Source organism: Dama dama, chromosome 2 (genome assembly GCF_033118175.1).
Source record: "Dama dama isolate Ldn47 chromosome 2, ASM3311817v1, whole genome shotgun sequence".
NCBI classification, from domain to species: Eukaryota; Metazoa; Chordata; class Mammalia; order Artiodactyla; family Cervidae; genus Dama; species Dama dama.
Window position 1 is genome coordinate 18,430,784 of NC_083682.1, and position 288,358 is coordinate 18,719,141.

Below are 288,358 nucleotides of genomic sequence, written 5' to 3' on the forward strand. Positions count from 1 at the left end.
CCTCTTGTGGGTTCACCAGAATCCAGTCTCCCAATCTTTTAAAGGAAATCTAGGTAAGAAGAAAGTTATGGGGGAGTTCCCTGGTGGTCCAGTGGCTAACACTCTGCACTCCCAGTGCAGGGGGCCCCAGTTCGAGCCCTGGTCAGGGAGCTAGATCCCACATGCCACAACTAATACCTCACACAACCAAATAAATAATTTTTTTTTTTTAAAAGAGAAAGGTTACAGGCCTAAAGGTGGGACCCTGAAAGATGAGAAACATCGTGAACAAGAAGGATTTCTGCCCCCAAGCTTGATCCAGGAATGCAAAAGTTTAACCAAAATTAGAGAAATGCTGGTTCATGCATGATGAAGAGCTTGGGAAAACTGGCAGTGATTTTTATCAATGTGCTTTGTTTGGTGGTTAATTATGAGAGCCAGTCCCTTTGTTTAAAAAGAACTATCTTTGGAATAGCTGGGAAAGCAAGTCTTTACTCTCTTCCTATTTTGCTTAGAACCAATGAGATGGGGTTTTTTTTACATGGGAGCAATGACTGTGCCTGACGTTTCTGCCTGGAGGGCTTGGTAGAATACAGTCCCAGGTGTAATCTGGAGGCTCTGTAGCCCAGACCCGGGATGCAAAAGGAAGTGGGGTCTGCAAGGCCTAGGCTCATGAGGAAGCTCCATCCTTCCAGTTATGAGAATGGTTACTCTTGGCTATTTCCACATGACGGGAAACACTACGTGTTTGGGGATAAAAATATGTAGATGATCAGGACTATCAGAGACCATCAGGTGAGACCTCTTCCATGTTTTTCTCCTCCAATTTATTTCCGCCCTTGCTGCCTATATGCTTGTTCCTGGCCTTTGCTACTGTGTTGTTGTGGTTGTTTAGTCACTCAGTTGTGTGACTCTTTGCCACTCCATGGACTGTAGCCTGCAAGGCTCCTCTGTCCATGGGATTCCTCAGGCAAGAATATTGGTGTTGCCATTTCCTCCTCCAGGAGATCTTTCCAACCCAGGGATTGAACCCGAGTCTCCTGCTTGGCAGGCAGTTTCTTTACCACTGAGCCACCTGGGAAGTCCTTGCTGTTGTGTGGGGTAGTATTTTTGTATGTCAAGTGTGGGAATTACTGTGCTACCACTATCCAGGGAGCATGTTAAAATGCAGACTCCTAGGCCCTACCCCAGAACTATTGAATCAGAATATATGGGAGGGAGGAGGAAGGTGCATCTTTCATGATCTCAAGTTTGAGAAGAACTGGACCTCTGAGGACTCAGAGACATGACTCTAAACCACAGTGCTACGGAGTATTACATGGTCTTAGGCAAATTATTTAACCTGTCTCAGTTCTCTGGGCTGCAAAACAGGACTCACTATACCTACTTGATATTGTTATTGTAAATATTAATGACTATATTTTAAGTCAGTGTACATAGGATAGCATGGGGGCAGAGTTAGTGTTCATTCTGCATCAGAGATTGTATTTGCTCTCATCTGGATAAACCTTGAAGGTCAGAGCCTCCTGAGTGGCTGCAGGTCAACTGGTTTTAAACCTGCCATGTCTGTCCCCCTTCACCCTTTATTACCCAGTCCCCCCACACACTCTGCCTTCATGAGCCAAGAAGAGCCAGCAGATAGAAGCCCTGGTCCCAAGGTCAGGACAGAATTCTTCTTTGCTCTTGAAACTGCTCCCCCTGCCTTGGTCTTCTTGTTTCTCTGTGGCGGCTCTGGTCTCTGGCTTCCACATCTGCTGCATTGCTCAATGTGGTGGCCTCCTCAGGCTGCCTTGGATGGCTCAGGATTCTCGTCTTTCTGTATCTGCACACTGTCTCTGTTTGGCATTACTCACAATTCTCTGAGGAAGACTCCCTCATCCATTCTCTTTCCTGTGGATCTCCCAGTGGTGTGACTATGTTCTCTATCAGAGGAAGAGAATCTGGACAAACCACACCTTAAGTTCCAATTCTCTGTGAATAGACACAGACCAAACAATAGAAAACAACTGGAGTATTTGTTTTAAAATACTGGCCTCCTGGAGTTACAGCCTTTGGTCCTTCCTCCATTTTATGAAAGCCTTTGTATGTTCTTTTAAACTACATCCCACCCTTTTGGACTTTCCTGGTGGCTCAGTTGGTAAAGAAACTGCCTGCAATGCAGGGGACCTGGAGTTTGATCCCTGGGTCGGGAAGATCCCCCAGAAGAGAACATGGCAACCCACTCCAGTATTCTTGCCTGAAGAATCCCATGGATAGAGGAGGCTGGTGAGCTGCAGTCCATGGGATTGTAAGAGTCGGACATGACTGAGTGGCTAAACCATCACCACTTTCAAAGCTTTCAAAGCTGAAACGTAGGTTTGTGCTCTGCCTTTTCAGGAAGGAAGGTGTGCTCAATAGGGTGTGTGAGAACAATTAAAACAGCACTGTGAGCAAGACAGCTTCCAACCGAAGGAGACGGCTTTTAACTGCTCAAAGCTTGAAATGCCAACTACTTGTGAGTGGGTGGTTATGATTTCTTTCTCTTTTTTCTTATAATTGTAAAGCTTCGGTGACTGGGTACTCTTCCCAAGAGAGCAGTCTAGAAAAGAAACATCTCCTGCAAAGTTGTTCTTCCTTAATGGCTGAGTGAAAATGCAAGCTATATAAAAGGAACCTGAAGTAAGAATGTCTTCATTGAATCTCAAAACACCAAGTGTAAACGGATTCATTCTTATGTCTCTGTAACGGAAGGAGTTGTAAAATATTAGTGTCCTTGGTGTCCAGGTGTGAGATGGAACGAATGGACGCATTTAGTCATTTCCCCAAGGTTGCTCTGTGTGAACCTCTGGTGGAGGCAGAACTTATGTAACAGCAGCAATTAGCACTTAAGTACCAGTCAGCCCTTGACATCACTGACCTTCAGTCTCTGGAGAAAGACGCCACTTCTCACGAGAAATAAGTTTTTCTCTGTGTCTCTCTCACACACACACACACACATACACACCCACACAATTGCACAGAAACAAGAAACTTCACTTCTCCTTAGGTTCTGCCTTTTACAGACTAACCGGTATATGCTGATCACATACCTCAGAGACGCATTGATTGGGACATGAGAATAAGCAGAACTATACCATCTCTTAGGCTTCCCTGATAGCTCGGTGGTCAAGATCCTGCCTGAAGTTCAGGAGACCCAGGAGACAAGGTTCAATCCCTGGGTGGAGGAAATGGCAACCCACTCCAGTATTCTTGCCTGGGAAATCCCATGGACAGAGGAGCCTGGCAGGCTGCAGTCCATGGGGGTCCCAAAAAGCCAGATAGGACTGAGCACGCATGCACACACATACCATCTGCGTGGGGATCAGAGTGCACCAGACCAGAATTCTGGAGACCACCAACCACTGTTATACTGCTTAGAAGTGAAATTAAAAGTGAGGTCTCAGGTTAACTCAGTCACGATGCAGTAACGAAGACAGACTGTAAGGTAAATAGATTTATATTTACAGAAAACAACAACAACAAAAAATGTACAATATAAGAAACATGAGAATAAAATTAATGAGTATCTGGATCAAGTATTGAGGGAATAAGCCATGACTATGTTTCCTACAACAAACTAAATTTAGGTAATAATTAGTACCAGATAGCACTAAATGTGTTTCCAACTGCTCAAGGATTTTAGTCAATTAAAAAGTGTTTCAGTTCTACAACCTGAGTGGACTCTGGAACTTTTCTGGTTTGATCAGCCAAAACTTGGGGCTAAGGCCTGAGCCTGGAACCCGACTTCGAGGCCCTTCTCAGGACTTCCTGGGCTTCCCGGGTGGCGCTAGTAGTAAAGAATCTGCCTGCCAGTGCAGGAGATGCAAGTGATGCAGGTTGAATCCCTGGGTTGGGAGGATCCCCTGGAGGAGAAAATGGCAACCCCTCCAGGGTTCTTGCTTGAAAAGTTCCATGGGGAGAGGAACCTGGTGGACTACAGTCCATGGGGCCACATAGAATTGTACACAACTGAGTAGCTGAGAATAAGCACAATCTCAGGGTTTCCCAAACAAAGGTTTAAGTTGGACAGCATTTTTCTCACTTTTTAACCACACGAAATTCTTAAGCCACCAGCAGGGGCGCTGAGCATGGAATTCTAGGCATCAGCTAGCAGGTGAGGGAAAAACTCACAGGTCCAATAGTAAGAGAACATTAGAGGAAGGATGATTGGGACAGATGATCATACAAAAACGTGGTAGATAAATATTTATCTACATGGAAAGTGAAAAAAATTTGTTAAAGAGAAAAGCAGATTGCATACATTATTTTCAATATGATCTGTTAAAATTTTTATAGAGAGACATGTTTATAAAGATATATAGGAGAAATATACCAAAATCTTAGTAGGGAATATCTCTGAAGTGTAGAATTACAGATTTTCCTATGTGTCTGCCATTTCTAATTTTTAAACAATGAGCTTGTATTGTTTCATCTTTTAAAAAATCTTTTATTTATTTTCAAATATAAGACACTATTCAAAACGTTCCTGAATAAAAAGGCCATTTTTATTTAAAATAAGCACTAAGGCCCATACTTCCTTTCATCTCCTCAGGTAAGGAGAGATTCAGGGGCAGCTTCATAATTCATCAATCATTCAGGTCTTCATTCACGATCCCGGTGTCGGGTATAGGAATTCAGGCTAAATAAAGCTGTTCTACATCCCAGGTTCATGCATAGGGAAGGCAGGAAATTTCCATGGTGCCGGGCTAGCAGGCAGAATCTCCGATGGCTGTCAGCTACTGTAGTTCCTTTCATTTCACCCCAGACACATCCAGAAGATATTTTTTGAGGTGGGACATTTCAGGTCACCTCCTTGGTTTCCTCCTTGGCCCCTACTAGGGTGGCCTCTGACCCTTTCAGTTGATTCCCTGACACAGATTCCTAGAAGCATGGTCTGCTCTGTAACAGTATAAATTTTTGAGAAACAAAGTCACTTTAGCCTGAAGACCAGGTTTAGAGGCTGTGCATCAGTCGACAGCGGTTACGTAACGGTTTGTCTTTGTTCCTCTGGCCATCTGTGACCTCTCCTCTCCTTCCTGCTGACACCATCCCCAACAGAAAAATACAATCTGTTTAGCCTAATGTACCGCCTTCTCTCCTGAGCCTTCGCGGAGAATAATAACAGCAGCTGCATGACTTTTGCTTAATGTAAATACTTTATTTACTTTTGTATTTAATTTATGCATCTGTCCAGTGTTTGCACAGCTGTTTGATGTCTGTGTGCCCACAGATTAGCCTTTGCTGATTTGATCCAGCTTAAACTCTAAGTGCTGAGAAACAGAGGGGGCTCTCAGTGCACTTTACCCAGCCTCCAGCATGATACCATACAGATGAAAACTTAATTAAGAATTCTGGAGGTTGAGACATCTCCTTGAAGTCATCTTTCTCCCTTGATAAGAAGAAAGACCAATTTTACCTGATCTGCTCAGACAAAACATGACTGTTGTATCAAGGTGACTCTTGTGGAGGTTTTTTTTCTCTCCCCAAAACTGTACCAAATTATTTGGGGAAGTGTAGGATATGAGATTTAGCCTGGATGCAGGGCTAGTAATTATGGGATGGGTTGGGATAGAAAATTGCTCTTCCTGAGGTTTACTTGTCCATCAAAAAACCAAGAAAGGACTGGGTAGTGTAATGGCAATGGTTTGGTTAACCCATACACTTGGAACTTAGTTTGCATGCCCATACCTGAATGTGGACTAGTTTTTGATGTTGTCTTGTGGAAAGAGTTGAGGTCAGCTGCACCAGGTATGGTTACTGGAGGCAGGGGTGGGAATGCAAGGGCAAGGACCACCCACCCCTCCCCCTCCCCAGCCCAGTCTTTTCCCCTCCAGTAGGAGAGTGGGAAGAAAAAACAGTGGACAGGGATTTCTGTTTGGGTGGGCTCTCTCCTATAATGTACAGGTATCATTATCCTTCAGTAACATTTTTGTCCAGTTTTATGTGACCTGACCATCAACACCCTTTTTTTTTTTTTAAAAGATAAGGGACTTCCCTGGTGGTCCAGTGACTAAGACTCAGCGCTTCCAATGCCAGGGACCCTGGTCAGGGAAATAGATCCCGCATGCAACTAAGGCCCAGTGCAGCCAAATAAATAAAATAAAAAATAAATATTAAAAAAAATAAAAAGAGAGACAATAAAGATCAAGTACAGGTTGAATTTTAGGCAGAATTTGAATCTCTCTGTGCCTCAGTCTCTCTTAATGTAAATAGTGCCTCACACCTGTTGATAAAGCCTTAGACTGTCTATTGAAATATGAACCACAAAGAACAGAAAACTGAATTACCTAAAGTATAACTTTCTCAGTGGCTTGACTCTATCACTGTTGTAGAATTTTGCAACAAAGTATTTTGTTGCCATGAGTAAGACGGTTGCCACTGCTGTTTTGTTAAAAATTCATCAAGAAATAAAGAGAAATACTTTTAAAATTAGATCATGACCCAGGAAAGAAGGAGTGAACTGGTAAGTTTGAGTCTGTTATCAACTTTGTTTGAGACTGGCCTTTTATATCACTCTGAGGAGTAATACTGTTTGTTTTCAGCATGAAACCCATAAGAGAAAAAATTGAGTGGGGAACAGGGGGATAATATTTTGATAGGGTTGTTTTATTGTTTTGTCTGATGCATTATGACCTCTAACCTCCAACATATTTAGGGATCATTCATACTTAAACACAAAATAACTTCCAAAGCCAAGTGCAAATGGATTTTTTTTTTTAAACAATAAAATGGCATATTGGATTATGCTTCTCAAGTTGCCCAGGAAACTTAGTGTTGACTGCGGTAAATTTCAGAAACATAGGTGCATTCTCAGCCAACATGTATTTTGAATATAGCAGAGAAACAGATGGTTTAGACCTTCTGAAATGCATTGAATTCTGGAAACTGGAAGCCAGAAAGGACAAAATCGTGGGAGGGGAATGGCAGGGAGAAGCACCCTGGGAAAGCAGCAGCCCTGGAGTTGAATGACCTTCCTTTGAACCCAAGCTTTCCCAAGTCACTTTCCCATGCGCTTCCTCAACACTGGTTTCAGTTCTTTAGATCTCCTGAAAGGCTTGGGGCTGGGGAGCATCACCACACAGCTGACTGGAGTGCTGATTCAGGCAGGGCTGGGAGGGAGGGCTGGAGACACAGTGTTTACAGTGAAATACTGTGTGAGTGTGAGTGAGCATGCATGTGTGTGTGTGTGTGTGTGACTGTGTGTGTGTGCATATGTGTGTGTTTTCTCATAAGGAGTAGTGACATCTCACCACTGCCACCGCTGCCAATGGGAGATTTAGCTTTCTCCAAGTCACCTCAATTAAACATACATTTTAAATAAAGCAGCATGCTTGAGAGATACAGCTTCAAAAGCTCCTTGAGACCTGATTCCTCGTCTAAACATTTCACTGTCCCTTAAGGATCTCATATAGAGAAATGTTAGAGTTGTCTCTATTCATTCTTTCATGAGCCACTACGAAATTTTGCTTGCAAAGAAGTGGAATTAATGCTTCTACAAAAGCTTACATTTCAGTGTGGTTCCTTTCACTTCCTGGTCTAAGTTCACATCTTAGAAATGGACACTGTAGAGCTCAGACAGTGGGTGATACACTCATATGACTATCTTGCTTTGCTATCTTAGGACATCTTTTCTGATCATTTTAGAAATGCTGAGTGATTTTCATGGGTCTTATGGGTTCCATCCCTGGTCAGGGAACTAAGATCTCACATGCCACTCATTTCATCTTCATTTCAAAACATTAGACAAAAGGAGTTTGGAAAACATAATAATCCTAGTTAATTTCCAAATTTCCTTTCTTCCAAAGCTTTTTCATAATAATTTAATTTTCCTACTTTTATGACACCACACTAACAAAGAAATCAAGCAGGGCCATTTTGCAGATGGAAAAAACAGATGTTAATTGACTTATTTAAGGTTGCATGGTGAGACAAGATGAAAAAGGAAAGGGACAACTAGTTCCTTAAGTTTACTACATTTCTTTCCAACATGTTATTTCAGTTGGAAATGGAAAGGCACTTCATATAATTTGCCTTTGATTTTCTGTGTCTTTAATGTTTATGTATTAAAAATCTAATTGCAAGGTTAGACTATGATTTTCCTTTAAAGTCATTAAATTATTCATTAATACATATCCTTCTCTGCTGATTCTTGATATAAACAGATTTTTGGCATAATTTGTTTTGATTTGATTTGCAGTGAATTGCAAATAATATAATTTTTTAATTTGCAATTTTCCCACTTGTAATAAAGACATATCTATAGCAATAAAGAACAACAGAAAATAAGTCAGGATATAGATTCTTTACTCTGACAATATCATTTATGCATTTATTTGGCAACATGGATACAAAGGTGAATAAACAAATTCCTGCCCTAATGGAATGTTCATTTTGGTGAAAGAGATAAAAAATAATCAATTACAAAACACAATCATGGAGTGAAGGGGACAGAGAAGATAGAACTATTTATTTTATTTATTAATTTTTTAAAAATTTATTCATTTGGCTGTGCCAGATTTAGTTGCAGCATTCAGGATCTTTAGTTGTGGCATATGAACCCTTAGTTGCAGCATGTGGGATCTAGTTCCCTGACCAGGGATCGAACCCAGACCCCTACATTGGGCGCATGGAGTCTTAGCCACTGGACTGCCAGGGAAGTCCCCAGAACTATTTTAGACAGCAATTGAAAAGGTTAATTTAAAAGTCAGGAGAGGGTGGCCCTCCCTGGTTTAGGGACTAGCTGGAGGCTGATCACATAGCTGGAGCAGAGTGAGTGGAGAGGTGAGTAGTGGCTAAAGTGTGTGCTGTGATTAGAAGCACAGACCACAGAAGAGTTTGAGCAAAAATAATCACATCTCATTCATGTTTTAAAAGGAATTATCTGGTTGCCGGGCTGAGACTGTACCATGTTGGAGTAAGGATAGAAGGAGCCAACGCAGGAGACTCAACACATGTGGCTTCAAATCCCTGGATGGGGAAGAACCCCGGAGGAGGAAATGACAACCTACTCCAGTATGCTTGCCTGGAGAAGCCCACGGACAGAGGAGTCTTAGGGGCTTCAGTCCATGGGGTCGCAGAGTCGGCCATGACTGAGCACACATGCTCTCACTCATGGCTACCTAAAATAAGGAGACCAGTTAGTCAGCCAGGAGAGAGATTGGAGGAGGCAGAGGTGGGTGTTGGCAGTTAGGAAGGAGAGAAGAGATTGGATTCAGTGTATGTTTTGAAGGTAGAAGTGGAAGGTCCTGCTAAAATCAATGTGGTGTTTGAGAGAAAGAGTTGTTTTTGTCCTGAGACAGGGAAAACTTGAAGGAAGCAATTTTGGGCTTCGGTTTTAATGCTGAAAGTTAATGAGTTCTGCTTTGGACACATGAAGTTTGAGATATTCAAACACGGATGTCACTGAGGCAGCTGGACATAGGAGCCTGGAGTGCTGGTGAGAGGTCAGGGTTAAAGATATACAACAGTGAATGGAGGTTATTTAAAGGAGAAGGCTGTAGGAGACTGCCCTGGGAGGGGCAGAAAGAAGAGGAAAGGCACAAGGTCAGAGCCCTGGGGCAAGTCGACATTTAGAATTCTACAAAGGGAGAAGGAACCTTTTGAAAAGACAGAAAAAGAGCTACTATCTGGCTAAACGTTCAAAAGTAGATATGTAGATAGGTACAGCTGGTGTTAAAGTTCAGAGTCTGAAAAAATCTTTGTGGGAGTGCAGCCTTAAGTTCTAAATTATTGTAACAGAGGCTAATGAAACAAAATATGACCAGGAGAGGACAGAAGATGGCAAGTGTATCATTTTAAGGATTGCCCTGAAGATTTAGCACTACTGACCACTTCCTAAAATGTTGCCTAATAGTAGTTTACTCTTGTAAAGGGTTCAGTGTTGAGAGAGTTTACTTCATGGGCATCCAGATTAGCTGGGAGGATGCTACACGCAGACAACATACCTTTTTTCAAATATCTATTTTGTTGTCCTGGAGAAGGAAATGGCAACCCACTCCAGTATTCTTGCCTGGAGAATCCCACGAACAGAGGAGCCTGGTGGGCTGCCATCTATGGGGTTGCACAGTCAAACATGACTGAAGCGACTTAGCAGCAGCAGCAGCATTTTGTTGTCCTGTTTAATGGGGACACAATATGGAGCTGGTCCCTTTGGCCAGGAAGAAAATACATTAAAAAAGCAATGTTAATGGAAGTGCCAAAAAACAAAACAAAAAATAAATAAAAAGGCAATGTCAAGGGTCACTTTGGGAAAATTCTCTCCTAAGCCTGGTTGGCTTATTTTTCTCAACTTATTTTTTCTCAAGCCAGCTGCTGAGCCTTCAATTTGGGGATGAGAATAAGCTCCCTCTCTCCCCCTTGTTCAAATTCCCAGGCTCTTTCTAAAACTCAAGGTTAGGCAAGTAATGCAGTTGTCTCTGTGGCCGCCCTCTGCGCTGGCTCAACTTGTCTGCACCATGACACTGCTTCAGTGCCTGGAGGGGACCGCAGTGCAACAGATCCTAGATGCCAGGAGTGAGCCCAGATGCTACTGTCCGGAAGACGACAGTGCCAAGGCCGAGAAAGGAGGCCAGGCGGAGACCTCCCACAGCTCCAAAGACAGAAAGAATTTGCCATTTCCCCCTGCAACCCCCGCCTATCACCTTGAGAATACTGAATCAAACCAAAATAGATACAGTTATTGAGCATTTTACATTCAGATAGGCTTATTCTTCTTTAGGGAATGTTGCAATTATTGGGGAATATATGTCTTGAATCACTAAAGGTATTCTTAGGACAAAGACAATCGGTTACAAACTCTGAAACATGAAGTTCAGATGGCTGCAGAGTTGCCCAGAAATCACAGCCTTCAGTTTCTCTGCAGGCATAGCAAGAGCAACTACTTATTCATAGGCTCTCTGGATGCTTCTTTCCAAGGAGGGGGAGTGCTGGCTTAGAACCAGAGTAAGGAGCATCAACACCCTTGAGCTTGCTCAAACACCCCTGACATCTGGAATACACAGGAGGAATCCATTTGTTCTTTCTCTGAAGTTGATAAAATACCAATGTGGGGAAAGCTACCAAGATGTTTTGAGACTCTAAAATGGAATATCTGTGTCATCCAACATATGCATAGATCCCAGTTCCTGTAGGTATTACTCACCCTCTCTACCAGCTGAACATATACCATTCAATATTTGGCCAGTAGAGCTGAATCCCGGGGTATTATGGCCAAACTCTGGGATGTGAGGGCTTTCCAAAAGAATTTAGAATGTCATGATCTTAGTTGAGAGTAGTCAGGGATATCCTTCAGACCATAAGGAGATCAAATAATTCAATCCTAAAGGAAATCAACCCTGAATACTCATTGGAAGCAATGATGCTGAAGCTGAAGCTCCAACACTTTGGCCACCTGATGTGAAGAGTTCACTCACTGGAAAGACTGAGAGCAGGAGAAGGGGGTGACAGAGGATGAAATGGTTGGATGGTATCACCAACTCAGTGGACATGAGTTTGAGCAAACTCTGGGAGACAGCGAAGGACAGGGAAGCCTGGCATGCTGCAGTCCATGAGGTCAAAGAGTCAGACATGACTAAGCGACTGAACAACAACAACAAAGGGATGAGAGCCTTGTGCAAAACTCGTCTCTCATGGTGGCTTGGTTTAATGTTCCATCCTGACCTCTTGACATCAAAGGAGATTTCTCTTTCATGCTCACCAATCACCTAGGAACAACACACACCATTAAACCCTCTCTGCACACTCATCCCTCTCTAGCAGAGATAGGTCTCTGTGGTCAAAAGGTGAACCCATGAACTCCTGCAGTTTGGAGAAAGTAATTTTTAAACTACGAGCTTGGGTGAAGCTGCAGGTCTCTAGTTTTCTTCACTCACCTGGCTGTTTCTCCAGCACTTAGGAAGTACCCCTTAAGACCTTTACAGATCCTAAGTCTACCTGTTTCAAGTAGATGGCTACCAAACCAGGATGTTGAGTTGTTGTTTAGTTGCTAAGATATGTCTGACTCCACGGACTACACCCTGCTAGGCTCTTCTGTCCATGGGATTTCCCAGGCAAGAATACTGGAGAGTGTTGCCAAGCCCTCCTCCAGGGGATCTTCCCCACCCAGGGATAGAAACCCAGTCTTCTGCATTGGCAGGAAGATTCTTTAACGCTGTGCCTACCAGGATACATTTTTAAAATGTACGTGTCTTTAAATTTTCCCATCCAAGTCTGTGCCTCTATGTGAATCTCATTCCATCCCTTCCCTCCTTCTCTGCTAGAAAACATTCTGAATCTTGGTCCTTAAAGAAACCTTGGTTATACTGAAGCTGGCAGGAGTGAGATTATTGTACATGTTCATTCCCTAATTTCTCTCCAGGATGTGCTGAAATCCTGCTTCACATCTGTGCCCTTGAAATCGTGCTAACTGTGGTCAAGGCCACGTTTTATATTCAGTGACTCCCACTGACATGAGTATATGCTGAGTGGACCCGAATCACTGCAGTGACATTAGACGATGCAGTATTTGGCATGGGTGGATTTGAGTACTGAGATACATTATGTAGGCTAACCCCCTCCCCAACATTCAGATCCCAAAGGAGTCAGAAGGAGTGAATGTTACATATATAAAAGAAAAAGATCAAAACAGAAAAGGTTTTGTCAAGATCTGTTCTGTTACACACACCGCTTGTTGCAGGTCGAAGTAATGCGCAGCCTTTAGAGGTTGAACAAAAGGAGTAGGACGGAGAACCAAGGGCAGTGCCATACACACGCAGGGGTTCACGTGTCTCCTGGCCACGGACCTTCGGGGCTGCTGCTCTTTTACCCTTTCTTGTCCTTCCTCTCCCTTGCCAGGTCACTTCCAATCTTCCAGTCCATAACTCTGAATGAAGAAGGCAACCAATGGAACTTTTAGGCCCAGATTCCAAATAATAACCGATGCGAGGTGATTTTAGACCAAAACGCGCAAGGGATGGAGAGACAGGGAGCTTCCCGACTTGCGGCAACGCCCCCTCTGCTCCGCGGCGCGGTGACAGCACCCCGGGGTCAGCTGTGAGTGGAGAGGAGCCACTGCCGTAGTCTCGGAGGATGGCTCTTCCCGGCGTCGCTGCTGCTGCGGCAGGGTTTGTGTTTTTGCACCGCAGCACGGTGCAGAAGCCAAGGCGGCAGACCTCGCCCGAACCCCCTAGGGTGCATCCCGGCACCCTTCCCTCGCCCTGCCGACCCCCGGAACCCCCGGGGGAGCGCGAGCAGCCCACCCCTCACCGCCCCCCCGGCGCGCACGTGCGCTCCCGGGACAACAGCAGGCGAGGCCCGGGCGCGCCCCCGCCGCCCTCGGCCACGCGCGCGCTCCGCCCGCCCTCCTCGCGCGTGCTCGTGCCCGGGGGCCGCGGCCGCGCGCCTCTTCTCCCCGCTGCGGGCGTCGCGGGCGCAGGAGGAGGCGGAGCGCGGGAGGCGGAGGCCGGGCCCGGCGGCGGGCTCCAACGGGCGCGCGCCGCGAGCGGGGCGGGGGCGCTGCGGGGGCGGCCCGGAGGCGGCGGGCTAGGGGCTGGAAGCCCAGGACCGCATCCCCAGGGCCGGCTCGGCCGGGGGAGGGCGATCGCGGTGCGGGTCGAAGGGGAGGACGACTCCGAGGCCGCGGCCGGGAGCCCGGCGTCCCCGCCCCCGAGCCTGACGGGGCGGCGCGGCGGGATGAGGCGCTGGCGCTGGGGGCGCCCGGCCGATCCCCCGCGGCTGCCCCGGGCGGCCAGGCGCTAGGCTCGGCGCGCGGGCGGCGCTCGGCGGCGGCGAGGATCGGGACCAGGACGAGGACGAGGAGGAGGAGGAAGGGGAGGGCGTCGGGCCCGGCGCCCCGCAGGGCAGACACGGAGCGGCGAGCGGGGCGCAGCGACGCCGCGGCGGCGCGGCGGGGCCGCGGGGCTCGGTAAGGCGGGGGCCGCGGGAGGGCCGGGGGCGCCGGTGACGTGGGCAGGCGCCGCAGGGAAGGGCTGCGGGGCCCTGGCTTTCCTTTTCGGGAGAAATTCTTTTTAAAGTAAAGGTTCGGGATCGAATGTTCTTGGAAGGCCATCTCGGGTTTCCCCCTTCCTCCCCCCTCCACCCCCCCAACCCGGCTCCCTCCTCGGCCTCCCGGGGCGGACCGCGATCGGGCCGCAGCCGCCCGCGCCCACCACTTCCCCGCGGCCTCGGCGGACCGGGCCGGGCGGTTCCCGGCCTGCTGCGGCGCTCCGGGCCCGAGGCGCCGGGGCTCCGGGGCGCCCTGGCCGTGCCCGCTCCCCGCCGTGCTCGCTGTCGCGCCCGTGGAGTTTTCCCTCTCATCTTTCTAATTGGCTGAAGTTGCCTCTGCACATTGGACGGTGCTGGTGACTCTAGTGCCTTTTTCCTCCCTTGGTCTCCCCCGCCACCCCATCCCCGTCTTGCCTCTCTCATTTTGGTGACTTGATTAAATATTCATGTTAAAAAATTTCGCAGATGAACAGAAACGGTAGAGCGAGAAAGTCAAACCAGATTGCTTAGCTATAGTCTACTTCTCGACCCTTTATAACTCCACCTTCTGTGGCTGAAGCTTAAAGAAGGTGGACGGGAGGAGGAGACCCCAGGAGGATGCTTGGGTTGCAGTTTGATAGTTATCTTTTAGGAAATAAAATTTGGATAATTATAATTTTGATCTGCATGCAGAATTGCAATCTGCTTTTAAACTGCTTGGGGCACTGCATGATGTTACATGGATAGCTGGCAGCTGGGCCACATTGCATTGTTGTCAGCATCTCTTTTATTTTCCATTCTTTCAGAGTTTTACTTGGCACAGATTTAGACCTTTTAAGTCAATCTGAATGGGAGTAACTTCTGATGCATTGGTTGCTTTTGTAAACGTTGTCTATATTTGTATTTCTGTTGGAAGAAGAAAAAGCATATGGTGCTAGAGTATTGTGGGTCTTAGCATCCAGAAAATACGATAGTTTGAATCAGTAATTGAATTTGTTGTAATATTTTTGGGTAGTGATGATTGTGATTCATTAATATATTTTTCTTTATTGGGTAAATTGGACTCAACTCGGAATATTGACTTTTGATCTTTGTACTTGAGAAATAGAAGCTTTAATTGCTGCTACAACATGACCTCAAAGTTTTTCAAGCACTCATTGATGTGAATTCCTTCTTAATGCTGCTGTTTGTGAAGATGGGATATTATGAAGATGTGATGTCCGTTTTCAGGATTGTCTGGAGTTGGCTTCATTCCTAAAATTTAGTGTGTGGTGATTCTTCATAGAATAAGTCTCTAGAATGGCGTGAGGTTGGAACTGTGCTCTAGCCAGTTGTGTTCATACCATCGTCCCTATAGCAGTCCGTAGAATAAAGCAGCACTTTGGACAGAGACCTGTCCAGACCTAGCTGGGGTAGAAGCCCAGTTTACTGTATGGTGATGCACGCTGAGATGGGCGATAGGGTGTAAGTGGGCCACAGAGGAAGTGTTAGTTGAAAGAATCTTCTTTGGTTATGTAACTTTTTGTTTTCTGGGGAGAGACCAAGAAGCAGCCAGGCAGGCTCAACTGTCATTAGAGTCTTTGATGTTGGCTTGAGTTCCAGTAGTTATGTTCCTTTTATTTTCTTTTCCTAACCCCCACATCGTTTTTCAATCACCAGAAGCTATGCTACAGCTGGGCTCACACTTTAATGGGAATTCATTCATCTCTCTTTCTCTTTCTCTTAGTCTCTCTTTATTTTATTTTTTAAAAGATATTTTTGTGAATGTGGACCATTTTTATTTTTATTTTATTTTTTTCCATTTTTAAAGTCTTTATTCAATCTGTGACAGCACTGCTTCTGTTCTGTGTTTTGGTTTTTTGGCCACAAGGCATGTCAGATCTTGGCTCTCTGACCAGGAGTTGAACCAACACCCCCTGCATTGAAAGGCAAAGTCTTAACCACTGGACCACCAGGGAAGTCTTGTCTTAGTCTGTCTTTAGAGTGACTTGTTCAGCAGTGTTTTCCCTTTCTGTGCTGGCCTTAGTGTGTTGTCTGCACAGCATACATAGATTCACTATTGACTGTAAATGCATCTGATGAATGTCAGGATTAGCAGCTGTTTTCTTCAGAAGACTTTGATAGCATAAGGAAAATTGAATGAAATGAACTAAACATTTTCATTGCTTTTAAAGATTATGACTAATAATTCTTGAAAATCTTTAGGGTTTAACCCATTAATGTGAAATTTGATGTCTATGGAAGTAGTTGAGAGGCAGCAGGGACTTGAAATCAGGTTGTGGTTGCAGTTCTGCCACTTAGTAGCTGTGTGGCTTGGTCCCTGCTTTGGGCAAGTTATGTACATTTCTGAGCCTGTTTTTCTTTAGGTGTAAAATTGAGATGGGATTTTCCAGGTGGCTCATTGGTAAAGGATCTGCCTGTAATGCAGGAGACATAGGTTTGATCCCTGGATCGGGAAGATCCCCTGGAGAAGGAAATGGCAACCCACTCCAGTATTCTTGCCTAGAAATCCCATGGACAGAGGAGCCTGGCGGGGTACAGTCCATGGGGTCGCAAAAGAGTTGGACACAACTTAGCGACTAAGGAACAACAACAACAAAATGGGACATTGCAAGGAGGCTTGCATTGTCTTCCTTACAGAGAGGTTAGATGAAAGAAAGGATATGAAAATACTTTGTATTGCTTCTTATATTCATAACCCATTACTGTCATTACCTATAAACTTAGTGTTTAGCTATTTTAAATGTCTTAATACCAGTTTTTAAAAATGCACATAAGGAATGAGAATGTGTTAGATCTTTTTGAGTTCCAGAATTTTGTGATTCTGTCTCATTCTTAGGAAATCCATATGCTGCTGCTGCTGCTAAGTCACTTCAGTTGTGTCCGACTCTGTGCGACCCCATAGACGGCAGCCCACCAGGCTCCTCTGTCCCTTGGATCCTCCAGACAAGAATACTGGAGTGGGTTGCCATTTCCTTCTCCAGTGCATGAAAGTGAAAAGTGAAAGTGAAGTTGCTCAGTCTTGTCTGACTCCTAGCGACCCCATGGACTGCAGCCTACCAGGCTCCTCCGTCCATGGGATTTTCCAGGCAAGAGTACTGGAGTGGGGGTTGCCATTGCCTTCTCTGAATCCATATGTAGTGTCTACAGTTTTGGACTCAGAGTTTTTGATTATTTGGGGACAGATGTTTAGTTTATTGAGACTTTGAGCTTCTGAAAAGTATCAGTTCAGAATATTAAAGGAGATTACAAGTTAGGAGTATGAAAAGAGCTGTTTACTAAAATATATTTGTCTGCATTATTTAGGATAGACATTGACAAAATTCAGTATGTAGGCCAAATCTGGCCTGCAGCTTATATTTTGTATGGCTTATGAACTAAGAATGATTCATTTTCAAATGGTAGAAAAAATAAAAAGTATTTCATAATGTGCAGGTTACATGAAATTCAGATGCTAGTGCTCATAAATAAAATTGTATTGGGATTACAGTTACACTTGTTTGTGTAGTGTCTATGGCTGTATTGGCTGTACAACAGCGGAGTTGGTTCCTTGCAATGGTGATAGTATGGCGTGCAGGGCTTAAGCAGTTTTATTACCTGACCCTTTATAGAAAAGGTTTGTCAGTCTTTGTTGTTGTTGTTCAGTCGCTAAGTTATGTCCTACTTGTTGGTGACCCATGGACTGTAGCCCCCCAGACTCCTCTGTCCATGGGATTTCCCAGGCAAGAATACTGATATGGGTTGTCATTTCCTTCATCAGGGTATCTTCCCGACCCAGGGATCAAACCTGTGTCTCGTGCATTGGCAAGTGGATTCTTTACCACGGAGCCACTAGAAAGCCCCGTCTTTGCTTTAGGATGTCAAATTTTTTTCTCTGCTTAGCACAAGTGTGGTTTCTTGTCATAGCATTATAGGGATTAGGACCCCTGGAAAGGTACTGATTTTTGCTTTGGAGTCAGACAGACTTGTGTTTGAATGTCAGCTGTGATGTTAGCTTTGATCCTGGACAAACAAATTAACATCTTGGTGTTTCAGGTACCTCCTTTGTAATCAGAGAATATAGAATCTGTCTTAGAAGATTGTAGTGACGATTAAATGAAATGTTACATGTGACGGCTTAATACGATATTGTTGTTCAGTCGCTCAGTCGTGTCCGACTCTTTGCAACCTCACGGACAGCAGCATGCCAGGCTTCCCTGTCCTTCACCATCTCCCGGAGCTTGCTCAAACTCATGTCCATTGAATCGTGATGCCATATATGATATAGGCATATAAATAGTAAAGTTATAGATGATGGTGATCATGAATTCTAGTGTAAACAATACACCCAGAATGTTGTACATCACCTTGCCCCAATATTATAGAGTTGTTCTCCTTAGTGGTATGTTACTTGTTACTGAATTTTTTCCTTTACTGAAACCATTAGTTTAGTTAACAGCTGATAAATGGAATAACTTGAGAAATCTCTCATATATTGTCTTTTTATTAATCCCTTGCTTATTTCGATGATTAAGAATGGGCGGAAAGATAATTCTGCTCTGTTTTTCAAAGATCCTGGTTCTTGATAACTTCTTGGTACTAATGTATGTTTGCAAGCTGAATTTAAATACTGGTTCTATTTTGGTTTTGATATTTCCTGTTTTTTGTTTTTTGAAAAAGATATTTAGGAAAAGAACATTAAATTAGGCCAGGGTTAGGTGACTTTTTTAAATGTGTGTGACACCCTCTAAGTCTAACTTAGGATTTGTGTTAGCATCTCTATAATAGCCTCTTCAGAGGCGGAATAATAAAACTTAATATTTTTTCCATAAAGATAGGCCTAATGTACTTTCTAGAAGCTTCATTGTTAAGCTGCTTTCTGAAATATTTGGTTTAAGTTATCTTACCGTGGATAAATTGGATGTACTTCCCTGCTTCAAATGCTGGTTTATTTAACATTAATCCCAAAGTCAGAGTGAGCAAATAAACAAAGGCCATTGTTCTGACTGAGTCGAACAGAACAGGGCTGGGGCCAGTGTGGCTCTTGCCATCCTACAAATAGTGCAATTTCATGCCTTGGGTGTTCTTTACAGGCTGAGGGATAATCCCAGGGACACCTTTGGAGGGTGCTGACGTCCCCATGCTGTCTTTGGGGTGTGTGCAGAGGGCCTTTCATCAAACTGCAGAGCCGCAGCCCCTGGAAAACAGTGTTTGCGGCCCCATGGAAACAGTAGAGGCCTAAACAAGACCCTCCATCTCAAGGAGACAGGATTTTCTTTTGAGGTTAAAGCATGTAAACAACAAAACCAACCAGAGAATTCCTGTTTGAAGAGGTGAAGACTGAGTGGGACTATTCCCCATGGTAGCAAAATGTAAAGATTTGGTAAAATAGATGTTTACAGGTTCATAGTATACCTGAACAAGGGGGCTTCCCTGGTATTTACAGGAGGTGTTTTAGGTAGGTAAAATGAAGTGAGAAATGAGGTGTTTGGTTTAATTTCTCATATGCAGTTTATGAGCCAGAATGTTCAGAATGGAAGTAGAATTCTGATTTTCAGGGAGAGTGCATCCGTTTACTACTTTATTTTATGCCCTGGATCATAGTAGACATTAGTATCGGAGGCTATGGAGATGGAAAGCACTGAGAAAAGGCACGCATGGCCCATGCACCCTGGACACGGTGTAATAGGTATACATTGTCTCTGTTACCAAAGATAGGCACTGCACTATGGGGAGGAATTCTGAAATAGACATTCCGTTCCTTTGCCCTTGAAAAAGTATTAATAAAATTTTTATTTTGTGGGGTTCAGCCTTGTCCTGAGCAGGCCATGTGATTGCCCTGTTTTTATCCCATTGTGTGTAGGATGGGAGTAGTAATTCCTGTTCTCTTTTTATTGGAGAGTTATATGAGAGAAGGACTCTCAAGATGAGTAGGATTTTCAGTGACTTTGAAGAACATATTATGTGAACTTTAGTAATTACCCGGTTTATTAAGGGCAGGCAAAAAAGGTAAGGAAACTTTAACAGAGAAAGGAGATTTGAACTTGAAGTCAGAGGACCTGGGTTCTCATCTTGGCTCTCCTGTAAATAAATCTGTGTCTTTGGACTAGTAAGTCATCTTGCTAAAAAACTCATTTTCTTTATATCTATTGATGAAATGAGGGGTCAAACTAGAGGTCTTTAAGATTCTTTCTTGCTCCAAAATTCCATGATCCTGTGATTTTTTTTTTTTTTTTTTAAAGTGGAGACTATCCTCTTGTACTTCCCCAGTTTCCGTTGACCTTCTACCTGAGGAGAACCTGACAAACAGTGGTCTTCAGGACTTAGTGACAGTCCTGCTCTGGTAGGGTGCAGGAAACCAAATGTCTTTCTCAGTGAACTAAAAAGTATCCATTGAGTGCAAGTGAGGTTTTTTGGTACCAAGCTAGATGTAGTGGAGCCTAGATATGAAAGAAGTTGGCATTGAGTCTCTTCCCTTAGGAAGTGTTCCATTCCATTGGGAGGATAAACTATATAATGAAGAGGAATATTATGAAAGAGTGGAGAAGGGACAGTGGGATAATCATCCCTGATCCAGCAGCGGCCATTGAAGGACTTGGGTGTACTGTTGGAGTGGATGCTTTGTGGCCTTGAACATTTGTTAAATGAGCTTTCTAGACTCCCTTCAGCTCTAGAAATTTGGTCACATTCTCCTTGAAAGAGCAGCAGTATCTTTGAATCAGCCTGTTAGGAGACAGAGTCAGCCTGTTAGGTAGGCGACAAATCAAGTGAGAACTGTTCAATCCAGGCCAGATTTTTATACTCATTCTACGTGATTGCTTGATTTACTAGATAGAAGGAAGGGACTACTTTAATTTTCTGGAAATGCATTCAAGGGGCAACAATTCTGAAAAGTCAAGCATGTGAGAAGTGATAGGAGACTCAATGTGTCTCTGCTTCTGGGCAATAACTCTGAGCCCTGGATCTCATTCATTTTCCCCTTCTTAAGGATTTCACTCCTGCCATTATTTTTTCCCTTAAATTATCCTTCTCTGCTTACTGGATCATCTCTTTTAGTATGCAGACATGCCCTATATTACTTGGAGCAGTGATGATTAATTGTTCACCAGATGCCACTCTCTTCAGCTTCATTTCAGTAATAGGGCCCTCAGGTTTTATCTGGCACATGGATGCCCAGCTGGACTGCATTTCCTAGCCTCCCTCTTACACGTGGATGTGACCGCATGATGAATTTTAGGTAAATGGATATGACCAGAAGTACTGTGAGTGATTTCTGTGTCAGGGCCTTAGAAAGGAAAAGTGAATTGCTTTCTGCTTGCTCTTGCTTTCTGCTTTCCTCTTGCTCCCTTTCTGCCAGGAGAATATAGTGCTGGTACGTATTAATTCAACCTTGCAGTTGAGAGCAACACTTTAGGGGGAGGTAGATCAGTAAGATGGGTCCTTGGATGATCTTATAGAGCAGAACCACCTACTATTGTTCATTTTTGGATGTTCACTGTTACTGTTCACTTAACTGGATGGTTAAGTGAGAAAGGAATACAGTGTTGTCTTGTTGGAACCACTAATACCTTAACAGGTATTAGAATAAATCACCTCTGTTAAACCTCCTCTCTCCTCCCCCTTATGATTCCCTTCAGCTGTTGCCCAGTTTCTTTGTTCCCTTTTGCAGCAGGAGATATTTGTGTTTGCTGTGTCTACTTCCTTACCACTGATTCTCTCTTTAGCCTGATCTATTTGAGCTCTTGTTGCTCCACTCGCTGACATTGCTTTTAATCAAGGCTGCAGTGATCTGTATCTTTCAAAGCCAGAGGTCATGCAACGTCTGTATCTTACTGACCTTTCATCAGCATTTCCCATTGGCCAACTACCTTCTCTGATCTCATAGCTACTCATTCTCTTTGTCTTTTTTTGCCGCTTATCTCTGCCCACCTCCCCCTCTAAAATTTGGAGTGTTCCTGGGCGCTGCTGATTTCATCCATTTTCATGGTTTCAGGTACCGTTTATATGCTGAGGGGGCTCAGATTCCTGTCTCTGGTACTGATTTCTGGAGCTCTAGACTCATCATCTAATGCCATTCCTCTACCTGGATATCTCATGAAGAAAGCAGAACTGTGAATTACTTTCTTTCATTTACTCCTCCCTCCACTTCTCCCATGTCTTTACTGTTTCAGGTGAAGCAGCCCCACTGTCTACCCAGTTGTGCAGGCTCTGAGGTCATCCTCCATTTTTTCCTTCTCACCTCGTGTTAATAAGTCCCATCAACTCCACCTTCGGAATATAAACTGGACTTGACGATGGCTCAGTTTTTTCATGGTTAACTCCTAGGCTAGCTGCCTTTGTCCTCTGGAAAATTATCTACAGACTTCCCTGCCTCTATCCTTGCCTTTATCCCCTGTGCTCCGCCTGTGTGTCCCCCACCTTCCTCCCACTCCTATCCCTTGGCTACTCAGGATCTTTTCAATGATTCTGTAGTTTTACCATTTCCACAGTGTCTTATAGTTGAAATCTTACAGTAATACTTTTTTGATTAGCTTCTTTCACTTTGTAATAAATATTTAAATGTCTTCCATGTCTTTTCATGGGTTGATAGCTTATTTCTTTTTCAGTTCAGTTCAGTTGCTCAGTTGTATCCGACTCTTTGCATCCCTGTGGACTGTAGCACGCCAGGCCTCCCTGTCCATCACCAACTCCCAGAGTTTACTCAGACTCATGCCCATTGGGTTGGTGATGCCATCCAACCATCTCATCCTCTGTTGTTCCCTTCTCCTCCTGCCTTCAGTCTTTCCCAGCATCAGGGTCTTTTCCAGTGAGTCAGCTCTTTGCATCAGGTGGCCAAAGTATTGGAGTTTCAGCTTCAGCATCAGTCCTTCCAATGAATATTCAGGACTGATTTCATTTAGGATGGACTGGTTGGATCTCCTTGCAGTCCAAGGGACTCTCAAGAGTCTTCTCCAACACCACAGTTCAAAAACATCAGTTCTATGCTCCAGTGGCGCAATTGGTTAGCGCGCGGTACTTATACAAAAACATCAGTTCTTCAGTGCTCAGCTTTCTTTATAGTCCAACTCTCACATCCATACATGACTACTGGAAAAACCATAGCTTCGACAAGATGGACCTTTGTTGGCAAAGGAATGTCTCTGCTTTTTAACATGCTGTCTAGGTTGGTCATAACTTTTCTTCTAAGTTATGCTTCTTCTAAGCAAGCGTCTTTTAATTTCATGGCTGCAGTCACCATCCACAGTGATTTTGGAGTCCCGCAAAATAAAGTCAGCCACTGTTTCCCCATCTATTTGCCATGAAGTGATGGGACCGGATGCCATGATCTTAGTTTTCTGAATGTTGAGTTTTAAGCCAACTTTTTCATTCTCCTCTTTCATTTTCATCAACAGGCTCTTTCACTTTCATCAAGAGGCTCTTGAGTTCTTTTTTACTTTCTGCCATAAGGGTGGTGTCATCTTCATATCTGAGGTTATTGGTATTTCTCCTGGCATTCTTGATTCCAGCTTGTGCTTCATCCAGCCCAGCATTTCTCATGATGTACTCTGCATATAAGTTAAATAAGCAGGGTGACAATATACAGCCTTGACGTACTCCTTTCCTTATTTAGAACCAGTCTCTTGTTCCATGTCCAGTTCTAACCATTGCTTCCTGACCTGCATATAGGTTTCTAAAGAGGCAGGTCAGGTGGTCTGGTATTCCCATCTCTTTAAGAATTTTCCAGAGTGCTGTTTCTTTTTAGCACTGAGTATATTCCATTGTCTGGGTGTACTACAGTTTATCCACTCATCTGCTGAAGGACATCTTGGTTGCTTCCAGGTGTTGGCAGTAATGAATGAAACTGCTATAAACATCCATGTTTTTTGTAAACAGGCGTTTTCAGCTCTTTTGGGTAAGTACCAAAGAGGGTGATTCTAGGATAGTATGATAAACATGATTTTGAATGAGAGTTCCTATGGCCCCACATCCTTGTCGGCACTTGGTGGTATGAGCATTGTGGATTTTGGCCATACTAACAGGTGTATAGTGAGTGGATGATGCTCCTTTTCATCCCTTGACCGAGCTAAGCATGTACCTCTTCAGGGATTTACAATCACTGTTCCTTTTGCTTGGAATGTACTGCCTTCACATCTTCTCATCTTCTGCTGCCCCAGAGAGGCCTTTGTGCTTACCTGTATACAGGCAGTCTCATGGGCTCTGTCTTCTTTATTACCTACCTCACTTTATTTTCTTCATTTCAGTTTGCATTTATTTGCTTTTATCTTACATTTGTAACCCCATTTTCTGAAGGCTGTTTGAGAGGCCTGGGCTCTTTTTAGATATGTCCTGTAACCCCAGAATTTCTGTAGAATACGTAATTCTACAGAGAGGTGTCATCCATTGTGGGGACTGATGACAAAGTGTTCAGTGATAATGATAAATTGCGGGACCCTAGGAGCAGCAGGGAAGATTCTGACTTCTTGGAGGATAGAAAAGTCTCTGGAGACAATGCTGCTCTAGTCTTTAAGTAATTAATATGGTAGAATGGAGGAATTTACTTCAGTTTTTGTGAGGAGGCAAATGACAAGAGTGAGCTGACAGCAGGGACTTTTTAATAGAGAAAGGCTGCTTCAGAGTTTAGCTTCCATTTGCCTTGTGTCTCAAAATATTTGTCTCTGCATATAGAGCTACACGTTCACGTTGAAGTTACATAGGCCTCCTGGTCATATGTGGTCTTTACCTTTTCCCAGTATCAGAGTTCCTTCCACATTATCCTTGGAAGGGCAGCACATACCCTCTGCTTCTGTATTTTCAGTGTCTGACTTGTTACTCAGCTGACAGCCCAGTTCTTTTTTAAAAAAAATTTATGTATTTTTACTGATGTATAATTGATTTACAGTGTTGCGTACAGCAGAGTGACTCAGTTATACATATATGTGTGCATTCTTTTTCCTATTCTTTTCCATTATGGTTTATCACAGGATACTGAACATAGTTCCCTGTACTATACAGTATGACCTTGTTGTTGCCCAATTCTTTTAATTTTTTTTTTAATTAAAAATTTTTTTTTTTTTTTTTTTGGCTGTGCCGGGTGTTAGTTGCAGCATGTGGGATCTAATTCCCTGATCAGGGATCAAACCCTGGGCCGTCTGCATTGGGAATACAGAGTCTTAGCCACTTGACTACTCGGGAAGTCCCCCGATCCTTTTTAAAAGGAATTCTTACTGTTTAACATTCCTCACTGTATTAGAGTGGAATGTACCTGCCTTCATTTCCAGCACCACACAGATCTGTTCTGTTTTTCACATGACGGCCTTCATCTGTCACGTGAAAAGTGGCTGGTTCTTTGATCTTCCCACTAACTTTTTTCCTTCCCAGGCTAAATGTATTTATTTTCTTCAACTGCTCCTCATGTGACTGAGCTCCTTTTGCAGGCCCATCCCCAACATTTCTGGAACTCAGGCAAGAATACAAATGGAAGTCCATATGCTGTATGTTTAAACATTTGCACATTATTAATCAGGTGAACTGATACAGATGTTCCATCATGTACCTTAATAAAGACAACTTCGTAATGACCTAAATCTGGGTCACAGAGGGAATTCTCTGACTCCTGGGGGTTCTATTCAACACCATGGTAAAGAGCAGGTACCCTTCTCCCTCCAGGCTCCTTGCATGAGGGACTTTTTGCATGTGCTTAGGTATGGGCTCTTGAAACCATGCATGCCCATACCACTTTCAGATAGCAGCTCTTTGATCATCCCTGGGTCCAGGGGATATAAATACTGATGGTGTGGTTGTCTGCTGTTGGGAGGGTCCACTCAGGGAAGAAACCGGAGCAAACCCTAGAAGTAGTCAGGAAATTCTAGGGTCCTGGTAAGAAGCGGGCTGGGGTGTGTGGACTGCAGTTGAACATACCTTTTAGGTCCTGTGAACAGTTGGCCCTGTGGTCAAGCGGGGTGGTCACCAGGTACCCCTGGTGCAATGTAGTACTGTTCTGTCCTTATCAGATTCTGGTCTTGATTCTGTTTCCCAGAGCCGGTTATTGTGGAAAACGTTAAATCCCCTCTTACAGTGTTCCAAACTAGACATTGCATTTTAATTAGAGCTTCCTAACTGGTGTGCCAGATAAGACTCTGAATGTGTTACAGATAGGGCAGAAACATTTCCTCATTCCTTGGAGCAGATTGTCAGTGACAGAGAGGCAAACGCTTCTCCGGACCTCTAGTGACTGCCTGCAGCCTGGTTTACTTGCCACGGTGTGCCCTTATCAGTACTGTCGTTCTCTTGTGTGTCCTGAGTGCAGAAGACAGAGAAACCCTGCTCTGGACTGCTGTCGCGTGACTCTGCAGGGCTCGCGGCATAAAGCCTTTACACGCGGCTTCGAGAGCATTTCTATCATCATCAGCATCTGGTCCGCCTGACAGTGTTGGGAGTGTCAAAGTAGGTTTGTGCCCTTCTTATTAATGAGGATATAGATCCAGGTTAAGTGGCTTAGTGTAGCTACACATTCTCACTCAAGTAGGACAGTTGAAACTAGAACTCTATTCTTCTGACTCTTATTCTGGTATATTCTCTCTACTAACCCAAATTCCTTTTCTTGTACTATTTTTTTTTTGGACAGCCTATCACTTCTGATTCATGTAGGGCATGCAGGCAGTTGCATTTTTTAGAGTTTTTCTGTCCCGACTTCTGTTATGTTGTTTCTCTTTATTGTTACTTCTTAACCTAAAGATTCCACTTGACAATCCCTATTAAGTGGTACCATTTTTATCAGATTCAAACAGTTCATCCAGTGTCTTGCAACTTAATTGTGTATTATCCATTTTGATGGCTCTCTGCTCTGGAATTGTATCATATTTAGTTGTTACAGTGATGCTTGTCTGAAATGGTCACCCCGAGGTGTTTATAAAAGATTAGATTACATTAAAGCAGGAAAATGTGCAGTACATTTTAGAAATAAATTTCTTTTCTAAACTAGTTATGATAAAAAAAAAAGTTCTGGGATGTAAGTGTAAATTCACTTCTCTTTTCATTTAGTGCCCATTTTTCATTGATCTTTACAAATGTTATTTTATTTAAACCTCAGAAATTTGTGGTCACTTACTCAAATGCTGGATTGATTTAGAATTCAAATCTAGGTCTGTTTAACCTCAAAGTACCTGTGTGTTTTCTTAGCACTAGTCTATGAATAATGAGAAATAATTTCTAAATATTTAACTTTGAGCCTGAGAAAGGGATGTTTCCCAGATTCATATTCTTACATTTGGAATAAGTAATTCTCTGGTCAGTTCAGTTCAGTCGCTCAGTTGTGTCTGACTCTTTAAGACCCCATGGACCACAGCACGCCAAGGCCTCCCTGTCCATCACCAACTGCCGGAATTTACTCAAACTCATGTCCACTGAGTCGGTGATGCCATCCAACCATCTCATCCTCTATCGTCCCCTTCTCCTCCTGCCCTCAATCTTTCCCAGCATCAGGGTCTTTTCAAATGAGTCAGCTCTTCGCATCAGATGGCCAAAGTATTGGAGTTTCAGCTTCAACATCAGTCCTTCCAATGAACACTCAGGATTGATCTCCTCTAGGATGGACTGGTTGGATCTCCTTGCAGTCCAAGGGACTCTGCTCATGCACAGAACAGGCTTCCTCACCAGCCCCCCTCCTCACACCTTATCTGGTATAAATGTCAATAGTTGAGAAACCCTGCCCTAAAGGTTTTAAGTAGTCAGGGTTTTACTTTGAATATGTGTGCTTGTATGTTTAGCCAACCCCATCATGGTGATAGGTCCTCAAATGTATGAGAGAAAACTTGTCATACTCCCCACTTGGGAACAGGTTGTCAATGACATTAGAGCATGATGTTTATTCAATTGTGCTGCTTCTAGAGAATCTGGGATTTAATGCCAAAGGCTTCCTGAGTGATGAAAGGTTAGGCTTTTTATATTTAATGCTTATTTTTATTAGAACTGTTGATGGGTGTAAGAAAATGAAAGTTGCTCAGTTGTGTCCGACTCTTTGCGACTCCATGGACTATACAGTCCATGGAATTCTCCAGGCCAGAATGCTGGAGTGGGTAGCCGTTCCCTTCTCCAGGGGATCTTCCCAACCCAGGCAATTGAACCTAGGGTCTCCCTCATTGCAGACGGATTCTTTACCAGCTGAGCCACCAAACGTGAAATATATGATACCAACTTGGCAGTTAGGTATTGACCTGCTAACCAACATAACTTCTATGAGGAGTTGTGTTTATTGATTAAAATACAGATTTGAAGGGATGGTTGCTTAGCATTCTAAAACCAGGTTTCTTTTCCCTTATTTTTGCGTTCCAAGGCATGACTGGAACATCATTGCAGCACCTTTCTCAGTTTCTTTACATTAATTTTACCAGACTTGATTTTGTGTTCCTTTATTCTAGATTGCCAAAACTATGTCCTTAAACTGATGTTTCATTGTGTTTACTCTAACTGATCAAGAGCCATCAGAGGTTCTGTATTCCTACTAATTAAATGCTCTTGTTCCTATATTTACTGAACTCTCTTGCTTCATTTTCAAGGAAAGTCTTTTTTTCTTTTTAAATAATCCTCAATTCACAATTCATTGTCACTGAATGATACATGTCTGTCCTATTAATATTATCAGTAGCTACTGTTACTACTAACATTTATTTATTATTGATATGCCAGGCTGTTATAAGCTCCTTATATGTATTATCTGGTTTATCATCACAGTTGCCTCATGAAGTAGTTACTCATACTTTTTTTTTTTAAAATTATGGTAAAATTTACATAAACATTTACCATCTTAACTGTTTTTAACTGTCCAGTATATTCACTGGATATACAATTTACTTATACTCACGTTGTGAAATATCTTCAGAACATTTTCATCCTGCAAAACTAACAGTCCCTGCCTATTAAAGAACACCCCATTTCTGCCTCCTGCAGCCCCTGGTCCCTGCTATTCTAAGCATCCTTTCTGTTATTATGAATTTGACTACTTTAGATCCCTCATATCAGTGGAATCATGCACTATTTGTCTTTTAGTGACTGACCTCTTTCACTTAGCATAATGTCCTCAAGGTTCAGCCGTGCTGTAGCATGTGACAAGATCTCCTTTCTTTTTAAGACTGAATAATATTCCATTATATGTATATGTCACATTTTGTTGATTCCTTCATCCTTTGAGGGGCACTTGGGTTGCTTCTGTCTCTTGGCTGTTGTAAATGCTGCTGTGAACATGGATATGCAAGTACTTCTTTGAGATCTTGTTTTCACTTGTTTTGTTTATATACCCAGGAGTAAGATTTCTGGATCATGTTGTTATTTAGTCGTTAAGTCATGTCTGACTCTTTATGACCTCATGGACTGTAGCCCACCAGGCTCCTCTGTTCATGGAATTTTCCAGGCAAGAATACTGGAGTGAGTTGCCATTTCCTTCTCCAGGAGATCTTCTGTATGTGAAGTGGTATCTTATTGTGGTTTTGATTTGCATTTGCTTAGTGATGTAGTGATGCTGAGCATTATTTTCAGAAACCTGTTGTCAGTTTTTGTATCATCTTGGAGAAATATATTCAAGTCCTTTGTCCATTTTTTATTTTTAGTTTTTTGGCCATGTTACATGGCATGTGGGATCTTAGTTCCTCAACCAGGGATCGAACCCATGCTCCCTGCAGTGGAAGTGCAGTGTCTTAACCATGGGACTGCCAGGGAAGTTACTGCCCATTTTTAAAAATAAAGTTTTTTGTAGTTGACTTGGCATTATATATTTCAGAAATTTTCTGAAATATCTGGTAGTTTCAGATATTTTCTTCCATTTTGTGGGTGGCCTTTTCCGTCTGTCCATAGTATCCTTTGATGCACAACAGTGTTTAATTTTGATGAAGAGATGGAAACAAAAAAATGCTTGGTTTTTACTGGCTTTCTATCTTTTAGCATTACTGTCTAACCAAAATAGAGGCCTAAGCTTCAGCATATGGAGAACTGAGTTCATGTAACTGTAGCTGATCTGTTTATAGGCTAACCTCTTGGAAGTTAGGAAGGAGAGGCCTGAAACAGGAGAAAGGGTTTAGAAAATCCTTTAACTTAGTCTTAGCTAGGTTAGTGATATGAAAAATATTATGGTATTAGTGTTTAGGATTAGGGACTTTAGCAGAAGTGGAAAAGAAGAAACTTTGGTTAAATGAGCTGATAAAGGCCCTAGTGGTTTAGAAATATTTCTGTTACTGAAGTTCATGCAACAGGATCTGGAATAACTTTCCTGTTACTTTAGACCCTCTTCCTTTGTGTAGGCCTGTTCAGAGCCACCCCGTCCTCCATTTCAACAGTATATCTGTATTCCTGTGATCTCTGTTTTATGCATTTGTTCTTTTTGCTTCTTTCAGCTGTATTCCTTTCCACTGTATGCTCATTAAACTTTTCAAAAAAAAGTGAGATAGGACCCATTTGCTTTGAGGACTGTGGTGTTTAGCATACTCTTGGGGGCTCAGTAAAATTTCAGAAGTATGTTCAGCCTTCTAGATTATTTGCCTTCAGTAGAAACAGTTACAGAAAGTTTTTTTGGTGGAGGAAACTGTCTCTTATCTTGGTACTGGCAAAGTCCTTCCTGCATCATGCTTCAGTTGATGTGTTCATTTAGTTCTCAGCTCTGCTGCTGAAAAACTTTTCTTAAAAAGAAATTTTTTTTTTCTTTAAAGTTGTTCATGTAATTCCCGTTTTAATTACTTACTGGTTAATTTTTTTGGTAATTATTTTTTTGATTATTCAGCTATAATAGTATAAGAATAGATTTTGGAGGTTGCTGTTAGCACATAAAAGTAGTAGGAATTTATTTAAACATTGTTTTAAAAGGAGAGTTTTAACAATTAAATGTCTAATGCTTAAAAAGTTGTCCAGGTATATGCATAAAGGTAAAATTACCTGTAGTCTAAATTGTAATACTATATTTATATTATTTTTCCTAACATGTATTGTTTAGACTCTTCTGTTGTAAAATAATATTTTTTAACTTTGAGATTTCTTATTTAGATATATTTGTTATCACATTTTAAGAAAAAACTTGTAGACTTGTAACTCTGTATAGAAGCCCATAATAAATTTCTGTACTTTTTACCATGCGGGTATGGTTTAAAGTAGAGAAAGGCAACAGGGATGAGCAAAATCCTGAAAAACGAAGGTCTTTAACAAAAGCTTTACTAAATCCTGTCACAGGAAGTATGATAATTATGACAAGAAATCATAAGACCATTAGTGTCAGTGATGTTCTTTGTGTTTGGCTAGAATCAACATTCATTTGCCCCCAGGTAAATAAATTATTTTATTTCACAAAAGAGATTTAATAATATACGGCTGAAGTGTAAATGAAATACTATGGCCCTTCAGTTGAGTAATGCATATGCAGGCCGCAGATGTAAAAGTTCAGTCAGTTTCGTTGTTGCAGCCTGTGTCATTGAAGGAACGGGGACAAAAGTTTGTTTGTAACGACCATGGAACTGAGTACAAAGACGCCAGTGACCTCTGACCCTCTGAGACTGTGCATCTGAACAAGGAATTGTTTGAGGATGGGAAAAGCTGCCCGTAGACTTGGGGTGTGCTTTTCCCTTGCTTTCTGTGGGATTGTTGAATGACCCGACTCCAGAAAAACAAAAAAGCAAAACCCCCAAAACAAAAAGCTTAATTGGAAGAACTTCTTATTAGTCTCAGAGGAATCTCATGTCCACACAGCCGAATCTAATTAGATATTCCTTTCCCAAAGTGATAGGCTCTATAAGGATGTTGTCCCCACTTAGAAAAGCTGCCGTGTGAATTGCTGCTGTTGTGTGTGCTGACCGGGCTGGTTTCCTCCTCTCCAGTTCTTGTTATCTTCTTTGTAAAAGCGATCCTCTAGCTCTCCTGGTTGAGAAGTCCTTCTGGATCTGGACCACACTAATACCTTAGCTTTCTTTTCACATTGTTTAAATGCTAGTCATTATTCAGACACCGAAACTCATAAATATTTGTCAAATGAATGAGTGGGTTAATACATCCACAGGAAAAATTTTGTTTTTTTGTGTGAGAAGGTAGGAATCATGGCATTTGCAGTAGTGTTTTTTTTTTTTTTTTTTTCCTTTCTCCCATGGTGGTCAATAAAAATTTTGTAATATCTCTGAATATGAGAATACGATAAATGCAGCGTCTCTTTTGCAGATATAGAGTAGCTCAGCCTTTGAGTTACCTGTCTTGGTTGCACTAGCCAGTGTTCAGACTGGGCTCTGATTATAAGGTTTTTCTTCAGATCTGTTGTCCTTGGAAAGACTGAGGGACCAAGACTAGTATTACCATTTTGGTGAAAAGCTGGCTCTGGCTTATGCTGTTGCATAGTTCTTGTGGTTGTTCATTCGTTAATTTGTATCCAACTCTTTGTGACCCCATGGACTGCAGCAAGCCGGATTCCCCTGTCCTTCACCTCTTGGAGTTTGCTCAGATTCATGTCCATTGTCAGTGATGCTGTCTAACCATCTCATCCTCTTTTGCCCCTTTCTCCTTTTGCCTTCAATCTTTCCCAGCATCAGGATTTTTTCCACTGATTCGGCTGTTCACATCAGATGGCCAACATATTGGAGCTTCAGCTTCAGCATCAGTCCTTCCAGTGAATATTCAGGGTTGATTTCCTTTTGGATTAACTGGTTTGATCTCCTTGCAGTCCAAGACACTTATTGTATTGTGAGGAAAAGTTTGTATTCTGATAACTATATTTCAGCAGAAAAGTGCCATGTTACTTGACTTTCTGAGATGGCAGATGCTAAGTTAATTTGGAAGAATGATAAATAATGCTTTAGGTCAGGCTGAGAATTCATTGTTCATTCTGAAAAAATTTGTCGGGAAATATTCTCTTTAGAATTTAAGTTCTTTTTTTTTTTTTTTTTTTTTTTTTGAGGGGGCATTCATTATTAACTTAGTACATCTAAGAACTGAGTATTTTAGAAAACTTTATTCAGCTTTTTGGTAACTTCCTGTTTAAAAGATTAAAGTTAAAAAAAAAAAAGATTAAAGTTGAAGTATGAAAGGAAAGCAGTCTAGGCATTGATCTTTAGCTGCTAGCTGAAGAAATTGTGGCTGTGCCTGACCTTTTAATGTTATAGAGCTGGAGCTTGTACATTTCTTCCTGAGAGGAGTGGTATGAAAAATACTTTGGAAAAATAGCTGCCAGAGTTCTACCACAGAAAATTGTCTCTAGTGCCATGAGCCACAAACTTGTAAATTGCTAGATTAAAAAAATATATTCAGCATTAGTAAGAGCATCAAGTACTCATCATAGCTATGGCAGAAGTTCCTAATTTGTCGGATACCCATTTGCCTGTATCTTCTTTCTAACAGAACTTAAAGTTTTCCTAGAAGCAGAAGTGTGCCTAGCTAAAAAACCCCATACATTTCTTAGCCTCCTTTCCAGCCAGAGCAGCCATGTAACATAGTCCTGGTCAGTGAGGTGCAGGCAGAAATTTCTGGATGAAGATCTTTTGAAAGGCCTTTTACCTGTTTTTTTTTTGCCTCCTGTGTAGAAATTAGATATGATGCCTAGGGCTAGACCAGTATTCTGGAGGCCTTCAGAGGAAAGCCAGGAGATTTACAGATATTGTCCCCTATATATCCCTGAGTTGCCAAACCAGCGTCAGCACATGCCTCTCTGAACTTCCATTTGATGAGAAGAGTAAACCCCTGTCTTCCTTAAACCACTGTAATTTGGGCTTCCTGTTACATGCATCAGAACATTATTCCTGGCTGATAACAATTATTTATATGCCTGTTATGATCTACTTTCTGGAGGTGTGGAATCTTCTGATTATAATTCAACAAGAGATTTTATCTGACTTGAAATCCAGAAGACCCTGAGAGTTTTGGAATTCTTTCTGTCTTTAGACTTGATTGGATGAGCTGGATATCCAGCTGGATAGATATTGGTTACCAAGGAGGTTTGAGGAAATGCATGGAAATATTCAAAAGTAGTCTAGCATCTCCCACTGTCACTTCATCCTCTCTTGCATTTAAGTCCTGGCTTCATCTGACCACATAATCTGTGTTGAAACTACTGGTGCTCCCTCTGAATGGAGAGGGTTTCAGATAGTTATAGCACGGTTACGAATCTGACTGATGACCTCATCTCCCTCCTTGCCAGGGTTAACTATGGAGGCTATTTTCCATTTTTTAAAAAAACTTACTCAGGTGTAATGTACTTACGGAAGAAGTGCTCAGATCATACCTGTACAACTTTTTGACTTTTCACATACAGCTTTATGTATTTTTCACAAACTGAACCTGTCTGTGTAACCGGCATCTTGATCAAGAAAGAAAGAAGTCCTGCTATGGCCCTTATGGATTATCAGTATCCTTCTAACAGCATCGAGTAGTTTTTGCCTGTATTTGTGTTATTTACACATGGACGCATATAGGATATACTGTTTCGTGTTTGGCTTCTTTTTACTCAGCATTTCTGTGAGATTAGTCTATATTGTTGTATATAATTATAGGTCATTCTCATTGCAGTGTGGCATTCCATTGTGTGACTGTATCCCAACTTATTTATCTCATCAACTGTTGGTGGGCCTTTGGAGTGTGTCCAGTGTTGACTCCATTTATGAATACTGCTGCTAAGAATATTCTTTTGTTAAACTTAATGGAAGTATTCTGTTGGGTATGTACTTTGAATAAAATTGCTGGATTGTAGAGTGTCAGTGCTTGAGAGCATTAGCTCCTCTGCAGTCTACCAATACTTGATTTGTCTTTGTTTTTAGCCTGGTCATTCTGGTGGGTGTGTGTATTTTGTGAAGTGCCCGGTTGTCTTTTGCCCATTTTTTTTTTTTTTTTTTCTTTTGCCCATTTTTCTACTGAGTTGTATGTCTTTTCTTATTGTTTGTGGGATACCCTTTTATATTCTGGATACTAGTCCTTTGCCAGATATTTATATTGTGAATATCTTTTTCTATTCTGTGATTTGCTTTTTCACTCTTTACTTGTTTTTTGAGAAATGGGTCTTTATATAATCCAATTGATCAGATTTTCCTTTGTGTTTAGTGCTTTTTGGGTAATGTTAAAAAATATCTGCCTGCTCCAACATCACAAAGATGATGATCTGTATTTTGTTCTTTAAAAGCTTTAGTGTGTTACCTCTCATATATAGATCTTCCCTCCACCTATGAATAGGATTGCTTTTTGTCTAGATGTGAGGAAGGGGGTAACAAAACATTTTTTCCGAATAGTTATGTAGTGGAGTCAGCACCATTTATTTAAAATGTTATCCATTCCCCACTATACTGCAGTGTTAGGTTTCTCATAAATCAGTTAACCAAATATCTGTGGCTTGTTTCTGGACACGATTCTATTCTGTTCCATTAGTCAGTTTTTCTCCTCTTGTACAAACAGCATGCTGTTTTAATTATTACAGCTTTATAATAGGTTTTGTTAACTGTTAGTGTTAAGTTCTTTACCATCTTTGTTCTTCCTTGAGATGGCCTTAGCTAACTGGGGGTTGTCAACTGAGTATGTGGAGTTAATATTCATTCTGTATGCCTTCTGACCTCTACTGTACAGATCCTCAACCTGCTGAGTGAAGTACTGGCTTAATCCACTTAGCTGTCAAGTGAATCCAGTTAGGACCTCTAACCTCTTCGTGGATTTTCAGATCTATTGAGTAAACAGAAAATAATTTCTTGGTACACATATAAATTTAAACTCAGTGCTCACTTTTAGCAGAAATCACTGCTGTGTGCAGTAATCAAATATTTAGTTCAAATGTGTATATTTAATTGCACTGATGCTTAATTTTCTCATTTGTAAGTAATCAGCTGTTTTGTTTATTATGACCAGCACTGTAAATGCTGTGTTTGGGATTTTTTGAAGCAAAAAGATGAAACAGGCATAGTAAAATAAAAATAAGACAATTCCGTCTGGAAGACTCAATCATCTGTGTGTGACATTTAAAGGCAGTGATCTTTGTAAGTCACAGTGTGATATTGTCAGTTGGAAAAAATTTCTCAGAATCTTGCCTTCTTCCCCCTTCCATTTCATGCTGTATCAGTTGGGGGAAATCCCAAATTTTTAAAGTAAAGTAATAGTTATTTTTCTTCAAAATCAATCATTCCTAACTTATTTTCTTTGGGGGCTGGGGAATAGGAAGGAGTCAGGGAAGTAGGAGGCCTTCTGGTGACAGTGACTGCATTCCAGATTCCAATAGCACATGTCATCATATGTGATATGTTACAGTTGACCCTTGAACAGTGCAGGTATAAGTTGTGGATTCACTTACATGTGGATATTTTTTAGTAGTAAATACTGCAGTACTGCATGGTCTGTATATTGGTTGAATGTATGGATGTAGGGGGTACGTATAAATTATATGCTGATTAACCCTTGCATTGTTCAAGCATCAGCTATATTTAAAATTGAGACTATCTTGGGAAATTGAAAATATATGAATTATTATAATACCTTGGGGGAATTTTTTTCTCGTTTTTAAAATGGGACCAAGTGATCAGAGATCTGTATACATGTGTGCTGCATGAACTTTTAATTTTTATCTCAGTTAATAGTGAGTTGCAAGGGTTCATGTTTGATTCAGAAATTGGAACTGACTGTGAATTAGGTACATAAGGGTCCAACCCCTCCTGTTGGCTTTTAATTACAAATAAGGAACATACCATTTCATTGATAATATAATTAAGCTTAAGAGTAAAATGTCACATAATTATATGCCCTGTGAGTTAGAATAACCAACCCAGATTTGCTCTGATCCCTGGCAGCAGCCCATGCGTACAGCCATGTAGTAGGCAGTTCTCCTGTGTTAGCGGGTCTGGTACAGATTTCTGCCTAGAGATTTCAGTGGCAGCATTTTTTGAGCAGGTATTTACTGGGTGCATATTGATTTTCAAATACTTTGTAAGTTCTGGCAGTACAAAGTTGAGCAGAATGAGTGCCTTTCCTGCCATCACAGAACTTTCCAACTAGAGTTGTATGCCTCAGGGTTGTAACTTGGTATCTTTGCCTACTGGTAACAAGAAATTACTTTTCTCCAACTTTATTGAGATATAATTGACAAATAGTATTGTATAAGTTTTATGTGATGATTTGATGCACATATATATTGCAAGATATCTTTACCACATAAGGTTAGTTAACACATCCTTCACCTCTCAAAATTACATTTTTTTTTGTTATGGTGACAGTATCTAAGATCTACTGTCTTAACAATGTTCAGCTGTTTTGTTGTTGTTGTTGTTGTTCAGTTGCTAAGTTGTGTCCGACTCTTTGTGACCCCATCAACTGCAGCACGCTAGGCTTCCCTGTCCATCACCAACTCCTGGAGCTTGCTCAAACTCTTGTCCGTTGAGGCGGTGATGCCGTCCAAGCATCTCATCCTCTGTCGCCCACTTTTCCTCCTGCCCTCACTCTTTCCCAGTGTCAGGTCTTTTCCACTGAGTTGGTTTGTTGCATCAGATGGCCAAAGTATTGGAGCTTCAGCTTTAGCATCAATCCTTCCAATGACCTGGACTGATTTCCTTTAGGATTGACTGGTTTGATCTTGCTGTCCAAGGGACTCTCAAGAGTCTTCTCCAGTACCACCATTCTAAAGCATCAATTCTTCAGTGCTCAACTCTCACATCCATACATGACTACTGGCAAAATCATAGTTTTGACTATATGCAGCTTTGCTGGCAAAGTGATGTCTCTGCTTTTTCATACGCAGTCTAGGTTTGTCATAGCTTTTCTTCTAAGGAGCAAACTATACAGTACAGTACTGTTGGCTGGAGTCGCCATGCTGGATAGGCCAGAACTCACCTTGAAACTGAAGTTTGACAGCATCCTAAAAATGCACAGGTACCATCTACTAAATAGCTGACCACTGTTGCCTCTTAACCAGTTTGGTGACAGATAATAGGCTGGTGGAGTTTGTTCTTTTCCTCCATTGATAATCAGAGATTAACTTCCCAGATGGCTCTGTGTTAAGAATCCGCCTGCTAATGCAAGAGACACAGGTTCAATCCCAGGTTTGGCAAGATACCCTGGAGGAGGAAAAGGCAACCCACTCCAGTATTATTGCCTGGAAAATCCCATGGACAGAGGAGCCTGGCAGTCTTCAGTCTGTGGGGTCGCAACGAGTTGGACACGACTTAGCAGCTGAACAGGAGCATGAGCGTGAGACATGACTACAGTTGCAAGTAACACTGTTAAACCGGAAGTAGACCAATTAGTGTCAGTGACGGTGAAGGAGTCAGAGGAGATAAAAGTAGACTGTAGTTGTAAAGTTAATGTTGGTTCGGAGTTGGTTCTAAACTATAAATTATCTCCCTTTTCTGTGGTGGTGATAATACAGGGGTAAAGCATGTAAATACACCGGTATGTTTGAGATAAATGTCCTTTGTTCTTGTCTTTAACCTTCTGTAATTTTTGCTCTATTTCTTCGATCATATTTTAGTTCACATGGAATTCATATATTGTTGATATATTTCATTTAGTAAGTTTCTGTCAAATATAATTTTAAAGTATAGTTGTATTTAACCATTGAGCTTAAGCAAATTAGATGTTAGATGTTTCCTGTGTTTTCATGAATGAATTTACAGGTATTCATAGATCTACTTATTTTTAAAAGTTTATTCTTTTCTGCCACATTTTTTTTTTTTAACTTCCAGAGGCCCATATTATTCTTAGTGAAACTGTTTGAATATTTTGTGATGTAGGCTGGTGGAAAAATGATTCATTCAGCAGCATTGTATTCTACAGTCAGGGTTATTGGAGCATATCATATTTTATTACAGGAGAGATGCCTGAGAAGAGAGTCTATAAACTAGATAAAAGGAACAGTGTCTGTTAACTTCATTATCTTATCACCATCACCTGTTTTAGTGGTGCCTCATCAAGATAGGATCCATTTACCTTCTTATCTACTGTTTTAGAATCCTCTTAACCAATATCTAAGAATCACAACTTGCTGGTTTAAATTATAAGGTATTTTCTGCATCTAAGCCAAATTCGAAGATGAATTTTAGCATTCAGTATAATTTTTAAACATCCATTCCTTGAATAAACAATTCTTTAAAAGGCAAAAGTAATGGAATAGAATTCATATACTGCTATGGGTGTGTTAAATAGTATGATTTTTCTGTGGGGCAATTTTTTTTTTTCCTCCTGTGGGGTAATTTAGGAATATGTATTAAGAGCCTTGAAATGTTACCCTTGACCTGGTAATTCCACTTTGAGGATCCTAAAGATTTAACCAAAGATACTCATTGGAGTATTATATCTAATGGTGAAAATTTGGTAAATCATTATGTTCAACAAAAAATAGTTATGATATATTTGTATAGAAGAATCTTACTTAGCCATTATAAAGATTATTACTTAAGACTAACAGAAAGTCATGATATAAAAATGAAAAAGGTATGAAGAACTCTATAAGAAATTGAGCTCAATCTGACAAAAGCTAGCAGTTAAAAGCATGAGTCAGACCTGTATATTACAGACCTGGAAAGATCATCAACTCACATAAAATGCAGAAAAGCAAGGTGTAGAATAATATACATATACAGAAAAGTGAGCTTCTTATGAAAATACAGCAAATGGATCATGTTTATATTTGTATATAAGCGTATACAAACATAGAAAAAAGTCTCTTTGGTAAAACTATTAATAATGACTGGAACTAGAGGTAAGAAAAGGCTTTTATTTTGACTCCTACTTGAATTTTAATAATAAGAGTGTATCCATATGTTAATTTGTAATTAATGTTAAAAAAGAAACCCAAATTTTCTGTTTTATGAAGAAAAAAGTTCTCTGAAATCTGAGCAGTGGTTGTCTCTGGAACGTAGGAGCTCAGATAGTTCTTAATTTTCTTTGTATTTTTCTGTTTCCCAGACTTTTGGCAATGAACAGGAATTATTTTTATAATCTGAAAAAGCAGTAAAGTGTTTTAAAAAGCTGAGATTACAGGTAGTAGCGTGGTCTGGACTAAGGATTGCTGTGATTCAGATCGCAGCTGTACCATTCTAGAGCCTCGTGACCTTGGGGCTGGGGCTTGGGGGAGCCGCTTTACTTTTCTCACAGGAGTTTTTTTGAAGATTAAATTAGGTGTGACATATGTAGGTTAGTTTTTATGTGTCTGCCACGCATTTGCTGCTCGATAAATGTTAACTTCCTTCTTGTTTTTCTCATTCATGACATAATAAACTCTTCAAAACAGATGGAAACTACTGTAAAAGTATTAACCAAAACACACATGTATTCAATAATTAGACAGTTGAAGAGCTTATGGTGTGATAGTTTCAGAAATAACCCTGCTACAGAATAGAAAGTGAGAATATTCATTAGAAGAAAACAAAGAGCTGTGGTATTTCACTTCTGATGACAGGGAGAGGCAGGTATGAGTCCTCATTTTTCTGTATGAATCAGCTGTTAGTCAGCACTAATTTGTTTTCTGAGTATGGTTTAAAAAATTCTGCACAGGTTCAACTTGAGTGTTTAATAGCTGTGTGATAGATACATTGCTGTTTTTATTCAGCATAGCTATCAATATTAAGAAATAAAATGAGGGCTTCAGGACAATCAGTCTTGTATTAGTAAATCAATATGTAAAATGAGATACCTTAATTTCAGGGACATAAGACAATTAGGGGAAATAGATATCAACATGAAATTCTCAAAGCAGTTAACAACTCTATTCTTTCTGCACGTTTGTTAGACAAACAATAGAAAATACAGGCATTTGCTTTTCCCTGTTTTGCAGAGGAGGTATCACAAGCTCAGGGCTTCCCCAGTAGCTCAGCAGTGAAGAATCTGTCTGCACTTCAGGAGACACAGGTTCAGTCCCTGGGTGGGGAAGATTCCCTGGAGGAGGGCATAGTGGCCCACTCTGGTATTCTTGCCTGGAGAATCCCATCGACAGAGGAAGGAGCCTGGCGGGCTACAGTCCATAGGGTTGACTGAAGTGACTGAGCACGCACATCACAAGTTTATAAAGAGGAAGATTGATGTTAGCAAGTGAGGGCAAAGTAGGATGTCATACTAGACGCATAGAACTTAAGAAACACCAGCATTGCTGTCTCTGGTATTGCTTTGTCTGATGTTTTCATACAAGGAAACAATTTAAAAAAGCACTAATTCAAAAAGATATGCACCCTAATGTTTTTAACAGCATTATGTATAATAGCCAAGATATGGAAACAACCCAAGTGTCCATCAGCAGATGAATGGATAAAAAAGCCTGGTATGTATATACTCAGCCATAAAGAAGAATGAAACTATTGCCATTTGCAACAACTGGGATGGACCTAGAGAGTATTATACTTAGTGAAATATTTATAAATCAGGCGAGAAAGACAAATACTATATGCTGTCACTCATGCTTGGAATCGAAAACATGAAACAGTCAAATGTATCTAATAAAACAGACTCCCAGCTATAGGAATCAAACTATAGTGGTTACCAGTGGGGAGAGGGAAAAGAGGAGAGGCAAGATAGGGATATGGGATTAAGAGGTCCAGACTACTGTGTATAAAATAGATGAGTCACAAGGCTGTGTTGTACAGAGCAGGGTTATATAGCCATTATTTTATAATAATTTTAGATGGAGTATAATATATAAAAATATTGAATCAAGATGCTGTATGCCTGAAACTAATATAATATTTTAAATCAACTATACTTCAAAGTGGGCTTCAGCCTGCTGATGCAGGGGACGCGTTGGCAAAGGAAGATCCCCTGGAGAAGGAAATGGCAACCCACTCCAGTATTCTTGCCTGGAAAATCCCATGGACAGAGGAGCCTGGCAGGCTACAGTCCATGGGGTTGCAAAGAGTCAGACATGACTGAGAGACTGAACACACACACACACACACACACACACACACACACACTTCAATACAAAAAGAAACCTTTTTTTTTAGGTCTAAGAGGTTTGGATAGATATCAGGTGTTTCTTTTATTTCATTCGTTTCCTTATTTAATCGTTTTTCTCTAAAGGATGAAATTTGATATCATGTATAGCTGGCTGTGTTTCTGCTTACAGTCTTTCTCTTGCATTGCAACCCTTCAGGAATGCCGCATATTGAAAAACAGTTTGGGATAGATTTTCCTGTGGTAGAGAGTGAGTATACTTTGGGAAACCACTCTGCTCTGTGACTCTGAGTCAGCACAGGGCCTCGGCTGAGGGCCCGCACTCATGGCTTGGCGTGAGCACCTCTGTTCTTGAATGTCTACTAGTAATAAAAATGTCAGTATCAACGCCAATTCAATGTGTGAAATCCTTTAGAATTGAGTCCTCTGAGTTCGTTTCCACTCTGATACACATATTTTCCTTTATTCTGTACAAATTTTTTTTAAAAAGCTAAAAAAAATTCTTGAAATTTACTGTCCTTTCGTACCTATGTCCACTTTACTTTGTAGATTTCATCAGTGGTCAGTGTTCTTTTGTGTCTCAATAGTGTGTTTATGTTTTTAACCTTGTAGTTGTTTTAACTCATAGGTTTCCTAGGACACTTTGTGCTGTTTTAAATGAATTTTAGAATGGGTTCTCTTTTGACTCTGTCCCTTAGTTTAATGGAATCCTGTTACTTTCCTTACCTAATTTAGTGTGTTGTCCTGGCCCTACAGCATTTGCTGGAAGAGCTAATCTGAGAGGCACTGTGTTACCCTCTTGTCTAGGTTTGCTGAATGACTGTGAGAGGCAGTGCCCCCAGGCTCCGGGGGGCAGAGGCCTCTCTCCCCACTGTGTACTGTGTCTTGCACAACAGCGGGGACATTAGGCACACAAGACATCATGAGGCTGTATCTAAGCTCAGGTAGAGCAGAAGAAACCTTGGGGTCAAAGGTAACTACAGGCTGAGTCATCAGCATATCATTGAGGGTGTGGAGTGCAAGAAAAGGTGGAAAGGGAAGAATCCGCCAGGTTTTTATAAGTATAAGGTTTTTATAAGTGTAGAAATGAGTGTTAGCGATAACAGTATTTCTGAAGATTTACATTCCAAGCACTCTGCTGTCATTTATATAAGTAGTATCTTATTTAATCTGTAGAGAGTACTGTGGACAAGAAAAGTTGCCATCTTTTGATAATGGTCTTCTAAAGATGGATGAAAAATTGCTGAATCATGCTGTTTATATATTGTGAAACAAAGTCTTTTTCTTTCTTTAGTGTAGAATTAGAAGATGAAATTAACTGATTTTTTAAGATACACTTCTTTGAAGGCATAATAATAAAATTTGGTACACTTTTCTTATGGAGTAAATTTTGTCAAAATAGTTGTATTTTTCTCCTCTTTTGACATATACTGTTTCTGAGGACTCTTTAAAATCCTGGAAAAAAGTCTTATAGGTTACTTTGAAGTCATCAAATAGGAAGGGTGAATGCATGAGAAGATAAACCTATGAATGAATTTAATTAATCAGTTTAAAATGACTGCTGGCAACTTGACTCATATCCAGCTTTGAATGATGAATAGAAGAACTAGGTCTGCACATCATTTACACTGTCAGTTTACAAACACCCTTGGTCTTTAACCATGGGTTGTTTACGTGGGAGTGTGATAATTTTCTATTCTGAGAATTGTGGAAAAAGCACTTTATTGCTATTTTTAATCTATAATGTACATTAACCATTTGTTGTATTCAGAGTGCTGCTGGGCCTGTAGGGAATGACTGATAAGATTTTAACCCAGGCTTCTCTGGTGGTCCAGTGGTTAAGAATCCGCTTGCCAATGCTGGAAACATGGGTTTGATCTCTGTACTGGGAAGATACTGCATGCTGCAGGGCAACTAAGCCCGTGCGCCACAGTTATTGAAACTGTGCTCTGGAGTTTGGGAGCTGCAACTTCTGAGCCCACGTGCCACAACTCCTGAAGCCCGAGCACCCTAGAGCGCATGCTCTACAGGAGAAGTCACCCCAATGAGAAGCTCATGCACCACAACTAGAGAAAGTCCCTGCAGCAACGAAGACCCAGCACAGCCAAAAACAAATTTAAAAAGGAAAAAAAAATGGGTGAGGACTTAACACACACACACAAAGAATTAACCCTCAATTATTTGCAGTAGAGTATTTGCAGTAGAGTGTGATAGACCTGAGTGAAGGGAGAAAGGGGGCCACAAGAGGGGAGGATGTTCCCTTTGAGCTGAAAACAAAGTCAGCCACCACAAGTTTCAAATGGAACACTGATGTTGTGACATATATCTTCTCTTAAAAGACCTGTTTTAATAGCACGGTAGATAGTAGAGATGAGTTTGGGAGGAGAGCAAGCTGAAGATCCGTTAAGTCTCATCCCAGTGTTGTGACTGATCACCCTGGGAATTAGTTTGAAATGCCTTCAGAGCCAGGGGTTTGAATTAGAAATTGCTAGAATGGATCAGGCCAAGGGTTTAATATCAGTATTTGATTGCCACTAGTGACCTCCAGTTAAAAACAGTTCTGCTGCTGAGGGACAGCATGATTTCCATCTCTGATAGGACCCAAAGGGTTATGTATTGCCCATTTCTTTGTGCAGTGACTTATAGCTTTGTCTCAGTTTTCCCCAGAACCTTTTGGGTTTATTTTATATCTCTGTTAATTGCACTTTGAGGCATTGGTTTTCGTAACTTTCTTTCATACTATAGGAAATAAAACTTCTGCCTTTTTCTTATTTATCCTAGTCATCATCAAAGAATCCTACCAGTTTAATGGTTTTGGATTTGATGATCTCATGTTTGTACTAGTCATGCCTTCATAGATTGTTTCATTGTAACCATTCCCTTTTCTAACTGAAGAATTATTTTTGGATTTCCTTTATTTGATTATACCTTAGTTGAGCTTATTTGACCTTTCATTAGTTCTGTCATGTTTGAGTGTTTCTCTGTGTGAAATTTAAACACTTCAAGTTGGAAACAGTACTCAAACTGACTTGAGAGCGACCCCTCTTTAAATCAGTTTCTGATTCCTGAACCAACTCATCCAAGCTCGAGTTGACTTTGACGTTTAAAGAACTGTGATCCTTTCAAAGGCAGAGATTGTATTTTATTGATTTATGACCAGAGACTACTGTCATACCTGGTCTGGGCTGTCAATAAAGGTGTGTTGAATAAGTGAATGGAGTATTGTCAAAGGTTTAATGACTAAGTGGGCTAAATCATTTATGACAACAGCAATAATGGAAATAGTTAGAACCGGACATGGAACAACAGTTAGACCCAGACTTGAAACAACAGACTGGTTCAAAATTGGGAAGGGAGTACATCAAGGCTGTATATTGTCACCCTGCTTATTTAACTTAATATGCAGAATGCATCATGTGAAATGCTGAACTGGATGAAGCACAAGCTGGAATCAAGATTCCCAGGAGAAATATTAACAACCTTAGGTATGCAGATGACACCACCCTTATGGCAAAAAGCAGAGGAACTAAAGAGTTCTTGATGAAGGTGAAAGAGGAGAGTGAAAAAGCTGGCTTAAAACTCCACATTCAAAAAATGAAGATCATGGCATCTGGTCCAATCACTTCATGGCAAATAGATGGGGAAACAGTGGAAACAGCGACAGACTTTATCTTCTTAGGCTCCAAAACCACTGCAGATGGTGACTACAGCCATGAAATTAAAGATACCTGCTCCTTGGAAGAAAAGCTATGACCAACTTAGACAGCATATTAAAAAGCAGAGACATTACTTTGCCAACAAAGGTCCGTCTAATCAAAGCTATGGTTTTTCCAGTAGTCATGTATTGATGTGAGAGTTGGACCATAAAGAAGTCTGAGTGCCAAAGAATTGATGCTTTTGAACTGTGGTGTTGGAGAAGACTCTTGAGAGTCCCTTGGACTGCAAGGAGATCAAACCAGTCAATCCTAAAGGATATCAACCCTGAATATTCATTGGAAGGACTGATGGTGAAGCTCCAATACTATGGCCATCTGATGTGAAGAACCAACTCATTAGGAAAGACTCTCATGCTGGGAAGGATTGAAGGCAGGAGGAGAAGGGGATGATAGAGGACGAGATGGTTGGATGGCATCAGTGACTCAATGGGCATGAATTTGAGCATGCTGTGGGAGATGGTGAAAGACAGGGAAACCTGGCATGCTACAGTCCATGAGGTTGCAAAGAGTAGGACGTGACTGAGCGACTGAACCACAATAATAGCAATAACTACCCCAAAACACAGGTCCTAACCCTAAAGAGAACTGAAAGACAGGAGAAGAAATTTGTATGAATAGTGTAGAATTATAGTTGCCTGAAAAACTACAAAATGCTGTGGGGTCTCCAAGAAGGAAAAAAATTGATTTTAAAGAAAATTGTATGTGTATGTCTTGCAAGTTTTGGGGGAAAAATTTCCTGAAGAGGGAGTGGCATTTGAGTTGGATTTTAGAGTGATGGTTTGGTTTGAACAGATTGAGGCTGGTTTGATGGATTAATGTGAGAACAGACATAGGTGGAATAGTAGAGAACATATTTGGAAAATGGCCAGTAGTCAGTGTTGGCAGTAATGTGGAGAATGAAGAGGATTAACTGGAGATGATGTTAAGGCTAATATGCTAAGGAGTTTGAACTCTTATCTTGTAGGTCTTGGAAAACGTTTGAAGGTATTTAATTTGAGCAGGAACTGATATCCAGTTTGTGTTTTAGGAAGGTCTCCTAGGTGGACTAAGTGATAGTTACTGGTAGTTTTGAGAGTGAACTCTGGCGCCCTTAGTATGGGACACCTCCTAGCTCTGTCACTTGTGGTAATCTGATCAATCCCAAGTTTACTCATCTGCAAAGTGGTGGTAATGATAGTACTTAGAGAACTGTAGGAATGAATAAATGACATTATACAGTGGAGTACTTGTTACAGGTCTTAACACAGAGTAAATGCTCCCCCGCAAATGTTTGCTGCAGAAGAAAATGACAATTTTGGAAAAGGACAGAAACTAGAGGTAGAAAGAACACACCGGAAATAGGAAAACCAGTCTGTACTAACAAGGTATGCTGTATGCTGGGGCTTTTTAAAATTGTGGAGATAACATTTTGTTGCACTACTGAAAAGCCTTAATTGTGCTTCGTTAGGTGTGTGTGTACTCAGTTGCTTAGTCATGTCCTCCTCTTTTGAGACCCCATGGACTGCAGCCCGCCAGCCTCCTCTGTCCACAGAAGTTTAGAGGCAAGAATATTAGAGTGGGTTGCTGTTTGCTACTCCAGCAGATCTTCTCCAACCCAGGTGGCACAGTGGTAAAGATACGTGTGTGCATGTGTTTACCATAAGTTCTCTGAAAGGGCAGTTGGTTATATTAAATCTTTTCTGTCTTTTGTATCACAGTGACCTTAAGCCTGCATGTACACACCTGTTAGTGACTTGTAGATATGTGGCAGTGGTGGAACAGGAGAAGCAAGCCTGGCTGCCTGGCAAGTCATTGATTGAAGAATGACCATCTCTGGATTTTTCACTTAGTGCTTCTTCACTGTGCAGCATTTTTTCCCTACTGGGTCATGAGAAAGAAGAGGGTAGAAAAGAAAGGACACGAAAGAACAAAGGCACCATTTACTTGGATTAATTGTTAGGAGTTATTCCTGAGAGAGTACGAAAGTTAGAAGGAAGACTCCTTTAACATAGGTGCACTGTGTCCTCTAAGGGACTATGAATAATTCCATGATTATTTGGCTTTAAGATGGAGATTCAGGGCAAATTGACTTTACCCAAGCTGATGGGAAAAGTTAGGAGTAGTCAGAACTTTCAATCACCATTGAAAAAATTGAAAATTACCCCACATCATTAAAACCCTTGGGATCAGATGTGACTCTGCTTTTTCTCCATCTCATGCCTGCTATGTCAGCAAACTCAACAGAGTTGAGTTGTCCCTACCCACAGCATAGATCTATCTTGACTTGGGGCATTTCTCACTCCCTCTGTTGCTCCGACTCTAGCACAAAACCACCCTTACCTCCTTAACAAGACCAAGGCAACAGCTATAAACTGTTCTCCTTGTTTGATTTCTGTCCTGCTTGGGACTAGTCTTTGTATAGCAACTGGATTAGTCCTCTTCAGGATAAGCAAGGCCATATTCCTCTTTCACAAAATCTCCTAGTAGGTTTCTATTTCAAGGGTTCTCAGTATCACTACATCGTGGGAGCCCTGCAAGGTCTAGCCCTATTTCTGGAGGCTTTTCTCCTGTCATTCCACTCACATAGCCACCAAGCTGCTCTTGCCCCAGGGTCTTTGCACTTGTGGGTCCCCCTGCCCAGATGGTCTTTCCACAGGTACCCGCATAATTCACTCCATTTTTTTTCAGGTGTCTGTTCACAGGCCACCTCCTCACAGAGGCTTTTCTGGTTTCCGCCTGTAAAGCAGGCATTCTCTGTTCCCTTTAACAGGCTTAAGTCTTCCCCACTAGGACGTAGACTCTAAGAGAGCAGGGATTTTGTTTTCTGGAGTATTCCTGCCAGCTAAGACTTAATAAATGGCCAGTAAATATTTGTTTAATGGATGAATGATTTATAAGCAAAGGGGATTTATATTTCTTTAAATCTGAAATTTACTGTTTTCATCAGTATTTATTGACAGCTATGTACTGGAGCAGGCAAAATGAAAATATGAAATATTTAAGAAGAGGAACAACTAGGGAACCACAGGATTATATTATGATAGCCAAGAAGCTTTTGCTTAAGGTCACACTTGGTGGTATAAAGGATATATTCTTTAGAAGTTTCTTTCCCTCTAGCTGTAAATTATCTTTCTTATAACATCGTCTATGCTAAACTTGAGGGCTGACAAAAATTATTTGATTCTTAGAAGTTATTTAGGAGTTTACTGATTTTGTAACTCTGGTTAATAGCATGCTGTCCAATCTTGTATGGTTCTTTTTAAAAATGTAATTTTTTAGGGCTTATAGTATCTAGAAGTTTTCAATCTTAAAGTGAATTTGAGCTCTAGACCAAGTTTTGACAAAGGTTCAAACTCTTAGTACCAAATGTCAGAGAATGATACTGAGTATAAATGGCTAAGTGAAAAACAAATGTTGCAAACACCAGAATGCTCTTTGGAATCATTGGGAAAACCAGCATGCTGTAGTGCATAAAACTATTGTAAGTCATACTTAAATCTGATTTCTTTCTTAACCAGTATTGTGATTTTGCACCTTTTTTTTTTTAACCTTTCTTGAGTCTGTTTATCTAATGAGTAAAATGAGTATAAAATTACCTAGCTACTGTACAGGGTTGATGTATGAATTAAGTAAGAAGATACTTGTATCATATAGTTTGTATATAACAAATGGTAGATAATATTGTATATCAAATTAATAGTATACACATGGATGGCTGTGAGTGTGTATATTTTTGTATCATGATAGTTGTAATATATTATTTTTAATTTTCCAAAGGTATCTGAGAGTATTAACCAGCATATTTTAAATCCATCCAGTTATCTTGAAATCCAGTCAATTTGTTTTACCTTTTTTGTTATAAAAGGAAGATGTATTTTGAATTAATGGGTTATTTAAAATAGTATTAGAAGTTATTAATATGAGAAAGTGACATAATTTCTGCTTTTAGAGGTTAAAACAGTTTTAGGATCTATATTTTTGAAGCTCTGTTACTGCATTTTAAAATTATACTGTGGATGTGCTTGATCATCTTGTTGACGTTAGTGTAGGACCAGCTCACGGTGTGGCTCAGTAAAATAAAATTGCATGTGGAGGTAGCAGATTAAAAATTACATATTTCAAGTAAGCAGATTCTAACTTCATTAATCTTTTTATGCTTCTGTAGGCTTTTTATGGTATAGTTTTATTCCTTAGTTGTTTCCAGCGCTGAGGTGAGGTAACTGGCTTCATTCTATGAAATACAGATTTTAATGAACCAATAGGCAACAATAAGAAAAACATTATTTCTCCCGAGTCCTCTGAATATGAATTAAGAAGGCAATAAGATGCACATAATAGGCTCATAAAAACAGTGCTGCAATAATGGCTGATTAAAAAATCCAGTTGTATACAATTTATTTGTGGTATTTCTTATGGCACTCTTCTGGTCATTGCCTATAGAATACACTTTACTTAGAAACGTCCTCCTACTCTTCATACCCTACTCCTGTCTCCTTTCTAGCTGTGTGGAGAGGTGTAAAAACACATGGTTAAGCAGAGTCAGTGGGTGAGAAAATGCAGTAGACACTCAGGAAGTAGGGCAGTTACCTTGAAAGTTGCCTTAGGATAAGCTGAATGTGCTGTGCAGAAATTTTGCAAATTGTCATTAAGATTTGTACAGATGTAGATGCAAATACTGGGTCCCTCTGATAGTTGGCTCTTTCAGATACTGTACACCGGGGTACACTGCAGGAAGTACTATTTGAAAGTACTATTTGAAATGTAGTCTTGTGCAGAAATACAGAGAACTGGAGAGCAGGGCAGGGCGGAAAGTCCAGCAGGGAGTAGCCAGTGTTTACTTAGAGGAAGTCATTTGACGAAATGGGGCTAAAAGAAACCCCGATTTCAAGCTACTTGCTTTCTCTCTGTGAAATGATTTATCATTCCTGTATTTGATGTCTACATAGACAAATATAAAGGAGGTCAGTCACCAGTGGTCACCTATGCTACGAAGCAACTTACACGTTGTATGTGAATGTCAGCGGTTATTCACCAGACAGTGGCATGAAAAGGTCAGACCCAAATGTGTCATCTTTAAAGGAACCTCAGGTAGTAAACACGGAACCTTGTCCAGTATAGCAAGTCAGCAAAAGGTTACTTTATTTTTCAGTGTTTGCCTTAATACCTGCTGAATATTACAGGCACGTGTGGTAGTTACTCAGCCGTGTCTGACTCTTTGTGACCCCGTGGCTGTAGTCCGCCGGGTTCCTCTGTCAGTGGAGTTCTCCAAGCAAGAATACTGGAGTGGGTTGCCATTCCCTTCTTCAGGGGATCTTCCTGACCCAGGGATCGAACCCGGGTCTTCTGCATTGCAGCCATATTCTTTACCATCTGATTCAACAGGCAAAACTGTCAAGTAAATAAATATGTCATCATCATTTAGTGGTAATTCCAACTTAGTGAGAACTGATGTCCAAAATCAGGAGTATTCTGGAATACACTAGACATTTTAGTTCATCTGTTATCTTAACTGCTTTCAAATTAAATGCGAATTTCTCGGGGAAAAATAGGGATCTTGTAAATAGCACCCTATTTTATTATTTGTTTACAGTTTTACTAAACTGGAAAAAAAACAGCTGATGGTAGGTTAGTAAACTACACTCTGTCAAGGTACAGCTGATGTCACATATGAGTTAAGTAGCTCTAAATGTCTTTGAAATTTCACATTTCTCTTAAAAATTCACATGACTTTTATAATGCCCACATCATAATATATTTACATTTACATAAATATAATAATATTTGAAATTAACCTCCTCCAGAAAGACGTGCCATTTTAACTTTTTGTATTCCTTGACATTTTGTTATAGTACTTCCATTTTGAAAAGTAATGTGAAGATGATAGGTTTTTGATATAATTATCTGGTTTGAAATTTACTAGTTTGAAACATCCCACACAAGGAAGTACAGTCAACATTTCACTTCTGGCGTCTGTGGTGGGGTGTACAAAGCCAGTTACAGGTCATTTTAGCTAAAAATACTGTCTAACACTAAAACCCCACAATTCTTCTTCCCCCCGCCACAATTCTTATCTAAAAGTAAATAGGGCCATTTTTTAAAGTTTCTAGTTAAAAAGGTAAACTGTCTTACTAGTAATTCAAAAGATGGACATGGATTGATGGTGGTGGTTGGTACAATTTTGGTAGTATCAATAATATGAATCTTTTTCAAGCAGAAGAAAACATAAATAAAAGGAAAAATAAGCCAATCTTATTTTTATGTAGGTAACATTTAGCATTCAAAACATGAAAAGTGTTGTTAAAAAAGCTTCAAATAAGATCTGTCAGAACCAGTGAACAGTGCACTCTTTGTGAGCGCTATCCCTGTCTTCCAGACTGTGAGTGTGCACAATTATGATGAGAAGAATAGCTCCCTGGAGTACTTTCTCTTAGAAAAAGTTTCAGTGCTCTTTGGAATGTATTTGTTTTTTTATTGTAGTCTTCTTTTATTATTTTAAATTTTGGAATTTACTTTTTGAATAATAAATACATTCAGATGTTCAGTGTTCAAAATAGAAGAGTTTATAATATTCACGCCTTGTGTCTCCTAGAGATATATTAAGCATTTCCAAGTATGAGTATGTATGTATTTTTCTTCTCCTTCATTTAAGCTGAGATTGTAGCCCACTATATATTTTGTTCTGTACCATTTTGTAAAACAATTCTGTATCGTCATGTTGTGTCTCCCTCATGGTTCTTTTTTCAGGACTGTCTGGTAATTTCTTGAATGACTGTATCCCATTTTTGTAACCAGTGCCTTTTGTTTTTCTTTCAGATTGTTGCTTTACTGTCTTGATTCCAGAAATATTTTAGTGTTGAAAATTATTTGTTTCACACTTTCAGGCAGAAACATTTTAGAGTTATGAAAAGAATAAAGAATGTTGGGAACTGGGTGAGGAAGGATAGTCTTTAGCCAGTTTTTGATTGTTAGAGGTGAAGAGTTCGTGTAAGGACTTTTGTTTTTTCTATTTAAAATCAATTTCTTAATCTGCTTTCATACATGTCTGCACGTAAGTGACAGCATTTTATGGAAAGGGCTTAAAAAAAAAAAAAAAAAACTTGAACAGTCCTGGGCAATATTTAGGCATGCACTGGGAGAACCATGTGTCATAGAGCCAGAAATTTGGTTTGTTTTTTAAATAGTTATTTACCTGGCTGTACCAGGTCTTAGTTGCTGCAGGGGAGATCTTCCATCTTCCTTGTGGCATGTTGCAGCATGTGGGATCTAGTTCCTCGACCAGGGATTGAACCCAGGCCTTCTGCATTGGGAGTGTGGAGTCTTAGTCACTGGACCACCAGGGAGGTCCTGAGATCTGGGTTTTTATTCCCATTGAATTGGGAATGTGGGCAAGCCCGGAATTCTGAACTGACTATACCTTTTAAACTTTACTTCCTTTATATTGTTTTGTAATAATAATAGTAATAATAATAATAATAATAACCCCCTAGTTGTCAACAACACAAGAGATGACTGTACACTTGGACATCACCAAATAATACCCAAATCAGGTTGATTATATTCATTGCTGCCAAAGATGGAGAAGCTCTATACAGTCAGCAAAAGCAAGACCTGGAGCTGACTGTGGCTCAGATCACCAGCTCCTTATTGCAAAGTTCAGACTTAAATTGAAGAAAGTATGGAAAACCACTAGGCCATTCAGGTGTGACCTAAATCAAATCCCTTATGGTTATACATTGGAGGTGATGAATAGATTCAAGGCATTAGATCTAGTAGACAGAGTGCCTGAAGAACTATGGACAGAAGTTCATAACACTGTATGGAAGCAGTGACTAAAACCATCCCAAAGGAAAAGAAGGCAAACTAGTTGTCTGAGGAGATTTTACAGACAGCTGAGGAAAGCAAAAAGCAAAGGAGAAATGGAAAGGCATACTCAACTGAATGCAGAGTTCCAGGGAATAGCAAGGAGAGACATGGAGGCCTTCTTAAATGAGCAATGCAAAGAAGTAGAGGAAAACAATAGAATGGGAAAAACTAGAGATCGCTTCAAGAAAATTGGAGATATCAAGGGAACATTTCATGCAAGGATGGGTATGATAAAGGACACAAATGGTAAGGACCTAACAGAAGCAGAAGAGATTAAGAAGAGGTGGCAAGAATACACAGAAGAACTATGCAAAAAAAGTCTTAATGACCTGGATAAATATGATGGTGTGGTCACTCACCTGGAGCCAGACATCCTGGAGTGTGAAGTTAAGTGGGCCTTAGGAAGCATTACTGTGAATAAAGCTAGTGGAGGTGATGGAATTCCAGCTGAGCTATTTCAAATCCTAAAAGATGATGCTGTGAAAGTGCTGCACTCAATGTGCCTGCAAATTTGGAAAACTCAGCAGTGGCCACAGGACTGGAAAAGGTCAGTTTTCATTCCTGTCCCAAAGAAGGGGAGTGCCAAAGAATGTTCAAATTACCATACAGTTGCACTTATTTCACATGCTAGTAAGGTTATGCTCAAAATCCTTCAAGCTAGGCTCCAATAGTATGTGAACTGAGAAATTCCAGAAGTACAAGCTGGATTTAGAAAAGGCACAGGAACCAGAAATCGAATTGCCAACATTTGTTGGATCATGGAGAAGGCAAGGAAATTCCAGGAAAACATCTCCTTTTGCTTCATAGACTGTGCTAAAGCCTTTGACTGTGTGGTGGTTGGTGGTTTAGTCACTAAGTCATGTCTGACTCTTGCAACCCGTAGGACTGTAGCCCGCCAGGCTCCCCTTTCTCTCGCCTGGGATTCTCCAGGCAAGAATACTGGAGTGGGTTGCCATTTCCTTCTCCAGGGGATCTTCTTGACCTAGGAACTGAACCCGGGTCTCCTGCATTGCAGGCAGATTCTTTGCCAACTGAGCTACAAGGGAAGCTCCTTTGTGTGGATCACAACAAACTGTGGAAAGTTCTTAAAGAGATAGGAATACCAGACCACCTTACCTGTCTCTTGAGAAACCTGTATGCAGGTCAAGAAGCAACAGTTAGAACCTTACATGGAACAACAGACTGGTTCCAAATTGCGAAAGGAGTACAACAAGGCTGTATTTTGCCACCCTGTTTATTTAACTTATAGGCAGAGTACATCATGCAAAATGCCAGGCTGGATGAATTACAAGCTGGAATCAAGATTACTGGGTGAAATATCAAAACTCTCAGATTTGCAGATGATAGTGCTCTAATGGCAGAAAGTGAAGAGGAACTAAAGAGCTTCTTGATGAAGGAGAAAGAGGAGAGTGAAAAAGCTGACTTGAAACTCAGCATTCAAAAAACTGAAATCATGGCATCAAATTCCATCGCTTCATGGCAAATAGAAGGGGAAAAGTTGGAAGCAGTGATAGATTTTATTTTCTTGGGCTCCAAAATTGCTGGCAATGGTTAATGCAAGCCATGAAATTAAAAGATGCTTGCCCCTTGGAAGAAAAGCTGTGACAAAGTTAGACAGTGTATTAAAAAATAGAGACATCACTTTGCAACCACGGCCCTTATAGTCAAAGCTATGATTTTTCTAGTAGTTATTTACGGATGTGAGACGTGGACCATAAAGAAGGCTGAGCGCCAAAGAATTGATGCTTTTGAATTGTAGTTCTGGAGAAGGCTCTTGAGAGTCTCTTGGACTGTAAGGAGATCAAACCAATCAGTCCAAAAGGAAATCATCCGTGAATATTCATTGGAAGGACTAATGCTGAAGCTGAAGTTCCAGTATTCTGACCACCTGATGTGAAGAGCTGACTCGTTGGAAGAGACCCTGATGCAGGGAAAGATTGAAGGCTGGAGGAGAAAGTGGAACAGAGGATGAGATGGTTAGATAGAATCATCAACTCAATGAATGAATGAATGAATTTGAGGAAGCTCCGGGAGATACTGAAGGACAGGGAAGCGATGGCGTTCTGCAGTCCTTGGGGTCGAAAAGTGTCAGACGTGACTAAGGGACTGAACAACAACAACAAAGTCTTGAAACTCAGCATTCAAAAAACTGAAATCATGGCATCAAGTTCCATCGCTTCAAAGTCGTCAACAGTCTAGGCAGTGCTTCCTATGTTCATTTTCTTGTTTCTTTTTAATATAGTCTTACTGCATCTACATATTCCTAAAAATATTTTTTTAAAAGCTAGTTTTAAATTTTGTAAAAAATTATGCTTTGTCTAATTTCTATAATTTCTTCCACTTAATATTGCCTTGCTAAAATTCATCTATATTATTATTTTCACTAAGATTTATTTACTTTATAATATGTATATATTTCATTTTATGATTATGACTACAATTTATTGATACAGTTTTCTGTTTGTGGACATTGGGTTGTCTCCCAGATTTTGTTATTATAAACAGAGCTTCTAAGAGTATTTTTGTACTTGTTTTTATTTGTATTTGTACAGGAGTTTCTCTTAGGTATAGAAAGTAGGTAGGTATGTACCTAGGAAATTAGGAAATTCTTAGGTGTATATCTAGGAAATTAGTTGCTAGGCATATGTGAATATTCTTCTTCAGGAAATAATGCCAGACTGTTTACCAAAGTGCTTGTACTTCTTTCAACAACTAAATTCTTTCTTCTCTGTTGTGCATACCAGTCGGGTTCTAGTTAAGAAAACACAAGATAATTTCAGAATTAGTGCAGTGTTATGCGAAGGATAGTGTTGGGAGCTGGGTGCTGGATGGTCTTTAGCCAGTTTCTAATTGTTAGGAGCAAAGAGTGATGGCTGGTGATGAGGAGGGTTTGTTTTAGTTATGGAAGGCCTGGGGAGGCGGTCCTTTGAGGTGAGACTTGGATGAAGGGACAGCTCAGCCAAAAATCAGGGACTTCATGAGTAGAGAGGGCAGAGATGTTTGGGAAGAAATGAACAGGGTCTGTAGCAGGTGCAAAAAAGCCGTTCTCTTTGGATGGCAGTGGACCAGGAGGGAAGTGAGAGGACTACCTGAGCATGACAGGGCAGTGATGAGCCATTAGAAATTTAAATAGGTGAGTGATTTGAGCTTCTTTAGATTTTGAAAATAGTACTCTCACTACCAGCTTGGCCATGAATACCAGACCATGGTGCTTCCCCAGCGGCTCAGTGGTCAAGAAGCTGCCTGCAGTTCAGGAGCCGCAGGGGATGTGGGTGTGATTCCTGGGTTGGGAAGATGCCCTGAAGGAGGGCATGGCAACCTACTCACTCCAGTCCTCTTGGCTGGAGAATTCCATGGACAGAAGAGCCTGGTGGCCACAGTCCATAGGGTCGCAAAGAGTTGTACATGACTGAAGCGACTTAGCATTTACGCACCAGACCATGATGTGTAGAAATGGAAAACAGGAGATGGATTAGAAGCAATGGCTAGTCCAGTTGAAAGATGATGATGGCTTAGACTAAGGTAGCAGTGCAGAGGAGAGAGATAGTGAAATTCAGGATATGTCTGGTAGGTAAAAAGTGAAAGTTGCTCAATCGTGTCTGACTCTTTGAAACCCCATGTACTATGCAGTCCATGGAATTCTCCAGGCCAGAATACTGGAGTCGGTAGCCTTTCCCTTTTCCAGGGGATCTTCCCAACCCAGGAATCGAACTCAGGTCTCCCGCATTGCAGTGGATTCTTTACCAAGGTAAAGAGCTACAAGGGAAGTATTTGCTGATAAGTTCGTTTTGGATTTTTAGGGAGATACAAGCTTTTAATTTCTAAAGCATGCTGTTTAATGGTGGAAAAAAAGAAGAAAAAAAAAAAGAAAAGAAAACAACCCAGTGTGGTGTTAACGTGGGTCTTTCCTGGTGGCTCAGCAGTAAGGAATCTGTCTTCAAGGCAGGAGAAGTGGATTCAATCCCTACATTGGGAAGATCCCCTGGAGAAGGAAATGGCAACCCACTCCAGTATTCTTGCTTGGGAAATCCCACAGACAGAGGAGCCTGGGGGGTTGCAGTCCATGGGGTCACAGAGAGTCAGACATGACTTAATGACTAAACAACAAATGTTATTAATGTGACCAGAATTCCAGCAGAAAGCCGCAGTCTTATTTGCTGGAGGTGTAACATGACAGAGCGTGGGGTCACCAAAGGGATAGTACCTGTCAGAATTTCTGCAGAATCCAGTTACTTTTGCTTCTGTGAAATCAGAATAAGATGCAGCAGATTGATAAAACTGATGTTCGGTTTAAACACATTTTTTAATGTAGCCTTCACATTTTAACTAGGTTAGTTTTTGTAAATCACATCGTGTTTTACTTACGTTCAGAAGGTCTATAGTTGCTTGTGACTGGAGACTCTGTACTCCAATAATATCACTTATTCCTGGTTCTCTTCTTTATATTGCCACCGCCCAGGGGTGGTTTTTCTCCTATCTGAAGACCATGTTCAGTGGTACTTTTTACTCACACATGTGCATTTGTGTATGTGGTGTCCTACGAGTCCTTTAGTTCTAGCAGATAACAGCAAAAATGATTCAGACCTAGTTTCGCCACAGATGATGGAAGTTTCATTATACATATGAAGTTTCACATCTACACATATAGCATCTGAGGATAGGGGCTCAAGCAGGAACTTGGGAAGGAGCACAGGAAATGTGGCCTGAGATTCCAGAGAAAGTAAAGCTCTGGCAGGAGCTATATTAGATAGCTGGTTGAATTGGTGGGGAGATGTTTGGAAAAGTGAGTTGTAATGGTGTCTGGAGGCTGCTGTCACAAATGACCACAAACCCAGTGTCTTAAAGCCGCAGAAATCTATTCTCTCAGGGTTCTAGAGGGCAGTAGTCTGAAATTGAGGTGGCCGCAGGGCCCCACTCCCTCCAAACGTTGTTGGATCCTTGAGCTCTTCTGCTGTCTTTCTTTGGGTATTGATTTGGTTCTAGAAGGCAGTAGAAATTACTGGGTGATCGCATTGAACATTTGGTGTCTTGGTTCTCTGCTGTGCCAGGGTGGGTTGGTTTTGCCTTAGTCCAAGAGCACCCTTTCAATCCTGGGGCATATAGCCTTTATTCTTAAGGAAAGTGCCTCAGTGTGAAGCCTGAGGTTTTTGCCTGGCAGCTTTTAGGCTTAGTTCAAATTCTGTTTCCCCTGGCATGGCAGCAGCTGAGATGCCTTCTCAGCCTCTTTCAGCCTGCCAGCTATTGAGTCTTTCTTGCATATGTGAGTTAACGAGTCAGCCATGAATTTGTGACCTTGTTTTTAGACTTTAGGTCTCCTGTAGCCCTCTCTTTTCTGGAATTTCCACCTTCAAAGGTACTATCCCTTTGGTGACCCCACGCTCTGTCATTTGACACATCCAGCAAATAAGACTGCGGCTTTCTGCTGGAATTCTGGTCACTCCCACACCATGAGAACTGGGATGTACTCCCCAGAGGAAAAGCTTAGCGATGTGGAGCTCACCCACCAGTGTGGTTGTTTTAAGTGGTTTAGTCTCTGATAGTTTTGCTGGTGTTCGGTTGCGGTTGCAGGTTGGGTTAACATGGGAAGCAAGCAGGGAGTGGTGTGAAGGAAGTTGATTAGTGTATGACTGGTATTGACATTTGAGGAAGAAGGGAAGGAAGAGATAGGTGGGTGGAGAGAGAAGGTGAACTATGATGCATTTCTAGAAGGGCCACAGCTGACTCTGAAGGGGGTTCTGAAATGGGTTGGTCCTTCACGGCTTTTATCTGTTAATTAGATGTTCTTATGTCTTTTCAAGTACTTGTCTTATATTTTGTTCACAGATAGTTTTTAACTGTTGGAGATAGACAACTTGGTGGAAAAATGTAAGCAAAACCAGGATTTCCCTAGGTTTTAAAATGGAAAGTTACGTATCTTTGATTTTCTGGTAGTGAATTGTGCTTATGTTTGGCGGTGAAGACACTCCAGATGATTTGCATTTAATCTGAAAGACTTGGTTGTTAGTGTATTTAATTTAACAACAAAAAGAATGCTTCTCGACTGAGCTTTCATCTGTAGTCAGAAAATACAGTTGTTTGCTACATGTGTAATAGCTCTCTAAAATAAGGCAGGATTTCTTAACACAAAACAAGGACATCAACACAACAGTAAATATTTGTACAGGGGCCATAAAATATGTGCTATATAACCATGAAAAATTATTTTATATATTGAATACTATATGAAGTTTTAGGCTCTTGTTTGATAGATTTTCATATATATATATGTTTTTTAGATTTTTATATTTTAAATGTTAGCCAATCATTGAATTGAGTTGATACATAGTTTATGATACCGTTTCTGTTGAAATCAATTAGTCCAAAGATGTTTCTTATTTTAAAAAAAGTTTTACTGTCAGTTCTGTAACTTGAGAAATATTACTAATGAGAAATTTCATTTTAAAAGCATATTATACTTTAATTTTGATTTAGCCTGGGGAAAACAAAAATGCCTAAACAATTTTTTGCTTTTCTGTCATTTCCCAACAAAAATCCTTTACCTTAAGATGTTTTGTACCAAATTAAAAAAAGAAATGAAGCAAATTGAACAGACTAGTAAATATATTGTGGAATATATACATTTGCATCATTCATCATTGGTTTTACTTGTGTCCTTACCATAAACTTAAATGATAGAGATTAGGGAGAGCAAAGATGAAAGCTCCTTGACTGTTGTCCAGGCTCTAAAAGAATTACTTTTTTCAGTAGCATCTGCAGCATTTCCTCAAAGATATTGTATATTTGGGGGAAAAAAAATCAAGTAGTTTCTTTTTAAGTATGTTTTGAAAAATAACCTAGATTGGTCAGGCAGTGTAACATTCATTAAACTCAAGGTTCATGTTCTCAGCCTGTGTTACCATAATCATTTCTTTTACAAGAGTGCCACCTGACGTTCCAGTTCTTCATTAGCAGCTAACTGTCTGTTCATTTAGCAGCTTAGACATCAGTTTACTGCTTACTGTCTATCTGGCCACATTAGTGGCCATGTATATGCACATGAGTGCATATACGTGCATCTCATTATGCATTTAAGGTGATAATTTTTGGTACTATTTAAGGTGATAAGTAAAATCCTTAAGTAACTCACTTTTAAAAATTGACTGATTTTAAGCGATTCAGTTATTTTATACGATTCTTTTCCTGTGTCCCCATACCTTGCCAAACCTCTCTGTAGCTTACCTTTTGTGCTCTAGCAGTCTCTACAGACTTCTAGTCCTCAGTTTGGTCTGTGAGTCAGATCAAATAAAGACAGCTGTGCAAGAGGGGTTGTTCCATGGGGTCACCAGATAGGTCCCTATATTGAGAATTCCTTGGGAATGAAGCTTTGAAACATCTCCAAACTTCTGGTGTCTGCCTGGCTGCTGGTTTTCATGGGTTGTAGGTTGCTGGTTTTCAAGGCTACCATGGAAACTGCGGGGCAGGGGTGGAATAAGGTCAGGTTAAAACACCACAAAACTCACTCTTCCTACTGGGATTCAGTCTTTATTGAAAAAAGAAATAATGTGCTCTGGATTGCTGCAAGCCTTTGGTTAATATTCAGAATTTTTTAAAAATTGAGAAGAGGATTTTCAGAGGTTCTTTCTTCACCATTTTTCACTGATACAACTCTCTTGGCTGGTACTCAAATCTCAATAAATGTGACTTCCTTTCTTTGACTCACATTGGTTTGAATTACTGAGGTTTTAATACGTAATCATTCTTTGTAGAGCTTTTGTAATCTGAATGCAGGGACTAGAGCTTTTTACAATTTTAATCTCTTGGCACATCTTCTAGTATAATTCTGAGAATCCTACAGTGATGATAGGGTAAGGATGGTGTGGTCCCTGGTACACTGGCATTGACATTGTTGTCTTTACATCTTTTTTTTTTTTTTTCCAGACGTAAAATTTCAGTTAGTATATAATAGTGCAGTCAGTTCATCTGTTTTCTTGGTTTGCATTTTATTGCTTCACTGTCAGTGTGCCTTTGAGCTCTTCATATTCAAAATGAAGGCCAGTGAATGGAGTTGGGGCTTCCCTGGTGGTATAGTGGTAAAGAATCTGCCTGCCAGTGCAGGATATTGGGGTTCGATCCTTGGGTTGGGAAGATGCCCTGGAGAAGGAAATGGCAACCCACTCCAGTATTCTTGCCTGGTGAATCCCACAGACAGAGGAGCCAGATGGGCTATAGTCTGTGGGGTCGCAAAAGAGTCAGACACGACTTTGTGACTAAAGAACAACAAGTGAAGTTGGCGTCTTTTTATTTCTACACAGAAATTTCTGGTATTGGCCCTTTTTAATACGTTGAGACAGTGCCAGAATGCGATTTGGTTTAAGTGGCATATGTGGGCACATTTCCAACTGATTCTTTCTTTGCCTGAAACTTTGTTTCTGGTGAACATGGTAGACATTACTAGACTTAGTTGTTTAACTTTCTTTGTGGAATCCTGGCATATGGAAACCTGCTTTTAGAGAGTTGAATTTACCATTCATTTTGTCAGCTTTTGCTTCCTTAGCTGTTTTTTAAATAAAGTTTTGATATTTAAGTTTATATTTAAATGAAATCTTTACTTCAGATTTTTAAAAAGTCAATAAAAAGCCTGAATTTATAAAAGTAAGCAGGTATCTTTTTCATTTTTGTTTCCTAAACTTTGCCAAGGTTACATTTAAAAATACCATCACTTCTGATTTTCGTGTTACCTGTTACTGGTGTTACTCAGCCTTCCACCTTTTCTCTCCCTGTAATGTGAATATCTACTAATTATCATGTCCTTCCTATGTGTGGCATTCAGTCATGGGTCGTCTGTCAGCTTGGGCCGAAGAAAGATGTGAAAAAAACCTGAAAATAAACACTCTTCTATTCTACTGATACCACAGACTCATAGCTAAACTTAAAGAGTTGGCTAATGAGAAATTTTCTAGCATTTTAAACATTTCTAAGTGAGTTAGAGGTGAAAAGTGAAAGTCGCTCAGTCATGTCTGATTCTTCGAGACCCCATGGACTATACAGTCCATTGAATTCTCCAGGCGAGAATAACTGGAGTGGGTAGCCTTTCCCTTCTCTAAAGAATCTTCCCAACCCAGGATTGAACCCAAGTCTCCCGAATTGTAGGTGGATTCTTTACCGGCTGAGCCACAAGGGTGGAGTGGGTAGCCTATCCCTTTCTCCAGCGGATCTTCCGGTCCCAGGGATTGAACTGGGGTCTCCTGCATTGCAGGTGGAATCTTTACCAACTGAGCTATCAGGGAAGCCCTGATAGAGGTAGAGTAGCTAAAATTCAATAATACGTTAGGTCTGTCCTGTTCAAAAAGTAGCTGCTAGCCATTTGTGATTATTGGGCCCTTGGGCTATGATTGTTCTGAATTGATACATGTGCTTAAGTGAAAGATTTACATGGGATTTCAAGGACTTAGTATGAAAAAGAAATGTAAAATAGATAACTGATTTTAAAATATTGAATACATGTTGAACTGATAATGACTTGGATGTATTAGAGTAAATAAAATATATTATGAAAAATTGAGTTCCCCTGTTTTAAAAAGTTTTATCATCAGGCTATTAAGAGATTTTATATATATATATATTATATATATAATATATATATATGTCGCTTGCATTGTTTTTATAGGGGAAGTCATCATTGCACTAGACTCTTGCCAATGGATGTGTCTGAAACATCAGTGTAGTCAGTTTCTAGAAGTTACTTTTTCATTTTTATTTTCTGTATTACACTTTCCACCTGAATAGAATGTTCAGCATCATCTGTGTCAGTGAATTTTAAACATGACCTTACTTGGGAATCACCTAGGAGACTTTTAATAAGTACTGATGCCTCACCTTATCCTTAGAGAGTTTGATTTAGTTGATGGGTCTTAGGCTTTGGTATGTATGAAAAAGCTCCTCAGATAATGCTAACATATTGTTAGGTTTGAGAACTACTGTACCATTTGGTTCAATTTTATTTGTTAAATAGTTGTAGAAATGAATAGATATAACTTGGAGCAAATATAGATTTAGATATTAGACAGGGTTGAAATCAGATCACATTATTTTTTCCTCTTTTGTGCATCTAAAGTTTGAACAAACTCCAGGAGATAGTGAGGGACAGGGAAGCCCGGTGTGCTGCACCCCACGGGGTTGCGAAGAGTTGGTCACAACTGAGCGACTGAACAACATCAGATTACCATAAATTGGTGAAGGGACTTTGAGATCTGATTCAATTAAGAAGACATTATCTTGGCTACCTAGATGGGCCCACAGTAATCACAGGGGTCCTTAAAAGAGAGAAGTAGAGAATCATTGTGAGTAACAGAAGTGAAGACAGGAGCAAAAGGTTGGAGTGATGTGTGGAAGGGGCTGTGTGCATACAAGTGGCCTCTAGAAGCTTTAAAAGGCGAGAAATAGAGTGTCTTCTCCTCCCAGGGGACCAGTCCTGCTGACACTTTGACTTTAGCCCAGCGAGACTGATTTTCTCCTGAAATTTAAGATAATACATTTGTGTTGTGTTATGCTGCTTAGTTTGGGGTGATTTATTTCAACAGCATTTGGAAATGAATTCAAAGATCAAAGCAAAAAGGAATACATACAGAAAGCATTGCGTGCTAGGGTGTGTTCTAAGCAGTTTGCATATACGAGCTCATTTAGTTTACACCACAACCTTTTGAAACAGGAACCACTGTTGTTAAACTAAGGCACTGAAAAGTTATGTAACATTTTCAGGACATGATAGATCTAATTAGAGAGATTAAAGAAATGTTTTGTTTTAGAAAACAATGGAATAACCCATCTGTTATGGTTCATTTGGAAATGAACATAGGTACAGAAATATTTAAAGAAACATTGAGTTTGCTCATCTCTGATGAAACAAATATGAGAAATTTAATGAATTGATTTTTTTAGGAAAGTTGTAACAACCAAGCTTTACTTAGAAGAGAGAGAAGATGGAAGCAGAGTAATTACCATAGAAGAAATAGAAAAACTTGTTAAAGAGAAACCCTCCCTTCTCATATTCTAATCTAACAGAGTTAGATGATACTGGAGGGGAAATCTGCCATACTTTTATGAAATGGATAATACCAGTGCGGTGTAAACTGGTAGAATAGAAAACAGGGTTGCAAAAGTTTTACATAATGCTGGCAAAACTTGGCAGAGATTGTACATTGGAAGCTTGATCAGTCTCACAAATGAATATCAGTATAAAATTGCCATAAATAAAAAAAAATCACCATAAATAAATATTAGCAGAATCAAAGCTCATTAAAGAATAATACGCCATGGTCAGATGTGATTATTTACTGACCTCATGAATGCAAAGACAGTTCCTTTTGTAAATCACCACATAAATAAATGAAAAGTCTGATTTCATCACTTCTGTAGATTTTGAAAAGCTATCTCACGAAAAGTGGAATGCGACTTAGCAACTGAACAACAACAAGAGGCATTGATGGCTATTTGCTTTAAAACGATATCATCTGTGTGTGTGTCTGTGTGTCTGTGTGTGTGTAATGTGTTTCTGTTTCCAAAGCTGCATCATGATTACTGGGCCAACACTGGAAACGTTATCATTAACCAGAATAAAACAGTGATAATCAGTGACAAGAGGACTTCGAGAGGACAAGTTGCTCAAGTCGAATCTTGAAGGATGAGTCATTGTTTACACAGCAGATGAGTGAAAGTCTGTTCAAAGGAGAGGGGCTAAATAGTACATAGTCACGGCAATGTGAAAAAAAATGGTGAGTTCAGGGGAGGAATTTTCAGAAAAAAAGAAGAAATGACTTGAGTGGAGCTCGTGAAGGGAGGTAGTCATCCCTCTGTGTCCTCAGGCCCAGCACCTAAGGATACAACCAAATACAGATGGAAAATATTCAAGAAAAAAAATTCCGGGCGTTGCAAAAAGTCAAAGTTGGATTTGCTGCAGCTATTTACATAGCATTTACATTGTATTTACAACTATTTACGTAGCATTTTGTTGTATTAGGTATTGCAAGTAATCTAGAGATGATTTAAAGTAAATGGGTTATACTTGTTACATGCAGACTCTACTCCATTTTATCAAGGGACTTGAGCATCCTCAGAATTTGGTATCCAGGGGAGGTCCTGGAACCAGTCCCTCAGGGATACAGAGGGATTACCAAATTTTTAAAAATCCTTTCATTGTGGCTTTTAAAATCAGTATATAGTGTTGTTGTGCTCAGTTGCTCAGTCATGTCTGACTCTTTGCCACCCCATGAACTGTAGCCTGCCAGGCTCCTCTGTCCATGGGATTCTCCAGGCAAGAACACTGGAGTGGGTTGCCATTTCCTTCTCCATATAGTGTTGATAAGAGGAACTAATTGGACTTAATGCAAGTTTCCATTGTTCTTAGGAGCTTTAAGAATAGATTGTTTGGAAACTTTGCTTGCTTGCTTCATTATCTGTGAGCTTCATTTAATCCATGGGTTAGTTCTGAAGTCAGTGAATAAGGTGAAATGAAGGCCTAGGTGAAAGTATGCTTGAAAACCCTTTAAATTTACTATGAAGAATGAAATGAAAGCAAATTGTTTCCACTAAATCCATTATAGTTTTTTCCCAGCAATGAAGCAGGTTTGCTTTTTTTAAAAATACATAGTGAACAATATTGAAGTCAGATTTTTTAGAAGCTCTGTTACAATAAAAATGCATGTCTTTACTTGGAATCAAACCCAGTTGAATAGATATTGTTGAGTTAGCATAAATTAATCACGTGAAACTGTGCCACTCTCTAGCAGTTGTACTTGGAGGTTGTAGTAGATGCTTGTTTTCTTTTCTGTCTCCCTCTTCCTCCTCCTCCTCCTCTACCTCCTCTTCCTCTCCCTCATTCTCTTTTTGCAGTAGCCCTTGATTTTGTTTTGGGAATCCTTTCTTCCCCTAATCTTGGTTCCTTCGGGACCAGGCAGGATTCCACCTTTCTGTTGCAACAATGAACCTGAAGTCCATGACTCAGACCCAGGCCAGTCAACCGAGTGTACCCTCTTTTGGACAAAGTGATTTGTTTAGAAGTGGGTAGGGAATCTAAGATGATCCAATTAAATGCACTCTGTGGTGGCTACCAGAGGAGCAGGTGATGGGGGACTGTGGCCCCCTGTGGGTTAGGCCTGTAGCTTGTGCGTTACGTGACATGGTGGGAAGAGGCTGGTCAGAAGTCAGATGGAAGTGGTAACAGCACTTGTGTCCTAGGGAGTGGTGTGCGGGCCCTGTATTCCCAGGGGCGTGGTTCAGCTGGGTGCAGTCTTCTGTATTCACGAAGTGCCTGGCTGACAGTCTAAGGCCTTGCTTGTTTCAGTGAAGTTGTGTTGGAAAACGGCCATGCCCATTCATTTACTCTTGTCTGTGGCCCCTTTCCTTTGATAGAGGCAGAGTTGTATAGTTGTGACAGAGACCATATGGTTTACAAAGCTGAAATATTTATTATCTGGCCCTTTACAGATAGAATTTGGTGACTCTTAACCTAGTGCTTCTGACATGAAATTTTGCATAAGCAGATGCAAAATTCATGCTAGTTGTAAATTGTTCCTTAATATATCAATCACTGTGGAACACATTTGCCTTTTCGAAGCAAGTGTTAATAGTCGAAATGTTTGTACGTGAAACCTAAGACTGTAGCCAACATCTGGGGAGACATCTTCCTGAATCAGTTAGAACCCTTGAATGCCTTCATACCTTAAGTGAGAGCACTCTTTGGGTATTTTCAGTCATTATGATCCATATGATCTTTTATGTTTAATCTGATTTGAGTTGCATTTTCTATTCCTTTTAATAGAATTTTTTAGAAAAAAAAATTTTTAGACTAGTTCTAGATTTACCAAAATGTTACAGATAGTATAGAGTTCCTATTTATCTCATATCCAATTTCCCGTTTTGTTAACATCTTACATTAAAATGGCACTTTTGTCACATGTAGTGAGCCAAAATTTACACACAGTTATTATCTAAGGTTCATATTTTATTTGAATTTTGGTTTCTACTTAATGTTTTTTTTTTTTCTATTCCAGGATACCAAAAACCTTTAGTCATCATTTCTCCTTGGGCTCTTCTTGCTTGGGACAGTTCTTAAACTTTGCGTATTTTCAGTGCCTGTAGGTTATTTTGTAGAATGTCCTCAGTTTGAGTTTGTCTGACTTTTTCCTCATGCTTATACCAGCGTTATGGGTTCTTTGGGGGGAGTACTACTACAGTTCTTGTTTAAAACCGGCTTTTCAGGCAACAGTCATGGACATGAGAAGATAAATATGAATTATTGTTCTTCCCTGCAAGATTTTTACACTTTTTATTTTTAAAAAATTATTTAAAACTTACCTACCTTCTACCTGCAAAACTAGAGTGTAGTCTCTTTCCTTGTCTTGTCCTGCCCTCATTTAATGCCTCGTTTATCTTTCCTATAGCATCTTCATGTAAGGTTTGTCATGTTGGGCTATTAAAATATTTGAAACAAATCTCTTTTTAAATGGCTTATATAGGCTTATAAAAATGTTGCACTATTAAATTGTTATCTGAAACATGGAAGTTTAATTCAAGATAAAGAAACCTGTCCCATTTTCAGGAGTTTTGCTGTAATATCTGTATTTCCATAATGCAGAATTCTTCATGCAACTGAGCTAGGCATACTGTTTTTGGCATGTCCTACAGTACGTTACTTAATGTGGATTACTGGGTGCTGTGATGTCTCAGACTCTCACATCCATCACTTTTCTCCATTACTGTTCCCTGCTGCCAATTGCAGGAAATTTCAGTACATTATTACATTCTGTCGTTTGCCTTTGGCAAGTAGTTCTGACAAATGGAAGATTAAAATTTAGCTGCTATAGGTTTAAACCACATCCTTTGTGTTAGATAAAAATACCTCCTGGCATATTTTCTTGGTTTAACTGAAGCAGTTATTTTGTCCATTTTCAATGAAATGGGAGTTTCATTGAGCTTCACTGCGTGGTGTGCCTTGGGGACATCTCTTGATTACCCCTTATCTCAATTTACATCATTTAAATTTCAGATAGCAGCACTTCCAAAGTGAGTCAGAACATTCAAGCCTTAGACCAATGAAAACTCATTGATTCCTTATACTATATTTTATTTGAAATGTACTGTTATGAAATATGAGCCTTTGATGTGGTTTGGAGAATAGATAAGATACACATACACACACGTATTTTGGGGACAACTCAGTAAAGGCCAGATTAAAGTATAATTTGAGATTCAAATCAATCATGTTTGGTAGCCCAGATAAGGTTTCTTTCTGTGTAAAGTGAGCAGTATTTTAGCCCCCACACTAAAACTTTGTTGCTTTCCTGTGAGTATCCTTGGTCACAAATGTTTTTGTTCAGTTGCTAAGTCATGACCAACTCTTTGGTGACCCCATGGACTGTAGCCCGCCAGTCTCCTCTGTCCATGGGATTTCCCAAGCAAGAATACTGGAGTGGGTTGCCATTTCCTTTTCCAGATCTTCCCTGTCCAGGGATCGAACCTTCATCTCCTGCACTGGCGGGTGGATCCTTTACCGCTGAGCCGCATGGGAAGCCCTGGGTCATGAATATTCAAGTACAGTTGCTTAAGTATATAACCTGCCGTGAAGTTTCCTAGAACATTGGGTGTAAGATACTTTGCTTTAATTGCCATCTGGAATGTTTCCGGTTGTGCTGCCTTATGCCCAGTAGTAGCTGTTAGGTGCCACCCACTGTGGTAGATTCATAAAGCATTTAAATAAGAAATATTATTTAACGCACCAGAAATGGTGTGAATTCTGTTGAGGCTTATTAAGCAGCATGGTTAGTAATGATTAGTATTGGTATAGCCTTAATGAGAATCATCTGAGTTCAGTTCAGTTGTTCAGTCTGATTCTTTGCGACCCCATGGACTGCAGCACGCCAGGCTTCCCTGTCCATCACCAAATCCCGGAGCTTGCTCAGACTCACATCCATCGAGTCGATGAGGCCATCCAACCATCTCATCCTCTGTCATCCCCTTCTCCTCCTGCTTTCAGTCTTTCCCAGCATCAGGGTCTTTTCCAATGAGTGAACTCTTTGCATCAGGTGACCAAAGTATTGGAGCTTCAGCATCAGTCCTTCCAATGAATATTCTGGACTGATTTCTTTTAGGATTGACTAGTTTGATCTCCTTGCAGTCCAAGGGACTCTCAAGACTCTTGTCTAACACCACAGTTCAAAGCATCATTTCTTTGGCACTCAGCTTTCTTCACAGTCCAACTCTCACATCCATACATGACTACTGGAAAAACCATAGCTTTGACTAGATGCACCTTTATTGGCGAAGTAATGTCTCCGCTTTTTAATATGCTGTCAAGGTTGGTCATAGCTTTTCTTCCAAGGAGCAGGTGTCTTTTAATTTCATGACTGCAGTCACCATCTGCAGTGATTTTGGAGCCCCCCCAGAATAAAGTCTGTCAGTGTTTCCATTGTTTCCCCACCTATTTGCCATGAAGTGATTGTCTCAAATAAATCAAAGAACTCCAAAATTAATAAGGCCAAAGAAGATGATGTGCTTTCTTCTTTCAGGTTGTCAGAATTCTGAGCCAAGAAGTGACAACTTCCTCCTTGTCATATATTACAGACACCACGCTTTTCCTTCCATTTCCCCACATTGAGAGATGGTAACTAGTTAGAGGGTATAGTTGATAGTTATGTTAGTATCTCATTCATTCAAGCCTCTTATTAACTACTTACATCTTGTGAACAGCCCTTCCATATTTAAATTGATAAATTCTGAGTTATAGGATTAAAAAGTGATTTTTATACTCTTCATTTAAGAATGCTGATTCGTTCATTTGGATTATTGATCGTTTCAGACAGTAAAAGCAAATCATTTTGGGGGCTTAATTTTTGTTCTTCTTGCTTTCCTATGTGACCACCTGATTATTATACAGCTGGGCAGTCAGATAAATAGAATCAGCTGAAGAACTTGAAGTGCAGATTCTAGAATCAGGGCTCTAGAAATCCAGTAGGTCATATGGGGGGTGGGGAGACCTGTCTTTTTTAAGCTACTCATCTTGTTCTGATGCCCAGTGGTGTATGTTCATGTAGTTCTCTTACATACTCTCTGAGGAGTACTGCTTTTGGCTTCTGTAGAGGGCCCTGAGATGTGTAGGGAATGAAGAACTGTTCTGTTGTGTTGGATGTCCAGTAGTTCTGATGGTATCATCTTTATTTCATAGTAAAACTCAGAATGGCTGAAATGGAGTATGTAGTAAACATTGATACTGGTTTTAAAACATTATTTTTTATTCACTTGTTTTTGCAGTAATGTGATATATGCATTTTTGAAAAAAATCTTGTGATGTTACAAACCTTGTACTGAAAATAAAAGGTCTGGTAAAAAATAGGGTTGCACCAATCACTCAAAATCTATACCGCTTTCTACCCAAAGCACTAATAAAAGCAATAACGATTCTAATAACAGGTCAGTTTAAAAGATAGGTCAAATCGTGAGTCAGTGAAGAAGTAATGCAGTAAATGTAGGATTTTACCTTTAAAGAAGGCTGATGGATGCTTGATAGCATGAGTGGCAGAATGAAGGGCTGAGAGTGCTGAATCATAGACACAGAGGAAATGTGCATCAGACAGAGGAAGCACTGTGTAAAAGGCCCAGGACTCAGGATGGGGCCACACTGAGCCCGCAGCACAGTGGCCAGAGTGGGCATCACGTACAGTTCGCCAACCCCTGAATTTTGCCACCACACTCCCCCGGGTAGTGAACTTGGTGTTAAACTGGACATACCTGGCTGAAGACATAATACGTGGGAAAAAGTTGTTACACACAGTCTGAGTCATAGTGACACATTGCCCTACTTACCAACCTCATGTGAGCTAATTCACGTTACAGAAACCTGTTGGAGCAGGAAGATCATACTTGATGCCCGTTTTGGGGCAGACCTCGCGGTTAAGTGTGTGAGTTCAGGCTCCTTCTGCCCTTGTGTTCCTTAGGTAGATCACTCTCCCTCTTTATGCTTGTTTCTTTTGTATTTTTAAAAGTATTTTGAAAGTGTTTCTGTAAGTGGTATGGGAAAGCAGAAAGAAGAATGCTTGGACTGGGAAATAATTTGAAAATTTCCTTCACAATGAACCTAAGAGGTTAGTACCACTTACAAATTGTGTGACTTTTGGGAAAGCCTCAGTTTCCTCATGTGTAATTCAGGGACAATGTTTTGATCACAGCATGTGACTAGAGTTAGTACGAGATGCTATGTGAAAATTTACCATCCAGTTTTAAGGTAGAAGAAGGAAACATGCATTTCTGAAGTTAAGTTTCCTAGGTAACTTCAGAGTAGACGACATTCAGATTACTTCTAACTTCAAAAGTACTGGGATTTCTGAAGTTTGTATAAGTTGCTAGTATTTATTTTCAGTTCCTGTCACAAATGTTTCTCTGACCCTTCACTCTTTTCAGCTGTAAGTAGCCACTGGCCAAATTTTTCTTTACTATCATGTTATAGACATTTGCAGCAGATACTCATTCAGGTGAATGTTCTTAATTTCGAGAAAATAGCCTAAGAAAAAACACCAACAACAGCATGAGAATTCCCCCGGTATCAGTTTACAACCTGTGTCTACGCAGTTGAGCCTTCTGTCACTTTGGCGTCATTTGCTGAATGTTTCGAGGAAGGGTCTTAGTACCCTGACTGATACCCCCAGTTTTTCTAGTTGAATATTTTCATCTATTTCAGGTTAATCTTTAAGAAGTTAAGACATTTACTTTTTGCTCTCCTCCTTTTTGCCCTCATATTGCCCTAGCTGATCAGAGACTTCATTTCATCCAGCTCTTCCTCCCCATCCCTCCTGTAAAATTTTTTTTTTTTTTTGCACTGCTGATTTCAATTAAATTAAGTTCTAATTAAAATAATTTTCACCTTAAGGTTTGAATGCTCAACAAGCTTGACACTCTCAATGATAATTTGCTTTTCAGATGGTTGTTCATCAAAATAAATCTCTAAGTAGGTTATGAGTCATTGTTCCTAATGAGTGTGTGCAGATCCTTGAACTGTTTTGGGGCAGAGAAAAGGACTGAGGATCTGTTTTAAAGCCGCACTTGCAAAAATAGCCTCAGTTTTTTCCTTGGAAAACAATGCTGTAAATGACCATAGTGTCTTGTTTGTTTATTCCCAGTGTTGCACCTGTGTTTATTATTAAGCTATTTTATGTTAGACTATGCAGTTATTGAGATTATAATGAATTCAATTCTCAGTGCTTTTTCTTAGAAGTTTATAGTTTTCTAAAATCTGTTATTTCAAATGTAAAATTCCTACCCTTCACTTAGTTTAGTTTCTTTTACTGAAGTGTTATTCACTTTGATATATGTCAGAGTGCTTTGAAAATAGTAAATCACTTTAGTGATATAAGATGATATTTTTGTTTTGTTGATATGGTATCGTCTTTGTATTTTATGTTTGAACATGACAGAATGGGTGATAATCACCGGTGTGTTATTGGATGCTGGCAGAAAAATCAGTGCATCCTGAATTGTCTTTTCCATTTGTTCACTTAAGGGTGCCTTGTTAGTTTGTGGATATGCTTGCTATTTGTAGAATCTTTCACTGTTTTGATAGTTCTTTGACTTGGAGATTCTGAAACACTGGCCAAATCGTTAAGTGTTTTCTTGTGCGGAAAGGGGTTAGAGAGGAGATCGTCTAGTTCTCCTTGGCAAATCTATGTTACTTGATGCTAACATGTTGGCTTTCCAAGCTCATGAAGGTTTATTAATGTCTATTCCTCTGTATTATCATGAGTCCATATTTTTTCAGATATGCAGCCTTATAGATATTTCTTTGATCTCTTGATTCCTGCTAATCAATTAATATCAATTGTTTAAGAGCTGGTGAACTAGGCTTGATATACTAGAATGTGATAGTCCTGCATTTCACCTATTTTAATGTAATTGGTAATTTATTCCAGAATATCAGTTGTTCCTTTTTCATGCTGTTTCTATCCTTTGAAGAATATTTTATAGTTCACACAGCTTTTATGCCGCCTTCTAAAATAGTAGGAACTAATTAGTGGCAGACATCTTGGTATTAGTCATAAACTGTTCAGATGTGTGCAGGTTTTGCCATTGTCCTTAGCAGGTTGTGTAGGAGGGACATGGAATGTCATGGTTGATGGCAGAGATTGCGGGAGCCCTTCTAGGTTAGAAGTTAAACAACACTTGAAGCTTTTTAATGTGCTGTACCTTGGAGAGCTACCCTACTATGCCTGGTGAAGTCATGCAAGAATATATTATCTATGGCACTTTGCTTACTTTTTGTCTTAGCATTTTCTATCATTTTACCACTTTGATGTTTATTTGATTACTGTTTATTTTAGAAGGCTGGTAGATAAGGCAGAAAACATGAGACTAAAGCTATCAATATAGCCTTTAGGAATTAATGTCTGTAAAGGAAATAAGAACTCAAGGAACTGGTAGAACAACTCTACTGGGAGAGAATCGGCAAGGCCTGGAATGCTAGAGATCATACAGGACCTGATTTCTTCAACAGACATGTAACAACAAAGGAGGAGAGGAAACCCTTAAATCTCAATATTATTAACTAAAGTATTAGCTAAAATATCATGTGTGGACTTCCTGATTCAAACAAACCGTGTTAAAAAAACAGGTTTGTGCACTGACTGGGTATTTGTGATATTTCTTCAAGTGAGATAATGATATTTTAGTAATTTTAAAGGAGCCCTTATGAAAATTTTGTTTCCTCTTCTAAGGAGTTTAGCATTTTTTACTAGATCCTAAACCTCGATTCATGAAACATTTTTAATTATACCTTCCATTTTTAAAGCATCTTTTATTTACAAATGTTGTGTTCCATGGATACTTTATGTATACTGTTTCATCTAATCACTTTGATTGCAGTATGATTGGGCACGTTTATTCTGTTCATATGAGGAAATTGAGCTTCAGAGATCTTAAGTAAATTGCCCATATTCATACAGGTAATAAGTGGCACCGAAGGAATTTGAGTTATCTGGTCTTCATTAAATTAAAAAAAAAAAACCCAACATTATTTCTAAAATGGAAACCATAGACTCAAAATCAGTACTGTTGTTTTCAGTTGCTTTGTGTGTTTCACTTTAGTGCTACTTGTAATAGTGAAATGGTTGCTTAACGAATTGTGTATCATTTCACCAAGTAAACATCAAGTTAGTTCGGTTTCTGCTTATCACAGCAAAGGCATAGTGATATAACTTGAAGGTTGTGAATTGACACTTAAAGAAAATGTAGTTTTTATCATTATATCTTTTCATTATATTCATTGATATCTATGATATGTTGAGATGGAAACTTAGCCTTCAACTATTCAAGAGAAGAAACTAGAGTAGATCTTTTAATTCATGAAGTTAATTTACTTAAAACTAAAAACTGAAATAGCTAATACATTTTTATATTAAAAATTAAACATTGTGGATAAATTTAAAGATGAAAGTAAGAATTGCCCACAGTCTTTTGTTGTGTAGATTACCAAGCTCTTTTTCTATATGTGTTTGTATTGAAAATATGATTTTTCTTACAATGGAATCACATTAAAAATTTTTTTTATAGTTACTGATTCCAAACAAATACAGTGGTTAAAAATTGCATTGGAGGAGTCTAGTTAGATAGCCTGTCATGTTGAAGTATTTTTCTTCAACCAGTATTATTTATATGAGATGATTCTAGAATATGTAATAATCGATGGTAGGTAGTGATTCAGATTTTATTTTTTTGGGCTCCAAAATCACTGCACATGGTGATTGTAGCCATGAAATTAAAAGACACTTATTCCTTGGATGGAAAGTTATGACCAACCTAGATAGCATATTAAAAAGCAGAGACATTACTTTGCCAACAGAGGTCCATCTAGTCTCAAGGCTATGGTTTTTCCAGTAGTCATGTATGGATGTGAGAGTTGGACTGTGAAGAAAGCTGAGCACTGAAAAATTGATGCTTTTGAATTGTGGTGTTGGAGAAGACTCTTGAGAGTCCCTGGGACTGCAAGGAGATCCAACCAGTCTATCCTAAAGGAGATCAGTCCTGGGTGTTCATTGGAAGGACTGATGCTGAAGCTGAAACTCCCAATACTTTGGCCACCTCAGGGGAAGAGTTGGCTCCTTGGAAAAGACCCTGATGCTGGGAGGGATTGGGGGCAGGAGGAGAAGGGGGTGACAGAGGATGAGATGGCTGGATGGCATCATTGACTCGATGGACATGGGTTTGGGTGGACTCCAGGAGTTGGTGATGGACAGGGAGGCCTGGCGTGCTGCGATTCATGGGGTCGCAAAGAGTCAGACACGACTGAGCAACTGAACTGAACTAAACTGAGTGATTCAGTGAAAGCATAGCATGAGATTATATTTATTGAAAGTAATTTTCTACACATATAATGAACATTTTATATATGTATATATTTAAAACTTGAATACCAGAAAGTATGCCTTTAATCTTTGCTTATTTGGATAAAGATGTAGAACTTAATTTAAAATGATAGACCATTTCACTTGAGTTTTGAGAGAGCTTTTCATATACTTGTGAAATTTCCACCTAATATCACTTATTAAGAAGATTGAAAGTATCATGCTGAATTGACTGAAGATCTAATTTTATATGCACTTACTTTGTAATGCATGGGGGGATAATATGAGCTTTTAGTTCTGATTTTTGATTTTGCATTCTTCACATTCAGAAAAGGGATTCAGGTAATTAGAAAACCACCTCTTAATTTAGTTGAGTTTGGTTTCCTTTTACTTACTAAATTACTACTCTCTTTTAAATAATGGTAAAAATTACAGAGTTAAGCCAAATGTTTGAAGATTGAGATATCTTACTCTTCAGTGTTTGTATAGTCACAGTGATTAAAACATTTTTATGGCTTCAGTGATTATGATGAAAATGATGGCTGTCATTTCTGGGGGGAGTCTTATCTATACTGTGCAATATGATAATTTTATTACATACATTATTTTTAATCCATACATTAACCTTACAGGGTTGTCATTACTCTTTTAGAGATCACCAAACTGAGACTCAATTTAAGTTATTCTCCCCAAACCACAGGATTTGTGAACAACATGGTTGAGATTTGAGTCTATGTCTGACTTCAAAATATTGATACTTCCAGTTCTATTGAAAACTGTTTTTTCCTTCTAGGTTTTATAGTTAACTTTTTGAAATAAAACTCTTTTTTTTTTCCCATGAATATATTTTTGTGATGACATATTCAGGTAGCCATTTTTTTTGGGAAATCTCATTTAGTTCTTTTGAACAGTTCAGAGTTAGCGCTCTCTCTAAATATGTGTTTCTAATAAGCAAAATCTTCTCTAACATGAAATGTTCCATTTTCTAGCCAAGTAGACAAAGCTTGTCTACAGAATGCTTCACAGATATGACTCTACAATAGATATACCACATGGCTCTTCAGAAAATTATGTATTCTAAATGTGCAGTGTCTGACTGTAGTATATACATATGTATCAAATAATTGTATTAGAAAAATTGAACAAGGATCCTTCTAAGATATTTTCAGTGACTTAAGATTTTCCTGTAATGTAAAAAGTGCCATATATAATGTTCAAATGTCATCCATTATCAACCATTCTTCTACTATGTATTCATTCTACATTTTAATGGATTTATATCTTTAAATTGTTTTTCTCTTGAAAAAAAATGTATTCTACTTTGGGATTCTTAAACTGTTGTTAGAATGCTTTTCCCCTTCCTGTAGGAATGGGAACTTCTCTTTCCCTCAACTTCTTTGCCTGTTGGTCAGTAGAAGATGAAGAATCAGCTGGTTCTAAACTACTGATGGTGACTTTTGGGATTTAGGTCAGGGACTTGTGCTCTGAAAAGCTTGCAGTGGGAGTGGAGTCTGGTCAGATTTTAAACCAATCAGGAAAAAGGGTTAAATCCCCGCTATGGTCTGTAAGAACGGCCCTCTCAACCTGTGGTGGCCACGGGTCCCACTCTGCTTGCTTTCTTTCCTGCCTCTATCTTTGATTTTTGCTAGATATTCCTAAGCTACCAAAGAAGACAACAGAGAAGAACGACCACATGTTGATCTGAATTTAAGCCCTTTTTTTTTTTAAAGCTTTTGACAGCATAGTCAGAACTGTGAGAACGAGTCTTGAATGACTGCTTGGTGCGAAAGTCAGGTTGGGAGGAGAGGAGGCTCTCCCTGCAGCTGGGATGCGGGGTGGAGAGGTGGGCGTCTGATGTGACAGCAGGGCTGGAAGACCAGGCTTCCTGATGCCAGACTGCCCATGGTGTTCGGTGCAAACGCCGCTTACAGGGTCCTTTTTCATGTTTGAAAGTGCTTGAGGAAGGGAGGTAAATGAACCATGAAAGTGAAAGAGTAAAATAAATGATTAGAAGGAAAGATAAATAGGATCTGTGAAAGCACATGATTTTTTGCCAAATTGCCCTGCACAGGGGTTATACCAGTGTATATTCCCACCAACAGTGTATATTCATTTTCCCACATCTTCTTCCTAACAGCTTGTTAAAACTTTAAAACATCTTTGCCTGATAGACTAAAAAGGGATCTTATTGTGTTTTTCTTTTTCATTTTTATTGAGTGAAGTAAATAAGTTTTATTATGTTTTTATGATTCTTTCATGTCTTTCTGTTATTATTCTGCTTATGCTTTTTGCCTGTTTATCTTTTGGGTTGTTGGATTTTAAAGATTTATAGGCACCTTTTATATATATATTAAAGAAATTAACCCATTGTGATAGGTTCCAAATATTTTTACTTAATTAATTACATTTGACTTTATTCATAATTAAAGACTTTTTTTGGTTAGGAAAGATTTTTAAATTTGTATGCAGTAAAATGTATCAGTCTTTTGTGGTTTTAAGGCTTCTTAAAGTTATATTTTGAAAGGACTTCCTCACAGTGAAGTGATCAAAAGATTTCCCAGATTTTCTCTTTTGGTTTTATCTTTACATTTAAATCTTTGATCCATTGGAAATTAATTTCAGTGGATGAAATGAGGAAGGGGTTAAATTTAATTCCATCTCCTCACTATTTCTTTGGAATGACTAACGTGGTCAGTAGATTAAAACTATATAGTTTTTGGAGCAACAAAATTAAAATAGTAACATGTAGTATAAGTTATAGTTTCGTGGAAAGGAAAGGTACCTTATAAACAAAGTCAGCTGCATGGTTCATTTCCTTTATTTTCCAATATGAAAATTCAAGGGTATCCCAGTAGATGCCTTTTAAACTTTTATCTGGTCAGATTTAGTGCAAAACCAGGCTTGTTAGTAAAAGGCAGATACCCGTACCAGGTTGGTACCAGCATAGCTGTTTTTTAAGTAACAGTTGTGCTCGTTTTGGAGATGCTATACTTTTCACTCATTTCCCAGCGAGTCATTTTACTGCTCCTCTAAGCGTCTTTATTTTAAGTTATGTGTAAAAATGTTGCATGCTTCTGTTTCTGTAATTGTCAGCACCTTTCTATTTATGACACTTACTTTTTTTTTTTCCTTTAAAAAGCCATGGACAGGCCCGGCTGTTGTGTCCCACTTTGGATACCTGAGCAAAGGTGTATATGGAAGTTATTATTGAAGGGGAGGAAAGATGGGTGTTATATTAGAATGCATGAAGATGGGCAAGTCCCTAGACCTTGCTTATCTTCTCTGTATATTGTGGTCCTCCTTAACTCTGAGATACATAACTGTGCCTCTCATTGTGCTGGGTCCAGAGCCCTTTCTAATTTTATGTTTACCTTTCTTAAGTCAGAGATAGAACTTCTAAGTTTAATTAGGTCACATTTGTTTTTTTTGTTTGTTTGTTTTGTTTCCATTACTCTAGAAGGTGAATTTAAAAAGATATCAGAAAGTGTTCCATGTTTTCCTCTAAAGGTTTTATAGTGTCCAGTCTTACATTTAGGTCCTTAATCCATTTTGAGCTTATTTTTGTATACTGTGTTAGAGAATGTTTTACCAGCAACACTTATTGAAGAGACTGTCTTTTCTCCATTGTATGTACTTATCTCCTTTATGGAGGAAACCTATATGTCTCTGATATTCTTGTTTCCTCCTCTTATGGAGGAAATCATAAACAAATGAAAAGACAACTTACAGAATGGGAGAAAATATTTGCAAATGATGCAACTGACAAGGGATTAATTTATAAAATACACAAGTAGCTCATACAGCTCAATATTAAAAAAAACACAACCCAATCAAAAAATGGGCAGAAGACCTAACTAGATATTTCTGCAAAGAAGACATGTAGATGGCCAACAGCCACGTGAAAAAATGCTTGACATCACTAATTAATTATTAGAGAAATGCAAATCAAAACTATAATGAGGTAGGTATCACTTTACTTTGATCAGAATGGCCATCATCAAAAAGTCTACAAATAATAAATGCTGGAGAGGGTGTGGAGAAAAAGGAATTCTCTTGCCTGGTTGGTGGGATTGTAACTTGGTGCAGCTACTATGGAGAACAGTATGGAAGTTCCTTAAAAGACTGCAAGTAGAGTTTCCATATGATCCTGTAGTGCCACTCCTGGGCATATATCTGGAGAAAACTATAATTAAAAAAGATACATGCACCGCATTGTTCATAGCACTGTTTACAATAGCCAAGACATGGAAGCAATTGGAATGTCCATTGACTGATGAATGGATAAAGAAGATGTGGTACATATATATAATGGAATATTACTCAGCTTAAGTTAAAAGAAGTAATGCCATTTGCAGCAACATGGATGAACCTAGAGATGATCATACTGAGTGAAGGAAGTCAAACAGAGACAAATGTCATATGGTATTGCTAATATCTAAAAAAAGAAATACAAGTGGACTTATTTACAAAATTGAAGTAGACCCACAGACTTAGAAAAAAAATTTATAGTTACCAAAGGAGAAAAACAGGGGGGGAGGGATAAATTAGGGGGTTGAGATTACCATGTACACCCTACTATATAAAATAGATAACCAACACCTACTGTATAGCACAGGGAACTATTCTCAATAATTTTGTAATAGCCTATAAGGAAAAAGAGTTTGCAAAAGAATACGCAGACACACACACTCACACACATATGTATAACTAAATCACTGTGCTATACACCTGAAACTAACAGGACATTGTAAATCAGCTGTATTTCAATTTAAGGGGAACGTGAATAGACTTTGTATCCTACTGTTGTGTGAAAATTGTATAAATTTTAATTATGTTGAATTGGTTCACAGTGCTTTTCAGGTCTACTATATCTAATAAAAATTAAATAATAAAGTCAGGTAGAAAAAGGATATAGATAAGAAAAGTCTGAATCTTGAAAATTGCTAATTTTAACTTAATAGCTAGAAAACTTGCGAAGAGAGAAATAATTATTAAATGACAAGGAATTGGTGAAAACTCCCCTGCATTTGGGTCGTGTGTTTGGCTATGTAGGTCATGCAGCCTACAGCAGTGGGAGGGTCCGGTGTCCCAGGTGTAGCAGTCTGACACATTGAGGGTGCTTCGTGGGACTTCCTGTCTTTGCCTCAGCTGTAATTAACCTTGCACGTAATAGCCTGTGGCCCGGCATGATCACGTTATTACTGGCGCCCCGGCCGCATACCTGTGTGTACATCAGTAGAGCTGAACAGCCTGGACACTGCTCTGCTTTTGCCCATGCCTTGAGGTTTAAACTTCTAAGACACACGATGGAGACCGAAAGTGAGGGTAGCACATCGGGAGATGACAGTGTTTTTTGGTTGGATTCGGAAGTTATAACCCAGGAGACTGGCAGTGAAGAGGGAGAAGGGGAAGAGCATTTCAGGTAAATACGGAATTCACAGTCCGTTCTTTCTCTCTGTCTCACCTTCGTCCCTCTCTCCACCTCCCTCACCTGTGCTCCCCAACCCTCCCACCCTTTTTGCTTTAACCTCCTTTCAGTAAGGTTTCTTTTCTCTGGGGGACGATTTGGAGCTGAAGAGGACGGGTTTCTAGTTGGATATATAGCATTCTTCATTCCACAACTTGCCCTGAGCTTGTAAAAGGCATTTTAAATGACTTGTTAGAACACCAGGAGGAGAAGGTGTTAGACAGGTTTTTGTAGTAGCATTTCAGGAATTTCAGGTAGAGACTCATAATGAACTATTACCCCTTCCTGTATCTGATTTGCACCTAACAGAAGTGACTTGGATCTGAATCTAAGAGATTTTTCTGCCTCTTTTTCCTTGGAATATGTTCCCGTGTGTGTGTGGGGGGCGGGCTGTGACTGTGGCTGCTTTTGTTCCCTATTCTTATGTACGAAACATTTTTATTATGTCCAGATTAATTATTTCATGGATCAAAGCCTCTGACCTTATATTTCACTTAACCTTATAGCTCTCCTTCTCCCACCTGCCCCAGAAAATCTCTCTTGTATCTTCATAAATGAAGTGTTTGGGAAGGCCACCTGATTAAGCAACTCTCCAAGTTCAGTGCATTAGTGAAGAAAGAGGTCTCACCCTCCTTGTACACACAGTACCATTTGCGTATTAATTTTGTTGTGCTGTTATAAATTTTAGGAGGCCTTATTCTGGCTTTTCTTTTTCAACAGGTGTAACAAATTAATTCTTTTGGAGATACTAAAAAAAAAAAAAAAAACCTCGAAGAAGTTTGTACTACATATTATCACTGCCACCCACATGGGCAATTAACACACCTTTTACAGTTTTATCTATGGGTAGTTGGGTAGGAGACCGGATCATTATTTTCATCAGATCTTGTCTTTAGTGTTCGAAAAAGAGTCTTTCCTTCCTCAGTGGATTTCTTTATTCACAGATTTTACTTTTAAAGTCTAGGTTAAATGACAGACGAGATTGACTGTTGGGGCTTCCCTGGTGGCTGATTCTGTAAAGAATTTGCCTGTGATGCGGGAGACCTGGGTTCTGACCCTGGGTAGATCCTCTGGAGAAGGGAGTGGCTACCCACTTCAGTATTCTAGCCTGGAGAATTCCATGGACAGAGGAGCCTGGGGGGCTACAGTCCATGAGGTTGCCAAGAGTCGGACATGACTGAACAATGCCTAACACTTCACATACATCACACTGAATGTTAGGAACTCTTGATAACCACTGATTAACAAATTGAGTGTGGGTTAAAATGAATAGGAAGTATGTTTTAAATTTTAAAGAATACTTCACAGTGTTCGAAGTATGAAAGTATGAAAATGAACATTTCATTAGCATGTGAAATTCTTTTTTGTGTCAACTTTCTCATTCTCTCTGTGGTTTTTATTTTAGCCTTTCTCACTGGCCTCAGCTGCTTCTCTCCCAAGGTGTGCTCACGTTTCACATCGCATATTCTGTAGTTTTAAATGTGATCTGTGTGTCATGAACAGTCAGTGGGAATAAGGTATTTATTGTGTGAGAACTGTTTGGCCTAGTGTTAAAGTCGTGGAAGTTATTTCGGCCTGTTTGTCAAAGGAGGAGACAGCCTGGTCCTTGTTGTGATGGACTGGGTTCCAGGATCCTCCATTTACTTGCGAGGCAACAGGAGGCAGTCTGGGGTTTTCTTTTGACAGGTCATCTGTGTAGGCCTGAGTTTTTCTTCTCCTGAGGACCATGGGACCACATTTTCATTCCCAAGAAACTGAGTTAGGTGGTGCATTGTTTCAGGAAACCCTGACACCATATAGGGCATTTGTCCTGTTGACAATATTATTTCATATCTGATTGTCATCATGACTCTCCCAAACCAAGTATGTCTTTGAGATTTGATCTTATTTTATTTATAAGGGTGACAGAGATCAAGGCAAGGCCATGTTTCATGTAGTGTTTCTCACCTATTCAGCAGTCAGACATGAGGAAATGCGCAGCAGAGTGCTTGCATAGTGTTCACCCTGATGTTCCAGCTGAGATGCCTTGCAGAAAAAATGTGTGTGGGTGTTGAAGGTGAGGGTTGGATACTGGGAGTTGTAGCTGTAACCTTGAGAAAAGCAATGGTAAACTCAGTGTTGTGTGTGACAGTTGTTTTTGTAAAATCAGTTTAATAGTTAAAAAATACAGAAATGTTTTACCTGTTTCTTTAAAATCTGTGCTGATATACATTAACTAAAATGTTGTTAATGATTACAGTCTAATTTCCATGCATGCACACACTCAGAAAAAGGGCAGAAGATTGTGTACTTTTCTTTTTTCTGAATAACTTATGAATTAGATTTAAAATTCATTCTTTTTTTTTTTTTTACATTTTTAAAAAACTTTTAAAATTTTGTTTTGGGGTATAGCCAATTAACAAGTAGGTATTGTTATTTCCCATTTTCCAGATGAGGAAACTGTTGCTCAGACAGCCACATAAACCATATTGTCAGTATGTGTAGATAAGTGTAACTAATGTTGAAAGTAAAAGACTTCAGTTTGATAAAAAAAATTTTTAATATCTGCTGCTAAATGTTATTTTCTAGTAAATAACAACCTTTAAGAAGCTACAGCTTATTTCTCAGTTCTGAAATTCCTTCTTTGAGGAATTTTTGAGCACTGGTGATACATCAGTTATGTAGCCAACATAAAAGTGAAATAGTGCATGCAACAATGTGACCTTTTAAAGATATGACCTGGAGGACACCTGGGAATTATTACTGACTCACGATCATGAGAGGGTCTAGTTTTTTGGCATTTGAGGGCAGAAAGGTTTATCATATGACCTTGATTAGTGTTCTCTAGTATCACATTATTGTAGATACATAGCTTAGTATGTATGACAAACAGTGACATAGAGTTTGAAACATTTACTGAGATGATATGTGTGTATAATTAAACCACATTTTTAGAACTTGTATACCTTTAAAAATCAGAGTCTACAGATGCCCAGATCTCAGGCAGATCTTCACTTTTATCTCCATTATAAGACAGTTGTTTTTAAGAAGAGAAGCTTCTGACTCTAGTTAAGCTAGATAATTTGGCATACATATTTTAATTTTTTGAAATGTGTTTGTTGGTTTATAGCATCATAAAGCTAATAATAAATGGTTCATGCATTTGATTGGTTGGTTAGTTGGTTGCTTTATTCATTCTCTGCCTTATTTGAAATGAGGTAAAAGTTAGAAGATTTTGAATTAAAAGATTTTGCAGCAGTCCAAATAGGTAACAAGGAATATGTTAGTTCTTTTAGATCTTTCAGATCTAGATCTTCTTTCAGATCTAGGATGGCTATTTTATTTTATTTTTTAGGGTGGCTATTTTAATGGCTAAATTCCTCTGGAAACTCACAATTCTTTGCTTTTAATATGCTTACTGTTATTTTGTCTTCTGTAGAAATTTCTCATTTTAGGAATCCCAGGATAGAGAGGTAGCAATAACAGCTTATCATTGACATATATATCAGTATCACACCCAGACCTATTTTAAACTCTGTGACTTTTCACAGTCATCACACCCTTAATAATCTGTTATATACAATACCCACCCCCCAAAATGTGCATTTTGCAAAAAAACCAAAAAAGATATTTCTATTACTCTGTAACTTTGGATATGTGATCTGGAGTATAATTTACTCCCTGAAATATTCTTTCAATATGAACTATAACTTTCACCCAAAGTCATCTCATCAGTGTCACATAAAGAGTAAATTTAATGGTAATCAGACTGATATGAACATCGCTTAATCTCAGAAAATTTTGTTCAGTGTTGGAGTCTAGTCATTAGGCTGTCCTTTTTAATGGGTGAAATGAGTCTGTCTTAACCATGAAGCATGCTAGTACAAGACTTTCTTGGTATTTCACTAATTAAACTCTTTGGGATGGAATCCAGGGTGAGCCTTTCTTACATCAGTCTGTACGAGTTTGTTTTTTTTTTTTTAATATACAAGAAGGGCCTGAAAGCACAGAAAATTATAAAACTATAACAGAGTTCCTGATTATTAAGTTGTGTATTTAAAGTTAAAAATTTTAAATCTTATTTCTCCTTAAGATTTGGATTCAGCTTAAGCATTAAGCCCCCGCAAACAGTCAATTGCACGTTCAAACTTAGTAATTAAAATTCCTTGAAACACTTAAAGCTCTGTTTATAAATGTAGTACAGTCAATATCCTTTAAAAATATATATAAAGTGACAGACCTGGGAAGACTGCAATCAGAACAAGGAAAGCCTTTCTAGATAGTTAATTTTAGAAGTTGCCTGTTACACTTTTACTTTCCATTAGTGATTAGCTTCCTTTCCACGCGCTCATATTTTCAAATCAGTTTCTTTCACTCCCATGTGCTGTTTCCCCTCATCTTAGCTCTGTCTTTTCTTCCGTTTCCCTTCCTTTTAAGATAAGGTCTTTAGAGTACTTCTCTTAGTCCCCTAATCCCCCATGAGTCTTTTATTGCCATTTTGCCCCTGTTTACCTGGTGGCTTAGGTAATCCTTCCTCCTGCAATGCAGGAGATGCAGGTTCAATCCCTGGGCCGGGAAGATCCGCTGAAGAAGGATATGGCAACCCACTCCAGTATTCTTGCCTGGAAAATCCCATGGACAGAGCAGCCTGTTGGGCCATAGTCCACAGGGTCACGAAGAGTCAGACATGACTTAGCGACGATACAACAAATTCTGTCCCCACTCCCAAGCCCAGTGTTTTACTGAAATGATTTTTACTCTGTTTTGCCATTCAGTCAGATTTAGTTATATGTGTCATTGTTTCCTCTCCTTTTTAATCATATTCCATCTTAATGTGTCTGTTCTGGTCCATTTGTTACTTAGTTGATATTTTCTTGAATCTTTTGTTCAGATAAGTTCTATGAGTGATGTACTCTGATTTCTTGCATATACTCACTGCTATTTTTTTTTTATTTTTTTTCTTTTCCTTGGTAGGTAACATTCTTTCTGAATGCTTGTAAAATTTTCTTTTTATTCTTAGTTATGTGTATTTTGTCATTAAATCTTCAATTGGGCCTCAGTGACTTTCAGTCTGTAGACTTAAGTCTTCTATTAGGAAAGATTTTTAGAGTTTTATTATTAATTTAATTATTACCTCTTTTATCAGTAATAATTTTCTCCTCATGGAATCTGTTTATTGCGTATTTGATCTCCTTAGTGTTTCTTTCATGATGTATCTGTCATTGTTGTTTTTCAGTCCCTAAGTCATGTCTGTTTGTGACCCCATGGACTGAAGCAGGCCAGGCTTCCCTGTCCTTCACTGTCTCCCTGAGCTTGCTCAAACTCATGTCCACTGAGTTGATGATGCCATCCAACCATCTCATCCTCTGTTGCCCCCTTCTCCTCCTGCCTTCCATCTTTTCCAGCATCAGGGTCTTTTCCAATGAGTCAGCTCTTTGCATCAGGTGACCAATTTATCTTCACATTTTGATTTTATGATTTGAGGTATTTCTTATACTTCTTCTTTAGGCCATTAATTTCATCTTTTTCTTTAATCTTTCAGATTCAGTTTGAGTGGAGAAGTAATTTTTAAGTGTTCTTGTTCTTATGTATCACTGACTTAATATTTATATAATAATGAATTTAGGTTATTGTCTTTCTGCTTTAACTTTGCAGCCTGTGCGCTAAGTATGCATGTTCTGTTTGTTCTGACTAAAAGAATTGTAGCTTTTTACTGCTCAGGTCAATATCGCCCCTCTCTGTCTCCCCACCCCCACTTCGGATTTTCTCCAGTGGTCCCATGATGCTGTATAGCTTCTGCCTTTCTTTTCTTAGGTGAACACACCCTTGTTAATAGCCCTAGTCCCTCTAATTGATTGTTAAATTTATTTACAGAGTAATTTTCCAGTTTTTATTAATTCCTTGGGGGCAAGTACCTCATTTGTTGTGGGGAGAAGTGGGAGTATAGCCTCCTTGAACCTCTGTTATTCTCCACTGGTTTACCAGTCAGTGTGATCCCATTTGCTTCTTTGTCTTCCAGAAGTTGAAGATTTCTGGCCTGCTGATCCCACCCAGTGTTAATCTTTTAAGGATTTATTTTCCTTTTATTTGGCTTACTGCCTTTTCAGAGACTTAGAGAAGGAAAGCTCTATTTCTCAACGTATATGCAGTCTTGAATGGGAAGTTCACTGGTAGCTTTTTTCACGGTTTTTGAGGGAGAGCTTCTGAGGGGAGCATTCAGTGAGGCAGGATCTTGGTGTCTGCCACCCAGTCCAGTGGGTCTCCAGAGGTGAGAATTGCTTGTTTCAGGGTCCTCTTCAGGCTGGGAGGTGGGATCTTCTAGTAGAAAGTGGTCCATCACATCTGGAATGCCTGAGATGTGTTAATACATTTCAGTTTTCCCATTTGCAAAACAGGGCTACTAACAGTATATCCAAGAGTAACCAGTTAGAAGACATTGGAAGAAAAGGGGCCATTTTTAAGAGCAACAGCAAAGATGAAATGCTCAGAAATAAACTTACTAAGGAACCCTAAGATCTATGTGAAGAAAATTTAAAATATTGCTGAAGGACATAGAAGTTTGGAACAAAAGAAAAGATATATACCTTGTTCATAACAAAATAGTCAATATCATAAAGATGTTAGTTTATAAAGTTAATGTGATAAAAACAATGCTTTTTTTTTTTTTTTAAACAATGCTTTTTTAAAAACCTAGGTGAATTGGTTTTGAAATAAATTGACCTTGACTAAATAATTGAGTCAAGAAACTTTGGGGAGAAGAACAAAGCAAGGCTAGGAAGAGGATTAGTGCAACCAGATATTATGTTATGAAGTCTCAGTGATTAAAACCTTGTGGTACTGGTATGAATAGAGGGCATAAGGGGGTGAAATGGGAAGCCTAGAAATTTACCCTAATATATAGGAAGATATGGTAAAGATGGCTTCTCCAAAGCCAACGGGAACATTATGTACTATTCATTGAATTCTTTGGGGGGAAAACTGAATATGCATCTGTGAAAAATAAGGAAAATTGGAGACCTGCCTCATACCAAGGATAATTTCCAAATGATTGAAGAAGGTACAATGTATTAAATGAAACCACGAAAAATTCAAAAGAAAACATGGGAAAGCTTAAAAAAAATAGGTTTTGGATCAGGGATGGCATTTTAAAATGACTTAAAATGTAAAACTCAGGGTTGTGGAATTCAGCTACATAAAATATAAAACATCTGCATTATAGAAAACAAAATAAGCAAGGACAAATGACAGCCTGTTAAAAATACTTGGAATTCATATTACAAATGAAGAACTAATGTCTTTAAAGAACTTAAAAAGAGATAAGAAAAAGACCAAAAATCCAACAGAAAAATGGGCTACTTTATAAAAGGAATTTTTTTTCATTATTGAGTGTTTGCCTTTCATATATACTTGAACATATCTTGAAATAACATCTTATAAACTTGTAGTATAGTTTGTAATAGTGAAAGATTGGAAATAATTGAAGAATTCACTAGTAATGGATGAGTTAAATTATGGAATATCTATGATGTTCCACAGTGGAATATTGCACAGTTGTAAAAGTAGCAAAGCTCTTTATATACTGATATGGGAAGTCCTTCAGAAAATATTAGAAAACTACACAACAGTGTGAAACATGATAGTTTTTATGTAAAAAGTATTGGCAGTTCATGGGGTTGTGAAGAGTTGAGCACAACTTGGCTACTGAACAACATGGGCTTCCCTGGTGACTCAGTAAATAATCTCCCTGCAATGTGGGAGACCATGGTTTGATCCCTGGGTCGGGAAGATTCCCTGGAGAAGGGAATGGCTACCTATTCCAGTGTTCTGGGGTCTTCCCTGGGGGCTCACATGGTGAAGAATCTGCCTGCAATGCGCGAGACCCAGGTGTAATGAGTAGGGTGGAGGTGAAGGAATAAAGTCATTCTCCTATTTTTTACACAAAGAGTAGCATATTTATACATTGCTTTTATACTTTGCTTTTTGTGGATATAGTCTTTAAGAAAAATATATATTCTTTATGAAAAATTACATATATGAATATATATATATTCATAAAGTCTGAAAGAACATATAAAGTGGGGAATTTAATGGGCAGACTGGAGACAAGGAAGAGAGGAAGATTTTTTGCTATATACCTATTGATACTTTTTTAGATTTTTGCATGATAAAATTGTATGTACTAAGAATTTTATCAGGCATTTGCATTTGGAAATCACCAAAACTCTGCCTTCAGTAAACCTCTGTTCCATTTTCACCACCAACATAGCTAACCCTGTTAGTGTTAGAAGTTCAGTTTCTTTATTTTCTGGGAATTCTGGGAATATTAGATTTATGTAAGCACTTAATAGACCATATAAACCAGATGGAACAGAGCTTTAATATTTTAAGGGGCTTTACAATCTAATATATTAATATGCTCTGAAGGTAGGAAAGTATAACTCCCTATGATGACAGATACTAACTTTTATCACTTACAGACACATAGCCACCTTGTAGCTTCAGTTTTACAACTTAAACAGAACACCAAACTGACCACTTCAGGTGCACCTCAGAGATGTTCTTCTCTTGAGTAGAATTTAAATACGTTCTTTCACAAGCAGACATAAATAGACTAAAACCAGAAATAAACAGAAACGAAGGCTGTGGGGAATGAAAGAGAAAAGCAGAGTTGTATTGCTGCTTGGAATTTACTCCAGAGATCAAGAAAAGATATGCTTGTGAGTAACCAGCCCCTAAGGTCACTTCTCAAGCAATGTGTTTCTTAGACTTCTCTTGGAACTTTTACACTATCAAGTATAGTTTTTTATGTTATGAACAAGAATCTCAAAAAATATAAAATGAGTGTGTGTCAGAGTCAAATAATTTTTTAATGAGGGAAAAAGCAAGTTTGTAAAGCTTACTCCCACAATTTAAAGAAAGTAGTGTTCTCTCTTTTTCCTTTGGATTGGAAATATCCAGGTCTGGACATATCCTTTGGATTGTAGTCATTGGAAGGCTTTCTTAGAAATGGGAGTTCTTTTTTTTTTTTTTTTTTAAGAAATGGGAGTTCTTATCACAGTCTTTCATGTTTTGGTCTCTAGGAAGATGAAGTCCTCAGTACATTCTGAAGAGGATGATTTTGTTCCAGAACTCCACAGAAACGTTCACCCTCGAGAGCGGCCTGACTGGGAGGAAACACTTAGTGCAATGGTAAATCAGTTCTATGCATGTGTGTATGTATATTTTACTTACATAAAGAAAAGGAACAGAGGAAGCATTACTCACAAAAATAAAATTTTTTGCTGTTGCTTTACTCATTTATTCAGGAAATACCTGTTGAGCAAATAATCTATTCAAGGCACTATTCTAGACTCTTGGGCAGAGCTGTGAATAAAACACACACATTTCCTGCCTTTATGGAGCTTGTATTTCATTGAGGTAGGAGAAGTAGCAAATAATTAAATGTATAGTATGTCATGTGGTGGTACATGCCATTGTAGAAATAACGCAGAGTGGTGGGGTCGCAGAGTGGTGGAACGCAGTTTGAAGAAGGGTTGCTCGCTATATAGGATGGCAAGATGGCCTCTAGGGGAAATTAAGATTGGAGCAGACACCTGAGGGGTGTGAGGGAGTGTGTTTACCTGGGAATAGATCATTTTAGGCAGTGGAAGAACAAGTTAAAGGCTGTGGCATAGAATTAAAAAGCAAGTTGGAAGAAACATGAGTAGGATGTGGCCGAAACTGAACTGGGAAAAGATGAGATCAGAGAAGTGGTTTCTTGTAGTCCATTATATGAGGACTTTGGTTTTTTATGCTGAATAAGCTGGGAGAACGTTGAATGATTTTTAGCCAAGAAGTGACATGATCTGGCTTAAAATTTTATAGGAAATCTCTCATTGCTGTGAGTAAGCTAAAGAAGGAGGCACAAGAGGAGGAGATAGGAGATAGTTGGAAGATTGTTATAATAGATGGACAATGATGGTAGCTTAAACCAGAATGGTAGATGTAAAAAATGGCTAAACTCTGGATGTACCAATAGTTTCACAGATAAAGCCAACTTTTTTTTTTTTTTTTAAGCTAAGGAATGAATATAGAGAATGAGATAGAGATGTCAAGGATGACTTCAAGTTTTTTGACTGATCAACCTGAAGAATGGAGTTTACATTCACTGAGATACTGGAAAAGCAGTTTTTGTTTGTTAATAGTTAGGTGGAAAAATCCTTTGCAGTGTAGTTTTTCCCCATAAGTTTGAGTTATCCATTTAATCTTTTATAACTTTTTGTAATTCATATCCATCAATAAGAACAATGAAATTTGTTTTGTGGAGAATAACATTTTACTTAATTAAAGTTAAAAGTTAGTGATTCTTATCCAAATTGAAGACAAATGTTCATTTGTCATTGTAGGTTTGTGATAAGATTTTACATATTTTAATTTTGAAAATGCCTTTTCACTCAGTGACTTCAGTTTATTAGCATATGATTTTACTTGAGCATATTCATTGTTTATAAGGCATTTATAGAATTCTGTTAGTTTCTTCTCTTGATATTTTCCTTTTAGCATAATGTTCCATTGCAAATTTCTACTCTAAGAGATGTGAAATAGTCTAGTCAAGACAAATAGGCCCCACACACCTCCCTATTGAATCAAGTAATCCCTGGAGGTCCCAGCATGCCATTGAAAGGCTATTCAATAAATTCTTTTGTCCATGTAAAAATCTTTCACAGTTTTCTTCTGTATTTTGATAAACTACATTGAGTTTATTGGATGGGAAGAAAGGTGATATTTGTTGTGTGGTAGTTCATTTACTCTGTATTAAAATGTCATATGCTGTATACATGGGAAGTGACTGAATTCTGTTTCCTGGAGTTCCCATTGGTTTGTCTATGGAAATTACCGTTTGTATCATATGTTTTTAGCATCTTTTATTTTACATTGGTACTCTAATTTTTTTATGTGTAAACTTCTTGAAGGCAAGTGCTATAATTCTATGTTTTCTTTAAAAATGATTATACTCAATAAATAGTACATGGCAGGGTTGCAAAAAGTATACAGTGAATGATGAAAGGATATAAATGAGATTTGAACTGCTATTTTACTACACTTTCTCTAGAAAGTTATACTAATTTTAATGAGGAAGTAAGAGTAAAGAAAGTTGGGAACCTTTTTCTCTTTCAATAATAGTCTGTATTAAATATTATGTTGAGAATAAAGTTTATTATTAAGAGAAACCCTTATAAATGTTTCTCCAAAACAATTTCATGTATTTAATGTTTTAGTAGCTTTAGAAATAAACGTGTGTAAGTGTAGAACTTTTATTGATTTGTGTTGTGTGGCCAGAATATTAGTTTTTTAATGTATATCTAAAAGAAAATCAGAGATTTCTGAATCAAGAATTTTAAAAATGTTGTAAACAATCATTTTTAAATTGAGATATAATTGTTATAAATTAGTTTCAGGTATACAATATAATGTTTCTATATATGTGTATATTGTGAAATGTTCACCATAAGTCTAGTTAACATCCATTACCAATACATAGCTGCAGATTTTTTTTCTTGTGATGAGAACTTTTAAGATTTACTCGTTTAGCAACTTTCAAATACACGATACTGTAAATTTTGTATATTTACTATAATAACCACACTGTACTTTATATACCAGGACTTACTTATTTAAATGGCTGAAATTTGGACTCTTTGACTACCTGAATCCATTTTGCTTACCTACCTTTATAGCCACCAATCTGTTCTCTGTATCTTTGGTTCAATTAAATTAATCATATTTTTAAAGCTTCCACATACAAGTGAAATCATATGGTATTAGTCTTTCTCTTTTTCACTTATTTCACTTAGCATAATGCCCTCAAGGTCCATTTATGTTGTTGTAAATGGTAAGATTTCTTTCTTTTTTATGGCTGAATAATATTCCTTTGTTGTATATATACCACATTTTCTTTATCCATTCATCAATCAGTGAATACTTAGGTTGCTTCCATTTTTTGGCTAATGTGAATAATTCTGCAATGAGCAAAGGGGTACAGATACTTTTTTAAATTAGGATGTTCGTTTTCTTAAGATAAATACCCAGAAATGGAATTGCCGAATTATATGGTAGTTCCAGTTTTCATTTTTTGTTGAACCTCCATAATGTTTTCTGAAGTGGCTGCACCAGTTTGCATTTATTCTACAAGTGCACAAAGGTACTGTTTTCTCTTTTCTCCACATTCTTGCTGATGACTGTTTTTTATCTTTTTGATAGTAACTGTTCTAACGGGTATGAAGTGATAACCTGTTGTGGTTTTGATTTGCATTTCCCTGATGGTTATTGATGTTGAGTGCCCTTCCATGTACGTGTTAGCTGTTTGTAAGTCTTCTCTGGAAAAATGTCTATTCAGAGCCTGTGCCCATTTTTTTAATTGGATTTTTTTTTTTTTTTTTGCTATTAAGTGAGTTCTTTCATATTTTGAATATTAATCTCTCAACAGATACATGATTTGTAAAAATTTTCTCCCATTTTATAGGTTACCTTTTCATTTGGTTGATGGTTTCCTTTACTGTGCAGAAGCTTTTTGGTTTGATGTAGTCTCACTTGTTTATTTTTGTTTCTCTTGCTTTTGCTTTTGTCAAAAGCAAAAAATCGTCTCCAGGACTGATGTCAAGGAGCACGCTACTATGTCTTCTCCTAGGAGTTTAATGGCTTCACATATTATGTTCAAGTCTTTAATCCTTTTGGGTTAGTTTTTATGTGTGTTATAAGATAGTGGTTCAGTTTTGTTCTTTTGCATGTGACTGTTCAGTTTTCCTGACACCATTTGTGAAGACACTGTCCTTTTCCCTTTGTATACTCTTGATTTCTTTGTTGTATTTTATTGGCAGTATGCAAGTGGATTGATTTCTGGGCTTTTTATATTTTTCCATTCATCTATGTGTCTGTTTTTATGTCAATGTCATACTGTTTTGACTACTGTAGCTTTATAATATAGTTTGAAATCAGGAAGCATGATGCTTCCAGCTTTGTCCTTCTTTCTCAAGGTTACTTTGACTCTTCCATGTCTTTTGTGGTTCCATACAAATTTTAAAACTTATTTTTGTGAAAAATGCCTTTGGAATGTTGGTAAGGATTGCAGTGGATCTAAAGATTGTTTTGAATAGAGTAAGCATTTTAGCAGTATTAATTCTCCTGATCCATGAGCATCTTTCTTTTGTTTGTATCTTTTTTACTTTTTTTTCACCCATGTCTTACAATTTTCATTGTTCACGTCTTTTACCTCCTTGGTTAAGTAAATTCCTGGGTATTCTTTTTATTCAATTTATTGAAGCTCAGTTATAAATGAAATTGTTTTAATTTCTCTGTTAGTTCACCATTAGTTTATAGAAATGGAACTGATTTTTGTATAGTGATTTTTGCATCATGAAGCTTTACCAAATTTATTAGTTCTAACAGTTGTGTGTGTGTGTGTGTGTGTGTGTGTGTGTGTGTAGTCTTTAGGATTTTCTTTATATAACAATATCATGTCATCTCTAAATAGTGATTATAAAACTATCACTTTACAGTTTGGTTGCCTTTTGTTTCTTTTCCTTGCCTAATTGCTCTGGCTAGTACTTCCAGTACTGTATTGAATAGATGTGGCAAGATGAGCATTGTTGTCATTTTCCTGATCTTAGAGGAAAAGTTTTTAGCTTTTCATTGTTGAGTATGATGTTATCTGTGGCTGTGTCAGACACAGCCTTTATTATGTTGAGATATATTTCCTCTGTACTTGGCTTTGTTGAGTTTTTTTTTAAATATCATAAATGGATGTTGAATTTTGTCACATGTTTTTTGTCCATCTATTGAGATATCATATGATTTTTTTATCCTTCATTTTGTTAATATCATGTATCGTGCTGATTGATTTGTAGATGTTGAACCAGGCTTATATCCCTGAATTGAATCCCACTTGATCAAGGGTGTGTGATCCTTCTGATGTATTGTTAAATTTGCTTTGCTAATTTTGTTTGCTAAATTTGCTTTAGCAATTTTAAAATTGCTAAATTTGTTGAGGCTTTTTGTATCAATGTTCACCGGAGATATTGGCCTGTAATTTTCTTTTCTTGTTGCATCCTTGTTTCACTTTGGTATGAGTGTAACTCTGTACTTTTAAAATGAGTTTGGAAGAGTTTCCTCCTCTTTTATTTTCTGGTAGAATTCACTGGTTAAACCACCTGGTCCTGGACTTTTGTTGATTGGGAGCCTTTAGTTACTGATTTCATCACCTTAGTGGTATTGATCTGTAGAACATAAGTCATTTTAAGTCAAAAGAGGAGTAGTAATAAACCCTAAAAGAGGCCTCTGTCCTTTTGTGATTTACAGCTTATGATTTATTTATTACTCTTCATAAATTTGTAGCTAAAACTTAAAGTTTTTAAAGAAATCTCTTAAAAAACTATAGAATTTTTCTAAATTACTGATTGAAATACTTATTTGCAGTTATTTAACAGTGAAATCATTTAGTAAATAAATATTAGGATATTAAAAAAATAAGATAAAAAACTTGAAAAGAGACTTTCACCAGTTTTGAATATTTTAACTTAAATTGTCATTTAAGTTAAATTCATTTAATTTAAATTCTTAGTGTTTTTCCATTCACTTTATTTTTAGTATTGATCATTGCAAAATTCTCAAAACGGAGCCTGTTAATTCTTGAAATTTTTTGTTAGGAACAATTTCTCACTTCAGTTTCCTTTTCTACTTTAAAGTTAATGTGTTCAAGGCTTGGTGCTAAAAGCAGGTCATGTTGTAGCAAATGAACTTATTATTGATAAAATAAAATCAGTGGTCTTAGTTGAAAATGCTCACACACATGCTAACAGCCAGAGTCAAGAAAATTAAAACCAGTTATAAATTCTGAACTTCCAAAATACAAAAAAATTAAAAACGAAGACAAAAGGATGCTCAGTGTTGTCAGCTTTGCTTGTGCTCAGCCACATTCTGTCCCCTTCCTCTGCCTTTTCTCCCTCTCTCAGCCCTCTCCCGGATTCTTCTCCCCCTCAACCATTTCTCTCTCTCTCTCTAACACACACACATACACACACGCAGAAATTCACACTTGCATACTGCAATCACACTCACTCACTCCTGAAGGGTTGACTCTTTTCCGGTCTCTCCTTCCTACCTGCTGACTGTTGGCGTTCACAGTGCCTGTGCTTGATCTCTGTGTTAATTTCTTGCCGGATCTTGACTGTTCCTGCAGGTTCACTCTCATCTTTGTACAGATGACTGCCACATCCCTAACTCTAACCTGGTAAGAATTCATTTCCCACTAGCAGGTCCTGTAGGAACCACAAACTACAGATCTTCACGAAATTCCATCTTTGCTCTCCCTGAAGTGAGTTACTTCTTTTTAACTTTAACAGGTTACATTAGTAACGCTGACTATTCCAGTCCCCCCAAGTTCAGAATCTTGCATTTGTTATACATGGTTTCATTTCATTTTTCTTAAAAGCAGGACCTTGATCATTTTGCTCCAGTCACACTGGCCTCCTTGCTTTTTCTCAAATACCCCGAGCATGCCCCTGCTTCTGGGCCTTTCGTTTGTATTTGTTGCAACTGGGAGGTGCTCTTCCTCAGGGTCTGCGCAGCTTGCCCATGCTCTGCCTTCAGATCCCCTTCACGTGCTTACTTGCCCCTCCAGTGAAGTCCCAGCCCTGTCCTCCTCTCTCTCTCTTACACTGTTTGAATTTTCTCTGTGGTACTTGCAAATACTGAGTATTTATGATTATTACCTTTCTTTTTCATTAGGGTGTAAGCCCGTTGAGTATGAGGACTTTATCACTGTTGTTTACTGTTTTAGCATCTGTGACCAGCATAGTAAATTATAAGTAAATAATTTTTGAATGAATGAAATTGTCATTCTCTGGACAGATTGAGCTATCTGTTTCTCCTTGAAAAATATCCTGAATTTTCCTACTTCTTTATATCCTTTCTCAGATACTAAAATGAATTCTTGTCACTTTTCTTTTCTCCTTTTTCTTTTTTTCCCGTTTCTCTCTTTTTTTTAAACAAAAGTGAGACCATTGGTACATTTTTCTTAGATTTTTCAACTTTTGGCTTTTCCCCTTTCTACTACCTCCTTTGTCTTAATTGCTGTATAATTGACTTACAGTATTCTGTTGGTTTCAGGTGTTCAACACAGTGATTTGATATCTTTATACATTATAAAATGAACCCCCAGGATAAATCTCGTTAACACCTGTCACCATGCAGAGTCACTAACTGTAGTCAGCCATGCTGTCTATTACATCCTCATGACTAACTTAATTTTGTAGCTGGAAGTTTGTACCCCTTCATCCACTTCACTTGTCTCATGCATGCGACCACCCTCCTCTTCTCTGGTGACTGCCAGCATGTGCTCTCTATGAATCTACCTCTGCTTTGTTGTGTTCATTTGTTTTGTTTTTTTGATTCCACATACAAGAGAGCAGTTGTCTTTGACTTATTTTACTTAGCACTTTGAGCGCAAAGTTCCTTCATGTTGTTGAAATGGCAGGATTTCATTCTTAAATTTATGGATGAGTAATACTCCTCTTTGTATGTGTGTGATTGTATGTGGGTGGGTGTTTGTTCGTGTGTGTTCTGGGTTAGGGAACATAGACAGGATAAAACATTGCCAATTCTTATTTTTTCAAGTTTTCGGTATCAAATTATGTTTTCCTGAAATGGATGCACTTTAATCTGTGTGGTTTAACTGGTTCAGACTGTGGAGAAACAAATACTTTCCTTATTACAGATGACATTATTTTTGTTTTTTTCCCCATATTGTATTTTCTTTTCAACCAGTGAGGATTTCTTTTATGGCTTATATTTAGCTTGTGGTATACTCTCCAACCTCATGTGTGAAGTCGCTCAGTTGTATCCGACTCTTTGCGACCCCATGGACTGTAGGCTACCAGGCTCCTCTGTCCATGGGATTCTCCAGGCAAGAATACTGGAGTGGGTTACCATTTCCTTCTCCAGGGGATCTTCCTGATCCAGTGATCAAATCCAGGTCTCCTGCATTGGAGGCAGGGGCTTAAACCTTTGAGCCACCAGGGAAGTCCTCTCCAACCTTATAGGAAGTCAGTTTATTGCTGGAGATAGATGCATAGGGAATTTAATTGTAAATGGTGGGTGCTTTTCTGAACATGGTATGTTCATTAAGTGGTATGTTCCATAGCCTCTGTTGTCTCTTTAATTTTCTGTTAATGAATGGCACTATTTGTGTGACATTTATATAAATTCTGTTTTGGAAGCATAAATAAGTGATGATTATAACATGGATAAACTGGGAAAATTGTATTTTCCAAGAATGAATGTTACTTAATGAGTATTTCCTAAAGGAGAAATTTCTTAACTTTTGATTGAGAGTGACAGAATAAAATGGTTCAAGCTAGGTACTTTCAATAGAAATAGAAGAAAACCTTTGATATCAAAACATAATATGTAGGTGAAAATGTTAGTTTATCAGACAATTGAGAAACAGTGCTATATTTTCCTTGTAATTTTGTTTACTGATTCTTAAAAGAATTAATGATACCACTTTTTATGCCTGGTACATTTCTGGACTATGGGAAAATATTGCTGGACAAAACATACATGGTTATAGGTATGTTTGAACTGTTGATTCAGTGATTGATTGAATCAGCATGTTGAACTGTTGGCTCAAAAATATTTTCTTAAATCCGCTCATGCTTCTTGAACCATTGGTTCTTCTGCCTAATTATTACCGTTTTGTCCTTTTAGGCAGAGTCTTCCTGTCAGGCCCATTTAGATAGCCTGTGACTTTACCTCTATGTCATGTTTCTGCCTGTGTCTAGCAGTTGTGGTTGCAGAGGTGTGTGGTCCCTCATATGTCTCCCTCTGTGGATCATAGACCTGGCAGGCTTCCTTATTTTCTCCTTGGATGTGTGTTAGGGACAATGGCTTATCTAGCACAGAAAGCCTGTTTGCAAAAGACAGTTAATGTTTTAGTTTTCATTCTGCCAAATAAAGTCATCACCATTTACCAACCTGGGCCAGTGCATTCTTTTTTTTGAAAACTCCTTTATATTTAAATTTTGAGTCAATTTATGAATAATTTACAGAACAAATGTTGTAAGTCCATTATGTTAGAAATTTTAATGTGAATTTAAGCATAGCAGTGACATAACTCTTTATGTCAAGTGAATTTTGATGCACAGATATCATAGAAGTTGAAAGAATGTCCAGGTTGTTGGAAAATTTGATATAATGAAGTCCTTTCAGTTGAATGACTGACTAAAGTCCCATATTTTCTTTTTGTCCTTAAAAATTTATTAGTTACTCATATTTTTTTTAACAGATGGATATAATCACCAGTCTGAGATGTCATATTAATATATATGGTCAATTTCACCTGCATTACTAGAATCTCACGTGCTGCATGCTGTTTATTTACATCCAACATTTGATGTGTCTAATCATAGTAAAAAATCTTTGTCAGTTTTCTCTTTTCTGTTATGGATGAAAAGTGGAAAATATGGAATTCTTACATATATTCAATGAAAAAAAAAAGCCAAAATCAGCAAGCTTTTAAAGTATTTTTTTTTTTCTACTGAGGTATAATTGATTTATAATGTTATATGAATTTCAGGTATACCACATAAAATACCTTCTTTAAAGATGATGCAACAATTTGGGCAACATAACATAAAAACTAGATAATGATTTATTTCACTACTGTGTCAACATCGTAGGTCAGTGGTTGACAAATTCGACTTACTGGCTGCCTGTTTTTGCAAGTAAATTTTTTTTAGCATGAATCTATATTAAGTCATTTATACATGGCTGCTTCTGTGTTGTAAAATAGTTGAGCTATGGGAGAGACAGTGTGGTCCATAAACTTAAAATATTTACCATCTGACCCTTTAAGAGAAAGTTTGCCAACTCCTTTTCTCAGTCGGTGTTTCCTTTATTTTCATTTTTTTTTTAAAGCTGTATTTTTAAAATTTTAGACTTTTCTAGTGTGGTAGGATTAAGAATGATGAGAGGCACTGATGAAGTAATACCTAGGAGTTTGAAGGAACTCTGACTCAAGATAGAGGAAAAATAATACTGAGATCCTATATTAGATTTATGAAAAGGTTCAATAAATCCATAATGTAATTGCAAGACGGAATGAGTTCTATTTCATTACTAAAGAGTATAATAACATTTTTTCCCTTTGGAAGACCTGTAGGACAGAATAAGAAGACTCTGTGAACAATTGATGATGAACATCAACCCTTATAAATAAACTAAGGAAGTTTAAACTGTTGTTAACTATAGCAAGTTTAACCATACTAAGGACAAAAGCCTCAGACAAAATGGGTCCAGTTGTTCCTGATGGTGTTTATATATCCAGTGTTAATTCTTGTAAGTTCATACATTGTTACTTCATATTTTTCAAAAGTCGTGGATTTTAACATTTAATCTGTCTTGGCTAGTTTTTTTTTTTTTTAATAAGAAACATTTAAAAAAGTTGAGATGATGTTATGAATCTCCTCCCTTTTTTATTTTATTGAGATATAAAATTGAAGTATAACACTATATTAGTTTCAGGTACACAATAGTATGATTTGATATTTGTATACACTGAAAGATCACAACAATAAGTCTGATTCACATCTGTAACCATACATAGTTAACAAATCTTTTTTTCTTTTTTTTTTCCTTGTGATGAGTACTTTTAAGATCTACTTTCTTAGCAATTTTCAGATGTCCAAGACAGTGTTATTAATTATAGTTACTGTGCTGTACATTAAGTTCCCATGACTTATTTGTTTTATTGCTGGAAGTTTGTATCTTTTGACTTCTTCACCTTTTTCACCTACTCTCTTCCCATTCCCACCTCTGGCAGCCACCAGTCTATTCTCTGTATCTATGAGCTTGGTTTTGTTTTGTATTGATTTGATTTTAGATTCCACATGTAGATGAGACCATACAGTATTTGTCTTTTTCTGACTTAACTTGACTTAACATAATGCCCTCAAGGTCCATCTATGTTATTGCAAATGGCAAGATTTTGTTCTTTTTAAAGGTTAAGTAGTAGTCTGTTGTGTGTATTTATCTTCTTTGGGAATCTCCTCTTAACTCATTTTAAATGCTCAATCCACATTATTCTCCCCTACTGCATTATTTGACACTGGCTATAGCAGTTTTTTTGTTGTTGTTGTTACAAGTCATAGTTTGTATAGCATAACTTTGTTTTTTTTAAGATAGATATTTGGATTTGCTGTTTGCTTTCTCTGGAGTGTGAAGAGTCTTTTGATTTTCCAGTTTCTGTTGTTAAAATGATGCAGCTAAATGTATCACTAAAATTAAAAAATCACTAAGAAAACTGGCAGACTAAGGGTAGTTTGGAGGTATTACATAGATGTGTCAGGCGAGTGTATGCTCCTCGGTTCTTTGTCTCGTCACAACAAAGATTTGGAGTGATGGACGTTAAAGCCCCTTGGCGGGTCACAGCTCTTAGAGGACAGACCATGTTATAGCTCTTAAATAAATCACTGTTACAGCTCAGTGTTACAGCTCCATTTATTTAGATGATAGTAGGAAAATCCATCTTCGAGGTGTGAGGGCGCTTTGATCCAAAGACGGGAAGAGAAGAGCGCCCCATCGTGTGGGGGAGAGAGAGGGAAGAGGGCTTTGGCTCCTCTTTTTATATGTTTTTTTTTGGTTCCCCCTGGGCCTGTCCTATGCAAATTGGGCTTAGGCAGGAACGTTGTTTGTTTTACCTGAGGTTCTCACTCCGGTCCTCAGACCTTCCTTTGTTCTATTTTCCCGGGTTTTCCCGTCCAGGTGTTTTAGCCACTGCCATTTTGGACTCCTTTTCCCTATTCTAACTACCTAACAAATGGAACTTCCAAATATTAGTGTGAAAAATGTATGTTGTGATCTCCTAATTTTGTTCACATTATCACTTAAATTTTTGTTAATCATCATAACCAGGGTTATTTTGTTCCAGCAGCTTTGGGGGGAGAATTTAGTTTGTGATGAGCACATAATACAATCATTGATTTCAAAATGGGATTATAAGAGAATGAAAATTCTTAGTTTGACAGAAAATTTTTCCTTTTACAGTAAGGTTAAATATTTTTAGGTAACTTATTTTTCCTTGTTCTTAGCAATTAAAAGTCAAGTAAGTTATAATTTTAAGAGATTATTAAATAAGTATGTATTTCTTTTGGTATGGAGTTAGCAGGACCATTAAAATGAGCTATAATCTGCTTTTTAAAATATATTCATAATAAAGGGACGGTCATAAATCTTTTGTCTTTGTTTTTTTAAGGCCAGAGGAGCAGATGTTCCAGAAATTCCTGGAGACCTTAGTCTTAAGACATGTAGCAGTACAGCCAGTATGAAGGTTAAACATGTGAAAAAGTAAGTATAATATTACAGTGAGTTTTAAGTGAGTTCCAATAAATGAAAATCAGTTCTTTGGTTCTCCTAAAACTTTTATCCAGATTTCTTACTAAATGAGCTCTTACTGTCCATACGTTGAATAATACTGTTATGACTCAGCTGTTAGCAGAACAAGTCTGAAGATTACATGTCTAAAAATATACTTTAATTTTGTTCTTGGAATAACTTTCATGTTATTTTCTGTTAGGTTGCATTTGTTCAATAGTAACAATCCAAGTATATCTTTTTTGGTACCTTTAATACATGCTCTCAGTCATTTCGAAAAGTCAGTTTTGGTATTTTGAGTTAGGATATCGCTGTTTCTCAGCTCTGCATTTGAGAAAGCCTGACGTGGATGCCAGTGTTTGACTCTGAAGTGAAGTATCTGAGGGTATTCATTTCAGTTTTAGATAGAAAAAGCATCTTTTCACCTGGTAAAGGGTTAGATAGCTATGTTTTTATCCTAAGTGGAGGAAAGACAAGGATAAAATTTTCATTCTGCATCCAGACCCACCAATCCAGGACTGATGGGCTGTGACAACATTCACAGGTAAACACTGGTTTTGTGTTTTGTGGTGGGAATGCTGCTTCTGCTTAGAGCAGGCTGTTCACAGTCTCCATGACATTTATTGAAAGCATAGTTTTTCTAGGGCCATTGACATGGGTCAAGATCAGGAGAGTACTGTAGTGATGCTTTTTATTTTATTTTTTTGTTTTGGTTTTGACCTGTGCACTGAATGTGTAATTTCCATTTGATTCTCTGTGTTTCTGAAAAGGTTTGAGTGGATATATGTGCTCATGCGCATGTGCTTATTAAATCGTTTTGCTTGTTGCATGAGCTCTTAAACCTGTTTTATTTCCTCCTCAGACTTAGTAATTTTGACTGTTTCAGGATCTTGTATCTCACGTATTTCTTGTACTTCAGGTTACCCTTCACTAAAGGTCACTTTCCGAAGATGGCTGAATGTGCACATTTCCATTATGAGAACGTTGAGTTTGGCAGCATACAGGTATATTTGAGATATTTCCTACATACTAAAGCGAGGCGTGTTTTTGTCTTATCTGTATATCTCGTAGGTGACACCTGGAAGTAGTTTTTCCTATTGATGTCTTGTTGGTTGATGTGAAAATTTCTATTATTTTCTATTGACCAATATTTGACTAATATTTCAAGAAACAGTATAATCCAATCAGTATAAATTTCAGAATTTCTATCAGATTCCTAGACTGTTCTGCAGCATGAACTGTTTTAGTTGTTACCTGACTCCTCTGTTGAGTCATAGTGGTGATGGATTAATCAGAGTCAGGATGAAGGTAGAGTAGGATTAGGGAGAGAAGTGCTAATGAAATTTGTTTTCAATGTTTTTCTTATTGTGAAGTATATTATGTGTAGCCATGTATATAAAACACTTATATTTATACGTATATAATATATACATATTTATGTACATTTTAAAGTCCAGGTTAAGAGAGAAATTTCTTGCGTCCCTCTTGTTATTGCATTTGCCTTCCCTACCCCAGAGGTTACTTATACCATTACTTTTGTAGTATTTATTATCTTATATCTTTTAAATAGTTTTACTGTCTATATGCATTCCTAATCAATATGGTATTTAGCTTTACCTGTTCTTGAACTTTTATATAATTGGAATTATTCTAATTTGTTCAGCAAATATTTACTGAGCAAGTGCTATGTATGAGGCACTGTTTTAGGTGCTTTGGCTGTGCTAGTGAACAACAGCAACCAAAATCAAAGGCCCATTCTTAAGCAGCATAGAAGATGTCCAGGAACATAAGAGCTATTGTAAAAAGAGTAGAGCAGGGTAAGAAGGGTCAGGGGTCACTGGGGTTGGGTGGGTAGCCCACCCATCAAACCAGGGTGGGCTTCCTTATTGAATGTGTTCTTTCTTGCTTCTTTCATTTAACATTGTGAAATTTATTCCTGTGGATGTATATAGATATAGTTCAGTTTGTTCAGAGCTGTGTATTAGTTCATAGTGTGCATATGTCACAGGTATTTACCAATTCTTTCATTTGTCTGAAATTTGGGTCATTGTCATTTTTCGGCTTTAAGTTTAAACAGCATCTCAGTGAACTTTGTTTTACATGAAACCTGATGTACAAATGCCAAACTACTTTTTAAAGTGGTTTACAAATGTATACTTCCATAAACAGTAAACAGTAGTTGTCCCACATGCTTCCCACATTCTTGGTTGTTTGATACTTGTTAATTTTTACCAGTCTGATGGGGACGTAGTTCTCTCTTGCTGCATTTTAATTAGCAGTCTCCTAATTTCTGATCCAGTTGCTCATCTTTTCAAATGTTTATTGGACATTTGAGAGTCCGAGTTTTTTAAACTCTAGATCAGCCTTTTGCTTGTTCTGTTTTATAGATTTGCTTATATTTTTCTTATTCAGTCACGGAAATGCTTTACATATTTTGGATGTTAGTCTTTTCATGTTGCATCTAGTCCTTTGTTGTTTTTGTATGTGAACTGAAAATACTTTCTCTCACACTGTGGCCTGTTTTTTTTTTTTTTTTTTTTAACTTTATTCTGCTTTTAGTATGCAGATTATTTTATTCTTTATTTTATGTAATTGTATATTTGTATAAATCTTCCAATTTGTGGTTTCCCTGTCATATTTCAGATATCTTCCCTACTCTGAAGTTATGAAGATATTGTCCAAATTTTTTTTCCTAAAGGCTTCATAGTTTTGACTTTAACATTCAAGTTATTTGTAATGGTTATATATGAACTTTGTTTATATATGAACAAGTTACTTGTAATGGTTATATATGAACTTTGTTACATATGAACAAGTTACTTGTAATGGTTATATATGAACTTTGTTATATATGAACAAGTTACTTGTTATATATGTATAGTGTAAAAGAGGCAATGTTAATAGTTTAGAACCCCTAGTGTGACAACCAGTCAGTGGACATAAACTATAGCACTGGAACTGAGCCCTGATGCCCTTCTCCTGTGCAGAGAATTGTCCCTATAGTCGTATGGGTCATTGGTGAAACAGGATTTCAATATTTTAAAACTGTGGTACCCACCAGCCTTGTAAAAAAGAGTACTACCTTATTTTAAAGTGTGACCAGCTATATTAGTCAGAGTTCTGTAGTGAAACAGAACAAAATTGTGTGTGTGTGTGTGAATATGTGTCAGGATTGTGTGTGTGTGAATATGTGTCAGGATTGTGTGTGTGTGGGAATATGTGTGAGGATTATGTGTGTATGAATATGTGTGAGGATTGTGTATGTGTATGAATATGTGTCAGGATTGTGTGTGTGTGAATATGTGTAAGGATTTGTGTGTGTGAATATGTGTCAGGATTGTGTGTGTGTGGATATGTGTAAGGATTGTGTGTGTGTGTGTGAATATGTGTCAGAATTGTGTGTGTGTGAATATGTGTCAGGATTATGTGTGTGTGGGTGAATATGTGTTAGAATTGTGTGTGTGTGAATATGTGTCAGGATTGTGTGTGGGTGAATATGTGTAAGGATTGTGTGTGTGTGTGAATATGTGTAAGGATTGTGTGTGTGTGTGTGTGTGAATATGTGTAAGGATTGTGTGTGTATAAATATGTGTAAGGATTGTTTGTGTGTGTGAATATGTGTACAGAGAGAGAGAGGCTTTAAGGAATTGGCTCATGTGCTTGTAGAGATTTCATGGGTCCAGACTCCCCAGAGCAGCCTAAAGACCAAAGGAAGAGCTGCTTTTGCAGTTTGAGTCCTAGGGTACTCTGCTGTGAGTTCCCCCTACTTCATAGGAGACCAGTCTTCATTTCTCTTCAGACCTACAACTGACTGGAGGGTAACCTTTTCTCCCTCCCCTTCTCCCCTTCCATTATGAAAGGTAATCTACTTTACTCAAAGTCTACTGATTTAAATGTAATGTCATCTCAAAAATAGCAGTAACATTTGGAATAATGTTTGATGAAAAGTTGATACACAAAATTAACTATCACAGTCTACCCCTTTTCAGCTTGGCACTCCTTAAACCACACTTACCACCAAAAAAAACAATAATAAGGTCATATTTCTGTCTAGCATGATTAGCTATTTTTTATACAACTGAAACCACTAACCTTTTTCCTAGAGAAGGATGCAAAGTCCGTGGGTAATGTTTGCTCTTCTTGATAACCCATAACAAAATACTATGATGTAAAGTTAAAAATACTTAAATACCATGATATACATCTTACATCATATAAGGCAATAAGAGGGGGAAGAAAACAAAAGTATTTGCTTTTTGTGCATACATGCCTGCATGCGCGCACACACATACACAAAAACATATTCATAATAAAATAAGGGGTAAGTACTTGTGGCAAGTATAGTTCTTGGTTCTGTAAATGGTCAGGTTGTAGGTGGTGTTATAGTTGCCTTTATGTTCTGTATTTTCTGTATTTATATTCTGCCTACTCATTCTGTATTTTCCTCAGCAAGAACTTCGGCTGATTGTGTTCTTTACCTGGTAAGGTGACCCAAATCTTCATTCTGGGTCTGGCCATTAATAGTCCTGCATGAACTGGGTTCTTGTTATTTTCCATCGAGTTTATGATCGGGCATGGACACCTGGGGGGTCCCATGTATTCAGACTACTCTGCATTACTTCCATCACAGTACAGTTGACCAGTTCCCCCCATAGTGAGTATCAGTCTTACCAGCCAACAGCATAATTCCCTTCTCTGCTTCTTGATTTAAAGGTGTAAGGAACCCAGAGGAGCTCAACAACAGCCTTAACTTCCAGTTCTGTGTCTTCTAGCGGAAACATTCCTCCCTTTGGAACTAAGACCTCTAGGCCAGCAGAGCATATAGTTGTGATGACAGGAAGCACCAATTTTGCTAGTGAGTCACTAAGAGTAACACTTTAGTGGTACCACTCCCATTTTCCACCCCCTTGATTCCTGGTTCTTCAGTCTGGCTAAAGACATGAATGACTCTGTATCCAATAACAAAGAGAGCACGGGCCATCCCTGGCTTGAGGGGTCTATAGAGACACCCATTATAGTGCCCTTGGGTACTTGGAATCAAACACTGGTGAGAGACAAGGTTTCTGGACTAACGCACATATAATATCTTTGAATATTTTTGTCAAACCAATGAATATAGTAAAATTTTCATTCCCCTAATGATTAGTAATGTTCATCATCATTTCATATACTTACTGTCATTTGATAATTTGAAATCATCTTTGGAGAAATGTTTAGAAATCCTTTCTGCATTTTTGAATTGAGTTGTTTAGTTTTTTTGGTTGTTGAGTTTTAGAAATTCTTTATATAATAGCCTGTTGTGCTTTTAATTTAAAGTGAGTCTTCTTATAGGCAGCATTATAGTTGGATCATGTATTTTTTTAATCATTGTGTCCATCTTTGTCATTTGATAGTCAAGTTTAATCTATTTCATCCATAGTAATTACTGATTAGAAAGAATTATTTGTCATTTTGCTATTTGTTTTCTATATATATTATAGATTTCTTGACCTTTATTTCTGTATTAGTCCTGTCTTGCTTTTAGTTAATATTTTGGTAGTGAAATATTTAAATTCCTTTCTCATTTCCTTTTGTATCTATCTATAGATATTTTCTTTGTGGTTATCATGGGGATTACATTTAACATCCAAAAGCTATGACACTAATTTTACCAGCTTAACTTAAATGACATACACAAGTTCTGCTCCTTTACAGCTTGATCCTCACACCTTTCAGTTGTTGGTATATAATTACATCTTTTTACATTGTGTGCTCTAAAACATAAACTAATAATTCTTTTGAATACATTAGTCTCTTAAGTTATGTAGAAAACAGAATGTAGGGTTACAGACTAAATTTCCAGTACTCACTTTTAGACATAATTTTGAAAAAGTATTAGTTTCTTAAGTCATGTAGAAAACAAAAACTGATTATAGAGTGTTACACAGTCCCAGCTTTTATGGTTGCCCATGTGTTTACATTTATGAGGTCTGTCTTTGTATGTTTTGTAATTCTTATTGTGTCCTTTCGTTGCAACCTGCAGGACTCCCTTGAGAATTTCTTGCAAAATATGCCTGATGTTAGTGAACTTCTTCAGCTTTTGTTTATTTGGGAATGTCTTATTTTATGTCTCACTTTTGATGGGTGGTTTGCCAGATATAGTATTCTTGGTTGACAATTATATTCTTTTAGAAATTTGAATTTGTTGGCCCACTGCCTTTTGACCTCTAAAGTTTCTGATAAGAAATCTAATAATCTCATTGAAGATTCCTCGTATGTGACTAGTTGCTTCTCACTTGCGACTTTTAAGGTTCTCTCACTGTATTTGGCTTTTGGAAGTTTGGTTATAATATGTCTTGTGTGGGTTTCTCAAAGTTCATCTTACTTGGAGTTTGTTGGGATTCTTGGCTATTTATATTTATATCATCAATCAAGTTTTGTAAGTTTTCAGCGAGTATTCAGATATTCTCTCTACTCTTTGTCTGTCTCATTCTGAGACTCCCACAAGTCCCTTAGACTCTATTAACTTTTCTTCACCCTTTTTTCCCCCTATGCCTCAAAATCAGTAATTTCCATTGAGTAAACCTTATCTTCAGATTTACTGATTCATTTTCTAATTACTCACATTTGCACTTAAGTCTCTCTTGTGAAATAGTCACTGTAGTTAGTGTGCTTTCAGGTGCAGAATTTCTTTTTTGAAACTTCTCTTTGTTGGTATTTCCATTTTGTTCATATGTCATTTTCTTTACTTTTTCCACATTGTCCTTTGGTTTTGGAGAGCATTTTTAAGGCAGTTGGCATAAAGTGTTTTCCTAGTAGATCCACTATCTTTTTTTTTGCAGATTGTTTCTGTTGATTTATTTTTTTGCTTTGAACTAGCCATAGTTTCTGTTTCTTTGTGTACCTTGTGGTTTTTTTGTTGATTTGGACATTTGAATCTTAAAAGTAGCAAGAAAGAAGCAGCTAGTCACATACCAACCAGTCCATCCTAAAGGAAGTCAGTCCTGAATATTCATTGGAAGGACTAATGCTGAAGCTGAAACTCCAGTACTTTGGCCACATGATGTGAAAAACTGACTCATTTGAAAAGATCCTGATGCTGGGAAAGATTGAAGGCAGGAGAAGGGGATGACAGAAGATAAGATGGTTGGATGGCATCACCGACTCAATGGACATGAGTTTGAGTAAACTCCGGGAGTTGGTGATAGACAGGGAGGCCTGGCGTGCTGCAGTCTATGGGGTCGCAAAGTGACTAAGTGACTGAACTGAACTGAGTCACATGCAAGTAGTAACGTGGCAACTCTGGAAATCTGACTTTCCTTTTTCCCTAAGGTTCTCTGTTTTTGTTTATTATTTTTTAAAACTAGTTGGCTCACTGTGTGCCAAGGACTAGCCTGATGTTTAAACTTAAGGTCTCCTCAGGTATTTCCTGAGTCTTCACTTCCCTATGGACCTGTGTGTGGTCACTTCCTAATTTCCCCTATATATGCAATTGCTTTAGAATGTCCTAGTCTATATCTGGCTTCCCAAAATGGAAAAAGAAAAATTAAGAAGAGGAAGGGGCACTGGCCTTTAAAATTCTGTGGAAGTGGCTTCAACCATTTGGGGGGGTGTTTACAACAATATGGGGGTGTAACAACAATGACTGTCTGCCTGTTGGCACCTCTGCTGTCTGGAGCAGCAGTCTTCAGAGCGTGGATCCTTCTCATTTGTGGGATGGGGCCCTTCTGCCCACCGTGGTTCTCACAAGCTGCCTGCAGGCTGCTCCTTTAGTGTATGTGGCATGTGCTGTGGAGTTGTGCTGGGCAGCTGCTGCTCTGCTAAGAGCTAGATGGACCATGATTCACCGCAGTTTATCCTCCAAGCCTTCCCCTGGAAGTCCCAAGCCTTCAGTGGACTCGAGTTACAGAATAATTGTATCAGATTGGCCAGAATCTGGGAAATTTCTGGTGCTTCCTACTCCACCATCTTCCCAGAATCCTCCTTCTCAGAGTCCTTACTTTTAACATGGGATTGACAGTATGTTCTGAGGAGAAAGTAAGTGGGTAAACTTAGTAAAACATTTTACTAAGTTTTACCTTCACCTCTGGAAGAGGTGATGAACCTTGGACTTGGCACCTCTGGTTTATCCTAACAGGTATTCATCCTGTCAGATGACTGACTCAGTTGTTGTCTATTAATATGTCCCAGTGATGGGACATTCTACAGTTGCATACCTTCTTCTTCTTTTTTTTTTTTAATTCTGATCTGTTGAATTTCTCTTAGACTTACAGATTTCTTGTTTTCATATTAATAGCTCTTTCTCTTACTCAGATAGTGAGAATTTGTAGTTGCAATAGGCCCTTATATCCTAGAAAATGTCACTGTCCCCTAAATATTTAAAATCTGATAGTATTATATTTAAGACTTTGATTTATAAAATGAGAATAATTATTCTTAGTCCCATATGTTATAAATTCTGATTCTCAATTTTATTTAGATGTAAAGACACAATTGCTTATAAAATAATTTAGATGTAAAGATTAATTTGGACCAGTAGTATCATTGGATCATAAATAAGGCTGAGCACTGAAGAACTGATGCCTTCGAACTATGGTTTGGAGAAGACTCTTGAGTCCCTTGGACAGCAGGGAGATCAAACCAGTCAGTCCTAAAGGAAATCAGCCCTGGATATTCATTGGAAGGACTGATGCTAAAGCTGAAGCTCCAATACTTTGGCCACCAGATGCGAGGAGCCGACTCGTTGGAAAAGACCCTGATGCTGGGGAAGATTGAGGGCAGGAGGAGAAAGGGACGACAGAGGATGAGATGCTTGGATGGCGTCATCGATTCAACAGACATGAGCTGGAACAAACTCCGGGAGATGGTGAAGGACAGGGAAGTCTGGCGTGCTGCAGTCCATGGGGTTGCAGAGTCGGACACGACTGAGTGACCGAACAGCATCAACAATTGCTTTAGATGGCACGGCTATGCTCAAATCCTGCTTCAGCTCAATTATAGCAGGCCTTAGGGCTTCCCTGATAGCTCAGTTGGTAAAGAATCCACCCATAATGCAGGAGACCCCAATTTGATTCCTGGGTCGGAAGATCCCCAGGAGAAGGGATAGGCTACCCACTCCAGTATTCTTGGGCTTCCCTTGTGGCTCAGCTGGTAAAGAATCCGCCTGCAATATGGGAGACTTGGGTTCGATCCTTGGGCTGGGAAGATCCCCTGGAGAAGGGAAAGGACTACCCACTACAGTATTCTGGCCTGGAGAATTCCATGGACTGTATAGTCCTTGGCATCGCAAGGAATCTGACACGACTGAGCAACTTTCACTTTAGCCTATCTCTGACTTTGCAGTTCAAGAATCAGTTCACTGTCTTCAGTTGTAATGTGTGGTAGAAGATGGCATCGTCCTACTGAGGAGTACAAGGATACTGGTGTGGGGTGCAATGGGTGTGGCACTCACTGTGGCATACAGTCTTGACCTCAGTGGAGACTATTATGCTTGGTCTTGTTTCCCTTAATTCTGGAAAGGAAGTATGGTTCCTGGATACTCTAGAATAACTAGATGACAGCTAATGTTCCTTCTAGCTAAGATGAACTGTGAGCTCTGACTTAACCGAGCTGGGATGTGAGCAAGTGAAGAAGTAAAAGGATGTAGTGACATCGGCAGAAGAGGCTGTACCACGTCATGCTCTTAGTTTAGTTCACTTTCATATGGAGCAGGAAGAGGCTGTGTTTAAAAATTAGAATCATTACTCTAGTCATAGAAATAGGTTGCTGAAACATCTGTATTCCTGGAACACACCCTTCTTCCAGGCTATATGTTTTAAAAATAAGTTCCCTTTTTTACTCAGTCAGGTTTTTATGATTTTTATATCTGTGTTCATTAATGATGTTGGTCTGTATATTGTACTTGTTCACGAACCTGAGTTAGAGAACTTCACTGCCCCATGACCTTTTAAAAATAAATGTCTTGAGATAATTTGTAGAAATGGAAATTACCTGTTCTTTGAAAATTTAGAATTTTCCTGTTTGGTTCCCAGGAGGCAATCTGTACCATGTCAGTTTGTTGATATAATTTGATTATTGGTCTAGTCTAATTCATTGGTCTGATTTTGCTTATTGGTTTCTTTTTAGGTCTAGTCATTGTCTCCTTAGGTCAGTTTTTATCTTCTATATTTTCTTAGAAAAGTGTCCATTTAATGTAGATCTTCATATTTGCAGGTGTAAGTTGTTGTGTACAGATATTCTTGATGCTTGGTCTTACCAGGAAACCAACTTGGAATTTTACTCATCAACTTGAGACTTTTTGTCTTGTCCCTCCCTTCATTTCTCTCTCCCTATGATTGATTAACTTAAATCCTAAGCAAACTTTTTTCCTTAGATAAATAAAATTTTACAGATAACTCTTGATACTTCATTTGTTTTTTGCCATTGTTTTTTAATAAGTGCATTTGAGTTTGGACATTTTTCTCCCTAAGTAAACTACAGAATTTGACATTTAAGTTTCAAATTTTGTTTAGAGAAATTGAAACCTGAGAAAACAAGATAAACAATACTTACTAGAAAGAGCTGATTATTTATTAACTAAAACTGCATGTCATTTTAAATTCTGTAAATTTATTATCTTTATTGCATTTCTCTTTGTGGATCAAGTCCTTTGTCCAAAAAAGAAAGATTTATTCACATTCACAAGCTGTTTTTCAGTAAGCAGGAAAAGCATCTCTTACCACGTGTAGCTAGTTTATTCAGCTTTATGCTGTTGAGGCCTTAGTCTCTGCTGGGCTTGGTGTGACAGCGCCATCTAGTGTGTGGTTTACGTTCTCTTCTCGTTCACGTATCTGAAAGTGCTAGTCACTCTGTCCTGTCTTGATTCTTTGTGACCCCACAGACTGCAACCTGCCAGGCACCTCTACCCATGAAATTCTGAACCTGTGAATTAATGTTTCTTTTCATTCAATTTCATATAAAGCATTACGTTAAGTTAACCCAAATGCAAGAGCTCAGATTTTGACTCAAATACAGCACAGGAAAAGTATGAATTTAATACTTGTCTCCGGAGGGTTCTCTGCTAAAGCTGCTATGCATGGAACTCAGAAATGCTATTGTGGTGTCATTCTTAAAATTTAGCTCCATTTTCAGATAGAATTAAATCTATAGCTTAGAATATTGAAATTGTAATGTATTTCTAAGGTTTATGGTTTAAAAATAAAGGAAACCAGAAAAAACACATCGTTGTATTTTACACTATAAAATAGTAACATTGAGGATCATATATATGGATTCTACATTTTCAGTTTCAGTATGTCAGTATCAGCTCAGTCGCTCAGTTGTGTATGACTCTTTGTGACCCCATGGAGTGTAGCACGCCAAGCTTCACTGTCCATCACCATCTCCCAGAACTTGCTCAAACTCATGTCCATTTGAGTTGGTGATGCCATCCAACCATCTCATCTTCTGTTGGCCCTTTCCCCTCCTGCCTTCAGTCTTTCCCAGCATCAGGGTCTTTTCTAAAGAGTCAGTTCTTCGCATTAGGTGGCCAAAAGATTGGAGCTTCAGATTCAGCATCAGTCCTTCCAATGAATATTCAAGGCTGATTTCCTTTAGGATGGACTGGTTTGATCTTCTTGCAGTCCTAAGGGACTCTGAAGAGTCTTCTCCAGCACCACAGTTCAAAAGCATCAGTTCTTCAGTGCTCAGCTACACTGATCTAATATTTAACAGTTTCAGTACAGTTTCAGTAGACTATTTTGGAAACAGATTGAGTTTTCTTCCTGATAAGAATTCCTCTCAATTTGGCCATTGAAGTTTATAGAAACGTGTACCAGCAACAAGTTTCAGTACCTATCTGTGAGACTTTCAGACGTGGATAAAAATGAAGTAAATCAATGAAATGCTTATTTCCCCATCTTCTTAATACTACTTTCAATTTCAAGGTTACCTTGTAGATGTTTCCAGTTAAAAATTATCGTATTTAGAAGTTTATATTATTTATATGTAACCATTTGAAACAAAGGACGTGATAATTTTACTATTCCTATCCCTACCAGAAAGTCTTTTCCCTCAAACCAAAACATATAAATTTCAACCCTACTTTTCTGCATATTCTGTAGTAATACCTCCTTTTATGCCTGGAAATCTTTGTCACTTGAGGGGAAGATTTGAAATGAAGAGTTGACATAGTGAGTTATCAGTGCTGCCATCAACCAAGTCCTGGATTTCAACTGTGTCTCATTTGAGATTGTCCAGTTTAGAAGTTAGGTGTGTAAAACTGGTTGATATATAGAAGTCACATTACACATGCAGTTCACTTTCAGGAGTTGGACTGAATATGCTTACAAAAGTAATATTGTTAGGTCTGAAACTGTGAAGGGTCTGAGATGTTTCTCTACTTAGAGGCTAACAAGCCAGCTTGTCAGGGTTAATCTCTCTCTCTCTGTAACAGAAAAGTGAGGTCTCTGCATCAGAAATCAGACCTTTTATAACCTCATAGTGTAACTCGTGTTGGTTCTTTTTGCCTCAGTTCTCCATGAGGTGATGCAACGGGAGCCAGATGTATACCACATGTGGACAGTGGGTTTTTGTATCACAAGAGACAGACTCTGAAATTTTGAAACTTGGAGTTTCCATCTGATAGCTGGTACTTCTGTCCATTTGCCTTTCTGGAGGTGGAGGGAGGGACTCCGCTCTGGAAAATAAGTGTGTCCTCTCTGGGAGAAGAAGCAAAGATGTCTGTTTTACGAACAGCTGGCCTTGAGAAGAGAGAAGACTTTCTCCAGAGGCTCTGGCATTTGGGATTCCCATTCAGTCTTTCTTTAACCTCAGTGCTGAAGTCTGTTTGTTCAACGTGTTCTGACCATATAGAAATGTGAAAATACTCATGAAGCTTTGTTTCCCAACAAGTGTATATTCTGGAGTGGGCACCTACAAGATGAGACTGTGATTCTGCTGTTCTGTCATTTAATCTTATTTCCATTTATTCTTCTTGGTGGAGACCTCCTGTTGAGCTGAGGATGGTTCTGGTGTTTAAGGATTAGCAAACCAGTTCCTTCTTCTGATACTCCCCTGAGGAAACAATGTTTTTTTCCCCGTTCTGGAAGGAAAAATTGACTATTAAGTTTATTAAGATGCATGTAGTTCTCTAGCTTTCTCCTAAGAAATTTTAATTACAATTTTGTCTCATTGATTTTAGCCTTATGTTCTGAAATTAGAACTTGCTTCACTTATTACCTACCTAAGAAGTAATATAGAGTTACATGTCAAATATAGAGTTATTCTTCCACTTGGTATTCTCAACTCAGTAGTTTTGAAGATGTATTTTCAGTGTTGACTATTAGGATGTTGATCGTAGGTGTGAGCAGACCACATGCAACAGAAATTCTTTTTCATGTTTACATGTCTACTACAGTCTACGGAGGTGAGGAAAACTGTTTACAAACTCCACAGGTATGTCATAGTGAAACTGCAGCCATAATAGCATTATAAAAGATGAATAAAAAGAAAAGAACTCTTTCTTTGCTCGATTTGCAATCTGTTGATTAAACTTTGATGAATGGTTTTTATGTGGGTAGGGTGATGTATTTTTATACAGCTTTACGCTGATTTCCGTTCTCCATGCAGAGAAAGGACTTTTTGAACAGTTGAAGGCTTGCTGAATAGAGTTGTATTTTTAAAGATCCTAACAACACTAATTCCAGCTTGGTTTCCATGGTGATAGAAAAGTGAATATAGGAAAAATAACTCCAAAAATAGATTTGTAAGAAATCCAGAAGATGGGACTTGAAAATTCTGTTTTCTTTTTCTTATAGGCAAAGAATTGAGATTAAGTCAAAGGAAGTAAAAATAAATGATTATGTTCCTGTCATAAGTTTCTATAGGTAGCCTCATCTTTCATGGTGTGTATACTCTAGGTATATGTGCTTCACGTACTGTATAAAACATCCTGGTGTTCAGACTTGTGTAGAGGAAGTCTTAATAACTACAGACAGTTCATTCAGAATGGTTTTACTGAATGCCTTGTCTGTGGCAGGTACTCTGTGAGTGCCACTGACGAAGTAGATAAGAGAGTCATTCCTCAGGGGAAGTAAGCAATATACCAATAAAAGTAGTAAGATTGTTGGAGTTTTTATAGGGATTCAGAGGCAGGAGAGGTTATTTCCTGTGGCATTCAAGGAAGGCTTTGTTGAAGACTGAACAGGTTTTGGATATGCACAGATAGACGTGAAGACCAGGAAGACATTTAGACCAGGAAAAATACCACAGACCAAGGTCCCTGGAAGGAAAAGGGATGGACAGGTTAGAATGATGGTGGAAAAACAGGGCTTAGAAAATAATCTGGAGAAATGCCATCCTTCAAGGCTCATCTAAGGTGTTTGGACTTTGGCTTTAAATTAGTTTCTTGGTAGGGACTGACAAAGTATTGAGGAATTTTGAGAAGAAGGTGCCGTGAGCCGTGTGTAGTAGGAAGTGGAAAGAAATCAGTTAGAAAACGGCTCTACTTATTCATCTAGTCTGTTAGTCTGGATCAGATGCAGGGAGGCCCAGAGCTGGGGAAGCAGCAGTGGGGAGTGGGGAAGAAGGAGCAGGGTTGTGAGACAAGTGTTGGGGGATAGGAGAGAATAATGAATTAAAAGTGTAGGTTAGATCTTGACCCTGGGAATATGAAAAGAAAGGATGTGTGCAGAGGAGGAGGTGATAGAGGAATCTAGGGTAATTACATTGGTCAGCTGGGGGAGTAGTTATGTTACTTTGGGAATTCAAGAGGAAGAAGAGACTATACAGGCAAAGAGAATGTATTCAGTCTTGAAAATAAGTGTTGTATTCCAGTGAGACTGTCTGCTTATTCAACCATTCATCAGATAATTACTGATCCCCACTTAAATTCCAGGTACTTTTCAAGATACTAGGGTAGGTAAACACTCATCTCATTTTTTTCATTATATATTCTATTTTAAAAAATCTGTCCATGTATATTGTAAATATTTTACTCCCATTTTGACTCATCTTTCACTTGGTTTGTTGTATCGCATTGTGATAACTATAAAAACTTGGATAGATAGTTGCTAATACCTGTTTTTGTGAAGGGGTCTAAAGTCGGTGTTCTCCTGTTCGTTCGTCTTCCTAATATCACTCCTCAGATAATCTCCTTATGTCTTTTTCCTTCTGAAATTCTGATAATGTATTGTTTTGGTCCTCTTTATGATGTCCTACAAGTCCCTTAGGTACTTTTCATTTTCCTTAACTCTTTTTTTCTTTCTCTTCTTTGGACTGTATATCTGTGTGTAGGGGGGGAGTGGGGCACCACGCTGAGTGACTTGCAGAATCTTCATTCCCTAACCAGGGATTGCAGCTGGGCCCTTGACAATGTGAGTGTGGAGTCCTAACCACTGGAGCCACAAGGGAATTCCCTGGACTGGATATTTTTATTTACCCTTTCTTTAAGTAACCTGATTCTTCTTCCTGCCCAAATCTGCTGTTGGTCTCTTTTGGTGAAGTTTTCATTTTAGGTGGTGATTTTGTCATCCCCCAAATCTGTGTTTGGTTCCCTTTTTTTTTTCTTTCTTTTTGTTGATATGCTCATTTTTTCCATACATTGTTTTCCTGCTTTCCTTTAGTTCTTTGTAGTTTCTTTAAGCTCTTTGAGTGTGTCTTGTATCGTTTATTTAAAATCTACAAACTCGGGACTTCCTTGGAAGTCCAGTGGTTAGGACTTTGCACTTCCACTGTGCAAGGAGCACAGGCTCCAGAAGGGTTTTGTTAGGGAATTCCTTGAATGCCAGGAGCCAAAAATAAAAAGTAAAACAAACAGAAATCTACTTCTCCAGTCTTTGCACATTTCCTTTGTGTTGAGTGTCCATTCAACACTTAACCAAGCTGCTCCTATCTCTGCCTTAGCTAAGGATGAAGTAGAGGTTAAAGCTCAGGATCTTCGTGTGTCTTTGGTGTGCATGTGTCTCACCCTGAACAGATTCATGAGTTTCTGCTGTTTCTAGAGTAGTGAGAAAGCTGGTTCTCACTCTCACAAGAGAATTTTTGCTTGTTTTTTTCATGTTTCTGTGAAGGTACTGGAGTTTGTAGCTGCCCACTGCACCCTCTTGTTGCTGCTATTTGACTATCCTGTTTTGCTTTTCCCCCATCTCCTTGCCTTAATTTGGAAATTTGCTCTCTCCTTCTGTCTTCTTCCTTCCTCCTGTTTCTGTTTTGCTTAGGAAGGTTGATGTTGCTTCTATTCATAATTCTGTTACAGGTATTGACATTTAAAATTTTTTACCTCTCTATTGTTTGAAAGCTGAAGAGGGTTTTTCTGTCCTTTTAGTGGTTATCATTAAAAATTTACCTTGAACACCTAATTTTTAGTCTAAAGTTTATCAATCTCTTTACTCTTCTCTCAAGCAGTACCAGATAGAATGATTTAAGCAGAATTACTCTTTCTTGTCTTCCATGGTTGTGTTGTTTAGGATTTATAGTTTCATCTCTTTAGCTCTCATAATTAATCACCATTTTTGTTGCGTATTAAGATTTGTTTTGATGCAATACTTATTTGCTAAATTCCTTGCTCGGTATTCTTGCTTTTTACCTTATTTCTTTATCCTGGAATTCTTTTTCATCTTTAAGGGCACATTTTAGAAGTCTATTGAAGATGTATTGATGGGAATTAATTGTTTTTATTCATCAAAAAATGCTTTTTTTCCCCCCTTTTTCTTGTATGTTTAGGTTTGAGTAAAACTTAGGCTCATTTATTTTCTTTTCTCAGAACTGTTAAGTTAGTATCAAACTTCTGCTCTCTGTTACTGTTGAGAATTAGGTCTTGTATGTTTACTTACATATTTACCCTTTCTGATGTTGCTTATCCCCTTCTGAAGTTCTGGATTTTTGTGTGGTACTATTTCCCTTCAATCTGAGGAAGTTGTATTAGCTTTTATTGTTGCACTAATCTGTTAGAGACAGATTCTCTCAGCTGTTGTCATTTGTAAATGTGTTTATATTCCTAAAATTGCTAAAGCTTATTGTCATGGGATACAGAATTGGCAGTCTTTTTCTTTCAGCACTTTAAAGTTGTTTCTGTTTGTTTTCTGGGCTCTCTTACTTCTGGTGAGAATTCACCTGTCATTTATTTATTTTCCCCTTTAAGTTTTATGTTTTTTTGGTCTGCTTTCAAGATTCTTGTCTTTATTTCATTGTTCAAAAGTGTGATTATGATATGCCTTGTTGTGACTTTTGAAATTGATCCTACTTGAGGTTCACTGTTTCTTGAATTTGTTAGTTGATATCATTTACCAGTTTTAGAAAGTTCTCATCTTTTGTCTAGACAGCAGATACTTCTCTGCCCCATTCGAATCCCTTTTCCTTCTGGTACGCCAGTTGTACATGTTGCTTGTCTCAGAGATCTCAAGTGTACTGTTATTGATGGATTGATCATTCTTTTTTTCCTCTCTGTCTCAGCTTGGATACATTCTGTTGATCCATTTTCAAGTTCAATAATTTTTTCATCTACTGTGTTCAGTTTGCTATTAATATCTGACATTATAGTTTTTATTTGAAGCCTTTTATTTTGAATATATTTGTAGATTAGTCTCTGCTAGAATTCTGTGTATTCTTATTTTCTTACATAGTATCTTTTCAAACTAAATTTTAGAATTTCTACCATAATTAATTTAAGTTCTTTTTATTATTTCAATATCTGGGGCATTTCTGTGTCTGTCCCTTAGGTTATTTCCTCTGTTGACCATGGATAAAAATTTCCTGCTTCCATGTGTATTTTATAATTTTTTTATGCCAAATATGTTATATAAGAGATAGTAGAAAAAAAAAAGAGATAGTAGTGACTAAAATAAATAATTTTTACCTCCAGGAATGGGCTTATCCCTTCTTCTTCCATTCTGTTAGATTGTTGTATTAGATTGTGTTAGTCATGTTTGAAGTGGGCAGAGTCAAGCTGATCTGTGGTTGATATAGACCTTGTGGTGGTGATGTGGTGTTCAGTCATTCAGTTGTGTCCAACTCTTTGTGACCCCATGGATTGTAGCCCACCATGCTTCTGTGTCCGTGGGATTTCCCAGGCAATAATACTGGAGTGGGTTGGCATTTCCTTCTCCAGGGGATCTTCCCAATGCAGGGATCGAACCTGAGTCTCCTGCATCTCCTGCATTGGCAGGCGCGTTCTTTACCACTGAGCCACCTGGGAAGCCTGATATAGACCTGGCCTTTGGCAACTTTACTTTGCTTTTGTTTATCGTTACTTCTAGGTATTCTGAGTATAAGTTCAGGAGATTTTTGTTTGTTTGTTTAAGCAGGGAAGATGGAAAATTGTTGAGGTCTGTTTGAGCTCTGCTGTGAAGCCAGCCGTTCTCTGAACTGAGGGAGAGCATCCCCTCTGGTTGCTAGTTCCCTTTGCCCTCCAGCTCTTTCTGGCTCCCCTTGCCCTCATTCTAGTGTGGAGCTGCCTTATGCTCTTCATGCAGCGTTGCCCCAGTGGGGTTTCTCTCAGCTTTTCTATGCCCCTCCGGTCTCTACTTATTAAATGTTCCAGGGGCCTCAGCTTTCTTGCCCTCTCCATCTCCAGTGCTCAGCTGTCTTGTGCTTGGGGAGGCTCTACACACGTCACACACAGGTTCATCTCTCTCAGTTCCCCCCCTCTCCCCCTGGCCCCAGCTTTGGTGTGTTGATCTACTTGTTGATACCTGAACACCTGTGGGAGTCATTTGCTGAGTGCCCAGGTCTGACTGTCTGCCGCACAGTGCTCTTTGGAATTTTAGTGCCTCACTGCAGTCCACAGGCAGTCATCTGAGGTTTGGCTGGTTTCTCCCTGCCCTGTCTAAGGCAGGTTCCTTATCCTCCAGCATCTTTGCCAGGCATCCAAGCACATCCATAGGAATCTCTTCTATCTCAGGAAAGTCTTGTCGTCACTGTTTGCAACTTAGCTTGTGTAGGTTTCTTTTCAATTTTTAAGGAACTCATTTTGGAGTTAATCTGGCTAGTTTTGGCTAGTGTGAGAATGATTGTTATCTTCCAGATTTCTCCTACTTAATTCCAGGAGGTTGGTTTTTTTTTTTTTAATACTTTCAATGATATTCCTTTCAAAAGTAGAAAATATATTCTCGTCAACTTTATTTTCTTATAATATTAACTATAATGATAGGCAATGATTGCTAAGTGCTTACTGAGTGCCAAGCACCTTGGTGAACACTTTAAATGCATTATCTCATTTGCACAGACTTGAGAATGGGTGTTATTATATCATTCCCATTTTCCAGATGTGAGATTAGGTAGGTAGGTCAACATTATGTAACCAGTTAGTGGCACTTTTGAACTCACGGTTGTCTGTATCTGGAGCTGAGTTTGCAAATTCACATCCCTAGATGGAACAGATGTGTGAGTGAATGAGTGAAGTGAGTACAGTGTAAAAAAATAACAAAGCAAGTAGCATGATGAGTGGTAATTAACATTCCACCTAGATATCAACAGAAAATAAATCAGTAATTGCTTCTGCGACAAAGTCTCTGGGAGAATACAGGCCTCATTCAAAGGGATGGTCACTTCTCAGCTCCAGCCAGTTGTTGCCCATGTGAGAATATGGGTCCAGTAGTTCAGAGGTTCAGATTTTTCAGTAGGAGCCAGAAATTTGTATTTTTTCATATGAAATCATTCAGTTTCTAAATGCTAGCTGTGGTTCAAATAAGAATAAAATAAAATCCAGTGTGCAGACCTACATGGTGAGTCTGAAATAAAACATGTCTGCAGGCCCAGCCTGTTCCCTGGGCAGCCAGTATGCAGTCCCTGTAATGGACCCTTTTCTCTCTGGTCATACTGTCTTTTGGGGCCCACTTGAACTTCCTTTCATATTTGTGCTATACATCAAGGTCATGAAAGCCTGCTATAGAATGAATGTACTATTTTATTTTTCACTGCCGTTCTGCAGTTGTGCTAGTGTAGATGCATGCCACAAAGACAATTTTTAGGATCATTTTTATTTATTTATTTTTTTTTAGGTTGTATTTTATATTGGAGTATAGTTGATTTACATCTTATGTTAGCTTCAGGCGTACAGCAAAATGATTCTGTTATGCATATTCATGTAGCTATTCTTTTTCAAGTAGAAACATTTTTTTAAAAATCCTGACTTCTTCATTTTATCTATCTGCTTTAAGCAATAAAGTTCTAATATAAGGCATATGTTACATTAAATTGATGTGAGGGCCCAAATATTACTGAATGCTGATTATATTCTTGCTCATTAATCATGACTTTCTTTCCCTCTCTTTTACCCTTTCTGCTCAACATAGCTTTCGCTTTCAGAAGAACAGAATGAAGTAACAAAAAATGGCTGTGAATCTAAAGAGCTGGTCTACCTCGTGCACATTGCTTGTCAGGTAATTTTGTGGGTGGTTCTCCATTTCACATAAAATTTAATAGGAATTAAATGTAAATGAATAACATTGAATGAATAAATGAATAGATATGAACAAATAACATGGACGATGGTAACAGAGGTATTTTATTTTATTCTTTCTTCCAGTCATATTGGCATTTCTGCATGTACTCAGAGTTGATCAATAGAGTCCATTAAATAGATATTTATTTTACAAACTTGAAAATTCTTATAAATTTTCTTGTAAAGGAAACATATCCTTTATTGATGATGAGATTAAATGGTTCAGCTACTGCTTGCATATTACAATTAAGAGACCAGACCAAATAGTGCCTGCCTCAGATGCACATTTTTCTAACCAAGACTTTAAGTTCCACTGTGGTGTAACAGTAGGATGTGTATATGTTTTAGAAGTGTGCTCTTTCTTAACTCTCAGTGTTAGAACTTTTTTGAGGCTTATTAGTGTGACTTGCTCTTAATGAGATTTCAAATATGTCACTTGTGGCATTGATTATTTCTTCCATCAAGTAAGCAGTTCCTTGATTTATTCTTTGTTCATTGAGCCTTCTTGCCTGTCTTTGAATTAGTCATTGTAAAGTAAGTATTTTCGAGGAAACCTTTCTTATGTACAAACTTTTCAGTTTCCTTTGGCAGAGAGTAAGGTAAGGAATTTACATGTTTTGTTCCAAAAAAGTATTATTCATGTACCTGAAGTTAAAAATTAAATAATCTGGAAAATGGCTATTTCATATGGGAAATACTAAGTTCTTAGTCTTGATGTGACTTTAAGGGCAAACCTTTCAGAATTAAGTGCTTTTATTTGTAGGTGAGAGAATATGAGGTTAGAAATTGAACTTAGCTTTTATATATATCTCCTAAGTTATATACTGTTTATACATGTTTTATTATATGTCATCTTGGTTCCTCTGAGGAAGTGGGCAGCTCTGAATCCGTGTTTCATGTCATATTTCATAAAAATGCTTTTACTTAGTGAGTTAATCTTTACATGAAAATATCCAGTGCTTTTATGATGAACCATTAACAGGTGATTAGAAAGCATTTCTTCATTATCTAGAGTACATGATTGGCATGTCAGTCATGAACTTATTATCCCATCAAAAATCTAAATCTTTTAGTGCCTTCTCTTCTTAGCAGTGATTTCCATTTGTTCCGACAGTGCAAATATTTTTATTCTTTCTCATAAGCAAAATATGTCAAAAATACCCATGCTGTCTGTAAAACATGACCTTCAAAAGGTAAGCGTGGCATTTTGGTACCATACATTAGAATGTGTAATCGTTACTTGATTATGCCTCCATGAAGTAGTGACCTAGATAGTTAGGCTTTTTCCTGGTTGTAAGTATCTTGTCAAGCTGCTTAAAAAATTTCAGACTGCTTGTTATGTTTTTATTACATCAAGGTAGTAATTTACTGCATTGTAATAATGCTGTCCTGTTTCTCCTCTGCCTCCTCACTGGAAGTAATTGTTGATACTTTCTCATTGCTTGCCTTCTGTATTCTTGCCATATATGTCATCCATAAACCATAATAGACCAAAGTCATTTTTTATAGCCAAGATAGACTCAAAACCAAACCTTCTAATTTTGCAAATGAGGAAATTGAGGCCCAAATTATGAAAGTTGCTTTCCTAAGCTATATGAGATCTTAGCTGGAGCTCCTAAGGACTTCAGTGTCCTGATTGCTAGCTTTTCTTACATCTCCTGGGAATTTGCAATATACAACAGATTTTAGAAATTGTATTATCTTCAAATGAGATGTGATCACCTCTATTCCTTGTAATCTATTCGTCATAGAAGCTAATTGCATGTTTCATATCTCTGCTAATTTCTAATTTTTAATAATGTGCACTTGAAATTTATTTTTATTTAACCAAAATTCTTGGTCCTTCCTTTTTAAAAAATACACTTTCTTCCCCAGTTCTTTTTTCTTAGAAAGTGTCCAGTTAAACAACAGTGATCATTTCCCTTTCTGTAGGCTGTGGTACTAATTCTTCAGGTATTAAGGTTACATTTGAATCTTGTAAGGTGTCTTTGCCTCTGCCTCTTAAAGCTTTACTTTCTTTTTAAATTGTGAACCCAGAAATGTAAACCATGTGTTCCATACTGCATAGATCCAAATTTAGTAGGCGTTTTTTGATCTCTTATATGTCTGGTACACAAATATTATGACATACAGAGTATCATTTAATTTTAAAACAGCTCTGTGAGGCAAATGGTTTGGTTTCCATCTTACAGATGATGAATGTAATACTAAAGAATGTCAGTAACTTCCCCAGGGTCATGAAATTAAAGACCAGGATTTGAACCTCAGTCTTGTGGTTTTTGTTCTGTTTTTCCATTATAATTCTAGTTTTATTTATACTTAGTTGGCCACTCTGAAGTCTGCAGGCATAGTTTGATGTTATTAAAGAATTAGAGAAATACACCAACTCTAATAATCTAGTTTCTTTGCTTGACTTCAGTGGACAGGACCTGGATAGCATTCATATATGTAAAGATGTATCTTCTGTCTACCTTCCTCTATAAAACTTTAAGTGGAAGCCTCTGAAAGTCTAGGTTGACTGGCTGCAACCCTAGGCCAACAGGCTGTATGTGTTAGTCACTCAGTTGTGTCCAACTCTTTGTGATCCTATGGACTGTAGCCCACTAGGCTCCTCTCTCCATGGGGATTCTCCAGGAAAGAATACTGGAGTGGGTTGCCATTTCCTCCTCCAAGGCATCTTCCCAATCTAGGGATCGAACCCTGGTCTCCTGTATTACAGGCAGATTCTTTACCATCTGAGGCACCAGGGAAGCCCAATAAACTGTGTAATCTGGGCAATAAAAAGGGGACAACATAAGATGAGATGGTTGGATGGTATCACTGACTGGATGGACATGAATTTGAGCAAGCTCTGGGAGTTGATGATGGACAGGGAAGCCTGGCGTGCAGTAGTCCATGGGGTCGCAAAGAGTCGGACACAACTGAGCTACTGAACTGAACAGATAAAAATATTTCCTAGCTGGTGTACTGGGCCAAAAGCACTTGGAGCAGATACCTGTCACTCAGATCTCATTCAGCCATATCCGTGTATCTCAGCTGAACGTTAACCATGGGCAAAGCGACTTTCTCAAATGCCTTGGAGACAGATCTGCATAATGCCCTGACTGAGCTCTCGGTGCTCTCCCTCTCCTACTGATCATTATTTAGAATAAGTTGTCTTGACCAGTATAGCCATGTGCCTTACGTGTTCCTTCCTTCATGTTTTAATTCTTTTCTCCAAGGAAACCGACTTGGGGGTGGGGGTAGGGGAATGTTACATGTAACAAACAGATGAAGAAACACAGTGTGAATGAAGAAACACTCTTCTGAGTTTGTATCATGATATTGATCTGAGTGGGAACACTTTCTTTTCTGCAAAGCATACTAATTTTTCCTCTGTGTATTCCTTGCTTTTCAGGAAATATGTATTTAGTTTGAAATCAATGAAAATTAATAAAAATCCTAGGATATTCAAGAACAGGTCAAGGTAGATATGGAAAAACCTTTAGTGTCTCAACTATTGAAACTTCAATAATTAGAAAAAAACAAAATTAGATAAACCTTGACACTAATTACACTGAGCCCCATTACACAGAATAAAGCAGTGTATTGTCAGTGGTAGGGAATCTTAAAAGCGTTTTGTATTCTATTATTTTATTCACTAGCAAATAAGCAGATATTAGTTTTTAAGTGTTAACTTGAAAATAACTCATTTAAACCTAGCTATTGTAAGAATTTATTCCGATATGTGCCCTAATGAAAATTGTGTCTGATCTTTCCCCCTCTAAGTGTAGTTTTATTAGTTTAAGAAAAATTGTTTCTTAATATTTTATTGTCCCATAGTAAGCTTTAGAGTAGTTGAAATGAGTGGTTCTTATTGAAGTTGGATTTTATGAACTACCTTTGTATTTTAACCAGAATTCATCAATGTATAATAACTCATTTTTCCTGAAGTGTTTTGTAAATATTTACAATACCACGAAGCCTTTTTTAATGTCCCAGTTGATGGAATAAACAGTTGCTTGTAGGGGAATGCTTTTCTGCCTCAAAATATCTCCTGTACTCTGATGCTTGAAATTCCACCATCAGCAGTGCATTCCTCAGTATTAAGTATCTCCTCCACTTGGTCCATTTAGCATATGCTGTTACTAAGGGGATGGAGTTGATTATTAATGTTTGAAGAGCACCTGTATATGGACACAGTGTATAAGCAGATGGCAAACTTCTTATTTAAGTGTGAAAACTTTTTAATTAAATTTAGGTGTTAACTATTCCCATTATGTGCTTGGTCACTCAGTCATTGCCAACTCTTTGCAACCCCATGTACTGTAGCCTGCCAGGCTCCTCTGTCCACAGGGATTCTCTAGGCAAGAATAGTGGAGTGGGTTGCCATGTCCTCCTCCAGGGGATCTTCCCAACCCAGGGATCAAACCCAGGTTTCCCGAATTGCAGGTGGATTCTTTACCATCTGAGCCACCAGGGAAGCCCATTCCCATTGTCTAGAAGAATAAACTGTCACTCGTAGGTGTCAAGTAACTTGTGTAAAGTCCCCTGTTCAGGATAAGGTCAACCTGAGATTTAAATCAGGTCTTTCTTTTTACTGAACTTCATCATGCATACAGTTAATTCATAGTATTAATTCTGTTGCATGATAAACTTTCTCATGATTAAGGGTCTTCAAAGGACATGGGTGAAGACTGTTCTTCTCAGAAAGAACTGCAAATATATATTATAGATTTGTTTAAAGGTCCATTTGGTTAAAGCTATGACTTTTCCATTAGTCATGTACGAATGTGAGAGTTGGACCTTAAAGAAGGCTGAGCGCTGAAGAATTGATGCTTTTGAACTATGGTGCTGGAGAAGACTCCTGAGAGTCTCTTGGATAGCAAGGAGATCAAACCAATCAATCCTAAAGGAAATTAACCCTGAGTATTCATTGAAATGACTGATGCTGAAGCTGAAGCTCTAATACTTTGATGTGAAGAGCCAACTCATTGGGAAAAATCCTGATGCTGGGAAAGACTGAGGGCAAGAGAAGGGGACAACAGAGGATGAGATGGTTGGATGACATCACTGACTCAATGGACATGAGTTTAGCAAACTCTAGGACATCATGGAGGACAGGGAAGCCTGGCGAGCTGCAGTTCACGGGGTCACAGAGGGTTGGACATGACATGGTGACCATACAGTAGCAACAACTCATTGCCCCTCTGTTATTACCAAGCTGTAGTCAAGCTGCTGTCCCTTGTTGGGCCATTGTGATAGCAACTGCCAGGGTGAGGTAAAATGCAAATTTAAACATGTTACTCTCTTGGTTAAAACTCTGCCATAGATTTCCACTGAGTTTAAAACTAAACCCAAACTACTCACCAAGGCCTGTGAGGGCCCTGCAGGATCTGGACCTTGCCTGCTTTCTACATGGTGGGACAGTCTTCTCACTCCTGGGCTTCGGTCTCACCAGTTTTCAGTCAGTTTAAGACCCTGAGTTTTTTCCTCAACAAGGCGTGACCTTTGGTCAGCCCGTAAGTCCATTCACACACGCACGTGCTTGTCTGGTGCCTGCGCAGTTCTCAGGAGGCCGTTTAGACGTCACCTTCACGGAAGGGCTTTCCCTCACCAACTTGACCAGAGTAGGGTCTTGTTTATTTCTTCAGAGCACAGAATTATCATTATTTTATTTTTGTATTTATTAACTTAAGGGCTTCCCAGGTGGCTCATTGGTAAAGAATCTGTCTGCCAAGCAGGAGATGCAGGTTGGATCCCTACGTTGGGAAGATCTCCTGGTAAAGGAAATGGCTACCCACTCCAGTAGTCTTGCCTGGAAAATCCTGTGGACAGAGGAGCCTGGAGGACTATAGTTCATGAGATAGCAAAGAGTTGGACATAACTTAGCGACTAAACAACATGACAGTTTATTAACTTAAAAGTAGGATTTTTTTTTCCTTCTCATTTGAAATACATTCTAAGAAGTCAGAGGTTTGATGGTCCTTTCTCTGTTGCATTTAATACTTACTCCAGGGCTTGGTACTATGTAGATGTTCAGTAAATATCTGGTGAATGAATGAGAGAAAGAAAAATTTTGTCTTAGGAATTTGATCTTGTATACACTGGGATTTTTCTTTTTTCTCATCCTTGTTAAGAATTATTATTCTTTATTATCTTTGTTAAGAATTGTTGATTTTTGTTATCCTTGGAGAACAATACTTACTGATACATTATTCAGGTTAGAAATTAGCTGCAAATTAAAATTTAGACATGTATAATGAATTTTTTTGTTTTGTTCTTTATAATAAATAATTGAATTTCTGGAATATTCTGATCATTTACTTTATTCAGCTTATTTGGAAATTGCATGATTAAGGTTGTTTTTACATATAAAATTTAAAGTTCTTCTCCCATAGTCACTAAAAAGATAGGTATTTTGCTGTTTTTATAATTTTACTCAGTGACTTTAAAGCAACTTTAGAGGATTTGAAAATTATGTTTAAGCTTTTAATTTCCTGTGTGTAAATCTGTATTAAAGAGCAGACATTTTAATTGCACGGAACGGTTCTTAAAAGTTGAAAGAAATCGGTTTATTGATGTATGAGGAAAGCAATTTTGAAATCCAGTCCTCAGTCTTTACCTTTTGAGTCTCTGAGTCTCTGAAGGCTATTGCCTTTATGTGGTTGCTTGGTATTTATTTCTTTGAGAAAGAGTCTCTAGAGATAAGAGAACATGATTACTTTTTATAAATTTAATAAACTTGATTTTTTTTTAAGACTAATTTTAGGTTCACAGCAAAATTGAGTGGAAAATACAAGGTACCCATGTATCCCTTGTCCTTGTACATGCACCTCCTTCTCCACTGTGGACATCCTCCCACTAATGTGGTACATTATTACAACAGATGAGCCTCCACTGACATACCATTGTCATAGGGGTTCACTCATGGCATGGTGTTGTTCATTCTCTGGGTTTGGATAAATTTAAAATGTGTATCCACCATTATAGTATGCAGAATAGTTTCACTAGCCTTTGAATTCTCTGTGCTCTACCTAGTCATCTCTCACTGCTCCCTAGCCCCTGGCAACCACCAATTTTTTTTTTTTTTACCAATTTTTTAAAAAAAATTGTCTCTATAGTTTTGTATTCTCTATGGTGTCCTATGGTTGGAATCATATATAGCCTTTCCAGGATGGTGACTTTCACAAAGTTCCATGTCTTTTCGTGGCTTGATACTTACCTCATCATAGTGCTGAGTCATAGTCCATTGTCTGGATGTACCAAAGTTTATTTATCAATTCACCAGCTAATGGACGTGTCAGTTGCATCCAGGCTTTGGCAATTTTTAGTAAAGCTGCTGTAAACCTTTGTGTGCAGGTTTGTGTGTGGACATAACTTCAACTCATTTGGGTAAACACCACGGAGTGCAATTGCTGGATCTTATGGTAAAGCAGAGTATGAGTAATTTTGTAAGAAAGTATAAAGTCTATGAAAGAAGCCATACCATTTTGCATTCCTACCAGCAAGAAAGGAAATTCCTGTTATACAACAGGAATGTATATAACATCATTTGGTGTTATCAGTATTCTGGATTTTTGCTACTCTGTTAGGTGTGTCCAGTGTTCTTGCCTGGAGAATCCCAGGGATGGGGGAGCCTGGTGGGCTGCCATCTGTGGGGTTGCACAGAGTCGGACGCGACTTAGCAGCCGCAGCAGCGTTAGGTGTGTAGTGATATCTTCTTCTTTATATTTGCCTTGCCCTGATGACATATGATGTGGAGTGTCTTTTCATATGCTTATTTGCCATCTATATATCTTTCTGGTAAAGTGTCCATTTTTAAATCAGTTTTTTGTTTTCTTATTATTGATTTGTAAGAGTTCTTTGTATATTTTGCTTAATAATCCCTTATCAATAGTATGTTTTTTGCCAATATTTTCTCCCACATCTGTGGCTTTTCTTTTCATTCTCTTGACAGGGCAGAAAATTTTAATTTCAGTAAAGTCAAGCTTATCAATTCTTTTTTTCATGGATTTTACATTTGCTCTTATAGCTAAAGAAAGGCATCACCAAACCCAAGGTCGTCTATATTTTCTCCTATGCTCTATTCTAAGAGTTTTATGGTTTTGTGTCTTAATGAGGTCTTTTTGAATTAGTTTTTGTGAAAGGTGTAAGGTCTGTGTCTAGATTTATTTTTTTGTCTGTGGGTGTTCAGTTGTTCCAGTGTCACTTGTTGAAAATTTAAAACAAAACAAAACAGTCTTTTCTCCATTGTTCTGTCTTTGCTTTTTTTTTTAAATCAAACATCAGTTGACTGTATTTAAGTGAGTCTGTGTCTGGGCTTTCTATTCTATTTCATTTATGTATATATATTTGCCAGTACCATATTGTTTTGATTACTGTAACTTTATGCTAAGCCTTGAAGTTACATACATCAGTCCTCCAACTTTCTTCAATATTGTGTTAGCTATTCTGGGTCTTTTGCCACTCCATAAATACTTTAGGATCAGTTGGTCAATATACAGAAAAATAACTTGTGGGGATTTTTTCTGGGGAAGCATTATGAATCTATAGATCAAGCTGGGAAGAATTAACATCTTGGCAATACTGAGTCTTCCTGTCCGTGAACATGGTACATCTCTCCACGTTTAGTCCTTTGACTTCTTTCACCAGAGTTTTGTAGGTTTCCTCATGTAGATCTTCTGTATATTTTGTTAGATTTATACCTGACTATTTCATTTTGGGGGCAGTTATGTAAATGGTACTGTGTTTTTAATTTCAGATTCAACCTGTTTATTGCCTGATACATAGGAAAGCAGTTGATTTTTGTTTATTAACCTTCTATCGTGCTATTTGCTATAAACTTACTAGTTCTAGAAGTTTTTTTGTTGTTGTTTTGTGTTTTCTACCTAGACGATCATGTCATGTGTGTATAAACGCAGTTTTATTTCTTCCTTCTCAATCTGTATATCTTTTATTTCCTTTCCTTGTCTTATTGCACTAGCTAGGAATTTCATACAGTTTTCAAAAGCAGTGATGAGAGAGGATCTCCTTGCCTTGTTCCTAATCTTAGTTGGAAGGCTTCAAATTTCTCACCAAAAATCAGTTCCATTTCTATGAACTATAATAACAGACTACTAGAAAGAGAAATTAAGAAAGCAATTCCACAATTGCATCAAGAATAATAAAATACCTGGGAATAAATTTAACCTAGGAGGTAAAAGATCTATTGTTTTGTAATAACCTATAGTGGAAAATAGTCTGAAAAAATAACATATATAGTATAACTGAATCACTTTGCTGTACTGAAACTAATGCAATACTGTAAATCAACTATATTTCAATTTTAAAAAGTCCAGAGCTTTGAAATAAAAAGTCACCATCTGTTTAATCTCTTTGATAGAAATATATATATGTTAAAATAATTTTGATAATTTTCTGATATTTGAAGGGTTGCATAATTTTTGAAATATATGTGTGAAAGAAAAAATATTTGTAACTATGCAATAAGTTGTTTTTCCTTTTCTCTGCCTTATTGTTCATTTTTATTTATTTTTTATTTTTGCCATCCCGAAGGAACAAGTATTTAACCCACTGTTGTGACTCAGAAGTGCTTTGGGTAGATGGCAGCTATAGAAGTGAGAAAACAAAGGAGCTTACTTGAGCAAAGAGTAAAAGAAGGACTTTGCATAGCAGAAGAACAGCACTTAAAAATCATGTAGGCAAGAAAAGGAACATTTTACAAATGGAATAAATGCAAGTAATTGAACATAACTGAAAGCAAAGAAAGAGCATGGAGGAGTAGTGAGTGGGATCACACTGCAGATTTAGACAGGCCCAGATGATGCAAGTCCTCATATGTGCAAGTATGTTTGGATTTGATTGATCAGTGGTTCCCAAATCAGGCTGATCATCAGATTAACGATCCCATTCCTGAGTTATTGAACTAGCATTTCTTAGAACTGGGACCCAGGGACTGTTCTTTAAATTTTCTGCCACATCTGTTCTCTTATTTCATTCTAACAACCCCCTCTGAAAGAGGGAGGTGGTATTGCTTTCTGTGTAATGGAGGATTGCAGTCCAAAGTAGGATTAGGCATATTTATCCTGTTAGTTATGGGCAATACCTGTGTTTAGAATTCAGCCTCTCCCCTGTGAAATGGTACCTTCTGCTTCTGCCCCATCTGGCGGAGGCAAATGGAAAAAAACTACATTAGAGATTTTTCTTCATTTCTGAGATGGTTGCTTTTTCTCCCAGTTCCTCCAAATTCTTATGAGACTAAAGCCCCCACATAAAAATTAAATTGTCAAACCAAATGGTGTGTAGTGGAGACCAGTTCATCACTACTGCCCACGGGAGCTTTTGAAGGCCTTCTGTCAGTGTGACCTGACAAGCTCTGTGGTTCTTATTAGGGGAGGGGAGTGGAGGAGGAGACCAGAGGCAGGGAGGTCAGAAGTGTTGTGGGTCCTCACCAAAGCTCAGGCTATGAAGTGATGGTTTCAAGAGAAAATTAGAAGACAGTATGTGATAAGTATGTTCTATGACTAAATTTTCATATCTAATGAGCTTCAGAGCTTAGGCAAGGAAAGAAGAAAGACCGAAAAGTTGGGAGATACAGAGGGTTCTAGATACGATAAGCACCCCGAAGGCTTCCAGATGAGATTTTAGCAGTGCTGACTGTCAGTGCACTGCTAGTGTCGGTCACAGAAAATGTTCATGGTAACTGATCAGTAACCCAATTTTATTTTTCTTTAATTTTTGGTAGTATTCTTCTACACAAAATCATTTAATGGTTCTTTCTGTGGGTTTAAGATCACATGCTATCTTCCTTCTACCAGTTATTATTCCCAGGGAGAACCAGTGGCCTTGACCAGTCGTAAGAAGAGGCTTAGTGGACAGTTCTAGCTCATTTTCCATTATTAATGCTTTAATGTTGTACAACTCACTAGAGGGTTTCAGAGTTTAACTGTTTACTGTCAAATTAATTAGTAAATATAAAATCTCATGAATAACCTATCATTATGGAATAAAGCCTGGTGTATGACCACTCCCAATAGAGACAAATTATAGTGGTCTTTTTTTTCTTACTCTTAGGGCAAAAGTTGGATTGTTAAAAGAAGTTATGAAGATTTTCGGGTCCTTGATAAACATCTTCATCTGTGTATTTATGACCGACGATTCTCCCAGCTCTCAGAGCTTCCCCGTTCTGATGCTCTGAAGGACAGTCCAGAGGTGAGCATTTAGTACTTTGCAGAAGTAATCACTGTTATGTAAATCAGCAGAAAAGTTTTGCTAGTATACTAAGTAAAAGCTTATTTTGAGGACTCAGGAAGATTTGTGAGATTATTTATTTCTTAAAATAGTAGAAAAATTAGTAATATTTTAGGATATTTAAAATAGGTTTGTTGTATAATTTTATAAAAAGAAGCTCATATCTTAATATACAAGTAGGTGATATATGTGAGCAGATCATTTTTCAAAGAGAATATAAACTATAGAAGCAAAAATATGGAAAAATGTTGACCTCACTAGTAATCAAAGACATGCATATTCAAACGATGCTGTTTGTTCAGTTTATGATGGCAGGCTGTGTCCATGCACTTATTTCCATGCCTGTCAAAATTTTCTAGTAAAAGTATAAGAGACTTTTTTTTTTTAAATTTAGGAGGAAGGAGATTGTTTTATAACATTAGAAAATGAATATAACCATCAGGGAGTCCAAAATTGTTAGGAATCTTGGGGAGTGGACAGCATAAGATTTATGGGGGTAAGATAATACAGTTTGAGCAACTTCTGCAGGAGGACTGCAGAGGGACAGGTAAACTAGAAATCTTCAGTGTAAAAACTGGAATAAATGAAGTAACGGAAGAGCCAACAGAGGGCTTTCAGAAGCGTGATTACCATCCTGAGAGAAAGCAAGTCAGTCACATTCATGGAATAAGGATAGAGTTTATAAAAATAAGATAGTCAGAGCTCTTAGAAATGAACATATGGTCATTTAAGTTAATTTTAATAATAACAAGCATTAACAGCCGGACGACATGCAAAATGGACTTAGACGAAGAGAGAATTAGTGAGCAGGAAGAATTAGTGAGCGTTCTGTAAGAACGCAGCCCCAAGGGGATAAAAAGTTGTGAGAGAACAGTCGAGAGTCCCAGAGAGCAGATCCAGAAGCTCCTGCAAGTTCCTGCTGCTTTATAGGAGTTGTTATAGGAGGAGAGAGTGGATGGAAGTGGCTAAAAACATAATGGTGGTGGTGGTTTAGTCACTAAGTCGTGTTCGACTCTTGCGACCCCATGGACTGTAGCCTGCCAGGCTCCTCTGTCCATGGGATTTTCCAGGCAGTAATAGTGGAGTGGGTTGCCATTTCGTTCTCCAAAAGCATAATGTTTCCCTAAATTAAAAGAGCCTGTTTTCAGATTAAATCAGTCCATTAAGTGTTAAATATAATAACAGCTAGAAACATTGTAAAATTTCAAAATGCCAGAAGCAGAGAGGAAACTCAAAAAGTCTCCAGAGAGCAAAAACGAGATTTTTCTCAAAGGGACAAGGAATGTATTGGCATTAGACTGCTTAGCAGCCACAATGGATGCTTGAGAATAGTGCAAGTCCCGAGGGGAAAACCCTTCCAAATCTGTAATTAATTCCTGGGCAATTACATAGTGGAGGCAAAGTAGAGGCTCCAGTCATGCAAGAACTGCCACTGTGGCAAAGCCTCAGGAATGTCCTGAAACCACAGTTTCTGTCGTATGATAGAAAACCTGGACGTCTCTCTGCCTCCATTTCCCTTCTCTGTCTGTTGGTTTTTCTTTCTCAGACTGTCTCAGAACATGACCGCTCCCAACAGGTACCGGGTTCTTGTCTCTTTGTAAAAGAGCAGCCAAACGGAGCTGAAATTAGGAGTTCCTGATTCCTGCAGCAACTCCTGTTAGGCTACGGTTGGGTCCCATGCCTGGACTATCAGCTGACTTGAGGTGGAGGATCACGCATGAACTGTCCTGCCACGGCTGGGTGGGCGAAGACTGCAGCAGGCCTTGGAGAAAGTTTCAGAGTAGTGGGGAGAAGCTGGGAAGGAAAGTAATTATGTCTGTGCTATCATTTTACATTTTCAGTACAAAAATAGAAAGGGAAGGCAACCAAATTAGAAGCTATATGACCCCTGATGATGAGGGGCCGGAGTGAAAGGGAATTATGCAACAGATAGGAAATTATGTTAAGTGCCCGTAGTGTCAGTTCATGGAGTTGTGAAGCCTCTGTGAAGAACCTCTGTGACTATGAAAATGCCTGAAAATCTGCAGATTTTTTTCTCCCAGAAACAACCAGTTTACACCAGTTTCTTTAGCAGTGAGAAGCTGTTACCACTGAATCTTCTCTTTTTCTTTAGTCGGTCACTCAGATGCTTATGGCTTACCTGTCCCGCCTTTCAGCTATTGCTGGGAACAAGATCAACTGTGGACCTGCCCTTACTTGGATGGAGGTATTAATCTAGTTCACTCTTTATTAGAGTTAATTACCTACGAAAGAAATGCCATGTGAATTTTGATAGCTATTGAGTTTCAGGAATCGAATAAGTGGGGCTTATTCATGTTTTCTGTAAGATAGAGATGGTACATTAAATATTTTTATCTCAAGTCTTTTTTGATAATCCAGGAAGCTAGTTTTAATATTATTTTATGAATCAGAATGACACCTGTTGTTTTGGTATTCAATATATTAATGTTTATACATTTAGCAAGGTGTGTGTGTGTGTGTGTGTATATATATATATTTAATTGACTTAGTAATGAAAATAGTTTTTAGTCATTTAAAAACAAGAGACAATTAAATCCTTTTAAAGGATCTGATTTAAGAATGTCTTGAGTGATACAGTATCCAGTCAGTATGTTAGATTTTTTTCTTTAATTTGCATAGGTAAAGTTACTTTATTTTCTAAGTGAAAATTGGGAAGATGATGAAAAGTAGAAAGAATATAGAACTTAGAGCCAGTACAACTTGCATTGAGATCTTGTTTCTTCATTATTGGCTGTGTGATCTGGGACAAATTATTTAATCTTCTGTAATTTACATAAATCTCTTTGGCTTTAGCATCTTCATTGTTAGGTATTGATAATGATGATAAGTATCTTTTAAAGTTGTGAAGATTCAATTATATGTATAATATATGTACAATACAATGACTGGTATATAGTAAGTAGTCAGTAAGTGGGTTTTTTTTTTTCTTTTAAGATTCTTTGGGTTATAGTTTTTCTAAATTGAGATGAGTTATATAGATACACCAAGAAACTTGCAAGTCCCATGTCTTTAACCATCTCATAGTATATTTTCTTTGTTCTAGATTGATAACAAGGGAAATCACCTTCTAGTTCATGAAGAATCCTCTATTAACACTCCTGCTGTTGGTGCTGCCCATGTTATCAAGAGGTACACTGCTCGGGCTCCAGATGAATTGACCTTAGAGGTAAGTGACCAAAGATACTCTGTGTTAGCTCAGTCCGTGCTGCCTTTCTAGCCTCATCTTTGTGTCAGTCATTTACTTAACAAAAAGCACCAGGTGTTTCTGCCCATTATTGTCTTTCAGCCTGGCATGCCATCTATTTTTATTTTAATGACTATACTCATTCTTAAAAATTCAGCTTAAATGTCCCCCATTTCTTCTAGGAAGTCTCCCTGATTTTCTTCCTTCTACTCCAAGAAATACATACTCCACTTCTCCCCCCACCCCACCCCCACCCCCGCCCCTCTGCCCCACTAACTCCTGCCCAGAGCCTGCAATGTCATTCTGAGCTGTTCTCAAGGCTTATCTCTGAGAGTCACTTATTACATTCAATCAAAGTTGTTCTCCTCTTTGTCTCTATGAGCTTCTTGAAAGCCAGATCTTCTTGTCTTTTGTCTTTTTTTTTTGGCACCTTTTAAAAACAATACCCAGTGATACTTTTTCTTTTTGTTCATAGATTGAGGTAAAGACCAGATGAAAAGTGAAATGAACATTTCTTGCTATCAGATACAAAAAAAGGGGATTTAAGTCTCTTCTGTTAATACTGGCTGATGAGAGATCAAAAGAAAATGCTGGCAATTATTCAATTTAACAGAAAAAAGTGTACGTTTTTACAGTACAGAACTCAAATAGTTCTCAACTAAATTTTTAGCTCTATACACAAAGAATCCTTGATCTTGAAAGATACCGTGTCTGTTAGCAAATATGGTTTTGTGAAGAGGATGTTCATGACTGGAAAAATTAGTCATGAATATACCACAAAAATTCGTGAAGCAATATTGTGTACACTAGCAATACTGTTCTGCAGTGCCTAACTGGTTTATCACAGAGATCATCACTTATTTTGATTGAAGATTACAACTTCCTTTAAGTATATTATTAAAAACTATTTTTGCTATTTTTATACTTAGGATTTTGTAAAAGTTTGTATAAACTCATTAGTTTGTCTTTTAGGGTGAACAAAGTCAGCTGTTCAATGGGAATGTTATATTGAACCTCCTTTTGAAAGAAATGTAGCTGTCATTTAATTTTACATGTACTAAGAATAACCCAGTAATTATAGACATCTTAGAGCGTTCCTATATAATGAAATAAGATACGTGAATTGCTCAGCCCAGTGCCTGGCACATGGCAAGCAGCTCACTGAGTGTATTAATAGAAGCTGTTGTTGTTCTAAATATGGTAATTTAAAATTTCCTTTTTATAAGTGAATCTGATCACCTTTAGTAGCAGCAGTAATAGTTTTTTAACTCTGTGATGATGCCTAGTGTTAAAAAATCTCACACTGTCAATCAGGCTTTCTGAAGTTACTACACATGTTACTTGGACCACAGTCTTCGTGCTGCTTAATTTTTTGTAAACCTCTCCTTAACAAATGGTTAAGATTATTAAATTCTTTACAGAAAGAAATATTAATGTCTTTCTAGAAATAATGAGCCAGAGAATAAGATACAGTTCAGATTTAAAGTTTAACAGTTTAGATTTACATTCTAGGCAGACGATTGCTTTACAATTTGATTAAAAACGTTTCACTTAACATGCTTTCTCCTAGGTGGGAGACATTGTTTCTGTTATTGACATGCCCCCCAAAGTGTTAAGTACATGGTGGAGAGGCAAGCATGGATTTCAGGTAGGCAGCAAAGAATCGGTGTGAAAAATTCAAAGAACGTGTTCTCTTTTGGTAATAGTTCTGTTTACAGTGGTGTGCTGGCAGTGGACTTTGTCATCAGAAATTTTGTCTGCAGTGGTAAAAAAAAAAAAATGTAGATGACGTTAGACTTGGGTTTCCTTTTCTAGTTACTGCTGTGGAAGAAGATCTCCTCTTCTGTCCCACACGGTGGAATAGCTGAAGTGTGAGGAGAGCCACCTGCCTGCTGACCTCTTTTAGATTATCGGGCCTGTAACTCTGGCTCACTTTTCATAGTGGTTTAAAATCATGAATCACATATGTTTTCCGTCTAGTTAAGTCAGTTTGATTAGTGTCTTTTAATGCATTATAACTGTTAATGTAAACAGTGTGTTAATAGCTGAATAACAGCAGAATCTGAGGCTGTCTCTTTCTTTTTCCTTATATGCCTAAGTAATTTGAGACCTGACAACAGCATCTCTTAGATGTCACTAATTTCCACAGGATAGAAAAGTTTCCTTTTAGCTTTTAAAACTATCACTAGAAGAACATCTAAAAATGCCTTAAAATTGTATCCTTAGTATATAACTCGTGGGTTTTAGTTGCCTATTTATAACAATGTTCCTAAAATGCTGGGTAGATTAAATGCTCATGCTGTACAGTTGGAAATGTTAATGGCTGTTATATAAATACAGCTTTATATGCATATAAAAACTATTAGGTTTCTATAAAATGTATTTTATGAAAAAAAATCATACAGTTTAAAACAGGACAGCATGGTGGCTAAGAACATGGGTTCTGGTGCTATATCTCTTGGGTTTTAATCTTGTGTTATTTTCAGCAAGTTGCTTTACTTTTCTGTACTTCAGTTTCCCCATTTGTAAAATGGGGATTGTAGGATTGTTGTTAATCTCTTAAGATTATCGAGAAGATTAAATGTGTGAGGATAAAATATGTAAAGTACCTAGAGCAGACTTGATGCATATTTCTCACTCAATAAATGTTGATTTTTAAATGTACATAATTCAAATAAAACTTGATTTGATTTACACCTCAGTTTGTTATAAAGCATTCATAACAATTTAATTTGTTAACACCAAATTAACACTAAATTGATTAACCTTGTATCTTTGTTACCCACAAATTTTCTCATGTGTATTAATTGTAGTTCTACTTTAGCTGTGCTGATTTCTTAATTGCTATTAATAATTGGTGTTTCTGATTAAATATAAAACTAAATGGAAAGCTGGTCTTAACCGGCTTTTTATTAAGGGATCTTATTAAGGGATAAGGGATCCCTTATCTTATTAAGGGATCAATTCTTCACATTCATGGAAATGAGCTATAAATGGTAGGGACCCAACAGGATAAAAAAGTAAATTTGGCTTTTAAATGACAGTTGTGTTTCAGTCTTGCCATTACTTCCTCTCTTAACAGTCTTAGACCAGTCACTTGCTTTCTTTGGACTACAGTAGCAGGAGACGAGGGGCTGGGCTTGGCCCTGGGGTAGCTCGAACAGTGGTCTTCCTGGGAACAAGGCCATTTGGAGCTGCCCACTCTCAGGAGAGAGGGTGGAGGGGAGCAGAGATGTGGGCTGTTGCTTTCCAGACTGTGGGCCGGCCTTGCGGTGAGCTGCTCTGACCCTGGAGGAGAGTGTTCTGGAGATGTGTTGTCAGCATGTGGGCCCCGTGTCTCCACCGCAGGTCTATCCTGCTCGATGTGTTTCTGATGTGTTATGTGGGCTCCCTTGTTTTCCCCTCAGTCACAGGGATTGTTGTCTCTGGCCAGCTGTCGGGACTTGACAGGGTGCAGGTGGCATGCGGAACCTTTCCCTTAAGTCCAGCGAGCTGATGGTGTGCAGTTGCTAGCTTGTGACTTTATTTTTTATTATTATTTTCAAAATAATTAATAGATTCTTATCATTTAGTACAGACTTACAGAATAATTGACCAGATAATACACCAAGTTTCATATACTATCTATCCCACACACATAGTTTCTCCTATTAGCATATTGCTTTATGTTTTATAATTCACTGAATGGAATTGGCAAAATGCTGATCTTTATTAACCACAAGCTGATGAGCAGAGTTTACCTACAGCACAGTGTAACCACTGTTTCTGGGAGTGGTCCGAGGAACACCAGGGCCAGAATCACATGGATAAGAGTACAAAGTGTTAGTGTCACATCCTCCACCACAGTGATGGAAACAGTGTTGGGGTTTGCTTTTTGTTACATTTAATGAACCAATATTTGCACATGATTATTAACTATAATCCATATTTTCATTAAGACTCACTCTTTGTGATGTCTGTAGTTCTGTGGGTTTTCACAAATGCATAATGACATGGATCATTCATACAAAGTGATTTCCCAGTCCTTGAAATGTTCTGTGCTCTCACCTGTCTATCTTCTCTCCTCCTGATCTCTGACAAGCACTGATTACTATCTCCATAGATTTGCCTTTTCCAAAGCATTGTATAATTGGAATCATATGGTATAATATGGAGCCTTTTCAAACTAGCTTTCAAGCTGCACTTAAGGTTCCTCCAGATCTTTCCATGATTTGATAGTTCCTTTGTTATCATTCATTTATCATTCATGGTTATGAATGTGCCGTAATTTTGTTTTTCCATCCACTTATTAAAATGCATGTTGGTTGCTTCTAGTTTGGGGCATTTATGAATAATATTGCTGTATATATCCACATGCAGATTTTTGTGTGGATATGTTTTCAGCTCCTTCAGGTAAATACCACGGAGTACACTTGCTGTGTTGTATGGTAAGATCATGCTTAGGTTTGTAAGAAACCACCAAACTGTCTTTTAAAGTGGTTGTGCCATTTTGCCTTCCTACCAGCAACAGTGGTGATGCTGCTCTGCATTCTCATCTACATTTGATGGTTCTCAGTTGGTTTGTTTGTTTTCAATCATTCTAATAGGCATGTGATGGCATTTATTACATTGTTATCAGAATTTGCAAATAAAGTCAGTCCAAGGAATGGCATTTACTGATACAGATAAGGGTGTTGTACTGCTGTCTTCATTTCTTTATTACTAATAACTCCTTCTACTGTCTCTTCACCTCTGATTCTCAAACTTTACTTGGTGAGCATATGATGTGTTGCATAGGGAACATGTCAAAACGTAAAATCCTGTGACATAAACCCTCATGTTCTGTCTCAGTGGTTGTGGAATAGAATTAAGATACATTCTTATCCATGTGATTCTGGCCCCGGTGTTCCTTAGGCCACTCTGCTGGAAGCAGTGCTTACTCTGAGCTGTAGGTAAATCAGTCAATCAGCTGGTGGTTGATAAAGGTCAACATTCTGCCAAGTTCTCGTCTGTATATTGTTTTAGCCTAGACCATAATTTAGCTGTGGGAACAGAAGGATTAGTTCATCCATGTTTCTAAATTATACTGTGACTGTGTTTCTTTTCTTAAACTTCTAGGAGTAGGAAGTGTGAAATTATATTAACTATAGTAATTTGAAATGCTGAAATCTTTTTTTTACTTGTCTTCTAAAGAGTATATTGAGCCTTTTACCTTTGTTTTCTGAGGAGTTTCATCATGTAATGTATATTTCAGAAAGAAAAAAAAACCTCTTTTTCTTTCTTGTTAAAAATACATGGCCTTTTTGTGTCTGCTGGTGGACTGTGGTTGGAAATGTGAGGTGAGGTGTCTGGAAGGTCTTTTTTTTCCTTATATAACAGGCATGTTACAAATGTAAAGTGTTAATGTCTGAGGATTATTTGTTTATGCCGTGTTTCTCAGAATTTTATCTGGGAGCCGTAAGTATCAGAATGACCTGAGAAACATATTAAAACCAGATACAACTGATCTCTGGAGATGGGGGACAGAAATCTGAATTTTATCATGTTCCTCAGATGATTATTAAGTACAAAATGTGAGAACCACTGACTCAGCCTCCCTGTGTTTATCCTGTACAGGTAGAGAAAGAATTAAAACTCCGCTTAGTGAGTGTTCTCCTTTTCCCCCAGAAAAACTCCCAAGACATATTTGGGATGCAGTCAGCCTAATGGATAAAATACCACTTAGAGTGTGACAGAATCCTATTCAGTCATGTTCTCTTGGTTCTCCGCAAGATGGTCAAGGGTCACTGGATTTATTTTCATAGTTACCCCAGCCTGTCGTGTGAGGGTTTCCATGCACGAATGGCAGACAAGCAGCTCTTCATCAATAAAGCATTCCCTTACCTCAAGAGTTTAACGTGGTTCCAGAAAGCTTACTTTCAGAAAAGCCTTCTTTATCCCACGGGGAAGATGTTTGGAAACCTTGGCTCTTGCAGTAAGTAGTTTAATAGAGGAAGACAGTTCACCCACTTATATTTATATGAAGACCATCATTTTATGTGCAGAATTCAAAGCTGCACCTTTTCATTACTCAAAATTAAGTAGAGCAGAATATTTCCTCTCCAGTTGAGTAATAGGAAAATTACATAATTTTTCATCTGTAGTATTTACAGGATTTCAGGGGAAGGGAGAGTCAGAGTGTGGTGCTACAAATACAAGGCATTGTAACACTTCTTGGTTCTCTTCTGTGTGCTTCCTGTTAACCTTTAATTCTCACACTTTAGAAGAAGGTACTTTTATTACCTCTCTTACTGACAAAGAAACTAAAGCAAAAGAGGACTAAACTACTGACCTGTTATTATTTCGCTGTTTAGTGTCAGGGCTTAGGTAGAAACTTAAGTATTCTGGGCAAAGAACAGATCATAGTTGTAGTGCAGTGAACCAGTAGTGGCTTCTACTTGTCTACATGTGTGAATCATCAATTTCTAAGGTAAAAAAAATGGCAGAGGATCACCTGGTCCTAAACTGTCACCTTACAATTGAAGAAATCAAAGGAATTTGGGAAGATGGTTTTGATTCATAAAGACAGTAAGTCAGTGATACTGCCAGACATGAACTTGGTGAGTTCTGGTTTTGTATTTCTCCCCCTTGGATCACAAAACATATGTAAATTTTCTGAAATTATTTTCTTTGTTTCTTATTGCTGTCTTTATTTTTCTTTCTAGTGCCATTAGCAGCTGCCATTGACATTTAGAGAGAAACTAGTTTCTAGATAGCCTTTTGTTAATTTATAACTTCAAAATAAGCCCTACCAAATGATTCTTAAACATTCAGTTTCTTGGAAATTATTGAAAAAAATGGCTTACAGAAGTAGTTCTTAGCATCATCAAACCCTACACCCATTTGTTATGATAAATAATTTCTAAAATCCTTCCTTAGAATTCAGAAATGAAATTTACAAATGACATAACAAGATACAAACACAATTTCAAAAAAGTCAATATAATTTTTCACATATATAAAAGAGAAATAAAAGTGAGTTGCATACTTGAAATACACAGTTGTGTATACTAGGGACAACTTCGTGGAAGTCTTGTTACTTCAAATGTAGTGCGCAGACAAGTAGCATTAACCTCAATCACAAAACAGAATAAAACTTACTTGTAATAGTATCAAAACTATGAACGACTTAGGGATATATCGGAAGAAAGATACAAAAGATCTGTGTACTGAAAACTACAAAGCATTTCTGAGGTAAAGAATATTTTAAAAATGAGAGATATATACCCTATGTATGGGTTGGAAGTCTTTATGTTGTTAAAATATCATCTCTTCTCAAATTAATCCCAGTCAAAATCCCAGCAGGTTTTTTTGTAGAAATCAATACACAGATTTAACAATTCATATGGAAATACAAAGGACCTAGAAAAAAACAGCCAAAACAGATTTGAAAAAGAAGAGCAGAGTCAGAGAACTAACACTAATTGATTTGAAGACTTAACTGTAAAACTGCAGTAACAATAGAGTATGGCATTAGGGGAGAGATGGACAAGTAACTCAACAGGACAGAACAGTCAGAAGTAGACCCATATATACGTGGACGCTTGTTTTCAACACAGGTTCAACATCCATTCAGTGAAAACATGATCTGTTTCACAAATGATGTTGGGACAGTTGGATATCCATACGCCTTCATAAATCCTTTTATTTTTTTCTTGTGCCATCTGCACGTATTAACACAAAATAGGTCATGTACCCAAAATGTATATCTTAAACTAAAAAGCTTCTAAAAGAAAACATAGGAGAAACTTTTGTGACTTTGGTTTAGGCAAAGATTTCTTAGATGTGTTATCAGAACAATCATAAGATAATAAATTTCATCAAAATTTAACACTGCTGCTCTTTGAAAGGCGTTATTTATAAGACAGTAAAAAGATGCATTACAGACTGGGAAAAAATATTTGCAGTGATTATATCTGATCAAGTACTTGTATCTCCAACATATAAAGAATTCTCAAAATTCAACATGAGGACAGAACTCAATTAAAAAAAATAGCAAATATGGGAACAGTTAACCAAAAAGATACATGACAAATAAACCTGTCAAGAGATGCTTAACCACAGTGATTCAGTTCAGTTCAGTTCAGTTGCTCAGTTGTGTTCGACTCTGACCCCATGAATTGTAGCACGCCAGACCTCCCTGTCCATCACCAACTCCCGGAGTTTACTCAGACTCATGACCATCGAGTTGGTGATGCCATCCAGCCATCCCAATCCTCTGTCGTCTCCTTCTCCTCCTGCCCCCAATCCCTCCCAGCATCAGGGTCTTTTCCAATGAGTCAACTCTTCGCATGAGGTGGCCAAAGTATTAGAGTTTCAGCTTCAGCAGTGATTAGAGAAATGCAATTAAAATAACAGTGAGACCTTGCTACATACTTACTGGAACAGCAAGGATGTGGAGGAATTGGAACACTGACATAGTTGGGGCAATGTGAGATGCTCCAACCAATTGGAAAACAGTTTGTCAGTGTTTCAAACCTATACCGATGGCAGGATCAAGCCATTCTGCTCCTAGGTGTTTATCCAAGAGAAAAGAAGATCTGCCTTCATACAGAAACTCACATGTGACAGTTCATAGCAACCATATACGTAATGGCCCTAAGCTGGAAGCAACCCAGTTATCTCATCAGCAAGAGATCAATGAATAAACGAACGGTGGCATTTACACAATAGAATATTACTAAGGAATAGAAAGGAAGAATTAGTGATATATACAGCAACATGACGATCCTCAAAATAATTAATGAAAGAAAACCAACAACAAAGTACATCCTGCATGACTCTATTCATATAAAAGTGTAGGAACTGCAAAGTGATGTGTAGTGGTAGAACTTGGTTGCTTGTTGAGCAGGGGCGAGGGCTGCTAGGGAGAGGGAGAAATTACAGAGAGTTACAAGGAGACTCTGGGGGTTGATAAATATGTTCATAATTTTGAATGTGGATACAGTTTTATGGGTGTCAACTTATCAGAATGTACATTTTAAATGTGCACAGCTTGTTTGTCAGCAATACCTCAGTAAAAGTGGGAAAGAACTGCAGAAGCATCTGACTTAACTTTTCATGTGTCTAATCCTCTGACAGTTTCCATCTCTTCTGCCTCTGTGTCTCTTCCATCCATATACTCTTCTTTCTTCTGCATGCCAAACTGACTCAGGGGAAAACTACCAGACTGAAGGTTCTCTCTCCCTCCTTTAAGCCCATCCCTCAGCCTTGTCTTTTTTTTTTCTGTTGTTTTATTTTTATTAGCTATTCCTCTACCCTTGTGGACGCCGGATGCTCATCTTTTCTTTTCTTTCCCTCCTCTTCCTAGAGTAGAAATTCATTTTGACTCCTGCCAAATATATTGAATTCCTCTCACCTTTCTCAGTCATTTAAATCAGAGCTTTAGAAAATGCCACTTCTGCAGAGAAAACAATACAGGAAACAGGAAAATATAATTCATAGCTCATATTGTTGGAATTCCAGTCACTTTTAACATTGAGCATTTTGAGTTTATTAGAGTTAATTTATATTTGGTAAAATATTGGCTTAAGTATGCACTATGTTTTGTCAGACCTCTTCACTGTGATCCATCCTTCTTGCATGGCCCTGCACGGCATGGTTAATAGCTTCATTGAGTTACACAAGCCCCTTCGCCATAAGGCTGTGATCCATGAAGTGGCAGAAAATTTAAAATGTTCATTAACTGTAATTTTAGGGTTAGTTATGTGTGTATTTTCAATGGAACACAGTTTCATTTTTTTATGGTTGAAATTTTATAATAAGAAAATAGAATCTATTGCTTTTCTCAAGTACACAGAATTAGCTCTTTTAAGTAAGACAGTTATCTTAACTGTCTTACTTAAGATAACTGTCTTAAGTAAAGAGTTACAGTTAGAAGTGCTTTTGGCTTCAAGAAACAAAAGCAAAGAGAAAAGGTATCATTGCTGCAGTTGAGTCAGCAGCTTAATGAAGCTAGGCAGAATTATCTAAGATCCTCTTGGCCTTTCTTTAAGGTTAGATGATTGCGACTGCTGATCCATTCCCAACACCTGGGTACACAACAGAAAGAAGAGACAGAATAATAATAGTAGAGCTTTTCACATGTGCCATGGCTACACCCTGAATGCAAGGAATCTGGAAAACTGAGTATTTAGTTTAGCTAGCATTTAGTAATCGGAGAAGGCAATCACAACCCACTCCAGTACTCTTGCCTGGAGAATCCCATGGATGGGGGAGCCTGGTAGGCTACAGTCCATGGGGTCGCTAAGAGTCGGACAGGACTGAGCGACTTCACTTTCACTTTTCACTTTCATGCATTGGAGAAGGAAATGGCAACCCACTCCAGTGTTCTTGCCTGGAGAATCCCAGGGACGGGGGAGCCTGGTGGGCTGCCATCTGTGGGGTCGCACAGAGTCGGACACGACTGACGTGACTTAGCAGCAGCAGCAGCATTTAGTAATATTGCACTTTATACTAAAGGGAGATAGGCGAGCAGGGATGGGAATTAGACGTTGGGTGAACCTCCCATGGACCTACCTCTGCATAATACACAGCAGCTTTCCCCCCATATACCTGGACCTTGAGACATTTAAAAGGTGAAAGTGCAACTAGTATGTACCAATTTGATATAATTCCTTAAAGAAGATCATTAAGCTTTGTTGAATCTTGTGAAGAAATAATGGCAAGCTATTTTTATTTGCTGACAGATATTTGAGTTTAGAAACTAGACTAGGTGCTTTTACACAGATTATTCAGGTAGCTAATGATGTCCCATTTTTATGAATTAAGAAACAGATATTAAGCAATTTGCTGCAGATCACAGAGCCTAGGAAATGAGTGGTCTTTTCTCTATAGCGAATTGCAGAAGATGTTTATAAATGGAAATGAATTAGAATTTTATGGAAAGAGTGATATTTGATAGTGAGGAAACTTAAGTACATGCAGGCAAAAGGTAGTAGGTATTACATGTCACATCTATACATTGGAGGAGCCAAAACCCTCTAGGTCTTCTAGTGGCCAACATACTGGAATAATAAAGAACAGATAATGTTGCACAAGTGCTTACTACATTCGTTTTGCTTATACTCATCTGTTTAATCCTCATAACAAACCTTATGAGTTAGGCACAAGATCATTATGTTTAGAGGAAGAAACTGAAACGGAGCCTAAGTTATAAACCCAGCCCAGTAAGTGGCAGGCCTAGAATAGAACCGAGGCCCTCTTAATCCTGGGGCTAGGTGCATGCTCAGTTGCTTAAGTTGTGTCCAACTCCTTGTGACCCCATGGACTGTAACCCACCAGGCTTCTCTGTCCATGAAATTCTCCAGGCAAGAATGCTGGAGTGGGTTGCCATGCCCTCCTCCAGGGGATCTTCCTGACCCAGGGATTGAACCCATATCTCCTGCATTGCAGGTGGATTCTTTACCCACTGACCCACCTGGGAAGCCCCAATCCCGGGGCTACACTTAACCATAAGTAATTCCCTTAGAAGTGGTTTGTGTAAGAGAGAATGAGAAGGATTTTTCAAATTGATTCTCATCTGGTTCTAACCAATCTTGGAAGAATTTCTACTTGTTGATTAGTTAAATAGGAAGTTGAGTAAAATATGGTATAGAATTTCACCAATAAAACAGATACTTACAGCATCATTTTAGAAGGCAGTGCATATAGGAACTTTAAGATCCTAAATCAGATCTTTTAAACAAGCTGATAGTTTATTAATAAGCCCTTTCAACTCATGATAACTGGTTACATCTTCATAATTTTAAAAGCTAACATAGAATATCGATCAAGAAATTGAAGTAAGAATGCAGCAAATTAGTATGTGAAATACTCCCACACAGATGAAAATTATACAGCTCAGACCTTCACGATGAGTCAGACTCTTGGAAAGCTGTTCCTTTCTTCCCCAGAGTCTGTCAACAGAGGGATGTACAAAGTGATGTAGTTTTCTTGTTTCAGCTTTAACATCTGCTGCTTGGCAGCCCAATCATATTCCTATCTAAGAAAACATCTATAAATATTGGTAAAAATTTCCTTTTTACTTTTGTTTCCCGGATCTTCATATCTGTATTTATTCTGTTGGCTATGTAGCATCTCTGGGTGATCTGGAGCTCAGTATTTTCCTATCACAGCTCCTTGGGGGTCTTCCTAACACCACGAGCAACTTGCTACCAGGTCAATTTGGTGTGCTTTTTCAAAGCCGAGATTGGTTGTTTTCTTCTCTTGCTTCCCCACTTATCCACACACTTCTGACTCTTTACCAAGAATGAATACCAGAATTTTAAGTGAGCAATCGTTTCGTCAGGTTACTTTAATTTAGTCTTGTCATTTTTCACTGAACCTATGAGAGAATGAAGAAAAAATAAACAAAAAAGTTGCATGTGGTTTAGTGTTGCTTTGAAAAAAAATCATAGAGAAGTCGGTAAATATGGAAGTGGGCAGTAGAAGTGTTCACACAACTGGATTGAAATTTCAGCAAAGTAAACTATTAACAGGTATAAATTATACCTCTTGCCATGCATAGCTTGGTATCAGACTAAATATTTTAATTAGAGTAAAAGAAGTTTGGGAAATTAAAAGCTAAAACTAGAAAAGAAGACAGACTTTTAGGCAAATAAAACACATGCCTCTATATACTCATAGCAACAGCTTGTTTTATTTGTTTGTATAATTGGCATCGTCAGTGATTTAGAGTCTTGGGATAGCAGAATCGCTGGGAGGGGCTGTGGAGCACATTACTGGAATTGAATTGGCAATGCTCACACACTGGTCTGTTCCCTGGTTTAGAATCCTCTCTCTGCTGCCTTTCTTCTTTAGGTGGGACTCTTCCCTGGACACTGTGTTGAGTTAATTAATCAGAAAGTTCCCCAGTCAGTGACCAACTCAGTGCCAAAACCAGGTGAGTACTCTTTCTCATTAGTGTGGTTATTTACCCACTGCTTAAAGATCCAGATTTTCTCTTCCAGTCAGGCACGCAGCTTGTTTAGCTGTTGTGTTCATTGTCATAATATGCATTCTTAATTTTAATGTGGTGTTGATTTTTAGTGTATTCTTTTTTCTCTGTTGATCATTTCACAAAGGTTTACATGCATTCAGAATTTTAGGCAATTTTAAGAACTGTTTGCTCCATTAAACTTTGTCATTATTTGCTTTTGCAATTATATAGTAGGAATGTGGCTAATTAATGAGCAAAATGATAAAAGAAAATGCTAGGTTTAAGGACCTGACATGGAGATAATATGATTAGCTGAAAATTAATAAATGAAGGGAAAGTATATCTTATCAGTGCCTGTGAACATCCAAACTATTTTAAACAGCATTTCTTATTACTTATATAATATATTTACAGTGCTGCATAAGTGTGTGGAATATTGTACAGATATATAAAGCAGGGTGTTGTAGGGAGTAAAAATAAAAAACAGTGGAAACTTTTGTTTTTATTGGGGTGACTTAATCTGGATGAATTTTACAGAATACTTCATCAGGAACTTTTTAATGTGATGTAAATTTTTGGAAAGAAAATAAAAACAAAGAATAAAGAATTTAGAAGGAGGAGAAAGTGATCAAATGAATTTCTCCTTCTGCTTTACTCTCCCCTCACCCTGAGATTCTCAGTCTCTTTTCAAGGCATTTTTATCCTCTATTAAATCCTCCTCCTTTGGCCAAGCTTGTTAAGCATAAAACAACACTGTCAGAGAGAACTTACTTATTCATTAGTGGTTGTGATGGCTGTAGTTTTCTTTTCTTTTTGACATGTCGCATCAGTAACTTGGAAAAAAAAAAACTCCTGTGCCCACTAGCAGACACTGCCTCTCCTCTCCCTCGCCCCAGCTCTAAGCAACTGCTAATCTACTTTCTGTCTCTAGAGTTCTCTGAGCTAGACCTTTCACACAAATGAAATGAATCATACAATATGTAGTCTTGTTGTAACTGGCTTCCTTCACTTAGCATAATGTTTTCAAGGTTCATCCATATATCAGTGCTTTATTCTCTCGTCTGGCTAAATAGTAGTGCATTGTATGGTTATACAGTATTTATTTTATCCATTCACTTTGGATTTCCATTTTGGGTTATTTTGAATAATGCAGTAATTAGTATACAAGTTTTGGTACATATATATGTTTTCATTTCTTGATTATGTGTGTAGCAGTAGCATTGCAGGATCATATGATAACTCTGTGTTCAACCTTTGGCAGAACCCCCAAACTAGTTTACCTTTGTAAACCAGGTGCACTGTTTTACACTTCCACCAGCAGTGTATATGAGAATTCAAATTGTTCCATTTCCTTGTTACTGTATTTTTGGTTATTGTTGTCTTAGTGGGTATTAAGTGATGCATCTTTATGGTTTTGATATGCATTTCCCTGAAGGCTAATAATGTTGAACATCTTTTTATGTGTTTACTTATTACCCATTTGTGTATCTTTGGAGAAATGTTCAGACCTTTGTCTGTTTTTTAATTTGGTTGTCTTTTTACCATTGGGTCATTTTATACATTCCACATACAAGTCCTTTATCAGATAATGTGATTTGCAGACATACATTTCCTCAAATTCTGTGTTTTGTCTTTCATTTTCTTGATGGTATCTGTTGAAGCATAAATATTTTTAAATTTGATGAAGTTCAATTTATTTTTTTCTTTTCTCACTTATGCTTTTGATGTCTTATCTAAGAAGGTGTTGTTTAGCCCAAGGTCAATATTTACTTCTGTATTTTCTTTTAAGAAGTTTATAGTTTTAGATCTTCCTTTTTAGCCTACTACCTATTTTGAGTTAATTTTTGTGTATGGTTTTAAGGTTCAAGTCCATTGGATATCCAGTTATCTGAGCATGATTTGTTGAAAAGGTTATTTCTTCCCTATTTAATTGACTTGACTCCCTTGTAGAAACTCAGTTGACCTTAGACGCATTAAGTTATTTCTAGATTTTCAGTTCTGTTCCATTGATCTATATGTCTGTTCTTATTCCACTACCACCCTGTCTTGATTACCATTACTTCGTAGTAAATTTTGCAGTTGGGAGGTCCTCCTACTTTATTCTTTTTCAGGATTGATTTGGTTTTTCCAGGTGCCTTGCAATTCCACATGAATTTTAGAATCATCTTGTTAGTTCTAAAAGAAGATGGTTGGGATTCTGATAGGTATTTATTGAATCTACATATCAATTTGGAAAGTATTACCTTCTGGCCAGTATTTAAGTCTTTCAGTCCTTGAACGTGGGATTTTTTTTCCATTTGATTAGATCCTTCATGTCATTCAACTTCTTGTAGTTTTTTTTTTTTAAGTTCTGCATATCTGTTGTTAAATTTATTTTTATTCTTTTGATGCTTTTGTAAATAGAGTTGTTTTCTTAGTTTCATTTTCTTATCGTTTATTGCAAGTGCATAGAAATACAATTAATTTTGTATCTTAATCTTGTATCCTAAAACTTTGTTGAAATATTTATGAGTTCTGATAGGTTGTTAGTAGATTTCTTGGTGTATTCTATATGTAAGATCATGTCATTTGTGAATAGACATGTTTACTTCTTCCTTTCCAATATGGATGTTTTTTATGTCTTACTCTTGCCCAGTTGCCCGGGATGTGTTACAGTGTTGAAGTTTCGAGAACAGGCATCCTTGTCTTACTTTTGACCTTTTAGGAGAAGTCATCTAATTGTTTATTGTTATGTAAAAATTTTTAACTGTGCGGTTTTCATAGACGCCCTTTGTCAAGTTTACAAAGTACCCTTCAATTCCTAGTTTGTTGAATGATTTTATCACAGAAGGGTGTTGGATTTTGTCAGATACCTTTTTCAATGTTATTTTATTTTCAGCTTTGCTGGGTCTTCTCTAGTTGTGGAGAGCGGGAGCTACTCTATTGTGGTGTGTGGGCTTCTTGTTGCGATGGCTTCTCTAGTTTTAGCAGCATGGGCTCTGGGGCATGCAGGCTTCAGTAGTTGCGGCTCTCAGGCCCTAGTGCACAGGCTCAATAGCTGTGGCGCATGGGCTTAGTTGCTCCATGGCCTGTGGGATCTTCTCAGACTAGGGATCGAACCCATGTCTCTGGCATTGGCCGGTGGACTCTTCACCACTGAGCCACCAGGGAAGCCCTGTCTGATACTTTTTATCCATCTGAGATGATCATGAGTTTTTGTGGTCACTGCTTTAAAGTTACCAAAATTTTATATCAAAAATTTACTGTTATTTCTTGTATATTATTTTCATGTATTTCTGCTATAATAAACTTAACTTTTATTAATTATAAAGTCTTATCTTTGATCATGTTACCTCAGATATACTGTAAACTATTTTTAAAAATTAGCTTAATATTGGGGAGGGAAGTGGGTGGGGGCCTCAGGATGGGGAACACATGTACACCCATGGCTGATTCATGTCAATGTATGGCAAAACCCACTACAATATTGTAAAGAAATTAACCTCCAATTAAAATAAATAAATTTTAAAAAATTAGCTTAATATTGGTATTGTATCAAATGATTTCTCCATGTTCTGAATATGAAAGTGAATTTCTAATAGTGATAACCTCAAGCACTTTTAAAACTTGAGAAAGTTAATCAGTTATTGACAGTTCTGGAAAATGGGTTTCTATGAATAGACCTGTATGGCGTTGTTAATTCTAAATTAGTAGTGATGTATAATGACAGCACACCTTCAAAAGCTAATATTTTATCTTCGGTGGGCAACATTTCAGGGCTGGCATAGGGAAATGTGCATTCTTAATACATTTTGAAAAGGATAATGTGAGTTCTATCAGCCTCAGGCTTGTTTCACACTTTAAAACTGTCTTTGCCTTCAGTACAAATAACTTGAATGTTCTATTTATTTTTAACATTGCCATCTGTCACTGTGAGATACCAGGTCTGAAAGATGGAGCTATAGTTTGAGACTGCAACTTAAAGCTCTCTATATTATTGCACAACAAGGGCAATAAGGAACATTTTCCCTTTGGAACTATTCTTAATGTTCTCAGTATGACCAATTATTTGTGTCTGTAAAAATAAAGTTAATGAATCACCATGTCCTGACCAAGATAGCACGTATCCATGGTACCTTAAGGAAAAGGGCATGTGTGGGGTTGGGAGGTGGGGAGGAGAGTTAAGAGGAAGAAAGGTAAACGCTTGTTCCAAAGAAACTGGCGTTTGTTCCATCCCCGCAGGTCCTGCTTTGACAGCTGATGAGGCTGAGGTGAGTGGGAGGAAGAGGAAGGAAGCGCATGAGGACTTCTGTGTGTGTCCCCTGCTTGGCATTTACTGAGCTGTTATTTACTGATGTCTTTCTTCAAGTTTTCAGCCTTCTCAGCTGTTGCCTCCGCAGATGTTTCTTTTGCGTACGTCTCTCCTCCTCCACCCCTTCCACGTGTCACTCACCTCTCTGATGTTGGCTTACCATCCTCTCTCCAGCTCCTGTGCTTTCTGCTGACCTCTTCTCTCTGTGCAGCCTCTCTTAAGCCCATGAATTCTCCAGTTCTCGTAGCAGGTGTTTTCTTTCTAGGGTCAACATGTGGTCTTCATTAATTTCCATGGTTGAATCCCCCATCTTCCCACCTTCTCCACCTTTTTTCTTCTAGAAAAAAAAGAATGAGGGAGTTTGGGGAGGGAAGGAGTGGGCAGAAGGTGGAGAAAGAGTGAAGAGAAAAGAAGAGCAAAGCTTACTTTATGGGCATGAGATTCTAAAAACGGAGGACTAGAGAATTTAGACAAACCTCCTCTCTGAAAACAGAAAATCTGGACAGAAATGTAAAAATATAATATAGTCTCTTTGAAGCATTGGAGAGTTAATAAGGTACTGAACAGTTACTGAGCTAAGATGAAGCAGAAGAAGGATATCCAGAGAAGTGACCCCAGTGTGTGGGGACCTGAGCCCTCAGGGTATCAGTTGATGGAGCAGAGAAAGTCCTGGTGCTCTCAGAACAACACATGAAGTTAAGAGCCCAATAGGGCCGAGTTGTTGATAATGCCCCAAGCTTTAAGTTAGGAGTTATGTTGAAATTGACAACTGATTCTAAATCGATTCTAAAATTTGTATGGAAATGCAGAGCCCAAAATATCTAAGACAAAGTTGAAGAACGAAATAGTGGAAACTTAATATTATAGATATCAAGACTTATTATTAAAGCTTCACTGATTAAGATACTGAGGTTCATACAAGGATAGACAAATAGAATAGTGATAAAGAAGAGAGTCCAGGAACAAACCTGTGTACATGTGTTAATAGATACTTGATTTATGCACTGCAGAGCACTGTGAAAATGACAGTCATTTCAGTAAATGGTGCTGCTGCTGCTGCTGCTAAGTCACGTCAGTCGTGTCCGACTCTGTGTGACCCCATAGATGGTAGCCCACTAGGCTCCCATCCCTGGGACTCTCCAGGCAAGAATACTGGAGTGGATTGCCATTTCCTTCTCCAGTGCATGAAAGTGAAAAGTGAAAGTGAAGTCGCTCAGTCGTACCCGACTCTTCTCGACTCCATGGACTGTAGCCTACCAGGCTCCTCCGTCCATGGGATTTCCCGGGCAAGAGTACTGGAGTGGGTTGCCATTGCCTTCTCCGAAATGGTGCTAGATCTTGAAAATTATAGATCTGTATGTGAAAGGTGAAACAGCAAAACTTCTAGAAGAGAATACAGTGGAATATCTTTATGGGCTATTTTCATGCTCTTGAAGTGAAAAAGTGAAGTGGAGTGAAGTCGCTCAGTCGTGTCCAACGCTTTTCAACCCCATGGACTGTAGCCTGCCAGGCTCCTCCATCCATGGGATTTTCCAGGCAAGAATACTGGAGTGGCTTGCCATTTCCTTCTCCATCGTGATCTTGGGTTATACATAAAGCAGTAATTCTAACTGAAAAGCTTAATTATTAAACTTAAAGTTCAGAAAGTAAATTGTAATATACTATTAAGATAGTGAAAAGGGCAAATCACTAAGTGATAAAGATATTTGCAGCACACTTATCTGACCAAGGTCACATAACCAAAGTATGTAAAGAATCAGAAAAGGAGAGATAAACTGATTTTTTTTTTTAGTTGCATGAAAACTTGAACAACAGATATCAAAATGCTGAATAAGCACACCACAAGTTGTTCCACATCATTAGTCTTTAGAGAAATGCAAATCAAAACTTTATTAGCTCATGAAAACACACTCACCAGAATGCTTAAAATTTAAGAGTAGCAATACCCAAAGTTGGCAAGGGTGTAAATCAACGGGAATTCCCATACACTGCAGGGTAGTGTGATGTGGGACAAGCAGTGTTTGGCACTGCCTGCTAGGTTGTACACATATATACCTTGTGACCCAGCAGCTCCAGTCTTGGGTGTATATGTAGTATGTTCATAGCAACCTTATTCCTAATTGTCAAAAAACTACAGAGTATCAAAGGCATATCCACAGTGGGATAGATAAATAACAGTGTGTTCATTCAGTGGATTCCTCCAGTGAAAATGAGTCATGGCTATGTGCAACAACATGGAGGAGTCCCACAAAGAAATATTGAGGGAAAGAAGCCTGATTTACCTACGACTTACACTGTATAATCCCATATATGTAAGGAGAGAGTTCAAAATCATGGAGTTCAGCGCTGCTGTGTGGTGATAAAGTTTAGGCAGTGGTACTTCTGAAGAGGGGAGTGAGCAGGTGGGTAGGAAGGAGGATCTGGAAGTGCTGGTAATGCTCTGTCGGTCCAGGTGGTGATTATACAGAGGCATAATGACATGGAGCATCTTTTCCTGTGCTTATTGGAGAAATGTCTATTCAAGTCCTTTGTCGATTTTTAATTGGTCACTTCATGTTTTTTAAATATACCTCCCATCCAGGTAAATCGTCCTTACGGTATTGTTTTAATACACAAAGGTTGAAAATCACATTCTCAAAATAGATGTTATACTTCCGTACTGTGAAGTACTCTGCAGCCCTCAAAAGAATGAAGTAGAAGCATATGTGCTCACCCAGGGTTTTTTCTTCCTGTGATGTGTTGTTAAATGAAAGAGCAAATCACAGAGCAATACAGTCCTGTTGTAAACTCATAGAGGATCAGGAGGATGCATCCCTCACTGGAAAGGCGTGTGAGATTGCAAATATAGCAACAGACATTTCTTTTTTTTTCATTTGCTTCTGTACTATTTAACTCCTTTACACTGATCATATATTACTCTTTATAGACTATAATCTCCCCTTCACTCCACCCTGTCCAAATAGGTAATTTCTAAGGTCTTAATGTAGCCAACCCATAAATAGATATTTTGTGAAAGCAGATTTAATGCAGATGTTTTATTTAGTTTATATACCTATGTGAAAAGCAGGACAGCGAGGTGAGAGCACAGGCTTCAGCCTTGGGTTTTAATCCCTGCGCCATGTTTTACTGTTCCTATGCATGTCATTTGGCTTCTCTGATTTTTAATTTCCTCATCTAGGAAGTGAGCCAAGATTCATTTGAAAATTAGATATAAAGCATTTAAAGCCCCCTGGATACTTAATCACTATCAGCTGTTATTATTTTATCAATTTATAGTTATCTACTATGTTATATCATTTAAATTCAGGAGTGTCTAAAATTAGATCTATTTAGTTTATGTAGATAACTTACTTAATGTGTTATTCATTGGTATAAACTTACATGTAAATATTTCACAATATACCTGTAACAAACAAATTACAGTTGCTTTCATGGGCCCATGGTGTGGAAGGCAGCTTCTTTGGATGGTCACTTGAATAGAGTTTGCATCATAAATTTTTTTGTTAGCAGACATAGAAGGAGCTGAGGTTTTCATTTTGGGATAAGACAGTGGTCAAATGTAATGCTAATGAAATCCTTACATTCATTTAAGAAGTAGTTTATAAAGCAACAGCCTGAATTTGTAGAGTAATTTTGAAATTAAAAAGCCCTTGTATTCTTTTAGAAAACTGGTGCTTCAGAATCTTGTTTTTGTTGTTGCTGTTATTTTATTTGCAATTTTGCCTGATTATAGTTTTTTTCCTTTATGTTCATTTGTTTGTTTCTGGATTGTTTGTTTTCTTCCTTTGAGTGTGCAGCACTTTGCTCTTCTGTAACCATGCTTCCTCACATGTCACTTTAGCATGAGGCAACCACTCTATAGCAAGTGAAAAGCTTCCGGTTTTTACTTCACCCCACGTGGAACATTGTATTGAATCTTCTTCCCATTGAGCACATGCTTGCTTTATCGCTCTGGAGGCAAATGTCTTAAGAATCAGATATTAAAATCAGTGCCTTAGGAGGCATTGCCGTAAGATTTAAAGGAGTTCAAAATGCTAGAGTGCCCAGGTGTTTTTCTCTCCAAACACATGGATACATCAAGATAATACTTTTCTCACTCTCAGGGAAAAACAGAGAATTCAAAACACCACATGTTTGTAGTTGCCTTACACTTTTCAAATACTGAATTTTTATTAAATTGGACCTTGAATCTCGATACAGCCTTGCAGGATACTAAGTATGCAGAATGTATTTCTATTCCCCACACACCCCTTTTTAACTAGTAGAGCAACTCAGAAAGACTTCCATGATGCGCCCGAGGTTTCACAGCTGGCCTTGGGAAGTCTTCTGACCTCTCCTGGTAATCACTGCCCACACTGGCCTTGTACCAGGTGGATTAAACTCATTTGTGATTGTTAAACTCAAAAACCAGAGTTTTCCCACCACAGAACACTGAAGAGAGGTAAAGTTTATTGTTTCGTCTCCCAAAACAAATATTTATTTAATATCTTCTGGTTTTATTACAACAAGAGAAAATAAAAATGTATTTCTGTAAATGAACAGAACAATAATTAGGGCAAAAGATGTGTTAAAGGGGAAATGAAGATGAGTGCTTATCAGAACCTACTTCATTTGCTGGTTTTGTTTCAGCCATCATTCTTTCTAAGCCTTCTCTAATTAATTAAAAAAATGTCTTTCATTGCACATAAATATCTCCTCACTGCACATAAAACGGACCTCCAGACTGGACTCTGCTGTGTCATTTCCAGCCCCCCTCCTCCTCTGTCCGCTGGTTCCGCTCTTTCCCCTTGTGCTCGCAGGGCTCTGCCCTGGTGTCCTCAGAACAGACCATGTGATCATGCAGCTTTCCCTCTGCTCCTGCTGCCCCTACAGTAGAAATGCCATCCTTCCCACTCCCCCCGAGTTGACATTTTCCTTGTATTTAGACTCAGGCCACAATCTTCTTGTGCATGAAAGCTCCACTGACCGGCTGTCCCTGGCCCATCTCTCCCTGACCATTATCCCCAGGCCTGCGTCCTGTTTGCCCCCATGTCAGATCTAATAGCAGCTGTTTTCCTTGCTCACTAAGTTGCCATCTCCTCACTGGTGACAAATGTGTCTCATTCATCCTTATTTCCCCCACAGGGTATGTGCACAGCGGATGCACAATTAATGTCTGTGGCTTTAGTCTATCTTAATATTTACTACTAAAATAAAACTTTAGAGTACAACCTTTATAACGTGTAATCCCTGACTTCAGAAAACCTCAGTGATTTCCCTTTGTACCAGAATTATATACTAAACCTTTAGCCTGAAATTTTAAGATGCTCCATAAAATACTGGAACATTTATGTTTGTAACCTGTTTTTCCCCTTTCTCGTCTCTACTCGGCATCAATAATGTGTTTGCTTATTCTCTGCTTGGTTGTACTTTGATTTCCCCCACTTCCCTGCCTATGGTCTGTCTTCTGCGTGAGATGACTTTCTCTGTTCTTCACAGAGGCTCCTTGGGCCACTGCTTCACAAACTTGAATGTACATTCAGTCCACCTGAGAGAGAGAGTTAAAAACTGTAGCTCATGATTCACTAGGGTGGGGCCTGATTTCTGTATGTCTAAGAAGCTCCCAGGTAATTCCATAATACTGGTCCTAAGACTATGTTTTGAAGAACAAAGAACTACAGCCTACAGTAGCTGTTCCTTGTGTCACTCATTTGGAAACAGAGTTTAGTAATAAGTTAGCTTATTTTGAATTTTATACTTCACTTTTTGTGTGTCTTTTTTCTTCACCTAGATTTGCTTCTGGATAGATATTCTATTGTATGTTAATTTGCATCTTTTATACATAGCATTTGTTTTAAAACAGTTGATCAATAATTATGAATAAGAATAATTTCTACTACTAGTATCGAAGATGTTTCCTAAACTCTCATTTAGGCCTTAGCCAGTGTTTGGGGTAGGTGCAATCTAATCCTTGCCATATATAAAGCAACTTTTCCATTTCTGGTTATTTCCACTATTCATTCATTCAGTGATCAAACGTTTACTGAGGGCATGCCGAGTACTAGGGCTAAAATAGTGGACACAACAAAGAAAAATAGTGTCATTTTGCTGTTTGTATTCAAGTTGATGAGAGGGAAAGAAAAAAGGCAAACACATTAAACATACACTAAGGTAGGTAAGTGCTGTGGAGAAAAACGAAGCCTAGAAGTGAGGTTAGAAAGTACTGGGATGTGGTTCCTGTGGGGCTATAATTTCAGAGGAGGAGGGTGGAGTGGTCAGGGAGGGGTTCATTAGAAAGTAATGTGAAAGTGAAAGTCGCTCAGTTGTTCTTTGTGACCCCATGGATAGTCCTTGGAATTCTCCAGGCCAGAATACTGGAGCCTTTCCCTTCTCCAGGGGATCTTCCCAACCCAGGAATCAAACCCAGGTCTCCCACATTGCAGGCGGATTCTTTACCAGCTGAGCCAGAAGGGGAAGCCCAAGAATAGTGGAGTGGGTAGCCTATCCCTTCTCCAGGGGATCTTCTTGACCAAGGAATTGAACTGGCGTCTCCTGCTTTGCAGGTGGATTCTTTACCAATTGAGCTATCAGGGAAGCCCCATTAGAAGGTAACTTTGGGAGCAAAGACCTGAAGGAGATGAGGAGTAGAGATAAGCACTTACTTGTGGGAAGAGCTTCCCAGAGAGGAAACTGCAAGTGTAAGGACACTGAGCAGCATGTGTCCGGGCTTGTTAAAGACTCAGCAGGAAGGCCGGTTTGACAGGAGCAGTGAGTGAAGATGTGGGTGAGGTCTGGAGGGTGGAAGGGCATCAGATTCTCCTTGGGGCTTGGGTGCCACTGTGTGGATTTGGACTTTCGTTTAAAGCTAGATGGGAAGACGTGAGAAAGTTTTGAGCAGAGAAAATTATATCATAAAAATTACCCAAATTATTTAAACCCTTGACAGTTTGTCTGTAAATTCTACCAGTTTCATGGTCAGAAACATATCCAGAATCAGATCACATCTTGCTCCTTCGACAACAACCCTCCTGATAGAATGACTAGAAAGTAGCCTTTGCCTTCCCAGGGAATTCTCTTGTTTTCCCCACTAGCCACACAGACCCATCATAGTTCTTCACAGGAGAACCTCCATTTTGTAAAATGCAAGAGGAACATAGCAGGTGACCTCTCCTGTGCCATCAGCAGTCATTGAAAGACAGAGCATGATGCTTGTTCATGAGCCCATTTTAAACTTTGTATTTTGAAACAGTTATAGTCTCAGAGGAAGTTACCAAAATAGTTCAGAGAGGCCCCATATCTTCAAAGCCCAACTTCTCCTAGTTGTCACACCTCACATAACTACACTGCACATCCTCAAAACCAGGGAATGACATTGTCACCATGCAGTGAACCAGGTTAGACTTGAGTCCACTTTCACCGAGGTTTGCACACACTCATGTTCTTACCTGTATTTTTACATGGCAGAAAGTGCAGCCTCTTAGTTTCGGGTGAGGCTTATTTTGTCATTCTGCTGCATTCAGGTGAGCTACCGTCGAATTTACTTATCCCATCTGTGCTCGTATGTTGGGGAGTGTGAGGGGCTCTTGAGTTGCATGGAGTGTCCCCCAGATGGCTTTTCCACAGCAGGGACTCCCCTCCCCCTGCCCCTTTCTTCCCTCTCCCCTGCCTCTTTCTGTTGGGCCCCTGCCCTTGTGTCTGCAGTGCTGAGGAAGGGAGCGGGGAGGAGGGGTGGCTGTGCCTTTTCCACCATGAATAAACTCTTGGGAGCCTCATTTCCTACTCATCAAAATCCATAAGTCCACAGCTGTTACAGTGGTTAAAAAAAAACACATGTTTTGTTCCTGCCATGCCCTGGATTTCTCTGTGGTCTCTCATATTGTGAGATCACATCAATTCATTGTTTTTCTTATTGTGGCCTACCATTTATCAACACTCCTTTGTTCAGAACTGCAACCAGAGAGGAAAGAATGATAAATACTCCCCAGGCATCTTAAATTGAACAATTCCTACTTGTGTGACCTTGGCTTCCTCATCTCCAAGATGGGAATAGTGTTCTAATCAACTTCGTAGTGTTGTAATGAAGACTGTCTATAAATTATTTAGAATCTTTCTGGCAAATGAAACATCATTTCGTTTACTAGAAACAAGTGCCTGAACATGGATTTATATTGGTATTGGTGAAAAGTCATTTAGAACAGAAAATATTAATTTAATATTGGAAGATATTTAATATTAATAAATTAATATTAAATTGTTACATTAATTTAATATGATTGGAAGATATTAATTTAATATTAATATTTTAATATCTCCCAATTCATTTAATTTTTCAAATCTAGTCGGCTTAACAGTGCAGTACTGCTATTTAGTATAAATATTGAATCTTTTCAATATTTATATAAGTAGAGCTACAATTTTAACACTTGGCAGTGCATAAAGGAGGAGGTCATAATCAGAAACATTTAATTCTGGATTTTTTTTGTATTGAAGTATGGTTGATCATGTGCAATTCTTATTTTTTAATTCTGAAAAAAATTTTTCAGGTTTTAAGACTTCATTTGCATATTAAAAAATTGTGCATTCCAGTCTCAGAATTTTTCATGCAAAGGCAGTATACATTGATGACTTCTTTTGTCTGAGTAGAAAACATTCACCACTCATTATCAGCAAAGATATTCAGAGTTATGTTCTCCCAGCCTGTCACTGCCAGTTCAATGATTCAACCTTTTGTAGACAGTACTTCCTGCTAGATCAGTTTTTTTTTTTAATTTTAATTGGGTGTAAATACCATCATTTTTATAGGATATACTGTCTCCCATATGGATAGCAAATATAAACAACTGAATAGTCAGTGACTTTTTAGAAGGTTAAAGTCTTAATTAAGTATCAGTTTAGTCCTAGTGTTTTCTGAGCAAAAGATGTGTACCTGTGTGAAGTGGGTGGGTGGAGTTATCCTGGCGAAGCCTGTTCTGCAAGTTTAGTTGGGCTGGGGCTCTCTGCTGTGTTGGAAAGCAGGACGTGCAAAGAGAGGATTAAGCTCCTGCGGGCAGAGCTCTCCCGTGCACACAAACCACTCTGCTTGACTAAAGACCAGAAACCGGGGCTGAGGAAACTGCTGGGAGCAGAGCTGGAACCTCAGCGTGCTGGGAAGGTCTGACTGGGAGTCACCCCGTGGTGGTGGATAAGTCTGAGCCAGTGTGATTGTCATTCATTCTGCACGGAATGCAGAGCCACGGTGTCCTGTCGAGCCTCCTGCCAAGTGCAGCCATTTGGAATAATTTTAATTATTGATCCTAAAACCTGTGCCACAGCAAGAGGTAAGGACATCTCAGTCAGTTATTCAAGTGTTTGACAAATATTTCAGAGACTATTTTTTATATTGCATTTGGGCACGTATTTCCTTGGCTGCTTTTAGGTGACTGGCTAATTATTTAACTATCCACAGATGGAATAACTGAGCTTTAACCTTTGGCCTGGTTGTAGAGAGGTGATCATTTTTTGAAGTAGATTTAACTCTGTAGGTATTATCTTACTTTCCTAGGTTCAGGAAATAATTATTTTAAAATTTCAGATCAGCTTATTTCTTAATGCTTTCCAGACCTCAGGTTAATGTACAAAAGTTTGCATGTTAAAAGAACATATCTGTTTCATAAGCAGCAAGTATATATCATATTTAAATCTTTTTTCCCTACTGGGTAAATAACATCTCAGTTATTGACAAACAGAAAATAGGTAGCACTGATTTACTGTAAAGAATTTGGTAGTCTGTATAGCCTGTTCAAATTAGCACAAGGAAGTAATCCTTTTGCCCTTTTATCTTCAGGTATATATTTTTTTTCCTCGTTGGCATTAGTAAGGATAGATCTCTGTATCCATGATATATTTGCATTAATTCTTTTTTCCCTCTTGCACAGACTTTCTTACTATCAGGGTAGTACTCCATATTTATATGGCACTTCTTCAGATCTTGGTTATAAATACTTTTCATTAAGATAACATGGAGACCACAGTTTTCTCTGAATCACAGACTAGCCCTGTTAAGAAGTTGACCATTTTTCTTTTCTACTACTGTTTAAATAATATTGATATTTTGATTTTCAAAACCACAAATGGAGAAAGCTCAGAATTCAGAGCTCCTTTTCACGGTCAACTTTTAAAGAAGCACCAGTTGCTCATATGAAAATGGTTTGCAACTGTAACTTCTTTTTTAGCATATTATATAGTAGTATATGCTATTCAAGATGAGAGAGCAGAAATCTAAAGTTTCTTAGGTTAAGTTTGCACATAAGACAGTTATACAGGCAGAAACTACAAAGTGATCCTGTGTTTATTTGCACCTTTCCTTAGTGACCTCAGCCCTGAATTCAGGAGGTAAGACCAGATATGATCAAACCTGGTTTGTAAAGCCGACTCAGGTTCTGGTTAGCCCTGTACCTCGGAGGATTCTGCAAGTGTTCAGAGAAATTGCAGTGGTGAAACGACTCCTGTTTATTGACACATGCAGACTTAAATGGTTGGCATCTGTAATTTCATATCAGCATTGTAGTAACCCTGGGTGATAGATATTGTTATTGCCATTCTCACTGTGTGTTTGAGGGAACTGGACTTAAATAGGTCATTTGCTCAAGACCTTGCATGTGGGAAGTGATTAGAGAGTGGATTCCAGCCCTCAGGTCTGTCTGACTCCAAGGTCCAAGTTCTTATTTCCCAGGACAAAGGCCAGGTCTTCCTGGGCAGGCTTCTAAGGCATCTGCCTTTAAATAGAGTTCTGTCTTCTTCAGTTATGGGATGTTTCTGCTCCAGCTCCTGCAGAAGGAAAGGTTGGGAAGGGAAGGGGGAAGTAGCCCATACAAATGAAACCCACCCCCATCATATCAGTGTTCCACATCAAACTTCATAGCTTAATAAAGTGCACAGGGTTTTTTGACATCAAAGTGAATATGATTACATTGTAATCTAATAAAAAATAATAATTTCAAGAAAAGAATTTTCACACTGTTAAGATTAAGGTTCAATATGTCCATATTCCTAGAACTTCAGCAACATAATTTGAATTAATTTTTATTGGAGTATCGTTGCTTTACAGTGTTATGTTAGTTTCTACTGTACAGCAAAGAAAATCAGCTCTACGTATGTCCCCCTTTTCTTGGATTTCCTTCCCATTTAGTTTTTTTATAGTTCTCTTACTTTTGATGTTACTGAATTCCTAAGAATCTGTGCTTATTCCAATCTAATTTATAAGACAGATATATAAATCAGTGTTCTCTTAAAATAGTACTAGTTTTTAAGCTTCATGTCAAATAGTACTAGTTCACCTTGGAAAAATGAGAGCCCAGATTATTTAAAAATCCTCAGCAGAGATGCTTCTACAGTCTTTTTATTATAACCCATTCTAGTATTAGAATCCTTTAGTGTCAGGAATTTATATCCACCTCATGTTTCCTCCCACTCTCCTCTGCTAAAATGCAAATCTTTTTGTTCTGTATTTAGACATGAAATTAGTCAAGAGTCTTTTATATAATAACTGAGGTGGTAAAGCTACCGAGATAAAAAAAAAATGCTTACTTTGTTTTTGTACAGAGTTGAGGAACAAAACCAATCACATTTATTGTTTTAATTTATAATTTAAAATTTAAAAATAAAAGTCAGTACCAGTTTTAGCAAGAAAAATGTAAAATTTATTTATATTACCCTAAAATCACATAAGCTAAATTTGAGCCTTCTTTCATGTTTGTTACTAAAATTTCTAAGTCCTCGAAAAGTAAACGTATGATGTAAATAATAAGACTGTCCTAATCATACCCTGATGCCCATTTTCCCAAGGAAACAGTGATTTTTGAAGGTCTTATCATAGCCTGCCCTTCGTGGTTTATCTGTCACTGTTTATGTCCTGCCCTGGGAAGAGCAGCACTATGAAGTTGCTTTACACCCTGAGAAAGAGATATTTTTATCCAAACACCCAAGGATTTTAGTGGAACACAGACATGCTGTTCCACCTAAGGATTGTGTTGGATATTCTGAAGCAGCAGTTTGTTGCCAGTTTTCTGCTTCTTTTTTTCCTAATGAACTGTTCTTATCTCCTCTGTGTCTGAACAGCTCTTCTCTAAAATTTACTACAGATTTATTTTCTAGATCTATTAGTTTCATCCATTTGCATTCCTGTCTGTTATGCCTTTTGAAATGCCTCCTCCTCTCTGCTTTGAGTAAATGGAGACCTGTCTGACTTACGTAACTGTTAGTAGCTTCCACTCGCTCTGTGTGCATGCAAGCTCAGTTGCTCAGTTGTGTCCGACTCTTAGTGGTCTTGGGGGCTGTAGCCTGCCAGGCTCCTCTGTCCATGAAGTTCTCCAGGCAAGGATGCTGGAGTGGGCTGCCATTTCCTCCTCCAGGGGATCTTCCTGACCTAGGGATCTCTTGTATCTCCTGCATTGGCAGACAGGTTCTTTACCATGGCGCCACCTGGGAAGCCCCATCAGTAGCTTTCCAGGTTTTCAAACAAGAGCCATTACTGTCAGAGCTATTTTATATTCAGTATTGCATCTACAGGACATTTCTCAAATACCTGGTTTCCTCCTTTGAGGTTGGAATGTACAGATGCCAGAACTCTTCCAGCGGCCACATTCCAGAACCTCATCCTTGCCCTGGGCTGGTCCCCGGTGTTACTCCAGCAGCTGTCACACACATCAGTCTGAGAACTGTGTTTTTTCTCTTACTTCCAAAATTGTTTATGATAGATTGAGCAAAAATGATTCTGTACTTTCTTATTCCATAATAACTTCAACAGTATGTTACAATTTAATACCCAAATTTATCTACATATTTTCTTGGACATCTACTTTGGGATGTGTGGGAGCCAGTGAATCCCAAGGCTGAAATTGTTTTATTCTTGCTTTAAAAACTAGCAGGAAACTCAAAGTAATTCCTAGAGAGACAGTAAATATTTTACATTTTGAATATCAACCTGATAGAATATAAGTTTTCAGAAGTGCAGGATGTATAGAAAATATTCACCTTTTTTCCTCTTACTATAGTGAATTCCTGAGACCTAGTTAAAAAATTAATCTTTATAAAATATATGGCACTTTTTCTAGTAAAAACAGTATTATAAATGGCCATTGTAGTGCTCACCAGGGACTTGCTAACAGATCAGAGAAACAGTGCATCATATGACATGAGCAACAACTGTTTATGTTTTTAACAATTAAAGATAGTATGCCTGTGCTTCAAGTTCTGGAAATAGTTACAAGCATGCTGTATAAATGATGTACGTAAGGACTCCTTATTTCTAAATTTTCATGGAGAATAATAAAGCAATTTAACTTAAAAAAACTAAACTTGATATATTGTGCTTGAAATAGTAACATTTAACAATGGTCTATTTTAAGTTTTTATAGCAGCCTTTCCCAAGATAATTTGGAAAGCTGAATGTATTTTGTTATATAGCTGTCCAGTGGAATTTTAAATTATGTCCTTTTTTCCCTCCTGATAGGTTTTCCTAAAGCAAAGACATTTCCCACAGACTCTAGTGCTTTCTCTGCTTTTCTAACTGTATACTTTCCTCAGAGTGTTTCTTGATTCCTCAAGTATTTCCATTGAAATCTAGAATTCATATACTGTCTAGTTTAACTTCTCATGCTTCATATTATTAAACTGAGATCTAAACTAGCTAATTACCTTGTCTGAAAGTTTGCAGCAACTTATTGGCCAAATCAGGACTTAAACTACATCGCTGCGTTCCTGGTCCAGTATGCTTCCACTTGCTCTTGCCTGCCCAATAATAGGCGTGTTTGGATGGGCAGCCTTCATTGGACCGTTTTATTATTGAAAGTTGAAAGTTTAGTCCCTTAGTCGTGTCCGACTCTTTGCAACCCCATGGACTATAGCCTGCCAGGCTCCTCCATCCACGGGATTGTCCAGGCAAGAGTACTAGAGTGGGTTGCCATTTCCTTCTCCAGAGGATCTTCCTGATCCAGGGATCGAACCTGCGTCTCCCACATTGTAGGCAGACGCTTTACTGTCTGAACCACCGGGGAAGTCCTTGTTTTATTATTAGAAAGACCTGAAAGCTTTCAGTTTCTGAGCTACTGGTTTAGTATGGTCTCTAAATCTTCAAATAGGATTGCTAACATTTTATCCTTGCTGAATATTTTTACCACGTATAAAAGCTATATATGTAGATATAATAGAATAGCACCAAATAAACTAAAGAAAAGGAATTGAATTATGAGCTTAGGTCGAGCTGGATACAGGAAAGATATAGAAAGAAAAGGTATGAAGTATCATTATTCTGATAACCTTATTATATTTAAGTTATTATTTTGAATGTAATGGGAGATGAATTAGATTTTATTTAGTATACCTCATCTGACAGACAGAAAATTTGAATGATCAGATACTGGTTTGTATTTGAATTTAAATCATTTAGAGTGTAAGGCTAACTGAATTTAAATTAGCTCATATAAAGCACTGAAGCATAGTAGACCCTCAATACATGTTAACTATTCTATAATGTTATGATATTACTCTAATTTCTGAGTTTTCCTTCAGGTTTCATTGGAGATTAGGTTTAGGGTTCAGTTTGTCTTTTTCTTTTTCTTGCCTTTGTAGGACTGGGAACAGGCCAGTGAGACGGCAGGTCTGACAAGACCAGAAGATGTACAGAGATAAAAATAGAGTCAGTAACAGAATTTCTTAGATGCGTCCTTATTCCATCAAATGAAAACCTACTTTGAGTTTGGTTTGCAAGAAACTCTCAGAGGGTGTTTTTTGTAAGACTAAAAAAGATACAACAACAGAATTATTCATGTGTATTTTCAGTCATTTGATTAAAGAAGTTCTTTTATATCATTATATCTCTTTATTTATATTAAAGCTCTTCTATATTATGAAAAAGAAAAGTTAGAAGAGGTTCTATACCTCAGTTACTGGAAAAAGTTTTTTTTTTAGTTCAGTTTATTTAATATTTGAGTCATATATAGTCTAGCTCATCCAGAATTTTTTCTTTAAAAGTTTGTCAAATTATTACTCTAGTGAATCAGTTTAATTTCCAAGTCCATTTATTTTCAAATAAAAACTTTTTTGGTTTAGTGTAAAATTAATTGATATACTCAAAGCTATAAACTAAGTAAGAATTAGGTCATATTTTTTCCAACATGAGTGCTGACTTAACTGGTTCAAAAGTTATGTTTCTGAGTTGCCCACAGATCCTTTCAGGACATATGACAGTACATGCTAAAAAATAAGTTGATTTTGACAACTCTTCCCAATATCCCTTTTAATAAAAATTTGAAAATACTAAGCATAGTTCACCTCAGCTCTTTAAGATTGTCACTGGAAAGATATGGCATGTTTCTTTGCTTCTATTTAAGACATCATCAACCTATTAAAATTTTTCTATGTTTAAAATTCTTTATACACTTGTACCCTGTAGAATTCTTTTATGTTTGAGTTTTTTATTGAAAGGCACTGCTGATATGTTTACAGGATTCCTATGTTTATTACAATTTCTAAGGGAGAATTTTGCCTTGGCTTAAGGCTTTAGTGTTTTATGTTGCCACTTGCCTCTCCAGTCTGGTGTAGTCATTTACATCCCTGCAACAGATACGAGGCAAGCAGAACACAGGAGGTTTATCACCTGAGTATAAAAGCAAAACTTTAAACGTACCTACGGTTGTCCCCAGTGGCTCATTGATAAAGAGTCTGCCTTCAATGCAGGAGATGTGGCAGGAGCCTCAGGTTCAATCCCTGGGTTGGAAAGATCCGCTGGAGAAGGGCATGGCAACCTACTCCAGTATTCTTGCCTGGAGAATCCCATGGACAGAGGAACCTGGTGGGCTATAGTCCATAGGGGTCACAAAGAGTCTGACGTGACTGAAGTGACTTAACACAAGCAGGATTGTTGTCACATTCAAAACTTAAAAATTAAACAAGGCCAACTAAATGATTATCTTCATAGATACAGAGAATCATTTGATCAAAGTCAATATTTGTTCATTTTATGTATTTTGACAATTAAGAATAGGGAGTTTTAAAAAAATATGTTTACGGTTTCTATCCAAAAACCCACGAAAATTTTATCCTTAGTGGTGAGATATAAGCAGTCTATTTAGATCAAGAACAAGATCATCATTTATTCAAGGTTCAGTAAAATTAGACAAAAAGAAATGGAAAGGAAGAAATAAATCTGTGTTATTTACAGGTGATTGTCTATAAATCCAGAAGGATCTCCTGTCAAATCATTAGAAGTAATAACAGAGTTGAGCACGGTTGCTGAATGAAAGATAAACTAATACAATGACAACAGCAGCACTTAAATTTATTAAGTTTTTTTCTGTTCAGCAGGGAAAAAAAAAAACTTTATATTTAATTGTCACAACAATCCTGTTAGGTATTTACTATTTTTAACGTTTTCATAGAAGAAGAAAATGAAGTTCTGAGAATTGGGTACCTTGTCCACGATCATACAGCTGGAAGCTGCAGAGGCGTGATTGGAACCCTAGTAGTCTGACACACCATGATACGTGTGTTTCTGTATTGTCGTTGTTGTTGTTCAGTCACTCAGTTGTGTCTGCCTCTTTGCGACTCCATGGACTGCAGTATGCCAGGCTTCCCTGTCCTTCACCATCTCCCGGAGTGTGCTCAAATTCATGTCCATTGAGTTGGTGATGCTATCCAACTATCTCATCCAGTAATCAGTTATTAGATTTTTTTTTTTCTTTTTTGCATTTCCCAGTGGTAAAGAACCCACCTACCAATGCAGGAGACTTAAGAGATGCCTGTTCATCCCCTGGAGAAGGGCATGTCAGAAAGATCGCTTGGAGAAGGGCATGGCAACCCACTCCAATATTCTTGCCTGGAGAATCCCATGGACAGAAGGAGCCTGGCAGGCTACAGTCCATGGAGTTGTAAAGAGTTTGACATGACTGAAGCGACTTAGCATGCACGCACATACACATCATTTACAAGTAGTGTACAAATCATTTACAATAACAATGAAAATCATAAATTTCTAAAGAATGGCTATAGCAAAAATAAGTAAGACCTTTATGGATAAAGATTAGAATAATTTACTGAAGGGCATAAAAAAATCTTAAATGGAGAGATATACTGAGTTCATGGACAAGAAGACTCAGTATTGAAAATAAGTCATTTTCCTCAAAAATAATCTGTAATTCAATGCAGCTTCGATCAAATTCCCCAAAGTGTTTTTTTCCACCTATAATTAGAGAAGCACATGCTACAATTTATACGAAAGAGTAAAGGGCTGAAAATATAAAGCCAGTTTTGAAGAATAGGAAAAGTGGAGGGGCTCATTTTTCCAGGTATCAAGACCTGTAAAATGCTAAAAATCAAGAAAGTGGGGAATTGATGAAATGAGAGACTGATAGAATTGAGAAAACTCAGAACAGACCCCTCACACTATACACATTTTTCATGTAAGAATTAACCTTACAAATCAGCGAAGAAAGGACTGTCCAATAAAAGTGATGAAATGATTGTGTAAAGAAAAAGGTAGTGTGCTTATACATTGTCCTAAACATACAAAAAAGCTTAAAATCAGCTTAAAAACCTTTAAAAAGTGAAAAAGTTTAGGAAATAAAAACTTTAAAAGAAATAGAACCGTATGTTTATGACCTCGGATAAGGAAAGATATCTTAAAACATAGAACCATGTACAAAGACATGATTAAAAATGTATACAGTACAAGCGGAAGACTGGGAAACATGTTTGTGACAAAAGTAACCGACAGGGGACTCATTTCCAGATTATATAAAGATCTCTTGCCCATCAGTAAGAAAAAGACAGCCAGATAGTAAAATGGGCCAAGAGTGTAAACAGTTATTTCACTGATGTGGAAGACAGAATGACCAGTGAACATGGAACAGTGCCTAAGCTTATTAGTAAGCATAGAAATGCACTTTAAAGTGGAATATAATATGTCATGCTGATGAGATTAACAAAAATGAAAATGTCTGATAGAACTAAATAGAACAAAGAAATGAAGAGTGAAAAATGTAAGTATGTCCTATGGGAATATTATGTTGGAAAATTGTTCTAGAGAATATTTTAGCAAAGCTGAAGTATGGTTGAAAAGTAACATGCTGTACAGTCCAGTCATCCTCCTCAGCGTGAGGGCCAGAGACATTCTGTCAGAATTATGCATCCCATCTCTAACTTTGTCTGCTTGGCCATCTGAACTCATTACAAATCTTAGAACTCGAGGCATATAAGCAAATAAACCTAATGCAGAGCCCCTTATCTGGCACAAATCATCTTCCTTTAATTTCCTGAGAAATTCCTTCAAGCTCAGACTTCTCTCACATCACTCTAGAAGATTCCTAAGACCCAATTCAGAGAACTCTGATTTAAGTGAAATATTATGAGAAAAGAAGATTTCTTAGGATTTGCTGGAGAAATACTGTACTTATGTGGTTAGAAACGCCTGGTGCCCACCTCTCTGTGTCAAGGTTTCCTGAGCCCTATGAGCTGATTGTCAGTATCATAAAGCTTTACCTTGGAGATACTAAAGTAAATACTGCTAAAACTTTTAACTACTGGAAGGACTGGTTGGGTTGGGTTTGTGTCAAGTCTTGAAAGAAGAATGCAAGTGTGAAATCATGTCTAAATGATATGGAAGAAGATAGCCTTGTGGCACATGCTGCATTTTAACTCTTGGCTAGGGAGTTGTGGCTCAGATGGTAAAGAATCTGCCTGCAGTGCAGGAGACCCAGGTTCCATCCCTGGAGAAGGGGATGGCAACCCACTCCAGTATTCTTGCTTGGAGAATACCATGGACAGAAGCCTGGCAGGCTATAGTCTCTGGGGTCGCAAAGAGTCAGACATGACTGAGCAACTCACACTTTGACATTTACAGGGAATTTGAACACACGGTGGTGTGATTTGCTTTTGTTTTGTGTTTTATTTTTTATGCATTTTTTTTGTGTGAAAATGTCACTGTTATCATTTTCATTTCTCGAATCCAGCATATTTGGTGGACTTGAACCCTAACACACTCCCCACTGCATTTCAGCTTCCTCTGCTGAAGTGGGTTTATAAACACTTACCTGTCTAAAGCCAGCCCTGACTGCTCCTTCCTCAGAAGTCTCCTGGTTTCTCTGACAGTAGTCCGAACTCTTGTTCCTATAAAGGGAGTTTTACTGAGTAGTCTGTGGGGCTTCCTGGTGGCCCGGATGGTAAAAAGCTGCCTGCAGTGTGGGAGACCTGGGTTCAATCCCTGGGTCAGGAAGATCCCCCAGAGAAGGGAGCAGCTACCCACTCCAGTATTCTTGCCTGGAGAATCCCATGGACCGAGGAGCCTGGTGGGCTACAGTCCATGGGGTTGCCAAGTTTGGACACAACTGAGCGACTAACACTTTAAGTTTCACTTACTAGTTTAAGAAAATGGTTGGAGGCAGTGCAGTGTCCGAAAGAAAACTTCTTTTAGCCATTTTATTGTCTAAGAAATGGGAAGGAAATATAAAGTGAAGAAAAAATTAATGTGAAGAGACATGTATATTTGGAAGTGTTTGTTAGATCTTACACAGACAATCTGATTTTTAATCCTGGTTCCATGACTTGGATGTGTTACTAAGCACTCTGTGCCTGAGTTTCTTCCTCTGAAAAGGGGGTAATAGTAGTCTTTTCCTTATAGGGTCCTGTGAGAAACGAATGGTTAATAAATATAGATGCTTACACAGTTGCTGGCATGTAACTAAGCATAAAATAAATGCCAGCTGCGTCTGTATTATTATTTGTTCAGTATATTGATAATAATATAATCAAATAATAATACTGGTATTATTATTTATTTGTACTCCTCTGCTCCGTGAGCTCCGACAGCAAGGAGCTGGCCTCACCTGCTCCCTGCCGTACTCTCAGGGCTGAGAACAGTTCCTGAGATGGGGTAGGCACTCACGTGCTTGTTGCTAAATGAATACAAGTTAAAATTCAGTTCCCATCCCTTTGAAACATTCCTGGAAATCTGAGACTAAAAGAATTCTTTCTCATATACATCATATGCAGTTGTCAGAGTCAACAGATATTTTCACCAAATTCACTGTCAAAATACAAATGCCTGCTTTTTAACATGTATCTTGGATGTTCTGGCCAATTATTAAAATCTAGAAAAGAAATCAGAAATTATTCCTTCAGAAAAAGAATGGAATTACTGTATTTGCTCTGATACAATTATATATCCATGAATTCCGAAAGGATCAACTAAAATCCTTCTTAAATTGTTGAGATTTTACAAAATGATCAGATTTAAGCCATACATAAAGAAATCATTTTCTAATGTACCTACCATAAATGAAGATGACTGCTTTCTACAGAAGCAGCAAAAAAAGTAAAATAACTGACAATATCCTTAACAAATATGTGGAATGTGTCTTTTCATAAAGAAAATTAGAAAACTTTGTTGCAAGATTTAAAACTTTAGAAACATTATGACATGCCCTATTTCCAGGTAGAAATACTGAATATAATAGAAATTAAAATTCTTCCAAATATATAATGTTACATTAATGCAAATTTGCTTGTTTTTCTGTGTTCATCTTATAAAAATTATCCTAAAATTTGTTACAAAATGTTCAGAAATGGGTTTGATGGCCACACTTTAAGAACAAAGATTCATAATAATCTACTAGAAACTGGGGAGAATAAAACTCATACAAGTTCAGAAACTTTTAATATACTAATATGATATGTGTGACATCTTCTCAATTACCCCAGTGGGTACAAATGTCTCATTAGCAGATAAGAGATCATATCATTTAATTTTATAGCAAGAATCTTAGATACAGGTGAGGCTATAATTTGCCCAGAGTGTCACACAGCATGTTAGTGATGGCATCAAAATTATACTGATGATTCTAGGTAAACTGTAAGTGGTTGGTATAGAAAAAATAAATTTCCTCTTTAATCTGTGTACAAGGATGACAACCTTGTCCCAGTTCGCTCAGGACTTTCCTGATTTTAGCACTGAAAATCTCATGTCCCAGGGAACCTCTCAGTTATAGGCAAGCCAGTTACAGTTGATTACCTTTGTACAGTTTATAGAAAAGATGCTTAAGTCTGGAAGTAGTGTTTCCCGTAAAATGTAAAGAAAATGTTTAATCTGGTCCAAGTAACCCATCTAGTGGTCCATTTGGGCCACAAGTTAATCTCAGTGCACAGAATTCCCACAGAAGGCTTCATCAGTTCATGGGCTTTAGGATTTGAGTTCACTCAAGAAACTAGAGGGGGTTCAGTAAGACCTGTAATCATCTGCGGACCGAGCAGGAGGATTGGGGCCATGTGGCTTAGTCTTCTCTCCTGCAGTTAATCTCTGAGCTTACGGTAATTTGTTGTATGTTGACTTCCAGAGTAATTTCCCCTGCAGGATGCACTTCTCAGCAAAAATCATTTTTCTAAGGATTTGTTTGCTTTCAGATCTTTCACTGTTGTCTGTCTAACATATATAAATCAGTGGAAATATCTTACTGTATATAATTTGCTTATCTCTTACTTTGATCTACAAAGGTCTTTAAGGTGATGTATTATGTGATAGATGAATGTCAATAAAGATCTAATGCTTTTTTATGGGTGTGTGTGTCTTTTTTTTTTTTTTTGGTTCTTTTTTTTTTTATTATTATTATTATTTTTTTTTGTCATACATTGATATGAATCAGCCATAGATTTACACGTATTCCCCATCCCGATCCCCCCTCCCACCTCCCTCTCCACCCGATTCCTCTGGGTCTTCCCAGTGCACCAGGCCGGAGCACTTGTCTCATGCATCCCACCTGAGCTGGTGATCTGTTTCACCATAGATAGTATACATGCTGTTCTTTTGAAATATCCCACCCTCACATTCTCCCACAGAGTTCAAAAGTCTGTTCTGTATTTCTGTGTCTCTTTTTCTGTTTTGCATATAGGGTTATCGTTACCATCTTTCTAAATTCCATATATATGTGTTAGTATGCTGTAATGTTCTTTATCTTTCTGGCTTACTTCACTCTGTATAAGGGGCTCCAGTTTGGATTAATCTCAAAAATATACAAGCAACTCCTGCAGCTCAATTCCAGAAAAATAAATGACCCAATCAAAAAATGGGCCAAAGAACTAAACAGACATTTCTCCAAAGAAGACATACAGATGGCTAACAAACACATGAAAAGATGCTCAACATCACTCATTATTAGAGAAATGCAAATCAAAACCACAATGAGGTACCATTACACGCCAGTCAGGATGGCTGCTATCCAAAAGTCTACAAGCAATAAATGCTGGAGAGGGTGTGGAGAAAAGGGAACCCTCTTACACTGTTGGTGGGAATGCAAACTAGTACAGCCGCTATGGAAAACAGTGTGGAGATTTCTTAAAAAACTGGAAATAGAACTGCCATATGACCCAGCAATCCCACTTCTGGGCATACACACTGAGGAAACCAGATCTGAAAGAGACACGTGCACCCCAATGTTCATCGCAGCACTGTTTATAATAGCCAGGACATGGAAGCAACCTAGATGCCCATCAGCAGATGAATGGATAAGGAAGCTGTGGTACATATACACCATGGAATATTACTCAGCCGTTAAAAAGAATTCATTTGAATCAGTCCTAATGAGATGGATGAAAACGGGTGTGTGTGTCTTGTACTTAACATAGCCGTTAGTTTGATAATTGTGTGCCATTTCATAATGGGATTGTCCTCTTTATAAAATGAGGAAGAGGGAATTGTTTCTTTTTTAAGTTTTATTTTCCAGATTATAAATGCCATGAAAATTTCTAACACTAAATAAAATACTTTAGAAATTAACTAGAAATGCAGTTTCTTAAATTTCTACCATGTTAAGTCTTACTTATCATGAAGATCTCTTAAAAAAAAGCAATATATTAAAGTAAAACTCAAGTCCTAGTTATAATCCTGTAGCATGCTTAGGTAGCATTGGGAAGTTGGCTGGTTTATCATGCTTAACTTAAAAGTCATGAATTATAATACTTCAGTTTGCACACAGTTCCATCAAATAGGACCACACACTGGTGAGAAGAACCTGCAAAACCATGCTTTTATTTATAAAGCAACTGTTTCTTCAACTTCTGCTGAAAATTTCCTACAGAATATATGGTCTACTTGTAATAGATTATTTTGTAGTTATTCTGTTGAGATCTGCACTTCATTTCCTCGTGCTACAACTAAGGTATTTTCTCTTATTGTTTTTTAGTATCTAAAAAGCACGGCAAGCTCATTACTTTTTTACGCACATTCATGAAGTCTCGTCCAACAAAACAGAAATTGAAGCAGCGTGGAATCTTGAAAGAAAGAGTGTTTGGCTGTGACCTGGGGGAGCACCTTCTGAATTCTGGTTTTGAAGGTAAATATGAAATTTATAATCTCATAATTTCAGTTTTTGACCTCTCCCTGTTGATCTCCTATAATCAGTTACATACTGCAAGCAGCACCTGTTCCATTTGAGTTCAGCAGCACGTACTGAATGTTCTCAGGTACTCGCCTGACTTCGGGGTCACTGAGAATCATGAGGGGTCTAGGAATGCACTTTGGCATTAGAGATGCTTGTCATCTGTTCAGAAAGGTGAAGACATTCTCACCAAGGGTACAATAGCTCTGCTGGTTTGCATTATTTTCATGTCTTTCCAGATAACTTCCTCACTTTTCCTTCTCACAGTTTATTCTGAAATGTTAATTTCTCTTTTGGAAAAAATTCATAGTTTTGAGATTGTGTATTACCAAGACCAGCTTCCCAACTTTTATAGCTAAAAATTTAAATTCCTTTCTCTATAAATTAAATTCTTATTCAAGAATTCAGTGCTAGGAAGAATGGATGGAGGGGCTGAATGGATAGAAAGAAAGGAAAAATGGAGTTTTTCTTTGATTTTTTAAAAAATAGCACTTTTCTCTGCCATCTCTTTTAGATGCTAGAATATTAAGGAAGTACTTAACTATAATTTTGATAAGTACCAGAAATAGGTGATTTGTGAAATTCTGAATCTTGATGGGCAACACCCATTATATACTTTTTAAGAAGACCACTAGTGAAAGTTAGTGTAAATATCAGTAAATATCAAGTTCAAATTAAGGCCTTACTCATTGCCTAAAGAATACCAATATACTTATAGTATGGATTTAATACAAACTATACCATGTTTCTTGCGGGAGAAGACACAATATTACTTTAAATAGGTGTTAGTCCCAAACTAATATCAACTTATGGCAATTACTGAAAATTAAACAGAAAACAGGCAGACAAACCAAAAGCCTGAGGATTATTTTTGCAACTAGTCAAAATGCACATGGAATAATAAGCCAATGAGAAGATCACAGAACATTATGGGGAGGGAAATCAGGGATAGGAGACATCTAACTTTGCCACTATTAAAACAATATTCAAAACTAGAATGTTACTGGTGTAGAGGATGAGATACGACTGATGAATGAAATAGCCTGGAATGTTCAGAAGTAGTCGTTGTTCTAGATATGAATCCATGCTGATAAAGTGTTTTTTAGAAACCAGCTCATGGGGAGGAGTTCATTATAAATACATACAGAAACATGAAAGAGCAATTTTGAAAAACTTAATTCTCGCTTTATGACCCTAAAAGTTTCAAATGTATGAAAGGGTTAACTATTTTTAACTCATAAAAGTGTTAATACGAAATGATTTTGTTTTGAGATCAAAGAGAAAAAAACCATAAATGAAGAGGTGATTCCAAACAAGCAGTTTCCATATAGAATAAGTCCCCTACATACAAAGAAGTTCTATTCTGAGAGCACATTCCTAAGTCGAGTTTGTCTGTTAGTCCAACAAAGTTACATAGGTATCCAACTAACACAGTCGGCTATGTAGTACTGTCCTATAATAGGTTTATAGTACTTTCCACACAAGTAATGCATTTAAAAAACAAAAAATAAACCATTTTTAATCTTACAGTACAGTGCCTTGAACATTACAATACTGCAGTACAATAGCTGGAGCTTCCTAGTGGTACCAGCTACATCATCGCTGCTTTGACGCTTGCTTCCAGACAGCCTGGGCTTGAAATAAAGATGCTACTATACCGCTGCTCTACTGTACTCTACATAGTACTGTACAGTACAGCACGTGAAAACAGAGCCGCTTGTGGAGGGTGCAGGCCCCTGACAATATGCCAGACACATGGACTAACGTGTGTTTGGACATGTGAGTGCATGTTCACATCTTTGAGAGTTCACAACTTGAAGGTTCAAATGTAGGGCACTTAGTACAAATGGAAAGGAAAGGTGCCACAGACTGGGAAAGTCCTCTTTTCTTGGGTATGGTGAAATGCTCCTAATATAGTAAATGAAAATATCATTCAGGCTTGTGAGAAAATTAAGCCCCTGGGTAGAAGAATAGAAAAAAGATATAAACAGATAATTTTGACAGGGAACTAAATAGTAAGCAAATGCAAAAAAATGCAAATAGTAAACAAGTGAAAAAAAAAAGTGTCTATCTTATTTGCAGTCATGGAAATGTATCTAAGCAATTTTGAGACACCATTTTATATAAGTAAATACTGCTGATATAACAAAGCTGTTTTTCTAAATTATGATATCCAGTGCCATTAAAAAGAGCAGAGATTTTTACCAGCAGGTGAAAAATGTTGGTTTCAAGTAGCTCTGGGAATTACTGCCTTTTTGCAAAACATTTTGGCACTCCAGAGCAAGAGACCTTACAGTATTCCTTTCTTGTAGCAATTCTCCCTCAGGGTTATCCTAAGGCTATAATCCAACAAAAATAAAAACGTTCATTAGAGTATTATGTATGAAAGCCAGAAAATGGAATATTCAACTTTTAGGGAAATTGCTGTATAAATTAAGAAGCTATTCAAACTGTAAATTTGAATACGGCATAGAAATTTCAAAGATGCTATATTTTTCTTGCTTTATTGCTCTTTGCAGATACTGTGCTTTTTTAATGAACTGAAGGTATGTGGCCGCCCTGTATTGAGCAAGTCTATTGGTACCATTTTTCCAAGTGTTTGCTCACTTCAGGTCCCTGTGACACACGGTAGTTCACACAGTATTTCAAACTCTCCACCAGCAAAGATTACAACTCACTGCAGGCTCAGATCATAGTTAGCATTTTTTTTTTAGCAATAAAGTATTTTTCTAATTAAATGTGTATACATTGTTGTTCAGACATGATGCTATGGCACGCTTAATAGACTATAGTATGGTATGAACATAATTTATATGCATTGGGAAACCAAAAATTTGCGTGACTTCCTTTATTGTGAAGTTTGCTGTATTCTGGTGGTCTGCAACTGAAACTGTAGTGTTTCTGAGGTCTGCCTATGTATAAAGAGTAGGTATGCTTTCTTGTGGGTTGCTGTTGCTATTTAGTCACTAAGTCATGGCTGACACTTGGCGACCCCTTGGACTGTAGCCTGCCAGGCTCCTTTGTCCATGGGATTTCCCAGGCATTGAACCCATGTCTCCTTGGGTCATGAAGATCCCCTGGAGAGGGAAATGGCAGCCCACTCCAGTATTCTTGCCTGGGAAATCCTATGGGAGAGGAGCCTGGTGGGCTGCGGTCCATGGGGTCACAAAGAGTCAGAGGTGACCGAGCAGGCATGCACTCAAGAAGGAGTAATCATGGTGTAAACAAATAAATATTAATTCAAAATGACATAGTTCTGTTGGCATCTAGAACCCAGGATAGCTACCTTTGCTTAGGGGTATATTCAAAGAAAGCTTGCCTAGGAGTGAGAGTTCAGTTGGGTTTTGAACAGCAACCAAGAGTTTTCTGTAAGAAGATGGTAGCAGAAGGAGAATCCAGGCAGAGGAAGCTGGCTTCTGGAAATTGATGGACTTAGAGCGTGGCTGGTTTGTTTGGTAAAAGATGAGACTTAACTTGGCCTAGAGTTGTGAAATATGGAAATATGGTAATACTAAAATAAATGCAAATGGTGAAGGACCTTAAAATCCAGGCAGTGTATTGCCATAGTTAAAGTGTGACTCTGTGCTTGGACAGCTTGAGTTTGATCCTTATTTGTGCCATTTGTTTACTGCTTTTAAAAACCTTAGGTGTAAAATTTCATCGTTCTAAGATTCAGTTTCTTCTCTGAAAAGGGAGGTAATGATATAATTTCTCTGAAAAGTAAATGAGAGTATCCATTGTAAAACACTTAGTCTGGCACCTTTTGCTTGCTCAGTAATATACCTGCTTTCTTATAAAACTATTCAAATATAAGTTACAGGATCTGACAGAATTTAAAAGACAGGATGCAGGAAGTACAACACAAGGCAGGAAAACTGAGGAAAAACCTTTTGTAATTAATATAGAAATGATATACACATTTAAGTGATATGCAGTAGATAAGATTATCTTATTAAAGTATCTTAGTTGTTTCATTCACCTCTCTTTCATCCTTAATAGAGTAGTTTTTTGCAGGCCAAATAATGTTCTTTCAAGCTATTCTTTTCATGGATTGTAAATAAAAATGATGAAATGAACATAGTTACTGAAGCCTGTGAATTCATCAATCTGCAATGCAATATAAATGAAGTTCAAATTTCAATTACTGTAGATTTTTGGTTAGAAAAACATTTTCTCATAAGCTTTGAGTGTTCTGTTCTAGACCATAAGCCCAGAGTAGCTGGCTGTTTGTGTCAGTTGTTCAGAGGTAACCAGAGAGCCTTTCTTTTCTTCCTGCTTTTTGTTGAAGTGCGTTTCATGACCTGCTGATACTAACGAGTCAAAAGTCAGTAATTTTAATATAAAGATAGGCAGGAAATTAAAAGATTCCATTTACTTGAAATAACTTTGACCTTTGCATTACCTTGATGTTTATTGGATATAATTAGAATTACCATTAACTATGAAAAGATAAAAGAAACTTTTAAAGGTGAAAAATTGAAGCACTTAAAGTAGGTAATTATCATATTGGGATAAACATTGAAGTTTGCATATCCATTTGCTGAGTATGAAATTCAGCTGAGTAGCTGAATCTAGAATGATGTTAGAACTAAACAGTTCACCTTGCTATTTTAATATAATCTCAATGAGTCTATTGCAGAAGATCTTAGAGAAAGTATCCCAAAAGTTAATGAACTCTTCCACTTACCCCAGTGTAACAGCATAGAGCCAATCTTGATTATTCAGGAACCAGTTATCTAGTTTAGATGTGAAATTAACATAAATATGCCCTTATCATTTTTTGTGGTAGATTAATCTCCACTCCATATAGTTTTAATTTGCAACTTTCATTTTGCTAAGACATTCTTACTTTTTGTGACTTTGTTTCCATTGAATACTCTCAATTTAATCCATGTCTTCCAAAATTCTCTCTAGTGCCCCAGGTTCTTCAAAGCTGCACAGCGTTCATCGAGAGATATGGCATTGTGGATGGAATATATCGTCTCTCTGGCGTTGCCTCCAATATCCAGAGACTACGGTAAAACCCAACATGGCTTTTTCTTTTTTATTCCTACTGTAATTCATTAAAATGAAACAGTTTCAAAATTAAGTCACTTACATTGATAATCACTATTTTCTGTAAGATAGTTTAGATAAAGTAAAAAACAGTATCTATATTGTTCTCTGTGTATGTTTTTGACATTTCTTCATTTGTAGTGTCAGAAACCATGGCCTCTAATCTCAATACTTGTATTTTCTCTGCAATATTTGAAGATTTTTAAAAATTGAATTTGAACCTGTGACAACTATGATAGATGAAAATTTACATTATAATAGAATTATTCTTTAATTAAATTGATAAGAGTGAACCTGTTTATTTATTATTATTTTTAATAAGAATGAAGCTTTTTCTAATCTTCTTTCACCCAAGTCCTGTAGCATGTGCTCAAGTGTGTATGTGTCACATATTCCACATCCTTTCCCATTACGACCCCCAGAGACAAATTAGTGGTATCTTTTACACCAATAGAAATTTTAACTTTTTCTTAATCTCTTAGATTCTTGTCTGTTCTTAACATGTTATTATCTTTTATTTTTCACTGTGGTACATGGTAATTGCCCTTATTCTATAAGGATTTTAATATTCTAAATTGACCACAGAGTTGATTTCTGTTTTCAGAATACATGTTTGGAAAATACTTAAATTGATTCTGGTACTGAAGACAGTACAGTCTTTGACTTCAGATACATCAAATCTTGTATTCAGATTAATCCTCTAAGTTGACAAGTGGCCTCCTGTCTTAGATTAATATTAGTCAACCTCCTGGAGAATAAGCTTAATCTGCCTTAGTGTTTTGAGCACAGTTTTTATTTCATTCTTTAATGCTGTGGGTTTTACTTTCCGTGTTGGCAGAGAATTGTTTTATATTGTTTCTGTCTTCCTTATCCCTCTATCATAGCACATTCCTGAACTGTACTTCTTGCATCTGAGGAATTTCTGCACATAGTTTTTCATAGACCAGCTGCCATTCAACTCTAGTTTTCAGAACCTCCAAAATATTGGGCATCTAAACAGTTAGGAATTAGAAGTCCTATGTTTTGATCTGTGTGGTAAGAGCTGCTCTTTCACACAGGTTTCAGAGATATCTGTCCATTTTAATATTAAAACTATGCCCTGAATTTCTACTTAGAAAAACACTTGTCTCATAGTCAGACATTCAATTACTGCTGAATAACTTCTGTGAAATACAGTCATTTGAAGTAAATATTTGCTCACTGAGCTGGAGGTTAATACTTTGGACCTTTTCTTTCTGTTTTAAAGTCATATTTGCTTTTCTTTGGAAAAAAATTAGTTTTGTTGTCTCTCTTCTATCTTTTTAGCCATGAATTTGACTCTGAACATGTTCCCGACCTGACAAAAGAACCCTATGTCCAAGACATCCATTCCGTGGGCTCCCTGTGTAAGCTGTACTTCCGAGAGCTCCCCAACCCTCTACTCACCTACCAGCTATATGAGAAATTTTCTGTGAGTACCAGTCACATTTAAGTCAAGTTCTGTTTGCAATTTTGCTGTGGTTTTAAGTTGATTTCCCCATGAAAGAAATAGTTATATGAATAAAAGAGCTCCTTTAAAGAGAAAATATTGATAAAGAACACTTACTGCTAGTTGGTCCACAGTCTTCACTGTTTGCACCTTTTCATCCATTCAGTCTCTGACTTTGAGCCACTAATCTTACGATAACCCTTGGTTATATGTTGGTTATCATAAAGTTTTTAAAACATTGTCTGGTATTAGATTTCAGCATCCACATAGCATGTGAACAAAGTTTACTTCCTTGGTACTACATTGTTTTTCCTCATCGTTCGGTGCCAAAGAGCAAGGTCAATGAATTTCAAAGTGAAACTGAATTGTAAGTGAAGAACTTTCATTTTTACCAACACAGCCTACTAGTTTATTTTGCATTATGATTGTTCCAGGATGCTGTTTCAGCAGCAACAGATGAAGAAAGGCTGATAAAAATTCATGATGTTATCCAGCAACTCCCTCCTCCACACTACAGGTAAACCACGTGCTGTGAAATGCCAGCCAAAAGTAGAAGTCAGTTGTGTGAACATGGGCTCCTGGGGTTTCTAACTGTTTAAATTTCCTTGGAGTTCTGACTGTTTAAACTTCCATTTTTCCATACATTTGTGTTTATATTTGTCATTATATTCCCAGGGTCTGGGCACCATGCTTGGCATCCAGCAGGTGCCCAGGAGCCCTCTCTTCTGTTGCTACTTTTACAGCCCAGTTTAATTTGTATGTTAACTTGGACTCTTGGAAATAGTTTGGAGGATTTAAGTGTAACTTTCCTCTCCCCCACTGGCACACAACCACACATAGCCCATTTTCTCATCTTCCTAGAATGGTTTTATGAGTGCTTAGTGTTGATTTTCTACATTGCTGTATCTATGTAACTGTTATTTAAAACTACATCTAATAGTATGCATGTGTGCATGCATGCTCAATCACGTCCAACTTTTTTGAGACCCCATGGGCTGTAGCCTACCAGGCTCCTTTATCCTCTGTCCATGGGGTTTCCCAGGCAAGAATATTGGAGTGGGTTGTCATTTCCTCCTCCAGAGGATCTTCCCGACTGAGGGATTGAACCCATGTCTCCTGCACTGGCATGTGGATTCTTTACCGCTGCACCACCAGGGAAGCCCAATCTAATAGTATACCAGACTGTTTTCCCCCTTCTGGAGTAACCTTGTTTTTTTCATGGAGTGATGGCCTGTTTGGGGTTTGCTGAGTTTCTTGTTATCGCTAGCTTGTCTCCTGACTCTGTCACAGAATGATGGGTATTCTCTCAGTTGTGTTTAAACATATCAAGCTCCGTTTTAAAAGAAACGTTTCCCCATGAAAACACCCCTTGTGGTGGCTTCAGTCCCGCCACTCGTCCAGAGTGCTTCTCGCTAGGTCTCCTCCACGCAGCGCTGGCTCTTTCCCTCCTCCTGGAACCTCCCTTCATCACTTCCTTCCTGACTTAGACCCCTTCTCCTCTGGACCTCTGCCTGTCACCTTCCCCGGGTCCACTCCCTGCTTTCCTAGTGTCCATCTTTGGTAACTGCCTGAGAAAAGGTGTGTGGGAGGTGTATATGTGGAGACTTTGTTATGAAAATGCTCTTATTCTCCTCATACTTTTGACTGACAGTTGGCTATAGAATTTTAGTCTGTCAATAGTATTTTCCCATAATTTTGATGGTATTACACCACTGGCATCTAAGCAAAAATGCTGCAGCAAAGTCTGATACCAGTTAGAGTGCCGCTTTTTTAGTATGACCTATTTTGCGTTGTTTAAATCCTTTCGGATGCTTTTAAATTTAGAACCTACCTAGTGGCTCGTTTCCATGGTGACTCATCTTGGAGCAGGCTCTTTTTCATTCTTTGCTCTGGGCACTCATTGGGCTTTCTCCCTCTGGAAACTTCTGAGAAATTTTCTTGTGTTATTTCCTTGCTGGTTCTCACAGCAGCTTACACCTCATCCCTTTTCTTTATTCTCTTTCTAGAATTGTTTTTATCTACTGAACTAAACTCTTTTGAGCTTCTTACCTTTTCTTTGTCAGTTTCCACGTATGGATTTCCTCCAAACCGTCTCATGATTAAGAACACTGAATTCTAAGAACTAACTGCCTTCCCTCCCTCTCTTTCTCATTTCTCTGAATGTTTCTACTTTATGTGTATAATCTCTCCTCTCTGTGAAAATACTACCAGTAATCATGGATTTGGTTTTGTTTTAAATTGTTCTTTCCTTATCACAGTATTTGTTTCGTCCTCATGTGGCGGCTTATCTTCCTTTCCTTCTTGAGTCACTGTCAGGCTCATCTGAATCCTGAAGACTCAAACGTCGACCACAATTTAACTTTCATTGCTGTTTCAAATAATACTCTTAAACTTCTATCTTCCATTTATTGTCTTTAATAGTTTTAATCCCTATAAGGTAAGGACATTTTGAGAGATGTATCGGTAATACCTTATGTTTATCTAACTTAACTTATATTTAAGCTGATCATTATTTTCCAGGATACTCTGCCCTATTGTTAAATCTCTCTATATATAAAAAAATTGTTTACATGAATCACACTTGAGAATGTATAAGATAAACCAGGAATTAGGATTTAGAGTAAGCTTTCTGTTCCAAGAGCTTGTTATTTGCTCAAATAGTCTCCCCATTGGTACCTGCTGGAATTTTTCTTTTAACTCTTTTTAGGCTTGTGAAATCTTGTCATTTTCTTTTATAGAAGAAAAATTTAAATTCTCTCATTAGCTTATCTGCTGCAAATAGAATACCATGACTTCATGATAGCGTTTGTCTGGAAACTGATTTTTGGAGGATTCACTTCACTGATGTCCCTGAAACTAGATGTGTAACAGGCAGGAACAAATATTCCTAAAGATTTCTTCAAAACTAAGGCTGTTTCATTTTCTGAGCGAATCCTATCAAAAACTTTCATTTCTTACTGCATCTGCCTGAGACAATTTTTTCTTGGTATTCTGTGAATGTAATTACTATATATAAAATCCATATTACTCTGACAGTTCTGTATAAATAATAATATTTAAACCTTATAGGCAACAGAAAACTTAGATTGGGATCCATAGGGTTTCTTTTTCCGTTTTTCCATTGAAAACTTACAGATTAATTAGTGGAGCTTTTCTGCTCTATACTACTACCTGATGTTTCTTTGTGTTAATATGTTGCATTTCATTTTCCAGAACACTGGAGTTCCTAATGAGACACTTGTCTCTTTTAGCTGACTATTGCTCCATCACAAATATGCATGCAAAAAACCTAGCAATCGTTTGGGCTCCAAACCTGCTAAGGTAAGTTGCATTTGACTCAAACCTAAAGTAGAAACAATCAAGTAACAGTCTAGTTCTTCAGTGTTCTCTTAAGGAGAATTTTTATTTTAGAAATATTTATTTATTTGATTGTGCTGGGTCTAACCTACAGCACGCGGGATCTTTAGTTGTGGCATGCAGACTCTTAGTTGCAGCACGTGGGATCTAGTTTCCTGACTAGGGATTGAACCCAGGCCCTCTGCCTTGGAAGCGCAGAGTCTGAGCCACTGAACCACCAGGGAAGTCCCCAGGATAATTTTTAAAAGTAAAGTTGATCTGTTGTTTTCATGAGCGTCTTCTTTAAAACAGGCGGTCGAGGTTTAGCCAAGGCACTGTCAAAGTGTGCTTTCTTCCTGTGGTTCACTTGTAATTTACACACAAACCGAAAGATAATGCTCTTCAAGACTACTGTTCTGGGGACCCTCTGATGGTAGTGTCGTTTACCCCACAGATCAAAGCAGATAGAATCTGCCTGCTTCAGCGGGACAGCAGCTTTCATGGAAGTGAGGATTCAGTCTGTGGTTGTAGAGTTCATCCTCAACCATGTCGATGTGCTCTTCAGTGGGAAGATCAACGCAGTCATTCAGGAAGGAGCAGGTAGGCCCGCATGGACGCTCTTCCCCGCCGGAAACGTGTCTTTAAACCTCCACCCACTTCAGGGAACAGCGTCTCTCATCGCAGTTTAATAAATCTGTCGCCGAAGAGAGCAGCTAATTTTTATCTGCTTCCCAACACTCACAATTTAGCAGTTCCGTTATGTGTTTTTAGTGAATACTAAATATTAGACCTACCATGATCTAACTTCAGGGAGCATAAAAAGTGTATCATGTCACCTATTACTGATGTGTGTAAAAGTGTAATATAGGGCAGCAGAAGAAAAACTCCTCCCAAAATTAAAAATGCATGACTGACTCTAGGCCTTGTCTGCAAACCTTTAAGAAAGGAAAATAGGTAAATTATTAGTTAAATACTTAAGGAATTTTATACTTGTGTCTATCACTGTTAATAACATAGTATGTAATTTTCTATTCCTCAGTATAAGACTCGGTTACTTTTGCCATTTAAAAAATTTAATAAAGAAAATTTAAAACAACACAGAAAGGTAGATAGATAGATAGACAGGTAACCAGATTGTTATGCACACACTCATGGATATTTATATTTTTCCGTCGCGTCAGAAAGTTTGAGTCTCGTCATTGCTTTTTTTTTTTTTTTTCCTTTTCAAAGCTTCTCTATCAAGACCTAAGTCCCTGCTGGTCTCGTCTCCATCTACCAAGCTGCTGACCCTGGAGGAAGCCCAGGCGCGAACACAGGCTCAGGTCAATTCTCCAATTGTGACCGAAAATAAATACATTGAAGTAGGAGAAGGACCTGCTGCACTCCAGGGGAAATTTCATACCATAATCGAGTTCCCACTCGAAAGGTAAAATTCATTTGGTCCCCCTTAAAATTGTGCATTTCATGACTATTTGTTGTTTTCTTTTCTTTTACTTTGGTATTTTAGTATTACTAAATTGATTCTGTCAGTCCCAGAAAAACCTGTTCATTCAACTGTGGATGTTACTTCACGGGAACTGAAGCGAAGGGTTATCAAAAAGCATTGCATCAGATCTTAAGAGAAACAGAATCAGAGCTGGGGAGGACACTGACGGAGTCTGAGAACCACTGCTGTTCACATTCTCAGCGTCCTCTCCAGCTCTGATTCTGTTTTTCTCTAAAGAAACGATGAGCACGTGGTTTCTGTCACTTCTTTACTGGTTGTGAGAAGGCTAGTGTCCGTAAGTTAATTTTGATCTCAGGTCGCTGCTCTGGCTGCTCCATAAGAATGTCAGGATTTCAGCTCCCTGGGTTGGGTAGTATTCATAGAAGTACATTTCCATATGTTAGTATACCTTTCTAAATTCTTTTCACTTCCCTCGACCGAAATGTCCTGACAACAGAAAGTTAGAACATACTCTTTTACTTTGTCATTCTGAGTTTGTCTTCAGCTTCTTGAATTTTTTACTCTATAATTTCCTCAAAAACCTCTTTATAGAATAGTAATCAAGAGTGTCGATGCTGGGCGGACCTGGGTTCCAACCTTGACTCCATCATTTACTAGTTTTACAACATTAAACTTCTGCTTCTTACTCCCTCAGCTGTACAATGAGAATAGTACTTAAAATGATGATGATAGTACCTACCTCAAATCGTTTTATAGAACTTAAACGAGATACCATGTATACCAGTTAGCATAGTGCCTGGCATTCAGTTTATATTAGTTACTTTTCTTAGTGCTTTGCTTCTTTTTTGGCTTAATTCTCTTTACCCACACCTAGAATCATTTTCCTCAACTCTGTTTTATTTTTGGAGATTTAATATTTCCTCTTCCTAAATATGTGTTATTCTCACTTATTTCACAGACTGTGAGGTTAGCTCTCAGTATGAAAATCTGGTGAAGTTATCTTTGTGGAACTGGTGACAACTGTTCAAGTCCATGCGCTTAATTTTCATTTCCTGCTTCAGCGGCGCAGCTCAGCCGTACTGGGTGGCACGGGCTCTGTGGAAGGCGGGTGTCGACTGGGTCCGCCGTGCCTCTGCCGGCTGCTTGCCTCTTTCCATCACGTGTTCACCTTCAGTGAGGAAAGGTAGCCTCTTGGATGTCTTAATGTAGACCATTTCCTCTCTCTCCTAGGAGGAGGCCTCAAAATAAAATGAAAAAGTCTCCCGTGGGCAGCTGGCGTTCCTTTTTCAACTTGGGGAAATCCTCGTCTGTTTCTAAACGGAAGTTGCAGCGTAACGAGAGTGAGCCCTCCGAGATGAAGGCCATGGCTCTGAAAGGTGAGTGTTCACGCCTTCCCGTGCCTCTGCGCCCAGGAGCGGCCTGCGTGGGGGCTGCACCGCCCGTCCTGTCACACGGCTCTTCTCTTACCAGGACACACACTCAGCATGTTGTTGTCACAGGCGCCAACAGGATGTGTCCTCATTGTGCTGTTACGGGTGAACTGTCCCCTACCAATGCTTTATCCCCAAATACATAGTATATATAAGTGCGTATAAGTTCCGTTTCTTTGGAAACTATACAGATTATATATAGTGTCGGTGTGTTTAAATATTCACAGCTATTTGTAATATAGTTTGTATATGGTTGGTAATAAAAAGTAACTGCTGTGGTATTTAAACTTGTTAATCTTACATATTTATAGATTTCTAAGAAATGACGAAATCAGGTTTCAACATGTATATAAGAGTTTTAAATCTTATAACCAAAGAAGGTGTCTTTTTCCTAGATGATAGGTTGAAATGAGAGTATCTTATGGGATAGATAAATCTATTTCTGTGTTGTTGAAAGTACTGCTATTTTAAAAATCATTTAAATTTACTGCTATTAACAGGTTCTGAATCTGTTAGTGTTTACTTCTCAGGCAATGCTAGAAATACAGCATTCGATTCATTTAATTCATCATTCTTTCAGTTTGCAATCATGTACTAAGCATGTGCTAGATATTTTGATAGCAGCCTCTGCAGAAAGAAAGAAAATTAAGACACTGCTCCCAACCTTCATGTCTTACTTGGGACATATCTGTAAGAAAATAAATTTCATGCAGAATCATAGCTATTGAAATTGAGGCTTATGTGAGGCATTTATGGCAGGAGTGGTCAATTCCTATGGGGAGAGAGGTGGGTGGTCAGGAAATAGAACTGGAGACTTGGGTTTTGAACAATAAGTAGGGATTCATCTGACCAGCAAGGGACTGAGAAAGGTGTTTCGGGAAGTGGTAAGCAGAGTGTGTGTTGGTGTGTGGAGCAGGAAGCATGAAGACCATACGGGTGGGATGGTACACACAGGGGTCCAGGTCTCAGGGGCCCAGGGTGCTTGTTGGAGGTGTGGTTTTGTCCTGCATTCCTTGGGTGTGACTCAATGGCTGCAGTCTGTAACATGATCAAGTTTGGGTTTAAGAAAGATGACTTTGGCAGCAGTGTGGGGAATGTGCAGGAAGAGGATAAGCCTGGAGTCTGGATGGTAAGTCAGGAGACAGTTATAGCTATGCAGACAGGAAACGAAGAGCATCTGCAATAAGCAGTGGCTGTAGGAGTGGGAAATAGATTTGAGAGGCATTTATGAGGCAGAATCGACAGGGTGGGCAGAAAAATGGTTGTGAAGAATGAGAAAGGTCATTGTCAGGTGTTGATTAAATAGTCAGAGAGTTGCTATTATTCCTGAAGGGAGTAGGTTTGGAAAGAAAAATGATGTGTTAATTTTGGACGCAGTGAATTGGAGCTGCCCAAAAGGTGATTAGTACTGGGGGCTGGGAATTCAATAAAGGGGTTTAATCTGACTAGAAATACAGATTTGAAACTCATCAGCAAACCAAGGGTGAGAACCCTAGGGATATTTTTTTTTTATGGCCAAGGGAAAGCCTGGGTGAGAGAAGCAGGTTGGAGGCTGAATCCTGGAGAAAAGCAGTGTTTAGAGGGTGGAGGAGGCAGAGCTGTCACGAAGGAGAGTGAGAAGAAATGGTCCCTCGGCAGGGACAGAAGACACGGTGGTTGTTGTGCAGTCGATAAGTCATATTCGACTCTTAGTGACCCCGTGGACTGCGTGCTGGCGTGGACTGCAGCGCGCCAGGCTTCCCTGTCCTTCCCCATCTCCCAGAGTTTGCTCAAACTCATGTCCATTGAGTCGGTGATACCATCCGACCATCCCATCCTCTGTGATCCCCTTCTCCTCCTGCTCTCAGTCTTTCCCAGCATCAGGGTCTTTTCCAGTGAGTCGGCTCTTCACGTCAGGTGGCCAAAGTACTAGAGCTTCAGCTTTATCATCAGTCCTTCCAGCGAGTATCACGAAGGAAGGGCTTTATAGGGAAATGTCAGCAGCATTGAGCTTTGCTCAGAGATTGAAAGAGGATGAGGATATTTCACAAATAAATCCAACACTTATAATTAATTAAACGACCTCTGTTAGTTTCCTAGGGCTACCATAGCCAATTTGTCTCACCATCTGAGACAGACTGGCTAAAAACAACAGGAATTTATTTCCTCACAGTTCTGGAGGCTAAAAACTGAAATCCAGGTGTCAGCAGGGCCATGATCCCTCTGAAGGATCCAGAGAATCCTTCCTGGCCTCTCACAGCTTTGGGGACACCTGTGTTCCTGGCTGTGGTGGTACCACTCCAGTCTCTGCCTTTGTCTTCACATGGCTTCTCCTCTGTCTCTCTGCAGCTTCTCTTGTTAAAAGGATACCAGTCATTGGATTTAGGGCTCACTCTAAATTCAGTATGAGATCATCTCAAGATATACCAGTCTTTAGGAAATATAAAAGCAAGTTTAAAAATTCATCTCTATTCTGAAGTTTATTATTCTTTTAGAAAAGAGATTTTTTCACATAGGAAACCACTTGAGAAGAGTACAACACATTATATAAAATGCAAAATTGAATACAGTTGTAAAAATCTAATCATTCTTGAAAGTTTAAATACATGTATAGAAAAACACTGTCCCCTTTCACTACATATGTAAGAGTGAATAAAACATCACACTGTTTGGTTTTGATTCTTCAGGTGGCAGGGCAGAAGGGACCCTCCGCTCAGCTAAAAGTGAAGAGTCTCTTACTTCTCTCCATGCAGTCGATGGTAAGACTAAAGCATCAGTTGTTTTATTCTAGAATGTATTTCATAAACAGATATACTGCTTAATAAATAGGCTGTAGATTATAGTTTCCTAAAAATACTACTGTTGTTGTTTAGTCACTAAGTCATGTCCAACTCTTTGCAACCCCATGGACTGTAGTCCATCAGGCTCCTCTGCCCATGGGCTTTCCCAGGCAAGAATATTGGAGTGGGTTTTCATTTCCTTCTCCAGAGGATCTTCCTGACCCAAGGATCGAACTCATGTGTCCTGTATTAGCAGACAGGTTCTTAACCCCTGAGTCACCAGGGAAGCCTCAAAATACTAGTATCTGCTTAGTATTGTCCATTGATGCTTTAATATGGTGGGCTTCCCTGGTGACTCAGAGGTTAAAGCGTCTGCCTCCAATGCGGGAGACCTGGGTTCAATCCCTGAGTTGGGAAGATCCCCTGGAGAAGGAAATGGCAACCCACTCCAGTATTCTTGCCTGGAGAATCCGTGGACGGAGGAGCCTGGTAGGCTACAGTCCACGGGGTCGCAAAGAGTCGGACACGACTGGGTACTAGTCCTTAATTTCTTCACTTTTGACATGATTGTGATTCAGTTTACATAAAAGTAGGTAAAGTGTTTTAAGTTAACCATTTATGTTTATTAACGCCCAGTAAAAGATGGTGTTAAGAGTATTTCTTTATATTTCAAAATGAGAGCACAGTGCTTGTCACAGAGTATAAAATTAAGCAGTATTGATGTTCAGACCAGTGACCTTTTTTGTCTTGCAAATTTAACGTGACCTTAAATCTCATATATCACTGGTTAGAGATAGCCCTCATTATCTGAGGATGATTTTCTACCAGGAGAAGGCAACTGAAAGTGAATCTGCTTAAAATGGGGACCAACATGTTACGGTTAATAGTACAAAAAGATCTGATTGCAACTTGGACAAAACTAAAAATGTGGAAAATAACTTTTTAAGCTTCCATTTAGCGTAAGTCGGGTTACAGTTGCAGTTCTGTACTAACTTCCAGAATGAACAAAGGTTACATCAGTGCTGACCTGGAAGGAGGCAGAACTTCTTTGACAAAACCAGGCAGCAGGAGATAGGACTTCCCCCACATCAAGACTGGATTGTGTGGGAGGATGGGAAGAAGGCTTTGTTGCAGAAATAATCGAGAGCTGCATTGATTTCCTGCAGACTTTTCTTAATCTGTTGGTTTTCAAATTGTGCTCTTCTGAAGTTTCCCGGAGGTGTCCTCATCCCGGTCAACTTTCTCATCCTCATTTATAACTTCTAACTGCCAGGTCCCTATTGACCCATGGCTCTACTAGGGATTCAACAAATCCCTGCCTTTCATGTCAGTGGGGTGTCTGCCATCGTCCTGATTTTCTGGGATTTTCCATTTCACTGCAGTTGAGAGTGGTTCTGAAAAATAGTGCAGTGGACTGGCTAAGTGCTTGTAGTGAGGTGAAAATAAAATTTGAGTAGGGATTAATTTTATAAGTGGTCAACACATTAGTGGATGTATTTGTGTTAAGACAGTGTCTCTATATGGTACTTCATCACTATGGGTCATCACTGTAACAGAATAATGAGATTGAGATAGAGGACTTCTCTTACCAGTTGGATGTTTAGCAATATCATAAAATAAGGTAATATTATTACCACTCTTAAGGCCTCTGCCTGACAAGCTTAAAGCCTGTTCTTGTTGAAGAAAAAAATAAAATTATTTTTAAATATCTGAAAGGGATACATTACTAAATATAAAATCATACTTTACTAAATATAAATACTTTTTTTGAGAAGTTCAATTTTGTAGAAATGTGGGTATGAGGATATTTCCCCACAAAAACAAAAGAATAAAGCAAAAAAAAAAAAAAGCCCTCTTTCTGTTGCCTATCCGAAGTACCACTTAAAGTGAGTAGTTGTACCTCACAAGTCATGTGTGAAGTCAGTGATAAAACAAGACAAAAAGAAATGAAAAACTTGCCCAAAGTCACAAGAGTCCATGTTACAATTGGTAACAGAATCTAAGAGTTCTGAGTCCTTTTTCCTATGGAAACCATCCAATGCATCCTGCCTCTGATGGTATCGAGTGAGTCTGTTATTGAGTGTTTGCTTTGGGGGTTCCATCTGTGCACCCCAAGAGACGGTTGCGTTTCCTTACTGTATGTAGTGCATCTCTGCTGTACTAAGTAGTTGACTCATAGGGCACCGTGTGTCCTGGGACATTCATATTCTGACACTGCTACCCATTTTTGCCAGGCGACTCCAAGCTGTTCCGACCCAGAAGACCCAGATCTAGCAGTGATGCCCTGAGCGCCTCTTTTAATGGCGAGATGCTGGGGAACCGCTGCAACTCCTATGACAACCTGCCCCACAACGGAAGTGAGGAGGAAGTCGGGCTGCTGCACATTCCGGCTCTTGTGTCTCCGCACTCAGCTGAGGATGTTGACTTGAGCCCACCAGACATTGGAGTAGCCAGCCTGGATTTTGATCCGATGTCATTTCAGTGCAGTCCTCCTAAGGCCGAATCAGAATGTCTGGAGAGCGGGGCTTCCTTCTTAGACTCCTTGGGCTACTCCAAGGATAAACAGAGTACCAGTAAGAAGGATACGGAAACAGGCGGTAGCCAGTCACAGACTCCAGGAAGCACTGCAAGTTCTGAACCTGTGTCTCCTCTTCAGGAGAAGCTGAGTCCATTCTTCACCCTGGACTTGAGCCCAACTGAAGAGAAAGCATCAAAGCCATCCTCGTTCACCGAAAAGGTCGTCTATGCTTTCTCTCCAAAGATTGGACGGAAGATAAGCAAATCACCCTCTCTGAACATATCCGAGCCCATTTCAGTGACCCTTCCCGCCCGGGTGTCAGAAGTCATCGGCCCCGTCGCAAACACGGCAGCTCAAAATGCACCTTCTGTAGCCTGGAACAAAAGTGGTGAAGAAAGTGATATCATAAATAGATCCCCCACCCAGGTAGTAAAGAGAAAAGCAAACGAGAGAGAGGCCCAGGAAGGGTGTGAGTGTGAAGCCCAGCCCCCGGAGCAGGGGGCTGCCGCAGACGTAGACTCACCAGGAAAGGAGGAGCCTGCCTCAAGCAGTCAGAGTAAGGCTGTACCTTCTGGACAGACTCAGACAGGTACCATTTGTTTTCCTCCATTCTTGCTTTAAGCTAAGCGGGATCTTCCACCAACTGTGCCTTTTAGGAGAGAAATTGACTCCACAGCTAGCCTTTTATCAAAGAGAATGTTTTCTTCTAGGTGGTGCTGATGACTCAAAGCCCTAAATTAAAGTCAGCCAAAACATCCCCCAAAGGGCCAGCAGTCCTACTTCAGGTCTTGATAAAGTGCTCTTGTCCAGTCAGAATTCCTGGATGATTTTTGCACAGCTTCATAGCTCTTGATTCTGATTTCTCTTCTGATAAAATTATCAGTATTATAGCCTTACACGTTAACTAGCCAGCCTACACCATCAAATGTAAAAAAGTATTCTTAATAACATTCTGCAAGCACTTGAAGCTTGTTTGCTAAGCAGTCTTTTCTGAGCCGGATGAGGGACCGGCTCCCCGCCTCGCCCATCTCTGTAGCAACCCAGAGGAGACTGCAGTCTTAAACACTTTCTGGTTTAGTTTTCCTTCTGAACCAGATGTGTTTTCTGCAGTGTTTGCATGTGGGATAGAAGATTGCGGATGGCCATTTTGAAATACGGAAGGCATTTTTTTTTTTTAGTGATCAAATGGGGGAATGTTTGGCTTTCCATGTAGGATAACACAAGCTACCTTTTCACTTTCTTTTTTCCCAATTTCCCCCCAGGAGCAGACACACATGATCCCCCTCAGGATTCCGTTCCTGTAAGCTCAGTCTCTCTTATCCCACCGCCACCGCCTCCGAAAAATGTGGCACGCCTGCTGGCACTGGCGTTAGCAGAGTCTGCACAGCAGGCCTCCACCCAGTCACTGAAGAGGCCAGGCACGTGCCCGGCGGCCTGTGCACACTGCGGGGACGTAGCGGTGGCCGCAGCCGAGGACAGATCGCCTGCTCCCTACTCTAGCATTATTCTCGAGAAAGCCTATTTCCAAACCGACAGGCCAGCAGAGCAGCCCCACCTCCAGAACAAGGGCCCTGGGCACGGTGACCAGCCAGTGCCAGACACAGCAGCTGCCAGGGACTATACCCATTCCAGCGCCACGGACTCCACGGGGCAGTCCCCCCCGGCAGACCTACCAGGCGATCAGCCACATCGAATCTATCTATCTGGGGACCCAGAGAAGGCCAGAGTCACTTCCGTTCCCTTGACAGACTCAAACTCTGATGATCTCATCACTTTCCCTGAAGACCAGTCTGTGAAGACCAGTGGGCCGACCGTCTCCTTTGTGGAACAGGATCAGCTCCATTTCTACAGTGGGGATGAGCCTCCTTCTTACCTTGGTGCAAGCGTGGATAAGCCCCATCACCCTTCAGAACTTGCAGACAGAAGTCCCGCCCCTTCTCATTTGCCTAGGGACAAAATCTGCCCTCCTTCCGGGTCCCCCGAAGAGAACACCAGCACAGCCCCCCTGGCGTATGTGACGCATGCTCCAGCAGCGGCCATAGCGAGCGCCAGCGAAGCCAGCTGGGAGGTGGCGGAACAGCCCAGCGCAGTGGAGTATGTAACCGCCACCCTTCAGCGTGCTCAACGAGCCAGCCGTCCCCTACCCCTACCTCCTTCCCAGAGACCCGCAGAGCAGCCCCCGGTCCTGGGGCAGGTACAGACCACAGCCAGTATAGGACTAACCAATCCCCACAAGGTAAGAAGTGGGGCGGGTCAGTGGCATGCAGTGTTTTTCCAAAGGTGTGCCACTCTCCATCAGGGTGTGCCGTTACCTCGAATGAGACCTGACATCTCTTTTTAAGTCCTATGGCAGATTTCCATGAAATACTTCCTGGTTGAGATTAGGATCCGCCTTTACCTTGATGCTGGCTTTTCTCTGAAAAAGCAGCAGCTTCTCCGTGGCTGTGGTTTAACTATACCCTCTCCTTTTATAAAGAGATTGTGAGCGCACGAGTCCAGCTGGCCCTTGGCTGTCAGAGTTGTGGGGTTTTCCTGGCTCCCTCACTGATTCAGTGTGACTCTGGGCAAGTTGTCCAACCATCTCTGCCAGTTTTTCATGTCTGCATAACCAAAGTGCTATAGTCTCAGGACATTTGGAAGACTTTATGCCTTACCAACTTTCTAGAAATATCAGAGATGACAGTGTCTTAGAACTTTTTGTTTTTTCAAAAAGCATTAGCTAGCACACTGTTGAATAGTCAAGCACCTGTTTTGATGCAAGAATGTTATATGCAGACTGTGAAGGTTTTTTGTCGTTGCCTTGGACTAAAAGGACTTCATTTTCTAGTCCTCTATGGAAGATGCTATTTCCAGCCATTTGTTTCTCAAGGGCAGAGTGTCTGCAGCCTTGCAGTGAGAACCATGTTTGTCTTCTGCTGCCACAGACCCACTGGAGGGGGAGGGAGAGGCGGGGGCTGTGTTGAATGCCACCTGGACGTGTCCCTTCCTGTCCCTCCCTGGCCTGGGGGCTGAAAACTGCCCACTGGGGGGTGGGTGTCACTTCAGAACACTCTTCAGGTAGAACCAGCACTGCTTGTTTCACAGAATGTTCTTGGTGTTGAGACTGAGCTGCACAGATAGACCGGGTATGTGTTTTCAAGCCTAGTGGTCTTTTAAGCAAATCAGATCTGTCATGGTCCACCCCATCTCTTGAAAACCCATCTTAAATGAGAACAGCTCTGCAAAGATGGGCTGGCTGCCTCACCAGGTGGCCACACAGGCCTGCCTTATTTTCCTGACTGTAGGGACAGGTAGGCCTCTGCCCTGTCCAGCACCTCTGCACAGCTTGGGAAATTTCCAGCTGCTGCCCACATGGCCTCAGCTTGTGAGTTATGAATTCAGTAATGTTTGATTCCATAGAGGGAAGCATAAAAAAACACTCACAGTACTATCATCTTTCAACAGGTTCAAGGAGCAGTTCCGGCTCCAGAGAGGCCATCCGAACTCAGGGGCCTGGGTGACCCTGCACCTGTCCTGGTTGGGGATGGCGGGGCCGCTGCACAGTGCCCAGCCTCTGCTCCAGCTCCCCAGCCCGTCCTTCCTGAAAAGGTACGGGAAGGCGCCAGGGCGCCCGCGCTGCACCTGCGCGCTGAGTCTGTGCCCGCGCACGCCTCCTGTGGCTTCCCCACCCCGGCGCCCCCCGCCAGGACCATGGAGAGCAGACTGGCTGCGGCCCTCCACTCGGGCAGCGCAGACGGGGCGGGCAGCGCCGGGTACCACTCCTTCGTTGCCGCTGCCTCTGCGGAAGAGGCCTTGCCTTTGCCCCTCCCCGTCCCACAAGCCAAGCACGCCTCTCTGAAGACTGCTTACTCCACGTTCGCCAGGCCCGACCTCACCACGGAGCCCTTCGGTCCGGAAAACTGTCTGCATTTCAGTATGACCCCAAACTGCCAGTTCCGCCCCCAGAGCGTGCCACCCCATCACGGGAAAGCGGAGCCGCACCCGGTGTACGCGTCCAGGTCGGAGCCACCAGCCTCCATGGGTCCCCGGTACAACACGTACGTGGCCCCCGGGAGAAGCGTGTCTGGACACCACCCGAAGCCATGCAGCCGGGCCGAGTATGTGTCCTCGCTGAGCTCGTCCGTCAGGGGCGGCTGCTACCCCGAAGACATGCCGCCGTACCCCACCATCCGCCGGGTGCAGTCTCTGCACGCGCCTCCGTCCTCCATGATCCGCTCTGTCCCCATCTCCAGGACTGAGGTGCCCCCAGATGAGGAGCCCGCCTACTGCCCACGACCCCTGTACCAGTATAAGCCATATCAGTCGTCCCAGGCCCGCTCGGACTACCACGTCACTCAGCTGCAGCCTTACTTCGAGAACGGCCGGGTGCACTACCGGTACAGCCCCTACGCCAGCTCGGCCGGTTCCTACTACAGCCCCGACGGCGCCCTGTGCGACGTGGATGCCTACGGCACGGTGCAGCTGCGGCCCCTGCACCGCCTGCCCGGCCGCGACCTGGCCTTCCTCGCCCCGCGGCTGCAGGGCAAGAGTGTGTACACGTTAGCCGGGGGGGCGGCCGTGCGCCCCCGGCCCAGCGTGGCCAGCTACTTCCCGGCCAGTGACCACAGCGTGGTCCATATGCCCCCGGTGGCCGACGCGAAGCACGCGTACGCCTCGTGGGACCTGGAGGACCTGGAGAAGTACCGCCTGCAGTCCATCCGCAGGGAGAGCCGCGCGCGGCAGAAGGCCAAGGGGCCCGTGGTGTCCCAGTACGACAACATGAGCCCGGCCGGCGCGCCGGACGACCTGGGCGGCATCTATGTCATCCACCTGCGCAGCAAGTCGGATCCTGGGAAAACTGGACTCCTCTCGGTGGCCGAGGGCAAGGAGGGGCGGCACCCGGCCAAGGCCCTGAGCCCCGAGGGGGAGGACCGCTTCTACCGGAAGCACGCGGAGCCGGAGCTGGAGCGAGCGCCCCACCACCAGGGCGGGTACGGCAACGGGCAGCCGGAGAAGCCGTGCCTCCCCCAGAAGCAGAGCAGCGTCAGGAACCGAAAGCTGCATGACGCGGGCTGCAGCCTCCCCGAGCACAGGCCGCATCAGGAAGCAAGCCATAGGCAGCTGTGCGACCCGAAGAACGGACCCCCTTTCCCCCAGGGAGCCGGCCCGCTAGACTACGGGCCCAAAGGGCTTCCAGACCCTGCCGAGCCGGTCAGCTACCTTAACTCTGGAGGGAAGTACGTGCCGTCGGGGCCGGAGTCTTTAAGACCGAGCCACAAAGAGGTGCGGCTCCCCAAGGAGCTGGAGCGGCCCCGGGCCCGGCAGCCCCCGGCCGCAGAGAAGCACCCCAGAGACTGCTACCAGGAGGAGGAGCACCTGCCGCAGTCCGCGCTCCCGCCGCCTAAGCCAGAGAGGAGTCACAGCCTCAAACTGCACCACCCCCAGAGCGTGGACAGGGACGCCGGCGTGCGGTACCACCACCACACCCACGGCAGGCGCCCGGGCCGGGGGGCTGCCGGGCCCCAGTGCGATAACCTGGAGGGCTACCACTCCCCGCCCCAGCACCAGCGAGGGGGCTTCGGAGCAGCAGCAATGGGCCCGTACATGCCCCCCGGCTTCCCCCACCCCCAGAGCAGGACATACGCCACAGCTCTGGGGCAGGGCGCCTTCCTGCCCACAGAGCTGGCCTTGCAGCCTCCTGAAACGCAGGTCCATGCAGAATGAGCCCTGGGAGCAATAGAGTTGACGCAGCCTCTGCTGGACAGTGGACTGTTCTATTTTTTTTTTCAGTAACCAAAAAAAAAAAGCTACAAACCGCCCCCCCCCCCACCACATTAAAAAAATAAGAAGAAAACAAATCACCATCTTTTTTCCCCCTCCCCAGTTTCATCACCACCTCTTCCACCTACAGACTGTGTCATTTTTGTCATTTAAAGATCTGAACGATTGTGAAGCACTGTGTTGAAAACCTAGTAAAGAAATTTGTTACAGACCGTACTTGCCACATAGGGCTGGTTTGTAAGAGCCTGAGGACTGCCTTTAATGGAATTTGAGTTTGACCTCATCCTTTCTAGCATTTGCTGCGTCCTGCAGAGCAGCTGACACCCACTTCCTGAAGGTCTTGTGTGCCCTGTCCTGTCCTATTCCCACTGCTTTCCCAGTAGCCACGGCCTTGCCCAGAGGGTCACCTATTTTCCTTGTCAGGTCATACCCCCTGTCTTAGAAGGGGCTGTGTGTTAAATTAGAGTGGAGAGAAACTTCTCTCTGAGCCTTCACATAAGACCATTATTGGACATTTAACAAATTATAGCCAAAAAAGAAAAAAGGAATTAGGACTTGAAGCATTTAATAGTCATTACAAAATATCAGACCCATTTGATTCAGGCTGAACCATGCCTTTCTCCTGGTTGCTCCAAACACTTCAGTGAACAGGCTCATCCCACTAAAGAAACTTCTTAGGTGGAAGTCGGTGACCTTCGTTAGCACCAGAAAATGACATCAGTGGTTCTAAGCTGCTGCCTGTCTTCAGTTTTTTTTTTTTTTTCCTCCATAGTATTTGATAAATTGTGATCCTAGTGAAGTATTTCACACCATTTGTTTTCCTAAAGCAGTTTCTTTTTTTCCCCCTCATTTAAAAAACAATGGAAAACCAGCATGGTTTGCCTGGATAAACACACATACTGTCACATGATTGTAAATTCACATGTTAATTTGTTTCTAAACCAGGTGTCCTGGGAATTCTTACAGTAGCTACAGGTTATTATTACCTGTTAGTAAACTGAGCATTCTGCAATAACCCGTAGCACGGCCCATTTGACTGCTGGAATTCTGGGCAGTGACCCTTTAGGTCCCGAGGAATTACAGTGTTGTGTCTTCCCTCTGTCCCTGGGCGATTGCAGTCTTAACTGTAATTGCCATCCACACCAGCATTTCAGGTTCACGCTGCAGACATGTCAAACATGTTCCATACCCAGGACTTTCTTTTGAAAGTTTGCATTCCATTTTCTCAACCCACCCCACCACGAACGCCAGACCAGAAGGCAGTCCTGTATTTATAAAACGAGTTGAGATAATCATGTCATTCCATGGCTCTTAATAATACTTGATTTTTATACATTCACATGTTTTAAATGCTCAAGTTTGTAGAAGACACTAGGAGAATCCCATTCCATTTACTGGATGGTTGCTGCTCTGGCTTTTTAAAACTTGGAACTAACGTTTATTTAGAGCAAAGAAAAATCTTTTAAGAGGCTAAATTGATGCTGCTATTATTGCTGTGAAATTGTATAAAGATTAGGATTCATGCCAGTTTTTTTAAATCTAAAAAACCATGTGATTGCATTTTAAGGGTTTATATTTAGAAAAAGAAAATAAAGTTTTAAGAGCAACACATCTACTTATTAATATATGTGGAAATACTCTGTTAGGTGTTCTTTTGTTCCCCCAGAATTGATCAGAGAGATTCAATAAAGATCATGGAGGAAATCCTGAAATTATAGAAAAGGTCTGTGAAATTCAGGCCTCAGTACAGACCCTCCTGGTCTGTAGTCCCAGTGCTAGGGAACCTGATAGGATACTTCCGTTTAGCACACACATCAGGATCTCCGTGCAGGAATTTGCTCTTTGGTGAACATGCAGCACTAATTTTTTTTTCCAACCATTACCATCTTTTTGTCAGTAGGCGACTGATGGCCGCTTTGAGGGAAGACAAGCCGTCTGAGCTCTCACAGGCAGCCCGGAGATTAGAGAAAGGAACTGGTGTGGCCCCGAGACACAGATGGCTTTAGGAGCTGAGAGCCTAGAAAGATGTGGCTGAAGTCTGTCCAGTGTTCATATCTGTGGATTGGTCACACACACTGTTTATTCCTGAAACTAAAGTCTATTTTATAAACACTAAGGTTAATTCTTTAAAGCAGTTACTTTGTTAATGTCCTATGGGTTTGGAAATATCAGGTACATATTTTGAATACAGAAAAATGGCTCAAATTCCTGGTAAAAGTGTGAAACACAATTTAGCATTGTTTCACCGAGTCTAGATCCAGCCTTAACGTTGGGTGCAGTTACTGAAGGACTTCGCCTGCATCCTTCCCTTTCTAGTTATCGCAGGTAGGTGGCAGGTCACTGTGAGCCAGCTTACCTCAGCACAGTTCACCTTGTTAGTGTATGACGTCACAGACTGAGTAACCAGGTGTCAGCACTTTGACACGTTGACGTGGAGCCTACGATCAAGGAAACGGAGCTGCCTTACTCGTGAAACCCAGAATTTTAATTCTGTTGGTGTTTTCACAGCCATGTCTCCAGATTTTATCCTTTTGTTTGGCAAAATTCTGATGCCACAGCTTGGTTTGATTGAAATAAATATTCCCTGGATGTCTCATCAGGGACTCTGCTGACAGCCCCAGAGATGCCACCTCCTTCCAGTAGATTTCATCTGAGCCTTATCGACAGCTCACTGTCTTCAGTTTCCTTCTAAAAACATGAAAGTCCCTGGGACGGTCCCAAAGACAGGGCCTGCACATTTTTATAATGGCAAAGCATCTTTTTAAAAAGGTCAGGTTGAAATATCTAGGAATAATCCTGTAAAGAAGAGGGACCATTAAAATGAGCAGAGACAGACTAGGTCATTACCACACCTGAAGCAGCAATAGATGTATACAGTGTAAATTTGAAATCCGCCCTTTAGTTTAAAAAAAAGGAGCCTGCGAAGTCCATTTATCTGTTCCCAGCCCCGTCAGTCACCCATCCAATATGTTGGCAGAGTATCGTCTGAGCAGTGTGTGTAAGGAGTAATAATGAAAGCAAAAGTATGTCAGAAAGTTACTTCCAAATGGTTAGAGGCATGTGACTTTTAGTACTGTGTGTTAACGGAATGTCAGGAATGGTATATTTTAACTGTGTGCAAGATAATGTCAGTGTGCACAGAGGGTCTTTTTTTCCTTTTTTGATTAGTGCTGTTAGTGTTCAAAGAATAAAAATGGTTGTTTTACCGTTTAGATTCCAAGATAGCAAAATCTGATTTTTCAACCATGACCTGCATGAGAGAAGCATCCTAGGAAGTCTTAGCTCATACTTCTGAGTTCTTAACTTTAATTTATATAGTGTTTTTTTTTATGTTTTAATATTTTTGTGAACTGGTGTAAATTGTTGATGCATATAAGCTTGTGTATTTTTGTAAATAGTTTGTGATTTATTTCTTGACCCATATGTAAATATTTAGAGTCTCATTTCTTCAAAGCTTATTTGAAGCTGAGTTGTGGGTTTGGGGTTTTGTTCGTTTGTTCCTTTGTTTGTTTTGGTTGGGGTGGGGGGCGGGGAGAGAAGGGATTTTGTATTCTGATAATCCAGATGGAGATATCTTGTGGTTTAAAGCAAATGTCCCACTGAAAGCAATTCAAATATCAAGAAAATTATTTCAGGTTAAAACACACTTCCTGTGTATGTGTTTGCTTTCTAAACCTAATGTGAGTTATAACAAAGTAGATGGGTAATCAGGGGTAATCGGGGCTATTCTGGCCAAAAGATGAGTGTTTGCATGACATAAGTTGTTATACCAAAAAAATACTTTATTTGAGGGAAGGGGTTTAATATCTCCTGTTTTCATCTTTCACAGTAGGCTGTCTGGCTGAATTTTTTCCCAGGTCAGACAGTATCAGGTCAGAGCAGACCTTGGCCTGCTCTGCAGGGTCTGTGCAGACCTGCTGCTGGTCGGGCTGCCTGCAGTCATCTGTGCACTGGGCCGCCTCCTGGCTCCCAAGCTTACAGGAGAGGGAGCTAGCTTCTTAGGGTTCTCCAGATTGGGGTTCTGTATACAGCCACTTCTCAAGATTCCCACAAAGCATCTTAGACATCCTGTGTACTTTGTGGAGTGAAATGACCAGAAAAGAATCTCCTACACTTGGTCAACTGTTTTCAGCTGGTGTGTGGATAAAGATGAAGCATTCCAATGGGTCAAATGCTGTCAGTCACCCAGCTGCCAGATGGGGGTCCAGAGGCATTCCTATGCCAAAGTTCTTCTCCAATGCTTCTATTTCAACCAGAAATTTTTGAAGGAAAAAACAAACCCAGTATCAAGTTATTGAAATTCTAGTTTTCCTACTGGGAATGATAAATTACAAATCATTCTTCGTCCTAAAATATTAGGGCCTGCCTGTCACTTTTTTGCCAGTCGTACGGAAGGGAAGTCACCTGTTCAGTACAGGTGACCCTGGCGTGCCCACCGTGTTCTGTGTACTTGCTACCACACGCTGACCGGAAGCAAGGTGTGACATCTGCTTCCAGTAAACACTCCCAGCCTGAACACACGCTCCCATGGAGACTGCTGCTCAGAGGGGACAACAGACATACATGGCAGCTCCACTGGGTCTTCCACTGTCCTTAATTTCCTGAAGTTGTCATTTCCATACCAACTATTACCAAATTTCCTTCATGCTCGTGAAAATAGAGTCCCTTCCTCTTAAAATGTGTATTTACTTATCACTGAGGAATCAGTGGTAAATACATTGGTGGTGTTTGAAATTTTCTTTTGTGGTTCTACAGGAAAAGGGCACACTATAGTAATATTGACTCCCTGTTACAATTAAAGCTTCGAATACCTGCAACCACCTGAAAAAAGACATTTTAGTTGCCATGTTTCTCACATAATTGCATAATTGAGAGTGTATGTCTTAAAAAGAAAATTGAGATTTAATTGTTATTTTAAGTATTTTAGTTAATTATAGTATTTCCAGAATATATTTCAAGCCACAAACTTATTTTGCTGTTAGTATACCTAAGGACTCATCATTTACACCTGTGGATCACTGTCCCATAAGATAGTGATATGGTCAGGACACATGGAGATAAAAAGTGTTTGCTTCTACGAATACCAAATGCTCTATCATGCCAGTCTATACATAAAAGAGTCCTATCATGGTCTTGTGTTGTTTTTTTTTAAATTTCCTAAATCCTCCTTTCTGACGTCACTTCCTGCCACTGTCTATATGCTACCTGTCAGACTTCCTCTAAATAACCTTTCAAAATAAATAAGCTTTGTCAAAATGGTGAGCAAAATTCTGAAAGATTGGGGCTTTGCATCATCTGTATTTCATTACTTGGAGCCTCTGATTCTTTTCTCCTAATAAGGTACTTGGGTAGCCAAGTTTCAGAAGGTGACATTATTGTGTAAGATGCTTAGAAGGGAGAATAAAACAGACTCTTAAGAGTTCTCCCTACATTTGACCTTTTGTAAGAAAGCAATATGATTAGACACAATGACATTTTCCATGCTAGCAGATGGAATGGGCCCCTGTCGGAGGGAAACCGGTTCTAGTTTCCAGAGCTTTGCCACTTTTTCTCATTCGCACCATGGTTCCCCATCTCTTTAGTGATTCCAGAAGTTAATCATTAATTTCTCTATCCCTGTGAATAAATATTAAGCCCAGATTCAATTATTGATAGCAGTGAAAGATAGAAAAATTAGGTCTAATTGACCTGACAAGCAATACAGAAAAAAAACATTCTCTAAAATTGGTAAGATGCTCATGATCATTTATAACATTGTCTCCTATTATACACCTACATAGTCAAGGTCTGTACCATTGCCTCCCATTATACACTTAACACAGGCGAGGTCTATACCATTGTCTCCTATCATAGAGTTACATAGTCAAGTCTCATTCGTGAAATATTCAAGCTATTAGGAAGTGTAGTTCATGCATATTGCTATTCACACAGTCAACTCAAATACTGTATTAAGGGATAACAGAAATAACCCTTAGAACCTTAGATCTGCCTGCCTTTCTCATCAAAACATTTACAAGAATACCAGCACATAATTCACATAGTTGACTCTTCAGTTTTGTGTATTTTAGCAACACAAATACTATTGTGTATTTAGCAATAGTATAGAAGTGTTTTGAACGCCCATGGTGACACTGCTTACTACACACTACCCAGCTGCTGCTGTAAGCCTGGTACGTCATGAACTCATCTGTTCCCCATTAGTTTACACATGAAGCCGAGGCGCGCAGAGGTTAAACCCATCACCACTGTCGTATACAGCTAGTGAAGAGTGAGGGAGCTGAGTCAGACCCAGGTACTCCTGCCAAGCTTATGCTCTAATAAAAGCAGACTTTAGAGTTGAGTAATTGAATCCTAACTGCTACAAATTCTAAAACCCGTAACTACTAAGCCTTTCTAAAATTCATACTAAGCCATGGCTTTGTCATCTCTAAAATGGGAATAATAATAATAGTACCTACCACTTGGGGTTGCTGTGAGCACTAAAGTAGATAGTGTCCCCCTAAAGGGCAGAGCAGGAGAGCAAGTACCCAGTAAAAGTTGTCCAGGCTTTGTACTATGGGATGGTGCAAGATTGTGCAGAATTAAGGAAGAGAGGGTTCTGTTATATATCATTAAGAATCCAATCAGTTGGGTCAACCTTTCTGTAAAACTGGAGGGTTTTACATAGTTGACATGTATCTTGCAGGAAGAGAATCTTGACTGGTAGAGATAAATGCAAGACATAATTTGGTGGTTAAAAGGAAACTTCAGAGGGAGACTGGTAGTGCAGAAAGCCCTTGCTTTCTGTCCCGAGCCCAGGTTCCCTGCTCAAGCCGTACACTCAGCTGAGGATGCCCTTCTCATAGGAGGCCATTTCTCTTCACGGGGTTCTCACTCCATCAGAGAGCCTTCCTGGAGACCCAGTTCAAGACCACTTGATCCCCTCACCCTCTTAATTCTCTAAATAGCACTTATTCAGAAATGGTTTGTATTTTTTGCCTACTAATTGTCTGCATCCCTTCACTGATTTCTAAGCCCTACAATTCCTTGACACACAATATGTATGCAAATAGGCTTAATGAATGAATGAAAAATGTTAAAGAGACTACCATATGACCCAGCAACCCCACTATTGGGCCTATATCCTAAGAAAACCACAATTCAAAAAGACACATGTACCCCCAGTGTTCATTGCAGCACTATGTACAATAGCCAGGACATGGCAGCAACCTACATGTCCATCCACAGATGAATGGATAAAGAAGTTGTGGTACATATATATCGTGGAAACGTGAAAGTCTCTCAGTCATGTCCGACTCTTTGCGACAGCATGGACTATACAGTCCATGGAATTCTTCAGACCAGAATACTGGAGTGGATAGCCTTTCCCTTCTCCAGGGGATCATCCCAACCCAGGGATTTTTTTTTTTCATTTATTGTTATTAGTTGGAGGCTTAATTATCAACCCAGGGATTGAACCCAGGTCTCCTGCATTGCAGGCGGATTCTTTACCAGCTGAGCCACAAGGGAAGCCCAAGAATACTGGAGTGGGTAGCCTATCCCTTCTCCAGCAGATCTTCCCAACCCAGGAATTGAACTGGGGTCTCCTGCATTGCAGATGGATTCTTTACCAACTGAGCTATCAGGGAAGCCATGGTGCAATATTATTCAGCCTTTAAAAGGAATGAATTTGAGTCAGTTGAACTGATGTGGATGAAACTAGAGTCTGCTATACAGAGTGAAGTAAGTCAGAGAAAAATAAATATTGTATATGAACGCATATATATATATATATATATATATATATATATATAGGATCTAGAAAAAGAATACTGATAAACTTATTTACAGGGCAGGAATAGAGACACATAGAGAACAGACTTACGGACACAGCAGGGGAAGGAGAGGGTGGGATGACTTGAGAGAGTAGCATTGAAACATACACACTACTATGTGTAAAATAGCTAATGAGAAACTGCTATATAACACAGGGAGCTAAGCTCAATGCTCTGTGATGACTTAGGGGGATGGGGTGGGGGGAGAGGCTCAAGAGGGAGGGGACATATGTATACGTACAACTGATTCATGTATTGTACAGCAGAAACCTGCACAACCTTCTAAAGAAATTATCCTACAATTAAAATAAAATTTAAAGAAAGAAAGAAAGAAAGGGGTCATAGAAACAATAACTCTAGAAAACTGTTTTGCCCACGCACAGTCCTGCAGGGAAGAGCTGCCTTTGTAACCAGCAGGCATCTCTAGACGCTGAGACCTGATCTTCCTGCAGCCTGGAGAGCGGGATTTCAAAGAAGCCACCAGATGGCGCTGGTGACGCGTTGATTTCTCGAAAGTGTCCTGTGTGTGGACCAGGACGGCTGGGAACTCTGGATGCTCCCTGGGCTGCTTTCTCGCTCTTCTCTTCTCACCCACTTCCACAAGGGCACTTCAAGGGCATGGGCCCGGCCTCAGAGACTGGGGAGGTGATGTGAAGAGCCAGCCATGAGAACAGGAGGGTAAGACTGGAGCTGTGACACACAGCACTTGGATGAAAATGCCCTCTGTCCCAGGAACGCTAAGGAGAGGTTGCTTTCATTAGGAGACTTGATAATTTCTAAGGATGATTTTGTGGTTTTCAGATTCCTCAGATATTGCTTATTGCTATTTTTAGGAAATGGCATAAACATTTGGAGACACACGTCTCCGTTTTCATAGGCTGAGTCCTGGAAGGGTTTCTGAGCTTCAGCAGAGTTTCCAAACCTGGACACAACATCAGAATTCCCTGCCGAGTTTTTTTTTTTAAAATATAGATTTCTATGCACCACTAAATGAATTGTCTCTTTGATGGCCAGAGAACTTTTTAAAAAAAATATTTTTTATTGGGTATAGTGGGAAAGCCCCTGAGGCTGGGAAAGATTGAGGGCAGGAGGAGAAGGGTGACAGAGGATGAGATGGTTGGGTGGCATCACCAACTTAATGGACATGAGTTTTATTAAGCTCCAGGAGATAGTGGAGGACAGAGGAGCCTGGCGTGTTGTGGTCCACGGGGTCACAGAGTTGGACATGACTTAGTGACTGAACAACAATAGCTGATTAACAGCGTTGTTATGGTTTCAGGTGAGCAGTGAAGGGACTCAGCCATATGTATACATGGATCTATTCTTTCCAAACCCCTCTTCCATCCAGGTTACCACAAAACATTGAGCAGAGTTCCCAGTGCTATATAGTAGGATCTTGTTTGTTATCCATTTTAAATATAGCAGCGTGTACATGTCCATTCCCAAATCCCTACCTATCCCTTCCCTCATCCTTCCCATCACCTCTGCCGGCAACCATAAGAACCTGTATTTTTTAAAGGAACTCCCCCCCCACCAAAAAAATAAATAAATAAAAGGAACTCCTCAGAAAAATCAATTTCATCCATGATTTAGACGCCATCATTCTTGGAAATCATCTTGGTCATCCTCCAGGCTCATTCTAGAACCAGCCCTCTCTGCCCACCACTCCCTGGCCTGTCGGGGGCTCACCCAGCCTCACACGGGAGGAAGAAGCAAGGGCACTTTCCAATCCACGCGTGTGCAGCGTCCCTCACTGTTTCCCTTAGCCTAAGTGGAAAGCCAGCCTCCAAACTGAGATACTGAGCAGCCCCCAACTTAACCCACCATATATTCCCAGGCTTCTTAGGGTTTGGATTAGGGAACAAAGTTTGTAGACTTTCCCATCCTGAATTGAGCTTTTAGATTTACGAAGGGCTGGGAACATAATCCAGAACAGCTGGTTCTGGCTTTCCCAAGCCCAACAGTTCCATGGGGCCAAGAGCCATGTCTGTGGCTTGTTTCACTCTCTTAATGACACGTTTTGAGGAATAAAGTCTTAATTTTCTGTAGTCAGGTTTATCAATTTTTCATTTATGGTTGGTGAATTTTATGTCCTATTTAAAAAGTCCTTCCATACCATGAGGCCACATGTTTAGAAATTTTATTGTTTTACCTTTTATACTGTAACTCACAATATAGCTGAATTGATTTTTCCATATAATATGATACGGGGTCAGTTTAGCTTTTTTTTTTTCTATATGGATATAATTTTCTAACACCAATTATTGAGAAAAATTTCCTGTCCCCAAAATTAATCAATTCTGTATTTATTATAAATCAAATGTTTGGATAGTCATTTAGATTCACTCATTTATCATTTCCATTGCTCATTCATTACTATATCTTTGAACTTCTATGTGGGATCTTTTAAAAATTTATTTTCTTAATTTTTATTGGAGTATAGTTACTTTTTCTGCTTCCCTGGTAAGTCAGCTGGTAAAGAATTTTCCTGCAATGCAGGAGAGCCCAGTTCGATTCCTGGGTCAGGAAGATCAGCTGGAGAAGGGATAGGTTACCCACTCCAGTATTCTTGGTCTTCTCTAGAGGCTTAGCTGGTAAAGAATCCACCTGCAATTTGAGAGACCTGGGTTCGATTCCTGGGTTGGGAAGATCCCCTAGAGAAGGGAATGGCTACCCACTCCAGTATCCTGGCCTGGAGAATTCCATGGACTGTATAGTCCATGAGGTTGCAAAGAGTCGGACACGGCTGAGCGACTTTCACTTTCCTAGTTGCTTTACAATATTGTGTTAATTTCTACTGTAAGCAATCAGCTATGTACCCTGTGTGCATGCTCAGTTGTGTCCGACTCTGTGACCCCATGGACTGTAGGTCCTTCATCTATGGAATTCTCCAGGCAAGAATACTGGAGTAGACAGCCCTCTATTCCCTTCTTCAGGGGATCTTCCTGACCCGGGGATCCAACCTGGGGCTCCAGCATTGCAGGCATATTCTTTACTATCTGATCCACCAGAGAAGCCCTTATATATTTTACAGATGGTATCAATAGTGAATATGTATCAGTTCCAATCTCTTGATTCCTTTCACCACTACCTACCCCCTTTCCCCCTAGTATCCACACATTTGTTCTCTATGTCTGTGTCTCTACTTTTGCTTTGCAAATAAGATGACCTGTGCCATTTTTCTAGATTTCACATATATGTATTAATATATGAAACTTGTTTTTCTCTTTCTGACTTACTTCACTCTGTATGATGGTCTCTAGGTCTATCCCTATCTCTACAAATGACAGTTTTGTTCATTTTTATGGCTGTGTAATATTCCATTGTATATATGTACTACATCTTCTTTATCCATTCATCTGTCAATGGACATTTAGGTTGCTTCCATATCCTCACTACTGTAAATAGTGCTGCAGTGAACATTGCAGTGCATGTGTCTTTTTGCATCACGGTTTTCTCTGTGTATGTGCCCCGTCATGGGATTGCTGGGTCACAGGCATGGATATTTTAAAGTCTGTGTTCAATAACTCCTATTTCTGTAGTCCCTCTAGGTCTGTTTCTATAACCTATTTTTTTTTTCTCTTAGCTTGTTTTCTTCTTGTGTGCTAGTTATTTCTTGTTATCACAGACTTGATGGATACGAGTTTGAGTAAGCTCCGGGAGTTGGTGATGAACAGGGAAGCCTGGTGAGCTGCAGTCCGTGGGGTTGCAAAGAGTCAGACACAACTGAGCAACTGAACTGAACTGATTCTTTTTGAAAAACTGTTTGCTAAAATAACTTGAGGACTAGAATGATATCACCTTCCTCCAGAAGGGATTTATGCTCGTTTCTGCTGTGTATCTAGGGATGCCAACAATTGAAGTTTCCAAATCCAGCTCCAGACATGGAGAGAGCTCGAAGCTGAACTGCAGTCCCCCTGAGAACAATCTGGTATATTCAGTTTGCTCCTAGGGCAGACTTTCCCAGCCCAAGGAGAACTGGCTTCATCAGGTCACTCTCCTATATCCAGTTCATCCCTACCCTGATAAGCTCACGCTCCCACTCAGGGGTAGTAAGCCCAGCAATGTGCCACCTGCAATATGCGATGTGCCCTTCAGCCAGTTCCCGTAGAACCAACACATACTCTGAAAGGGGAAGTGGCCCCAAATGCCACGCTTACATCTCTGGGTTTCCACTCTCTGTCCTAGGTCTTCTCCCCGTAGCTCATCAAGATCTTGTTAACTTACTGCTAACAGCTAACAGTGCCTTTGAGGGCACTTTTTTTGTTTGTTTTTTCTGTTAATACCTTTATTGAGATACAATTCACATGTAATACAATGCACTCATTTGAAGTGTACGAGTCAGTGGTTTTTAGTATATTCATAGAATTAGGCAACTATTACCACAATCAATTTTAGAACATTTTCACCACCTCAGAAAGAAACCCTGTACCCTTTATCACCTACCAATTCCCTTGATCTGTGCTAAGCATCCATTAATCTACTTTCTGTCTCTATGAAATGCTTATTCATGACATTTCGTATAAGTGGAATCACATAATACAAGATCTTTTGTCTCTAACTTCATAGCATGCTTATAAAGTTCATCCATGTTGGAGCATCTATCAGTTTTTGATTCCTTGTTGTGGCCAAATGAGATTGCATTGTGTGGAAATACTACATTTTGTTAATACATGTTCTTGATGGACATTTGGGTCATATTCACCTTTTGGCTGTTAGGAATAATGTTACTAAGAACATTCATGTTGCTGGAGAAGGAAATGGCAACCCACTCCAGTATTCATGCCTGGAGAATCCCATTGAGGGAGGAGCCTGGTAGGCTACAGTCCATGGGGTCACAAAGAGTTGGACACAACTGAGTGACTTCACTTTCACTTCATGTTGGAGATTTTGTGTGGACAGACCTTTTCCCTTCTTTGGGGAGTGGAAATCACTGGGTCACATGATGACCTGATGTTTAACTCTTTGAGGAACTGTCGTGCTTTTCCAAAGTAGCTGTACCATGTCACATTCTTGCCAGCAGGGCATCAGGTTTCTGATATGAGAGAAGTTTGCTCTTTTAAGATTTTTGTCTATCTTTCATGTTTGTTCTCAGCTGGATTGTCCTTTTAAATGACTGAATCTCCTTCACCAAGAGCAGAAGCCCTCTTAGGACTTTCAGCAGAGTGGCTCCAGTCACCAGTGTTTATTCTTTAACATTTTACATCAGATATTTCCAGTAGCTAGGGGTTGTACTTGAGTGTATCCTTGATGGAAAGAGAGAGAAGAGCTTTCAGTATGGTGGTTCAAGAGTTTGGGGTAACTTTGGACCACAGGCAACCTTCACTTGTAGCCCTTTGGTTTAGAGACTGGCTCAAGTAAGAAAGTTTATTCTTTTCTTTTTTTAAAAAAAAGCTCTTAATACTCTGGATTCCATGGAATCCTTTCAAAATGAATTATGTCTTTATGGATACATGTCTCTTGAAGTCATAAAAATGTATTTAAAATATCTTCTAAAAAATACCAAGCCCTAAAACATGTTTTAGATTTTGACTTCCCAACTCGGGCTATTTGGAAAATAACTGAAAAATATTTATGTGACTGAAAGAAGTTCTTTCAAGCTCCCCTTCATTACCTGAATCATTCATTAAAAATGCATCAATAGATTTTCACTGCTTTCCCGGGCTAGGCTCTGAATATTAGGAGTTTGTACTTCTTAGCCTCAGAGAATTTATAATCTAGCTAAAACCAGAGAGGTGAAAACCATCTAAAGTGATAAATATGCATAGGGTCATGTAATGAAATGTACATATATTATAGAGCCTAACAGCAAGAGAGAACATTTATGAGTTGTTCTGTTTCACTGATTATTTATCAGAAACCCTCATGGCAATTCCTAGTTGTTGATTACCTTGGATTCCCTCTGAGAAAATCAAAAGTAACTGTGTAATCTAAGTGGCTTCTATTTATTAACAGTCATTAGGCCTATGAACTAAAAGTGGTATGAAATGCTAGACAAGGGGACAGACATGGGACATAGACTGCCTGGGCATGAATTCTTATGTGGGTGTCTTCATTGGATGACTCTCATTAAGTCACAGGACCTCCCTAGCCCTCTGTTCATCCTTCTATAAAATAAGGGTGAGTGTACCTAGTTTATAACATGCTTGTGCAGAACAAATGAGTTGAGGTCAATAAAGCACTGAGGGGACTTCCCTGGTGGTCTAGTGGGTAAGAATCCACCTTGCAATGCAGGAATCGTGGGTTTGATTCCTGGTCAGAAAACTAAGATCCCACATGCTTCGGAGCAACTAAACCTTCATAGCACGACTGGGAGTCCGGGCACCACAGCAAACACCCAGCAGCTGCAACTAAGACCCAAGGCAGCCAAATCAATAAACACAAGAACATTTTTTTTTTAATGCACTAAGAACCAATTCTGGGACATGGTAAAGCTCTCAAGCTTGAGTTCTTATTTTTCTTAATGTGTAATCATGGTTAATCATTTACTCGGGGGAACTGAGGTATAAACAGGAAAATACTTTGTGAATTATTAGCAACAACATACACATAAATGGGGAAGGAAATGGCAACCCACTCCACTATGCTTGCCTGGAGAATTTCATGGACAGAGGAGCCTGGTGGTCTATTGTCCGTGGGGGTCACAAAGAGTCGGACACGACTGAGTGACTAACACATACACATAAAAAAGGAAAGGGGAAAATCCATTTTGCTCCCAGCCAAGAGACACTTGAATCAATATCCTTCCGGCCCCCACTCACATGTGAGGTATAGAAAAGCAGTTTCCATTTTCTCCTTACAAAATATCTTCTTGATTTTTCTTACACTCCAGGCTGAAAGAATTGACTGGTGGCATTTCTTACTGAAAAGGCTTTTCTACTTTGTGTCCAGCCTTAGTGAAGAGGGTTCAGTTGTGTCCGAATCACCTGAACTCTTCTTGGTCATATGCTGTACCCCCACCAGCTCAATCCTCAGTCCTCTCCTCCTACACCTAACTGCAACATTTAACTCTGCTTATTGCATTCATCTCACTACATTTATTAAATAGCCTGGGATAGTACTTGAATAGAATTGTATTGATATTTATCAATCACTGGAGAAGGAACTAGCAACCCACTCCGGGTTTCTCTCCCAGAAAATCCCATGAATGGAGGAGCCTGGCGGGCTGCAATCTGTGGGGTCGCAAAGAGGCTGACACTGCTGAGAGACTGAGCACTATGTACCCCAACATTCCATCTTGTTAAAATCTGTGTGTCATGCTTAGTCGCTCAGTCATGTCCGACTCTGTGACCCCATGGACTGGTAGGCTGCCAGGCTCCTCTGTCCATGGGATTCTCCAGGCAAGAATACTGGAGTGGGTTGTCATGCCCTCCCCCAGGGAATCTCCCCAGCCCAGGGATCGAACCCAGGTCTCGCACATTGTAGGCAGATTCTTAACTGTCTGTGCCACCAGGAGAGCCCGAGAATACTGGAGTGGGTAGCCTATCCCTTCTCTAGGGGAACTTCCCAACCCAGGAATCAAGCCAGGGTCTCCTTAAATTGATCTAAAATGGACATTAAAAAATTACTTTTCTTAATTTTATGCTTTCGTTAAAAAAAATTTTTTTTAACTTTCCCTAATTTTAAGTTCCATTCATCAGGCAACTTTTATTCTGCCTCAACTTTGATGTTGATATTTCTAAACATTTTGTCCTCAGGTTTTTTATTTGCCCTCACTTTCTTCCTAAGAAATCACATCCATGCCAAGGATTTCCTTCCCCAGTTCTCTGCATCTTTTGTTTAGAATTTCCTCCCAAGTCCAAACTTCCATCCAGCCTCCTGCTGGACTATTCCCCATGGCGTATCACACAAGCTCCTCAAATTCAGCATGTCTAAAGTGACTAAGACTCTTCCTCTCCAAATTGTATTTCCCTTGAAATACCCTGATTATCCTTTACTGACTGAATCACTCAAGTGAGAAACTCCAGAGTTCACCTGCTTATACAACTGTAGCTCCACTGCTGGTGGCTCAGTTGAGAGTCTCATCCTTCCTCACCTGGAGTATTACAGCAATCACTTGTCTTGCCTCCAGTTTTTATTTTTGTTTATTTTTAATTTTTAAAAACATTTTTATTTCTTTATTTATTTGGATGCCTGGTGGTGGGAGGAGGGCACCCTCCCTGCACATGGGTCAGGCGGCTGCATCCCACACCCAGGTCAGGCAATCCTGCCCTCACCCTGACCCCCCAACTCCCACCAGCTCCAGAGACTCTGCCGTCCTGGGGGTTCCTCTGTCACTCAAATTCCCTAATCACCCTGTTGGAAGGTGCGGTCTGTTTCCTGCTGGGACTCCATAGGGCCAGGCAGGCCCTCTTAGGGTGGACTCAGAATCCAAACTGTTGACATCAAAATCATGTCTCCATCCTCCTAGCTATGATTCTAGGTCCCCCATCACTTCTCTAGGCCTCACTTTCCTCATCTGTGAAATGGGCACAAAACTGTTACCACCCACCCATCTCCTCTCCCCTTCCCCTGCACTCCCTCCTCCTTCCTTACCTCCTCCCCCTCCTCTCCCTCCCTCTCCCCATCCTTCCACATATCCTTCCCCACCTTCCCCTCCTCCTCCTGAATTTCCCCCACTTTCACCCCCAGGAGTCTCACTTCACAGCTCTCCATCTGGGCAGCTGACGCGTGGTCTCTGGGTAGATGTGCAAGGAGTTTAGGTTCAGGCTGGCAGCTTTCAGCTCTAAGCCTGGGCCCTGATGAAGAAGTGAATGTTAATCATTAATATAATTTCTTTCCCGAGAAGCATAAGATTTTACAGCTGGAAGCAGCCTTAGAGAATTGTGATAACCCACAAGTTAACAATTGTGGAAACAGCGGGCTCTTGCCATCCCTAAAGTCACAGGGCTGGTTGGCCAGTTGCTGACTGTGCTGGTCCCACCATCCCAAGCCCTTTTCCTAAACTCTTTTTAAGCTTTTGAGTTTGTAAATGCATCTCCTAGATGAGTGAGAATAGCCCAGCCCTGCAATTTCACTCTGGGTGGATAGACCTCTTCCCTGGTGAGCTAAGGAAAACCAACCCTAACAGTAATAATCATTATTGCCCTAGTGCTTCCATCACTGCTTCTGTTTGTATCCTGCACTTTTTCTAACCTCTTAAGAACTGGCAAATGAGGAGAAGCCAATTTCAGCAGAAAGGATCTCCCATGGAAACTCAGAGATGCTCAGGCTTCAGATAATGGGGTCTGGAGGTAGGGCCTGGGCTGATGGGAGACCCAGAGCCCCATGGTGATGCCGCAGGCGCCTGACACAATTTGGAGCCTGATGTAAATGAGCAGTGACTGCATGGACTTGTCTTTGCCAGTCACTGCCAGAAAACTCAGAACCATTAAGTCATTGGGTCTCTGAGTTCTGTACCTGGACGCCCAGCCTCGAGGACAGGGTACTCACATTTGGTGACCTGTTCCCCCATTCCCCAACTCTGGGCCTGGACAGATCTGGGGGTGTCCAGACCTGATAAACAGCTCCAGGGGAATGGCCAGCCTTGCTCTGAAGCCTGGACAACTGGGAGACAGAAAGGTCTTTTGTTAAGGCTTTTAGAAGGCAGGAGAAGTTTGGGGCTGGGGTGTTAAGCAAGGAAGGGCTGAGGGAGTTCTGCAGCAGCAGACACGTGGGGAAGCTTGAGGAGGAGAAGGCAGGTGGGAGGAAGACGGTTCAGCATCCTTGTGGTCCCTGAGTTTTCTGATCAGGGGATCCTCAGAGTGGCAGTCCTTGACTCCAGGACCTCTTCCTGAAGCTGATAATGAATATGGAGCTGGAAGCTTAGTGGCTCTGAGTCAGGTTAGAGGGGGCGGGGGTACATGAGGACGATCATTCATCCCCAAAACTTGCAGCACACATCTTCTGTCTCCTGGAAACCAGATGCAGGGCTGGACCAGGAGGCAGGAGGACCAGCCCCCACCCGTAGCCCTATCCCGGGCCACTGCACACAGCCGCCTGGGGCCCCAAGGTCATGTTGCTGACAGAGCCTCCTGTTTCAGGGATGAGAGGGAGGAAGAACCCCCGTTCCTTGCTGTCCTTGTCTCCACTCTCCTTGCTCTGATGACCTTGAAGAGCCTTCTGTTCCTTCTGTCCCAGTTAGGTTTCCATGGGAACCTGAGTGGCAGCATCATCATTCTGCTGAGGTGAGATGCCCCCAGGATGCTGTGAATACCCAGGAGAAAATGATCAGAGAAGAATATACCATGTCAGAAATTACCCTGCAGGGCGCTTCCTAATATTCTGCTTCCGACATCTCCTGGGTTAGGCCTTTCGTTTTATGTCCTCAAGTTCAGAGAGCCCACTGGGAATGGGCATTTGGTCTGGATCTTTGGTCCTTAGTATCTGTTCTGCTCCTGGTTGGTGTGATAATCATTTACTCCGTGAATTCCTGGGTGAGGATCATGAGAAGATGAAGTCATTTGATATCCTCTCAATAAATCCCAGGTGGCACAGTGTTAAAGAATCTGCCTGCCAATGCAGGAGGTGTGGGTTTGACCCCTGGGTCAGGAAGATCTCCTGGAGAAGGACATGGCAACCCACTCCAATATTCTTGCCTGCAAAACCCCCATGGACAGAGGAGCCTAGTGGGCTATAGTCCACGGGGTCACAAAGGGTGGGACACAACTGAGTGACTGAGAACCACAAAAAATTCAGACAACTAAGTGTGGTGCCTTGAGGCCTGTCCTCTCCCCAAATTTGCCCCCTGACCAAGTGACTTCGTGACACAGTCATGAATGGCTGTGGATATATTTATTTGAACTTCTCAAAAAAAGCTAGTGATATGTTTAAGAGTGGTCACTTACAGTCAAATTGATTGACAGGCACTGGACTTTCTGGAATGAGCCATAGGCTGCTCAGCAGGTCCCTAGACAATGGGACAGATTCAGAATAAGCCATCTCCTAATCATGGTTCTTGCAGAGTAGTTGAGAGCGCGGACTCTGGAGCCTGTCTGCCTGAGTTCAAATCCTGGCTCTGCCATTTAGGAGCTGGGTGAACCTGGGCAGGGCACCTAGCCTGTCTGATTCTCAGTGTCTTCATCCATAAAATGGGATGATGATGCTTTCTATCTTATAAGTGACTGTATTAAAAGAATTAATACACACAAAATGCTCAGAACAGTACCTGTACATGGCAAGTCTTAGCCATCTTATTATTATCATAATTATCCTACTTTATTCATTCTGAGATGCATTTTTTCCCATTTTGATATCTCTGAAATATGAAGGTGTGTGTGTGTGTGTTTTCTGTTTCCTGGGAACATAAAATATTGTGTACCTATAATGGATTGTGTTTCAGATTCAATTAAATTTATTATAATCATTTTTAAGATCTCATCTCTAGCACAGTGTCTGGTCAATAATGAGGACGCCATATACTTTTGCAAAGACTAAATAAATTCTCTCTAGGTCTTTTCTTCCTGGAGTCCTAGTAATGAAAGGTTTGCCATTGTGACCATCAGTGTGGGCCCCACTCAGTCGGGCAGACAGATAGCGCTGATGGTAGAGGTGCAGCCGTCCCCTTTCCTTCTCCTTGGCCCTCAGGACAGACATTCCAGCTGGTTCTGCAACACTGGGGAGATAAGGAATCTCAGTGTCTGTACCATCTGACAACCAGAGGGAGTTCTGTGTCTGTGTTAGAGTTCTTCAGATAAACAGAACCAATAGGATGTGTGCTTAGGTTTATTTTAAAGAATTGCTCATGGGATTACCTGGCTGGCAAATCCAAAATCTGCAGAGTAGGTTAGCAGGCTGGAGCCCCAGGAAGAAGACAATATTCCAGTTCAAGTTTGCTGCAGAATTCCTTGCTTGGGAAAGGTCAGTGCTTCAGCTGACTGGAGAGGCCCACCCACGTTATAAAGGGCAGTCTGCTTTGCTCAAAAGCCACTAATTTGTGGAACTTCCCCAGTGGTCCAGTGGTTAAGACTCTGCTCTGCCACTGCAAGGGGCATGAGTTCGATCCCTGGTTAGGAAACTAAGATCCCACATACAGCACAGTTCAGCTGAAAAAACACAGCAACAACCAAACACCAAAGTCTGCTGATTTAAATGTTAATTTCATCAAAAACAGCCTCACAGAAACATCCAGAATAATGTTTGACCCAATATCTGGGTGCCTTAGCCCAACCAAGTTGATATACGAATTCACCATTGCAGAGACTTATAGAGGAGATTTCTAGAGTGAAGGGCCTGCATTTGTTAAGGACCATCCTTTCCATGGAGAGATCATGCCTCCTCCCTTGTGAATTCCTGATGGGCTCAGTGAGATTTCACAATAGTCTCTTCTGTAATCTCCACAACAATCCTGCACAGTAGGCAGGAATAACTTCATTTTTTAAATGAAGAAAAAGAATCTGAGGCTAAGTGTCTTATTAGTAGGTACCTCTGGGATCTCACTCAAGAAGAATGAGATTGCCTCATTCAAGCCAGGTTTCTCTGACTCTAGCTCTTGCTTGTCAAGGGTACTAGTAGTGTTTACTGTTGCTGTTACATTATGATATTAAACACCAGTGCTTACTTTGTTTCAGGCACTGTTCTAAGCACTTTATATACATTAACTTTCTAAATTAACTCAATTTCCTAATCTGCTCCTAGAATTCCAAAGATGGATGTGACAAACAAGTCATCTGGAGGTGAGAAATGCCTGCTGTCAGCGTTGCCTGGGCATGGCCAGGGGAGGGCTCTTTGCTTCCTGAGGCTAGTTATCTCTCTCCCTCCTGCCAAGCTTCTTTCCTGCTATTTTCACTGAGCAACTGATTAATGCCTGTGCAGGACAGACATGCCCACTCCATGGTGTTCTCACCTCGTCACTTCTTTGCACCTTCTAATGGCTTCTGAGATTAGCTCCTATCTTAGTTTGCCACATTTAATGAGGAGTGGGGACATTGACAGGAACCAGGGATGCTGTCAACATCCCTGGCTCTCCAAGGTCCACCATCCTGCTCTCTAGTTTTACACTTTTTTTTTTTTTTTTTTTGGCTGTGTTGTGTGGCTTGTGGGATCTAAGTTCCCCAACCAGGGATTGAACCCATGCCCTTGGCAGTGAAAGCATGGAGTCCTAACCACTAGACCACCAGGGAATTTCTGCACTTCTTAATCGCCAGTAGCTCAGCCCTACCATCCTCCTGAGAAATGAGGACCTTGTTTGCAGGACCTGCATCTCTGAGCATCACTTAAGGGCTGGAGTCTGTTGTGCATAGGGGAGCTGTGAGGTGTTCTCCTTACCTTGACTCCTGTATGGGTTCATTTCTGCCATAAAATCCCTTTATCTTTCACATCAGACCAGAGTTTTGTGTTGAGGGCATCACAATGAAGGAGAGGAAATGCTGCCTTGATGGACAGGCCAGCTGGTAGATATTCAGCACATCCAGAGAACAAAGTCATCATTTGGTGTGAGTGATGAGTGCCACAAAGCCCCTGGCCATTAAGTGGGATGAGGAGGATGGCGGTCTGGTTTGGGGAAAAAGAAAAGGGCAGTTGCCCTTCATCTGGGCAATGAAGGATGAACAAGATTTTACAGGGGTGAAGGGAAGGGAGAAGAAGGCAGTGGGAAAAACCTGGGAAAAGTGAAATGTCCCGTGAAGAGGGATTCTCCACTGTACTAAGCATCCTACCCTCCCCTTTTTTTCTGGGGTCCTCTGATGATCCCTTCAGTGGTGGGCATCCTCTGCTTTCTCTTCCTTGGTTGATGTTTCTCATCAGCATTTAAGCATGCTGAGTCTCTATTATCTTTGAAACAGCTGCACACAAATCACAACTCTTAAACTGTCTCCCCCCACTCCTTTTCTCTCCAGACACCCACTGCCCTAGTTACCACTTTCATCCAGTAGCTCAAGCCACAAAAGAGGGAGTCAGTCTTTACATCCCTCACTAGTCTGTCCACTTTTCTCATTCCTTACCAGGTGCTGCCAGTTTAACTCTTAAATATCACCTGAAGCAGTCCACTTTTTATAGTAATGGTTAATTTTGTGCGTCCACTTGACTAGCTACAGAAAGTCTAGATTAAGCATTGTTTCTGGGTATGAAGTTGGCATTTGAACTACCAGACTCCATAAAGTAGACTGCCCTCCCCAATGTGAACGGACATCCTCCAGTCCAGCAAGGGCTTGAATAGAGCAAAAGGCAGAGGCAGGAGGAATCTACCCATTTTTCCTGCCTCATTGATGACCTGGGATCTCCCACACCATCCTCTCCTGCTCTGGGACTGGGGTTGATGCTACTGGCTCCCTTGGCTTCCCAAACGGTGGACTCAGACTGAATCATACTAATATCACCAGCAGATGGCAGCTCATGGGGCTGCTCAGCCTTCATAATCACATGAGCCAATTACTTACACACACACACACACACATACACACATGTCCCCTGCTGATTCTATTCCTCTGGAGAACCCTGACTAATACAGATGTGGGTACTGACAGTGGTGGTAAAGAAACAGAGTTTGAAGGATGAGTTTTCTGAATTCGTTGTGGGTTTCTGGAATTGGTTCTCTAATTTGATTGGAATTTAAAATGCTAATCACTCTATTTCCAGAAGTAGAGAGAGCACTGATAGTTCATGACATGAACTGTTTACAAAGATGTGCAAAGCATCTGCATTGGAGACTCCTAGTCAGTAGCTCAGACTGTGAAGGATCCACCTGCAATGCAGGAGACCTGGGTTGGGAAGATCCCCTGGAGGAGGGCATGACAACCCCCTCCAGTATTCTTGCCTGGAGAATCCCCATGGAGAGGGCAGCCTGGCGGACTACAGTCCATGGGGTCGCAAAGTCAGACACGACTGAGCGAATAAGCACAGTCGAGTAAGATACAAGATGCTGGGTGACTGTGTCTATGACACCTTTGAACATTTTTGGAAAACATTTCTGGAAATGAATATAATAACCTCACCTGGCTGCTCCTAGCATCACTGGACAAAGAGGAAAAAGAAAAGATGAGCTCTGGGTTTTGAATTCCCAGCTCCAGTGCCACAGGGAAACCTGAGAGTGTGTGGGTGTGCCCGGATGAGACCCTCAGCTCCCGGCGCTGCAGGGCAGAGACAGCTGGAAGTCCAATTCAGATCTCATTCTGCTGACTTACTCCCTAAACTGAACTCCCAGCCTCCTGGGAGCGTCTGTTGTTAAGGTGAGGGCCTTGGTCAGGGAAGAATAGGATCCAGAGTTGGAGTGGAGGAGGTCATGATGAAGCCGGGACTCAAGGTCATCTTCACCAGTGAAAGAGGACTCCCCACCCCCAGCGGCAGTGGCATCCTCATCCCGAGGATGTCAGTCTTTCCACCTCCTTCTGAGGGGAGTCCCCCTGCATTGCTTGAAGGAAGTGTGATGGCCTCCCCTGAGGCATTTGTCTTGCAAGACAATATGATCCTCTTCCTGCAACCCAGCCCTGCTGCATATGCACACAAAACCCAAAGTCTGTTGCATTAATATATTTACAATATATTGTATATATGTGTATATCTGTGCAAGTGCTCAGTAGCTGAGTCCTGACTCTTTGCAGCCCCATGGACTGTAACACACCAGGCTCCTTGGCGCGTGGGATTTTCCAGGCAACAGTACTGGAATGGGATGCTACTTCCTACTCCAGGGGATCTTCCCGACCCAGAGATGGAAACTGTGTCTCTTGCTCTCTTGCATCTCCTGCATTAACAGGCAGATTCTTTACCACTCTTGCCACCTGGGAAGCCCGTGTGTGTGTGTGTGTGTGTGTGTGTGTATGTGTGTGTACACATGCCTTGTGCGTTCGCCCTCTGGCTGCCCTGTCCAAGTGGTAGGGTAGGGGACCCCTCCCCTCCAATATCAACTGATGGTGGTGGCTGAAGAAGCAAGGAGGTCGGAGGGACCCAGTGGGGCTCTGAGCACGGCTGGCCTCTGAATTACTCTGAACTGTGGAAGCTGAGCCCTCCCTCGACCTGTCGCCCTGTGTGGAGGAGCAAAGGGGACCTGAACCAGGAGGGGCCCCTGCCTGGCTGCCCTACGCCAGAGCGTGGGTAGGAAGCATGGCTGGGTTGTGTCTCATAACCCCACCCCAAACCCTGAGCAAAGACTTTGCTCAGTGCCAGGCAAGTGCTCCATACATCCGAGGAGAATTAGGGAGTGAAGAAAAGGCTGAGATCAGTTGCCAAGGAGGAGGAAGCAGGCAGGGGAGGTGGAAGGCCCTCGCAGTCAGGGACAGCCCTGCTCAGAGGGCCAGCCATGAAACAAGGCCCTCAGGTGCAGAAGCCAAAGGTACCTTGGCCCAGGAGGTGCTTGGAAGGCCAGTGATCGGGTGGAAAACACTGGGATGGGGAAGTATAAAGGAAGAGGAAAGAGAAGGGAGTGAGTGAAAGGTGAGGGAGGCCAGGATGCCTCCTTTAGAGGCTAGCTCAAGGGAGGGCAAACCAGAGGGGACAGGAGGGTGGACAAAGAAGGTTCCCTTCTCTGCAGCTGTCCTGTGATTTCCAGGGAGAAGAGCCAGTCTTTAAAGATATGCCACTTTGAAAGAGGCCCTTCCCAGGAAATCTCATAGAATTCTGTGACATTCCAGGAGGTGGTTATCACTGTCCTCCAGCAGGGAAAGAGATGTGGAGGCTTAATCTGACTGAAAAGGCTTTTCTTTTCCCAGGACGGTGTGCACACTCCAAGTTCAGACAGAGATGCTTCGTGCATTCGCACCTTCTGCTCCTCGGCTGTGTGGCATTTAAAGATAATGGTGAGGTATTAATGCAACCACAGGATATTAATGTTCGTGCATGGCTTTTTTTCTATTTATAGCTCTCACTGGAATCTGTGAATAAGACGATGCTTATTATAATCAACTCAGAGGTCACGAAGGAAAAAGTGAGTCAAAGAATTAAGAATTAACGGTGGCTGCACATCTTGGAGGGGTGCATGTTTTGTGTATCTGTGTGTAAATGGTGAGCGAAAAAGTCACCTTTGTGGACTTGAAAAAATATCCACTACCTAGGAGTTGAGAGTTATGTTTTACTTGGTGGGGAATTTTTAGGACTTTAAGCCTGGGAGGCAACATCTCAAATGACCGGCTCGAGGAGAGGAGGAGAGCAGCCAGTTTATATAGAAGTTTTGCAACAAAAGGCAGGTAATCTGAACAACAAAAGATTATTGTTAATTAAAGAAAACCAGATAACCCAAGGTAAGAAATTTAGCGCTTTTCTATGTATGGGAAGATGCAAGAGTCTGGGCTCACTGAAATTGTTCCCTTGATATGCACCTCATCTATCTGGGGCCAGTATCCTGTGTTTTCACATCCTGAGTTCCTCAGCACTCACCATAGGGAGTGGCTGAAGTCTGATGGCCACTAGATGGCAGGTATTTTTTCCTTCCTAAGTTCCCTCGGGGCTCACCAGCTCACCTTCGTGGTGGCTACAATCACTGTGACTGTGGCATCCTTGTTCAGGATATGGCGGGAAATATTCCATTTCTCACTATCTATTGGGATTTTTTCTAAAATATGCCTGAAGGATTTTGCTACAGAAATTTGAAGCAAAAATGTCATGGAAATGGAAGGGTAATGATGGGTGGTCACCCTGGAAACGAAAAACATGACTCATGATACAAGAAGACCATCTTTAACTGAATTAAACAAATAAAATGAAACTCCTTGGGACAGTTCATTGAGTTGTAACCAAGGGTGCTTCGGGTTTACCTTACAGAGCAGGCTATTCTAGCTATAGTGATTATAAATTAAGATGAGGGGCAGTAATGTAGGAATCTAATTTTAGATGATGTATTGATCAAGTTCTCCGCCCCTAGTTAATTTCTTAGCTTCTCTTCCCTGAGGTCTCAGACTGCAAGAGAAGCCCATTGTTTCATTCAATGTACCTTTCTACCCACCAGCTATTTCAAAGAATTCAACAATCTTTTCTCCAGTTGATGTGAAAAATGCAAATTTGTAAGGAGAATATGGAAATTCACTCTTTTAAGCTAGCTACATGTCAGACATCACAATATAAAGCAGAGAGGTGACATGGAGTTTAAAAGGATGCTTCAAAAATGAAAATAGGGCATTTAAATGGGCAGTGGAAATCAAAAGAAGTTGCAAAGCTATAGTGTGAAAAAGAAGTAATTAGGAGAGAAATTCAGAGTAATCTAGGTCATGTGACACACAAGAAAGAATAACAGGCCAGATTCAGAGGGAAAAGAAGAGGTTATCAGCTTTGCAAATATATCATCTATACCATTTTCCTAGATTCCACATATTGTGTTAATATACAATATTTGTTTTTCTCTTTCTGACTTACTTCACCTGTGTGACAGTCTCTAGATCCAGCCATGTCTCTGCAAATGGCATTATTTTGTTCCTTTTTAATAGCTGAGTAATATTCCACTGTATATATGTGTCACATCTATATCCACACCTCTGAAAAAAAGAGGGAAAATATAGGAGTTTTGGAACAAAGGGTAGGTAGTCAAGAACATCAAAAGATTACCGTTAATCAAAGAAACCAGATATGTCAAGTTAGGAAATTTAGCATTTTTCTATGTATGGGAAGATGTAAGAGTGTGTGTGTGTGTGTGTGTGTGTCTGTGTCTGTGTCTGTGTCTGTGTCTGTGTGTGCACGCATGCTCAGTTGTGTCCAACTCTTTGTGACCCCATGAACTGTAGCCCTTCAGGCTTCCCTGTCCATGGGAGTTTCCAGGCAAGAATACTGGAATGGGTTGCATTTCCTACTCCAGGGGTTCTTCCTTATCCAGGGATCGAACCCACATCACTTGAGTCTCCTGCATTGGCAGACAGATTCTTTACCACTAGAGAGTCCCTCGGACTGCAAGGAGACCCAACCAGTCCATCCTAAAGGAGATCAGTCCTGGGTGTTCATTGGAAGGACTGATGCTGAAGCTGAAACTCCAGCACTTTGGCCACCTCATGTGAAGAGTTGACTCATTGGAAAAGACCCTGATGCTGGGAGGGATTGGGGGCAGGAGGAGAAGCGGACGACAGAGGATGAGATGGCTGGATGGCATCACCGACTCAATGGGCATGAGTTTGAGTAAACTCCAGGAGTTGGTGATGGACAGGGAGGACTGGCGTGCTGCGATTCATGGGGGTTTCAAAGAGTCGGACACGACTGAGCGACTGAACTGAGCTGACTGAACTGAGTGCCACCTGGGGTTGGACCAAGATAAGAGTCTGGGCTCACTGAAATAATTCCTTTGATACGCACCTCAGCTATCTGGGGCCAATATTCTGAGTTTCCTCAGGGTTCCAGCTCACACAGATAACTGTAGTATCCTTGTTTACTGCTATGGCAGGAAAATTTCATTTCTCAGTCCCATCTAAAACCATTTGGCATGGACCCAATGTGCTCAGGAACATTTAGATAAGACTGAACTTCAAGGACCTTCTGGTATGAACCAAATGGCTCATGGGGGTTTTCGACAGCACGCGAAGTCCTGCAAGGGGCCTCAAGGAGCAGGCTTCCACCTGCTTTTCTTTCTACCTTTTCTTGCTTCAAGAACAATCTCATCTGTGAACCCAGCTCCAACTCCCACTTTTATGCTGACAGAATCTACTGTTCTATCCTCTGGGCTCCAAAAGTACATGTTCAAATGGCTAATTTTGAGTGTCCTCTAACATGCCTTGAACTTCCCTGGAGCTCAAACAGTAAAAAATGTGCCTACGATGCAGGAGACCAGGGTTCGATCCCTGGGTTGGGAAGATCCTCTAGAGAAGGGAATGGCAATCCACTCCAGTATTCTTTCCTGGAGAATTCAATGACAGAGAAGCCTGGCGGGCTACAGTTCATGGGGTTGCAAAGAGCTGGATGCAGCTGAGCGACTAACACACAAACATGCCTCAAAAAAGGCAAAGGCACAAATGTAGTGGTTTGGTCTGAAACTAAACACCTACTCATCTGTCCCCTTCCACCACTACCCAGGTTAGTTAACTCTGAAAGCCAAAGGCCTGGGGCTCCTCCCTAACCTACCTCTCCCCAGGGTCCCAGCCTTCTGTTCACTATTCCTCTTGTATTTTCTCATCTACTCACATTGTTTCAGATCCTCTGCTGCCTTGTTAGTTCAAGTCACCATCATTTCTCACGCCACTGGCTTTCTAATACATCCTCTTGCTATGCTCCACTCTTAATCAAGAGTAATTATTCTAAAACTGATCATCATTTGATAGTGTTGTTATGGAGTCCAAGTTCACTCTGCTCACTACACAACAATGAATTGGAGACAAGGTGTTGAGGCGAAGAATATGACTTTATTCGGAGAGCCAGCTGACTGAGAAGATGGAAGACAAATGTCTTAAAATAACCATCTTATCGGGGTCTTGATGCCATGTTCTTTTATAGATCAGAGATGGGAGGAAATGAGGAAACAAAGTAAAAAGGCCATTAATCTTGCAAATGTCTCCTAGAGATAGGGAGGGCCTGGCGTGCTACAGTCCATGGAGCTGCAAAGAGTCGGATATGACTTGGCGACTGAACAACAACAACAATATCTCCTAGAATGACAAGCCTCAGGTAGGAGATGTGTTCATTTCTTTCTTCCTGCCATCTACAGGTGGACAGGGTTCTGAACAAAGGTGCTTTAGTTTAACAGTCTGGCAGAGGGGCAGGGTCCTCTGAGGCAGGCCATTATGTCAGTTCAGTTCAGTCTCTTAGTCATCTCCGACTCTTTACGACCCCATGGACTGCAGGATGCCAGGACTCCCTGTCCATCACCAACTCCCAGAGCTTACTCAAATTCATGTCCATCAAGTCGGTAATGCCATCCAACCATCTCATCCTCTGTCATCCCCTTCTCTTCCCTCCTTCAAGCTTTCCCAGCATCAGGGTCTTTTCTAATAAGTCAGTTCTTTGCATCAGGTGGCCAAAGTATTGGAGCTTTAGCTTCAAATTCAGTCCTTCCAATGAATATTCAGGACTGATTTCCTTTAGGATTGACTGATTGGATCTCCTTGCAGTCCAACTTCTCCTTAAGACTCTCAAGAGTCTTGTCCAACACCACTGTTCAAAAGCATCAGTTCTTTGGCACTCAGCTTTCTTTATAGTCCAACTCTCACATCCATACATAAATACTGGAAAAACCATAGCTTTGACTAGATGGATCTTTGTTGGCAAAGTAATATCTCTGCTTTTTAATATGCTGTCTAGGTTAGTCATAACTTTTCTTCCAAAGAGCAAGTGTCTTTTAATTTCATGGCTATACTCACCATCTGCAGTGATTTTGGAGGCCCCAAAATAAAGTCTCTCAGTGTTTCCATTGTTTCCCCATCTATTTGCCATGAAGTGATGGGACCAGATGCTATGATCATCCCTTTCTGAATGTTGAGTTTTAAGCGAACTTTTTCACTCTCCTCTTTCACTTTCATCAAGAGGCTCTTTAGTTCTTCTTCACTTTCTGCCATAAGGGTGGTGTTGTCCACATATCTGAGGTTATTGATATTTCTCCCGGCAATCTTGATTCCAGTTGTGCTTCATCCAGCCCAGCATTTCTCATGATGTACTCTGTATATAAATTAAATAAGCAGGGTGACAATATACAGCCTTTAATGTACTCTTTTCCTGATTTGGAAACAGTCTATTGTTCCATGTCCAGTTCTAACTGTTGCTTCTTGACCTGCATACAGATTTCTCAGGAGGCAGCTCAGGTGGTCTGGTGTTCCCATCTCTTTCAGAATTTTCCACAGTTTGTTGTGATCCACGCAGTCAAAGACTTTGGCGTAGTCAATAAGGCAGAAGTAGATGTGTTTCTGGAACTCTCGCTTTTTTGATGATCCAGCAGATGTTGGCAATTTGATCTCTGGTTCCTCTGCACTTTCTAATCCAGCTTGAACATCTGGAAGTTCTCAGTTCATGTACTGTTGAAGCCTGGCTTGGAGAATTTTGAGCATTACTTTGCTAGCATGTGAAATGAGCACCATTGTGTGGTAGTTTGAACATTCTTTGGCATTGGCTTTAGTTGGGATTGGAATGAAAACTGACCTTTTCCAGTCCTGTGGCCACTGCTGAGTTCTCCAAATTTGCTGGCATATTGAGTGCAGCACTTTCACAGCATCATCTTTGAAATAGCTCCACTGGAATTCCATCGTCTAGCTTTGTTCATAGTGATGTTTCCTAAGGCCCACTTGACTTCGCATTCCAGGATGTCTGGCTCTAGGGGAGTGATCACACCAGCATGGTTATCTGGGTCATGAAGAACTTTTTTGTTTAGTTCTTCTGTGTATTCTTGCCACCTCTTCTTAATATTTTCTGCTTCTGTTAGGTCCATGCCATTTCTGTCCTTTTTTGTGCCTATCTTTGCATGAAATGGTCCCTTGGTATCTCTAATTTTCTTGAAGAGATCTCTAGTCTTTCTCATTCTATTGTTTTCCTCTATTTCTTTGCATTATTACATATGGTTATACTAAGAAGAGCAATAAAAAGCAAGTCAAAGAAACAGTTCCAATTGTATGCAGTCAGAATTGGCTTTTCCCTGCAACACTGTTATCTGCATCACCATGGTAGCCTTGTTCAGCCCAGATCCTGCCACCCTCCAGCTCTGAGCACCCAGACGGTGCCTGCCACCCTCCCTTTAGGTCTTCCAGAACAATTTTCTCCCTTCACAATGTGAGTCAAAGCAATCCCACCCCCGAGGGCTCTTCTTCACCTTCTCTTCCTGATTAAGTCCTTCTCATGCTTCAGAGCTCAGCTCAAATGCTGCTTCTGCCAACCAGAGAAGATTCCCTGGCATATGTTTTTTATGATTTGATTGCAACATATACACAGGACAGATAAAAAAAATTCACATTTGTGTGAACTCATTGGATGAGTGCCTGCCTCTCCGCTGGAATAGAAGCTCCTTGAAGACATAAGTTGTGTCTCTTTTGCACAGTGTGGGGACTCCAGTCTTGAGTGCTGTCCTGGGTCCACGGTGTCCTCACTGTCTGGGACGGATGCTCAGTGGAGTTTGCTCAAGGCTGGGTGTGTGAGAGGACTAGCTCCCTCTGTGGCCTTGAAGTTCCTGTTGGGAAACACTGCCTCCCTTTGGCCGTCCTCGGGGATGTGAAGGAGCAAGGCGGCGAGGCAGGGAGCAGGGTGGCCAGAGCTTTTCCGGGTCTGTAGAGGAAAGACCATGATTCCTGTTTTCACTTGGAGAATCAAAAACAACCTAGAAACTGTGCTCACAATTGTAACATCAGAAAAAGAGGTGAATGGATCCAGTCCATGCCTATGTGTTAGCTTGGAGGAAGTCAAGAAAAATCCCAATACTCAGACTGTTCTTTATAGAATAAACTGAAGACAGTGACCATGATATGAAAGTGATTGGTGTGGAGGGTATAAAGGTTTAGCCTGGAATGCCTTTTAATAGCAAATTTTACATGTGCTAAATCCATTAATACTCATTTGATGGCAAATCACTAATTTTATAGCCAACACCTGCATTTGGAGTCTTTCGATAATTTTTCATGAATGTGTTCATGTATTTCACCTCATCCTTTCCTCTAGTCACCAACATGGGCATTTCTGTGTCTATAAAACAGATTTGAGATGAGCGGTCAGTGAGATGAATCTGAGAGCAACTTCCACTTAACTTGGCTGTCGGTTTTTAAAGGGCAGGGGTCATGGTTCACTCAGCTATTTCCCCAGTTCCTGGCAGGATGCTCAGAACATAGGAGGCACTCATAGGAGGAAGTGATTATGAATTATGTCTGGCCTGAAAGGATGCCTAGAAAGACTTCTGGGGACATCCTAATTCCACTCGTATAGAAGCATCTCCTAAATCCTTTCATCTGTAAAGGTTTCAGTTTTGTTGCTGTTTTAAATGCAAAGTCATCATCATATGCAGAGAAGGAAGTAAGTTTAACCTGGGGGCTAATATCCTTGGAGGAGCCTTTAGAGAAACAAATCTAGGGAGAAACAAATCTAGGGAGCAACTATGGAAGGGGGTGGGGAGGATGGGTGTCTCTGTGTTTAGGTTTGAAATTGGGGAGGGAAAGCCTGCAGTGGGGAGGGATCTGGAGCAGAGTGAGAGCCAGGTTTCTCTGGGCATCACACACGCACCAGTTTCTGAGGTGTTGCACGCATTTCATTCACGCGAGCAGCCCTTTAAAGAAATTTCCTTCTTTAAAGTGGAAACTTTAAAGGCTTTGAAAAGAGGCCAGTTTTCCTTTTCGGATGCTGCCTGCAAATGTTGCAGAGAAGAGAGCCTACTACGTACGTGAGATGAATGGGAAGAGCTCAAGGTCAGAGCAGGAGGAGGGATTTCTTCATGTTCTTTTTTTCAAAAATTATTTATTTGTTTTCTCATGTTTGGCTGTGCTGGGCCTTTGATGCTGCCTGCAAACTTTCTGCAGTTGAGAGGAGCAAGGCTGACTCTAGGTGTGGGGCAAGGGCTCTAGGGGTGCGCCTAGTGGTTGTAGTACACGAACTGGGCTGTTGCCCCTCAGCATGTGGGATCTTCCCCAGACCAGGGATCAAACGTGTGTGTCCGGCATTGGCAGTAGAATTCTTTACCACCGAGCTGCCAGAGAAGCCCTGATGAGTAGTTTTTAACCTCTAACTGATGAGATGGTGTTGGAAGGCCTAGCATGCCTCTACCAAGACTGAAGGGAGCGGTCAGGATGGACCTGGGTCCAGATTCTCCTGCTCTCGTGGACCCACTGGGACCCTGGGAGGCTTGTGGAGAAGAACAGCTCCTCCATGGGATTCTCTTCTTTCCTAGTGGAAAGGCCACTGGGACCCCTGAAGGTGGGACATGTCCACAGGGCAGAGTTCTCATCTGCCACTTACCCTGAAGAGAAGGAGGGTGAACCCGGGCTGTCCCCGGATGGGAGCCACGGGCAGGTAAGCAGCCAGGTTTCTGCCCATCAGGTGCATCTGCATTCGGCAAACATCCCTCCCCTGGTTCCCATCTGTCTCCATGGACCAGACCCAGCTGGACTCCTCTGTGAGCAGACATATGGTGGGTGAATTCCTGAATGACACGGCTGATTGCCTCCTCAGCAATCAGGAGAGAAAGTGGCCACTGCTGAGAAGGGTCACATCACACAGGGCTGACTGCACTTCTGAGTGGGGTTAATTCTTTTTATTTTTAATTTTTTTTAACTTTCCTTTAAAAAAAAAAAAACTATTGGAGTATAGTTGATGTACAATGTGGTGTTCGCTTCAAGTGTACAGCAAAGTGAATCAGTTATACATATCATATCTCCACTCTTTTTTAGATTCTTTTCCCATTTAGGTCATTACAGAGTATTGAGCAGAGTTCCCTGTGCTATACAGTAGGTAATTAGCTGTCTATTTTTATATATGTAGTATTAATCACTCAGTCGTGCCCGTTTTGTGAGCCCATGGATTGCAGCCCACCAGGGTCCTCTGTCCATGAGATTTTCCAGGCAAGGATGTTGGAGTGGTTTGCCATTTCCCTCGCCAGGAGATCTTCCTGACCCAGGGATCAAATCCAGGTCTCCTGCACTGCAGGCAGATTCTTGACCAACTGAGCTACCAGGGAAGCCCCATTTTACACCTGCTGCTGCTGCTGCTAAGTCACCTCAGTCGTGTCCCACCCTGTGCAACCCCATAGACGGCAGCCCACCAGGCTCCTCCGTCCCTGGGATTCTCCAGGCAAGAATACTGGAGTGGGTTGCCATTTCCTTCTCCAATGTGTGAAAGTGAAAAGTGAAAGTGAAGTCACTCAGTCATGTCTGACTCGTAGTGACCCGATGGACTGCAGCCTACCAGGCTCCTCTGTCCATGGGATTTTCCAGGCAAGAGTACTGGAGTGGGGTGCCAGTGCCTTCTCCAGTTTTACATATAGTAGTGTGTAAATGCCAGAAGACGCTCAACATGGCTAATTATTAGAGAAATGCAAATCAAAACTACGTCTCATTGGTCAGAATGACCAAAAAGTCTACCAACAGTGATCTAGTGGTTAGGATTTGGCACTTTCATTGCTGTGGCCCTGGGTTCAACCCCTGGTCAGGGAACTGAGATCCCATAAGCCACGGAGCATGGCAGACAAAAACAATGTGAAAAAATAATCTACAAACAAATGTTGGTGAGGGTGTGGAGAAAAGGGGACCCTCCTACACTGCTGGTGCGAATGTAAATTGGTACAGCTACTATGGAGAATGATGTGGAAGTTCCTTTGAAAACTAAAAATAGAACTGCCACATGATCCATGAGCGTGGTTATTTAAGAGGAGATTTAGAATGTGAACATGACATTTGGAGCGTGCACACAAAGGGATCCTTAATGCATGTGCTTATCAACCACGTTCTTACTACCAGCAGCCTCACCCCTCATCCCTGGATTTCTCCACTTACACTGTTGCACTGGATCGACCAGTGATGCTCAAACCCTCATTAATTCCTCCCTTGAGATTTCTGATGTTTGTCTCCTCTAAGGGAATCCAGGTTATTTTACCATCAGCTTCTCAGTAAAAGTAAAATAGTTCCTTAGAGAAAAATGTTTCTGTTTCTGAAACTCCTTCCTTGATATTGAGCTGCCGTCAGGCAGCCAGAACACTTTATGGCTGCCCTAAGGGGCTAAAGGGATACGCGGGCACACATCTCACACTGCTGCTCTGACTGGTGCAAGCAAAGCCTGGACCTTCTACACAAAGGTGGGTTTTTGGAGCATAATGTTCAGATTGTTGCTTTTTACTAGAAGCGGGTGTGTAGTCCTCCTTACCCAAATCGTAATCCAAGCTGTGTGTGGCAAACGTGTCTACTGAGGGTTCTTGCCCCCTGACTTGGAGTTTTAAAATTATTTATTTTTGGCTGTGCTGGGTCTTTGCTGCTTTTGCTCAGGGTTTTCTCTACTTGCGGTGAGTGGGGGCTGCTCTCTTGCTGTGATGCATGGGCTTCTCATCGCGGTGGCTTCTTTCGTTGTGGAGCACAGGTTCTAGGGATTTCAGGCATGTGGGATCATCCCGGGCCAGGGATCAAACCTGCATCCCCTGAGCCACCAGGGAAGTCCTGCAGTTTCCCTTCTGATGCTGAACAATATTTACAGTACGATCCCCAGTGAAGAGGCATCCCCACAGGCCGACAGCCAATGGTTCCCAGGACTTCCTGACCTTGGTGTGTGAGTTTTATGTCACACCATCACCATGAGGTCTTAGCCTGTCTTACCAGGTGCTTTTACCCAGGGCTAATTTAGAGGCCCTGCATTTGCTTTTGCTTTGGTTGCATGCGCTAATCTGCTTGTGCTCTGTTACAGACTGAATATCTGTGTCCACTCCAGATTCATATATTGCAATCCTAACCCCTAATGTGACAGTGCTAGGAAGTAGGGCCTTTGGAGCTGACTAGGTCATGGGGGTCCGTAAAGAAGCAGAGCACTAAAGAATTGATGCCTTTGAACTGTGGTGCTGGAGAAGACTCCTGAGAGCCCCTTGGACAGCAAGGAGATAAAACCAGTCAATCCTAAGGGAAATCAACACTGAGTACTCATTGGAAGGATGGATGCTGAAGCTGAAGCTCCAGTGTTTTGGTCATCTGACTCATTGGAAAAGACCCTGATGCTGGGGAAGATTGAGGGCAGAAGGAGAAGAGGGCAACAGAGGATGAGATGGCTGCATAGCATCACAGTTGCAATGGACATGAACTTGGGCAAACTTCAGGAGATGGTGAGGGGCAGGGAGGCCTGGCGTGCTGCAGTCCATGGGGTCACAGAGTTGGACAGGACTGGGCGACTGAACAACAGGTCATGAGGGTGAAACCCTCAGTAATGACACAAATGCTCTTATCAAAGAGACCCTGTGGAGCACCCTCGCCCCTTCCACCATGAGAAGATACAGTGAGAACACAGCTGTCTGTGAACCAGGAAGCAGGCTCTCACCAGACACCAAATCTGCTGGAGCCTTGATTTTGGACTCCCCAGACTACAAAACTGTGAGAAATAAATGTTTGTTGTTTAAGCCACCCAGTCCGTGGTATGTTTGTCAGAGCAGCTGGACCAGCCTAAGTCATTCCTGATCACCACAGGCGGGCCACAGAGTCAGACCAGCAAGATGCCTCTACACATCAGGGTTGCCCTGGCTCCCACAACTTAATATACTGTTTCTTGTCCTAAATCAAAGCCTCAGAGAGCGGTTTTATCCTTTTGGAATGGTTTAAGTGAGGGATCTTTTTGTTAACCTCCTTTGTAGATCTAACCTGTTCAGTTCCCATCCAGGGGACTGGAGCAGAAGAGAAGGCAATTCTAAATCCTCTAATGACATCCTCAGCAGAAACTGTTTCCTTCACTTGAAAATCCTGAATTCCTTTGCCTATATAAAGACATATCCCAGCTTCCCCCATCCTTCCCCCATCATTCAGTGATATCAATCTGTGCTAATTAATGCCATGAATGCAGACGGTCAGTGCAGGGACTCTTTAAGGTGGATGCTTCGTGTTGTTTAGTTGCTAAGTCGTGTATGACTCTTTTGCGACCCCATGGACTGTAGGCTGCCAGGCTCCTCTGTATCCATGGGATTTCTTTTAGACACTCATTATTTAGGTAGTGTAGTCTGAATATTTAACATAAAAACATGTGTGAGAATGATGTGGGGGATGGAATGAATGATCTAACAGGAGAAGGCACATAGTTTGTATGCTCTGGGTGATGACGACCTCACTCTGCTCTGTGTCTGGAGGTTGGGCGCTGATTCTTGTCTCCTCCCCACCTTGCCCAGACTATCACCTCCACTCCAGTTAAGATACTGGTATCCCCTGGAGAAGGGCATGGCAACCCACTCCAGCATTCTTGCCTAGAGAATCCCATGGACAGAGGAAGCTGGGGGGCTAGGGCCCATCGGGTTGCGAAGAGTCGGACAGGATGGAAGCAACTTGACATGCAACTGTGTTTCTAGGGGCTTCCCTGATGGTTCAGCGGGTAAAGAATCTGCCTGCAATGCAGGAGACACAGAAGATGTGGGTTTGATTCCTGAGTCAGGAAGATCCTCTGGAGGAGGATGATGGCAACACATTCTAGTATTCTTGCCTGGAGAATCCCATGAACAGGAGAGCCTGGAGGGCTACAGTCCAAAGTGAAAGTGAAAGTTTAGTCAGTCGTGTCCGACTCTTTGCGACCCCATGGATTATAGACTACCAGGCTCCTCCGTCCACAGGATTTTCTTCCCGACACAGGGATTGAACCTGGGTCTCTCACATTGTAGGCAGACACTTTACCATCTGAGCCACCAGGGAAGTCCCAAAGGGTTGGATCAAAGGGTTGGACATGACAATGCACGCACTAGTGAAAACAAGAAGGACAAGTTTGCTTAAACTGGCAGTGAACTGAATGGCAACCAGCGGCTATCTACCTAAAATGAGAAAGAGTTCTGTAAGATCAAATCCACTTTATTGGATGAATTTTCAGCAGTGCAATGCTGTTCTTTTTAATGAGAAGATTGACAAGTCCTACACAGGGAGGAAGAGATTTGACATAGGAGTTAAGGAGATGTGTTTAGCAAAAACCGAGTTGAGCAGAATTAAGTGGCTTCTTCCCCAAAGCAATAATTCCCCATCTAATCTCTTTTCACAGCTCATTAATTCCCTTGGAATCAGAAAAAGGTGTTTCCCAATTATCCTGCCATGGGAGAACATTGCTGGTGGATGGAAGCTGATGTCCACAGCATGGCACACACAGGGGCAGCCAGGAGAGGTGGGGCTGTCTTCCTTCCTTCTTCCTTCCTTCCTTCTTTCCAGGGAGCCCGGAAGCTGCCCTGAGGGTAGGGGTTTATGCAGGACAATGGCCCATCTGTGTTTGGGAGGCTCTGCTCTGGGCCCCATGGTCCTCTGATTATCTATGGCCTTGAGCAACTGAATTAACATCTCTGAACCTCAGTTATCTCTTTTTTTTTTTTCCCTCAGTTATCTCTTTGGCAGCAAGGGGTTCCTAAGAGTTTCTCAGCAGGCTTTTGAGAATTAAGCATCATCTTCCAGGCAAAGGCCTAATCCATGGGCACATAGTAGGTGCACAGTAAAGGGTGTTTGCCCAAAGATGTGTTCAGGGCATATTTTTAGGTGAGAGCAGGAGACTCTGAAGATGGGGGGAGTTGTTTTAGTTTGGGGCAACTTCAATACAGAAATTTCGAGTGTCTGTGGCTGCCAACTCTTGGGAGACACAGGGCTGAGACGTGCTGGAAGCCAGGCATGGGGCCAGAGTGTGACAAAAGGTGCTGGCTATTACCGGTCACGAGCAGGAGAGCTCTTCCCAGATGGACGAGAGCTCCTTCCCCTCCCTCAAAGCCAGCTGCTGCAGCCAGGACCTCGACCAGCAGAAGGAATTGACAGGAAGTGGGCTGACTGCACAGGGAGGGTGGCGACTGGAGGGGAAAGTCATGGGCAAAGCTTGTTCAACCCGACCTGGGAATGGGGGTCTTTGGGCAAGGCTGTGGAGACCCAGCAGGTGTCAGATGGATGCTGAGAGGATGAGTGGAGACTTACCTTCTTCTGAGCTCCTGGGGGCTTCGCCCTTACAGGGGATGGTTCCAGAGCAGAAGCACATGGAAGCTGAGGCAGGAGGTCAGCTCCCAAGGCTTTAGGGTCTGACCGATGAGAATTCTTTGGGATTTTGGAAGTGCTGAGGCTTGTGACAGCCACCTTGCAGCCAGCCTGGCTCACCTCTCTGTGACCCATCAGAGGTGATGTGTGTGCTCAGAGCCGTGTGGCTAAGGGCTGGGACTCATAGGTGGCTTGTGGGTAGATGAAGTGTTTTTAAAGTGATCCTCTGAGGTTCTAACCTTCATCAGACTCTACATTGAGTGAGTCCATGTTGATACGAGAACTACCAGAAAACGACTTGTGGAGTGTTTCAAACTTTAGTTTGATCAGTTTGTCACCATGAAGGATTGCCTGGGGATACAAAAGGCAGCCTTCTTGCCTTTGAATTTTCTTGAGAAATAGCAGCTAAGGTGCACAGTGGGATTGCTACCCGATTCATACCGGTGCAGGGGGCTCTGGCCCCTCTGGGGGCTTTCCAAGAGGATGGTGCCCATTGCTTCCTTTCCTGAGGCTCCACCATGTCTGCAGTTGGCTGAAACATGATGTGGCCTGGGTTTGTGGGGGCTACCGCAGAGCTAGGACACAGGGGAGTGACTCATGTGGCCACTTGGGTTGCTAGGTGCAGGCAGGTGTGAAATAGCCCAGGACTCAGCCCGGCTGCAAGGCCTACTTCTCCTGTGGTTTTCCCATCCTTGCTAACCTGCCTCACTGAACGCTCTAAACCTGCAGGCACTGATGGGTTTTGACAAAGGCAGCATTTAGATCTGGTGGGGGTTGGGGGAGGGCAACAAAACAGTCCTGCAGTGCAAGCCTTGGATCTGGTGGGCTGAGGATGGGCACCCACTTCACAGTTCCAGCTATAGCTCCCCAAGACCCCCAAGGCATCTAGTCTTAGTGCGCCAGGTTGCCTGCTCTCCTTTCCTTTCCCTGGAGGACAGGATTCCAGCCCATTCCTGGTTCCTTCCATGACCTGCTTCATTACAGAGGGATGCCTGCCTGGAGTCAGGACTCACCATCAGCTTGTAGCGAAGACCCTGCTCTTTGCTGCTTCCTGGGCCCCCCTCTCCAGATCCATCCCCTTGCCTGAGAACCGGGTCCCTTCCCCTGAGTGTGGCCACCTGCCTCCTCTTCTCTGCAGCCCCAGTACCCGGAAAATCCAGCCTGTGATCCAAACCCAGCCCCTCTGGCTTGGCCTTAACTTCCTACTCTTACTCCCTGGGGAGGTGCTTTGCATTCGGGGCAGGAAGAGGCGTCCCTTTTCAAAGCTCAGCCAACAGCTCTGCCATGGTGGTGGGGAGGCCTCCACAGTTCTGTGGCCGGAACTTCTGCATCTCTCCAGGTCTAGATCAGCTGATCAGAGGCCTGTCAGCATCCACAAGCCAGATGTGCCCCATCACCATGACAGCTGCGGCATCTGTCCATCCTCTTCCTGCGCCTCCAGGCTGAAAGGGAAAGCCTTCTGCCATTGTTGGTTTTTTTGGCAGCACCACTTGGCCTGTGGGATTCTAGTTCCCCAAGAGGGATCCAGCCTTCAGCAATGAAAGCACAGAGTCCTAACCACTGGGCCGTTAGGGAAGTCCCATGGCTTGCTGTTTTTGAGGCTCTTCTCCATTCAGCGCTCTCTTAATGTTCACCCCTTCTCTGATTCTCCACGTTTGCAAGGTGAGGATGGCCATCCTTCCTGCCCTCCCAGCCCAGTCACCTCATTAGACCCCCAGCTGTCAGAGAGGAGACCCAGGGCAGCAGCTCCAGCTCAGAGTCCCCCACTTCGGCTGGAAGGTGACACCAGCCCTATAGGGACTTCTCCCCGTGCCTCACGTCCCTGCTTCACCTGGTAGCAAAGCTTGAAGTCGGCGATCTTGGTGACAGCTGGTGCCGCTGTTCATTTTAAAATTCAGGTTTTGTTTGCCTTTCTCTGTGTGTCTTCCCTCCCCCTCCCTGCTTCAGCAGCGACTGGCTCATCTTGCCCTCTGACCACAGCGTTCTCCCTGGATGGATCGCACCATGGGCTCTGAGACTGTGCGGGAAACCACAGTGAAGGTGAGAAGCACTTTGAGATTCTTGGGGCCAGACGTCCTAGCACAGGTCCAGCTGCCGGGAGTCTCTCTTTGGTGGGAGGTGCAGGCACGGTGTGGCTGGGGCGGCCAGGAAGTGACCCCCGACTAAACCTCACCCTAAGGAGAGCAGTGGTCTGCAGGCTACATCGGACCCACAGAACACGGCGGGGAAAGCACGCACTTCACAGGTAATGCTGAGATCTGGTGGCGAGGTCCTTAGCGCTGAGTGGTCACTGGTGGCAGATTTGCAAGGAATTGCTATGTGACCTGAACCAACGAGGTCTGTGAGCTCCACTGGGGACTGGTGATTGGAGCTTCCAGACTGGAGGGGTCTCTCCACCCTGAATCCACAACAGGCTCCACAATGGCCGGAATGAGGGGAAGGGGGCAGCAGCCTTCTCTGGGTGTCAGCCCTCGGTGGGAGGGGGCTTGCCGGTTGGTCTGTGAAACCCCAAAAGGAAGGTGATTCGGGCCAGTTGGCAGAGAGAGGTGTGAGGACAGAGACCACCTGGGCATTTCACTGTGAGACAAGCCCTCCTGGCCTGGCCCTTAGCCCGTGTGACCGGGGCCAGGGAGAAGAGACAGCACTGCCATGGGAACCAGCTGGAGGCCATCTGCTCCAGTAGGTCCTGCCTCGGAGGTGCCAGGACTGGGTTACTGCTCCTCTCCATAGAGCCTTAAAGGCTCCTGGCCACGCCCACCCCCAAAACAGCACACTCAGCACATTCACCCAACCCAGCCCACTCAGCCCTTCAACCCCAGCCCTGCAGCCTCCATGCTCATGAGAAAGGAGCACAGCGGGGGTGAGGGGAGGTCATGGGGAGAGTGCCGTCCTCACGCAGAGACCTTGGTTTCCTGGGACCCACTCAGACCCTCAGGCTCTTCCTCTCCCTCCCGCTCCGCCTCTGCACCCAGCTCTGCTCCAACGCAGCCCGCCGGCAGTGGGGGGCTGGGGAGGTACTGCAGGAGCCGGCCTTCCCGCTTCATTTCTGCCAGCTCCTTGGCACAGCAGCTGGGCGTGTTGGTTTCATAGGTGTCGTGGAAGGTGTTGTAGTCCACCTCATAGAAGCCCTTTTCCAAGGTGAGGACTGGTGTGAACCGGTGGCCCCAGAGCACCTCGGTATCCATGTAGGAGCTCCGTGCTTGGCAAGTCATGCCTGGGTGAACAGAGGGCACGTGTATTAGGAGTGGCCACAGCCTTCCATCCATAATCCATCCATCAGTCCATCATCCATCATCCTTCTATCCATCCATTCATCATCTTTCATCCATCTGTCCATCTGTGCATCTATCCATCATCCATGCATCCTATCATCCATCCATTCATCCATCCATCCTATCATCCATCCATCATCTTTCATCCATCTATCGACCCACCCATCCACCCACCCATCTGTCCATCATCTTTCATCATCTCTCCATCATCCATCCATTCATCCACCAATCCATTCATTCATCACTGATCCATCAGTCCACCCATCCAATTATCCACCCAGTCATTCATCAAGCATATGCTGAATATCGGCTTTGTGCTAAGCATGATCTAGACATAAAGCTGAATAAGACACAACCCTTGTCCTGAAGGAGCTCAAGGTGTGATGGAGGCAGAAAATTAGAAATTAACAATGCAAGGTTGTGGAGTAGGTTTCTGGAGACTGGAGTGAATAATTCAGGAATGGACATGGTTCCTGCACATGCATTAAGTTCTAGAAGACTGAGACAAGGAAAGACGAGGAAAGTTTGAACAAAAATAAAATCAGAGTGGCTCAACCCAGAGAAGCTGACAGGCATTTATAATACACGGGGTTGTTTGGGGTGGATCCATATGGACAAAAGCCTACACGTGTGTACACACGCACACACACACACACACACACAGATCTGTGTGCACACACACACAGCATGACTCCTTGGTTGGAGCATGCTCCAATGCCCCCATTCCCTGTCGGCTCAGCCCTGGCATGCCTGTGTTATTTTTAGGTGTTGCTTTCTCTCCAGAGAGGACAGTTTTGTTTATGGATGAGGACACCTCTGTCCTCAGGGTCACAGGGAAGCAGTTTTCTGATATTTAATCTTTTGGCTGAGGAAGGTCCTAGCTTGTGCTCTTTGGAAACTGAAGGAAATGTCTGCTTAGCACCACCCTCCCCCCAGTTTAAACGTTCTCTGGCAGGGTTCTCATGCACCCCAGACCCACAGAGCACCAGGTGTCCCCAGTGCACCCCACATGCTCTCGGCTCGTGGGGTCCCGCCTGCTCCAGATGTCTCCCCTCAGTCCTTGGACAACCCCCAGCTCAGCAGAGGTGTAGAAACCCACGCGGGGCACTGACCAGTCCAGACATGAGCCAAAGATCATGAGGCTTGGGGGCCTCAGGAAACACAGTGAGACGGGACCTCCGTGGGTGCTTTGGACCAAACCTCCTGGGGTCTTCCTGCCCTTCTTCTGTCCCACGTCTTGGAAGGGGGCTGTTCAATGACGAAACCCACCCGTGTGCCTGGCAGTCATCTTCCAATGCATTGGGAAAGGACAGAATACCTACTCTGGGTGGCAGGCATTGTGCTTCACATACACTCCTCCATTTCATTGTTTAACCCTCCTCCCTTGTGGGCCTCTGAGGTCTGTTATCTTCATCCTGCTGGCGAGTGGAGCCACCTGCCCAAACTCACACGTGCAGGCTGCGCAGAATTGCGCTGGTCAAACCTCAGCCTGAACTCACAGCCTGTGATTGGTTCTGTGAATGTGGTAACCAAGCTGCTAAAGTGGCTGAGATCAGAGCCCATGTGGGTGGCGGTCTCCCTCTCTTTTCTCCCCGCACAATTGGAGTGACCCAGGTCCTGGGAAGAGAGGAGGGCAACCAGATGGGGCAGGTCAACTGAGGGACCTGACTCTGAGGAGTCACGCCGGGAGAGGTCAGCGAGTGGCAGTGAAGGGCCGGGGGAGAGAAGTATGGTACAGCACTGCCTTCCTATCTGTCCCCACATTTCTGAGCTGACCTGTGTGGCCTCGAAATGGAGCTCTTTTCCCAGAATCTCAGCCCGTGTTCTGGTCTGACCCTGCCTCCAAGGATGGCATGACCTGCAAGCTCCCAGCGGTGGGAGGAGAGTCTGCCTGCAACCCCCATCCTGTTTCCGGGGTTCCCCGGCTGCCACCATATGCCGCCTGGCCAGCCCGAGTCCCCAGCAGATGGCCGAGCAGCTCCCCCCGCCCAGGTCCCTGGAGCCTGTTCACACCCCAGAGGTTTTGCTCCGCTCGGGAAGGTCTGTCTGTGGGCTACCCCATCTGAGCCGCCCACCCAGCCCCCCAGGGAGGCCAGGAAGGCTTGTTTGGCCACCTTTGTGCCAGGCCCCCAAACTTATGGAGGGCATTGTGGTGTGGCTGACAAACTCTAGATGCCTGAGTGAAGCCCCAAATATGACAGACCCTCCTGTCTGCATGAAGCAGCTTCCACATCTGTGAAACAGGGTCGAAGCCAGCCCCCCAGTGCCGTTGCTAGATTAGAAAAACATGTATAGTCTCAGCTCCAGTGAGTTTTCTATGAGTCATCCTTAGGGCCAGGCCAGGTGCTCAGACGCCTCTGTGAGTGAGAAAGGAGGGCAGGAAGAAGTGGGGAAGCAGAGGAGGGCCCACACAGTTAGCGGGGCTCCCTTGCCCAGGGAGTGTGGTGAGGATACAGACTCCCCCAGGCCTTGGCCTCCCTGAACCCCGCACAGAGCTAGGAGGTGGGACGCGCTCGGCTTCCATGAGTCAGTCGCCGGGCAGGGAGGTGCTGGCCGGACACGGGTGGGTGTGATGCACTGTCTTCTGCACACACCCGTGTTCACAGAGCCCCTTCCGCAGGGAAGCTGAGGGGCAGCCTGCCCCACAGGGGCCCAAGGGTGTGGGACTTGGGAGTCTCTCCCAGAAGAGGATTCTGTGACTTTGGGAATCACCCTGTCCTTGCCTCTGGTGGCGATGCACATGTAAAGAACTGCCACATCCTCCTGCAAGAAGCCCGTTCACCTTTGTTCAACCCAGAGTTTCTCAGAGTTATGTGCTCACAGAACCCCCTTTGGGTGATACCTGCTCCAGGATCGGGGGGAGGGAGGGAAGGACAGGTGCTGTAGCCTGTTGGAAACCAGTGCTGGCTTTGGATCACCTGGCTTTGACCTGCATCCTGGCTCAGTGACTTAGGAGCACTTGCCCTTCTCTGTCTGTTTTTACACCTGTATGTGAAGGAAAACCATCTCACTCAATGAGCTTAGAGTGTGCTTAGAGTCTAGACCATGCCCAGACATTGGGCGGGTTCAACACACGTTGTGTTGTGGGGGCGCACGCCTAGTTGTGTCTGCGCGCGCTTAGTTGTGTCTGACTCTTTACGACCCCATGGACTGTAACCCACCAGGCTCCTCTGTCCATGGGATTTTCCAGGCAAGAATACTGGAGTGGATTGCCATTTCCTATTCCAGGGGATCTCCCCAACCCAGGGATCAAACCCACATCTCCTGCAATGGCACTTGGGTTCTTTGCGATGGAGCCACCAGGAGGTCCCAACACACATTATCTGCTCTCATAATTCCATCCTGAAAATCACCATTTGGGGGATGGGGCTGACTGAGCTGCTGCCTTCAGGCTGCACCTTCTGGAATCAGCAGGGGTCTGAGCGCCAGGGCAGGGGCGGAAGGGGCTGGGGAGGAAGAGGGGCCGGAGAGGCTCACCTGTGGCCTCCACCATCCCTTCCAGGATGACCACGACCTCGAACTCCTCCTGGGTCAGCTGGGCCCGTGACATCTCCCAGAAAGGGCTCTTCTCGTTGATTTCGTGGCAGATAATGAGCGGGGAAACCAGGAAGAGGCGGTCGTCCCCCGTGTCGAAGCCCACGTTGATGTCGGTCTGGTTCAGGGGGATGAACTCGCCCTCCTTGGTCTGCCGGGACTTGATGAGCTTGGCGCGGATGGAGGCCTCCACGATATGCGAGTTACGGAGGTCGCCCACCCGGAACATGAGACAGAGCTTCTCGTCTCGCAGTGAGATGACGGCGTTGTTGGAGAACATGAGGGTCTCAGCTCTCTTCTTGGGCTGGCTGATCTTGACGAACATGCACCCCACCATGAAGGCGTTGACGATGGAGCCGAGGATGGCCTGGACCAGCAGGAGGACGATGCCCTCCGGACACTTCTCTGTGATCACCCGAAAGCCGTAGCCGATGGTGGTCTCCGTCTCGATGGAGAACAGGAAGGCGGACACGAAGCCGCTGAGGTTCTCCACGCACGGGATCCACTCCCGGTCCCCGACGTGGTCCAGGTCACCCCGGATGTAAGCAATGAGCCACCAGATGAACCCGAAGAACAGCCAGGTGATGGTGTAGACCATGGTGAAGACAAGCAGGTTGAAGCGCCACTTGAGGTCCACCAGGGTGGTGAAAAGGTCGCTCAGGTAGCGGTAGGTCTCCTGGACGTTGCCGTGATGGACGTTGCACTTGCCGCTCTTCTCCATGTAGCGCTGCCTCGGCTTCTTGCCCTCTGACAGAAGGCGCGTGCGGTCGGTGGCAATGGGGATGTAATCTCGGGCCTGTTTGGGAATCTTCTTAGGGTCCCTGGGAGTGACCCCAATCTCCATATCCTGGTTCATGGCATTCCTAGAATCGCCAGCCATGACTGGGGTGCATTGAATTAAAAAAGACACTGTCAGATGGCCAATAAGCAATGGAAAGATGCTCAATGTTGCTAATTATAAAAGACAGGCAAATCAAATCTACAATGAGGTACCTACCACCTAACACCAGTCAGAATGGCCATTGCCAAAAAGTCCATAGATATTAATAAATGCTGGAGAAGATGTGGAGAAAAGGAAGCCCTCCTACGAAGCTGTGGGTGGGAATATAAATTGCAGCCACTATGAAAAACAGTATGGAGTTTCCTCAAAAAACTAAACAAGGAGCTGTCATATGATCCAGCAATCCCATGCCTGGGCATATACCTGGACAAAACTAGAATTCAAAAAAAGACATGCACCCCCTATGCTCAAAGCAGCATTATTTACAATAGCCAAGATACAGAAACAACGTAAATGTCCATCAGCAGATTAATAGATAAAGATATGATACACACACACAGACACACTCAGGAATATTACTCAGCCATCAAGAGTGGAATACTCTTTTGCAAAGTGTAATACCACTTGCAGCAACGTGGATGGACCTAGAGATTATCATACCAAGCAAAGTAAGTCATAAAGAGAAAGGCAAATACCATATCATATCACTTATATGTGAAATCTAAAATATGATACAAATGAACATATCTATGAAGCAAAACAGGGTGGTTGCCAAGGAGGGGTGAGAGGGGTGGAGAGGGAGTCTGGGGTTAGCAGATGCAAACTATTATATATAGGATGGATAAACAACAAGGTCCTACTCTGTAGCACAGGGAAATATATTCACCATCTCGTGACAAACCATAATGGAAAAGAATGTATATGTATATTACTGAGTTACAGAACTGAATGTATATGTATATAACTGAGCTGTACAGAAGAAATTAGCACCCCATTGTAAATCAACTATACTTCAATAAAATTTTAAAAAGACATCCTCAGTGAAGTAGACTGTTCTGATTCACAGAAACCCTAAACTTCAAGGTCACTCTGCCTTTGTGCGCTCAAAAGGCTTCGCTCTACTGTACAGTGGACCAGTATACGTGGACCAGTGGCAGTCGGGGAATGTTCAGGGCAGGGATCCTGTTTTCTGGATCCTGTATTTGTTTTTATTCCAGGTGCCTAGTGCAGGTCCTACCATACAATGGAAGCTCAATAGTTATTTACTGAACAAATAAATGAACACATTCCAGGTGCAAACTTCACACTTACTGTTTAAAAGCTTTAAAGAAACCTGGGAGAAATTATTTTGTTTTATAAATATTTATTTATTTGGCCATACATACTGAGTTGTAAGTTGCAGCATGCAGGATCTAGTTCCTTGGCCAGGGATCGAACCTGGGTCCCCAGCTTTGGGAGCAAGAAGTCTTAGCTCCTGGACCACCAGGGAAGTCCCTGGGAGCAATTTTTTAAAAGAGTAATTGCAACACTTTATTAAACATCTGCTGCATTCCATGCTGGATAGGTACAGTCACTTGTTATCACCACCACAACCCATGGGAGTGAGAGCTTGTAATCTCCATTATAGAAACACGACGTTGTTTGCTCAGGCATCAGGCTTATTTCTAAGTCTCTCTCCCTCCTTTAAGAATGTAAGCTTCCCCTGCCTCAGGCTCAATTTGGGGCCTGTTTTGTTCCCTGATACATTCTAAGTACCCAGAGGATAGCCTGGCACATACTATGCACTTAAAAAGTACTTACTGCATAAATGGATGAACAGTTAAGAACTATGAGTCCCAGCATCCCATATAGTGAAGGACAGGGAAGCCTGGTGTCCTCTGTGTCCATGGGGTTGCAAAGAGTTGGACATGATGGAATGACTGAACAGCAAGAAGAACATGAGTCCCAAAGAGGATAAGTGACATCCAGGTGGAAGAGCTGATATTTGGGTTCCAGCAGGTCGGGCCCAAAGTCTGTGCTCTTTCTTTTATCCTTCCCTATCTCCTTTCTTGTCATCTGAGATCTTAGCAACAGACAGAAAGGAAAAGGCAGCATGTGTCTGATTCACCCTGTGGTCACTCCAACCGTCTGACCAGGAAGTCTGGCTATCTGAGCACTTACCAACATAACAAATTGCTGTTTAGACTCGCCATTATAAATTCTTATACAGTGATTCCTTGCTCTGTGAGAAATTGAGACAGTCAGGATGTTAAATGCCCCAAGGCTTTCAAAAGGGTTGTAAAATATTTTTGGAATATATCAGTGCTAAGTTGCTTCTGTCATTACAACTCTTTGTAACCCCATGCACTGTAGCCCACCAGGCTCCTCGGTCCAGGGGATTTTCCAGGCAAGAATACTGGAGTGGGTTACCACTTTCTACTCCAGGGGATTTTCCAGACCCAGGAGTCGAACCCAGGTCTCCTGTGTTGGCTAGTGGGTTCTTTACCAGTATGCTGCACTTTAAAGAAACACCTAGAATCCCATAGAACTCCATCTACAGTTTTTCTGATATTTTGCTCACAGACATTAAAATGCTCTAACCCAGATGGGAAGGAAATATAAAAGAGAGGGGATATGTGCATATGTAAACTGATTCACTTTGCTCCACCGCAGAAGCTAACACAGCATTGCAGAGCAATTATACTCCAATAAAACTTTTTTAAAAAGATGCTTAAAGACTCTCATGAGCCTGGGTGGAACCATCGACTTTGGAGTTAACAGCAACAGTTTCAATTTCTGCCCAGTCCTGAGCCAGTTACTATGCTAAGAAATCAATATTGTACGATCTCACTTAATCCTCACAACAGAGCTCTTACACTAGCACTGTTATCATCCTGTTTTCAGACAAGGAAAAGGAAGCGCAGGTGGTAAGTGGCCAACTTAGGTTTTGGACCTAGGTCTGTCTGGCTCCAGCCCAGGGGCTCACAGTACCCACCAAGCAATGGCCTGCAGTCACTGAGATTCTAAGGCTCTGGCTTAGACCGATGAGCTGTTCTTTCTAGAAAGTTCTAGGAGCTTCTAATTCTGGGGATACCATCACTCAGCCCTTCTTCTTTCTAAGCATATTCTTGATTTTGCAGTAACTCTCCTTCCCAGGGAACCAGGTCCCCGATGGAACAACCTGGATGTATGTTCTATAAGCCATGAGCTAACTGCCTCACTGACTGGGTGAGGAAGATCTCACTGCTGCCTGGGTGGCTGCTGCAATTTCAAGATGACCTTTCAAATATCACGTTGAAGGGTCCTAGGAAGTGCTGTTTGTCAGAGATATCCGCTGGCCATTTCCTATTCCGCACAGGCCACCTGCTCCTTGTCCTCTGCGTGGCAGTTACAGAGATAAATGAAACGAGGAGGAATGGTTGGTGCTGCTTTGCAGGAATCCAAGCATGATCTCACTCTGCCCCTTAGCTAGGAGACTGTTTAGTAAATCCCAACCAGAGATGCTCAGAAACAAGGAGAAATGCTGCTGATGCTGAGGTTCCAGGTGCTCCTGGGGACCCCAGCTGCTGGAACCCAGATGGGGGGTCCACTGGAGTGCTTCCTTGTGACTTCCCCAGCCTCTGACACTGGGCAGGGCGGGCTCAGCACCCGCAAGAATGAGTCACGGACAAGACTCATTGTTTGATCCCTGGTCCAGGAAGATCCCAAATGCCCTGGAGCAACTAAGCCAGTGCCCTCAGCTCTTTCAGGAAGGCAGTCTTCCACTGATTTTCTGCACTGTTTCCTTCTTTATTTTTAAACCTACTTTCATACATTCTCGCAGGAGAAAGCCTTGTTCTGTACTGTAAACAGGGGGGGGAAAAAAAGAGAGAGAGAGACTTTCTGGGACACCTCCACCCAGATGGGACAACTTCTTGTGTCCAGCAGACAGGAAGAGAAGTCGATTTCTGATCTGATGCTGGCACCCATTCTCCAGGTGAGCAAGAATCATCACAGGAGGGATCATCCGCTCAACCCAGGGTGAGACCTGGATTCCAGCCTGACATCCAACACACCTGCGCTGGGATCCAAAGAGAAACAGCCTTAACTTCCTTTGTCTCAGTTTCTTTTTTTAAGTTGTTTATTTGTTGTTGGCTGTGCTGGGTCTTCATTGCTGTGCACGGGCTTTTCTCTAGTTGCGGTGAGCGGGCTTATCATTGCGGGAGCTTCCCTTGTACAGCAGGGCCTCTCGGGCTCCTGGTTTTCAGCAGTTGCAGCTCCCGGGCTCTAGAGAGCAGGCTCAATAGTCCTGGTGCACTGGCTTAGTTGCTCCAGGGCATTTGGGATCTTCCTGGACCAGGGATCAAACAAGTGCCTCCTGCCCTGGCAGGTGGATTCTTTACCACTGAGACAGGAAAGCCCTGTTTGCCTCAGTTTGATCATGGACACTCAGGGAAAGAACATATGAAAAAAAAAAAAAACATAAGTGTAAGCACAAACTCTCCTTGAATTGAAATTTAATGCAATTGCACAGTAACCTCATTTTATTTTATTCTATTTTTAAAGATTTTTTATATGGACCATTTTAAATGACTTTATTGAATTTGCTACAATATTGTTTCTGCTTTATGTTTTGGTTTTTTTGGCTGCAAGGCATGTGAGCTCTTAGCTCCCAGACCAGGGATTAAATCCATACCCCCAGCATTGGAAGGTGAAGTCTTAACCCCTGGACCACCAGAGAAGTCCTATAACCCCATTTTAAAGAAGACAGAGGCAGGGAGCATCTGAGTCTGATACTTAAATGCCCCGTGTTCAATCCATAGGCAGGTGTCAGGCATGGAACCTCAACCACCTGATTCCAGCTTAGTGTTAGTGGCTCAGTCATGTCAGACTCTCTGCAACCCCATGGACTGTAGCCTGCCAAGCTTCCCTGTCCATGGGATTCTCTAGCAGGAATACTGGAGTGAGTAGCCATTCCCTTCTTTAGGGGATCTTCCTGACCCAGGGATTAAACCTGGGTTTCCTGCATTGCAGGCAGATTCTTTATTGTCTAAGGAACCAGGGAAGCCCCAAATTACTTAGACTAAGCCAATTGCTCACACTAGAAATCTCAGTCTCCAGTGCTGTGATTTGAACTGTGGGCTCAAGTCAAAAGGGTTTTCATGGACAATGAAGATTCTTTAATCAGATTTTCAAGATCCTCTGTGTTAATTTATGCATTCACTGAACAAGCACTAATTGAAGAGCTATTTGAGTCCAACTCCTGTGCTCAGAGCTAGTAATAAAGCAGTAAGGTGAATGCAGGCCCAGGTCTTACATACTTTGTATTCTAGCCTTCCCTCTTTGAACCCCGATGTCTGTAGAGAAAGAGGCAGGGAGAAAGCGTGGGCCTGGTCGAGGTCAGCCAAGTGTGGGCACTGCTTTCTGTAGGGCCAGGGAGAGGCCTTGACGTGAGCAAATCCTATTCAATCTCATCAAGGCCAATATTGCTCTTCATCTTTCATCCTCTCCTACATCCCGAATGGAAAGCTGTGCCAAGACACGATTAAAGCTCCTGGGAGAGGCAGAGCTTCAGGTCCAGCAAAGTGGTTTAATCTCTTTGATATAAAGACACAAGTGGAGAAAGAATCAAAAGAGGAAAACTCAAAGAAAGTTGTATTTCAGAGGATGCATTCGTTAATCTGACATCCATTTAAATGCACCTCTGTGTTAAGAATTTCAAAAAGCACCTCCCACCCAACCCCCAGTGAAGAAAACTCTGTGTCATGGGATGCTTTAGGAAGTCATGGACACAGTAGCTTGATAGAAACTGCACTTGGGGACCAGCAGGGTATCCTGAAGACGGCACTGGCCTGGGAGCCTTGTCTCAGACTCAGTTTCTGACTGTGAAATGGGCATAGCAGGCACCCTTAGCAATATCCTCCTTTCTCTCTTAGATGTGCTGGGTCAAAGTCTGAGTTCCCTCGGATTTGGGATGAGATTGGAGAAAGAGTATTGGGGGTTTTCCCAGGTGGTGCTAGTGGTAAAGAATCTGCCTGCCAGTGCAGGAGATGCAAGAGACACGGGTTTGATCCTTGAATTGGGGAGATCCCCTGGAGAAGGGAATGGCTACCCACTCCAGTTTTCTTGCCTGGGAAATCCCAGAGGAGCTTGGCGGGCTACTGTCCAGGGGGGTCACAAAGAGTTGGACATGGCTGAGTGACTGAGCGTTGGAGGAACAGTATTGGAGGGGAATATATTCACTTCTCAGACTGAGATAATTGCTATACTGTATGAACCTATACAGTTGTACTGCTTACTAAATGTGAAAAGACTCCAAACTGGCTGATGAATAAGTTGCCCCAGTGTCCTGAAGGACCCTCAAGGTAAGCAAGGAGTATAAAAAGTCTTATCAGCAGAGTGCACACTGGGAAGAGAGGACACATGAAAGTGGGCAGAATTCGGAGAGGCCCCCACGATTCCTGCCCCCAGACACTCCCAGTGCATCCCCGGGTGTAGGGACAGGATTCTCACTCCAGTGATAGGGCTGTGTTCTGGTTCAGTTGACTCTAAGCAAGGAGGATCATCTGGGGTGAGCCAGACCTCATCAGATAAGCTCTTAGAAGGACTGAGCTCTTTCTGAAGCAGGAGACTGAAAGCACAAGAGGAATTAGATGGACAGACATTCACTTTGTGGCTTTAAAGATGGAGGAGGCCACATGGCAAGGGATGTGGGTGAACCCCAGGAGCTGAGCGCATCCCCTTGTTGACAGTCAGCAAGGAAACAGGGACTTCAGTCTGACAACCACAAACAAGGAAATCTTGCCACAACCACAGGCGCTGGAAGAGAACCTGAGCTCCAGAGGAGATGCACCTGCAGGCTCTCTGCCTGGAGCCTGGTGCAGAAACAGCAGTGAGAGGCTGGGGCCAGCAGAGAGCAGAGTCCGGGAGAGGCTCAGGGGGGTTGCGGGGTAGGGTGGCAGTGGCGCTGGCTCAGAATCTGATGGCAGAGCTCCTCTTTGCCCAGAAGGAATCGGCCAGTGGTCCCAGCCAGTCAGAGCATGGGCCCAAAGAACACGGATGGGCTGGCTTCTCCCAGGGGGCCAGCCCTGGTTTCCCAGCTTTCATAATTACTTACCTTAAAAGCAAAAAACAAAACAAAGCTTTATTTAGTGCATTCTGAGACTTAATGGCTGACAGCTCAGAAGTAACACATCTTAAAAAAAACCCATCAGGTATTTTGTTTAAAAATTCTCCCATTTTGCAGCTATTTTTTTCTTATCACTTAGGTGGTAGACTATTTCTTATTTCCTGGATGTCTGGTGGTTTTATTCTTTGAGTCCACGTTCAAAAAGTATCTGGGTGACAACATATGTGATACCACACGTGTGAAAGCCCATTGGAAACTGACACACAAGATTCATTCATTCATTGATTGATTCATTCAGTGAGTCAGTGACCCTCCACTGAGCATCACCTGCAAATGGGCATGATGGCTCAGGAGCGGGGTCGAAGGGGATGGAGCAGCACATCACCCTTTTTCTTTGCTTTCCATGCACAAATGTCTTGTTAAAATGCAGATTCTGATACAGTAGGTCTGGGGTTCCTAGACTCTGCATTTTTTTCCAGCAGCTCCCAGTGACCTTGATGCTGCTGGTCCTCAGGCCAGTCTCCCTGTGTGCCCCTGTGATCAACTGGGAGCTGGATGCCATGCTGATTGATGCCTGGGTCCTACACCCTGGGAGCCCGACCCAGGCCATTCTAATGGGTAACAGAGACTGAGGACCCCTGCTCTATATTCTGCCCTCACAGAGCTCACACACTGGCGGGGACACACAGGCAAAAGACGCCACAGAGAGTGACAGAGGGACGAAGGCAGGGTTCTTGATTCAGCCTGGCCTGAGCGGGTGAGGAGGGCTCAGGAAAGACTTGGCAAAGAGGGTGCCCAGTGAGTGGAGTGAGGTGAGCCTTCTTGACATGAGATACAGGAGCGGATAAGCACAAAAGCTCACATACTGGGACTTTTCTGGTGGTCCAGTGGTTAGAACTTCATGCCTCCAGTGCAAAGGGTGTGCATTTGATCTCTGGTCAGGGAACTAAGATCCCACAGGCCACGTGGCATGGCTAAAGAATGAAAATTAAAAATTGGATCTTTAAGTAAAAGTAAACAAAAAAAATGAAGGAAAAGAAAAGCTCACGTACTAAACACCCGTGACTGGCCATCTCTGTGCTGGGTGCCTTTTATGCAGTGTCTCATTTAATGCTTAACACATCTATTAAGTCAGTTTTAGCAGCCTCATGTTCAGATCATGAAAGCAGAGTGATTAAGTAACTTGCTTAAGGCCGTTCAGTTATTAAGTGGCAGAATTGGACACATTTGATTCCAAAGCCTCTAAATGAAGCTCTGAAACACCTGGACGAGGAGGAAGCTGACGACACATCCTGATCCGTGCTTGGAAACCAGTTCATGATTTTGCCCAGGCTGCTGCGTAGTGCTGGGGCCGACAGCCCTCTCCTCCCTCCACCCTCCGGCTTTTGTCCCCAGCTAAAACCCGCTGTGAGATTGGGGGCAGGAGGAGAAGGGGACAACAGAGGATGAGATGGCTGGATGGCATCACCGAGTCGATGGGCATGAGTTTGAGTAAACTCCGGGAGTTGGTGATGGACAGGGAGGCCTGGCGTGCTGCGATTCATGGGGTCACAAAGAGTCGGACACGACTGAGCGACTGAACTGAACTGAACTGAAAACCCCCTGTTTATGCTTACAGCGGCTCCTGGACGTTTTCTCACTACAGCAGTATTTGCTCACACAGGTCTCTAATTGCTCCAAGGAGACAGGGTGCCAGGCAACACATGGTGTCCTGACATAATCCCTGAGCACTCCTTTGACTTCCAGAAGCATCTCTATGTGGATGCCCTGGTCCCTTCCAGACCAGAGACCACGAGCTGGCAGTCACTGATCTCACCTTGAACGACTCTGGCTGGATGTTCCTTCATTTCAGGTGTGTCTGCCTCTGCCAGGAGTGGGGTGAATACCTGAGTGAGGAGGGCACGCTGTGGTGACCAGAATCCAGGAGGCTGGTACCCAACTTTGGTTGCCTCCAAAGGCAGGTGAGTGAGGTCAGTGAGAGGAGCTGCTGCCTCTCTGACCACAGACACACCGCCTGTGCGTGTTGACCAGACAACCCACTTGCTCCTTGTTTCTGTTTCATCGTGTCTGACTCTTGTGACCCCACGGACTGTATGTAGCCTGAGGGTAGGGTCGTCTCCTTAGAAACCAAGAACTCCAAAGTCAGGGAGGATTCTCACTGGCTTGCGTGCGTGCTCAATCACCTCATTCATATCCAACTCTTTTGAGACCCCATAGACTGTAGCCCACCAGGCTCCTCTGCCCAGTGGGATTCTCTAGGCAAGAATATTGGAGTGGGTTCCTATCCCCTTCTCCAGGGGATCTTCCCAACCCAGGGATGGAATCTGGGTTTCCTGCATTGCAGGCGGATTCTTCACCATCTTAGCCACCAGGGAAGCCCATGGTAAATGCAATCACCAGGGAAATACAAGGTAACTGCAACCAAAACTTCCTCTGGGTTTTGGGGACACTATAGGGAGTGGTGGGGACTGCAGTGAGTACATGCTCAGCGGGCAGCCTTACTCAGCTCCAGCTATAATACTCTCGGACAAGACTGTGGAGCTGCTGCTGCAAGATCTTCTACTTTCTTTTTCCAGAAAAGCTAGAAATGAAGACTTTTAAACAAGAAATCTGTTTTTCAAGGTTGACAACTAATTCAACAATTTTTGAAACAGCAAGCAAGCCAGAGAAAATCCATCTGTGAGTCAGATTCATTCTGTCAGCAGCCAATTCATACTCCTGGTTTCCCCCTTCAGAGAGAGGCTCCTCCCCATATGGACACGTTGGCTTGAACTCTGAGTTAGGCTGATCGTGGTGTTAAGGGTTGTGGTAATACCAACAGATTCTCCTCCAAGCTCTCCTGTTTGCACTAACAAACCTGCTGTGAACACAGCCTGTCAGTCCTCAGTACAAAGGAAGCCAGGAGGCCAATACAGGTGTCACACGGGAGAAATGGGGCACTGGCTCAGTTCCCACCATGCTCCTAATCAGCCCCATCTCCCCTCCCACAGCCTTGTTCCTCCTCAGTCCCCTCTGTTGTGCAGGGGGCTGCCATGGCCCCGCTCTTCTCACCATACATCCTCTGTCTACCTGCCTTCTCCTCCCAATCACACATCTTGCAAATATGCTGCGGGGAGCAGGGACCCAGGGAGGCATTACATCCTCTGCTTCACTGATGGCAGAAGTGGCTCCCAGTGGGAAGAGATGCTGACTACAGATGCTTCGAGAAGGTGGTGGGAGTGCCCTGGGTGGGTGCTTTGGGGGTGGGGCACGAGGTAGTTTCTGGCTGGGCTGTAGTGGGTGTTGATTACCAGCCACTAGGAGATCTTGGAGTAGAAGCCTGTAGGGCTCTGCGGGAGGAGTGGGGCAGACCCAGGTGCTGGTTTGTGCCTAGGATGTTCCTTGCTCTCTAGGGCTCACAGAAAGTGTGAGTCCTTTTAGCGCTGCTGCAGGTTTTCCCTGGTGGCTCAGATGGTAAAGAATCTGCCTGCAATTCAGGAAACCTGGGTTCAATCCCTGGGTTGGGAAGATTCCCTGGAGAAGGAAATGGTAACCCACTCTAGTATTCTTGCCTAGCGAATTGCATGGACAGAGGAGCCTAGTGGGCTACAGCCCATGGGGGTCCCAGAGAGCTGAACCTGACCGAGCGACTAACATTCTCACTTTTCATTTTCAGGCCCAATGCTCAGGAAAGAGGCTGCCACAGCTCACTGGGTGTTGGCACCCCCCTCTCTGGGATGCACAACTGTCCTGTGACTGCCTGGGGGGGCGGGGCACATGCCGGGAGGAAGAGGCCCTGCTGAGTGGGACCCTTGGTCACTGCGATGACCTGCACACCGCGGTCCTGACCGCTGAGCTGCACAGGCCACTGCAGAGGGGCTGCTGTGTAAGGTGGGGGCGCTCAGGTGGGGAGCACCCTGCTGTATCCGACTTTCAGAATGACCTTCCTTGGGGAGCTGTCACAGACTCCCAGGTCCCACCTGTTCAGGCATCCCCGCCTCCCTCCCAGGCCTTGAATCTGGCTCCTTAGCACCAGTGGGACTGCTGTTTACAGCGAAGTCAAAGTGGGGGAGGCGTGTGGTTGCAGGGCTGGGTTGCTCCCAGGGTAAGTCAGCTGTCCCTTGGTTTGACTGGGACACGCCCTGACCAGAGGCAGCTCCTTGGGGAGCATGCATACTGTGTCAGCTGCTTCCCCTAGGCCCTTCATACTCATTTTGTTTTTGTTTTCAATATGTGTTAAAGTTATTTCCTGTAGTGGGTTATGCTGACTTGTTTCTTTGGGGACTATCTCTGGAAGTGATGTGTTTACCTGTGTGTGTGTGTGCGTGTGTGTGTGTGTGCGTGCTCTTCTCTGAACCAGAAACCTTACATGTATGAACTCACCTAATCATCTCCCCAACAAGCCTAACCGTTGGGCTGTGCATCTATGGAATCGCAGTAGTAACTGAGGTTCTCATTTGCCTAAGATGCAGCATGTAAGCCTCCTTGGCCTGCTGCTGTGGGCCCTTGAGGGTCCTTGCATCTGTGTGTGCTAAGTTGCTTCAGTCGTGACCAACTCTTTGTGACCCCACAGACTGTAGCTTGCCAGGTTCCTCTGTCCATGGGGAATCTCCAGGTAAGAATACTGGAGTGGGTTGCCATGTCCCCTCCAGGGGATCTTCCCAACCCAGGGACTGAACCTGCATCTTACAATGCAGGAGATCCTGCATTGGCAGGCAGGTTCTTTACAACTAGTGCCCCCTGGGAAGTCCATCCTAACATCTACTCATTTAATACTCCGCCATGGCTTACTGCTCACAATCCGGATTCACCCTCCCAGCCCCCTTGAGGAGATACATGAAAAATCATAAATAAAAGCCATGAAAATCAAATTAATTGTTTTTACATTTTCGCCACATTTGTGTCTGTCCAGTACTTTCCTTTTAAGCTGGCTAGCTCTCTGAAAGTTAGCAGAATCGTGATAATACATCCTTTTCACCATAACCCTGCACTGTGAGGATATTTTCTGCATTAAATAATAAAGCAGATTAATAATTAAATCAAAATGAAAAGCCACTTGTTTCCTCTCAACAACCCCAGGCACAGATTTCCTGGGTTGGTGCCAATCTATCAATGACGATCAGACAATGTGAGATACCGTAGCAAGGAGAAGACAGTAACAAGAAAGCAAAATAATGTGAATACAAGTAGACTTTTATACAAGTGAAAAAGATGGGACAGTGACAGAAGGTGAGAGGACCACTGAGACAGGACCAGGACTCAGAGTGAGACAGTGCTGAATCCCACTGGGGGCATACCATGCACCAGATTATATTCTAAATGCTGTGTTCTCAGTTGCTCAGTCTTGTCCAACTCTCTGTGACCCCATGGACTGCAGGCTACCAGGCTCCTCTGTCCATGGGATTCTCCAGGCAAGAAAACTGGAGTGGGTTGCCGTGCCCTCGTCCCAGGGATCTTCCTGACCCAGTGATCAAACTTAAGTCTCTTACATCTCCTGCATTGGTAGGCATGTTCTTAACCAGCTGAGCAACCCGGAAAGCCCTCTAAATGCTTTATACTCATTTAACCACTTCAGAAAAGATATGACATAAGTCCTGCTTCCCCTGTTTATAAATGAAGAAATACAAGCATAGGGGAGAATGAATACCCTGCCTCAAAGCTAGTGTCATAGGTCTGGACTTGAACCCAGGCTGACTGGCCATAGGATCACTTGTTATGTCCGAGGAAAGCAAGGAAAAGTGAGCTCCCCACGTGATGCAATAAAGAGGAACAAGAGGAACATTACAGAAGGATTAGTGACCAGGAGAAGCGGCAAGAATAAGAGAGACAGAAAGTACTGCAGAGTAAGGAGCTGAGCATGAAGGGGGCTAAGACCATCAAGGATGAAAGGAAAAGATGCAGTGATGAGACTAGAGTCGGGGCAGGGGGCATCAGAACAAGAGTTGGGAAGAAGAAAAGAAAGAACAGAGAAGATAATCAGTCTATGGGAAATAAGTCTGTCTTACTTGCTCTTTGCTATGTCATTATACCCATTTCACAGAAAGTAACACGAAGGTCTGAGTCACACAGTTAGTTGCTGGCAGATCAAAAAGAACTGTGTTAACTACAAAATGGGCTTCCCAGGTGGTGCTAGTGGTAAAGAAACCGCCTGCCAATGCGGACAGGTGTAACAGACACGATTTGATCCCTGGGTCGGGACGATCCCCTGGAGGAGGGCACGGCAACCCACTCCAGTATTCTTGCCTGGAGAATCCCATGGACAGAGGAACCTGGCAGACTATGGTCCATAGGGTCGCAAAGAGTTGGATATGACTGAAGTGACTTAACAGGCAGCATGCACAATGACAGAATACTAATGCAAGAAACCAAAGAACATCTGGAAAAATGGAGACACATACAGTATTCACGGATGAAAAGACAACACAGTAAAGATCAATCCTCCCCAAACTGACATATAGATTTCATGTCACTCTTAATCAACATCCCACAGGTTTTTTGTAGATACAGGGAAAATTATTCTGAAATTTAGATGAAAGGGTGAAGGAACTAGAATACAGAAAACAATTTTGAAAAAGAATAAAATGAAAGTAGCTAGTTTACTGAATTTCTCAACTTACTATGATCAAGACCATGTGGTTTGTGGAGCCTCTTGGAAAGCTGTCCTTGGCCCTGTGGGCCCTCTTGGCCCCTGTATCTGTCTGGTGGGGCTTCCCCTTGTCCCCCCAGGTGCTGTGGCATGTCCGCCTCCCCCAGTCAGTCCTGGGAGAGAGAAAGAGCTCCGGCCAGGGCAGGCAAATGAACCACTCCTCTATCACCAGTTCCTGCACACGGTCTGGCCTGTGACAGGAGCTCCATACACAGCTTTGCAGCAGTCTATGAGAGACCTTTTAAGTCCATACAGTAAAGAGCACTTTCCGAAGTGCAGGGCAGCCTGACTTGGGGCTAGGGGGTGGGGTTCTGTGTCCCCTGATGTCTGGCAGGGTCATCTTCGATAGCCCGGGTGTGCCAGCTGTCATAGCCTTGCTTGTAAGATGTCTTGCACCTGGGCTCCCGTGGACCTGATCCCCCGCTGGAGGGCAGCCTCCTTGGGCAGAGGCGGCATCGTCCTCTGGTCTTATGACTCTCCTCTCAGCCAGGCTCTGAGTATCCAACACTCAACAGCCCAGCCTCGGAAGGGGAGCAGAGTCTAAGCTCAAGACGAGGGGCACAGGTTCAGCCTCGGATGGCACTTCTCTGCTCTTGACTTTCCCCCTCTTCGTTGATGAGCAGCAAGAAATAACAAAGGAAGGCAGCAATAGGGTCTTCCTGAGTTTACAGCTGGGAACCTGAGGTGTAAAAGAGGACGCAAGGACGGGCAGAACACGCAGCCCCAAACAAGCAAGACTCAGGACGTGAGAACGGGAGCTTAAAAGCTTGTCTTTGTCACCATCTCTCTCTGAACCCCCTCCACTTCCCTTTCACTCTCCCCACCAACCTCTCTGGCCACCATACGGGGTGACCTTCTTGACCAGGAAGTGCCATTGCTACCTGCCAGACTGATCAGACATCCCCAACCTCTGCCCCTCAGCCTGCTCTGGTCTGGAGTGATGATGGAACCTAACGTGGATGCACAAGCCAGGATCTCCAGGGTCATGTGTTAAAGGTTTGGTTCTGACATTTAGCTCAGCACAGCCCTTGGCAAGTTTAACTGCCGTCCTGGGTTCTGTGGACTAGAATAGCTCACTTATCAGAATGTCAAGGTAGGAGGCACCAGATAAGCTGGGCTGCCCTGGCAGAGGCCAGCCCTCTGTCCCTCAGCAGCCAGGGCTCAGCAAGGGGAAGCTGTCCCCTCTGTTTTAAAATTAGTCCAGAGAAAGCCACTCCAGGTCTCTTAGAGAAATATATTCAGCTTTTTCACTTTTCCAAATGTCTCCCTGCAATCCTTCATGTTTGAACTCCTGTTCTTCTAATCTTTAGGAAAAACAGAACAATTCCTTCATGGCTGCCCAGTCTTCCAGACATCTGAGGATGGCCCCCTGGTTCTCAACGACCCGACTATAGCTCCGACACGGTGAAAATTTCATCTAAAAATGGCTCCTTCCAACCACCTAATGGTTTGTTGTGCCCCACCCTTCTCTCCATCACCCTCCCATCTGCAGCCTAAATATTCAACCAGGGTTGCTCAGAAAATGCAAACTTCTGCTAACATTCTCCTAAGTGGAAAGCATAACCCTTCCTGCCCGAACGATCATGTTCCAAGGTTTTCAAAAATTAATTATTCCTGGCACATGCTAGGAGATCAAATCAATGGTTGCTGAACTGATTTAAAAACAAACAAACAAATAAAAAACAGACCTGGGTGCAGTTTTCAAGTATGGGAATGCATAAGATGTCGCTGATGGCTTTGACCACCTGAGTCACGGAGAGCCTGGCCATTTAAGGAGCAGACAGGAGGGAGGAAGATGGTGCCCCCACTGTCTGTGTTGCGCTCAGCATCCTCACGGGCCAGCTTGGCACCTCTAGTGTCTCCTGGACAGGAAACCCAGGCAGGCGCAGGGAGAAAGCCCCAGAGGATTCCCACAGTACCTCCTGATGGGTAGGAGAATGCTGGTGACAGGACCACACTGATTTTGCTGGGCCCACAGAGGAAAGAGCTCTGCCTGGCTCAGGATGTGCCCAAAGACTCAGGGGAGCCCAAGGCAGGGAGTCCACTGGGATCTGACTCTGTGGTCAGAGAAGGCAGCAGGGGGCTCCCGGGACGCCCTGGGGGCAGTGTGGGGGCCCTTCTCTCCCTCCCATTTCATCCTCACCTCGTCCTCCTGCTGCCTGCTGGAGCTCACCCATCTCTGCTTAATGCCGGCGGGCTGCTGTGCAGACAGGAGAGCCTGTATCTGAGTGATGCCCTCTCTGTCTGAGAGCTGGACAGGGAATCTAGAACATGGTTCAGGGAGGTTGGGAGCCCCGTGCTTTTGTGGAAAGCACAGACCATTTCTCCTTGGGATGCTTCCTCTTTCATTAGTGGCCCTGGTGCTGTTCTCATCGATGCTGTTGTAACAATTTATTATCAATCTAGTGATGAATGAAGAGAGCCTGAGAAGTAGTGGACACCTGATAAAGCCCCCAAACATTCCTTCCCAGGTAAGAGAATGCTTGTCTTTTTTCTAGCCTTAGGTTCCAAGTGAAGTTAGTTTCAGATTGTGTGGGTTCAGAATGGTGGAGGGGGGTGGGATGCCATGAGGTCGGGGGAGGCTGGGAGGAATAGTTCGAAAAGCACTGAATGGAGAAAGAAAACCAGAACCTCATCACGTACCTAAAATGCTTCAGGTCACAAAGGAAGTGTTCCAGACTCCCTGATACTGTTGCCAAGAAGTGTCCCCCACCTGCACCCCAGGACTTCCTCTGAGGTCCCTGCCTCGCGCCTCCACATCGGAGCGAGGCCATTTCAGGCCAGATCAATAGTTGAAAATCACAGTCAGACCCAACAGGCTTCTCACATCAGAGTCCAGACAAGGGGCTTTCTCTCCAAGGCCCACTTCGTTCTCCCACCAGATTCTAGGAAGCCCCAGGGCCTCAGCCAGCCAGTTGATGGGATTTACTCCTGGGTTTTGAGAAAAGCATGGATTTGGGAAGGCCGAACACCTTTTGGGTTTGGTGTCTGACAGTGGAAACTATTTGGATTTGAAGCCAGAGGACAAGCATCTAGAGTTTAGCGGCTCTGCTACTTACTAGCGCTCAGAGCGCTCCATGCCTCGGCCTCTCCTCTAACACAGGTTAGATGAGCACTTTAGGGGAGAATGCACAGGAGTATGTCTAGCTCAGTACTTGCTTCCTAAATATTAGCGTCTTTTCACTGATTCCCTCCCACATGGAGAGTACTTTGTGAAGCCAAAAGCCCTACAGTGCAGAGCTTAGTGATGAGACAGTCTCTTACCTGTAAGGTGTGTGCCTTCGGTAAGCTACGTGGCCTCGCTAAGCTGCCTTTTCCCACCTGTGGGATGAGGATGTTGGTACCTGCTCCATTAAAAGGCTCAGAAGAGGGCAGAGAGCTGGGCACAGAGTGACATAAAGCCAACACCAAGGGCCTGAGGATCTGCTGGAGTTCAAAAGGACTCCCAGAACAGGTGCTGGGCTGGCCTTGCCTGACCCAATGCCTGGCACAAGCCCTGGAACTCTGGGGGCCAGAGCTGGTCCAAGGTAGCCGGCAGTGCATAGGCTACCCCACAGGCCAGAGAGGAGAGCCCTGGTTGGTGGGGGTGGGGGGTGCGCCACAGGTTTTCAGGGAGACACGCAGGGTTGGGGAATAATGATGCCACTCTCTAGTCCCTAAACTTGACCTTGAAGCTTTGACCCCTGGCCTTTCTGAACAGTTTGAAAGATGTTTAAAAAGAGGCAGGCAGGCAAGCAGGAAGTGACCAGGGCCGCAGGCGGGTAGAATCAGCAAGGCCCTGTTGCCAACTTGGCCAGAGTTGAAAGAAAGCAAGATTAAGCCAAGGATCTAAGACTGGGAGTGCTTACTGCCCCGCCGGGACTCTTCACACCCCCCACTTGAAGGCAGAGCTGCTGCCCGTGATGGGGGAAGAGAGATGACCCTTTCCCACTGCCCTGGCCTCTCCCCCACCCAGCCGATGGTGGCTTTGGGCACCTGGGTATCGTGCTCTAGAACAGAACAGCCAAGTTCATAGCCCTCTGAGGGCTAAGCTCCCAGCCCAGGCTAGCCTGCCCGCTATGGGGAGCTCAGACCTCCTGGCTGAACTTTGGACCCTCCTAAAGCCCTTCCCAGTCCCTGCAGCTGGCTCCCAGGACTGCCAGCTGAGGGTGAAGCCAGCTGCCCCCAGACAGTGGGCACCCTGAGAGCGTGCACCCCGCCTTCCAGAACCAGTGAGCTGGGGGAAAATGGAGGAGGAAAGAAGACAACTTACTTGTTGAGATCGGAGCTTCCAAGTCCCACTGATGCTAACTTCTAGCGTGTCCCTCTGAGGCGGTGCAGGGGCGCTCAGGGTCCTGGAGGGGACCCTCCAGCACCAGCCATCACGGGCTGCCTCGGACTCTGCGGAGAGCCTCTCCCTGCGTGGGTCCTGTGGGCAGAGGCTTCTAAGCCATCCCGTCTCTCGCCAGCCCCCTCCAGTCTCAGCCACTAGTCACTCCCTCTCTCCAACGACAGCGGCGGGAGGCGCTCAGTCTCTCTCCCTCCCTCCCTCCTTCTTTCCCGCCCTCCCTCCCCTCCGCCCTCTTCTCTCCCCGGCTTCTCCTGCCCTTCTGCCCCCTGTACAAGGAATCTGTGTAACAATGTGTAATAACCTTTGTAAAGGGCCACAGGCGACGCGGTGGGGTGGGGGGGGGGGGGCGCGGCAGGGCGGGGGTTCCCTGCGACGTGTTGGGGACACCATCAGTTCTGAATGAATCTGATGGGGAAGGCGGAGCGAGACCTCGGGGGAGGGGGCTGGCGGCTCTGCGCTCGGTTCCCCGCCGGCCCCTCTCCCCATTCCCCGCCCCCCAGACTCCCGCCACCTCCCTGCCACCCCCGCTGGTCGTACGGGGGCGGGGGGGAGGGGGCAGGATTGTGCTTCTGGTCGTGCAGGTGCCCAGGGCCGAGATCCGTGCGCGCGCGCAGGTGCGTGTGTGGGAGCGTGTGCACGCGTGAGAGCGCGCGTGTTTAGTGGGTGCGGTGCAGCTGACCGCAAGAAGGAAGAAACGAGGCGAGCAGAAATCTTGCTTCAGCTTTGGAGGGGCTGCTCTTTCACTCCGCGGTGCGTTGAGGGGGCAGCTGGCAAAATTTAGTCGCACTTCTTAGATGGGAACCTAGCAGGCGGGAGGCTTTCCTTGGGATGTTGGAGGGGCCACAGTCCTGGCACTGCACCCACAGCCCCATACCTTGCTCCGGTGGGTAGAGTGAGGGTCCGGGCGGGGGGCGGTCCCCGTGACTCACAGTCTGGAGATGGAGCCGGTCTAGAAACAGGAAACAGCCTGCGGCTCCTGAGCTGTCTGCTCTCCCCTGGCGGTCCTCTGGCCTGCGCTGGAGGCAGGTGGCCGTGACCAGGTAGGAGCAGCAGGAAGCCTTCCTTTGGAGCAGTCCAGACGAAGAGCCATCGCTTGACAGCCGCCTCCCTTCCCTCCCTTTTAGGTTCCTCCTCACCTTGGGGAAAGATGAGTCCCTGCCTTCCGTCTGTAACTTCTGTGAGTTGTAGGGAAGCCAGCTGGGAACCTCAGACCCCCTCAAAAAGAGGGCTGCTGTCTGGGCAGGGCTGGCAGGCTTCTCTCAGGACTGGTCCATGGAGGTGGTGGTGGGGGGCCTCCCTGGCCCATCTCTGCTGTTGCCCAGCATTTGGGGACCCACACCCCTGCCCTAGACCCTGAGAGTGTCTCCCCACCTTGGGGACAGGTGCGCCCGATCAGGTGCATGAGACCAGTGTCTACCAGGGCAGGGACTGTCACTGTCCTGTTCTCTGCTGTGCCCCCAGCACCTAGTACAGCTCTTCCATGAATATTTATCAAGTGAATACTGTCAAAAACAAGAAACCTGGTTTATTGATTACAAGGAGATGACAAATGCTTGTCACTGGGGCCGGATGCACCAAACCTGCCCTCTCCTGTAAGCACAGCGACGTGGCAGCGGCTGGGCAGTTTAGTCTCACGATGGCAACCTGATGGGGCCTCCTCTCGCCCTGGATCCGTGTGCACACAGCCCACTGCCCAGGCACCCTCCCCAGGAGCAGAGCTCAGAGCAGCCAGGCTGGTTTCCTGGACCTCCCTTTCCTTTCTCCGTTACTGAGTGAGGCTGCAGTGGTTCTGACTAACCAGGAAATCTCATCCCTTAGGGGATGTAGCCTGTCTTCCTGCTCATCCATCACAGGTTGATCTTATGATTTATCGCTCTGAGAAAAAGATTCTTCAGCCCTTCATTTTCTAGTTTTCCAAGAGGTCTTGATGGTATACTTCTGTGGACCAAATGACATATACTTTAAGCATGTCCTGAGCCCAGGAGATGCTCTGTCCTGGTTCAGCATAAAGACCATGGAATTTCTTCTGCCCTGATGGGGGAAGCCTGCCTGATTGTGAAGCAGAATGTAGGGTAATAAAATTTTATTTTGTAATTATTCTGACAGTGATAGACCTTGGACCAGGAGGCAGAAAACCTGGGTCCAGTTCTCAGCCTAGACCTGAAAAAAAGAGAAATAGGATTCTATTCCTGACTGCTTGTTACAGATTGAGGTGAACCTTGACTTTTTCATGCTCAAATCCTTCAAAGAGCACAGGTGACATTTGAGCATGGGGGACACAATTGAAGAACTACTCAGGGGGCTTGGAAGGTATAAGTGCATCCTTCGTGGTCTGAAATTGATGAGGCCAGTGCTCAAAAGCAATGGAAAATTCTCGTGCGTCGTCATGGTAATTAGTGCACAGAACCACTGCCTCTGTGCACCCTTCCTTGCTTCTTACCTTCCTCCATCGAGCAATAGATGAATTCACAATTAAAGTTTTCTCTTCAGAGTATGACACACAGGAAATTATTTTTTCTCCTATTTATAGAAATTCCATTTGCATTTATGAGGCTGGTAATGTCTCATAAATATTTCCAGTCAGATAAAATATTAATTAAAAGAGTTTGTTGAGTTATACTCTGAAGTCCTAACTAAGACTCTTCTAAGACAAATATTTTAAGTATTTTTCTCTCATGTCAGGAGAATTCTTCATACATTAGTTGTGTATCCAGCCCATCCATAAATAGCAGATACGGATCAGTCAATGATATGTCTCTTTCTCATGGTTTCTTTATGCTAAAATCACCACTCCCCATATATACATTTTATATGTGTGTGTGTGTGTGTGTGTGTGTGTGTGTGTGTGCACGTGCATACTTAGTCGCTTCAGTCGTGTCCGACTCTTCGTGACCCTATGGATCATAGCCCACCAGGCTCCTCTGTCCGTTTTCTTTCTCCAGGCAAGAATAGTGGAGTGGGTTGCCATGCCCTCTTCCAGCTCATCTTCCCAACTCAGGGATCAAACCCAGATCTCCCACATTTCAGGCAAATTCTTTACCTGAGCCACCAGGGAAGCCAAGGAATACTGGAGTGGGTAGCCTATCTCTTCTCCAGGGGATCTTCCCAACCTAGGAATCGAACTGGGGTCTCCTGCTTTGCAGGTGGATTCTTTACCAGCTTAGCTACCAGGGAAGCCATATATATCCATATATATATATATATATATTCAATGAATGAATATTGACCATATGTAAATTAAGGTCCATTATGTTTGGGACACTTTGATAAGCACTAAAAATTATAATGATGAGCTTTGATCTAAAATACCTAACAATCTAATTGCGAGGATCGGCCTATGTGCAGAGAAATTAACAACTTGGGATTTTAATTCCCAGGTGCTAATTGATGGAATGGCGTGTAGAATTGATCATAACACTAACAGAGCCTGGGGGCTGGAAGGCTCTGTGACTGCAGTGAGGAGTGGAGCAAGAAGAAGATTAGAACCGGAATATGAGAAGGGGGCTTGAATGAAAAACCCCTTGGGGAGGTAAGTGCTCAGGAACCCACAGTGAGGGAGGGATTGCTGCTGGGATGAGGGGCAGGTCAAGTGTGACAAGTGATGACAGGTGGCTGTAATTAACTGAGTGACTACTATGTGCAAGCTCTTCTGCTTCACAGAAGACAGTGCTTTTAAGCTTCTTAATAACCTCCTGAGGGGGGTAGTGTTATCATCATGCTCAGATGAGAAAAGGGAGGCTCAAACAAGAGTATAGCCTCTCATTGGCACAGATTTTTTTTTAAAAAAGCAACATATTTTTTAAAGCCTTTATTGAGTTTGTTACAATATTGCTTTTGTTTTATGTTCCGGTTTTTTGGCCCCCAGGCATGTGAGATATTATCTACCCGACCAGGAATTGAACCTGCACCCCATGCACTGGAAGGCGAAGTCTTAACCACTGGATTACCAAGGAAGTCCCTCACTGGCACAGTTTTTAACAGTGAATTTCAGAACCCAGTTTTGTCAGGTTACACAATCATATTCCTAACTGCTAGGGGCTGAATTGTGTGTCTCTGCCCCAAATTCAGATGATGAAGCCTTAAGCCCCAGTCCTGGAGATTGTGACTGTCTTTAGAGACAGGAAGTTTGAAGAGGTGATTAAGTTAAAATGCATCTGCTGTAATAGGCCCCAATCCAGTGGGGCCTGGATCTTTATAAGGAGAGGAAATTGACACATGGAGAGGCACACAGGCGTAGTCAAGGCTGTATGAGGACTTAGGGAGAAGACAGCTGTCTGCAAGCCAGGGAGAGAGGCCTCAGGAGAAACTGAACCTGCCCACGCCTTGATCCTAGACCTCCAGGCTTCAGAACTGTGGGAAATTTCTGTTGTTGAAGCCCCCAGATCTGGGGGTGTTTTGTTAGAGGGACCCTAGCAAACCAACCAATGCGATAACATGGTGAATGGAACGCTGCTTCTCACAAGGATGTTGCGTGCCAAGCTATGGAATTTGAACTTTATCCCACAGATGGGAAGTATCTGTTGATTTCTGAGTCACAGAGAACTATGAAAGCCATTTCTGTGAAGATTTTCCTGGAGGTGGTTTGCATATTATTCACTCATTCACTCATTTCAGTGAGCACCTATTTGGTGACCCCCACCATGGCAGAGACAGGATTTGCAGAGGTCACCTCTGAGCACCACTGGTTCCAAAGCTTGCACAGCTTCTGGCACATAGACAGTAAGAAACTAATAGTTGTCAAATGAAAGAAGGTTAGATTCTAAGAATAGAAAAAGAAAAAAAAAATACACAGCAAGATAAGTGCAGAACTTGCCTTCAAAGGGCTTCCAGTCTGGTGAGGAGAGTGGTATATAACTAGTTTCACAGTGTAATCAGTTTAGGTGGAGCAGAGATGAGACAGCATCATTCAAAACAACTTCTGCAATGCAAGTGATGTTGTGCATGTGTTCTGTTGATTCTGGCCCATGTTGAATGTGTAAGATGTGGTTGCTGCAAATAAAAAACTGAATTTTTAATCTTATTCCATTTTCACTGAAATAAGCAGGATGGTTGGCAGCTACCATGTTGCACGCTCCAGGATAAGGGGCTGGAAGCACATTTGTAGGCTCCGCCCAGATGCTGCCCTGTGGTGACAAGGGCAGTGGGTGACGGGACCCGAGGGTGCGCAGTGTGGGGCACAGTTCAGCTGCATCAGCACCACTCCTGGGACCCAGGTAAGAAGCACAGAATCCCAGGCTCCACCCTAGTCTTGCTCTAAGAGAAGTTTCACTTTAACAAGCTCCCCCCGAGTGACTCCAGTATTTTTGCCTAGAGAATCCCATGGACAGAGGAGCCTGGCAGACTACAGTTCATGGGGTCGCAAAGAGTTGGACACGACTGAAGTGACTTAGCGTGCGCCCACACACACACACACACACACACACACCCCAAGTGACTCTCATGCACACTAGAGTTTAAGAGAGAGAGAGAGAGAGAAAGCTCCAGGTAGAAGATGCAACCAAGAAAGATTCAGCAGAGGTCTGTGCCTATCAGGGGACCAGGGAGCAGAGCTGGGCTTGGAGCTGAGCCAGGCTAAGCTTCTTGGACTCTCTGGGGACCCTGAGACCTGCCTCCTCCTGAGTACACAGTACCCCTTCTACTCCCCTCCCTAAGGCTCTGATCACAGTCTGCTGGGGCTTCCATTTTCTGATTTTCTTCTCCACCTGTAACCTACAAGTTCCTTGTAGAGTGGGGTGACCTTGCTTTTTCAAATCCTTGAAATTCTCAGTGCCCGCCCGGCATCCTCTCATTCAGCAAACGCCGATGAATGCAGGCGTGTCTGCTAATGGGAATACTGAAGACAGGAGGAGCAGGGCGCTTGGAAAGCATAGATGCAGACTGTGATTTCAGACCAAAGGCTGGGTGAGTTGCCCACTTGGAACTGTTGAGAAGAGGAGGGAGTGGGTGTCTGGGGTTGAGGGAGTTGGGGACAGAGGCGTAGATTTTGGAATGCCATCTACGGAGAGGAGCAGGGACTCTAAGGCAAGTTTAGACACCTGGAGGAGGGCAGAGAGGGAGAAGAGAAGTCAGACCTGGAACCTCATGCCTGGGGGTGGGGGAGGATAACAGGGAAGGGTTAATTTTAAATTCGCACTGGATCGCCTCTGTGACTTTTACCCTTTTTTGTTATTATAATGCCCTGTCTCAGGGATATAACCTGACTGTAAGGAAGGGAAACTAACACACTCCCCTGCCATCCTAGGGGACAGCTGCAAGGATCAAATAGTCTTCTTGCTTTGTTTCTTCACCTCCCCCGTCTCTGATCCATAAAAGAACCTGGCAACCAGGCCCTGACACCATGGTTATGTTGAGGTGCTAGCCTGCCATCTTCTTGGTCAGCCGACTCCTGAATAAAGTCCCTCCCTGATCCTAACACCTTGTCTCAGATTCATTGAATTATCTTGCAGCCAACTGAGAGAGCCTGGACTCAGTAACAGGAGGAGGCAGAGGTGGGTCCGGAACTGGATGGAGAGTGTGATCAGAAGGACCGGTGTGGCAGCCCCACCCCAAAAGGATGAGGGTGTCAAGAAATCAGAGTGGGCACTGTACCCCATTCCATCTTTAATAAAGTATTTATTTAATGGTACTCATCTCATGAAGAGTGCTTCTGCTCAACACAGCAGGGATGGATAAGAAACGTGTGCCCACAGCTCCCTGCTTATGCAGAGCCAGAGAAATCAAGGACAGGGAACCGAGGGGAAAAGCCACTGCTCTGCCTTCCAGACACACTAGTGACCCTGCAGGTCTTGCTGTGCCTCCTGCTCCTGCCTGATCACCAGGCCTGTGGCCCTGCTTCCCTGGGTAAGCATCCACCTGTTGAGTGAAAATCCCAGGGCACCTTTCATGGACTTTCATGGAACTCCGGTTGTAGCACAACTGTAGCTTCAGCTTTTCCATTCCTTCGGAAACCAGCTTCCTGTTCCTGAATTTCTTATTCCTGAATCCGGGCCCAGGTGCCTCAGGTCGACATTTATCACAATTGGCTACACAGTCGATTTTATTGAACCAGCTCCTGTGCACCTAGGAGCTAGGGCACTCAACAGCCAGAGGAGTCTGGGTTTTGTCCCCAGCATCCAGCTTTCAATTATTGCAACACTAGGAGTGAATGATTTTTTTTTTTTTCCTCCTGCTCCACAAAGAGGGATACTATTTGAAGATAAAAGAGAACAAACAACTTTACTTCTTTGTTAAGTTTATTGATCAAATCTCACTTTATTCTGTTTGGGGGAAAACCCAGTAGAATTACTGACCAGCAAGCCCTGGACCGGCCCTGGCAGATTCCACAAGGGGCCAATAGCACCATCTAGTGGTTGAAAAGGATTTCTCAGTAGATAGAATACATTATTGCCTCATTGATCTCAACCTTCAGTTTTGGTTTTATTAAAGTTGCAGAGGCGTGCTCGCTTCGGCAGCACATATACTAAAATTGGAACGATACAGAGAAGATTAGCATGGCCCCTGCGCAAGGATGACACGCAAATTCGTGAAGCGTTCCATAATAAGAGAGAGAAAAAAAAAAAATAAAGTTGCAGAGGCCTTTATTCACAGCATCACATTGTTCTAACTAGTTTGATATGAAAAAGTCAGACCTCCTCCTCCTCCCCCTTCTCCCGGAAGCTACCATCTTTCCTTTGTTTGGCTATCTTTCCCCCGGGATTTTACCCCTTATGTAAGTGCTACGTGTGTGCTCACTTGCTAAGTCATGTCCGACGCTTTGGGACCCCATGGACTGTAGCCCACCAGGCTTTTCTGTCCATGGGGTTTTCCAGGCAAGAATGCTGGAGTGGGCTGCCATTTCCTTCTCCAGGGGATCTTCCCAATCCAGGGATCAAACCCAAGTCTCCTGCCTGGCAGGCGGATTCTTTACAACTGAGCGACCTGGAAAACCTAAGTGCTACATCTGTAGCAATACTTACATGCTTCGCTCTTAGAGACTACACTGGAGATGGGAACTTTTTAACAGATCTCTCCTCTCCATCCCTACCACCTGTGCACACTCTTTCCATCTTCCATGCTCCCAATAGGTATTTTTTCGATAAATACTCAGGTTCAGTGTTATCGTAACTATAAAATTCTACTCATAGCTGATCCATGCAGTAAATAAGACTTTTTATTTCCTGCACAACCTTTTGTTGGCATCACTAATTTTCTTGGTTTTCTTTGCTTTCATCATCAATCTCAAGAAAATGTCTTCATCTACAGCTTCAGTCTCCTCTCAAAATGTCCAGTTATGTGAAGTGAAGTGAAAGTCAGTCATGTCTGACTCTCTGGGACCCTGGGGACTGGAGCCCGCCTGGCTCCTCTGTCCATGGAATTCTCCAGGCAAGAATACTAGAGTGGGTTGCCATTTCCTCTTCCAGGGGATCTTCTCAACCCAGAGATCACACCCAAGTCTCCTGCATTGCAAGCAGATTCTTTACCACTTGAGCCACTTTGTCTCTTGGGGAGATCTCGCCGGGAGCCGTCCACTCCCTTTGGTCCAGAGGGGTTACTCTCTGATGGTGCACAATTGGCCTCTGGCATCTCCTTCCCCTCCACCCCTACCCTCCCACTGCCCCAACCCCCGATGCATCCCCTGTTTCATGTTTGTCTCCTGCATTTTTCTTTCTTGGTTCACACTTCCACGTTGGAGGGACACATTCTGCAGCTGTTTCTTGGGAAAGAGCATTCGAAGTAAATTTTTTGAGACTTTGCTTATGTGAAAATAACTCTGTTCTACTTGATTGACAGCTTGGGTATACATAGGACTCTAAATTGGAGGTCGTTTTCCTTCAGAATATTACATGGATGTCTTGGTTTTCTTTTACCTTTCCATCGTGTTGTTGAGATGTCCACAGCAGGTTTCATGTCTGGTCCTTTTACCCGTCCTCTCTTTCTAAAAACAAGCAAGACCCTCCCTTTGTCTGTGGTGTTCTGAAATTTCAGAGAAATGGGACCTGGTTGGTATAGAAATATTTATACTTTTTGTGCTAGACACAAAGCAGCTCTTTTCTTTTTTAAGTTTTTGGCTGTTCTTCATGGCATGTGGGATCTTAGTTCGCTCAGAACGGATCAAACCAGAGCCCCCTGCATTGAAAGTATAGAGTCTTAACCCCTGGGTCACCAGGGATGTCTTAGCGAGGCAGTTCTTTTCATCATCGCCTTGCATTCTGGGAAATACTCTTGCCACATTTCTTTGATGGTTTCCTTCTTCCTATTCCATCCCCTCACTCTGGAATTCCTCTCACTTAGATGTTGAAACTCAGAAAGCCCTCATTTCCTTATGCTTTCTCTCCCAATCTCATCTCTCTGTGTTTTTGTCTATGCTCCTATAGATTTCCTCAACATTTTCTTTCACACTTCTGAGATTTTTGGTTTTGCTTTCATATTTTTAATTTCCAAGAACTGCTTTCTCTCATTCTAAATTTCACTATTTTGTCAGTGTCCTTTCCATTTGCAGTTTCTTCTCCCTGCATAGTCTCCATTTCCTTCAAGATACTTCTTCATGGCTATTTGTTTTATCTTCATGTCTGTTTGTTTTCGCTCCTCAGACACCTGGTAACCTGCGTCCCAAGGATGGGGCTTGAGCCTCTCAGGCTCTCTGGAGGACACTCTGTCTGGACTATTTCAGTACAGGACCCCCTGTTAGTACTTTTTCCTTTTGGAGATATTCAGATTCCTCAGGACCAACTCTCTCAGTCTCTGGCTTGGAAGATCAAGTCCTAAATGCTGGCTTCTGGAATCAAGTTGGGGACTAGATCTGGGGGCTTTGATATTTGGGTGTGTTTACTGAGCTTTGCTTTTCTCAGAGGATGAAAGCCCATCCCGAGTGGTGACGTGTCTTCCTCCACCCAGGGGCCCTTTCTAGAGAGTAAACCTCCAGTCTTGTGCCTGGGAAGCCGAGAGAGACTTCTTGCCTGGGCCAAGTCAGGGAGAGGATCCATCTTAAGCAGACTCAATCAATCCTCCTTCTCGCTGCCTGTTCACCCTCCACCTCCAGTGGCGGACTGCGCTACACTTCTTGGGATTCTGATGTTATAATTGTGCTGGCCCTGATTTCTTCCTGTCCAAGCATAGAATGAGTCAGTTTTCTGGTTTTCAAAAATATTGCTGTTATTGTCTCCTGTCTGGTTCTTTTCACTTTTGAGGGCTAACAACTGTTGAAGAACTGTTATTGTATTAGGATTTCAGATGAAAGTACACGCAGAAGCATTTCTTTAAATCACTCTCTTTATGCTCAAGTCATTCATTCATTTTTAATCTTCCATCCTGCAGACCTTGGTTGACCCCTTGCTCTGTAGCAGACGCTGTGCCAGATTCTGAATGTGCAGTGATGAATAAGATCATAGCCCCTGCCCAGAGCAAATAAATAAATAGTGATGCAAATTTATAGAGAAAGGGTACACAGCTAATGGTGATGCTTGGGTACCTCCATGGGTGTAAAGTCAGCTGTCTTCCAAGAGACCCGAGAAAGTGACATCACTTTTTTTTGGCACCAGAAACTGGTTTTATAGAAGATAATTTTTCCACAGACTGGAGAAGGAGGATGGTTTGGGGATGATTTAAGTGGGTTACATTTATTATGCACTTCATTTCTATTCATATTGCATCAGCTCCACCTCAGATAACCAGGCATTCGATCCCAGAGGTTGGAGATCCTGACTTAGAGCATTTGCCAAGACCCCCACTGCAAGTTCAGTCACCTGATTTTTGAGCACAACCATCTCCCAAGAACACCGGTTCAGTTCTGACTTCCTAATGTCTAGACGAGAACACTAACTCATTAATTTGCTGTGAGCACTCTGTGCTGGGAACTAGAATTCACATGAAGTCAACACACCTCTCCCTACAAGCGGGGAGCCAGAAGGGAGACCAGCTCGTGATGGGAACCTGGCTAGGTGAGCCTGGAATCCAGCAAACGGCATGAATTGTAGATCAACTAGGTGATTATTGGTCTTGGCTATTGAACAAGAAGGCAGGTCATGGTCAATGGACTGGAATGTGGGAGTCTATTGAATGAGCTTGCCCTTCCCTAGAAAGTGCCTGCTTGACAGTCCACCTGGGGATGTTCTTTCATTCACATCCATCGGCTCGCTCTTTGCACGAAGGCCCCGCGCGGTGGGGATTTTTCTTGAGGAGTTCAAACTCTCCCTGTACTCCTCCTCTCTTTGCCCACAGCTGCTCAAACCCTCCCCAGACACTCTGGCCCCGTGAGATTGTACTGAGCCCGGGGACCATGTCTCTTGCTAGATGACAGGCTCTGAATGAATGTCCTGAATCTCTCTGATGATGGTCACACCTTCTGTGGGACTGAAGAATCCTGTAAGGTGGCTGTTGAGCAGTCACAGAAAAAGACTCTTCTGCCTCCTTTTCTAGTGACCTCAGAAAACACCCACTGGACACTTGTTCCCAGCAAATTCACCTCCCCTCATCCACAGAGAAACTATCCATCACACGCTCCAGTGTCTTTTTGTAAAAGAAGAAACCAAGCCCCGAAGCTGTTGGAGAGAGAGGTGGGTGGGACCTTTCTCCTCCACTGAGGATTTGCAAGTGAGGACTGGAGGGGACCTGGGGAGGGCACTCATGGCTTCTGGTTAGAGAGCCAGGGAGGAACGGCAAGGTCAGGATGGGGTTGAGGAGGGGAGGTTTGCATAGATAAGGGTGGTGATGAGAATCGACCACATCACCTCTATTCCAGCTGCTGTATCGAGGACATGATTCTTAACTGGACACAGAGACACGAGGCCAGGAACATCACTCGCCTTCTTCTGTAGCTACTTGCCCTTGTTTAAATGATCACACAAGGCCATGTTCACAAAAGTGCTTTGCAAAGGATCAAATTGAAAAAGGGAGGCTACTGTGATGGTTGTTTTACAGGTAATGTGGAGACGCTTTTAAAGAGCAGAATTCATTGGGATTCTCTCTTTTTTTTCATTTTATTAAGAAAGGACAGAAATGGTATGGACCTAACAGAAGCAGAAGATATTAAGAAGAGGTGGCAAGAATACACAGAAAAACTATATAAAAAGATCTTCATGACCCAGATAACCACGATGGTATGATCATTCACCTAGAGCCAGACATCCTGGAATGTGAAGTCAAGTGGCCTTAGGAAGCGTCACTATGAACAAAGCTAGTGCAGGTTATGGAATTTCATTTGAGCTATCTCAAATCCTAAAAGATGATGCTGTGAAAAGGCTGCACTCAATATGCCAGCAAATTTGGAAAACTCAGCAGTGGCCACAGGACTGGAAAAGGTCAGTTTTCATTCCAATCCCAAAGAAAGGCAATGCCAAAGAATGTTCAAACTACTGCACAATTGCACTCATCTCACACACTAGTAAAATTAGTAAAAATTTTAAAACTAGTAAAATTTTCCAAGCCAGGCTTCAGTAGTATGTAAACCAAGAACTTCCAGATGTTCAGGCTGGTTTTAGAAAAGGCAGGGGAACCAGAGATCAAATTGCCAACATCTGTTGGATCATTGAAAAAGCAAGAGTTTCAGAAACACATCTACTTCTTCTTTATTGACTATGCCGAAGCCTTTGACTGTGTGGATCACAACAAACTGTGGAAAATTCTTCAAGAGGTGGGAATACCAGACCACCTGACCTGCCTCCTGAGAAATCTGTATGCAGATCAAGAAGCAACAGTTAGATCTTGACATGGAACAACAGACTGGTTCCAAATCAGGAAAGAAGTACATCAAGGCTGTATGTTGTCACCCTGCTTATTTAACATATATGCAGAGTACATCATGAGAAATGCTGGGCTGGATGAAGCATAAGCTGAAATCAAGATTGCCGGGAGAAATATCAATAACCTCAGATACACAGATGACACCACCCTTATGGCAGAAAGTGAAGAAGAACTAAAGAGCCTCTTGGTGAAAGTGAAAGAAAAGAGTGAAAACGTTGGCTTAAAACTCAACATTCAGAAAACTAAGATCATGGCATCCTGTCCCATCCCTTCATGGCAAATAGATGGGGAAATGATGGACACAGTGACAGACTTTATTTTTGGGGGCTCCAAAATCCTGCAGATGGTGACTGTAGCCATGAAACTGAAAGACACTTACTCCTTGGAAGAAAAGCTATGACCAACCTAGACTGCATACTGAAAAGCAGAGACATTACTTTGCTGCCAAAGTCCATCTAGTCAAAGCTATGGTTTTTCCAATAGTCATGTATGGATGTGAAAGTTGGATCATAAAGAAAGCTGAGCACTGAAGAATTGATGCTTTTGAACTGTGGTGTTGGGAGAAGACTCTTGAGAGTCCCTTGGACTGCAAGGAGATCCAACCAGTCCAACCTAAAGGAAATCAATCCTCAACCTAAAGGAAATCCTCCTTCATTGGAAGGACTGATGCTGAAGCTGAAATTCCAATACTTTGGTCACTTGATGTGAAGAACTGACTCGTTGGAAAAGACCCTGGTGCTGGGAAAGATTGAAGGCGGGAAGAGAAGGGGACGACAGAGGATGAGATGGTTGGACGGCATCACCGACTCGATGGACATGAGTTTGAGTAAGCTCCGGGAGTTGGTGATGGACAGGGAAGCCTGGAGTGCTGCGGTCCATGGGGTCACAAAGAGTTGGACACAGCTGAGCGACTGAACTGAACTGAACTAACCATGCATCAGCGTTCATGGTACACAATTGTTCCCAAGCCTAGGTCAGGCCCTATCTGTGCTCTCTGTTCACTGAAGAGTACCCCAGGCACCCAGCATCTCCATTCCCACAGCCCCCGAACCCCCCAACCCCGGACCACCAGGGACAACTGTCTCTATTCACACCTCACAGTGTGGGGAGCATGACATGACCTCTGCTGTTCATTCATTGGTGCAGGACTTAGAACTAAACCAGGATTCCTAGTTTCCAGGTTCTATTTGATTTTAGTATTACGCATAATGATGAAATAGTAAGTAGTGTTTATACAGCACTTAGCAATAATAAGGCACTTCTACTTGTAAGGTGAGTGCAATTTGTCTCTTTTTCAGATGAGGAAGCTGAAACTCCGCAAGGTTATGTAACCACCCCAAGGTGACAGCCAAGCTCAAACCCACATTTTCTGACTCCAAGTTCAGTGTTTTTCCTACTACCTGAGCTCTCTGAGGCTGCACCCTGAACTTGAGGTTCTTATTCTAAGGCACGTTTCGTCCTCCTGAATACAATCCTCATGACCTGGCACCCAAAGTCGCTGTGGGTCTGAGAGACAGCAGGGACCCAGGCTGGAAGGCCAGTGCCACCTGCTTTTTGGAATCCATGTTTTTGAACGCTTCCCTGCCCTGTCTAGTGGTTAGGACTCTGTGCTTTCACTGCTGAGGGCCTGGTTTCAATCCCTGGTGCGTGCATACTAAATAGCTCAGTCATGTCTGACTTTGCGACCCTCTGGACCCCAGGCTCCTCTGTCCATGGGATTCTTCAGGCAAGAACACTGGAGTGGGTTGCCATTTTCTGCCCCAAGGTCAATCCCTGCTGGGGGAACTAAAATCCCACAGGCCGCGTGGCACAGTCAAAGAAAAGAAAAACAATGTTGGTGAGTGGAATCCAAGTTCTTAATGTGCTAGGAGAGTTTGGGCTTCATGGTTTGTCCTGTAGGCATGACAGGTTCTGACAACTGTCCCAGGGCATGGGTCGTGGGTGGATCTTTGAGCAATGAGGTGCAGGGCTGGTCACCCCATGGTAGGAAATGATTGTCACATCTGCCAATGTGGCCACAAAGGCATCAACTTCAAGGTCGCTGGACTGGCCAGGGCACCTGTGCTGCATCAGTGCAGAAGTTGGCAGTTTCCAGAGCCAGGGCTTGTGTGCCTGAGGCAAGAAGCTGACCCTCATAAATGTGAGAGCCTGGGAGAAAGTGCCTGCCAAGTCCTGGCTTGAGGGGCATCTGCTCCCTGAGCAGCCCTCCCCGCCTCCCCAGGCATTCAACAAACACAGGGGTGACTGGCTGGGATCGTGTGAACTCATTTGTCTTGACTTCTGATTTTATGGCCACACGTGTGAACAACTGAGAATCTGGAACAAAATGTCCAGGACACTGGACTGAAATCCTAGAAAACCTCAGGCTAGTGTTGCTGCCATGTCGAATGAGAAGGTGCAGTGGGCCCTTCCCTCTGGGCTTCCAACAGATCTTGGAAGGACCCCTGGTGTTATGCCCACCCATATGCCCCAACTCACCTTTGCTCCCCAGCCTCCAAGCTACTTCTCCTTCAACCACTCCCCACTTTCCAAGACCACCTGGTATAATCCTACCTACCCCCCGCCACCAATAGCATCCTGCTAAGCACTGCCAGCTCTCGGAGGCTCCCCCAACTAAAAGTAAAACTCTTCTTCCATTTATTCATGATGCTTCCCATGCATTTATGCCTTATTGTGCCCGTGATGTCTTTTCCTCTATAAAGCCTTAAACTCTTGAAGGCAGGCACCATGTTTTATTCATGTTGTAACTCCCCAAGTGCCTGGTCCTGTGGCTTCTACAGAAAGGCCCTCAACAAGCCTTTAGTGAATTAAACAATTGTCAAAATTCTCCCTTTCTTCCATCCTATTTTTTTTAAATGTCCCTTGACCTGGAATTTCTCACAGGGCAGTGGATGTGCTACCCTCTTCAAAGGCAGTCAGTGTTTCAGAGGAAAGCTCTTCATCTCTCGAACACAGGCTTCTCAAAACCTTTCCTTGGGAAGCCCGTGTAATGGTGCTCTTGCGTTTTTATCACCTCAGTGGGATTACCTACTTCTCCTCTAGGGCAGACGTGTTCACATTGTACCATCTCTTTCACCAGACACTCGTTCTCTAAAATTAAAAAAAAAAAACAAACTGAGGCACAAAGATGAAAGAACACCTTCCAGCAGAAGTCCCTCTGTCCTCCCCACTCAGGAGCTGGAGGTCGATCTGAGGGGTGATGTGTTTGCTTGCTGTGGAATGGCCTTTCCTGCGCTTCATGAATCAGAGGACGCCAGCCACATCTGTAGGAGGCAGTGGCCTGGGACACAGGCAATCCCCTCCCCCTTATGTGCAAGGGAGACAGTTTGCAGGTTTTTTGTTGCTGTTGTTTAGTCGATCAGTCATGTTTGACTCTTTGAGACCCCTCGGACTGTAGCCTGCAGAGCTCCTCTGTCCGTGGGATTCTCCAGGCAAGAATACTGGAGTGGGTTGCCATTTCCTCCTCCAGGGGATCTTCCCAACCCAGGGATCAAACCTGGGTCTCCTACATTGCAGGCAGATTCTTTTACCCGCTGAGCCACCTGGGAAGCCCCTCCAAAGACCCACTGTTTATGTAAGTTGCTCCCCTTGGAATATTAGTCATGAATGAAATAATATCTTTGAAATGCTCTGAATTTCTTTAAAGAAAAGGAAAAGAAAACCAGTCCATGAGCTCTGGTCCCCCAGCTCAGGTGTGGAGGTTGGGGCTCCAGGCTGTGTTTGAGGAGTTAATTCCTGTGAGCACCAGCAAAGTGGTACCTGGGTAAAGCCAGGGAGAAAGGCCCTCTGCTCACTGTCCCAGGCTACTGGCCCAGGAGGACTGTGTCTGTGACCATGGAGGTGGGAGAAGCAGAAGATGGTGGAGTAGGAGCAGGACTTCCCCGTGAAGGCAGGCGGAGAGACTGAGAAAACGATCCATGTTGGTTCTATGGAAGATGCAATATTCCATCTGATTCACCTTCCCTAGCGCATTATGACCAAGATGCCTGGAACTGGGAGAGGCAGCAGCCCTGCCCTCCTTGTTGCCTAGCAACAGCCTCTTTCTAATTCCCAGCTGGTCCCCAGGGGCTGGTCTGAATGGGGGGCAAGGAGAGAGGGGGAAACGGAGGTAAGATAGCTACCTGTTCTCCATAATAATGAGATGCTCTGGTTCCATCCTGCAAGGGACCTGACTTGCAAATGGATGAGGCACTTAAGGAACCGTTTGTTTTCTTCATTTTGAGTTTGTTCTGTGCTGACTGGAGAATGAGCGTTTAGCTTTGCAAGAGGTGTGTGTTTGTGTTTCCAGTTATCTGGAGGCTGATTAGGAGAATGAAAGGCATCTCTGTGACTCATGCTGATCCAGGGATTCAGTGTGGCTCCTTGGCCTCCTGCTCTAAAACTGAAGATGCCCTGGTGCTGAATTGTGGAGGACAGAGGAGTCGGACAGGGCTGAGTGACTGAACAATAGCAATAACTGTCTTGTGAGGTGTTGAGTGGAGACCAGAGGGTGAAGGGTGCCTGTACTGACCTCCCGATACTCCATGAGTGCAGAGTGCAGAGTGACTAGGGGGACCGCTGTCTGATGCTCCAGTGGTGACCAGCAGTGGAGTGAGTGAAGACCCACAAAGGCCACCAGGGCAGGGGGAACACTGACCCCAGTGTCACACCCACAAGAGTGTATAAGACACGATGTGTGAGCCAGAGTGAGATGAACCTCGAGGGTAGGATGGGAAGAAAGAAAGAAAACAGACCCTGGGGTGTGTTGATTTCAGGAGCATTTACTCAATGCCAAGTGCGTGCCAAGTCCGTCACCTCCATGACCTCACTCTCCGCTGTAGACTCCCAAGAGAGAAGCTAGGGCCTTGTCCCCAGGTGAAAAGTTGGTGCTCTAGGGCTTCCTTCCCAGTCGGTTCTACTGTAAATCTTTGGCTACAGAGTTCTACACTGAACTGGAACTAGGGTGGGAGATGATGGCCAAGGGACAGTCAGATCAGCCTGAGCTGTGACCACAGAGGAGTCACGAAGCAGAAGCTTTGAAGGGCTCCTCCCCCACCCGGCAGCATCTAGCCTTCGTACATGTGTCTGTCTGGGACACTCAGCTGCAGCACACTGGTTCCAGCACAGTTCCACAAACAGACCCCATGTAATTAGCCCCGGTGGCTCAACACCTCTGCTGTAGCCTGCCCTCTTACCCGCCACGCCTCCTCTTGCTGGATCCGGTTCTAAGGAAGCTGTGTTCTTTGAGAGCCGTTGCATACAGATGAGTTGGCAGCCGGTCTGAGCTGACCCACAGACTCATAAAAACCAACAGGGCCCCGGGCCCCTTCACCCATGCCATCCAAACTCTTGGGACCAAAGGTGCAAGGACTCACTCACATCAGGGACCTGGCTGCTTTCTCGGCGACCAAGGAACTGAGCTTTTGTCTCTGCATTCATGCTGTCAATCCATGAGGTAAGCAGAGAAATGCCATATTGCCCCTTTGAGAAAAGAAGTTAATTCTGGTGGAAATTTAGTCTTCATTTCCCCATTTCAAATCTAGACAGGACTGTTCTCTGCTCCCAGATTATAAAGGTGTGACTTTAACTCCCTCACTTGATGCTGTGGGTCTTCTGTTTGCAAGTGAATGATGAGCTGTGAGCTTCGTCCTGGCTGCCCTTGGGGGTTCCCAGCCCTGAGTGTCATGCCTGGCTCCACTGACTCCTCCTCGTGGTGGTGTGTCCCTGGCAGCTTTAGCCCCTGCAAGGGCGGACCTCTCTCTGCCTTTGCTGTCATTTTGACAGAGGGTAAGGTGCTAGTCCTGGAGGAGGGCATGGCAACCCACTCCAGTATTCTTGCCTGGAGAATCCCATGGACAGCAGAGCCTGGTAGGTTACAGTCCATAGGGTTGCAAAGAGTCGGACATGACTGAAGTTCCTTAGCATGTATGCACACCAAGGTGCTAGTGAGGTCCACTGTGGAAGAGGCTGAACCTTGTCTGGGTGGAATGTGTTAGTATTAATAAGACACTTGGCTTACCTGCACCCAAATGCCTTTCCTTCATTTGATGAAATGTTGCTTGATTCCAAGGAAGTGCCTCCGGGATCCTCCAGGTTTGTTCAGTGTCAGCCAGGATGGGCCCTCTGATGATGCACAATACCTGTTCCCTGTGCTCTGCTTTCTGTGAACCTAAGGATAAATGGAGCTGCAGTCCCCTTCTCCAAACAGCCATATTGTACTGATGCTGTGCATAGCGGCTCCAAAAAATATTTGTCTTTAGCAATTGGCAAGCTTTAGGAAGAATGTGTTTGCTTTTTACTGTAGTTGGGCACACAGAATAAAGCCAAGCACAGTGACAGGAAGCAGGCTGTTTCTGACAAGGACTTAAGTTAGCCCACTGACTGATGCCCTTCGGTTGTGGGCTTAGCTTGTCTTGCCTTACTCTGCCCTAGTTTTTGAAAATGTATGCTCACTAAGTTAGCTTCAGTTTTTCCAAACATGGTGGCGGGGGAGGGGTGCTTTGTGAAGTCATGAACCATCAGAAAAAAAAAATTTTTTTTTTTTGAATATACATAAAGCACAAAGATGCTTCCTGCCCCCTTCCCCGTCCCCCAGTAAGGAGGACCTCAAGTCAGCTCGGGTGTGGGCTGATTCTGCAGAGGAGCACAGGGAGCGGATGACTTGTAAATGGTTCTCTGAGCTTTGATGCTGTTGGTGGTGTTTTTTCTGTTTTTTTTTTTTTTTAATACATAAGATGCTGTAATTGCCAAGAAATGCTCTGTAGAGCTGAGACTCAGGATTTCTCATGCATGTCTTTTTCCCTTTTCCCAGCAATTCATTTTTTTCTGTGCCAGGTTACGAATCTACCCTGGACTTTTTCACAGCTCAGTGATTTTCCAAGGAATCAGCTTTGATCACATGCTTTGCCTCTTACTTGTCCCGTGGTTTCCACGGCTTGAATGCTGCTTAATTCTTCCTCTTAGAGTTCTCCCTGGGATTGCTTATAGGGCCTGAGTTTGACCCAAATCCTACTCCCCTTGGTTCTACAATTCAAGATGCTCATCCTATTTTCTTCTCTTCATTATTGCCCTCTTCCTTACTATTGGTCTTAGACATACAGGTATTTTTTCCTCATTTGCCTTTCAACAAGCTTAGAATGAGCATGACTGTGTTCTGGGAGCTCTGTGAAGTCCTGGGAAATTATTGAATAGCCCTGGTTCTCATGGCAGTTATTGTTTAGGGCGTGTGTACATGGAGATAGACTGTTACACTTGAGCTGGGCAAGTGCCCAATGTAGTCATGATATAATCACTGCCTGTGTGGAAGGGTGGTCCTCAACTCCCTGGGTGGGCAGGACGGGACTGGTGGGGGCAAGAGGACGGGCATTCCCGAAAATGAGGTAGTATTTACAAAAACACAGAGGCATGAGGAAATGTGACATATGCAGGGGATGTGGGGCTAGAGTGTCTGGGGTGGGTGGAAGGGGAGGGGAGAAGAAAGACGAGGCTGCAGGGTGAGCGCCCGTGATGAGGGACCTTGTGTGGGATACCCGGGAGAGCGGCACTGTCTTGAAGGCAGTGGCAAGCCACGTGAGGTCATATTTATAAAGCTGCTTTGTCTGCAAAGTGCCAGGTGGGTTGGGCTGGGATAAGACAATTGCCAGGAAGCCAGTTGGGAAATTACTATAATGCAGAACACTCAAGAATTAGGGCACGCTGGCTGTGAGGATGAAGGATTGCCCTGGACGTGGGAATCTGAGAGTTAGCTGGTCTCATTCTGGAAATTTCCCTGAAGTCCAAATGATGAGCAAACTGAGTAGAAAAAAGCATTTTCTGTATACTTACCCTCAAGCACCCACCATGGCCTCTTGGGCTCAGAGAAATAAGTTAACAGGCTTGGACGTCAGGGGAGGCAGGCACCATATAGGCTAGGGGGCTGGCCTTTCAGGGACCCCCGCCCCACCTCCACCTCAGAAGTGAAATCCCTGGTCACTTGTTTTCCTCCATCACCAAAATGAGCACCTGCCTGTCTGCCGAGAAAGCAAAGAGAGCCTGTGTCGTCTTCTCCTCGCCCCGAGTGCCCAGCCCTAGGTGGGGCATTGCTCTGGGTCTCTGCTGAGCCCTGCTGTCAACCCTTAGAAGGCAAGGCGGAAAATGTGTCCCTCCTGAGCGTGGAGCAAACAACTGAGACAATAGTAGAAATAATAGCAGAATCACCGAGCAATAGAGGCCTCTGTAAAGGTTCTAGAAAGGTTACTCTATGCACCATTAATTGCTGCAAAGCATTTCCCACTCACAGTGAGCAGATGCTGAGATGAGTCTTCCACGTGGGTTCTTCCTACACATGAATGCATGCTAAGTTGCATCAGTTGTGTCCACCTCTTTGCGACCCCATAGACTCTAGCCCGCCAGGCTCCCCTGTTCAGGGGATTCTCCAGACAACAATACTGGAATGGGTTGCCATGCCCTCCTCCAGGGGATCTTCCCAACCCAGGGGTCAAATCAATGTCTCTTATGTCTCCTGCATTGGGAGTCTGGTTTTTTTGTTTTTTTACCACTAGTGCTACCTGGGAAGCCCTATTCCTATGAGTCGGTCTATTTTCAGGCCCGTTTCGCTGGGAAGTATGGGCTTCCCTGGTAGCTCAGCTGGTAAAGAATCTGCCTGCAGGTGAATGGATAAGAAAGCTATGGTACATATACACAATGGAATGTTATTCAGTCATTAAAAAGAATACATTTGAATCAGTTCTAATGAGATGGATAAAACTGGAGCCCATTATACAGAGTGAAGTAAGCCAGAAAGATAAACACCAATACAGTATACTAACACATATATATGGAATTTAGAAAGATGGTAATGATAACCCTATATGCAAGACAGAAAAAGAGACACAGATGTATAGAACAGACTTTTGGACTCTACGGGAGAAGGCAAGGGTGGGATGATCTGAAGAACAACATTGAAATATGTATATTATCAAGTGTGAAACAGATCACCAGTCCAGGTTGGATGCATGAGACAAGCGCTCGGGGCTGGTGCACTGGGATGACCCAGAGGGATGGGATGGGGAGGGAGGTGGGAGGGGAGTTCAGGATGGGGAACACATGTAAATCCATGGCTGATTCATGTCAATGTATGGCAAAAACCACTACAATATTGTAAAGTAATTAGCCTCCAAATAATAAAAATAAAATAAAATAAAAAAAAGAATCTGCCTGCAATGCGGGAGACCTGGGTTCAATCCCTGGGTTGGGAAGATCCCCTGTAGGAGGACATGGCAACCCTCTCCAGTATTCTTGCCTGGAGACTCCCCATGTGACAGGCGGGCCACAGTCCATGGGGTCTCAAAGAGCTGGACACAACTAAGTGACTAGGCATACAGCACAGCAAAATGATGGAGAGAAAGGGAGGGTGAGTGAAGTCAGAATTCCTGAGTTTCTTTCCAACGGCTGCAGGGAACAGAATGACGTTGGTAAGATGATTACCCCTTGCTGGGGTCAGTGGAGGCACTGACATCTCAGGCCTGGTCACTCACTCTGGGCCCTCCTGGCCGTGAGGGGGAGAGGACAGCATCTGAGTCCATGGGACCCCCATCCTATCACAGCATCTGAGATGCTCAGGGCTGGTTCCACAGGCAGTGAGTTCGTCTGACCCCAGGATCCACCCAACGTCCTTCCACTCAACAGGTGGGTGACCAGCCTTGGAACAATGAGAGCTCGCAGCTCGAAATACCTGGAGAAAGCAGCCCACTGGAGTTTAAGTGTGGATGCACTCAAGTCAGAGTAGCCACCTTCAGGCGCGCCTAGGACTTCTCTCCCTGGAGATGAAGTAACTCGTGGGGCCCCAACAAGGACTCAAAGTGTTCCAGTTTAGTTTCTGTGAGGCCTGAGAAGAAGACTATGCCAGAATATACTTCATGTTGCAAGTTCAAGCCCAGTTGAGTGAATTTATTGGCATAGAATTTAAAGTTTGCCCAATAGTTAACTGAGGATAGTTCACTATGTTAATCAGTTGTAACAGCTCTATTTGCCATCGTCACTTTCCTCCACATCAGCTCA

General features: G+C 41.5%; 2 protein-coding genes and 1 non-coding gene across 8 annotated transcripts; 2 read left to right on the forward strand and 1 right to left on the reverse strand.

The window, feature by feature from the left end:
• Positions 1–13,876: 13,876 nt before the first annotated feature.
• On the forward strand, positions 13,877–205,396 carry ARHGAP32 (Rho GTPase activating protein 32). 6 transcript variants are annotated; one of them, XM_061166684.1, is made up of 23 exons: positions 13,877–13,897; positions 90,212–90,320; positions 102,418–102,509; positions 103,039–103,080; positions 103,456–103,540; positions 122,786–122,872; positions 133,990–134,127; positions 136,280–136,372; positions 137,231–137,353; positions 138,942–139,019; positions 150,191–150,272; positions 177,783–177,932; positions 182,892–182,994; positions 184,338–184,482; positions 184,935–185,017; positions 187,714–187,821; positions 188,291–188,436; positions 189,067–189,262; positions 190,514–190,659; positions 193,380–193,451; positions 195,707–196,579; positions 197,253–198,226; positions 199,435–205,396. In XM_061166684.1, the coding sequence occupies exons 2-23, from the start codon at positions 90,216–90,218 to the stop codon at positions 201,691–201,693; spliced, it is 6,180 nt and encodes a 2,059-aa protein (XP_061022667.1). In that variant the 5' UTR covers positions 13,877–13,897; positions 90,212–90,215; the 3' UTR covers positions 201,694–205,396. The 6 variants fall into 6 exon arrangements, with proteins under 6 accessions (XP_061022667.1, XP_061022676.1, XP_061022704.1 ...); XM_061166721.1 differs by lacking the exon at positions 13,877–13,897 and adding an exon at positions 80,977–81,107; XM_061166693.1 differs by lacking the exon at positions 103,039–103,080.
• Positions 205,397–242,886: 37,490 nt separating this feature from the next.
• On the reverse strand, positions 242,887–247,681 carry KCNJ5 (potassium inwardly rectifying channel subfamily J member 5). Its single transcript, XM_061159048.1, has 2 exons — positions 246,745–247,681; positions 242,887–243,209 (listed from the first exon to the last, which is right to left on the reverse strand). Exons 1-2 carry the CDS (start codon positions 247,679–247,681, stop codon positions 242,887–242,889), a joined length of 1,260 nt encoding a protein of 419 aa, XP_061015031.1.
• Positions 247,682–273,059: 25,378 nt separating this feature from the next.
• LOC133041065 (U6 spliceosomal RNA) lies at positions 273,060–273,166 on the forward strand. Its single transcript, XR_009689129.1, has one exon. It is a non-coding gene; the product is annotated as a U6 spliceosomal RNA (small nuclear RNA).
• The last annotated feature ends 15,192 nt before the right edge of the window (positions 273,167–288,358 follow it).

Bases quoted from the DNA above. Each gene is read 5' to 3' on its own strand.
- KCNJ5 (XM_061159048.1), bottom strand. From the start codon at position 247,681: ATGGCTGGCGATTCTAGGAATGCCATGAACCAGGATATGGAGATTGGG. The intron at 243,210-246,744 runs GTGAGCCTCTCC...CTGTTCACCCAG, and splicing joins AGGGATGGTGGAGGCCACAG to GCATGACTTGCCAAGCACGG.
- ARHGAP32 (XM_061166721.1), top strand. From the start codon at position 80,992: ATGGAGACCGAAAGTGAGGGTAGCACATCGGGAGATGACAGTGTTTTT. The intron at 185,018-187,713 runs GTAAACCACGTG...TTCATTTTCCAG, and splicing joins CTCCCTCCTCCACACTACAG to AACACTGGAGTTCCTAATGA. The intron at 196,580-197,252 runs GTACCATTTGTT...ATTTCCCCCCAG, and splicing joins TTCTGGACAGACTCAGACAG to GAGCAGACACACATGATCCC.